The 218977-nt window shown below is 42.8% G+C and overlaps 4 protein-coding genes and 1 long non-coding RNA gene across 12 annotated transcripts; 1 reads left to right on the top strand and 4 right to left on the bottom strand.

Moving 5' to 3' along the window:
- Positions 1-12109: 12109 nt before the first annotated feature.
- Positions 12110-55467, bottom strand: LOC106572183 (potassium voltage-gated channel subfamily KQT member 2). Of its 2 annotated transcripts, XM_014146110.3 has the most exons (15): positions 54976-55467; positions 40966-41056; positions 40394-40520; positions 39589-39764; positions 39129-39254; positions 38740-38850; positions 38229-38324; positions 37927-38021; positions 35443-35505; positions 34755-34784; positions 30327-30517; positions 20350-20452; positions 19954-20085; positions 16441-16558; positions 12110-15944 (listed from the first exon to the last, which is right to left on the bottom strand). In XM_014146110.3, the coding sequence occupies exons 1-15, from the start codon at positions 55269-55271 to the stop codon at positions 15093-15095; spliced, it is 2607 nt and encodes an 868-aa protein (XP_014001585.1). In that variant the 5' UTR covers positions 55272-55467; the 3' UTR covers positions 12110-15092. The 2 variants fall into 2 exon arrangements, with proteins under 2 accessions (XP_014001585.1, XP_082818195.1); XM_082962069.1 differs by lacking the exons at positions 12110-15944; positions 16441-16558; positions 19954-20085; positions 20350-20452 and having other exon boundaries at positions 30516-31706.
- LOC106572184 (E3 ubiquitin-protein ligase TRIM39-like) lies at positions 45330-51078 on the bottom strand. The gene is made up of 2 exons (XM_014146112.3): positions 50974-51078; positions 45330-49360 (listed from the first exon to the last, which is right to left on the bottom strand). The coding sequence occupies exon 2, from the start codon at positions 49356-49358 to the stop codon at positions 47691-47693; it is 1668 nt and encodes a 555-aa protein (XP_014001587.2). The 5' UTR covers positions 49359-49360; positions 50974-51078; the 3' UTR covers positions 45330-47690.
- Positions 55468-58962: 3495 nt separating the features above from the next.
- prex1 (phosphatidylinositol-3,4,5-trisphosphate-dependent Rac exchange factor 1) lies at positions 58963-167179 on the bottom strand. The gene is made up of 40 exons (XM_045696038.2): positions 166566-167179; positions 146028-146093; positions 145750-145872; positions 138021-138125; positions 135879-135980; positions 135136-135297; positions 131237-131370; positions 130771-130886; positions 127701-127850; positions 124527-124674; positions 112576-112676; positions 105864-105967; positions 103400-103449; positions 95530-95605; positions 95312-95384; positions 89227-89372; positions 86769-86861; positions 85213-85361; positions 84981-85066; positions 83566-83699; positions 80999-81113; positions 80708-80886; positions 80293-80454; positions 79683-79893; positions 75436-75709; positions 74515-74721; positions 70051-70139; positions 69589-69671; positions 68913-69003; positions 68546-68674; positions 68380-68421; positions 67089-67306; positions 66180-66282; positions 64786-64929; positions 63414-63528; positions 63017-63083; positions 62264-62439; positions 61889-61991; positions 61262-61329; positions 58963-61114 (listed from the first exon to the last, which is right to left on the bottom strand). The coding sequence occupies exons 1-40, from the start codon at positions 166707-166709 to the stop codon at positions 61072-61074; spliced, it is 4881 nt and encodes a 1626-aa protein (XP_045551994.1). The 5' UTR covers positions 166710-167179; the 3' UTR covers positions 58963-61071.
- A 481-nt stretch (positions 167180-167660) lies between these two features.
- Positions 167661-208170, bottom strand: LOC106572185 (ral GTPase-activating protein subunit beta). 7 transcript variants are annotated; one of them, XM_045696032.2, is made up of 32 exons: positions 207989-208170; positions 207020-207236; positions 206239-206441; positions 203759-203925; positions 200505-200691; positions 198586-198717; positions 197926-198104; positions 196130-196278; positions 195615-195840; positions 194408-194443; positions 193343-193544; positions 192953-193120; positions 192406-192520; positions 191934-192081; positions 191769-191833; positions 191486-191630; positions 190568-190689; positions 189084-189266; positions 183240-183388; positions 182723-182910; positions 182140-182243; positions 178590-178745; positions 178129-178173; positions 175946-176155; positions 175496-175654; positions 175199-175367; positions 174516-174635; positions 172517-172653; positions 171584-171692; positions 171277-171349; positions 170836-170984; positions 167661-170584 (listed from the first exon to the last, which is right to left on the bottom strand). In XM_045696032.2, the coding sequence occupies exons 2-32, from the start codon at positions 207194-207196 to the stop codon at positions 170388-170390; spliced, it is 4569 nt and encodes a 1522-aa protein (XP_045551988.1). In that variant the 5' UTR covers positions 207197-207236; positions 207989-208170; the 3' UTR covers positions 167661-170387. The 7 variants fall into 7 exon arrangements, with proteins under 7 accessions (XP_045551988.1, XP_082818191.1, XP_082818190.1 ...); XM_082962065.1 differs by having other exon boundaries at positions 171584-171689; XM_082962064.1 differs by having other exon boundaries at positions 178590-178742.
- A 4557-nt stretch (positions 208171-212727) lies between these two features.
- On the top strand, positions 212728-217708 carry LOC123727134 (uncharacterized). The gene is made up of 2 exons (XR_006759085.2): positions 212728-216694; positions 216908-217708. It is a non-coding gene; the product is annotated as an uncharacterized LOC123727134 (long non-coding RNA).
- The last annotated feature ends 1269 nt before the right edge of the window (positions 217709-218977 follow it).

The following is a 218977-nucleotide window of genomic DNA, read 5'->3' as shown; positions in this document are numbered from 1 at the left end:
ATATTTATATTACTATTATTATTATTATTATTATTATTATTATCTGTGGAGTTAATAACAGATAATCAAAGACAGAGAACCCCACAATCAATCAATAGCATTTGTTCGATGCTATAATAATATCTTTGAATTTTTATGTGACAATGAATATGAATGACAAGTTAGGTAGTCCTTTTTTGATCAAACTCATAGTGCATCTGATGAACATATTGATTTGATGCTCACCCAACAACCCAATCCCAAAACATAAAGATATAGAGCAAAACATTTTTTGATAAAACTCGATGCTACATATAATGGTCAACTGGAAGGGATACACTGAAATAAAAAGCTTTGTTCATGGTTCAAACCAGCCAATCAAAAAGCACATCGGGCAGGCACTCTAGGCCTAGCATAAACTAAAAGAAACAAATCCACATCTGGATGGTCTCTCTTTTGACAGGTTTCCAATAACATGTGATTGCTAATGGCTTCATTGATTGTTGGTCGTTGTTATTTATCATGCTCTCAGGTCAATTACCTACCTCCACCTAATGAGTTCATTTAAACATAAATATATTTCTTTTAAATAAATGTGATGTGTATCTATTTCGCTAAAAAGCCAATAGTTGGATCCGTAATGTGGCTGGTTGGATAAATGAGGTGGTTAGGTGAACCACACTTACAATGAGTAACCTTGCCTCACTTAGATCTAAAGACATTAGGGCCCTGATCGAATGCTCACTGACGCAGTCTTGTGACTCACATGAGAACCAGGTTTGGGATTTCAGGGTCACACTCACGAGGTGCTAAACAGAAGAAAATGGACTGAAAAGGGGAGGGCCTACCTGAACGTATCCAATAAGAAATGCTTGTTTTCGTTTTCCTCTGCAAAAGGTGTGGCTATGGTGTGCACTGATGAATACGATCTGGGTCTCTGGCAAGGTTACTCGTCATCACATGAGCATAGATCACAAAACCCCCTCTGCTATCTACATCAGCAAGGACACTTCATCAGCAAGGATTTCACTGAACCTTCATTCCCACATTGCATTTTCCATGGCAAAATAAATATTTTCTATACATGAAATAGCATACAATGCAAACATCAGCTTTTCATTGCAGCAGATTGCTTAAAAGAGCAATCTGATTGCTACATCCATTTTTAGATTTTTTAATTAATACTATATACACTCATTGATTCTTGATGTATATAACTTCTAAAAGCATTATGAGCTTAGTTTAACAGTCGTACCACATCAGAACCCCAAATATCAGCTTGTCTTACTCAATTGTTTATAAACAAACACTGTACCGCCTCAAAACAAGACTTTTTCCACAGTTACATTAGTGCCATATTCTAAAATGGATTAAATCAAAAAGATTCCGCATCAATCTACACTCAATAACCCATAATGACAAAGCAAACAGTTTTTTTTACATTTTTGCACATGTATTAAAATAAAAAAAATTGAAATACCTTATTTACATAAGTATTCAGAACCTTTGCTATGAGACTCGAAATTGAGCTCAGGTGCATCCTGTTTCCATTGATAATCCTTGAGATGTTTCTACAACATGTCCAAATTAAATTGATTGGACATGATTTGGAAAGGCACACACACCTGTCTATATAAAGGTCCCACAGTTGACAGTGCATGTCAGTGTAAAAACCAAGCTATGAGGTCGTAGAGCTCCGAGACAGGATTGTGTCGAGGGACAGATTTGGGGAAGGGTACCAAAAAAATTTGGCAGCACTGAAGGTCTCCACGAACACAGTGGCCTCCATCATTCTTAAATGGAAGAAGTTTGGAACCACCAAGACTTCCTAGAGCTGGCCACCCGGCCAAACTGAGCAATCGGGGGAGAAGGGTCTTAGTCAGGGAGGTGACCAAGAACCTGATGATCACTCTGACAGAGCTCTAGAGTGCCTCTGTGGAGAATCGTCCAGAAGGACAACCATCTCTGCAGCACTTCACCAATCAGGCCTTTATGGTAGAGTGGCCAGACGGAAACCACTCCTCAGTAAAAGGCACATGACAGTCTGCTTGGAGTTTGCCAAAAGGCACATAAAGATTCTCAGACCATGAGAAACAAGATTCTCTGGTCTGATGAAACCAAGATTGAACTAACTCTTTGGTCTGAACGTCTGGAGGAAATCTGGCACCATCCCTTCGGTGAAGCATGGTGGTGGCAGGATCGTGCTGTGGGGATGTTTTTCAGCGCAGGGACTGGGAGACGGATGAACGGAGCAAAGTACAGAGAGATCCTTGATGAAAACCTTCTCCAGAGCTCTCAGGGCATCAGACTGGGGCAAAGGTTCACCTTCCAGCAGGACAACAACCCTAAGCACACAGCCAAGACAATGCCGGAGTGGCTTCGGGACGAGTCTCTGAATGTCCTTGAGTGGCCCAGCCAGAGCCCAGACTTGAACCCAATCGAACATTACTGGAGAGACCTGGAAACAGCTGTGCAGCAATGCTCCCAATCCAACCTGACAGAGCTTGAGAGGATCTGCAGAGAAGAATGGGAGAAACTACCGAAATACAGGTGTGCCAAACTTGTAGCGTCATACCCAAGAAGACTCGAGGCTATAATATTGTGTATAGATTGATGAGGGGGAAAAACGATTTTAATCCATTTTAGAAGAATGCTGTAACGTAACAACATTTTGAAAAAGTCAAGGGGTCTGAATACTTTCCGCATGCACTGTAGATACAGTATCATGGATGGTCAGCCCTTGCGTCTATAGCTCTGTCTAGCCATTTGAGTGGTTACATTTATCCAGCTTCGTCCCTCAGCTGTTTACCAAAACGTGTTATTTTTAGAACTACAGATTGCCCCTTTAAGTGCATTTACTTACAGGGAGATGACCGGGTTGGCTTTCCAAGGTTACACTAAGTGTCTGCAACCCCCTAGGTACCATCGTGAGTAAATAGCCCTACAGGGGTTTGTATTAATGATGCAATTTCTCTTCGTATTGCCCTTCCAATTGGTTCAGAACACTTAACAAATTGCCTGGCCCAGCATCACTTTCGTGAGTATGACAAAAACCCTCTTCCTGCCATTATGCCCATCAATCACTTCCTCTCCTCGTCTCCTCTCCTTAGGAATTTATAGGTGATAGCAATCCGTTGAAAGTCTATCCAGACCTTTCGCCTAACAGCGGTCATGAACGAAAGGGGGCAAGGTAAGGAACCCAATAAAAAGGAAATAGTATACAAGCTAGGCCTAATCCCGTTTTATTTTGGGCTTAATCACGTCGGGGAATCCCCATTGAGATCCTGATGTGTCAATGTCTTCATTTCGAGGTGGATTCTAGCACTTTAAATGAAGAGTAAAATGGCCAATGTCGTGCATGGCCTTATCCCTCACTCGGCACTTTCGCAACCACTGTGTCCAAATTATTTATAATTTTCTGTGTACTCCCCTTCATGGATTTGAATGAACTTGACTGGGCCATGATATTCAATGTTCAGGATCTTTAATGTTAAAGTTTCCAAACAGTGAAAATCATGTTTTTCTTCAAATTGGATGATATTTGGATGAAACCAGTTCATAATAGGTTGACCCAAGTATGACAAAATACTGTAGTGGGTACATTGACAAAGTTGATCAAAAAGTTACTGGTCTCCTGCCCCATGAGCAACCAATGTCAACGCTTGGATTCAGGAGGCAAGCTTTACTTCCGGCTTTATGCAACGTCATGTAAAGGCAGACATTTTATACACCAAAGGTAGCGTTTTATAATCTTAACTCATTTAAATATGTAACGCCTTAAAACCGTCATCACGTGCGCATCATAGGGAAGATGGCTCAAGCAGAATGTGGCAGAACGATACTGGTATTTAACGCATTTTCATCTGTGTTATGACTTAGCTAGCAAGCTACTTACCAGCATGCCGGAAAAAAAGCACACTGTTGTGACTGGATGCCATCGTGTTCATTTAAAGTTAAACTATTTTCCGATGAATAAAGACATCAGCCAGCACTGGCTGCTTTTCATGTCAGGTGGACAGGCTGAGGCTGCACCTAGAAATACAAAAATGTAACGCGTGTAGTGCACATTTCAAATGAAGTTGCATTATTAAAAATTGGGGACAACAATCAATGGGTCTTGCCAGAAAGCTAATCATGAGGACAGATGCTGTACCATCATGACAGTGGATCTTGCAAGCGCTCAGAGTTGGATGAGTCTGACACGGTTGGCAACAACGTTAGCTTAAGCAACTGTGGCTGCTTTCATTTGTGAAAGGTATTGGAGTGTGGAACATTTGTTTTATTGCTTTATGGTTACATTGGTCATTAGCTAGCTGCCACCCGGACAGTCACTGTGTGTTTTGTTCTTCCACCACGAAGCCCCCTGAGTGCCAGCCCACCAACAAAGGAGATTGACACCCAATGTAAGCTTCCAGTATTACCAACGCCAACAAATAATTTATTTTATTTTACCTTTATCAGGGAGACTTACTGAGATCAAGGTCTCTTTTACATGAGAACCCTGAATTATATAATTTACAGAAAATACACACATCAAAATATAAATACAAAAGCGGAAAAAGAAAAAAATGGTATTGAAAAACAAACACATTCATCAGTAATAAGGTCCTCAATCAGCTTTCTGATTGCCCTAGAGGTACCAAAACATCAAAGTTAAGAACATTTTGAAGATTGTTTCACAAATAAGATGCATGATTTAGCTTGCTAGAGGATCCTGTCTCGGATTTACGCACAGAATAATACGAAATTCTCTGAGACCAGGTTGCAACCTACCCATAGGAGTTTAAGAACTGCCAGCAAACAGCTGGCACAAAGGACAGTTTTCCACAAAAGGAGTCGCGGTGTGTAGAGTGTCATTTACCCCTGACAATAATTTCCATTCCATTGTGTGGGCTGTTGTCTTATAGTTGATTGGGTTCTTGATATATAGCTTGTCATTGGGACAAATCATGATTATTATATTGTCTTTCCACTATCATCAAGCTGGATTGATAGACATTTTAGAAAATTCTACATCTACACTCGGCACAGCTTCCCAGGCAAATACATCCACCAAAACTGTTGGTGTTGGTACCACCTTGCTTGGGTCAGGACATCCCAACCTCCACCTCTAAAACAGTCACGGATGAGTCCTCTTTTGATGAAAGTGACACTGCAAACAGATGCCCTGATGATGATCCCTCATACCATCCAAGTGTCTCAAGCTTGGATGAATCTCCAATCAAACAGTAAGTGTAGATCTTCATGGCTCTGTCTTCTATATCATACTCTACCATGGCCTTCCTATTGGAAGAGAAACTGCCAGTCCCAATTCAATCCCTCCCTCCCTCTCCCCCTTGTCCCTAACACGTCAATGCTTACAGATCTAAATAGTGTGTTAAGGTATAAGTAGTAATGGAGCTTCCATCAAATTGTTTACACCTTACAAATCACCTTTGGAGGAGGAGACCGTTGATTCTCGTCCATCATGTTTGAAGAGGTTGTGAATAATAGAGACAACAGTGATGGGAGGAACCAAGTATTTGACAGATAGTTACTCAAATTATTTCTGTTATGACCTTTACTATGGGCTTGTTTTCTACGCATACTGTAAGAATGTAGATTCAACCACAAAACATTATTTCCATGATTGATAACTTCGATAAAGTAGCCTACATATATTGTCATCATTTGAAATTTATTGTGAGTCTGGATACTTTTTGGAGTGTTGGGAGGTTTGATGAATAATGTGCGTGTGTTCTTTCCCCACAGATCACCACCGAAATCCATGCAGGACATTACAAAATACATTATGTATGAGGATTGCCTGTTGGAACTCTTCCAAGAATGCCCCATCTGCACAAGGGTGTGCCATGTCACAAGGTTTGTGAGGGGGACATTCTTGTCTGTGGAGCAGAAATGTTCCTACAGCAACTGCTCATTTACCACAGTGGAAGAGCCAGCCCCTCATTTACAGCATCCCAGATGGAAACCTCCACCTCTCTGCTGACATATACACCTCACTGGGTCATCTTCATCCAGTCAAAAGAAGGCAAGTTAAAACACACATACCGGGATATATTCTGCTGTTCAATTGCCATTCCAATTCAAAACTATGTACTCAATCATGATGTCTTTACAGATGCTGACAGCTCTGCATGCGAGGACGATTTGCCGCTCCATATACATCTCTCACACCAGCTCCTAGGTGGAGCCTACCATATATTTCGTTTCTACAATACTGAGCAGGCTGTGCTGATTCAATCCATGACACAGAGGGAGGGATTAGTTGCCATTGGAGGAGACATGAGGACAGACTCCCCTGGCCACTTGGGTAGGTGAAACAACCCCAGAATTGCTCTTCATCTTATGGCGCTCCACAGTAGCTAACAATGTTTCTCTCAACAAGTAGGTGCGTGTTTTTGTCACCACAGTATATCATCTATTTAGAAAAGTTTGGGTTATACTCCGTGATGGACATTGAAACTGTCAAGATTGTGGATGTCCAGCAGGTGTTTATTTTCTTTTCACAAATTGACTTTAATTGATCAAATAATTTAGCAATGATGTTGGCGGCAGTAGCCACATGGAGAAGGAGGGACTGAAAAGGAGCCTTGAATTCCTGTGAAGGTCCAATGTGAGGGTCACATTGATGATCACGGATCGTCATCCTCAGATCCAGAAATTCCTCAGAGAGCTGTGATCATCCACTACTATGATTCCTGGCATGTAGCAAAATGTAAGAAGTCATATAAAAGCTAGATTTAGCTAGATTGTTACAATGGCAATAACCATTGTGGAAAGTGGGAGAAGTAGCCAAGGACAAGAAATGTCTGAAGGTGAAAAAATTGACGCAGAACATCACCTACCACCTCTACTGGTCGGCGAGTACTGGACCAAGTGGTGAAGAGGGTGGCCAGGTGGACATTGCTTTTCAATCACCTACAGATCTCCTCACACATGACAATCCTCTCTTCCCAAAGTGCCTCCATGCTCCCTCCAGAAGCACAAACAAATGGCTGAAGCCTGGTATATACTGGAGTTGGCACAATAAATTAATCAACTCTGACTTTTTCAAATATGTAATACTACTACAGATATGTAATACTACTAAAAACGGTGGGCAGGGTCAAACGTTTGACTCCGTTTGACAGTACTGTGCTGCCAACCATCACGTTGTACTGCGCCATATTTTACGTTCCGTCCTAATGGAAACCCAGAGGATTTTTCGTTTTTCTTGGAATAGAAACAGCATAATAATAATCAAATTAATTAAGCAAGTACCAATCAAAAGTTTGGATACACCTACTCATTACAGGATTTTTCTTTAATTTGACTGTTTTCTACATTGTAGAATAATAGTAAAGATATCACAACTATTAAATAACACATATGGAATCAGTTATTTACAAGGACAGCCTACTCCTTCCTCCCTGTCGGGGAATTGAACCCCTGTCTCCTGCGTGCCCACATTCCCATGTTAACTTGTCAGACTACACAGTAGCCTAATAAACAAATACAGGTAGCTTATATCTTCTAAATGCTTTATTATCCAAATGTAAAAGCATATACTGTACAGTACTGTGTTTCTTTATCAGCATCTTTATGCTTTCGTTAATAAATTAATGATAAAAATACTCTTTCAAAATGCAGATGTTGATTTAGTTATGGATCCATAACGAATTACTATAGAAATAAATATCACTGAATTAGAGAAATATTGGAACAAAGTTGTGTAATGAAGGCAAATAAATTGTTGCTTACTGGAAAATACTCTTTCAAACATACATGGTCACGTTGTACAGCGTCATTATGGCTATTAGCAGGTCTATATTTTGGCCTTTATAAATATTATTTTTGCCTTTATTCAGATTACAATCGCTCACTGTTGTTGTTTTTTTAAACAAAATAATCTCCAAAATATCGTTGTATATAGTCTTCCCACTGTGGACATCTATTTCAGCACTGTTTCGCACTGCTCTGAGACAAGCATGGAGAAACGTAAATGTTCAATTATATTCCATGATATTCTTAAGATATATGTGTTGACTGAATTTAAGCAAGTGATGTCTGCTAAATAATCAAGTTAGGTTTCTCCAGAAATAAATAATTTTAAATAACAGGCTTTATTTACAAATTTGTGAGAATGTCTCACCCCATGTTCAAGAATTGCCTTTTTCTCGGCTCACTCTAGGTTAAATGAAAACAAAATCTCCATAATATCGTAACTTTTTAAACAAAGCGATTATTATTAATTAATTTATAATTATATAAAAGCCCCTTAGATATTCTCACAGACCCTAATGGAAAATTCCGCTTCGATATTCATTTAGAATCCTCCAATCCTCTAAATGTAATTATTGGCTGAGAGTCACGTCATTGAAAAAAAATATTTGTAGATATGTATTAGGTACAGCGCAACATTTTCCATTCCATCCTAACGGAAACCCTGATGTTTTCGTTTTTCTCAGAATAGAAACACCATAATATTAATCAAGCCAAATTTCTGAAAAATCAATCCCATGTACTATGTTATTACGATTTTTTTTATTTTTTATTCTCTAGTAATGCCAATATGGGAGACTATCAAATGCTTCTCAAAGTTGCTTTCTGGTGGTCAAACTAGCACTAACTTGCATTAACGTAACAAATGGCTGACAATTAAATAACGTGCCATAGAATGCAGTATGACACGACTTTTAAAGGAAGAACCACTGTACATCACAAAAAAACATGTTTTTTATCATCACGTGTAATGAATAATGACTACAATAGCATAGTTTTTCTTAAACAAATGTGCATGTGACATTTAAACTTGAAGCAAACACTTATCACGGTCCCTGGCCACCATGCATTTCAATGAGAATGCCGACCGCAGCCAGGCAACCACCGCAGCAGGAATGCTGCGATTCAATATCAGCATTCCCAAGGCAAAGAAGGGGGATATGCTGTGACACCTGTGAAGACAGATCCAACATACTGTAAGTCATAGTTTTTCATTCCAAATCTCCATCAATTTAGCATTTTAGGCACACAATAATTCAAAATACTAGCATTGAAAGTTGTACTAAAAAGTACACAACTAAATATTGCATATGTCTAAATGAGTACTTCTAAAACACCAGAAAACACATTGCAGAATAAGTGGCTCACTATATCATTGAATTTATAGCATCAAAACTAAGTAAAGTATAGTAAAGAAAATCTAATTCACTACCTATAACATTTCCCTTTTAAAACACATTACAGGCAACGTAGACAGGCTCATGGATCTCCTCTTCAACGAGGTCACCCTTGATCCAGCACCGTATGTGGCGAAGCTGTGCGAGCTGTGCATCCCAGGACCCGTCTGCCTAGTGTGAGAGGCCTGACAAGGCTGGATTTGTTTCCCATTTCAATCACACAGTGCGTGACTGAAGCCTGCTTAAATTAAGCGGGGTACATGGGTCCCCCTACCCTCCTCTCCCCATCAATCTCCGTAGTTGGTGCTTTTTGGAAACACAACCAAGTAATTCATTTTTAAGTGATAATAAAAAATATTAATAAATTGTATTGTTTTTTCTAGCATTGGGACACGAGATTAGTTTTACAAATTGTACAAATGGGTCCTGCACACAGTAGGGGGCCAGGGTCCTACATTAGGCTTCTGGCTCTAATAATAATTGATGACACCATTATTTTGATGACTATTTAGAATATGCTGGCCTATTGTAAATGATCAAATAAATGTAGTTTATAATGCTAATGCAGAGGCACCAAAACATTGTCCAGTACATTTCTTGTATGTTGTTTTCACCCTCATGTCTTAGCTTCAAAGCTTACTCAGGCTTTACTAATTTCTTGTGAAGAAGTGTATCAACTGTAATTAGTTACAAAACAATTCAAAGGCAATTGTGTATTGCTGCTGTTTGTCAGATACCCAACAGTCCATGAACAACTCTGTTAACCAATTAGGCCATTTGAGAGAAAATGGGTTGAGACATAAGCTCTATTGGAATACTCATACTAACTGCACTAACCATACTATATATGACGTAAATTGCCTATGTAGTATGCTTATTGGTCATAGTATGGATATAGTTAGTATACCAAAAGTTCCCGGATATCGTACTGAATTCGGCAAAATACGAAGTACACAAGCAGTGGACACTATTTCTATGCTTTTAGGGCCCATAATGCAATTGTTCAGAAAATGGACGTGGCTTCAGAACGTTTTCAGATTTGAAGAAAATGGGGGAAAATATACAGCCGAAGCCCAACGAGAGTGGATACAAATTCATTACTTTAAACTAATTATGACAAATGTTAAGAAAATGTAGAGCAATGTAATAAAATAATGACTTTTCAAATAAGTTAAGTTACGCGTTATGTTGGCTGACAATTTGTTAGCTACGCTATCTTTACGAACTGCGGAGCATTACAGCAGTATGCACAGGTATGTTAGCTAGTTACCAAACGTTAGTTGGCTACTAATACATCGAACTTGCGAGGCAGTATATTAGCCATCTAACTACCAAACATTTATGGACTGTAGTATATTAACTATATGCTATTTAACTACCCAACGTTTATTGACTTGATTATTCATGTCATTCTTAGCTAAGTGGTGTTGTCGTTGTGCGTTCTCAATGGATATTGTTAATTCTGGATATCTACTCCGGGGTCGTTCGTATATTCACTCTGGCTATCTACTCCGATTTCAGAGCACTCATCTGAGTGTGCCAAAGCGCAGAATAACTGATGAACACCTGTTGAACATGGCTGGTGTCAGTAAACGTCTGAAAAAACCCCCGCAATTAAATTGTTGCTAGCAGCACAGTTACAGTCACCAACACTCTGGATAACATGAAAACAGCCTAACCAGCTCTGCTAGGCTGAGTAAAATGGTCAGAGTGAGGTGTTCGTTCATTTGTGTCTCGAAGTAGCTAGCCAACGTTAGCCAGGGTGCTTGACTGCCATTGTGAGGTCAGAATGCTCGGATCAACCCTACTGGTTAGTATGCTCCATCTGCACCAGAGCGTCCAGTGTGCGTTCGGAACATTCCGAAACGCTCTGAATTTACGAAAAGACAATCTGACAACACTGAATTTACAAACGCCCAGAGCGCACTCCGGGTGCACTCTGGCACTCCAGATTGAATTTACGAACACACCTGAAATTGTAAAATGTCTGGCTAGTAATTTTTTATGCTAACAAGCTAGCAAGAGGTTGCATAGCAACAGCATCAACTTCCGGTAGACAGGCGAAGCGCTAGTACGCTCAACTGAAACGATACCGATAGTTTACAGTATACTAAAATGAACTAATAGTATTTGGTATGTAGTATATACTCATTAAGTATGTAGTATACAGTATGTTAGTATGGGTATTCGAACACAGCTATACTATTTAGCATTGGAAGTCAAGTAATCAATAATGTGGCTCATTGTTTACCTAGTTACCTGGCAATGACCACAAGGATTTCAAAGAGCTGTCAGTCAAGGTAAGCTCATGAATATAAGTGCCCCGCCCACTCAACCTGTTCTTTCAGGCTTCCTGATAGATGGAGATGAGATAAAAGGTACAATTATGAGCATTTTAATTGCGTAAAAAGGTTATAGGTGATGTTTTGGTCACTAAAAGGCTGTTTTTACTTGGGAAAAACAATGACTCTGCGGGACCTATAAGAAAGAAAGATAGTGGAAACTCCCTCTACTGGCCCATGTTGGACACCAATCCAATGCTTTCACACGTGGGAAGGAATGAACAAGTGCACACGTGGGAGAAAAATGTATTATTGTGGTGCAGATGGAGCATACTAACCAGTTTCCCCTTCAGCCACTTCAAATGACTGTCAGTCAGATAACATTCTCATGTTCTTCACATGGAGTGTACATTTTAACGTGAACTAAAGGGGGAGAGAAAGCCGAAATACAAATGGAATCGAGGTCTGCTTCTCAACTAGAGGGCTTGACCGCCCTCTAGTGATATTTGATCATTATTACACCATTCTGGTTATATGGCTTGTTGAAGCCAGGAATCGAAAACGAATATTATTGTTTCATTATGAAGTGAAACTAATGAAACAGAGCAATATTCAGTTTAGATCCAGACCTACGGTCATTGGTCACCCTCATCCTTAAACTGAAAGAAGAATCCTCAACACAATCCCAATGATGTACAACGTTTATTTTTGTCAACGCAGGTACATAACTACAGATATTACAGATGTAAAAGCTGTGGTAATTTCTTTGGGTTGTAACATTCCGGCAAGCATATATTTGGACAAATAACATTGCTCTTTTATCTTTAGTTGTGAACAGTGCCTAGTATAGTGGTTCTGAGACTGCGGTATTTTGGCTTCATGTAATGGAATAGACAGAAAAGGCAAAAGGGTGGTTCTGACAGTAACATTTATGTCTCAGTTGGGGAAAGTAATTAAGGCTTTGATGATGGACCTCTGATGCTACTAAACATATTGACAATGCTTGACTGCTTATTTTTACCTTATTTTTTTAAATCGCATTTCTAGTTCTGCTCACTTTTCTTCATTTGAATTATGAACATGAAACTGAAGAACAACATAGAAAACGTGTGAGTTAAAGTGCATTGGGGTTACATTCAAATGTATGTTTTTCTTCGGTCTCATTCAGTGCCATGAAATTATAACTAGCAACTACTCAAGTGTGCATATTCTTTGAATGAATCTGATTACCTGCCTGAAAAGAGAAACATTTGCAAGCAAGACTGCATTTACAGAAATGTTCCAAATTCTTAGCCCCATTACTTACACTACCGTTCAAAAGTTTGGGGTCACTTAGAAATCTCGTTTAGCTAACACGACGTGCCATTGGAACAAAGGAGTGATGGTTGCTGATAATGGGCCTCTGTACGCCTATGTAGATATTCCATTAAAAATCTCCAGCTACAATAGTCATTTACAAAATCAACAATGTCTACACTGTATTTCTGATCAATTTTAAGTTATTTTAATAGACAAAAAATGTGCTTTTGAGAAACAGACTCCTCACAAGTCCTCAGCTGGCAGCTTCATTAAATAGTACCCGCAAAACACCAGTCTCAACATCAACAGTGAAGAGGTGACTCCGGGATGCTGGCCTTCTAGGCAGAGTTCCTCTGTCCAGTGTCTGTTCTTTTGCCCATCTTAATATTTAATTTTTATTGGCCAGTCTGAGATATGGCTTTTTCTTTGCAACTCTGCCTAGAAGGCCAGCATCCCGGAGTCGCCCCTTCACTGTTGACGTTGAGACTGGTGTTTTGCGGGTACAATTTAATGAAGCTGCCAGTTGAGTACTTGTGAGGCGTCTGTTTCTCAAACCAGACACTCTAATGTACTTGTCCTCTTGCTCAGTTGTGCACCGGGGCCGCCCACTCCTCTTTCAATTCTGGTTAGGGCCAGTTTGCGTTGTTCTGTGAAGGGAGTAGTACACATCATTGTACGAGATCTTCAGTTTCTTGGCAATTTCTCGCATGGAATAGCCTTCATTTCTCAGAACAAGAATAGACTGACGAGTTTCAGAAGAAAGTTCTTTGTTTCTGGCCATTTTGAGCCTGTAATCGAACCCACAAATGCTGATGCTCCAGATACTCAACTAGTCTAAAGAAGGCCAGTTTTATTGCTTCTTTAAATCAGAACAACAGTTTTCAGCTGTGCTAACATAATTGCAAAAGGGTTTTCTAATGATCAATTAGCCTTTTTAAAATGATAAACTTGGATTAGCTAACACAACGTGCCATTGGAACACAGGAGTGATGGTTGCTGATAATGGCCCTCTGTACGCCTATTCCATAAAAAAAATCTGCCGTTTCCAGCTACAATAGTCATTTACAACATTAACAATGTCTACACTGTATTTCTGATCAATTTGATGTTATTTTAAATGGACAAAAAATGTGCTTTTCTTTAAAAAACAAGGACATTTGTAAGTGACCCCAAACTTTTGAACGGTAGTGTGTATATTTCAGTTGAAGTCAGTCACGCAATGTTGCTTGGTTTTATTTTCCTGTTCTGCCCACTTTCTGTCGACCATCTGTGGAATGGTTGAGGAATGTAATTTAGTTTGGTTCCTACTTGCCACAGTCATACATTTTCTACCTAAAGCAACTATTCTGTTGTACATGCCATGCAGTTAATTTATTATGAATATTTTCGTGCAGTTTTTTTTTATTAAGAAATTGACTTGACATATTTAACAGACACCAGTAAGATATTATTGCTGAAAACTCAAAAGTAGAAAGCCTACCTGCTAGCTTGTGTCTCTGTTCTACAACAACAACTCCTCTTAAAAATCATGTCATGTGAATCTTGTCATCTCGCTCTGTCATCGTGCGGTTAAATAAATAAGAGTGTAGAACTGTACGTTGTGTATTACTTTGCAGAACTCATTAAGGCATGCGTTTCCAGGAGTCAGCGCAATGTTTAATAAGACCATATGCTTAAGGAGGGTTGTGCAGCTGCATTTACAGTATTCTCTATTTGTTTGCGATAATGTTTTCTACCAAGGACTACAGTACATAAACCACAGCACACAACCCATCAGCACATTATAGTTTGGCTTTTAGAATTATACTGAATTTGCCGCAGAAATTCCTGATTAAATCATATACTAATGCCACCGATTTAACCGAGTGCCATACTCATAATGAAAAACATTAGCAACAATTCAATTCTAATAAAATCATGTCATACTGGAATAAAACCAACAAGGCAGTGATCATTTTCGAAGGCTCAGCATAACTTAAACATACAGTAGGTGACTTGTACTGTAGATATACTGATGGGCTACTGTACTGTATTGACATATCTTCCAATATCTCCCCACATTTTTTGGTCCAGAGAAATCACTGAGAGTGTTCAGAAAGCGCAGTAGATATTAATCTTTTAACTTAAATCGGTTTCAGTTCACATGAAAAGCATCAACTCAAGCATTTGGGTGATTGGACACCCTATCTAAAACAACTCTGAATACCTCAATGGTCATACACATACAATCACACAAGACAGATTCAATTGGGCCATTTTCTGCTTGTGAAAGTTTCAGTGACAAGCGTTAACATAGGCAATCTTCTTGATCCTCCCCTCATATCTCAATCCATCCCAGCTCATACTAGGGGCCAGTTATTTTGATCCTAGCCTACTTGAGAGGCGGCCAGATTCTGTCTCCATACCCCCCTGCCCCCTCACCGCTGAAGGAGAGGGGCGAGGGGCCGCCAGGGGTGTACAGGTCAGAGTCTGTGTCTGATTCACCCTCAGCAATGAAGGGTCTAACCCTGGCGCAGAGAGATGCCCCTGTTTCTGCCGCCACCCCATTGAAGAACGATGCCCCAAAGAAGTCCTCCTTGGCCTGGGAGATGCTGAACCCACTGAAGGAGCGCTCCAGCTCCTCGTGGTCCACTGATGGGATGGACAGGGACGTGTCACTCTCCGCGGTGGGCAGTGGGGCCACGTCTGGCTGACGCCTCTGCCTCCTGTTGCGCTTCCTGCCCTGGGAGGAGCCCTCCCGGCTACTGCTCCCTCCTGCCCCGGAAGATGAGCGCTCGTGGATGGGCGGGGGAGGGGGTGGCAGGCGGAACAGGGAGGGGGAGTGCTCTCCGCTGCCCCCCCCCACAGGTGAGGGGGTGTTGGCCACACTGCTGTTCCAGGCGGGCTGGCTGAGAGGGTGCTGCAGCTGGTGCTCCCAGGAGGTGCAGGGGCGGCTGCGGCTGCCGGAGGGCGTTCCCAAAGACCTGGGCTCCGGGGAGCACTTCTTCTTCTCCATGGAGCGCAGGACCTCGGCAGCGGAACAGCTCTTCTCCTTCTTCTCCTCCTCTTTCACCTTCATTTCCTCCTCCTGCTTCACCTCCTTGCTATCCTCGGGGCTAATGTAAGGGGGCGCCGGGTAAGCTTCCTTGGAGTTGAAATAGGCCTCTGTCTCGGAGCGCGGGATGCCCATGCGCTGTACGTACATGTTGACCAGGAAATCCAGCTTTCTGTCCATGGAGCCGACCTGCAGAAAGAGAGAGAGTCCCATAGAATCTCTGCATACTGTGGTGTAGCACGACAATGCCCATAGACACTGATCTTAGGTCAATTGGGCCTTTCACACCCAAACGGTTTTGGTTAGGATTTGGGGAGGGTAATCAGATTACAAACCACAAAGATGAACGGCTAAAAGCAATGGGTTAGAATCACCTGCTTTGGGGAGGGGAGGGTAATCTGATCCTAGATCAGATTACACACCACAGAGATGAATGGCTAAAAGCAGCAGGTTAGAATCACCTGCTGGTTGTCGACAAACTGTGGCGATTCAACGTGTTGCATTGTCAGGAAAATGAACAGAAAATGATGGCCGATGTTCTGGTCAGAGGCGACAGAACGGCCACCCCCCTGCTTCTAACTGTTCGTCAACACGGTGTGTTTCGTCTCTAAGGGCATTTCTACCAAGAGCGGGGACTGTTTAGGACAAAGAGGCTGAGATAAGGTCAGAAGAACACCTGACTTACCCGTTTCTCCACTTTCATCATACGTCCCATCATGCTGGGGTCCTCCTCCTCTTTCTCCCCGTCACCGCCACCTTTGGCACCTTTATCTGGAGGACCTTTACCAACAATCTGGTCCACTCTGGCATTTAGAGAAAGCGATATCGAGGATAAAGCTATTGCTTTGATCCAGAGAGTCAAAGAGATGTGTTTTTAGCAAAAGGAAACATTATAGAGTAGACTAACTTCACAATTTAAATGACGTTTCCCCCTCTGGATTAGTGAAGCAGGTGTATAAAATTAGAAAGGTAAGACAAAACTAGAATCATGTAAGTGAAGTTAGAGATTGGTCTCTGTAGAGAGTGCATATGGAATTGGGGCTGAAGAATGATAATGTTCTTTGACGCTGAAAATGGTGAGTTCCAGGGCTCAACCATTCTTGATGGGGAAAAAAACGACAACTATGAAAACGAGGAGACAATGCATCATGTGGCATGCTTCACTATGTTTCATGCTTCATTTCCGCGGCTTCCTAACAGGGGAGCTCTCCCTCTTTCTCCGATCCAAAAGCAGCCTTGTCAAACCCAGGTTGTGTAAGGCTACATGACTCAGCCCATTGCCTGTGTGCTATTGGCCTTTTCTTCAGAAAGAATGAGACACTGATTTCCAATGGAAATAACACATATCGAAGGCCATGAAATGAACAATTCATCGACCATTTTAAACTTTTGAAAATGCTCTGCTGATTCACTTCTAGATGACATTCAGAATGAAAAGATCTATATAACTGTATTGCTATCACATAAACACTATTGAAGCATCCAGGTATAATGCTTTATAACTTGTTTTAAGCATGTTCAAGCCTTTAATAATGCCGTATATCAAGGTTTGTAATATGTTATGTCTCTTTATGGATGAATACTTAAACTGTCTCAAACAGGCTCTCATTTAGTCCGTATCATTATGAGATGAATACAGTATAAGAGATTATATAGGGTAGGGTCATACTTGCTCATGACAAGTCGTACAATATATTGTAACGGCATCATAATGCATTTTGCCTGGATGCTTTAAGTAAAGTGTTACCACTATCACTATAAACTATGGGCAACATTTCCCCCACAACAATATCCACAAACATTATGAAAGAATAGCGTGAGGGATTGCTCAATCTAACGCTTCTGTTTTTTTTGTCTTACTAGACTGTAAATCCCCTCAGAAGTCGACTGTTTAAAGACATGGTCTATCGGTTACAAAAGGGTTCTTATTCATCAAAATAAATACATTTGATAGCACTTTACTAGAGCCCCAATTGACGTAAAGACGTATAACAGTTCTACAGTATGTAGCAGAGTGACCTAATACCTGTTATAACAAGACATGATAACCCACTACACAATTATGACACAATATAGTGTCAGAATTGTGTGAGTCAGTTGTCATTATCTGTTATCGTTACAAGGACAGGCATTTTATCATTCTTGTGGCTAATACGCCTTACGCAGCCTTTATGTCAGCATGATATAAGAATTTCCTTACGTTCTACAGTAATTTACGTATAGGAAAAGTGCAGTCTAGTGACTTAACCTAGGACCTTCTGTAGACTTCTTATGGCGAGGAGTAGATGGGCCAGGAGGCCACACAATCATATCTACCCTGGCAAGGCACATAGAGAAGATGTGAGCGCAATGCAAAATGAAGCAACACATGGGAATTTGACCATATGAAATACATGGACAAATAAGTCAGAATATATTCCATACATGAGCGAGGTGAGCTTCTCAAAAGCTTGGTAGCTACCATGGTTATTTATGTCAAACATAGATCTAACATTTGTTACTTTCTCACAGCTGTGTGACTGCGTTGTCGAGAGAAATAAAGAACCACATTAGCTATGAAATTTTGGTTGTTGTTTTAACAGAAATGTACACATAGGCCTACAGTTTCATTGTTGGAATAGATTTACATATGTGTTGGACATGTATCATCTAATCAAAACTAATGTGGTACTTATTTGAGGGAGAAAAATATATGAAATCGACATTTCCCTTGACTTGTTAAATACTGTTCAAGTGAATGAAGTTGTTTCAAGCTATGAAACATCACATAAATGTGTCCGTCATCGGGATACGTGCCAGAGGAAGGCATAGCACATAAGGGCGGATGTTAGTTTAGTGATTATCACAACATGCATGTGTCCAGTGACACAACAAGGTAGACAGTGACAAGACAGTGTCAAATCTACGCTCTACATTTCTATCTGCAATACTCCACCAGACTGAATACGCCTGGACAATTAGGCAGGGCTATTCAATTATGGTCCAAGATGGGCAAATAATTTCTGGTTTCCCTTTTCAAAGTGGCTGCGTTGCAACATTTTCTGGACGCCTCTTTTTCAATAGATAAACAACTGAAGCTTCTGCGCATGTGCAGGATTTGTTTGGCTGCCCAGAGGATACACTGCCGAATATCAATGCTGAATTGAGAATGGTGCTTGTTCAATTAAGTTAGATCAAAGCAGAATCAATGTCTGCAATGTCACATAATTATTCATTAATATTCGACAGAACAGAACTGAATATAATAGCATAACGTTACTGTAAGACCAAAAACACCACCTAATTTCTTATTAAATTTTAGGATGATTTTTTTTCAAAATGTTTGCACAGCATGCCCCACTGGGCAATATACAGTATGTGCTTTGATTGAACACAGGTAGGCTACAGTTTGTTAAATTATTTCACTGCACATAATACAAAAATCACTGGAGCCTAGGCCTACATCATTCAAGAAAAATACCAAAATGCATATTCCCATGAAATTGATTGAGATCAAATGGTTGGCATGCAGAAGATGCATGGACATTTCACTGGTAAAACTTGAAGAATTATCTTTCACGATTGACGGTGAGTAAAGTGAAAAATATAAAGTGATGGGGAGGGTGAGCACACACATTTGTGCGTAAAGTAGAGGTAAAGAAACATATGTGACGAACATGACGGGTGGGGAGCGGGGCGGGGCGGAGCGGTTACCTTTGGTAGCGCAGCCTTCCCTTTTTTCCTTCTAATCAAGGACTAATTCAGACACGAGGTACGTAATGTCTCAGGCCAATCAATGACAGTTATGTATCATTTAACTACCAGGCTAGAAATAATCCCGGCAGAACTTTGGCACTCCAGGGCTGGTAATTGAATTGCCCTGGTGAAGAGTGGCAGCTGTCAATGTGTGTCTACTGATGAAAACCTGGTGGGTCTGTGGATGTTTGAGGTTCAAATAGTATTATTATTTTTTCTTCTACCCTCCCCCCCCCCACCCCCACCTAAATAGTATTTTAGTTTACTTTCTAATACTTTGAGTGTTTATTGAGCAAACCTTCAGTGCCAGATGGGTGGGTTTGCACATTGATCCTATTGTGCCAGACATGCTCAAACAAACACAGCTAAGCTATTATTAAGAACAAAATAATTACTATTCGAACACAAGTCTGTTTTGAGGAAAGGGTGTATGACGATCGGTGAATGGAAGAATGGGTCTTGCCTGGACTGTAGTTGCTTAATCCGACTCAGCATGTCCAAGTGGCCTGCGGAGTACTGCTCTATCACATCCATCACGTCGTATGGCCGTAGGCTCTCCTTAAACCTCCTCTTTGACACCAGAAACCTCATGATGCTGAAGCAGACATTTAGGAAAAATAAAACAGAAATATGTATTTTTCAAAACAAAAGCAGCTGTTGACACACTTTAGTATGGTAATCATTCAGAAGAATAGAATCAGATTTTCTATCAAATGTATTATAATCGAATTATACTGTGTGCATGTTCATAAATAGGACAACTGCCTTTAAAAATCAGAGGAACTAATTTCTAAAGTGCTAGTTTCTGCAGAAGACACTGGGTTCTTCGGGTATAAAGTGAATATAAATCCTCTCTTACATTATTGCCCTAATTGTGACCTTCAACCCAGGAGATAAATCTTGAAGGAATTCACAGTGGCAGTTCTTATCACCCCCAACATCCTCCCCGGGGAGGCAAGCCTCTATGGAGCAAAGACAAGGACACCACATCAACCACAATGTCAAAGCTTCAACCACTGGCTCCCATACATAGTGTAACACCGTTATTGTGTCCGGATTAAGCCAAGCAAAGTTGGTGCATAGCCGTTAGCATCAACAGTGCAGTTCAGAGTTTCCAAGCCAGTGTGGAAAGTTAGCATACCATAGCATTGGTGGAATTCAACGGTATTGATTTGTGAAACAACAACAAAAAGACTGAATGCAGGAATTGAGGGATCTACTACCAAACAGAGGCAGTTAAAGTCAAGAATGCTTTCTGATGAGGTCCCCTCCGTCCACCACCAATGACTCCACAGCCATGCATTACGTTAGCCTGTTTTGCTAGCAGTGTATCTAGTCATCTCAATAGAAATTTCAAGCTAACTAGGCTAACAATCAGGCTATTTAAGTCCTTTCAGTGTTGGTCTGGACTGTAGTGCATACTGGTTACAGTACATGTTGGTCTATATTTGGGTAGAGTCCATTGTTAAAAGGGTTCAGGAAAAAATTAGGAGATGAAATTAAGGTTTCTTCATGCATGTTAAATCAGGAACAAGCTGAACGCACTACTTTTAGAATTATTTACAAGTTACCTCTAGGTTATACTTGTTGGTAACAGTTAACTTGAACCCTCTGTCATACAGGCAACTTAACTCGATTATAATTGACTTATGAGTTGTCATAAGCAGTCATAACAACTATAGCATAGCATGAATTCCTATTGACAGAGGATTTAAGTAAAGTTATCAAAGTTCAGCAAATTTGGACATGCATGGTTTCCAGGCGTACTGTCATTTGTAAACGTGAATATAAACAAATACGTTGTTCTTTTGCTTCTTCCCTACAGCCAACCAATAAAATATAATTAGTTCTTACTTATTAACCCCTCAATTGCTGCAAAGAAAAGGAGAGGAGAGATATACAATAATGGTATAAACAAAATGAAAGGCATTTTATAAAACAATGCCAAAACAACACATGTGAACCCACGTATGGAATCCTCAGTAAATTCTCATGTATGGGTACAGTACATGAAGGAAAACCGTAAGACGGCAAATGTTAAGCCATTGAAATCTTTACTATGACATTGTTTCAATGATAGGTCTATAGTATCATACAATGCATAGGTATAACGTGAAAAAAGCGATGCAATCTAAGTGTTAAGATGTTAGTTACAACTTATCATTTGATTAAGAGACTTGATGTAGAATGTTCTCATCATAAATATTAGTTAGCTAGTAATACTAAGGCCAGGGCTGTATCTAACCTGGAGAACTCTTCAGTCCAAAGTCTTCATCCTGCATTTCAATCAGCACTTTAACGTGCATGCCGCAGAGGAGAACAAACACAACTCATGAGGATCAGCTCGGTCATTCAATATATACAGTACCAGTCAAAAGTTTGGACACACCTACTCATTCCAGGGTTTTTCTTTATTTTTACTATTTTCTACATTGTAGAATAATAGTGAAGACATCAAAACTATGAAATAACACATATGGAATCATGTAGTAACCAAGAAAGTGTTAAACAAAGCAAAACATATTTTAGATTTGAGATTCTTCAAAGTAGCCACCAATTGCCTTGACAGCTTGAACACTGTTGGCATTCTCTCAAACAGCTTCATGAGCTTGTCACCTGAAATGCATTTCAATTAACAGGTGAACCTTGTTAAAAGTTAATTTTGGAATTTCTTTCCTTCTAAATGCATTTGAGCCAATCACTTGCGTTGTGACAAGGTAGGGGTGGTATACTGAAGATTGCCCTATTTGGTAAAAGACCAAGTCCATATTATGGCAAGAACAGCTCAAATAAGCAAAGAGAAACAACAGTCCATCATTACTTTAGACATGAAGGTCAGTCAATACGGAAAATTTCAAGAACTTTGAAAGTTTCTTCAAGTGCAGTCGCAAAAACCATCAAGCATTATGATGAAACTGTCTCTCATGAGGAAGACCCAGAGTTACCTCTGCTGCAGAGGATAAGTTCATTAGAGTTAACTGCACTTCAGATTGCAGCCCAAATAAATGCTTCACAGAGTTCAAGTAAGACACATCTTGTCGTGGAATATTCCATTAAAGTGAGAGAGACTGTCATTTCTTCAAACAATCATCTTTATTCAATATCGATTAATTATTGCAATAATGAAACTGTCGACCCCACACTCCGAAGTGTGTTGCCGAGTGCTTAACTAATAATGAATAAACAGATGATATATAGGACCTAAAAATACTTGGTCAGCGCTAATTACAGTACTCCCATTAGCCACCTTGGTTATCTACACGGGAAGTTGTTTTACCCCCAACCCGGCTTAGTTTCCCAGATGCCAGGAAGATGAGACAACGAGAGATTGTTATATACTCCTTCACACTATCTCCATCTCGTGTCACACACACCACATATTGTCTATGAAATTCCAACTTTAGGTTTTTAATCACCAAGTCATTGTCAGCTCAAGATATCTCTAGCAAAACCCATTTCCTTGACCATATGCCCAGACTAACAGCAGGAAGCTAGAGTGGAAACCGTCTCTTAACAGAAACACAGAATTAAACAGAATAGAAACGTATTCCTATTTGTTAAGTATTAATTGCTAACTATTAATATCAAACAAATTAGGTAAATATGCAATTTTTCTATCACAATCTCAACAGGAGACTGCGTGAATCAGGCCTTCAATGTTGAATTGCTGCAAAGAAACCACCAATAATCAGAAAAGACTTGCTTGGGCCAAGAAACATGAACAATGGACATTAGACCGGAGGCAATCGGTCCATTGGTCTGATGAGTCCAAATTTGCGATTTTTGGTTCCAACGAGCCGTGTCTTTGTGAGACGCAGAGTAGGTGAACGGATGATCTCAGCATGTGTGGTTCCCACCGTGAAGCATGGAGGAGGTGGTATGAGGGTGTGGGTGTGCTTGGCTGGTAAAACTGTCTGTGATTTATTTAGAATTGAAGGCACACTTAACCAGCATGGCTACCACAGAATTCTCCAGCGATACGCCATCCCATCATCTGGTTTGTGCTTAGTGGGACTATCATTTGTTTTTCATCAGGACAATTCCCCAACATACCTCCAGGCATGTAAGGGCTATTTGACCAAGAAGGAGAGTGATGGAGTGCTGCATCAGATGACCTGGCCTTCACAATCACCCGACCTGAACCCAATTGAGATGGTTTGGCATGAGTTGGATCGCAGAGTGAAGGGAAAGCAGCCAACAAGTGCTCAGCATATGTGGGAACTCCAAGACTGTTGGAAAAGCATTCCAGGTGAAGCTGGTTGAGAGAATGCCAAGAGTGTGCAAAGCTCTCATCAAGGCAAAGGGTCGCTACTTAGAAGAATCTAAAATATGTTTTGCTTTGTTTAACACTTTCTTGGTTACTACATGATTCCATATGTGTTATTTCATAGTTTTGATGTCTTCACTATTATTCTACAATGTAGAAAATAGTAAAAATAAAGAAAATCCCTTGAATGAGTAGGTGTCCACACTTTTGACTGGTACTGTATATATATATATATATATATATATATATATATATATATATATATATATATATATATATATATATATGAAGCATTTATTTGGGCTGCAATCTGAAGTGCAGTTATATATATATATAATATATATATATATATATATATATATATATATATATATATATATATAACTGTATATACACATATATATATATACACATACATATATATATCATATATATACACATACACATATATATATACATACACATATATATACACACACACAAAAGTATGTGGACACCCCTTCAAATTAGTGGATTCAGCTAGTTCAGCCACACCTGTTGCTGACAGGTGTATAAAATCAAGCACACAGCCATGCAATCTCCACAGACAAACATTGGCAGTAGAACGGCCTTACTGAAGAGCTCACTGACTTTCAACGTGGCACCGTCATAGGATGCCACCTTTCCAACAAGTCAGTCCATCAAATTTCTGCCCTGCTTGAGCTGCCTCGGTCAACTGTAAGTGCTGCTATTGTGAAGTGGAAATGTCTAGGAGCATCAATGGCTCAGCAGCGAAGTGGTAGGCCATACAAGCTCACAGAACGAGATGGGCGAGTGCTGAAGCACGTAAAAATCATCTGTCCTCGGTTGCAACACTCACTACAGAGTTCCAAACTTCTACTGGAAGCAACGTCAGCAAAGTAACTGTTCATCAGGAGCCAAGTGTCGGCCTGAGTGGTGTGAAAAGTTCGACGAACAGGTGTCCACATACTTTTGGCCGCAGAATGTCCGTTATTCCAGAGGACGAGTCCCTGTAATTCTTCATTTTTAAATAAATTGAAAGATATGTCAGAAGCCTGGAGGTTTTTCTCTAGGTGTGAAGATATTTCAACAAGTCCAGGCGACAACATTGCTACACTAATAACAGGAGCTTGGTTTCCAAGTTTCGAAACCTTACCAAACCATATTTGGTATAGTGTCACCATAAAATTAGAATTGAGGAAGTGTGATCATAATCATTAGGATATTTTTGTGATCCGCAGCAGACGTCCTAAATTCTCTAGCTCTTCTTCAGATGAGCTAAACAGTGAACTTGCACTTGAGATGTGTTTTAAGGCTGAAAAAGGGAACTTTCCAAAAGTTGAGGTCAGTTGAATGCTGCTTTGCCATCTATTAAGAGCAAGGTTTACATTAAATAAGCGCAATATTTTTTACTAATGCATTTGGCAATATTCAATTAATACGCACAAAATGTATAAATAAAAGCAATGACCGTGAAAGTTCATACATGTAGGCCCTTCATATATAGGCCCTTCATATACAGCTGAAGTCAGATGTTTACATATACTGAGGTTGGAGTCATTAAAACTCATTTTTCAACCACTCCACACATTTCTTCTTAACAAACTATAGTTTTGGCAAGTCAGTTAGGACATCTACTTTGTGCATCAAGTAATTTTTCCAACAATTATTTACAGATATTTCACTGTATCACAATTCCAGTGGGTCAGAAGATCACATACACTAAGTTAACTGTGCCTTTGGGATAGGTGGCAGTATTTTCACGGCCGGATAAAAAATGTACGCGATTTCATCTGGTTACTACTCCTGCCCAGAAACTAGAATATGCATATAATTAGTAGATTTGGATAGAAAACACTCTAAAGTTTCTAAAACTGTTTGAATGGTGTCTGTGAGTATAACAGAACTCATATGGCAGGCCAAAACCTGAGAAGATTCCATACAGGAAGTGCCCTGTCTGACAATTTGTTGTCCTTCTGTTGCATCTCTATCGAAAATACAGCATCTGTGCTGTAACGTGACATTTTCTAAGGCTTCCATTGGCTCTCTAAAGCTGCCAGAAAGTGGAATGGGGTGTCTGCTGTCTCTGGGCAAAGAACAGTAGCAGAATTTGTAAGTGGTCAGCCTGGGGACAGTGAGACTGGAGATGCGCTTTCACGAGACTACTCAATTTTTTTCTTTCAGCCTTTGAATGAATACAACGTTGCCCGGTTGGAATATTATCGCCATTTTACGAGAAAAATAGCATAAAAATTGATTTTAAACAGCGTTTGACATGCTTCTAAGTACGGTAATGGAATATTTTTACATTTTTTGTCACGAAATGCGCTCGCGCGTCACCCTTCGGATAGTGACCTGAACGCACGAACAAAACGGAGCTATTTGAATATAACTATGGATTATTTGGAACCAAAACAACATTTGTTGTTGAAGTAGAAGTCCTGGGAGTGCATTCTGACGAAGAACAGCAAAGGTAATCCAATTTTTCTAATAGTAATTCTGAGTTTAGTGAGCCCCAAACTTGGTGGGTATCAAAATAGCTAGCCGTGATGGCCGAGCTATGTACTCAGAATATTGCAAAATGTGCTTTCGCCGAAAAGCTATTTTAAAATCTGACACCGCGATTGCATAAAGGAGTTCTGTATCTATAATTCTTAAAATAATTGTTATGTATTTTGTGAATGTTTATCATGAGTGATTTAGTAAATTCACAAGTTTTCGGTGGGTATGCTAGTTCTGAACATCACATGCTAATGTAAAAAGCTGGATTTTGATATAAATATGAACTTGATTGAACAAAACATCCATGTATTGTATAACATAATGTCCTAGGAGTGTCATCTGATGAAGATCATCAAAGGTTAGTGCTGCATTTAGCTGTGGTTTTGGTTTTTGTGACATATATGCTTGCTTTGAAAATGGCTGTTTGATTATTTTTGGCAGGGTACTCTCCTGACATAATCTAATGTTTTGCTTTCGCTGTAAAGCCTTTTTGAAATCGGACAATGTGGTTAGATTAACGAGAGTCTTATCTTTAAAATGGTGTAAAATAGTTGATTGTTTGAGAAAATTGAATTGTGGTATTTTAGTTGGTTTTGTATTTTGCGCCGTGCGATGCCATTAGCTGTTGGCTAGGGGTTCCGCAGGCGGAACGGGGTTCCGCTAGCGGAATGTCTGTCCTCAACAGGTTTTAAACAGCTTGGAAAATTCCAGAAAATTATGTAATGGCTATTTGACATCATTTAAGTCAATTGGAGGTGTACCTGTGGATGTATTTCAAGGTCTACCTTCAAACTCAGTGCCTCTGCTTGACATCATGGGAAAATCTAAAGAAATCAGCCAATCAACCTCAGAAAAAGAATTGTAGACCTCCACGAGTCTGGTTCATCCTTGGGAGCAATTTCCAAACGCCTGAAGGTACCACGTTCATCTGGTACCTTCAGATATAAACACCACGGGTATAAACACCACGGGACCATGCGGCCATAATACCACCCAGGAAGGAGACGTGCTCTGTCTGCTAGAGATGAGCGTACTTTGGTGCGGAAAGTGCAAATCAATCCCAGAACAATAGCAAAGGATCTTGTTTCCTCCAGCATCTTCACAGGTACAAAGGTATCTATATCCACGTAAAACGAGTCCTATATCAACATAACCTGAAAGGCCGCTCAGCAAGGAATAAGCCACTGCTCTAAAACTGCCATAAATAAGCCAGACTACAGTTTGCAACTGCAAATGGGGAAAAAATATCATACCTTTTGGAGAAATGTCCTCTGGTCTGATGAAACAAAAATAGAACTGTTTGGCCATAATGATAATGCAAGCCGAAGAACACCATCCCAACCGTGAAGCACGGGGGTGGCAGCATCATGTTATGGGGGTCATACCTTTTGGAGAAATGTCCTCTGGTCTGATGAAACAAAAATAGAACTGTTTGGCCATAATGATAATGCAAGCCGAAGAACACCATCCCAACCGTGAAGCACGGGGGTGGCAGCATCATGTTATGGGGGTGCTTTGCTACAGGAGGGACTGGTGCACTTCACAAAACAGATGGCATCATGAGGAAGGAAAACTACGTGGATATATTGAAGCAACATCTCAAGACATCAGTCAGGAAGTTAAAGCCTGGTCGCAAACGGGTCTTCCAAATGGACAATGACCCCAAGCATACTTCCAAAGTTGTGGCAAAATGGCTTAAGGACAACAAAGTCAAGGTATTGGAGGGGCATCACAAAGCCCTGACCTCAATCCTATAGAAAATGTGTGGGTAGAACTGAAAAAGTGTGTGCGAGCAAGGAGGCCTAGAAACCTGACTCAGTTACACCAGCTCTGTCAGGAGGAATGGGCCAAAATTCACCCAACTTACTGTGGGAAGCTTGTGGAAGGCGCAGCACTTCGTTCAATTTATCAAATAATTTATTGTTTTCTTGCTCAAACCGTGATCAACACCTGTCAAACGCAGACATTTCTCTCAAAACACAGGGATGTCGATTCATACGGGGATAGTATTGCCAGAAGACCTTAGAGTTTGCCAAAAAAACACTAGGTTATTCTGGCTGGAATTGTTACTCTCCTGCCATGTAAAAATTAAGACATGACAGATTCGGACAGGACTAAAATTACAGATGGTGTTTTGTGCTCGTTCACATACTTACATTACCCGCCCACCCCCAGTAAAACAAACCCCGTTTAAATAAGGCTTAAGATGTTTGGTGTAGTATTTCTCATGTGAAAAACGTTTCATTAAAACAAGTCGTCTCTCATTGAATGACAACAATCACTTCATTGAAGAATCCCGCCCATAGTTCCCACTTCTACTAGGAGTAGTATCATTGACCAATCACCGACGAACGGGCATTGACTTTGGCAACCTTACTCTGCATCCCATCTGCATTGTCTGACTGCAACATTAGTGCATCTTCCAGACACTAGACCGTAATTAAAGATGCATGTAGGGATCTTAAGCACTTACTGTATGAATTGAAATTAGTAAACTATCACACGAATTGCAACAAGTAACATATCATACATGCAGGACGTAACATATCATACAAAATGTATGACGTAGTACACAATTGTGCACAATTTTCCGGGAACCATTTTTGCCTTGTGAGCACTACTTTCAAAACTACTGGCTGAAATTATACAAAAGTTCTGGAGCATCACTTTAATGAAGTGCCATTGGCACATCCCTTAAAGCCTACAGTTGGCACGCTGGGTGACAGCTGGCATGGGGCCACAGAGTAAAACGTCCTTGCACATCCTCTGAACTCCAAGTTGAGGACGTACAGTAGAGCTAACGACAACAAACAGAAGGTAGTCCAGTAGATAACTATAGTTAAACAGAATGCTAGTCAGATAGATAGTCAAACTGATGTCTAGTTCAGGAGGTAGCTAGTGAACCTGAAAGCTATACAGGTAGATACAATAGTAGTTAAACAGAATGCTAGCCAGGTATACAGTAGCTAGTCAAACAGATTGCTAGTCCGATACCGTAGATAGAAACAGTATGCCTCTCAGACAGATAGTCAAAGTCAAAATGCTAGTCAAGTAGCTAGAATGCTTGTCAGGTAGACAGCTGGTCAAACAGAATGCTAGTCAGGTAGACAAAGATAAACAAATTGGTATTCCATTAGATGTCTAGTCAAACAGAATGCTAGTCATGTAGACAACTATTTTTACAGAATGGTATTCAGTTAGATGGCTAGTCAAACAGAGATCTAGTCATGTAGACCAGGGATTCCCAAACTCATTCCACGTTTTGGTTTTTGCCCTAGCACTACACAGCTGATTCAAATAATTAAAGCTTGATGAGGAGTTGGTTATTTGAATCAGCTGTGTAGTGCTAGGGGAAAAAAACAAAGCATGCACCCAAGGGAGGGCCCCAGGACCGAGTTTGGGAAACCCTGATGTAGACAACTAGTTTTACAGAATAGTATTAAGTCAGACAAATAGTCAAACAGAAATGCTAGTCATGTAGACAACTAGTTTCACAGAATGTATTTAGTTACATGTCTAGTCAAACGGAATGGTAGGCAGGTAGTAGCTTGTCCAACAGAACGCTAGCGCTTGTCAAACAGAATGTTAGCAAATAAAAAATTCACAGGTTCACATGCTCCCAATGGTTAAGCACATTCATTGGATGATTGATCTAGGAGTTAGGCCTAATTAGCTAGGCAGATAGCGTATTTTCAAATATAATACTAGTCAAGAAGATAGCTTATTATCTTCTTGACTTGCATTATATTTGAAAATATGTTGTCAAGAAGATAATAAGCTATTTGACTAGATATTTTCTTGCCTAGCATTATATTTGGTATCTGCCAAGCTAATTAGGTCCAACTCCTTGGACAATCGTTCAATGAATGCGTTATACCATTGTGAGCATATGCACCGTTTTCTTTGTCTTTTGCATATCTGACAGTGTACTGTACTGCATAGCCTACTTTGCAACGGTGTAATGTCTATATAGAAATATTACAATATTGTTAATATCTAAAGAAGATAAGCTAATCAAACAGAATGCTAGTCATATAACCAGTGGTGCAGATTTAGAATCTCCTCACCCTCTGAGTTTTGGCGCGAGGTGCTGCCCCTTGCACGGAAAGCATGCATGGCCCCTTGGGCCCGGTCAGCGAAGCTCCAGCTCGGCCCTCCCTCTGCCCCGTCTTCAGGTCCAGGGGACTGGGACCTCCCTGTGGCCCCAGCCATTTTGGAAGGACTAGGATACACCTTGTCCTTTAGGCTAGGCTTCCGGCTACAGGGAGCGGAGAAGGAAATACAGAACGGCGTGAGAGGGAGATAGATATGTATGGATAATGCATCTTTTGCTGAGATGTAAGGATAATCTTGTGGGTTTGAGTTCCCATGGTGATATGACTCATGTGCATACTGTGCAGTATAAGAGCAATATAGGGCTGTGTGGAACAAGAGTTACTTTAGACATATTGTCTAGGCTGTGTTCACTATGTCTAGTTCAAGTATCATATGGGTAGGGAAACTAAAATAGCTCTGCAGTGTCAATGTGTCAACAAGCAGTTATTAATCGAGAATACATTTTAGTCAACTTTAGTAATGATGTGGGCTTGACCATGTTGGCTATTCTCACTCATAAATATAGCATGTTAACATGGAGCCACTTACTGTATATCTATACCTGCTTATACATAAAGTAGTAATGTGCTGTTGAGCATAGTGTGATGTCTGAGATATGTCTGTGCGATTAAAGGTCTTACCTCTTACGGCAACTTAAAATGAGGCAATGTCCTACAGCGGAAGGAGCCTTTTCCGTGTGCACATAGTCGAGCATTCGGTCAGGCAAGCAGCAGAAGCAACAAGCAAGCATGCATGGGAAGCACAGTGATAGGCCTCAAAAAGAAAAAGAAGGGTTGTCATCTCTATGCAAAAAGTAATCATGTCATGCAGACAGGGTTAACCATCACGTCTCCCACTGTACTGTATGTGGGAATCATTTCAAAGGAAATGCTTGTTAGATACCAACGTAAAAGGCATATTGTTTTCTTGCTTTTCAACAAAAGTTGTCAAAGGGCTGACTGAGCAAAAAGCCAACAAGCGAAAAAAAAAATGCATAAGAGAAACAACAAATCAATGCTCTGTCACAAAAAACTAAGACGTACATCTGTATTTTCTAGGAAGCTGTTCAGGTAAATGTGCAGAAAAGATACACTATGTGGATAATTAAATGTTACATTTGACTGATTCTCAATAGCTGAGGGGGATTAAAAAGAGTCAGCTAGTCATGTGCTTCATCTACTCAGCTGAACATGTGTCAAAAGCGGGAAAATATAAGAACAGATAGGAAAGTACAGGACAGGTATATAGAGACTTAAATACTTGCAGTGCAGATGTTAGTATCTGTGCAACAGTACCTATAGGTTCTCGGGCAGCACCCACAAAGCATGTCATCTTTGTGTGAATGGTCAATACTGGACATTGGAGAGCGAGATAGTGGAATGGTGGGCAGTAGAGGAGACACAAAAGATAACAGTGATGGAGGAATTAAGTGCATCTGAAAAATGAAGTGGCTAGCCTTGTAATGTCCTACAATGTCCTTGTAATGGTCAGTAAGAGGATGATATGATGCAAGAATGAGCAATGGCAGAAGATGAGGAAGATGAGGAATGGTTGAAGACTTAGAACATATTCTAAGTACTTTGATTAATCAGACAATAACGGGAGAAAAAAAAAACTGTTTGGAATGATGTGACAAATCAGTTATCATTTTATAACAGTGGGGCCTTACACAATAACACAGACCAAAATACTGCATTATTAATGCAAGACCAGGGGATGGAACCAGTTCAGGGAACAGAACTGAAAACAGGAAAATAAATGTACTAAATAAAACTAAGAATTTGTAATGGTAAAGCGAGCGTGGAGCCTTTTCCTTTCCAACGTACTGTAAATTTAACACCCTCTACTTATTTCCAACAGGATTTGTATTTATTTGTTCAAGGAACAGAAACAGAACCTGAAACAAAAGTGATCCATACCGTTCTGGAAAATAAACATTATTCCAGGAATATTTATTTTGTCCCACAAAAAAATGCAACAAAGTGCCTATGGAAAGCCCTCTGTCACTCAGAAACAGTAGGCAGAAATATCTACAGTCCACAATACAGCATTGGCTGTTAAATGTAATCGTTCTACAAATCGCAAAGACATGGCCTTACAGTGACCCATTATGAAATTCATATATGTTACTGCTCTAGAGTGTTCTCTATGCCAGTGGGATAATTAACACATTTCAAATGTTGAGCTTGGGAATGGACCTAGAATTGTGGATAAAAGCTTAATGTTGGCAGTGAGGACAAAGTGAGCTTAGCTAGGGCAGTGGTTCCCAAACTGTCGGGGGCGCGGGGGTCAACACCCCCTCCAAAAATATATCTATAAACGATAGATCACAAATATATATACAGTACCAGTCAAAAGTTTGGACACACCTACTCATTCATGGGTTTTTCTTTATTTGTACTATTTTCTACATTGCAGAATAATAGTGAAGACCCCAAAACTATGAAGTAACACATATGGAATCATGTAGTAACCAAAAAAAAAAGTGTTAAACTAATCAAATTATTACATTACATTTACATTTAAGTCATTTAGCAGAAGCTCTTATCCAGAGCGACTTACAAATTGGTGCATTCACCTTATGATATCCAGTGGAACAACCACTTTACAATAGTGCATCTAAATCTTTTAGGGGGGGGGGGGGGGGGTTAGAAGGATTACTTTATCCTATCCTAGGTATTCCTTAAAGAGGTGGGGTTTCAGGTGTCTCCGGAAGGTGGTGATTGACTCCGCTGTCCTGGCGTCGTGAGGGAGCTTGTTCCACCATAGGGGTGCCAGAGCAGCGAACAGTTTTGACTGTTAAATTATATTTAATATTTGAGATTCTTCAAAGTAGTCACCCTTTACCTTGATGACAGCTTTGTACACTCTTGGCATTCTCTCAACCAGCTTCATGTGGAATGCTTTTCCAACAGTCTTGAAGGAGTTCCCACACATGCTGAGCACTTGTTGGCTGCTTTTACTTCACTCCGTGGTCCAACTCATCCCAAACCATAGCAATTGGGTTGAGGTCAGGTCAGCAGAGGTAACTCTGGGTCTTCCTTTCCTGTGGCGGTCCTCATGAGAGCAAGTTTCATCATAGCGCTTGATGGTTTTTGCGACTGCACTTTAAGAAACTTTCAAAGTTCTTGAAATGTTCTGGATTGACTGACCTTCATGTCTTGAAGTAATGATGGACTGTTGTTTCTCTTTTCTTATTTGAGTTGTTCTTGCCATAATATGGACTTGGTCTTTCACCAAATCTTCTGTATACCACCCCTACCTTGTCACAACACAAGTGTTTGGCTCAAATGCATTTAGAAGGAAATAAATTCCACAAATTAACATTTAACAAGACACACCTGTTAATTGAAATGTATTCCAGGTGATAAGCTCATGAAGCTGGTTGAGAGAATTCCAACAGTGTTCAAAGCTGTCATCAAGGCAAAGGGTGGCTACTTTGAAGAATCTCAAATATAAAAAACATTTATTTGTTTAACACCTTTTTGGTTACTACATGATTCCATATGTGTTATTTCATAGTTTTGATGTCTTCACTATTATTCTACAATATAGAAAGTAGTAAAAATAAAGAAAAACCCTTGAATGAGTAGGTGTCCAAACTTTTGACTGGTACTGTATATTTATTTAAGGAACTCATCCTGCTTTCAAATTAATCTTGAAGGTTGTAATAGTAGAATGAACAAGGTACAATTTCGAAATTGGGTAGTGCATGTCAGGTAACTTTTTTCGCTAGGTTTTTTTAGCCCATAGATTTTGTTTTAATGTTTGAGTCACTCAAATATCACATGAATACCCATTAGACATTGCAAGAAAATGAGCTTTAAAACTGCAACATTTTCTCTGCACCCCATGGCAAAACGTGTAGAATTACAGGAAATAAGCTTTGAACCTGCACATTTTTCTCTCCGCCAACAAGAGGTGTGTGAACAGTTTGTGTCACGAACAGTGCCTGTGCCCATAGAAATAGATGGGAGGGCACGGATGTTTCCCAATGCTGGAAGGGGGGCCTGAATAAAAAAGTGTGGGAACCCCTGAGCTAGGGCACTGTGGGTAAATGTAAGGCCACTGTTCTTGAAGGAGGATCAAAAAGGTACATCCATATCTGACACACATTGTAAAAAAACAAGACTCATCAAAACCTTGGTCCTTTCTGCCCCAGGACACACACACACACACACACACACACACACACACACACACACACACACACACACACACACACACACACACACACACACACACACACACACACACACACACACCACACACACACACACACACACACACACACTCCCTCAAGAAGAGTGCCTCAGCAGCTTTGAGCAGAATTGAAGTAAAGCCAAAAGGGGGTAGAAGAAGTGTGTGGTAAAACAACAAAGACTGGTTGAATAACAGACCTGGGGGAGGCTTCTGTCTGAGAGTCCTTCCTTTGTTTCCAGACAAATGAAAGAGAACACACAGAGACACACACACACATGCATTTCCGTGACAAATCCCAACGGGCAGCATTATTTAGGTTACTAAAGTCAGAGAGGGTAGGACGAGGGTGAATATCTGAAAAAGTCAACAGCAGTAGCTATATGTCATTAAGATCATCAGGATATAGCATTTGGGTAAGCAAGCACCTGTCAAGTAGCAAGGGGGAAAAAAGAGAAACAGAGTTGTCAAGGCACTGACTTATTTGGGTGATGAGCACTAAGTTACTGCAGCCTTGAGACACCACGAGACTATGAATTCAGGTGAGATTCTCCAAAAGGTAAGAATTCTGCACACTAGCGGTTCTGGGGGGGGGGGGGGGGGGGAATCGGGGGGCAGTGTAGAATCAAATAATTTTTACATAACTAATTTTTGCTATCGTTATTTTTTTTACATCCGTTATTAGACAGCGGCAACGATGATGACTATGAACATGGTCTTTTGCCTGCAATGCAGTGAAGAAAACGAATAGACAACAATAACGTCTAATGTAACTGGCCCCTCTAACAGTACAACTGGCCCCAGCTTGGCCCCCCCAGTTGAAATGGTCTAGAACCGCCAGTGATTCTCCATTCACATAATCATCATCCTCCTACTGTATATTCAGACCTGCTGAAGGATTTGGCCTTCAGATTCCTCAGGAGGTCCAGTTGATTGAGGGGGGGTATGAGTCTGGAGAGAGAAGATGAGACGGTTTTCATTATCTTTTATACATCCCACTGGAAGGCTAGTGCATGTCTTTCTAAAAAACAAATTACCTCTAAGTTCAGTGGCCCTCTAGTCTGGAGCATTGAAGCCTAACATTATACTGTTTCAAAATAGAACCATTCCTTAGATACAGTATTCTGTGCAGCAGTATGTAGCTCTAAAATGAAATAAAAAGCAGAAAGCTGCTTTGAGAAAGCCAAATATTGCAGTCCGCAGATTCATTTCCCAATGATTCCAACAGACTTAGAAGGTAAACAGAGTGATTCATTTTCAAAGTAGCTACAGTGCCTTCAGAAAGTATTCTATGTCCTTGACTTATTCCACATCTTATTGTGTTACAGCCTGAGCTCAAAATGGATTCAATATTTTTTTCTCTCACATATCTACACACAATAACCCATAACGACAAACTGAAATTTTAGATGAAAAAAACAAATGAAATACAGAAATATCCAATTTATGTAAGTGTTTACACCCCTGAGTCAATACTTTGTAGAAGCACTTTTGACAGCTATTACAGCTGTGAGTCTTTCCACACCTGCATTGTGCAAGATTTGCCCATTGTTATTTTCAAAATTCTTCAAGCTCTGTCAAATTTGTTGTTGATCATTACTAGACAACCATTTTTAGGTCTTGCCATAGATTTTCATGCAGATTTAAGTCAAAACTGTAACTCAGCCACTCAGGAACATTCACAGTCTTCTTGGTAAGAAACTCCAGTGTAGTTTTGGCCTTTTGTTTTAGGTTATTGTCCTGCTGAAAGGTGAAATCATCTCCCAGTGTCTGGTGGAAAGCAGCCTGAACCAGGTTTTTCTCTAGGATTTTGCCTGTGCTTAGTTCCATTCCGTTTATTTTTTTATCCTGAAAAACTCCCCAGTCCTTAATGATTACAAGCATACACATTACATGGAATGGGTCCCCAAATCCTCCAAAATTTCTACAGCTGCACCATCGAGAGCATCCTGACCGGTTATATCACCACCTAGTATGGCAACTGCTCGGCATCTGACCGTAAGGCACTAGAGGGTAGTGCGTACGGCCCAGTACATCCCTGAGTCCAAGCTTCCTGACATCCAGGACCTATATACTAGGTGGTGTCAGAGGACTCCAGTCACCCAAGTCATAGACTGTTCTCTCTGCTACCGCACGGCAAGCGGTACCGGAGCGCCAAAGTCTACGACCAAAAGGCTCCTTAACAGCTTCTACCCACAAGCCATAAGACTCCTGAACAACTAATCAAATAGCAACCCGGACTATTTGCATTGCCTGTTCCCCCCCCCCAACCCTCTTCTACGCTGCTGCTACTCTCTGTTATTATCTATGCATGGTCACTTTAATAACTCTACATGTACATGTACTCTACATGTACATATTACCTCAATTACCTTGACACCGGTACCCTCTGTATATAGCCCCGGTATTGTTATTTACTGCTGCTCTTTAATTATTTGTTATTCTTATCTCTTACTTATTTTTTATTTTTATATATATATATATATATATATATATATATATATATATATATATATTTTTTTTTTTTGGGGGGGGTATTTTCTTAAAGCTGCATTGTTGGTTAAGGGCTTGTAAGTAAGCATTTCACTGTAAGGTCTACACCTGTTGTATTTGGCACATCTGACAAATACAATTAGATTAGATTTGAACTGAGTTTTCCACACCATGCGTCTTGAATAATAGTCATGTGAGTTTTGGGGAATAGTCTGGGAATAAACTGAGCACTCAGTTTGTTTGTTTGTTTGACCTGACGAAGATCCGTTTCAGATGGAAACGTTGTCAATAAAGCGGTGAATTGGGAGCTTTAACAGTGTGCGGGCCTTCTTGTTCTTTAGTATTCTTTATTAGCCCAGCACCTATGTGTTTAAGGATGTGCGTATGACCACAAACCTTTCTATAAACAGTATTATTGCACACAGAGTGAGTCCATGCAACTTATTACGTGACTTGTTAAGCACATTTTTACTCCTGAACTTATTTAGGCTTGCCATAAGAAACGGGTTGAATACTTATTGACTCAAGACATTTCAGCTTTTCATTTTTAATTTCGTAAACATTTCTAAAAACATAATTCCACTTTGGCTTTATGGGGTATTGTGTGTAGGCCAGTGACACAAAAACAAAATTTTAAATTCAGGCTGTAACAACAAAATGTGGAAAAAGTCAAGGGGTGTGAATACTTTCTGAAGGCACTGCACTAGTTGTGCTTTGAATATCAAAACAAAGCCCAGCAGTATCTCAAAATGAAAGGTATTAGAGTTCAACTTCAACTTGGAAAGCCAGACTGGTTGGTGTCATTTCAAGGGTATAAATGGAGTTTCATTTCCAGGATAAAAATGTATATAAAGTATAGAGAACAGATAAGGTCTGTACCTGTACATTGGGAGAGAAACGTTCTCCTCATAAAAATCCCACGTCGACAGCAGATCAGTCCGAGCGAGATTCGTAGCATAAAATCGCCAAGCATTCTATTTGTGAGACAGATGGTGTTATTTGCTAGTGATGCAGACAATGTCATAATGCAGAGGATGTTCAATGACCCAACAGGTGATATATAATTCAATAAAATCAGTCAGAAAGAACCAGGTAAAAAGAAAAGAAAAAAGAAAATTGGTAAAATGTTAGACAATGTGTCAGTGGGTGTGTCCAGACTAAATGGTGGTGCGTGTGGCCACCTGTATCAGACCAGCAGCAGGTTGGCGTCGCTTCTCAAAATGCTTCTGTCTGTGCTGCTCCTGGACCTTCAGAGCAAAACCAGACCCCAGGATACCCTGTGTGCGTGCATGTGAGTAGGTGTGGATAAGAGTGAAAAATGACACATTGTCAGCATATCTCTACCCTCTTGAATATGAACATCTGAAACTAGAATGTAGGACTAACAGATTAAAACATTATAATAATGGTTATCGGAACGTTTTAAATTCAAGTGTGTACCAGGACATGTTTTGCCTAAGCAGAAGTTCACCATTGAAGAGCACAACAACTCTAAAGTGTACTAATGACACAGAACATTGCAAAATGTTTCCGGAATATAACCATTGGAGATCATGCACTTGGCCGTAAGGCTGGAACTGTGAGTAAAGGTTTTACATTTCCTTCAAACTCAGAAACATAATACAGTTAAATTAAGTTGCCTTCTGCACCATAAGGGTTTCAATTAGCACCTAAAATGTCCCTCAAACTTACAGCTGGGAGCGCAAAGAAAGCCACTCCTATCATACTGAACATTGCAGCCAGCAGACGTCCATTCCAGGTCTTTGGGAACTTATCCCCATAGCCTATGGTAGTCAGGGTGATCTAGAGAAAGAAGAGACATTTTCAACAGCACCTACAGTAATGCATACCTTATATAATACAGTAGTCCGCCAAAGCTGGTAAGTCAAGACCCCATTCCACTACTATAGATTATACTTTTCAAGTGACGTTATGGCTCAGTTTTAGATATGTATTTTCCTGGGTACTGCAGATATATTAGGGAAATATATTATTGGAAAACGAACTGTAAGTCTGCCCTAATAGAAGATACCATTGAATACCTTGTGCACTTTCTAATTTGGAAATATTATTGAACTTACCAGCCCCCACCACAGGGCATCAGCATAGGTCTCAAACATGTCGTTGTCATCTTTCTCGACCGAGTACACCAGGAAACTAGCCAGGATGAGACAGAGAAAGCCTATGTACCAAGCAGTGATAAGTTCCTGGAGAAGAGGAACAGAGCATCAGCTATAGAATTTGGTAACACTTCATGGTATGTATACATTCATAAAGCCTTTATAAATAATACACAATAATATCTGTATCCACCAAATCCACCATTTCTGTCTTTTATCTGGACTATGTAATCAAAATCAGGAAAACACAGTTTATTCAAATTTGTAGACTAATTTCCTTCTACCCAATGCCTTTTACGTAGGCTTTTGATTATGTTTTTGCGGAGCCTTTCTTCCAAATCTCATCTCGCAGAAGGGGAGAAACCTGGGCTCCTGAGGCTAACCTAACCCCGGCTAAACATATAGCCTTTCTAGTGGTCACCTTGCTGTGGGCATAGACCACTGATCCTAGAAGTTTCCAGGTGCCCCCGCGCCGGTCCATCCGCAGCATGCGGAGGATCTGCAAGAAGCGGAGACTGCGGATGGCAGAGGTGGCGAAGACATTCCCCTGGGAGCCAGCAGCCAGCACCGACACAGATGCTATCAAGACCATGATGTCTAGAGGAGGAAGGATATTCACATCATGTCAATGGTGTTCCATGCGCTCACACGCACACACTCTCAAGCCCACGATGTCTGGGGAAGAAAGGGGATTCACATAATGTCAGCGGGGGTTCCATGGCCACAAGCATCACCAAACACTGTTGAGATTGCGTTGATAGTGTTCAATGATTACCGACATCCTCCAACAGTAAGAAGCCGACCTCGCATGGCAATCCCATGAGGCACTATTCAGGTGTTGCTATTTAATAACATGGTAGTGAACAAAATGACTTCAGGGAATGTGATTAGTGAACTGGTGTAGTTCTAAAACAAGGCAGTGTTGAATGTTGATGTTAGCTTTTCCTTTCCTTACATAAGGTATGGGAGACTTGAGAGAAACTGACTACCCTTAGAAATATAAAAGTAATTTTTGGTAAAAAAAAAAATGTTTTATGTGAATAACGCTTATTTTTATGGAAATGAGAACAGCAAAGTCGGAGGAAGAGGTAGAGAGAGATAAAAGGAGAGAGTGATGAGAAAGGAGAAAGAGGAGAGAAGACCAGGACAGGAGAGTTGTAGCCAGAACAGAAGAAACATCTTGAAAAGTGAGAGGTAGAAGGAGAAGAAAGTATTTCTGTTCTCACCGATAACACAGAAAGGCTTGCGGGCAAATTTCAGCCTTCCCCTCCATCCTCTGTAGCGACAGCAGCAGCCCGCTGCCCATATCCTCACAATGTACTCAACTCCAAACACCACGATGGTCACTATTTCCTGTGGTAATTGGGAGCAAATTCAGTGTGTGGGCCTTTGTTCTTTTCAAGTACTTCTGTACTTCCTTGCCCAGCACCTGTTTTTTTTTTTTGGGGGGGGGGGGGTGCATATGACCACAAACTTCACTATTTCCTGTGACACATCAAATCACAGACATATTATACTGCCACTAAACCCAAAGTGTTATCATAGTGCAGTTCCATGCACAACACAACCAGATGGCTAGAGTAGTAGGAAAAAAGATAAGTGACCTAAAGCTATGGGTGGCTATAATGTGAGAGATATGAACCTGAGAGAACATAGTTCATTTTAGGATTACATTGGATTTAAAAATCTATATTGCACATATTTTATTGTGACATACTTTGCCGTCTTGAGCATAAAAAAAGCGTAGAAAACATGGACAGAGCACCGTACTTTTCAGAGCAAACCACCACATACATACCAGAATGTACAAGGCAGTCTCAGAGCTGTTCTTGAACTCGTTGATGGTAGCGAAAACAGAGAGGATGAGACAGGAAAACACCAACAGGAAGCTGAAAGAAATAAGAGGACATTAAACTATAGGCTCCTGTTCAAGTACTTCAGAAATGCATCCTTCCTTGCTTGAGGTAAACACATATCAATAAGCGATTGGATGGGTGTAAGCCAATGTCACCACCCTATTACTTACCAATCCATGACTCAAGGAAGAACGGGTTTATTTCTGAGGTATTCTAAAAGGGCCTGGTAGAATCCCCCATAAATGCCACCCGAACAGCTGGCTAGCTGTCAACAGTCCTTGACCGGGTTGTACTTTTAAACATAAGCCAATTCCCCCATCTGTACATCTATGGCTATAGCCTGGGAGGGGTGTACTTATAGTAAGTGATTAATGACTGCAAAGGACACTGGGACCTGTCACGGCCTTGGTCATAGAGTTTAATAAGAAGATCTGCTTTAAACAGTTTGCAATTTCATTAATAAAATGCAGAAGTTAAACGTGCATGAAACGAGTTTACAGTCAGTCGGACCTTTCACTAATAATAATAATAATAATAATAATACATGTAAATACCCTGTATGTTGAAACTGTATTTGCGTATTTCACAAGCACACAAAATAATCACATTACTTTCACATGTAGCCTAACCTGTCATACAAACTGGAAACTGCTTATACTCAACTGGCAGCTTCATTAAATAGTACCCTCAAAACACCAGTCTCAACGTCAACAGTGAAGAGGCGACTCCGGGGTCCTGGCCTTCTAGGCAGAGTTCCTCTGTCCAGTGTCTGTGTTCTTTTACCCATCTTAATCTTTTCTTTTTATTGGCCAGTCTGAGATATGGCTTTTTCTTTGCAACTCTGCCTAGCAGTACAGCATCCCAGAGTCGCCTCTTCACTGTTGACGTTGAGACTGGTGTTTTGCGGTACTATTTAATGAAGCTGCCAGTTGAGGACTTGTGAGGCGCCGGTTTCTCAAACCAGACACTCTAACGTACTTGTTCTCTTGCTCAGTTGTGCACCAGGGCCGCCCACTCCTCTTTCTATTCTGGTTAGAGACAGTTTGCGTTGTTCTGTGAAGGGAGTAGTATACAGCGTTGTACGAGATCTTCAGTTTCTTGGCAATATCTCGCCTTCATTTCTCAGAACAAGAATAGACTGACGAGTTTCAGAAGAAAGGTCTTTGTTTCTAGCCATTTTGAGCCTGTAATCGAACCCGCAAATGCTGATGCTCCAGATACTCAACTAGTCTAAAGAAGGCCAGTTTTATTGCTTCTTTAATCAGGACAACAGTTTTCAGCTGTGCTAACATCATGGCAAAAGGGTTTTCTAATGATCAATCAGCCTTTTAAAATTATAAACTTGGATTAGCTAACACAATGTGCCATTGGAACACAGGAGTGATGGTTGCTGATAATGGGCCTCTGTACGCCTATGTAGATATTCCATTCAAAATCAGCCGTTTCCAGCTTCAATAGTCATTTACAACATTAACAATGTCTACACTGTAGGAAATTTCTAAATGACCCCAAACTTTTGAATGGTAGTGTATATTTCAGGATGTGGTGTATTCCAGGAAATTATCACAATTCTTGTAAACATTTCAGTTTAAAAAATATTGCTTGTTATTTTTTTTTTTAAGTGTTATTTTGTCACAAGTTCAGCTGAATGCAAATTTCTCTACTGAATGAAATATTACCACTACCTCTTTAAAACCATGTCTATCTTTAAACACAATCACCTTTTTCGTCTTTTAATCATATTTTAACATGGGCTTAATACCTAACAAACACTTTCATTTAACACTTAAACAGCAGGCACTGTTACCTCATATCCCATAATGCCTGGGAAGGAAAAACCGGCCACTGGCTCAACTTATTAGCCCAGACAGCTACAAGGACGCACTTTCATGCTTGGTTTAGGACCTCATATTGAAGCTTATAGAGATCCCAACTGATGTATAGAACACTCTTAAAATGATCAAAAATGTAGATACAAGCATCATGAAACCTTTAACACATTAAATTAAATTTTCACCTAACTTGCTTACCACTTTTCCAATGTGGTTTATTCCTTCAGAGTCCATGAAATGATGACCTCTTCCTAAATATTTGGTCAAATGATTCATTTTGTGTATGATTTCCTAGAGACAAGGATGACTCATCTTACCCCACTCTCCCCTAATGTACCCTGTTGTGTACATATCTTACTACTACTACTACTACTACTACTACTACTACTACTACTACTACTACTATGCATACTACTTCTGATATTACTGGTTATTTTTGATAACTCTTATTGTATTTGATTATTGAACTGCAATTTTGTGGGACCTAGCACAAGCACTTCACTGCACCTTTTATGCCTTCTGTAAAACTGTGTACGTGACAAATAAAATCAGATTTTTATTTGATTTAAGGAGCTTCTCAGTTATACTAATTCCATCCTCTGTTGGCAGTTGCACACGCTATTTATAAACTTCAGGTCAGTCTTAACTTAACACAGTATTGGTGTGCGGCCAGATCATCTAACGATGCCATCAGCTTGCTGTGCCAAAGCTCTGTTGTGAGACAGTATTTATTGCTTCTGTCACTCGGTCAGTACCACCCCCGAGAGTGAGAAATGTTCCAAGTCTGCAGACTGTAGTCCACCTTCCTGCAGTTCTACAGAAACCACTTTTTCTAGGATATCCCCACATTACCCATTATAGTAGCTTTCACTGGGGCTGGGAGAAACAAAAAGGGTGAATGTGATTTGGGGAGGGATAGGAAGAGGCAGGAATTGGGTGTGTGCTTGGCAATAGATGGATGGAGACTGGTCTTAGGGAAGGTTCTTTAGGTGAACCATTTTGAAGCTAATCCAATTCTGGGCTAATGGAGATGTCATAGTGAAAGCAGATTCGGGGGGGGGGGGGGGGGATTTAACAGCAGCTTTCAGAAGCTGAAGCAATCTGGCTAGCTAGATATATCACACAGCTATGCCGCAAGAGACAGTAGAACGACACTCCTGACCTGCAGTATAAGACGTTTGGTCTTACAGCCCCGGACACTGAATAATGTGGTAGTCAGGAGAGTCTAGGCCACACAAACACCACATAAGCGTGTTTGGGTCTGAGAAAAGCACTATAGTAAATACATGATTAGCATAACATACATTTCTGTTAATTCATGTGTAATTACTTCACAATAAATATATGTGGGGGTTTAAGAAAAGTGAACTGAGTCATGCCTTAGAAAAGCCTCAATGTATAGACAGTGGAGCTTGAGTGAAGATTATTTTATGAAACTTTTCACGTCTCCTTTTAAATTTCAACAGTAGCTCATTATAGCACACACACCTGAGGCTGCCAAGCTCATTCGCACTCCCTGACAAGCACACCTGTAACTGGTCATTGCCTAATAAGAGGGGTGAATAGAACACTATGCAAAGCAGCCAACCAATTAGACACAGTAACATTTTTCATTCAAACAAATAGCCGTCAACAAGATCGTAATCAACTTCCCTAGATTGTCACTACAAAAGTGACTATACCTAATTAATAATGCCTAATAGTGGAATAGACAGTGTGCGATTACACTCACAGCATATGTGCAGTAGATACATTACTACTGTTTGTGCTGTACTGTGAACGAGTAGAGACGAGTAATCCCTGATTGTGCCTATACATAAAGGCACCTTTGGCATCTCTCTGCTTGTTGCCGGATGTCTAGATGTTTTCACACGAGACAAGAATTGATAAACAAGATGAAAATGGATTTCTTGGACCCCGAAAGAGCTGCACTTCCACTCAGTTGCAGATAAAGAAACATTGATCTGCCCCGCTCAGCAAGATGTCCAGACCCAGACATGTCTATCTGCCTGGCTGGGTCTATGAGGACTTTAAGAGTGCAGTTGAAGCAGATTCCCCCAGATTACTTACCAGATGGGGAAGAAAGGGCCCCAAAGCAATATCCAGGCCCTCTGAGACTAAAACTGCCAATTGCAACCAATAGAAGCCAAACTCAGGTATACAATGAGGGGAAACACAGTAGCAATACACTTTTTTTACTAAAACAATTGTCTGTTATGCTAAAAATTGTATATATTTAATGCAAGTGCTGCATTTCTGCTACTATTGATTCTTCTGGAGACACATGATGAAGGTTCTGACGGAGCCCATCTGACACACAGTGCAGCTACTATAGCATTGCTAACATACCAAATCTTGTCCTTAGTGTTCCTTAATGAAAATTAAGTCATTTCCTCTAAACAGTCCGTTGATTTGTTGTTGGAGGACCATTTTATGATGAAAAGGATGCTGAATATGATTCAGAATTAATTTAATACTAATTGGGCTGGACAAGAGAATAAACCAATTACTTTATATCTGAATGGACAAAGCCATTGATTACGTGACACCATTCATTCCTATGTGAAGACTCAATAGTGGACTTGAAGCACTATTACTGGATACTCACACTGCTCTCCAGGCAGGTCTGCCAGTTTTGACTAGCAGAAGTGACTTTTCATAGCAAGTTAGGATAACTTATGCAGCAGGCTAGGAAAATTAACGCTGTAGGTTAGTAGAATTAGGTTAAGGTTGGGAAAAGGGTTAGGCTTGCTAAAACGCTAAAATTGTCCACCGATGCGAATCAAACATATCTAGCTATGACCAGGCCTGCCATCAGAAGTCTTGGTTTTCCACCTATGCGATTCTGCCCATTTGAAGCCAAAGAAGTTGGTTAAGATATCTCATGTGGGCTACTCCATGAGCTACTCCAGGAAGTGACATTGCAGGCAAGCTCAGTGCTGCCCCCTCTCACTGAGTATCTCAAGTTGGAGGCCGAATGGGGTACTGCATTCTGCCATTAGCAACTAAAAACTTATTCTGCGAATTAAAAATAATAACTTAAAATAACTGGTTCAAGGACATACATCTGGTGTAATAGAAGCAATGATTGGTACCGAGACTGTCTTCAAATGTATTTGTCTTCAAATGTATTTATCTTTTTACACAAAGATTGACCATGAATATTGCCTTCTTCCCATTCACTACAATGGGGGAAACTGTTTTCTGCAAACTGCCTGCAGCACTGTGGTCGGCCTTGAACTGTGTGGCTTCAATGAGAGGGGGCAGTCCTTCTCCCCTGGAATAAACACTAAATAATAATACGTGCTGAATGTTTATTTGATAACAGGACATTGATTTGTTGTTCAAAACTTTTCGCTAAATTCCAACATTAAAGGACTGTGTAATTACGGTTAACATCAATACTCCGCAGGCTGCAGAGCATCTCCAACCAGACTTTGTACATTTTGGAAGATTTAAGAGAGTCCATCACATGCACCTGTGTAAACTGTCATAAAGCACTGTGGCCTTTTTTCCCTTTCTATTTTAAGAAAAAGCCCAACAAAACCTTTCACCTCATCCCAAAACGTACCCTCCAAATATACAGAACAGTACCCCCTCTCCAGTAGCCCATTGATTATACACATATCATTGTTACACATATAAAGGAAAATTATTTACATTACATTTTAGTCATTTAGCAGATGCTCTTATCCAGAGCGACTTACAGTAGTGAATGCATACATTTAATTTCATGCATTTATTTTGTACTGGCCCCCCGTGGGACTCGAACCCACAACCCTGGCGTTGCACACACCATGCTGGCGTTGCAAACACCATGCTCTACCAACTGAGCCACAGGTAACTGCCAAAATACTTGAGTAAATAAGGGATACGAAACATATTGAAAGCAGGTGCTTCTACACAGGTGTGGTTTCTGAGTTAATTAAAGGTAGACTCAGCGATATGACGTAGATGCACAAAGTAAACAGCATAGTGAGTACATTTCTGCAACAACTAAGAGCGTTGAAGTGTGAGGCTCAACTTCTCCGCTGTTTTAGTCCCGTGGCTATTACCTTGTGAACAGTGTGAAGCGAACCCATGCACATGCGCAGATACTGTGTGTGACTGTGTGAGAGCAAAGTCTTGCATCTCTCTCATCTGAATATCTGCGGTGATGCTCGTGGCAACGTCATTTCTGAGTCTCACTTTAAGCAATTAACATCCCCATCATGCTTAGGGAAATGAATAAAAATGCTGGGTAGGCCATTATTTTGGCTGCCATGCCTATGCCCCCATCCACAGGGCACGAGTGGTCACTGAATGGTTTGATGAGCATGAAAACGATGTAAATCATATGCCATGGCTGTCTCAGTCACCAGATCTCAACCCAGTTTAACACTTACGGGAGATTCTGGAGCGACGCCTGAGACAGCATTTTCCACCACCATCAATAAAACACAAAATGATGGAATGGTGTCGCATCCCTCCAGTTGAGTTCCAGACACTTGTAGAATCTACGCCAAAGTGCATTGAAGCTGTTCCGGCTCGCGGTGGCCCAACGCCCTATTAAGACACTATGTTGGCGTTTCCTTTATTTTGGCAGTTACTTATATATGCCACAGAGAAAAATAGACAAAATAATAATGAATTCCTACATGATTGTGGAGGTAAAATACATGTTTTCGTATGAGGGGACTTTGCCCATTCAATCTAAATGAAAAGTAGAAAACATTGTCAGTTGCACGCCTGATTAGACACCTAACTTTTTCACTGTGTCATTCCAATACTGTGACGATTTTTTAAAAGCTGTATAGAAGTATCAACAATCACTTGACTGAATCAATTGCTGAAAGCTAAGGTGTATCATCGAAAGGTGAAATCTCATACTGATTGACTGACATGATCGGACAAATGATCAATGGGGCAGAGTTTGTATCGTCATTATTTATGCCTGTAAAGAGGTATGGGTAGAGTCTCTCAGTGAAGGTGCAGACGGTGAAAGAATAGATATGAGACTCGGCCTCCACATCATAAAAGGAGACTTCCCCCTCCTCATAATCCACAAACACCCCCACCTTCTGAAGCTCCTCTGACAGAGAGAGAAGGACACTGGGCCCAGCGTGAGCCATGTACTCATCCCCATTCATCAGCCCCACAGTCCAGTATCCATTCACAGGACTGGGGCTTACATTCCCCTTCCTGTTGATGGACTCTCTGGCCACTCCCAAAGCCCACCTAGTCTTCCCCTCCACCTGCACCTCAAAGTAAAATCTCCCAGAGGAGAAGCCTTCATTTCCTAGTACACAGGGTACAGGATCAAACCTCTTTGGGTTGTCAAGGAAGAGCTTTTGTCTGCTTCCTAGCTTCACCTGTTTCCCATCCTCAGACAAAATGAGTTTGGGATTTGCCGTATCAGAGTCCAGAGTCACATCCACAGCTGACTGCTGCATTCTCTCCAGCTCGGTCTCACACAACTTCTCCATCTCTTCACAAAGCGTCTCCTCCAGTTGAGACACAGCTCTCCTAAGGGTCCCGACCCACAAACCGCTGTGAACCCTGATCTCAGACCAGTCCTTGGTGCGTAGAAGGGTGCAAAGCGATGGGGAGCTCTGGAGAACGTGGAGGTGGTCCTCTGTGTTTGACAGCTTCTGCAGCTCAGTGTCTCTCTTTTGTAGGTCAGTGATTTCCTGCTCCAGCTCTTTAATGAGCCCTTCGGTATGCCTCTCTGCTGCTTTCTGTTTCACCTCAATCACCTCAATGAACTCAGCCTGGCTTTTCTCAATAGCGCGCATCAGAGTAGTGAAGACCTGCACGCTATGTTCTATCTCTCTCTCTGCACCCCTCTTCCTGAGTGCTATTGAGTGTTCGATCTGCTTCACCTTCTGCAGTCTCTCCTTGATCATCCTCTGCACTTTTCCCTTGGTTTCCCCCAGCAGAGTCTTCCTCACTCCACTCTCTTCCTCTATGGGGACAGTCTTGTGGAACTTGTGGTCCGTCTCAGTGCAGAACTGACACAGACAGGTCTGGTCGCTCCTACAGAACAACTCCAGGGGTCGTTGGTGCTTCTCACACACCCTGTCATCCAGGTTCTCCACAGGGTCAATTAGCTTGTGTTTCTTGAAGGAGGCAACTCTCTGATGAGGCTCTAGGTGAGTCTCACAGTAAGAGGCCAGACAAACCAGGCACGACTTCAAGGCCATGAACTTCCTCCCAGTGCAGACATCACAGGCCACTTCTCCAGGCTTGGCGGGGTGCTGTTTGAGTGTGCTGTCAGCTGGAGCTAGCTTCCGGACGTGGGCGGCCATTTCAGAAATAAAAGTATTGACACTGAGATCTGGTCTCTGTTCAAAAGCCTTTTTACACATTGGACACTTGCATAGGCCCTCAGCGTTCCAGTACACTCCGATACAGGCCATGCAGAAGTTGTGTCCACACGGGATGGAGACTGGGTCAGTGAACACATCTAGACAGATAGAGCACTGGAACTGCTCTTCAGACAGGAGACTGTTGGAGGAAGCCATAGCTGAAAGAGGCCAAAAAACATTTTATTATTTTCATGTGTCAATATCAGTCAGTGGAGGCTCCTCAGAGGAAGAAGGGGAGGACCATCCTCCTCAGTGAATTTCATAAAAATAGTGAAGTTATCCTTTTTAAAGAAAACTATAGTAAATATATTCACGTCACAAAATAACTGATTAATCACACTGTTTTGCAATGAAGGTCTACAGTAGCCTCAACAGCACTCTGTACGGTAGCACCATGGTGTAGTCAGAGAACAGCTAGCTCCGTCCTCCTCTGGGTACATTGACTTCATTACAAAACCCAGGAGGCTCATGGTTCTCATCCCCTTCCATAGACTTACACAGAAATGATGACAACTTTCGGAGGACGTCCTTCAACCTATCAGAGCTCTTGCAGCATGAACTGACATGTTGTCCACCCAATCAAAGGATCAGAAAATGAATCTAGTACTGAAAGCATAAGCTACAGCTAGCTAGCACTGCAGTGCATAAAATGTGGTGAGTAGTTGACTCAAAGAGAGAGAAAGACAATCGTTGAACAGTTTAGAACAAATTAATTAAGAAGCAAGAGAGAGCGATTGCAATATTCTATTTTTTTCACACTTTCACTTACTTAGCTAGCTAATGCAGCTAAGATAGTTTAGCCTACTCAAACACCTGGCTCAAACAGAGGGATGCCATGTTAGGTAGCTGGCAATGACTATCCAACACTGGAACTCTTCCAAGTCAAGGTAAGCTTTTGGTTTTAATAATTTATTGCCATTGAGGCCCGCCAGTGTAACTGCTAAACTGCTTACTGACTGCACACTGTACTGCATGATTGTAACGGGTTTACTAACACGTTAGTTCTATTAGCTATGACGTTACTTGAGGTAATATGGTGAGAATAATGTAGGCTGTGTGTAGCAGTTAGCGGTTATGATATGAAGGTTTGTCTTGGAAAGGTATTTTCGTTTGTCACAGCTGATGTGTTGTGCATTGAAGTCCACACGCGAAGGGAAAAGGTGAGGAGGAGAGCGCGTAGATGCGAGAAGGAATACAGCGAGCTGTTTGTATGTGGCTGCTATGAAAGTGAACTGTGTTTACGTGTGATCAGGGTTGTATTCATTCCGCCGATTCGGTTGAAAAACGTTTCTAAAACGGAAGCAAACTGAACGAAACAGGGATGAACATACCTGAATTTGTCCAATAGAAACTCTTGTTTGCAACTGTTGGACAAATAATTACACCCTAAATCAGCTAGATGCAAGCAAGAGGCTGTCACCTCAATGTTCTCTCTACCTGTGTGCACCTACATTGTAAACTGGGTATAGGGAAAACTTGAGTATCATGTAGGAGCCTAAACCAACACTATCAATGTTATATTGAACTGGGTGAATGGAATATGAATGACAGTCATCCAATATGTGGTTATAGACATAAGGCCATGTTCATATTTTTTTTTAAACGGCACCGACCGCCACTGATATCAATCCATGTAGTAACGTCAAACTATACTATTTTAACCATTCTTTAACATTTCATGAGAGTCAAACGCAGACAGGATAATAATTAGGGCTGTCATCTCCGTAGTGTCTAATCTTGTCCAGGCAAAGCTCTTAATTTTTCTACTCACCTCAGTGTGCAGTATGTTGTTGACTCTGTTCGTTCTCCTCTTCGGATCAGAAAAAAAGATATACCGTGACTGGGGATTTGGTACAGCTACGTGGAAATACTCTTAAGTTTCACTTCAGCAAAATGATGACGTTATAAGCCTCTCCCTTCGCCATAGTGATGACTAACCTCTGCTCTTAAAGGAATACTGCTTTAAAGAAGGTGAATATTTCATTTTACTACACAGATGCCAACTGATAAGGTTTATGTGTTCAAGAGTATTGTATAAACATAATATCATTGTGCCGACATTGTAACTGTAGCTGCTTCTAGGCTAGATTGAACAGACTCAAATGAGATGCTCAAAAGCTACAGCTAATGCTCATGTTCTGTGTTTGAAAAAGTTACCTGCCCATAGAAATACACAGGAGATTTTGGAAGGTACTGTTGAAATCGGAAGTTTACATAAACTTGGGTTGGAGTCATTAAAACTCGTTTTTCAACCACTCCACAAATGTCTTGTTAACAAACTATAGTTTTGGCAAGTCGGTAAGGACATCTACTTTGTGCATGACACAAGTAACTTTTCCAACAATTGTTAACAGACAGACTATTTCACTTATAAATCACTGTATCACAATTCCTGTGGGTCAGAAGTTTACATACACTAAGTTGACTGTGCCTTTAAAAAGCTTGGAAAATTCCAGAAAATGATGTCATGGCTTTAGAAGCTTCTGATATGCAAATTGACATCATTTGAGTCAATTGGAGGTGTACATGTGGATGTATTTCAAGGCCTACCTTCAAACTCATTGCCTCTTTGCTTGACATCATGGGAAAATCAAAAGAAATCAGCCAAGACCTCAGAAAAACAATTGTAGACCTCCAGAAGTCTGGTTCATCCTTGGGAGCAATTTCCAAAACACCTGAAGGTACCATGTTCATCTGTACAAACAATAGTACGCAAATATAAAAACCATGGGACCACGCAGCCGTCATTCCGCTCAGGAAGGAGACGCGTTCTGTCTCCTAGAGATGAACGTACTTTGGTGCGAACAGTGCAAATCAATCCCAGAACAACATCAAAGGACCTTGTGAAGATGCTGGAGGAAACAGGTACAAAATACCTATATCCACAGTAAAACGAGTCCTATATCGACATAACCTGAAAGGCCGCTCAGCAAGGTCGAAGCCACTGCTCCAAAACCGCCATAAAAAAGACAGACTACGGTTTGCAACTGGACATGGGGACAAAGATAGTACTTTTTGATCTGATGAAACAAAAATAGAACTGTTTGGCCATAATGACCATCGTTAGGTTTGGAGGAAGAAGGGGGACGCTTGCAAGCCGAAGAACACCATACCAACCGTGAAGCACGGGGGTGGCAGCATCATGTTGTGGGGGTGCTTTGCTGCAGGAGGGACTGGTGCACTTCACAAAATAGATGGCATCATGAGGCAGGAAAATTATGTGGATATATTGAAGCAACATCAAGACATCAGTCAGGAAGTTAAAGCTTGGTCGCAATTGGGTCTTCCAAATGGACAAAAACCCCAAGCATACTTCCAAAGTTGTGTCAAAATGGCTTAAGGACAACAAAGTCAAGGTATTGGAGTGGCCATCACAAAGCCCTGACCTCAATCCCATAGAACATTTGTGGGTAGAACTGAAAAAGCGTGTGTGAGCAAGGAGGCCTACAAACCTGACTCAGTTACACCAGCTCTCTCAGGAGGAATGGGCCAAAATTCATCCAACTTATTGTGGGAAGCTTGTGGAAGGCTACTTGAAACATTTGACCCAAGTTAAATAATTTAAAGGCAATGCTACCAAATACTAATTGAGTGTTTGTAAACTTCTGACCCACTGGGAATGTGATGAAAAAAATAAAAGCTGAAATAAATCATCTCTACTATTATTCTGACATTTCAAATTCTTAAAATAAAGTGGTGATCCTAACTGACCTAAGACAGGGAATTGTTACTAGTATTAAATGTCAGGAATTGTGAAAAACTGAGTTTAAATGTATTTAGCTAAGGTGCATGTAAACTTACGACTTCAACTGTACATATACAGTTCTTGACATGCAGTGCCCATGGACTATCCCTTGACTGACACTCTCCTGGTTGAGAAATGGGGCACAGTGTAGAATTTGTTGTTTAAATGGACAAGCCCTCTCTTGTTTTCGCTTTGACTGATGTTGGAACACTGACAGGATAGAAGAGGAGGTAAGATGTCCTCAGAGAGAGCGCACAAGAGAGAAAGAGGGAGTGAGAGAGAGAATACCACTTCCAGGTATTGATCCTTCACACATACAATCCAAATAAGACCATAGACCGAGCCTAACATTTCTAGATTGTACATCAAGACCAGCATGCAGCTGGCTAGCCGACACAAATATGAGCAAAGTTTTGCTTCAGCTCCTGGAAGAAGAAGATGGAAAACAAGACAAAGTGCCATCTCTGCATTTCGAGATGTGATCGAAAAACCTTGCAGGAGGGCAAGATTCGACTGAAGTCAGCACATGCCAGTTTTATAAATCAGCTGGCCTGAACGTAAAACAGGATTAAATAGATTAAATGAGGTGGATGGTTTAAATGATGCATCACGGCAAGCCCACAAATGGGATAGAAGCAGAGCTGTAGTTGCTTTACTAGCTCCCATTTTGAGAGGGTGGATACCGTGTATACATTCACAGGTGCCTTGATACCATCTTGCTAGGAGGTCCACTGCATTTTCACTATGGGCTTTCGGGCTTCCACAGCAGTCATGCGATTAGAATTCAACAGCCTATTTAACCTGCCATCGTGGCGTGTGTGGGTTGCCTTTGACACAAGCACGATGTGCCAGCAGCATAGATCCTGTCTAAAAGAGAATTTGATTGGAAGCATTGGTAATATATCACATGCCTATAGGCTACATCCTTATCATATAAGATGACAGCTTACTACATGGAAGTAAGGCATTGTCTAGGTTAGATGATCCTCTACGAGTCTACTACCCACTAGCAGCTAGTTTCAATGATGACCCCCAAAAGCTACCCAGGGTCAAATGAGGGCTGAGCTTTGAGTAGCTGTTACAGTATCCCATTATTAACGGTTGACGACAACCCCAACAGGCAAGACTCAGTTAGGCTACTGTAAGTGTATTTTGACTCGAGGCAAATTTTGGGGTATTCAATTTCTGAGATTTGTACACAGATTTCCTAGCTTTGTTCCAATTTCAGCACGTAGGCCTACTACACAACAAAGCTGGCTCTTCATAAAATAGGTCTACAAACAAATTAAGCAGTAAAGGTGCAGAGCAACTTCATGCCATCACAATCGCTCATTAGGCCTGTACAATGTATCGGATTTTAGCTAGAGCCTCGGCAGTGAAGTCCCAGGGTGCTGGACGCCCTCTTAACTACACTGATCAATTTGAATGACTCAGAGACAATGACTTGCTTGCGCGTTAGTCTAATACATTTGGCAATATACTTTTTTTGGTTGATACGGTTGTCATGCATATTTCCTGATACAGTGTTGCTTAGTATCGAAAAGCGTGTGTGTATGTGTTGGCCCGCCTGACTATGAATGACTGCAACGTCAATTAGTTAAAGTATCGACGCCGCACGGGAGCTGTCCATCAGGCAAAGGTGCTGAAAGAGAAAAGGAGCGCCAATTGGGGGGGGGGGGGTTACTAAAGGTTTGGCACAAAGTTGGCAAATAGGCCTGCTATGCATGTGAATGATTGCATGGACGTTATGCAGGGGGTGGGTTAGCCTAAATATTGTTTCCCTATGCAGATAAGGGCTGTGGTGGTGGTGATTCACACTAGTCTACTCCTGCTCAACCCTTTTTTTTTTATCTGCAGAAAACGCATCACTGAAGAACAATGGCTACAAGTCCAACTTCACACCCCAAATAGCTACGCATGATATGTCTTACCCCAACCTATGGCACTACATTCGGGGCCACATAATATTAATCATGCTTGTCTAGCCTCTATGCTGAGTTCCATATCCGAGTGGCTTGGTATACTTACACATAAGCGTGGTAAATAAACGCCCATCCCCGCGGTCTTTCAAGTGCATTATATAGAAAATTTTGTAGTTTCCTATAGCTGGGGTTTTTCTTCGGCGTTCTCCCACCTCTTATGGCACTGGACCTCCGTCTGCATAGGATACTGGTCCGCTTTGTGCTTTCCGAGCCCGCAATCAGCTGCGCCCCGTCCCTGCTAGATTCGGGAGCCCCGGGGTCCAATCCGACAAAGCCGACTTTGTGCTTCTTCTCTCCGGCTTGAGTTGGGTAAACCCCACCGTTAACATTTTTCTGCACCATTTCTAAAGTCGAGGTGACTCAAACCGGGAGTTTTCAATCTCGTTGCGGGGTAGCATCACTGGTGAGTGTTGTGTGTGCTCGTAAGTACAGTCGGTGTCCCTCTGGAATAGCAATTGCAATGTCCATGCGATTGCGAATCTGCAATGTGTAGCCTATACTGTATAGGCTTCTCTCTCAGCTCCTTCCGGCCATCTGACAAGCCTGGGTAGGGGGAAATGCGCTTTAAATATTTAACAATCTATACACGTAGGCCTAAGCTAAATTATTAATATATATATATATATACTGAACAAAAATATAAACGCAACATGTAAAGTGTTGACCCCATGTTTCATCAGCTGAAATAAAACATCCTCAATTTTCCATACACACAAAAAGCTTATTGCTCTCAAATTTTGTGCAGAGATTTGTTTACATCCCTGTTAGTGAGCATTTCTCCTTTGCCAAGATAATCCATCCACCTGACAGATGTGGCATATCAAAAAGATTGTTAAACAGCATGGTCATTACACAGGTGCACCTTGAGACATCTGTGGCATTGTGTTGTGTGACAAAACTGCACATTTTAGAGTGGTCTTTTATTTTCCCCAGCACGAGGTGTACCTGTGTAATGATCATGCTGTTTCACCCCTCAGAGCCTGGTTCCTCTCGAGATGTCTTCTTACGTTCCTGCCTTTCTAGGGAGTTTTTTCTATCCACCGTGCTTCTACATCTGCATTGCTTGCTGTTTGGGGTTTTAGGGTGGGTTTCTGTATAGCACTTTGTGACTTCGGCTGACGTAAAAAGGGCTTTATAAATACATTTGACTGATCAGCTTATTGATATGCCACACAATAAAAGGCCACTATAAAATGTGCAGTTTAGTCACACAACACAATGCCACAGATGTCTCAAGTTTTGAGGGCGTAGGCAATTGGCATGCTGAGTGCAGGAATGTCCACCAGAGCTGTTGCTAGAGAATTGAATGTTTATTTCTCTACCATAAGCTGCCTCCAACGTTGTTTTAGAGAATTTGGCATTACGTCTAACCTGCCTCACAATCGCAGACCATCTGCAACCACGCCAGCCCAGGACCTCCACATCTGGCGTTCTTCACCTGCAGGATGGTCTGAGACCAGCAACCCGGACAGCTGATGTAACTGAGAAGTATTTCTGTCTGTAATAAAGCCATTTTGAGTGGAAAAACTGGCAAATGGATGGTTTAGGATGACCTTAGACTTTAAATCTGCAAGTTCTAAGTTGTAAACAAGATTCCTGTACGCAAGTACAGAGGCCTCAATGGATTGTTAAGAAATTCTAAAATGATTCATTCCAATATCCCTCTTTGCCATCATTCAAGTATTTCTCCTCAGTCAACACTCCCTTCAAGTTATGACAGGGGAGAGCGTAGCCTCAGGCTTTCATTATATCTTGCACACAGGTAATGCAAAGTCTTCCTTAGTCAAGATAATGGAAACAAACCTAATCATCCTGTATGTTGCTTCCCTGTCATGTTCACAGTTGGGATTGGGCGTAACGGATACATGCTACAGCAATAAGGCTCCCTTCCCTGAATATCTTATTAAGTTAAGTCTAGGAGGGCCCCTGTATGGAAGACTGGAAGCCTTCTAGAGACAGGCCTGATGGTAGAAGTGGTGATAGGGGCAGTTGGACAGAGAGCAATTAGACTTCCCTCAGATAGAAAATGGCTGTGTAAAATCAATGTACAGGCGTGGCCAAAAGTTTTGAGAATGACACAAATATTAATTTTCACAAAGTCTGCTGCCTCAGTTTGTATGATGGCAATTTACATATACTCCAGAATGTTATGAAGAGCAATCAGATGAATTGCAAAGTCCCTCTTTGCCATGCAAAGGAACTGAATCCCCCAAAAACATTTCCACTGCATTTCAGCCCTGCCACAAAAGGACTAGCTGACATCATGTCAGTGATTCTCTCGTTAACACAGGTGTGAGTGTTGACGAGGACAAGGCTGGAGATCACTCTGTCATGCTGATTGAGTACGAATAACAGACTGGAAGCTTCAAAAGGATGGTGGTGCTTGGAATCATTGTTCTTCCTCTGTCATCCATGGTTACCTGCAAGGAAACACGCGTGTCATCATTGCTTTGCACAAAAATGGCTTCACAGGCAAGGATATTGCTGCCAGTAAGATTGCACCTAAATCAACCATTTATCGGATCATCAAGAACTTCAAGGAGAGCGGTTCAATTGTTGTGAAGAAGGCTTCAGGGCACCCAAGAAAGTCCAGCAAGCGCCATGACCGTATCCTAAAGTTGATTCAGCTGTGGGATCGGGGCACGCACAGGGGGATCTGCACGCACAGTGAGGCGAAGACTTTTGGAGGATGGCCTGGTGTCAAGAAGGGCAGCAAAGAAGCCACTTCTCTCCAGGAAAAACATCATGGACAGACTGATATTCTGCAAAAGGTACAGGGATTGGACTGCTGAGGGCTGGGGTAAAGTCATTTCTCTGACGAATCCCCTTTCCGATTGTTTGGGGCATCCGGATAAAAGCTTGTCCGGAGAAGACAAGGTGAGCGCTACCATCAGTCCTGTGTCATGCCAACAGTAAAGCATCCTGAGACCATTCATGTGTGGGGTTGCTTCTCAGCCAAGGGAGTGGGCTCACTCACAATTTTGTCTAAGAACACAGCCATGAATAAAGAATGGTACCAACTTCTCCCAACCATCCAGGAACAGTTTGGTGACGAACAATGTCTTTTCCAGCATGATGGAGCACCTTGCCATAAGGCAAAAGTGATAACTAAATGGCTCGGGGAACAAACATCGATATTTTGGGTCCATGGCCAGGAAACTCCCCAGATCTTAATCCCATTGAGAACTTGTGGTCAATATTCAAGAGGCGGGTGGACAAACAAAACCCCACAAATTCTGACAAACTCCATGCATTGATTATGCAAGAATGTGCTGCCATCAGTCAGGATGTGGCCCAGAACTTAATTGACAGCATGCCAGGGCGAATTGCAGAGGTCTTGAAAAAGACGGGTCAACACTGCAAATATTGGCTTTTTGCATCAACTTCATGTAGTTGTCAATAAAAGCCTTTGACACTTATGAAATTCTTGTAGTTATACTTCAGTATTCCATAGTAACATCTGACAAAAATATCTAGACACTGCGGCAGCAGACTTTGTGAAAATTCATATTTGTGTCATTCTCAAAACTTTTGGCCACGACTGTACAAAGCAACCCAACATGGCATCCGTGTTTCCATTTCACATCATTCAAGAGGATTGATCCAAAACAGAATCTTACACATATGCAAGAGTGAAGATGTGACGGTGTCTCTCTGTGTGTACGTGTCTATATTTCCATCATCATCATCATCATAAACACCAGGGCGAGACCACAGAGTAGGAATTAGAACACAATCAACCACAACCACCATGGTGCACCCACTACTAAACCACCACCTACACCTGGCCTGTAAGCCAATGATGGACCTTCACTCACACAACTGGTTTAAATGCAATAAGTGGTGGACTCCATGATTATGGAGCCTGAAGGTGTTCTTGGGAGGGTCCCCTAAGAAAAAAAGTCAGCTTAACAGAAAGGTGGGTCACATTTTGGGGTAACACTTATTTTTACAGTCATATATAGTATCAATGTATTTCCCTGGAATTAAGAAACTGTGTGGGTACCTCAATACTTCTTAGAATACAACAATGTTTTGTGAATAGCATTTTATTTTACTAGCTTGTTAAAGTTCAATTTACAATGGTACTTTTAGAAAGAAATATTCAAAAATGTATTTGTACAATTATTTTCAGGCAACATAAAATTGCAAATAAAGTATGTACAGCGATGAGAAATTAAAACAAGTAAATGTTACATTTCTATCAATAGGTGAACTGGTAAGAGTGGAACAATTTAATAATTGATCACTTAATGATAGCTATGCCAACACCAAAAAAAGAGAATTTAAACCTGGGTGTGTTCAGAAAACATAAAAAAATAAATGTTTTGCAACAGAAAACAAAAGTAAGCGTTTCGAATTGGACAAGTCCAGGTAGTCCCTTCCTGTTTTACTTACTTATTTTTTTCAACATTGGGTGCCATATTTTTTACACATTTGGTGCCTAATGAATATGACCCTCCTCAACTGGGACCTGACAAGAGCTTCTAAATAAATAACAAGGGCTGAGAGCAACTAGTCAGAGTGCAGCATCTCGACACAGATACAAACCAAGCTAAAACGAAAGTGGAGCCATTTTAACGGTCAACAACGTCGTCAGTGTGGATATATACGCGACACCAAAATTCGGCCCTGTCCAAATGTACAATATGAATACCCCAAAAAGGTCAAACGTTTTACATACTATATTATGTCCATAAAAATAATCACATTTAAATTATAGCATTAACTCTGCTGCCAATGGCATAGATATAGACCATATTCTATTTTCTCCGACACAGACATTGGTTACAGTAAGTATGTACAAGAAATATAACATCTTCAATAAAATAATGCTACTGTTTATCAAGAGTTAACTTCACTGATCCCTTTGTTGTCGTCATCCTCGGGACGGTTTACAGTACTTTGTGCTAACACTTCAGAGTAATTGGATGAGTCCTTGTGCTCATTTAAACATCGAAACATTAAAATCAAATCGCAAAGAGGTCTTGTGAGTTGGCTGGGTCAACAGGAGGCAATCTCCCACTATTAATATTACTGAATATATATTAATACTTTAAAAGGCTTAAAAAATTCCAACCTGTTGACTCGGGATGCAGATTGGAAAACACAAAAAAAAACTCTGAGATTAGATAAAGTTAGCTTGTTTCCCCGACTCAGATTAAAACTCTCCTTCCTATTCATTTTTAACAAAACTCCCTGCATTTTAACACTTGTCAACAGATCAAACTCCCGAGGAAATGACAAAGACAAAATCAAAACATAAAAAAATAGATGAGGAGTTCTTTAAAAAAAACATGGCATGCCATTGCTCCATTAAATACTGTATGATGCGTAGGCTGGAATGCTTTCAATTCTTGAATACCTGATATTATTGAGTAATACAATAAATCACTATGCTTCATAGTGCAGTAATACAGTACTCACACTAGCCTACAGTAATTGCACATTCGCCGCATGCAAGGGGGGCTAAGGCAAAGGGCAGCCCATACCATCCATCTTTCCATCCATCCCTATCATTTCACCCTTCTCTCCTCCTTGATGCAGTGCCTCCTGTTCCTAGCTACAATACCAGACACGCTGTCTGACGGAGATACCACACACTGGTGTTGCAGTCCAAGGCAAAGTGGATAAAGAAGAAGGTCTGCTACAAGCGGTTTTTGCGTTAATCCAGTTAATAATAGCCCGGTGTGAGCATTGTCGTGGTGGCGGACATATTTTTGTTAGGTCATGTCTTGTCTGATGTCACCATCCCCACACTCCTCTCTAGGTTCCCAACAATGGGTTACCAGGTCAGTGACGGGGAGGCAGTGAGGTCATGTCACAGAGGAGGGGTTCGTTGGGGGGGGGGGGGGTGCTATACAGGACACCACGGACCCTGTGGGATCCAGACTCTTGATGTTTCTGTGCTGGAATGTTCCATTCGGGGACATGGTTGGGGGGGTGGGGGGTACCACACAAGGGTTTGGCCTTATGTCTATGACTCCTGGATGGGAGAGCAGAGCAGAGAGCTCCCTGTTTACCCTCCTGCCCCATTCTACCTTACCCATTCATCCATGATCTCTAGTCACCGAGGCTTCAGTATATTGCTAATACAAAATAAATTGCTCTACTAGGAATAAAAACACAGCACCCCTTTCTTTTATAGATCTCCGTCTTGTGGTGGTAGACACAACTTGAAGAGCCTGTGGGAAAGGAGGAAAAATAAGAAATTAAGATCTGGACTTAGCGTAGCCTGCTTTCAGACCCGTTTGTGCTGTCGAACCCTACAGCACAAACAGATCTGGAACCAGGTTAGTACTTTCAAACTACTTTGTAACTATTGTCTGTACCTTGGGGCTGCGGGTGGCATCTGGTCCATCACTTTCAGGTTTTTAGCCGAGATCTCTACCCTGGTGCCCTATCAGAGAAGAGAGGGTGAGACAATGTTTACATATTTAGACTGAGGACAAGTGCCCACATAGTTCTAGCTACTGTACCCAAATCATCTATCTGCTCAGACAGCGTACCTAAAGTTGTATTCCTACTTAATGCCATTAGGTTAAGAACGACCCACACTTATTGGTGAAAAACGACTATGTGTAAACTAAATGGACCCGTTCCACTGCATCGTATGTAGTGAATGTTTTAGAATTAACCAAGGTTAAAAGTGAAGTCTTGTTTGCCACTTCGGTACTGCTTGGTAAGGCTATGGTATACAGTAGGTGGAAGTTGCCTCCTTTCATGTTCAGTTTCCATTAAAGATTAGCAAGGGGATAGAGAGAGATCTGGGTTGTAATTATTATGCACGAAATGGAAGAAAACGGACTGAAACAGGGAGGGACTACCTGAATTTGTCCTATAAGAAACATTCAGTTTCCATTGCAAAATGTTTTGTTACGTTGTGCCCTAACGAATACAACCCAGGTCCGAGATCTGTTGCTAAGGATGTAAAGCGCTGAAGGGTGTGTTTAGGGCACCTGTTTCCTCATGATGTCCATGGTCTGCATGATGCAGCGGGGCATGAGGCTGTGGTTCCGCGCCAGGATCATGGCCTGCTCCAGGGTCACGCTCAGGGTGCACCTACTCAACACAAAAGGTCAGAGGTTAGGAGGTCAACGGTGTTTTAACTATGTGTCATGAGAGTACAGTGTTATGTAAAGGCTGCTGTGTGGAGGCTAATAGGAGAAGGGGTTGAAAATACACCGTTTTGAAGTGGGTAAGGCATATGTTGCATAATGCATGTTTAAGCAATACATCCGACACAGCAATGCATAGATATTCATGAGTGTTTGCTCAAGTTGACACGTAAACTGTCAGCCCTTATGCGTCACTTTCAAGTTCAAATGACTGACCTTTGCATGCCGGTGGCACACATGGTGATGTGGCAGGCGCCCAGGCGGTTGCACAGCTCCGAGGACACACAGAGCACGCTGACGCCCGACAGGTGGCCCGCTGCGTTGGGACGCACATTCAGGTACGAGTGCATCAGGCGACATAGGTCATCCAGGGTGTTGAGGGGTCGTAGGAGCTGGGGGGGGACAGGGGTTTAGGGGTTAAAATCTTAAAGGTGTACTCCAACTTTCCTTTCAAAGTACTGCCCCTGGGCCTCCCGAGTGGCGCAGTGGTCTAAGGCACTGCATCGCAGTGCTAGCTGTGCCACTAGAGATTCTGGGTTCGAATCCAGGCTCTTTTGCAGCCAGCCGCGACCGGGAGACCCATGGAGCGGCGCACTTTTGGCCCAGCGTCGTCCGGGTTAGGAGAGGGTTTGGCCGGCAGGGATGTCCTGTGGCGGGCCGGGCGCAGTGCACGCTGACACGGTCGCCAGGTGTGTACGGTGTTTCCTCCGACACATTGGTGTGGCTGGGTTAAGTGGGCATTGTGTCAAGAAGCAGTGCGGCTTGGTTGGGTTGTGTTTCAGAGGACGCACAGCTCTCAACCTTCGCCTCTCCCGTGTCCATATGGGAGTTGCAGCGATGAGACAAAACTGTAACTACCAATTGGATACCGCAAAATTGGGGAGAAAAAGGGTAATACATTTTTTTAAATAAATAAGTATTGCCCTTGAGCTTGTTTGTAAACAGAGAGCCATTTTGATTTCTGTTTACCTGGTCTATCTTCATAGCCGTGGTGTTAGAGTCAGTGGGTAGATTTGACTTCTCCAGGTAAAAAGCCCTGTTAGAACACAATGAGTTATCATTCAATATGAACACTATTGACCAATTAAATGACCTGTTGATAGTCTATTTACTCTGTAAAAACTTCAGACAAAAGTCCATTTCTACAGCTAATACAGTAGCCAAACTAAATCAGCATAGGAATAAACTTTGTAGGTAGTACAATACAGTGGTGGGTAGTACAATACAGTGGTGGGTAGTACAATACAGTGGTGGGTAGTACAATACATATTACCATATGTCAGGTGTGTAGGTGACAACCTGGGTTTGACTATGTAAGTGGGTAGTACAATGAATATGACTGTATACAAAGTGTGTAGATTTCTACCTGAGTTTTCGGTAGTAGGCTTTAACCTTCTCGAGTGAGACGGCGTTGGTGCGCTGCTGGAACTCCTCCATGGACACACAGTCCTGTTGGGACACTCCCTCTGGCCTCTCCAGGGCTGACCATGGGACAGAGGTAACACATTAACAACACAGTACACCCACCCACCCACACATAAACGTAGATTCTATGACCCGCGCTCACATTCTATGACCCGCGCTCACATTCTATGACCCGCGCTCAGCAGGTTTGCGTGTATGTGGGACAAGTAACCACATTGTGACCTACACATCGATAATATTTCACACCTGAAAGTGACAGCTCTACTAAAGTCTGTCTCTGACAAGTGAATCTGTATTTAATTCAACAACTGTATTCCATAGAAGCGGCCTGTAGGTGGGGCTAACAGACCGTTTATTCCTAGTTCTCTGACTGCAGTACAGTATCACATTTCATCACAGGCTTCTTCTTTGAGGCAGCCACTTAACAATGTGAGCCTTCCCTACAGGGTTATTGTCCCAATTGGCACGTGTATGGAAAATGAATGGTTCCCTAGCACAGGGAATCAAGCATAATTCCAGCCACATATACTGACCCGGTGCAGGTCGAAAGAGCGTCGCAGTGAAAGAATAGAGGGGGAGTGGCTAGATAAGCACAGAATACATTTCCCGGTTATACTTACACAGTCCGTTATTCAAATGGTAGTTACGACAACGTAAATGGTAAATATAGAGCAAATCCTCTAGAATTAGTATTTTGTTGGTGAAACTCTATAGCCACTTTCACGCTGGCGTTTAGCACCTAATCAGTTAGGAGAACGGGATTAAGAGATACTGATTCAATGCCCTCTGTTAATGTACTGTAAATTATTATATATATATGGGGCTAAATCCCAAACAGCCCCCTATTCCCTATACGGTAGATTACTTTTGTGCTCATTTTGGATGCAGACATGATCATTGTGTAGACCGAGAGGTTGGCAGGACTTCTCCGGAACGTTACAGGTGAATATATGAAGAAATTGTTCTATACATCTAATTTCTACTGTATCTGCAACTCTGTGTGCATATTCAAGATGATAGCAAATTGATGGGGTAAATGCCTCTGCATTGTGAAGATCTGTGTATTTGTTAACCTGCAACATATTTCCTTAACATTTGCTTAGTGCATTTCATCAAATTCCATCCAATGCCATTTGACTTGACTCGACTCAATTCAATTCAGCGACCTGTGATTCAATTAGGATTTGATGACAATCCAACTGCACTCAGATGAATTCAGCTAACTTTGATTCGGTGATGATTTGACTCGAGTCGACTCAATTGAGTTCAGCCAGCTTTGCGTGGAGGTAGACTAGAGGGCTGTTCCTACTCACCCCTGGTGAAGAGCACGGTGTGCAGTTTGAGGCTGCCCCCGTTCTGCAAGCGCGTGGGGAGCTCACTGAAGTGGCAGCTGTCCAGATACAGGGTGACCTTTAGGGCCTGCCGGCTGCCCTCCACGTGGTAACACACCGGCGTGTCTGGGGAACACAACACAGCTTAGTTTGGCTTAATGTTAAATGAGTTCATAGAGTTCTGTGCCTGTATTTATTAACCGTCTAAAAAGGCAGAGCGCTGATCAGTTTGGCCCTTTAGATCATAACAGAAGCCGATTATTATGGACAGGGAGGAGCTGATCCTAGATCAGCACACCTACTCTTAGACGCTTGATAAATACGGGCCCTGGTTGCTTTTCCCTTCACTTAGGCATGAGGTGACTAGTACACACTGGACCGCTGATTGACGTTGCACGACGATTTACTTACAGATAACAGCGATCAGAATGTTGCATTTAAATCCCGTTACACGAATACAACATTCGTACTCTGCATTCTATACTCGGCAACATCCACCGATCCATTACATATTTCATTCGATGGGTTTGTAGTTAATCAGACATAGGCGGCATCGGTATGGATTCTTGCTTCAGTGGCCCGCCAACACCATCCAAAGCTATGGGGGAAACCCTAAGAACAACACAACCCCCCTGTGAGGTCAGCACATTGCCTCCTGAAGACCATCTACCCATAATCCTTTTGGATTGAGTGTGATGGTTTAGATTAACCCTTCCTCTCTGTAATGCTTTACACATGGCTCTGATTAACCTATAGTATGGGGGGGGGGGGGGGGGGGGGGGGGGCTTGCTGAACAGGCTTTTATCAAATCAATACCGTCAGACGAGCTCGCAGCCACAAACAGACTGACTGCCTAAGCAACGGCCGCTGCACCGCGCTACAGTAGTTAGCTAGGCCGCGCCATTCTGCTGAAGTGGGAATGTTTTCCAAAAAGCGATTTCAGTGTAAAAAGGTTTTTAAAGGAGGGAGGAAGGGGTGTGTGTGTGTGTATACCGTTATTCTTACTGCTGAGCAGTAACCTAGAATAGTACATCCCTGGTTAATCCGCGGCTTTCTCCCCCAAAATGTGAAATGCAACTGATGTGCTTGCTTAAAGCAGCAATCTCGGCTCACCATATTGCGGTCCTTGAAAAGGAACAGACTGGAAAGTACAAGTCTTTCAGCGAAGCTGGGTTTGACCGAGGTGTTTCATTGAAATTAAGCTGCAATTGTATGACGGGGAAAAAACTCTGGGTCTACGGTAACAAAGCCCTTTGTTGTGGTTGACATCCAAGGTGTGTGTCCAACCGCCACACGTAAACACCACTTTACAACTCCGTCGACTGGCCACCGTTGCTAAGAAAATATGTGGTTGCTATGGGAAAGGGTCTACTTACTTGCGACCAGGCATTCATCCTCCAGCTGGCGGAAGAACACAGTGACTTTGTCCAGGTCCAACAGGGCCGCCTTGGTATCCTCCAGCATCGTCCTCTCCTCCTTCTACACAGTAGAGAGAAACCAAAAAGCTCAGCTAACAGGCCAGGGGCCGTATTCACAAAGCGTCTCAGATTAGGAGTGTTGATATAGAATCAGTTTTTCCTTTTAGATTATAATAAAGACGATTGTACGGACAGTGGGGACCTGATCCTAGATCAGCACTCAGACTCTTAGTGAATATGAGCCGGGGACTTAGCAGCCAATGGAGACAGCGGAGTGTGGAAAGAGTACTCAGTCAATGGCACCCTTCTTTCTGGATCAACACAGTACAGAGCCATTATAGTTAAACCCTTATACTATTCTATTGATGATTCCTAGATGGCTAGACATCTCTACATTGGTGTTTGTATGCCTATGGGACATTGCTCTATTGGCGTTTTGAATTTTGTTTTTAATGTGTCTTTTTAAAAAATGTTTTTACTGGAGATAAAACATCTATGAAAAAATGGGTATTTTGACCTCAATGGAGTAATACAAAAGTTCGAATAGATATGAAACGGTTTCATATTATTGGTTAAATGTAATCAAGCACAACTCAACTATTATGACCCAAGTCTGCTGATTTTCCAAAGGCAAATAAATCACATCAGTAAAGGTTTAAAGTGTTTGTTTAAGCAGCAGGGCTCGACAGCCCTGTTCCTGTAGTGCTACCCTCCTGTAGGTCATCACTCCAACCCCAGTTTCAGCTTATCAACCAGCTAGCCATTAGAACCAGGTGCGCTAGATCAGGGTAGAAGCGAAAACCTACAAGACGGTAGCTCTCCAGGAACAGGGTTGAGGAGCCCTGCTTTACGGTATCCGTCTCTTACCACGTGGGGTGCCAGTGAGGCCTGGAAGTTGAGCAGCACGCCAATGGCGGCCGCCTGTTCCAGCCACTTGCGGCTCGTCTCCTTGCTGTCCTCCTCGTACTCGCCGGCGTTGTTGAAGCGTGCACGCAGTGCCGCCAGGAGCTGCTCGGCCAGCGTGCACACGGCACCCGCCGCGCTCTGGCAGAAGATCACGTCCCGCCGCAGCTGCAGAGCCGTGTCTGGGGTGGGGAGGAGGATTTGTTTTTTTAACCTTTACTTAACTAGGCAAGTCAGTTAAGAACAAATTCTTATTTACAATGACGGCCTACTCCGGCCAAACCCTAACCCAGACGACGCTGGGCCAATTGTGCGCCGCCCTATGGGATCCCCAATTACGGCCGGTTGTGATACAGCCTGGAATCTAACCAGGTTCTGTACTGACGCCTCTAGCACTGAGATGCAGTGCCTTAGACCGCTGCGCCACTCGGGGGGAAGGGGAAAATAAGATAAGCATCTTATTTTCAGAGAAATTTGCTTTACTAACTTCTTACAAGACATTTACAAAATCAGCAACGTACAAACACTATACAGGGTATTTTCCTAGTGACTAGAGGGAGGAGCACAGAGGAGAATAATGGAAAGAGGTGAGAGATAGGTCGGTGGAAGAGAGGTAAGAGGAAGGGAGTAATTAAAAAAGAACATTCTAGAGTGAGAGAGAGGTGGGAAGGGGAAAAAAAAGGGGAAAGAGAGCGCGAGACGGGCGGTTGACAGGCTTTTGACAACCGTTCTTACCATCAACCCGACTGACCTCAGAGTGGTCTGTAAACTCTAATCAACCGTTCTTACCATCAACCCAACTGGCCTCAGAGTGGTCTGTAAACTCTAATCAACCGTTCTTACCATCAACCCGACTGACCTCAGAGTGGTCTGTAAACTCTAATCAACCGTTCTTACCATCAACCCGACTGACCTCAGAGTGGTCTGTAAACTCTAATCAACCGTTCTTACCATCAACCCAACTGGCCTCAGAGTGGTCTGTAAACTCTAATCAACCGTTCTTACCATCAACCCGACTGACCTCAGAGTGGTCTGTAAACTCTAATCAACCGTTCTTACCATCAACCCGACTGACCTCAGAGTGGTCTGTAAACTCTAATCAAACATAGCCAGGGGGGTTTACAATCTGCTCTCACACTGACTCATTCATGAGGACGGGACCATTAAAAACTGCCATATGGCACAGCACACTTCAAAGGGAACACACACACACACACACACATACACACACAGATAAGGCTGACATAAGGCTTACCTGTACATTTGAGCAGGGCCAGAAGCAGCTGGTTCTTCCCATCTACAGAAAAATGAGGATTTTATTACCTAAGTGATACGCATGTGTTTCTGCTGTAGCTATGCGTTTGTGTGTGTGATGCCTGTGTTACATGTGTGCTTATGGTGCGTGTGCGTTTTCTACTGACCATCCACAAATCTCTGTAGGCTCTCCACCAGTGTCTTGATGGAGCTGGGCAGGTTCCAAGGGTCCTCCTGGATGTTTTTGTGAATGATGTAGCGACAGCGTACCGTCCAATCCTCAGTGTGACGGAACTCTGTTCAGAAAACATGACGTGTCAATGATTTAGTCAATGAATTAGCAATATAAAATTGTAGGACAATTCTTCAGTATAACACCATTACACACACACACACACACACACACACACACACACACACACACACACACACACACACACCCCTCAGTGATACCCAGACAAGTCTCTCTCTCTCTAAACAAACACGCACTCAGGCATACCTTACACACTCACACACACTAAATGTAGTGGGTACCTGGCTGAGTGTGGTCGGGGTGAAAGTGCTTGGTTTCCTCGCAGGCCTTGGTCATGACGGGCCCTTTGAGCAGGCTATTGATGGAATCCACCTGCAGACGACAGTCACAACCAGTCAGACAGAGTCTGGCCTCAGTCCCTCAACAACAACAGGAAACTGGGGCCCAGGTAATTGACGGTAGCCAAAATGGTCGTGTCCCTCAGGGAGTATGGGAGAGGTCAAAGGGCATGAGATGTGTAAGAGGAGATGCGAGGAAGATGACAAAGAGAGGAGAGAGATTGCAAAACAAAGTGCTGCAGATGATTACTACTACTGATTACGATAAACATGATCTGTGCCAAATGTTTCTGAGGGCTAATGGAAAAGCTGTGTGTGTGTGCGAGAGAGAGAGAGAGAGAGAGAGAGAGAGAGAGAGAGAGAGAGAGAGAGAGAGAGAGAGAGTGAGAGAGAGAGAGCGAGAGAGAGAGAGAAAGCGAGTACGTGTGTGAGAGAGAGAGAACATCTGTGTAAGTGTGTGTGCGCATGTATGTGTATGGTATTAGTGCCAAGCAGTGTTTACATTACACACAACACCATGTTAACCATTAAAAGCATGGCATACAAAAACTGAGTGAGATGTGGGTTGGCAAAGCCATTGAAGCTGATCGCACAGAGGATAGTGGGAAAGACTGTGCACCTGGTTGAAAAGGTGCTCCAGACAGCCATGCAGCTTGTCCTGCTTGTCTGAGGGAATCCTCATGTCACAGGGCAGCTCATCACCTGAGAAAGAAAGAAAGAAAGAAAGAAAGAAAGAAAGAAAGAAAGAAAGAAAGAAAGAAAGAAAGAAAGAAAGAAAGAAAGAAAGAAAGAAAGAAAGAAAGAAAGAAAGAAAGAAAGAAAGAAAGAAAGAAAGAAAGAAAGAAAGAAAGAAAGAAAGAAAGAAAGAAAGAAAGAAAGAAAGAAGGAAGGAACGAAAGATAGAAGGAAGGAAGGAAGGAAAGAAAGAAAAAGACCGAAAGAAAAATAAATAAAAGAATCAACTGGACACCATTTACAAGGAGATTCTGAACATTCTCCCACATAAGGCAAACCAATGTGGCATCTTTAATGCTCGAGGGGTATGAACATCTTAGTCTAGTCTTCATGAACTGTTTCTTACCTGAACCCATCTCGTCACTCCCCAGGTAAGAGCTGTTGCTACGCACACTTGTGTATGACAGGACGGAATCCCTGTTACTGTTACATTCACTGCAACACACACAGACAGGAGTTCATACACACAGAGAGAGACACAGAGAGAGAGACACGGGGGTTGAATAACAAACCAGAGTTCATTCCCTACAGAAAAAATAACAATTCAAATGTGGAGTCTGTCTTGTAATTATCCAGTCAAATAATCCGACTGACTGTATGAAATATATAGTCAGAGACAGCAGTAATCAAATGCTTCTCACAAACAACAACATCATCTTACTTCATTGGCGTGACTAAAATGCATTCCACCGAACTGTTGTAACGTGTGGCTACACCAATGTGCCAAACAAGAATTTGATTAATAAACACCAGGTAAGTTGAAGTAAAAATGATAGTTAAACATTAAAGGAGATGCCTCCACCATCCCAAAAGATTTAACATATAGTTTTGCCTTAAAGGGTTAGTTCGAAAAACATATACATTTAGAAATTTGTTTCCATTTGTTGTCAGTGGCTAGTTTAACAAAACCAAAGAGTGGATTGCTGTCACTCCTTGTCCTTATGGTAAGGAAAAACATATGTACATTCACTGAACTACGCCTTTAAATGCTGAAGATTTATTCTCTTCCTATTACCCCTACATTTTCAATGCATTTTAATAGCTAGATATGTGTCTCATCTTGCCTTAAAACGCCTTTGGATGGCTTTTTATGGCTTTGCTGGATATTTTCAACGTATGGCCTTAAAAAGATGATTAGTGTGAGCGCAGAGAAGATTTACTGTGTGCAAATTGCAGATTACACAGCTACTCTTGTGAATGTTTTCTGTGTACGTCTTGGCGTTACGATATAAATGCGGAATCATACGAACTTAAGGAGACAGAAGTAGCATTGTCATCGTGCTTCCCGTTAAAATAATCGATTTGTTTTGCATTCCTATAATCATCCAGCTCGGCAACAAAACAGGGCCACAATGTGAACTGGATGCAACTCCAGCATAATGCAGGGAGGGGCAACCCGCGGGCCCCCCCCTTTTGAAGGCCCTCGGATCAATTTCCACAAACAAACAAAAAATAATAAATTCTAATATTTTTCTGTCTGCTAATTCTTTTTTGGGATTGGTGGACAGTTATCTAAAAATAGTAATCATGGTTGAATTACCGTCCGGGGGGCCCCCATTGATTGTTAGTCTCACTAAGATACACTACATATACAAAAGTACAGTACATTGGGAAAATATTCAGACCCCCTGACTTTTTCCACATTTTGTTACGTTACAGCCTTATTCAATCTATACACAATACCCCATAACAACAAAGCAAAAACAGGTTTTTCAAAATCATTGCAAAAATAAATAAACTGGAATATCACATTTACATAAGTATTCAGACCCTTTACACAGTACTTTGTTGAAGCACCTTTGGCAGCGATTACAGCCTCGAGTCTTATTGGGTATGACGCTACAAGCGTCATGGACATTCAGAGACTTGTCCTGAACACACTGTGTTGTCTTGGCTGTGTGCTTGTCCTGTTGGAAGGTGAACCTTCGCCCCAGTCTGAGGTCCTAAGTGCACTGGAGCAGGTTTTCATCAAGGATCTCACTGTACTTTGCTCCGTTCATCTTTCCCTCGATCCTGACTAGATTCCCAGTCTCGGTACGCACATGTGGGTACGCAGACCCGCAGGCAACTGCAGCCCCTCATGATGAGTTCAGCATTTTGGGCTCCCATCCCCATCAAAGTTGCCCATCCCTGGCTTAGGGAGTTCTTAGTGAGTCAGAGTCTTGTCTCTGACATTGTACGCGTCTTATTGTGTCTCTAAATGGGATGCTGGATCATCCCCGACAAACTGGGACTGAAGTGCCAACCTTTACGTAATACACCCAGGGCTTTGGCTTTGATTCTCTCCTCCACGCACACGGTCACACTCAGGCACACTCACACAAGTTCTCCTGGGAGAGGGTTCTAAATTTAGTCGCATCTCGTGGCAGGTTTGGAGCGGCCCACCCTCACCAGATGTGACGAGACTGACTGTCTGAGAGACAAACAAACCAGACTGGTGGTGAGTGTACAATTACCTCTTTCTCTGTCTGCGTCCACCCATCCATCTGCTCATTCCTCTCCTCCTCCTTTCACTCACCGTCTTTTCACTGTGGTGTCCTCTCTCTCTATTTTCCTCTCCAAGACTCTCCCCAATTCTTTTGCTGTTGACCTTCACCTTACCCTATCCTTCCTTCTTTGTCTGCCTCTCTTCATCTCTCCCCACCTATCGTTGTGTCTTTCTCTCCAATCATCATGAACGTCATGCATTTATAAAGTGCTTCTCGCACAGTCCTAGAGCACATTGGACAGCCGGACAACACATCCCATCCAGTATCAAACCTATAGCACCCTCTCCATATATTTCTACTAACAAGCTAAATGCAAATCTTGTTCCCAGCCTCTTCTGTGCGATAGCCTGGGGACGAGGTTAGCACCCTATTCCCTATGTAGTGCACTACTTTTGGAAAGACTCATATACACAGTGTACAAAACATTAGGAACACCTTCCTAACATTGAGTTGCAGCCCTTTTGCCCTCAGAACAGCCTCAATTCGTCGGGGCATGGACTCTAACAAGGTGTTGAAAGCGTTACATGTTGACTCCAATGCTTCCCACAATTGTGTCAAGTTGGTTGGATGTCCTTTGGGTGGTGGACCATTCTTGATACAAACAGGAAACTGTTGAGCATGAAAAACCCAGCACTGTTGCAGTTCTTGACACACTCAAACCGGTGTGCCTGGCGCCTACTACAGTAATCTGTTATAAGGCACTTCAATATTTTGTCTTGCCCATTCACCCTGAATGGCACACGTACACAATCCATGTCTCAATTGTCTAAAGGCTTAAAAATCCGTCTTTAACCTGTCTCCTCCCCTTCATCTACACTGAGTTAACAAGTGACACCAATAAGGGACCATGGCTTTCACCTGGTCAGTCTCTGTCATGGAAAGAGTTCCTAATGTTTTGCACACTCAGTGTAGTGCACTTATTCTGGCCAGAACCCATGAGGGTCTGGCCAAAAGTAGTGGACTGTATAGGGAATAGGGTGTCACTGCAGATGCAACCTGAGGGAGCTCACTAGACCCTGTACTGTGGGTGGCTGTTGGCTAGAAGGAGTTGCTATGCTGTTCTTGTTGTAATGACAGACTGGACAGAGAGAGAGAGAGAGAAGCGCAAGCTACTCATTTAGCCTCTATTACACACTGCACTCTCGCCAGGAGCCGACCACTGCTCTTAGTGGGTGGTAGTGGGCGGAGGCCGTGGGCGGAGGCCGTGGGCGGAGGCCGTGGACCGGTGCCTGAATGACACTACCACCGCTGCCAACAACCATCTGAATGAACTCAAGCTAGCGAGGAGGTAGCACAGTGACATCACCAAGATCACGGAATACATTTCATGTTGAGCTCCCCGATTCCTTATTCCTGATTTTTTTGTTGATGTGTGACTCGACTCCCCACATCTGGAACCTATTGGGAGAGTCGGAAGGAACCCGATGCCATCACAGTGGGAAATAGAAATAAAAATAGAGGGAGATCTTTGTTGTTGGTTTCACATGAAGCTGGCTCACGGAATTGGGAAACACCCATTTTTTTTTTTTTTTACTATACATTCAGTTTTCTATGTTTATTTTACCATGGTGAAACTGAGAGCACATTCTCATTTGCGCCAACAGAGTATTTCAAATGATTTATTTATTTAACTAGGCAAGTCAGTTAAGAACAAATTCTTATTTACAATGACGGCCTACCGCGGCAAAAGCCGGACGCCGCTGGGCCAATTGTGCGCCGCCCAATCACGGCCGGTTGTGATACAGCCTGGAATCGAACCAGGGTCTGTAGTGACGCCTCTAGCACTGAGACGCAGTGCCTTATACCGCTGCGCCACTCGGGAGCTGATCCAAGATCAGTGCCTAAGGGAAACAGAGTAGCATTGGAATGACGGACCCTGTTGTGAGTTCACATTGGATAAGTGACACCTCTCCTTTGTCTTTCACCCACAAGGTAATTGCCCACCACAGAAATAGAATCAGATAATCCTACCCCCAATACTAACCTCAACCATTACAGTGGATGAAGACATATCTAAACATGGTTAGGGGTAATCTCCATCACCTCCTCCTCCTTTTAACCCATTGCACTACTTTTAGTATTATGGTGATTTGTATTGTGTGCTTCTGCATTGCTTGCCCTTAGGGGTTTTAGGCTAGGTATCCGTAAAGCACTTTGTGACAACTGCCGATGTAAAAAACAAAAGTGCTCTATAATGTACATTTGATTGATTGAAATGCATTTGATTGGGAAGAAGCACCAACTTAAAATGTCCAAGACAAATTTCCCTTCAGGGACAATAAAGTGAATCTTATGTCAACTCTCATCTCATCTTATCTTACCTGTAGGAGTCCCTGTAGCTCATGGTGTCGTGGCCCGAGTCCTCCTGGTCCTCCTCAGTCACCTTGAAGCAGACCCTCTTGATGCCCCCGTGCTCTGCCTTTTCCTGGTCCCCCTCCTCAGGGGCCACGGAGGGGGGCTGGCTGGCCTCGTAGGCTGGGGGCTCGCTGTCCTGCGGCTGGGTGGGCTCCGTGATGGACGACAGCAGGCTGCAGTTATCGACCGTCACAGAGGAGAAAACACATGAATACTAAGAGTAGAGATATTCTTATAATGTGGACTCACATATATTGCATTTATATGCGCACACATATCTTTTACACACATATGCACACACACAGTAGAGAAGGTTTTCCCTCCTTTCAATGGGGTAGTGGCTTCACGGCCTGTTCCTGTTAGCCCAATCCATAAACAGTTTTGGATTGACGAATTCCCCTGTTTTCAAAGTATCCACATTAAACAAGCAAAAAGGGCAGTCAGACAAAGGGGGTTTGGCTTGGGTCTCAGGAAGGCTGCCTGGGGACAATGGTTTCATAATATCTTGGCCTTCCAGCTTTCCATATTCATGCAGAATAATAACAGATCTTCAGAGGAAAATGTTAACGAATAGACTACAGGAACTAAAAATAAACGACGGTGATATATAATTTGGCGATTCTAAATCCACTCAAGTCATTGTGGGTGCCTACATGTGTATTATTTGGGTACTCACACTATTGGGGTACCTTGGGTAAAGTTGAACAATGAAATTCAACTATAGTATTTATAGTACACGTCAATCCAGATATTTAGCAATGATACTCATACATACAGTATATTGGGCCGCATAATATCGGTTCGTGGGCCGTATCTGGCTCGCAGGCCACCAGTTTGAGATCCCTGACATAGGTACTAAGCGAGGATTTTCACATATGTGTACTTACACATCTATCTGGGTGACGTATTGCCTCATCTCTCGGACAGCGATGTCAAGGCGGCTGTAGAGGCGGATGTATGCATCCTGGATCTCCATGTCCTCCTGTTTGAGCAGGAAGCTGAGACCCTTCCCCCGGTGGGCCTGCTGCCTCCTGTCTGGAGTGCCCTCTCCAGAGCCCTCGATGTCCCACTCCCCCTCCTCTCCCAGACCGCTGCAGCTGTAGGACGGGGCGCCCATGCTTGTCACACAGTGCTGGGTGTGGGACATTGGGTTCAGGTTAGCTGTGGGGAGAGAGAAAATAAATATATAGATAAATAGAGGTAAAGAAAGGTAAATGAAGTGAAAGAAGCTGTACTTCACAGAAAAGCAGAGGTAGAAATAGAGGAGGGAAGAAAGGGAAAGAGAGAGGGAGAGAGAGAGAAGGAGAGACAATCAACTCTCACTTCCAGAGACCCATATCTACACCAGATGTTCAGCCTTCATACACAATAACACTCCAGTGAATATATGGCCTATCATTTTGACAAAAACTGTGCTTTTATATGAAGGGCCTTAAATATATATATATATATCGCTGTTCTATGTACATTCTACTGCCTTGCGAGTCGTGAAGAAATGTCTAGAACGTGACAAAAAGTCATTTAAAAAAAAACAAATGTTATTTGGTATTGTGGTCTAATTCAAAATTCTATGTCCTGATCGTGGAGCCTGAGGGTGTAACGCTAGCACATAATAGCATAGGCTATTAAGTCGAGGAGCTCCTATACTTTGTGCACATTTCAACCCTGAGCACTCTGAGGCTACTAAATGCCCTAAAAAAGCAGACATTTTGTCCATGCATTTCTGACCGCAAAGCCAATGAAACCGTCACTTTGGAGTTGTAAAAAACGGAATTGTTTAGCCTGGTAAAGAAACTTTAAACTCGGTTGCTGGGGGAATTGCCAAGTCTCGCACATGTTGAAAAGACAACGTCTTGGCGCGACACAACTGCAGAGTAGTTGTCAAATCATGCTGCGAGAGACAGGTTGAAACAATGCTAATGGTTATCTCAGACGGCTGGCTGTCTGTTGCAGCTTCCTCCCCCGTCTTCCCCTGGCTGTCTGAGTGTCTCTGTGGCTCGGCACGGAGCGGTGGCCGGGTGACAGGCCAAACGGCAGGCTACTGAAACCACAGAGAGACAAAACAGACTGGAGGACCATATGGGAACATAGAGATACATACATTTGAAGCCGGAAGTTTACATACACTTAGGTTGGAGTCATTAAAACTCGTTTTTCAACCACTCCACAAATTTCTTGTTAACAAACTATAGTTTTGGCAAGTTGGTTAGGACATTACTTTGTGCATGACACAAGTCATTTTTCCAACAATTGTTTACAGACAGATTATTTCACTCCAGTGGGTCAGAAGTTTATATACACTAAATTGACTGTGCCTTTAAACAGCTTGTAAAATTCCAGAAAATGATGTCATGGCTTTAGAAGCTTCTGATAGGCTAATTGTCATCATTTGAGTCAATTGGAGGTGTACCTGTGGATGTATTTCAAGGCCTACCTTCAAACTCAGTGCCTCTTTGCTTGACATCATGGGAAAATCAAAAGAAATCAGCCAAGACCTCAGAAAACAAATTGTAGACCTCCACAAGTCTGGTTCATCCTTGGGAGCAATTTCCAAACGCCTGAAGGTACCACGTTCATCTGTACAAACAATAGTACGCAAGTATAAACACCATAGGACCACGCAGCCGTCATACCGCTCAGGAAGGAGACGCGTTCTGTCCCCTAGAGAGGAACGTACTTTGGTGCAAAAAGTGCAAATCCATCCCAGAACAACAGCAAAGGACCTTGTGAAGATGCTGGAGGAAACCGGTACAAAAGTATCTATATCTACAGTAAAACGAGTCCAATATCGATAACCTGAAAGGCCGCTCAGCAAGGAAGAAGCCACTGCTCCAAAACCACCATAAAAAGCCAGACTACGGTCTGCAACTGCACATGGGGACAAATATCGTACTTTTTGGAGAAACGTCGTCTGGTCTGATGAAACAAAAATAGAACGGTTTGGCCATAATGACCATCGTTATGTTTGGAGGAAAAAGGGGGAGGCTTGCAAGCCGAAGAACACCATCACAACCGTGAAGCACGGGGTGGCAGCATCATGTTGTGGGGGTGCTTTGCTGCTGGAGGGACTGGTGCACTTCACAAAACAGATGGCATCATGAGGCAGGAAAATGATGTGGATATATTGAAGCAACATCTCAAGACATCAGTCAGGAAGTTAAAGCTTGGTCGCAAATATGTCTTCCAAATGGACAATGACCCAAAGCATACTTCCAAAGTTGTGGCAAAATGGCTGGAGGACAACAAAATCAAGATATTGGAGTGGCCATCACAAAGCCCTGACCTCAATCCTATAGAAAATTTGTGGGCAGAAATGAAAAAGCGTGTGCAAGCAAGGAGGCCTACAAACCTGACTCAGTTACACCAGCTGTCAGGAGGAATGGGCCAAAATTCACCCAACTTATTATGGGAAGCTTGTGGAAGGCTACCTGAAACGTTTGACCCAAGTTAAATAATTCAAAGGCAATGCTACAAAATACACTCAATTAGTATGTAAACTTCTGACCTACTGGGAATGTGATGAAAGAAATAAAAGCTTAAATAAATCACTCACTATTATTCTGACATTTCACATTATCCTAACTGACCTAAGACAGGGAATTTTTACTCTGATTAAATGTCAGGAATTGTGAAAAACTGAGTTTAAATGTATTTAGCTAAGGTGTATGTAAATTTCCAACTTCAACTGTATACATGGAGTATAACAAACATTAGGAACACCTTCCTAATATTGAGTTGCGCCCCCCTTTTTGCCCTCAGAACAGCCTCAATTCATCAGGGAATAGAATCTACAAGGTGTCAAAAGTGTTCCACAGGGATGCTGGCCCATGTTGACTCCAATGCTTCCCACAGTTATGTCAAGTTGGCTGGATATCCTTTGGGTGGTGGACCATTCTTGATACACACGGAAAACTGTTGAGTGTGAAAAACCCAGCAGCGTTGTAGTTCTTGACACAAACCGGTGCGCCTGGCACCTACTACCATACTCCGTTCAAAGGCACTTCAATCTTTTGTCTTGCCCATTCACCCTCTGAATGGCACACGTACACAATCAATGTCTCAATTCTCTCAAGACTTATTAAATCTTCTTTATCCTGTCTCCTCCCCTTCATCTACACTGATTGAAGTGGATTTAACAAGTGACATCAATAAGGGATCATAGCTGTCACCTGGATTCACCTGGTCAGTCTGTCATTCTACATGTTTTGTATAGTCAGTGTATAATGTTCTATTTCATTCTGTGGATGGGCCCCGAGGGCTACACCTGTTAAGATCTCTCACTCCCTCGCTCTCTCTGACTCTATAACCGTCTCTGTCCTTTGTCTGTTTATCGCACGCTCACTTTCTCTCACTCTCTCTGTCCCTCGCGCGTTGTCCCTTGACCTAACAACGTCTACAGTAAAGTAATCTAATGATACCCATCTCTTCATCACCCTCTTCCTCTCTGGAGGATATCCCACCCTTGGTGCCTTGGAGGGCCCGCTCTGGTGACATCACTCATCCCCCACAGAGAAGACGGCTACACGTGACAGTGTGGGGGGTGGAAGGAGGGTCGCCTGAGGCTAATGGAGGTTTTTAATGGGCAACCGACGGGTACAATTAGTGGTGGGATTACAACTACATTACTGCTAATGTACTGTGGGAATTGTCCCGATATACGGCTCAAGGTTAACAAGGTTTGATTCATCCCGAGAGGTCATAAAGTTCTGCACAATGGGATTTAATTGGTCAGAGAGGGTAATTAGTTGAAATGATCTCTTTGTTTGAAGCCTTAAAAGGCTAGCAGCGTAATGTTGGCTATTGTTGGTAAAACTCAAATGTGATTTGACTTACACAAAAAAACTGAACTTAGGCATTGATATGATTCCAACTGGGCTCTATTGTCGTATTTGCGTGCTGTACTTCTCAATGTGTAAGCAAAAGGTATGTGTTTGTGTCTCAGTTCACACATGCACGTGCGTCTTATGCGTCCATGTGTACACACACACACACACACACACACACACACACACACACACACACACACACACACACACACACACACACACACACACACACACACACACACACACACACACACACACACACACACACACACACACACACACACACACACACCGTCTGCACGCCCCACCTTGGTCGGGGTCCAGGCCGAAGAAGGAGTTCTTGCGTCCAAAGCGGATGCTGAAGGCCCTGCCAGTGGCCGTGGTGGTCTTGGGGTAAGATACCTGCATCAGGTTGACGTGGCAGTTGGTGGGCACAAAGTCCATGCAGCCCAGTGGGTGAGGCCGCACACCCGCCTGCTTGAACGTGGGACACGCCTTGTTCCTCAGCTCCTGGGCAAACTGAAAACAATCACACACACACAACGAAGGAGAATGAAATTGGTACCTTTACCGCTATAACATAATGATGGTTCAATACTCACTGCTGATATGTGTATGTTGTCTGTGTGAGTGGGGTGTAGTTGGCGCTGAATTACTGAAGTGGGGTGTGTGTGTGTGTGTGTGTGTGTGTGTGTGTGTGTGTGTGTGTGTGTGTGTGTGTGTGTGTGTGGGTGGTGTAGTTGGTGCTGAATTACTGGGGTGGGGGGTGTGTGTGTGCGCGCGAGCGTGTATGCTTGGGGAAGGGAGGGAGAGAGTGAGTGTGCGTGTACAAAAGAGTTGAAGACAAGCGGCAAGCAGTCCGTGTTTGTAGCTGCTCTTGCACTACATATGGGGCTATGAGAGAGAGGGATCCTGTACCTGCTGGTAGCTGCTGATTCGTCGGCGGATACTCTCCAGCTTGGTGTCACAGATGTTCCTGAACTCAAACTGAGGCATGGACACCACGCGGTCGCTCTGTGAGATCAGCTGGCTGCAGTTGCGCACAAAATGGCTGTCGTCACCGGCAAAGGCCTCCAGGATCTGACAGGTGAAAACGAATGTTTTAAGTCATGGAATTAAACAACATGTAACTTGGGAAGCATGCACTCCCATTGTTTTCTGTCATAAATGCTAACGAGTCGTGGCTGTGGCTATGAACAGAAACCCACAGTGCCAATGCTAGAAGAACACAACAACAATATGTATGTATTGTGGCCAACCTGCTCCAGCAGTAAACCACAAACTGCTGAGCAGTGTTACCATGCTAATGCTAACAACAACAATGGACATGTACTTTGGCGGTGAGGCTGAAGCAGCCCTTGGGCTCCACCATCTTCTCCAGGACGTGGCTCTTGATGCCGGCCGTGCTGACGTACTCGTACACCACGCCATGCTCCAGGTGCACGTTGTCAACCATCATGCTCACCAGAGGCACAGAGTCATCAGACATGGACAGCGTGCTCAGGCTATAGTCTGGACGAGACACAAAACACAGGACGCTTGAGTACACACCTGTTATCGGATAGATGGACAGAGACAAACCCACACATACGAACCCACAGTGAGGTAGTATACACTACTGTACCTGTTCCATTCCTGGCATTCTCCTCCTCTGTCTCTGAGCCATTCTCTGCTGGGCAGGCCCTGAACGATCCCCTGTCCTCCTCAACATCCTCAAATGCCCGATACACCCACTGACACTTATAGGACACAGAGAGGGACACACCGGAGTCAAACATTGGTGTGTGTTTCTGTACATGCCATCATACAGTTTACTTAAGTATTCAGACCCGAGTAGATACTTTGTAGAAGCACCTTTGGCGACCATTACAGCTTTGAGTCATCTTGGGAAAGGGGGATACCTAGTCAGTTGTCCAACTGAATGTATTCAACTGAAATGCGTCTTCCTCATTTAACCCAACCACTCTGAATCAGAGAGGTGCAGGGGGCTGCCTTAATCGACATCCACGTCTTCGGCGCCCAGTGGGTTAACTGCCTTGCTCAGGGGCAGAACGACAGATTTTAACCTTGTCAGCGCGGGGATTTGATCCAGCAACCTTTCAGTTACTGGCCCAACGCTCTAACCACTAGGCTACCTGCCACCTTGGGTATGTCTATCGGCTTTGCACATCTGGATTTGGGAATTTTTCTCCAATTCTTTCTTGCAGATTTTCTGAAGCTCTGTTAAGTTAGATTGTGAGCGGCAGTGAACAGTAATCTTCAAGTCTTTCCACAGATTTTCAATGGGATTCAATTCTGGGCTTTGGCTGAGCCACTCAAGGACTTCCACATTCTTGTTCTGAAGCCATTCCAGTGTTGCTTTCACTGTATGCTTGGGGTCACTGTCCTGTTGGAATGTAAATCTTCATTTACACTCAATGATTTGCCTGTATTGTTTCCTCTATCCTTACCAGTCTTCCAGTCCCTACCGCTGAAATGCATTCCGATAGCATGATGCTGCCACCACCAAGTTTCACGGTAGGGATGGGGTTAGACTGGTGATAAGCTGGGCCTGGTTTTCTCCAGACATAGCGCTTTGCATTCAGGCCAAAGAGTTAACATTTTGTCTCATCAGACCACAGAATCTTTTGCCTTACGCTCTCAGAATATTTCACGTGCCTTTTCGCAAACTCCAGGCATGCTGTCATGTGCCTTTTTCTCTGGAGTGCCAGAGAAAAAAGGCACCGTTTGGCCACTCTCCCAATGAAGCCCAGATTGGTGAAGTGCTGTAGAAACTGTTCTCCCATCTCAGACAAGGAATGCTGTAGTTTTGTCAGAGTGGTCATTGGGTTCTTGGTCACCTCCCTGACCAAGGTCCTTCTTGGCTGGTTGCTCACTTTGGTTGGACAGCCAGCTCTAGGCAAAGTCTGGGTAGTTACATATTTTTTCAATTTCCCAATGATGGAGACCACTGTGCTCTTGGAAGCTTTCTACACAGTAGAAATTGTTTTAAACTCTTCCCCAGATATATGCCTCATCACAATTCTATCTCGGAGATCTACAGACATTTCCTTGGACTTCATGGTATAGTTTCTGCTCTGACGTGCACTGTCAACTGTGGGACCCTCTAAATCATGTCCGAACAATTGAATTGGCCACAATAGACTCCAATCAAGTAGAAGTGACATCTCAAGGATGGTCAAAGGAAATTAGATGCACCTGAGCTCAATTTGGAGTGTCATAGCAAAGGGGTGGGAATACTTATGTAAATTAGGGATCAATAAATCTGCAAAAATGTAAAAGAAATATATGTTTACACGTTCTCATTATGGGTTATTGTGTGTAGATGGGTGAGATAAAACAATGTTTTAATCCATTTTGAATTCAGGCTGTAACACAACAAAATGAATAAATCAAGGAGTATGAATACTTTCTGAAGGCACTGTATATGCATATTTTCTCATAGAACATGGCACTGGTTCAGGAAACACACTGGCAATTAACCAGCTGTGTGAATGAACTAACAGAGACGTTAAGACGTGGTCCAAACAGAGCAGCTCTGAGGAGATTTGACTGGGCAAGAGCTGTGGGGATAGGACAAGAGAATCCAGGGTAAACATCAACAAAGCAGGGGATTGGATAGGAGAAGAGGAGCAAGAGTAAATATCAACACATCACCTAATAAAAAAGCACCACAGTACTGTACATCCTGCTGGGTCCCAAGCTGGATAAAGCCAAAACACAGTATTTGAGGCAGTAGGAAAAGAAAAACAAGAGGGGAAAGAGGTCTACTAGCAGAAGACTGAAACTGAGAATGAGGAAGAACCCTAGTTGTGACGCAACAAATAAAAATAAAACCTTGCATGTGACACTGTAGAAGTGAACACACTAGTTCGGTGCAAAAACATATTGACACTGGTAGAAAAGTAGCAATGGTTTAAAGCTCTTTTTAAAGCTACATTAGGCTATGTCAGTGTTCTCCAATCCAATCCTGGCGCTTAGGCACTTGATTCAACTCATCATCAAGCTTTTGATAAGTGGAATCAGGTATGTTAGTGATAAGGTAAAAATAAATAAAAAATTGCACACCTTTGGGTCCCCAGAACCAGGATTGGGAAAGAATGGGCCATGCCTTTGTGGTTCAATCTCACCATGTCCGAACATTTGTTTCCCCTAACATTATGCAGACAATGGAAGTGCCAGGTCTCTCACCATGTCGGGGTGTTCCTGCTGGGAGGACGTGAAGTGCTCCAGGACCTCCTGGTAGTCACTGAGGTTCATGCTGTTGCCGTTCACCTTCAGGATACACTGACCTGGCTGGAGGCCCGCTGCCGCCGCCTCCGACCCTGAAATCACACAGGGGTCAGGGATCACATTTGGATATGCCGCAGGGTCGTCCCTGCGGCATATGACATGACATATGACATATAACAATGTCATTGTAGTCGCAATGCGGTCATACTTTGTCACATCCCCCCAACAAAAATTCTACAAATTGTTGTAATATACTGTAAGTGCAATGCATCATTTTTTACAATCTAGTCCTTCATGTAAATATGTATTTTATTCAATGTAACCTCCATTCAATTAGGACATCCCATTGAAATGAAGAATCTGTTCATTAGAGAAGACCTATCCAAGGCCATCATCCTCAAAGAAAGAGATATGCACACGTGAAGACATACATGGGTGCAATAACTTCAAATAACTCCTGGTAACACATTAGCTGTGCACTAAACAGATACTCCTGTCCCATTTTAAAATACCAGGCCTAGCATCCCTTTCCCTGTCATCCACCTCACACAGAGCACCCAACGCCATAACTTCAGTTTAGCAGCAACCCCTCCCAGCCGTCAAGTAGGGCCCTGATTTAGGAGATGAGAGAGCGCCTGGAGAGTCTGACATCATTCAGAGACAACTCATATGGGGTCGGTAGCTGGAAGGAACCCCACACTCCGCAGCCTGCGTGCGTGTGTGTCCTCATCCCTGGATGCTACAGAAAGGAGTCGGCCATTTTCTCCTACCTCCTCTTCCAGCTGTTTTACACATTTGGACCAATCTCTCGCTCGCAACTCGATAGTCATAAATCCTCCCCCCCTCTTCTTTCGCTTCTTCTTTTTATATGATATAAACATCTGCCTAGCAGGCAGTGTACCGGGGGAATGTGGCCCAGGTGGTTGTATTAACAAAGAGGAGTGAAGTTGTGTGTGTGTGTGTGTGTGTGTGTGTGTGTGTGTGTGTGTGTGTGTGTGTGTGTGTGTGTGTGTGTGTGTGTGTGTGTGTGTAGGGGGGAGCACCGTCTTTTAGGATTTTAACTTTGAGCCCTAGCGAACATGTGGTCCTAAAAAGCAGAGTCTCAGTAAAAGGGAACTGAAGCTGACAGGTGCATGGCTGGAAGGTAACGTTACCTCATCCTATAATTTAAAGACAGGTTTCTGGCATGTATACCAACATTCCAGGTTCCCTCCCATAAACGGTCTATTAACGGACAAGACGTGACTAAATCACTAGCTATTTAACATACAATGCCGTACATATTTCCTGTGTGTGGTGTCACGTCCAATGAGTGAACCCCGAGACTCAAGGTCACATTCAGAGAGCGCCAATCGAAGCGGGTTGTTACTCACCTTTCCTTACTGCGTGTACATGAGGTGGGGCGGAGCCACAGAGTTTGAAGGACAGGGGATCTGGAGTGTCTGGAACCTTCACGATCCTAAATCAACAAGGGAGTGAATCAGAGACTGGCCAAACACTGAGCCTGTGTGTCTAGTCAAGTGTGTGTGTGTGTGTGTGTGTGAAATGAAATTGGGTATGTGTATACGTGTGTGTCCATGCTTGTACTACTATACTGTAACTCACTCCTTGGCCTTGGTGTTGACCAGCAGGCGTAAGGAGCGGCGGATGCAGAAGGCCTGGTTGATCATGGTCTCCACCTCCTGGAAGGGCCTGAGGAACACCAGGTCCTCGTTGATGGTGAAGATCTTCCTGCCCGCCTGCAGCCCCGCCATCTGGAGAGGGAGGACGGAGTGGAAACAACATCGGTGAAGCGTCCGGATAGGTTGTCTCATCATTTCATGCTAGATCAGCGGCCATTTTGCTTTGCAGATGTAAAATTGCTTGCGAACAATTTCACCAGATTTTGCTTATAAAACCTGGTTAAATAATGGGAAAAAGCCTTCAGGTGAAATCTTAATGATAAAAATAAATAAAATAAATGCTAATGAAGAAGGGAAGGTCAACGATATGAGCTTTGCACATCTGCCCGCCATTTGCGGGGCATTAATGCATTTTGAACTGTGATGGGTTTTGCGTGCATGTGTCTGGTCACGTCGTGAGAATAATGCATCCTCTATATCCTCTCTGGCTAGCCCAGGACCCAGATCCGCTTGGCTTTGGTTGCCTGCGGGGTTGGCTTTGGAGGACAGACCAGAATAGGGACAGCCAGGCATAGTGGCCCTCTGAGTGTGTGTGTGTGTGTGTGTGTGTGTGTGTGTGTGTGTGTGTGTGTGTGTGTGTGTGTGTGTGTGCGCTTGTTTGGTATTCTCCCCCTGACCCTCCTGGAGTCCCTGGCTCTCCCAGGGTTTTTCACTGGGCCCTGTGAATCAGCTGAGCCTCATTCACAATGCTGGCACGCACGCACGCACACACACACACACACACACACACACACACGCTCTGTGTCAGCCAGGACCGAACTAAACTGGCACTGTCTGGAGCGGAGAAGCAGAGGCGATAGAGGTGGATGAGGAGTGAGATGGAGGGGACAGGGAACAAGGGAGGGGAGAAAGACCGTAAAGGACAGTTAGGGAGGGAGTGCAGTAAGGCTGTTTCCCCTTCACTCAGAGATCCCCAGTCGTTGTTCCAATCCCAACACTAGTTCCTCTGATTCAACCAATCAACAAGATACCAAGACCCTGATTAGTTGAGTCAGGAAAGAGGAGAGAGAGAGAGAGTAGAGATAGAAGGCTGTCCTCCCATGAGGCTGCAGGCAGAAAGACAGATGGAAACGTGTGCAGGCGCATACATACACACACACGTAAGCACACACACACACACACACACACACACACACACACACACACACACACACACACACACACACACACACACACACACACACACACACACACACACACACACACACACACACACACACACACACACACACACACACACACACACACACACAGAGCTGGGATGTCGTGTTGTGGCGTGTGGTGGCATTGAGGAGAATGTGATCAGGCATGTCTAATGTAATACGGCTGATCTGATCCCCACACTGAGAATAGATGCCCTGAGGAGAGTGACAGAACCACCAGTGCCTGAATCACTGGGACTAATGGACTCTGTCAGTGAGAAGGAAGAAGCACAGAAGTGTGTGTGTGTGTGTGTGTGTGTGTCTGTAGACTCCTCACCTCGGCGTGAGAGCCCCTGGTGACAGACTTCACCACGATGGCCTTGTTCTTCTCCTCGATTTCAAAGCCGTAGTCCTCCTCCTCAGGGTGGATCTGTGGGGAGAGAAACAAACACAACGTCGACCAAGGAGCTTAGAAGGCATTGATTGACATGGACTAACTCATTTATCCATTGGGCGAAAATGAAGGAACCGACAAAATCCAGACTTTTTCTCTGGCAATCACTGTGCAGGTCAATGACAACCGAATGACACAATGGCAATGAACAGACCTGGGTGAAATGCATACGTCACATGTGGGTTTATTTGGGACGATTCCATTACCGGGCACTAACAATCGCACGGTGGGGTTATCTCCCTACTGCAGAGTTGTGATAAGATGGCTATCACTAACGCCCGTCTGAGGAGACTGCTAAAAGGAGAAAGACAAAACAATGGGCACTGCAGCATCAAGGAGCAGTGTGTGTGTGTGTGCGCCGGTCTATCACTTCAGTCATGGCTGTAGGGACTGGGAAGGATTAGCATTTGAGCTAATCATCAGGGCTGGGGCGTCTCCGAGCAAAATAAAAATCGTCTACTTCCTCGTTCGTTCTGCTGACGAAACGCTAGGAAAAAGCTAATGCACTTATGTTAGCTGGACACAATGTAACTCGATGTAGCTCCCAGTTTCCCGCCCTTTTCTGAGGTGGGTTTGACCTTTGACTCTCATTCTTCTAGCACCTGTTGGCGAATGTCACGGTGGAGAGGAGAGTCGCGCGGTGTTGATGCATCGATCAAGAGAGAGACCGAGAGCGCGAGAGGAAGGGACTGAGAGAGAGAAACAGGGTGAGCGAGAGAACATTAGATGAAGAGAAACTAATATAGAAAGAGTGACAGAGGGAGAGAGAACGTGAGAAGGAGAGAGAGAGAGAGAGAGAGAGAGAGGAGAATGTGAGAAGGAGAGAGAGAATGTGAGAAGGAGAGAGAGTGAGAGGGAGGGAAGGGAGAGAGTGGAGAGAGAGAGAATGTGAGGAGAGATGGAGAGTTGGGGAGCCACATAGGCAAGGCGGTCTCAGACACACACAAAATCGACACAGTCAAACAGAGACAACGCCATGTTCCTTTCTGCCGTGGACGCTACTTTTCAAATAATGAGACAGCTTTTCTTCAGAGTGCTTGAGGGGGGGGGGGGGGGGGTCACTTTATGGCAACAAACACGTCCAATCAAGGGTGAGATGGTTAAAGGTCATAGAGACATTTCTGGCAGGCCTTTGGAGAGCTTTGTAATTAGCCTCTTCACACACAGTAGGGGGGTAAATCAAGTCTAACTGCAGCTCACGCATGGAAGCATGTACGTGATGGTTCCTCTCAAGGAACATCTTCTTCAAAAAGTCTCCACAACGTCCTCCTACGCATTTCAGCCCAACTCATGAGCGTTTGTGGGTGTCCGATACGTGACATTCCTTACATATTGTCGATTATATTTATTTCTTAGCCTTTTAGCGTTCTAACGGAACAAATGTTAGCGATTGTTTCAGTTTGACTACGAGCAAACCATCTGATGAGCCATCAAAGCAACGGATCTCATCAGTTTAAAATGTTTCTTCCTGATGCTCGCCTCCTATGAGACCTCCACACACACACACACACACACACACACACACACACACACACACACACACACACACACACACACACACACACACACACACACACACACACACACACACACACACACACACACACACCCCCCCCCCCCGATTTCTAAAACACAACTGCCATTAATACGCTGTTGGATCAGAAGGACTTCAAAGCCCCGTCTCGTCTTCAAAGGCGTGAGGAGGAGATGTTTTGAGCTGCAACAGCCACGGGGGATGAGACATCTTCAAGTGCTCTCTGAGACCCACATCCAGATGTGGTTCACGCCATCACGTGTACGCACAGGCCTTGTGGAGCGGAGGACAGGACATGGCTGTTTCCAAATCATGCCCAGACCTTTGGGGAAGTCAAAAACCTGGTCCTCTAAATAACACTGCGTGGTAGCTTATTGGTACAGCAGTGGATAAACCATGCAATGAATTACTGGCAAATAATTCTGTATAGTGCTGTCATGATCATACACAGATGCAGGTGTTCATTTACGTGCGAGTGTGTGTTCATGCCTGTGTTTACTTACGTTCATGCGTGTGTGTGTGTACTGTATAATGTTCATGCATGTAAGTGTGTGTGTACATTCATGTGTGTATGTGTGTATACGTTTGTGAGTGTTCATGTGTGTGTGGGTGTACATGTTCGTGTGTGTGTACATTCGTGTGTGTGTGTTTGTGTGTGTGTGTTTACACGTTCCTGTGTGTATGTGTGTGTGTGTGTGTGTGTGTGTGTGTGTGTGTGTGTGTGTGTGTGTTTACACGTTCCTGTGTGTGTGTATATATGCGTGTGTGTCTGTGTATACGTTCATGTGTGTGTGTAACCACGCTCACCACCAGGGACTTGGCCAGGATGTTCTCAATGAGCTTGAAGTCATTGCGTTGCAGCTGCTTGCTCTTGGAACTCGTGCCCTCCATCTCCTCGTCGGCATAGAAACGGAAGAACTGCGATTCGTCTTTGAACTCACTCTTCTCCAGGACTGTGAGAAAGAAAGGGAAAAGAAAAGAGAGAAGTGGTGAGCTGAAGAGAAATGTGGGTCACAGCAGCTTCAAGTAAAGTCTGCTCTGAAAAGGAATGGCAGCCTATTCCCTATGTAGTGCACTACCACTGGTGAAAAATAGGGCTATATATATAAAAGTAATAACCCTTAGTCACCTACTTGGACATTCATTCACCGTCAAGTGACTAGCTGCTAATTCAACACAGTTCGGGGTGAAATACTTGCTTAAGAGTTGCAATGTGTGTGTTATATAATTTCCTAGGATATACCAAGGAAATGCCAGTGGAAACATTACCATCAATTCCTTCACTCAGGTAACCCAACCCCACTGTCATTCATCAGAAAGGGACGGTGTGTGTGTGTGTGGTGTGTGTGTGTGTGTGTGTGTGTGTGTGTGTGTGTGTGTGTGTGGGGGGGGGGATAGCCATGTTGGAAGGACACTCTGTTCTCCTGTCTGATCCTGTCCGTCTCAATCTTTCCATGAAAACAGCTTCACCAGTTTTCCCATGACTAGACAGAGCACTGTGCACTTGGAGTCTGATGCCATGTTATTGTATCGAGCCAACAGTGGTCGATGGTGGCTGTGACAGGTGTCAGTCTGTCTACCTGTCTGTCTCTCTGTCAGAGTGAAGGGTTGTAAAGAACAGTGGTATCTGGGGTAAAGGTACACAGCTGTATGGGAGACCATCTGGTAGGCCAAGCGGAACAACATCAGTCAAACGGATCTGTGCTGCACACACACACACACACACACACACACACACACACACACACACACACACACACACACACACACACACACACACACACACACACACACACACACACACACAGTCTGCCACTATGCCAAAACAATTAAGCCTAGGGGGCATTTCCAATCGGTCAGACGGTGAATCCTTTGAATACCACCTAGTCAAGTCTGTCAAGAAACTCCCAATACACACACATACCCAGTCCACAGAGAGAGACACACGTACACTACCACTGACGCTAAATGTCCCATTGAAATTGGTGACTGCTGTTATGAGTGTGAATTAAATTGGGGAAGTGAATACCACAGGAAAGCTCTGAACCCTTTAATAGGGTCTATTACTTATAGCGGTGTTCCCCTGCTATTACATAAAGCATCTTATAGCGGTGTTCCCCTGCTATTACATAAAGCATCTTATAGCGGTGTTCCCCTGCTATTACATAAAGCATCTTATAGCGGTGTTCCCCTGCTATTACATAAAGCATCTTATAGCGGTGTTCCCCTGCTATTACATAAAGCATCTTATAGCGGTGTTCCCCTGCTATTACATAAAGCATCTTATAGCGGTGTTCCCCTGCTATTACATAAAGCATCTTATAGCGGTGTTCCCCTGCTATTACATAAAGCAGACAATGTTGATGTTGGACTGCAGCCTTTCATTGTATGAAGCTTTGCAGGGCACTTGCGACCCGCCTAAGATTCAATATTTAGGAGAAACGCTGCGTTGCTTGACGTACAGTACTGAGAGCGAGAGAGAGAGAGACGGGAGAGAAAGGAGAATGATACAGGGACTGAGAGCACGTGCACGAGAGAAATAGAGGAAGAGAGAAAGGGGACGAAAGGAAAAGGGACAGAGAGAATGTGCTTCCGAGGAAGTTGGTGAAAGAGAGAGGTTAAGAGAAAGAATACAGACATACTGACTAAGCTGAGGCATGTGAAGGGATAGCTGAGGTGGGAAGAGACATGCTATGCACTCAGCAGGCAGAGAAGAGACGTGTGAACTTGAAAAGGAGAACTAGCCAGTAGATGGCATCGGGAGGTGTGTCTGTGTGTGTGTGTGTGTGTGTCAATACTGTATTAGTGTGTGTGTGAGATTGTGTGTGTCTACTAAACTCAGCAAAAAAACGAAACGTCCCTTTTTCAGGACCCTGTCTTTCAAAGATAAATCGTAAAAATCCCCAAAACTTCACAGATCTTCATTGTAAAGGTTTTAAATACTGTTTCCCATGCTTGTTCAATGAACCATACACAATTAATGTTACATGCACCTGTGGAACTGTCGTTAAGATACTAGCAGCTTACAGACGATAGGCAATTAAGGTCACAGTTATGAAAACTTAGGACACTAAAGAGGCCTTTCTACTGACTCTGAAAAACACCAAAAGAAAGATGCCCATGGTCCCTGCTCATCTGCGTGAACGTGCCTTAGGCATGCTGCAAGGAGGCATGAGCACTGCAGATGTGGCCAGGGCAATAAATTGCAATGTCCGTACTGTGAGACGCCTAAGACAGCGCTACAGGGAGACAGGACGGACAGCTGATCGTCCTCGCAGTGGCAGACTACGTGTAACACCACCTGCACAGGATGGGTACATCCGAACATCACACCTGCGGGACAGGTAAAGGACGGCAACAACAACTGCCCGAGTTACACCAGGAACGCACAATCCCTCCATCAGTGCTCAGACTGTCTGCAATAGGCTGAGAGAGGCTGGACTGAGGGCTTGCAGGCCTGTTGTAAGGTAGGTCCTCACCAGACATCACTGGCAACAAACGTTGCCTATGGGCACAAACCAACCGTCGCTGGACCAGACAGGACTGGCAAAAAGTGCTCTTCACTGACGAGTCGCGGTTTTGTCTCTCTAGAGGTGATGGTCGGATTTTCGTTTATCGTCAAATTAATGAGCATTACACTGATGCCTGTACTCTGGAGCGGGATCGATTTGAAGGTGTAGGGTCCGTCATAGTCTGGGGCGGTGTGTCACAGCATCATCGGACTTAGCTTGTCGTCATTGCAGGCAATCTCAACGCTGTGCGTTACAGGGAAAACATCCTCCTCCTTCATGTGGTACCCTTCCTGCAGGCTCATCCTGACATGACCCTCCAGCATGACAATGCCACCAGCCATACTGCTCGTTGTGTGTGTGATTTCCTGCAAGACAGGAATGTCAGTGTTCTGCCATGGCCAGCGAAGTGCCCGGATCTCAATCCCATTGAGCACGTCTGGGACCTGTTGGATCGGAGGGTGAGGGCTAGGGCCATTCCCCCTAGAAATGTCTGGGAACTTGCAGATGCCTTGGTGGAAGAGTGGGGTAACATCTCACAGCAAGAACTGGCAAATCTTGTGCAGGTCATGAGGAGGAAACGCACTGCAGTACTTAATGAAGCTGGTGGCCACACCAGATACTGACTGTTACTTTTGATTTTGACCCCCCCTTTGTTCAGGGACACATTATTGCATTTCTGTTAGTCACATGTCTGTGGAACTTGTTCAGTTTATGTCTCAGTTGTTGAATCTTGTTACATTCATACAAATATTTACACATGTTAAGTTTGCTGAAAATAAACGCAGTTGACAGTGAGAGGACGTTTCTTTTTTTGCTGAGTTTATAAGTGTGTGTGTGTATATGCATAGGACGTATAGTAGATTGTGCTGGTTTGAGGGTGTTCTAAGATCACAAGGATATAGCTAGCAAGCTATGGAAAGTCTAGCCTAGTTCAATCAGAATGAGCCTTGGACTCACTATTGTTTCACTGGTGAGCAGAACATTCAGTCAGCCTGGTTAAATCTAAGGAAGACCTTTAAGAGTGTTCCATGGTTCAATTCTGCGACCCAGACTGAACGTGGAAATGCCAAGGAACACTGCAAATACTGTTGATGTTGACAACAGAGTGTGGTCTGATTGTGGTTTATGGTCATCAAACTTGACTCTATTGTATGGATGTGGGAAAACCTACAGTCATGGCCAAAAGTTTTGAGAATGACACAAATATGAATTTCCACAAAGTTTGCTGCTTCAGTGTCTTTAGATATTTTTGTCAGATGTTACTATGAAATAGTGAAGTATAATTACAAGAATTTCACAAGTGTCAAAGGCTTTTATTGACAATTACATGACGTTGATGCAAAGAGTCAATATTTGCAGTGTTGACCCTTCTTTTTCAAGACCTCTGCAATCCGCCCTGGCATGCTGTCAATTAACTTCTGGGCCACATCCTGACTGATGGCAGCCCATTCTTGCATAATCAATGCTTGGAGTTTGTCAGAATTTGTGGGGTTTTGTTTGTCCACCCACCTCGAGGATTGACCACAAGTTCTCAATGGGATTAAGGTCTGGGGAGTTTCCTGGCCATGGACCCAAAATATCAATGTTTTGTTCCCTGAGCCACTTAGTTATCACTTTTGCCTTATGGCAAGGTGCTCCATCATGCTGGAAAAGGCATTGTTCATCACCAAACTGTTCCTGGATGGTTGGGAGAAGTTGGTACCATTCTTTATTCATGGCTGTGTTCTTAGGCAAAATTGTGAGTGAGCCCACTCCCTTGGCTGAGAAGCAACCCCACACATGAATGGTCTCAGGATGCTTTACTGTTGGCATGACACAGGACTGATGGTAGCGCTCACCTTGTCTTCTCCGGACAAGCTTTTATCCGGATGCCCCAAACAATCGGAAAGGGGATTCGTCAGAGAAAATGACTTTACCCCAATCCTCAGCAGTCCAATCCCTGTACCTTTTGCAGAATATCAGTCTGTTCCTGATGTATTTCCTGGAGAGAAGTGGCTTCTTTGCTGCCCTTCTTGACACCAGGCCATCCTCCAAAAGTCTTTGCCTCACTGTGCATGTAGATGCAGTCACACCTGCCTGCTGCTATTCCCGAGCAAGCTCTGTACTGGTGGTGCCCCGATCCTGCAGCTGAATCAACATTAGGAGACGGTCCTGGTGATCGCTGGACTTTTTTGGGCACCCTGAAGCCTTCTTCACAACAATTGAACCGCTCTCCTTGAAGTTCTTGATGATCCGATAAATGGTTGATTTAGGTGCAATCTTACTGGCAGCAATATCCTTGCCTGTGAAGCCCTTTTTGTGCAAAGCAATGATGACGGCACGTGTTTCCTTGCAGGTAACCATGGTTGACAGAAAAACAATTATTCCAAGCACCACCCTCCTTTTGAAGCTTCCAGTCTGTTATTGGAACTCAATCAGCATGACAGAGTGATCTCCAGCCTTGTCCTCGTCAACACTCACACCTGTGTTAACGAGAAAATCACTGACATGATGTCAGCTGGTCCTTTTGTAGCAGTGCTGAAATGCAGTGGAAATGTTTTTGGGGGATTCAGTTCATTTGCATGGTAAAGAGGGACTTTGCAATTAATTGCAATTCATCTTATCACTCTTCATAACATTCTGGAGTATATGCAAATTGCCATCATACAAACTGAGGCAGCAGACTTTGTGAAAATTAATATTTGTGTCATTCTAAAAACTTTTGGCCACAACTGTACATGTACTGACTGACTGTCATAAATTGGGAAAGTCCTAACTTCCATTTTGGTTGAATTTTCACTTCATCAATGCATGATTAAGTGAGAATTTGACATTAGTGGAAGTTAGGGTTCGTCCCAAAGTGAATAGGAACACCTTTCAAGTGGCAGTTACAGTATGACACAGTTAGGAAAAATATAATGCAATATCGAGTGTTACTGGTTTATAAGAAAACAACCGTACAGGAATGACAACTGACACCTACTGTATGAGGAATGAAATGGTTCATGTTATGTTTTGATTATAACCGAATAACAGGGAGTATTATTATGTACTCTGGCAAAAATCGTGATCAGAGAAACACTTGAACCCAAGCAGCAGAAACTTCATGCAAAAGTGGTAAAATCAGGACTAGTTTTGCAGACCCAATTTTCCCTTGTGGTTGTAAAAGCATTGTAGCATGGTGTGTGTGTGTGTGTGTGTGTGTGTGTGTACAGTGTAACACGTGTTGTCATAAATGAATTCTATGAAATGATGTTACGGTCCCTGACCATCGGCTCAGGGGAATATAAGCCTGATGAAAAATGTTATGCAATATCCCTGATGTACTGTATGTCATTCAGTCACGGAACACATGACGTGTGTAACACATGGAACACGTGACGCGTGTGTGCTGCACTGACCATGGTGCATGAAGCCATTGTTGCACAGTCCAACTCCCAACGTCACCGCATCCTCACGTGTGGAACAGTCACCCTGGGAAACAGAATGGAGGTACAAATCAAACATGTCACCTGCTTAGCTTTGTTTTTTTCACATCTTAGACACAGTGGGGAGTGCTGCTGCGGCCGCCATTCCAGTGTGCGTGTTGCGTGTGCTCCCGTGTGTGTTTACACTGTACCTGTGACAGAAGCCAGTCAACCAGTTTGCTGGCAGGCACCACAGACTTGAAGGTTTTTAAATGGTGGTCTCTGTCCCTGCAAGGTAGAATGAGACGGCGGGAATAAGGATATGGTTTCAAAGCAAAATCCATCAAAAACACATTCAAGCAAGCAGGTGCACACAAAACACGTTTCCCAGAACCTTAAAGATGTTATTAAATGACATGAAGGAAATGACATTATGCCTTATAGAAACATTTTTTTTTGTTGGTGTAAAATAACTTTATTAACTAAAATAGGAATAACTTGCACCACCACCATTTTCTATTCAGAGACATTATAAAATACATCATATAAAACAGTTATGATTTCCGCATCAAAGCCTATACAATTACAGGTTTGGAACTCTAGTTCAACCTGAGGTGGTGGTTGTGTTTTAGCAGAAGTCCCTAAGCAAACTGACTTCATGTAACAGCACATTGTCTTTACTCATTTTCCTCACATTTTAAAATGCTGTGAGCCATTTGGATAGCAACATAACTAAATATTCACGAGTCAAGACATCCAGACAGAGCACAATTCAAACTATTTCCAACATGTAGAAAGGGAGCTGAGCGATCATGGAGTGCATAGGCTATGGCAGAAAAACAAGAAACGTCTTCAAAAATACGTTTGCTTCGTTTTCTGTTTTCCTTCGACAAGGCATATTCTGTATTATTTGTGTCTGTTAACAATGTTATGGCAATGATAAAAATAAATAAAGTCTGTCACATATAAAACCAAAATACCCTTTAAAATGAAAGCTTCAGATATGTGCAGTAGCTTTAAAAATGTTCAAGAAATTGTAAACTTCCTAGAGTATGAATCTTGAAAGTCAGATCGACATGTCGGATTGTATGCTGCCAGCTATCATCATTTGTGCTTTTTGTCTTTCATATGTTGTCATTCATTTCTCTCATTTGGTTCTTTCTTTCCACATTAGGATAGTACACTGTACAAAACATTAGGAACACCTGCTCTTTCCACGACAGACTGACCAGGTGAAAGCTATGACCCCTTATTGATATCACTTGTTACATCCACTTCAATCAGTGTAGATGAAGGGGAGGAGACAGGTTAAAGAAGGATTTTTAAGCCTTGCGACAGTTGAGACAGATTGTGTATGTGTGCCATTCAGAGGGTGAATGGGCAAGACAAAAGACTGAAGTGTCTTTGAACGGGGTATGGCAGTAGGTGCCAGGCGCACTAGCTTGAGTGTGTCAAGAACCACAACACTGCTGGGTTTTTCACACTCAACAGTTTCCCGTGTGTATCAAGAATGGTCCACCACCCAAGGACATCCAGCAAACTTGACACAATGGAGGGAAGCTCTGGAGTAAACATGACACCTTGTAGGGTCCATGCCCTGACAAATTGAGGCAGTTCTGAGGGTAAAAGAGGGTGCAACTCAATATTAGGTGTTCCAAAAAGTTTTGTACAAGACGGAGAGATTAAGAGGTTGTAGGGCGCACAGAGGGAAGTACAAGTGGTGGGGGTGTTGCAGCACCCACTGATAAATTGAAATAACTTTGCCCAAAATTACATTACTCCTGTCTGAACGGACATGAATAAAACTATTCAAAATACTACACCAGAGAGCATCATTTAGCGGTGGATTAAATTGGATCACAAGTACTTACAGTCGGGAAGATCACAATATGGGCAGCACGCGCGCCAAATGTAGAACAGCTTGTTGCGTTGTGGCCATAGATATAATCCATAGAAGGATTTTAGAACCTCTAACCCTGGCACTTTGACTGTTAAACTCAAGGGTACACTATCAATGGCTGCCAGTCCTGACTTGAATGAGAACTGCCATCTATGGATTATATTTCTATGGTTGGTTGCGGCGGTCAGTTTGCCTTTCACAAATTTCAAAATACAAAACCACAAGAAATGCGTAGGCCTACTAGAAGACTAATCTGTCTGTAGAAGCCCCCCAAGCAAGTTCCAAGCAAATCTCAACTTTTGAGCGATTCTGAGCGAACAGCACTGTTTTTCAAAGTAGCTTATCTTGAGATATTGGCACGAGCCAGTGTTACTGAAAAGTTTATTTTGCAGCCTACTGTAGCCTATACTATACACTCAGTTGTAGTTTATTATGTACACCACCCAGTTCACAAAAATGGTTCTCTGTTCTTGCCATAATATGGACTTGGTCTTTTACCAAATAGGGCTATCCTCTGTATACCACCCCTACCTTGTCACAACACAATCGATTGGCTAAATTCCACTATTTAACCTTTAACAAGACACACCTATTGGTTGAGAGAATTCCAAGAGTGTGCAAAGCTGTCATCAAAGGCAAAAGGTGGCAACTTTAAAGAATTTCAATTTCAAAATACATTGTGATTTGTTTAACACTTTTTTGGTTAATACATGATTTCATTGTGTTATTAGTTTTGAGGTCTTCATTATTCTACAATGTAGAAAATAGTAAAAATAAAGAAAAACCCTTGAATGAGTAAGTGTGTCCAAACTTTTGACTGGTACTGTAGGTGTACAGAAGGAGGCTAATTTGTTATTTTTTTCTATCAGAATATTTTTGATAAAGATATAAATTATATTGTTTGATTATAGGAGTAACTCTGGTAGACCTAAAACACTCTTCCTCACCTTCACAAAAGTTTCTAAACTTTATTAGGGTAATATCTAAAGTAAGTCAAGCCACTGTTTACAGGGAAAATACAAGCAGGATTTTATATCACGGCAAACACAACATTACAGTAGGAACCTAATTTGACCAAAGAAAATTGCTCAACAAAATGAAACAAAACACTGGTTTAAACCTTCACCCCCCAAAAAATGTTACAGGCTATATTGCAGCAATTACCAAGAAAGCAGTTACCAATGATATTTATTTTACAAAAGGCCTACTTAGAACGTATCTTAAAATAAATACGGAGCACACAATTTAAAAAAAAGACAGATTGAACTTTATTTAGCCAACAGAATAAAACAAAACACGTTTTGCCCAGAATAATAACAATGATATACAATAATAATAATAACTAAAATGATTATAAATACTACAAAAAATTATAGTGTAAAATTGCATCCTCCCTGAATAGCGAGATGCACAGTAGCCTGAATTTGGCCATTTATGTGGTCCCAAAAAATATTCTGCTAATGTCGATCATGTGAATGACTAGAATTACATGAAATACGTTTATAAAAGGCAAATAAATCTTAAAGAACTGTCTGCTCAACTGAATTCCACTACGCAAATGTGATTATAGATGCATGCAATGCTTTATTATAAAGGGGATTCCAGCACCCCCAACTCTAAACATATTTTCACGGCTATGAAGACAATTGCTTAGCTCTACAAAATTGTCCAACCTCAGCTCTTTCTACTGTGTCTGATCTCCCAATGCTGAGCCTTTCAACTGCTCAACTACTAAGGATTGAGTGACTGACTGTCTTATTGTCTACAGTACTGCACACACACAGCTTTTGTTTTCACTTGTCTGCACAGAGACCATTCAACTTGCAGAGGAGGCTGTTTTAATGCCATTAAAATCAGTAGGAGAGGAGAGGCAGCCAGGGAGACCCCTGATCAGATCCCCACAGTGCCACAGCCAGAACTCTTACGCTGTACTGTGAGAGACACACATTAAAAAGGCTCCATGAATGGAAGTGGTGACGAGATAAGCGTCAATATTGCAGATAGATTTTTGGTTCCATAAAACTAATTGTTTTCATAAGTTCACATTTTTTTCAACCCTACAACCCCTCCCCTGAAACTAACTGACAACAATAAATCTTCTACTGTTACTTACGGCTACTTTCCCTCACGTATACAGTACACCAAGTATAATGGAGGCTTTAAGAGAGATGTGATGCCTTCATATTTAAATCGTTTTAACCCTCCAAACTCGTTCATTGTACAAATATGCCCATTTAACTTTAACTGGTTAAAAAGGATTCTCCTGGAGCGGGTAGAGCCATTAATAAAATATGTAAACTGCAATATCACTAGGGAATTAATCAGTACAACTTTCCACTAGATGGACAATTGTTTTCCTCTCCATGGTTTCAAGATCCTATCTAATTTTGCCACATTTTCAATCGAAGTTAATAGTTGCAAGATCGATAAACTTTTCCTGGATATGTACACCAAGCACATCAACTTCACCATCCACCCATTTAATCGGGAGACCACAGAGACAGTTGAAGTCGGAAGTTTACATACAGCTTAGCCAACTACATTTAAACTCAGTTTTTCACAATTCCTGACATTTAATCCCAGTAAAAATTCCCTGTTTTAGGTCAGTTAGGATAATCACTTTATTTTAGGAATGTGAAATGTCAGAATAATAGTAGAGATAATTATTTATTTAAGCTTTTATTTCTTTCATCACATTCCCAGTGGGTCAGAAGTTTACATACACTCAATTAGTATTTGGTAGCATTGCCTTTAAATTGTTTAACTTTGGTCAAACGTTTCAGGTAGCCTTCCACAAGCTTCCCATATTAAGTTGGGTGAATTTTGGCCCATTCCTCCTGACAGAGCTGGTGTAACTGAGTTAGGTTTGTAGGCCTCCTTGCTTGCACATGCTTTTTCAGTTCTGCCCACAAATTTTCTATAGGATTGAGGTCAGGGCTTTGTGATGGCCACTCCAATACCTTGATTTTGATGTCCTTAAGCCACTTTGGAAGTATGCTTGGGGTCATTGTCCATTTAGAAGACCCATTTGCGACCAAGCTTTAACTTCCGGACTGATGTTTTGAGATGTTGCTTCAATATATCCACATAATTTCTCTTCCTCATGATGCCATCTGTTTTGTGAAGTGCACCAGTCCCTCCTGCAGCAAAGCACCCCCACAACATGATGCTGCCACCCCCGTGCTTCACGGTTGGGATGGTGTTCTTCGGCTTGCAAGCCTCCCCCTTTTTCCTCCAAACATAACGATGGTCATTATGACCAAATTGTTCTATTTTTGTTTCATCAGACCAGAGGACATTTCTCCAAAAAGTACCATCTTTGTCCCCATGTGCAGTTGCAAACCGTAGTCTGACTTTTTTATGGCAGTTTTGGAGCAGTGGCTTCGACCTTGCTGAGCAGCCTTTCAGGTTGTCGATATAGGACTTGTTTTACTGTGGATATAGACACTTCTGTACCGGTTTCCTCCAGCATCTTCACAAGGTCCTTTGCTGTTGTTCTGGGATTGATTTGCACCATTCGCACCAAAGTACATTCATCTCTAGGAGATAGAACGCGTCTCCTTCCTGAGTGGTATGATGGCTGCATGGTCCAATGGTGTTTATACTTGTGTACTATTGTTTGTACAGATTAACGTGGTACCTTCAGGCGTTTGGAAATTGCTCCCAAGGATGAACCAGACTTGTGGAGGTCTACAATTTGTTTTCTGAGGTCTTGGCTGATTTCTTTTGATTTTCCCATGATGTCAAGCAGAGGCACTGAGTTTGAAGGTAGGCCTTGAAATACATCCACAGGTACACCTCCAATTCACTCAAATGATGTCAATTAGCCTATCAGAACCTTCTAAAGCCATGACATCATTTTCTGGAATTTTCCAAGCTGTTTAAAGGCACAGTCAATTTAGTGTATGTAAACTTCTGACCCACTGGAATTGTGATACAGTGAATTATAAGTGAAATCATTTGTCTGTAAACAATTGTTGGAAAAATGTATTGTGTCATACACAAAGTAGATGTCCTAACCGACTTGCCAAAACTATAGTTTGTTAACAAGAAATTTGTGGAGTGGTTGAAAAACGAGTTTTAATGACTCCAACCTAAGTGTATGTATGTAAACTTCCGACTTCAACTGTAGTAGTACACTTATCATAGTTGGGTTTTAGTCCAGAGAAACTAGAGAATTCATCCAGTTCCCCAATAAGGCCCTTCAGGTTTGAAGATTTAGGACTCAAATGAAAACTTGAATCATCGGCATACATTGATACTTTTCTCTGTACTCCATACATTTTTTGGCCCTTAAAATGTTATATCATTAGATTTTTATAGTTATCAGTTCAATGGCCATAATAAATATTGCAACCTTGTTTTACGCCTCTTGACAATTTAAAGTTCTCAGAGAACTTACGTTTTTTTATTTTATTTTACATGACTTTTACCCATTTTATGAGAGATAATCCAAAACTGAAAAAAATCCAGGCACTTAAAGATTCTAGACATACTGTATCGAAGGCCTTCTCTGAGAAGTAACCTTTTTTTTTTTACATAGGATTGTTTTACATGACTTTTACCCATCTTATCAGAGATTCTCCAAAGTTGGAAAAATACAGGCACATTAAGATTCTAGACATACCGTATCAAAGGATTCTCAAAATCTGCTATAAAAATGATTCCTGGTTTTCTTGTATTTTCATAGTTTTCAATTACTTCTAGTAGTTGTCTCCAGTATATCTTCCCTTTAAGAATCGCATCTGATTGTTATGAATAATGTCCGGTAATGTCCTTGTCCTTTTATGCTTGAATTTCATTTTCAACACAAAAGTGTTGTGTGAAAGCTCAGTCAGTGGGTGTACTAACAGTGACATTTCTTTCGAGTTGGTGTGAACTTCTAGAGAATGGCTGCCTGAATTGCATAGGAGATGGTAAAGGTTGCTCCCTAGACACTGATTTAGGGTCAGGTATTTCTTCATCCCCCTAAGGTTAAGGTTAGGATTTGGGGTAGAGAAATAAAGATAGCTTTTTGTCACATAAATCTGTAGTTAGCGGTAACTCCTACCATCTAAACTAGGCTCTTGTAGAGGAAGAAGATAAGCGAATCAGGAAGCTCTGAAAATAAATTGGATGGTTGGATCACGTGAACGGCGGAACGTTTGGAGAATATTGTCATTGCGCTTGCCTGTGAATCTCAATGTGGTGTATAGGTACAGGGTGTATCTTTACTGCCCTACTGTATGAATGATGACACGTTGACCCAAATGGGATATTAAATGAGTGTGAGGTGCTTTGTCACTCACAGGTACTACAATGAACATACAGCTGCAGGGTCCTGTTCAGTCGGTCACACTGTTGCAAAATGTTTTGCAATGGAAAACAAAAATCTGTGTCCTTAATTAAAACCTTGATCCTTGCACGACCCAGTTAACGATAGCCATTCAGAACTGGCAGACTGGTAATCACAAAATTACATTGCAAATACCAAACGGGTCCAACAGTGTTCGCAAATACCAAACAGGTCCAACAGTGTTCGCAAATACCAAACAGGTCCAACAGTGTTACATAATGTGAGAGTGGCAGGCCGACATACTTTTATCAGTGTGATTTTTTCCAAACCCCTGATGTTTTGTCTGAGATGACAGGACGCCCTGGCGACAACAATCAGTGCCCCAGAGCAAAAGGGAAAGGCGGTGGCACTGTCTTGATTTGCTTGACAATTGTAGTGCTACTGGTGAAGGTGACTTGTGAGGTAAAACTAAGATTGATGGAGTGCTGTGTTTGTCAAGGGAGGTGGGACGGGAGAGTAAATGAGTGTGTGGGTTGGGTGTGCGTGCTTATTATGTACTTCAACAAAAATAATGTTAAATAAATTTGTCTGACTCAGCAAGGCCGACGTTTAGGTTTGCTTACACGCGACAGCCGACCTGTCAGAACTGTCTACGAAACTTCAAACTGGCAACTCCACGCTGAATGCTGACACATTAACCCACAGCAGCAGAGCAGAACGAGATGGGGACGGTTGCCAGATTAGGCGCGGGGAGGGAAAGGTGTGAATGGCAGCAGCACTCATGTTTGTTCAGCCATTCATAGATGGCGGTGTGGGCTGAATGTGAATCCTTTATGAATATGCATACACATGCACCTGGACAGATGGGGGGAGGAGGAGAAAGAGGGGGAGGAGGAGGGATACCTACTTGACAACAGGGGTGAACAGGCTGTGCAGGCGACAGTAGAGCCTCACACCCTACGGGAAGAAGAGAGAGAACGAGTTTTGATTCACTGTATCCTCAACGGGAAAGCCTCAAACTCAGGGGCAATTCCACAATAAAGAAAAACCCTGGAATGAGTAGGTGTGTCCAAACTTTTGACTGGTACTGTAATTCAAATGTTTTCTTAGTCTCCCATTGACGTCAATGCATGACTATGTGACCATTTTACTTAAGAGGCAGTTAGGATTAACCCAGAGATAGCAAAAGCAGAAGCAGTTCTGTAGTATGTCGGCTAGAGACACCTGCCGGAAGCTGACTTCTTAAAAAGGGACAATCTGCAATTAGTACATACATTTTTGGACTTTTAAATTAATGATATATAGCCATTGATTCTTGAATAATATAGCTTTTGAATGCCTAATAAACTTAGTTCAACTGTCTTATCATCATAACCCAACATATAAGTGTTTCACACCATTGTTTGTAAATAATGCAAAAGTAAACAAAAACTGTTTAGCTTCAAAACATGGTTTTGGATACAAACTACCATTTTGATCTCAAGTGCATCCATAGCGTGATCTATACATTTGAGAGTGGTTACATTTCTCTAGCCCCATCCCTTAGCTGTTTACCAATTTAAGTGGCGGGATGGCAGTTTTGTTGTTTTTCTAATTGCAGATTGCCCCTTTGAAGTGAAAGTTCACACAAAAAAAATGTGGGTCAGTCAGATATGTTCAGACATCAAAAGTATCACTAAGCTCAATTTAATTTAAAATTAGATAATTCAGGATTCCACATTTTTCTCATAGGATTTGAAGTGAAAGTTCACACAAACATTTTTTGGGTCAGTCAGATATGTTCAGACATCAAAAGTATCACTAAGCTCAATTTAATTTAAAATTAGATAATTCAGGATTCCAAATTTTTCTCATAGGATTTGAAGTAGAATTGACCCCAACCCTCATATATACTTTCTGAAGGCACTGTATTCACACCCCTTGACTTTTTCCACATTTTGTTGTGTTACAGGCTGAATTAAAATGGATTAAATTGAGATATTTTTGTCACTGGCCTACACACAATACCCCATAATGTCAAAGTGGAAATATGTTAAGACATTTCATTAAAAATGAAAAGCTGAAATGTCTAGAGTCAATAAGTATATAACCACTTCGTTATGGCAAGCCTAAATAAGTTCAGAAGTCAAAATGTGCTTAACAAGTCACATAATTTGCATGGACTCTGTGTGCAATAATAGTGTTTAACATTAATTTTGAATGACTACCTCATCTCTGTACCCCACACAATATCTGTAAGGTCCCTCAGTCGAGCAGTGAATTTCAATTCAACCACAAAGACCAGGGAGGTTTTCCAATGCCTTGTAAAGAAGTAGATGGGTAAAAAACAAACACTGAATATCCCTTTGAGCATGGTGAAGTTATTAATTACAGTTGGGATGGTGTATTAAAACATCCAGTCACTACAAAGATACAGGCGTCCTTCCTAACTCAGTTGCTGGAGAGGAAGGAAACGGCTCAGGGATTTCACCATGAGGCCAATGGTGACTAAAACAGTTGCTCAAAGTTGAATGGCTGTGATTGGGGAAAACTGAGGATAGATCAATAACATTGAAGTTACTACACAATATTAACCTAATTGACAGAGTGAAAAGAAGGCACTTATATTCCAAAACATGTATCCTGTTTGCAACAAGGCACTAAAGTAATGCTGCAAAATAAAATGTGGCAAAGCAATTCACTTTATGTCCTGAATACAAAGTGTTAGGTTTGGGCCAAATCCAATACAACAGACTGTCCATATTTTCAAGCATAGTAGTGGCTGCACCATGTTATGGATATGCTTGTAATCATTAAGGACTGGGGAGTTTTTCAGGATAAAAAAGAAACAGAATGGAGCTAAGCACAGGCAAAATCCTAGCGGAAAACCTGGTTCAGTCTACTTTCCACCAGATACTGGGAGATTAATTCATCTTTCAGCAGGACAATAACCTAAAACACAAGGCCAAATATACACTGGAGTTTCTTACCAAGAAGACGGTGAATGTTGATGAGTGGCCGAGTTACAGTTTTGACTTAAATCTACTTGAAAATGTATAGCAAGACCTGAAAATGGTTGTCTAGCAATGATCAACAACCAATTTGACAGAGCTTTAAGAATTTAGAAAAGAATAACGGGCAAAAAACTCACAGCTGCAATCACTCAGTGCTGTGAATACCTATTTATGTAAATGTGATATTTAAGTATTTCATTTTCAATACATTTGCAAAAATGTCTAAAATCCTGTTTTCACTGTCATTATGGGGTATTGTGTGTAGATGGATGACAAAATATTTTTTTCATCCATTTTGAATTCTGGCTGCAACAAGAAAATGCGGAATAAGTCAAGGAGTACGAATACTTTTGAAGGCACTGTAGATAGATACTGTACCTTTGACATAATGTCCTCCATCTCGCTCCTGGCCTTATAGGTGCCGTCGTCGTAGCGGAAACGGTACAACACCTGCTCATTCTTGAACTGGTGCTTGTCGGACACTGAAATAATAATAATGGAAGAAAGTGAGAGATGTCAACAACTGATTGGTGTAATAGTTAAACATTCATCACTATCACACTTAATTTAACCAGTAGGGTTGCTGTTGAGTATAGATAAACACTTACAGAACATCCATTGAGCCAGTGCAAGGGGAGACCCGTTGAGTCCAAAACATAGGGGGAAATTGGTGTACGGTTTTGAGATGCTGAGACTCGACACACACAGAGCTACCAATGACCAAAACGTGTGTCTCTCGCTCTCCTGCCTTCTTTCCCCATCACCCTCTCCTGTCACGCTGAATCTCAGACACCATTACCTGTCCCCCATCGCTTCCCCCCTTAAGGTCAGTGCCTAATGGGTGACGGCCCTGTCCCCCGGAGGCCAAAGCCATCACCGTCAGTGGCCTCCGCTATCCAACAACCCCCCAAATCCAGTCAGTGTTGTCTGTGGGCCTACTGAGCCACCGTAGGTGGTGTCAGAAATATACAGGGGTCAGTTTCGGAGTGAGATGGCTTTCAAAGTTCAAGTCTGTTATTGCCTTAGTGATTCTCTGTCAGCGCCATTCATACATTATTTATCTGCATATACGTGTGTCTATTATTTCTTCTGTTTTCAATGCATAATTGGTTGCTTCTCACAAAATGTTAGTTTCAAAGATTTCAAACATGAAATCATTAAAAAGACTTGCATCAACAAATTTCCATGACTGATCTCTCATTACCGCAACACCTTCCGAAATCTACAACCTAATATTTTTGATATTGCATTGAAACCTGACATATTTTCAAAATGATGTGGCAAACCTGAAAGAATGTAACGTATAGATTATGCACATGCATTTAAAAGCAAACTACTATTTCCCATTCATTAAATTAACATTAAATTAACATTAAATGAACATCTGTTACGGTAATAATACACAGGTTTCGGAAATGAGGTTGATGATTTCGGTAATGATAATAAGTATACTGAGGTATGGTTAAAAACGTAACATTTAATGTTGAAAATAAATGAGATAATATTGGCACAATCATGGATTCAAGTTCAATCAATTTCATTTTGCAGTGCTTCAAAAGTACATGACATACATAGGCTAAAAACAGAGAACACATAAAAACAACATACAAAAACAGAACAGTGCTGAATTCAGATTCAGCTGCTGAAAAGAGTGTTTTGGCATCTGGTATGCTGGTACCATAGGATACAATTCTATCAGCCAGGTTTTTCAGGGTGCCGCCCACTACATCAGGAGCATCCTTTCCATGGGACGCCTCCGTGAAATCCCATGTTACATGCTTAAATCCTCGCACGAACGGCACTGTTGAGGCTTGGTAAAAGTTGGTTCTATTCCAATATTGAGATGTGGGCCCATCTGAGATGAAGTGGATGTTCCTGGCATTTGGATGCTCCTCTCGTATGCTCCTCAGTACCGGGTCAAGGTGAGCCCATGTGGCTGTGGCGTCGTGCTGAAGACAGGCTGACAGCGATGCAAATGACTCCACTCTGCCCCCACCGAGATAAACTCCAGTATGGAGGGTTACCTGCTGGTTGCCACCTCCAAAGTTAGTTTATTTTATTTCCCTGGTGTATTTACAAGCGTAGTTCTCACTGTAGTTTATGCGAACCATTACATCATTCTGGGTCAGGGTCTCGATCTCCTCAGTCTTTTCAAACTGGTGCTTGATGTTATAAATTTGTCTGGAGAAGTTTGAGAGGTAGTCCTGTTTGAGGTCCACCAGCTTTTCAATGGAGGTATGCCTCTTTTCAAGAAACCCATTCCTCACTTTCTTCTCTTCAGTGGACCCATCTTTGCATTTCTTTGTTATTGGTACAGATTTAGTGACCCAATCCTCCCATACGATGATGTTTCCTTTCGTTGAAGGATCCAGTGTTGTGTGAAATGTCTTATGCTTGAAATTGCTGGATGTCCTGTACATGTCATCGTCACTACACATATTGGCCTGTACAGTGTCCCTTGGGGATGAGGTTTCCATGACCCCAAGCTGGTGCAGCTTCTTTCTCTTCAAGCCAAAGTTTACATATGCTTTGCAAGCACGTTTTTCTGTCTGTGACACTTCGCTGACCAATCCAAAATGGTTTAAGTTTAAAGAATTGAGCCTTGGAAAAGTTGTGCCTTGGATTCTCAGACAGAAATCTTCTATGAAGATTTGCCATTCGTTAAGGCTCTGTTACAGAATATCTGGCCCTTTTTCCGCATTTCTCCGGATTTCCCATTTATTACAGTGGAGACTTCATCTTGATGAAGGAAGTGGCTAACAAGTGCGCACATTAGTCTTCTCTGGCTGTTATTGGGTAATGTTCTCTGATGACCTCTCTTTGTAGTGTTCTTCTGGACCGCTCTGCCTTCCATGTTGACAATTACCTGCTTCCTCTTGGCCATCATCTCAAGACTTTTCAGTCTTTTCTTCAAGGTTGACCATCTCTTTGGTCCTCTCCAGAAGCTTCTCTTCTAAATATTGCAACTCTGACCTTGATTTTGATAGTGTTTTCTTTCTTCTGTTCCTCTTTTTGGGTAATTCCTTTGGGGTAGATGTCTTCATTGGTCCTGGTGTCTGTAGAGACGTCTCTCTTCTTTTAGGAGTTGATGGTAGGGACATTTACCTGCTGAGGTGAGGATGGCTGTTCTCTTGGGGAGGCTGTGTCTTCTTGAAGATTTTGAATAACTTCTTAATTTGCTTCTTGAACATGTTAAAGTGTATCATTTTCCTCGCCTGATGGCAATATGTCTAATACAGCTTTTAGCTGTTTCTTTCTTCTGTAATACCTTTGAGTTGTCCCACCACTGTTTTGTCTTCTTTTCATGTTCCTTCTTGACATATCGAGTTCTCTTGATTTTACAATTTTGCTTTCGTTTTTTTATACCTGGAAATGGAAAGGAAGCATGACATGAAATGAACAGGTCTCAAAACATGGGAAAAATCTTACTGTTATGTACACGTCATGCTATAGTAGAGACTGAATGGCTTACTGACTGTGTGTGGACTTCCAATTGTACAAACTAAATGGATTACTGATTGTGTGTGCGTGTGCATGTGTAGACTTCCTAACACTGTAGGGTATTGACTTCCTATAGACAGTGTATGAGGGCATATGCTTCTTATAGACTATATATATGCTAATTACTCTTGCTGTAACCTCTCCAACCCCCAACCTCTCTCTCTCCTTTCTTCTGTACTCTTCCAGCAGTTCTGGGTTGGTGTAAACCTTTTCTCTGAATTTTGTCAGCCTTCGCTAAAGCTTTCTTTTTGTCACTTGCTGACTCTCTGCAATTAAAACAGGACATAAAGCAAAATATCAACAGTTATTAAATAATATTTAAATTAATAGTTCCTAATATATATAAAAAAAATATATAGTCTATGATTAAATTCTCATTACCGAAGCAGAAGTTCTCTCTACCGCAACTGGCCTTAAATAGCAGCGGTAAGTGAGAATGGTGCTGCGGAGGATGACAAACCTTACCATGCTTTGCTAACAATAGAGAAGCCATGATGACACATTTGTACTCATTGTACATAAGACATTAATGAAGTATATTGTCATAGAACATTTTAAATCTAACATTTTTCTAAAATGTGGAAAACTACCTGAATCTGTAATGATAATCAATACTGTCGTGTACACAGTCTGACAAGAGAATGTTTAACTTTTAACTGGAGAAATATAAAGAGATCTGCTTACCTGGTAGCCATCTTGAAGGCCCTGGCAGATGTGTTGCTTCATTCAAAAATCAAACTTTATTTTAAATTTTGTGTGCGTGTGTGTGTGTGTGTGTGTGTGTGTGTGTGTGTGTGTGTGTGTGTATATATACTGCTCAAAAAAATAAAGGGAACACTTAAACAACACATCCTAGATCTGAATGAAAGAAATAATCTTATTAAATACTTTTTTCTTTACATAGTTGAATGTGCTGACAACAAAATCACACAAAAATAATCAATGAAAATCCAATTTATCAACCCATGGAGGTCTGGATTTGGAGTCACACTCAAAATTAAAGTGGAAAACCACACTACAGGCTGATCCAACTTTGATGTAATGTCCTTAAAACAAGTCAAAATGAGGCTCAGTAGTGTGTGTGGCCTCCACGTGCCTGTATGACCTCCCTACAACGCCTGGGCATGCTCCTGATGAGGTGGCGGATGGTCTCCTGAGGGATCTCCTCCCAGACCTGGACTAAAGCATCCGCCAACTCCTGGACAGTTTGTGGTGCAACGTGGCGTTGGTGGATGGAGCGAGACATGATGTCCCAGATGTGCTCAATTGGATTCAGGTCTGGGGAACGGGCGGGCCAGTCCATAGCATCAATGCCTTCCTCTTGCAGGAACTGCTGACACACTCCAGCCACATGAGGTCTAGCATTGTCTTGCATTAGGAGGAACCCAGGGCCAACCACACCAGCATATGGTCTCACAAGGGGTCTGAGGATCTCATCTCGGTACCTAATGGCAGTCGGCTCCCGGCGAGCACATGGAGGACTGTGCGGCCCCCCCAAAGATATGCCACCCCACACCATGACTGACCCACCGCCAAACCGGTCATGCTGGAGGATGTTGCAGGCAGCAGAACGTTCTCCACGGCGTCTCCAGACTCTGTCACGTCTGTCACGTGCTCAGTGTGAACCTGCTTTCATCTGTGAAGAGCACAGGGCGCCAGTGGCGAATTTGCCAATCTTGGTGTTCTCTGGCAAATGCCAAACGTCCTGCACGGTGTTGGGCTGTAAGCACAACCCCCACCTGTGGACGTCGGGCCCTCATACCACCCTCATGGAGTCTGTTTCTGACCGTTTGAGCAGACACATGCACATTTGTGGCCTGCTGGAGGTCATTTTGCAGGGCTCTGGCAGTGCTCCTCCTGCTCCTCCTTGCACAAAGGCGGAGGTAGCGGTCCTGCTGCTGGGTTGTTGCCCTCCTACGGCCACCTCCATGTCTCCTGATGTACTGGCCTGTCTCCTGGTAGCGCCTCCATGCTCTGGACACTACGCTGACAGACACAGCAAACCTTCTTGCCACAGCTCGCATTGATGTGCCATAATGGATGAGCTGCACTACCTGAGCCACTTGCGTGGGTTGTAGACTCTGTCTCATGCTACCACTAAAGTGAAAGCACTGCCAGCATTCAAAAGTGACCAAAACATCAGTTAGGAAGCATAGGAACTGAGAAGTGGTCTGTGGTCACCACCTGCAGAACCACTCCTTTATTGGGGTTGTCATGCTAATTGCCTATAATTTCCACCTGTTGTCTATTCCATTTGCACAACAGCATGTGAAATGTATTGTCAATCAGTGTTGCTTCCTAAGTGGACAGTTTGATTTCACAGAAGTGTGATTGACTTGGAGTTACATTGTGTTGTTTAAGTGTTCCCTTTATTTTTTTGAGCAGTGTATAAACAGTCCTTCAAAAATTTTGCGGGGGATGAGAACATCAGTCATGGACACTTTTCCAAAATATTTTCATCATTATTATTATTATTATACATGAAAATTCAGTAAATTATTTTTCTGTCATTTGAAAACATCTAGTAGAACATCCATTTATTTATTTTTTTAGTCAGTTTAAATTACAACATAACATACATTCAGACAGAGCTGGACGCGTCGCGGTAATGAGAATTTCAGCAGAAAAGCAGAAAATTCATTCCTATGTCGAAATTACTCTTTGTGCAAGGTAGAGAACACTATCTTTATGATATTTTGTTATATTACATGTTTTATATTTAAAATCATTATTGCCATGGTATTTTAAATGGTTTCATGAGAATGACCCAATTCCAAAAATCGGAAACACGTGACTGTTAACCCCCTATATACCAAGTCTGCTGGTGGAAACTTGGGTTTTGAAATAGCTCCACTATTTATAAACAATTTTTAAAAATTATTCATGGATAGACAGATGCAAACAATCGGAGAGATGAGTTAGAGCCGAGAAGAGTAACAGAAAAAAATGAGTAAAATAGAGTGTGAATAGCCTGATTACAATGAGACTGAATAAGAGAGATTGAGAATGCGAGAATGTTAAAATCTGTAAGGAGAGTGTGAAAAAAATGTGAGATTGAAAATCTAATGCCAACGATTACACCAATAATAATAATAATAATAATAATAATAATGCACAGTACCAGTCACAAGTTTGGACACACCTACTCTTTCAAGGGTTTTTCCTTATTTTTACATTCCAGGTGAAGCTGGTTGAGAGAAAACAAAGAGTGTGCAAAGCTGTTATCAAGGCAAAGGGTGGCAACTTTAAAGAATTTAAAATACATTTTGATTTGTTTAACACTTTTTTGGTTACTACATGATTTCATTGTGTTATTAGTTTTGAGGTCTTCACTATTATTCTACAATGTAGAAAATAGTAAATATAAAGAAAAACCCTTGAATGAGTAGGTGGGTCTAAACGTTTGACTGGTACTGTAAATAGAAAAACAATAGGAGGAAGAGAGAGAGCAAGAGACAAAGACAAAGAGACAGGGAGAAAGAGCGAGAGAAAAAGAGAACCGGAGAAAGAGAGCGAGAGACAGATGCAGAGACGGAGAAAGCCAGAAATAATGACAGAAAGATATGAAGGACAGAGACTGTTCTCTCACCGTGGTGGATGATGCCGTTCTCGAGCAAAGCTTGACCCAGGTTGACCCCCTCATCTGGCTTGCTGATCTCTCCACTATCTATCAGCCATGACACAAACTCACTGTGGGGAAACAGACAATAATATATATATATATATATATATAGTGAAACAAAATATAAATGCAACATTTAAAGTTTTGGTCCCATGTTTTATGAGCTGAAATAAAAGATCCCATACATTTTCCATGCACACAAAAAGCTTATTTGTCTCAAATTGTATATTTGCCAAGATAATCCATCTACCTGACAGGTGTGGCATATCAAGAAGCTGATAAAACAGCATGATCATTACCACAGGTGCACCTTTTCCTGGGGACAATAAAAGTCCACTCTAAAATGAACACAACAATGCCACAGATGTCTCACGTATTGATGGAGCGTGCAATTGCATTGCTGACTGCAGGATACATTTATATTACCTTCTCTACCATAAGCCGCCGCCAACGTCATTTTAGAGAATTTGGCAGTACATCCAACCGGCCTCACAACCGCAGACCACATGTATGGTGTCGTGTGGGCAAGCGGTTTGCTGATGTCAACGTTGTGAACAGAGTGCCCCATGGTGGCGGTGAAGTTATGTATGGGCAGCCATAAGCTATGGACACAATTGCATTTTTTCGATGGCAATTTCAATGCAGAGAAATATCGTGTCGAGATCCTGAAGCCCATTGTGAGGTCAATTTGTTTTTAAAGGTATCGGAGACCAACAGATGCATATCTGTATTCCCAGTCATGTGAAACACATAGATTAGGGCCTAATTTATTTATTTCAATTGACTAATTTCCTCATATGAACTGTAACTCGGTAAACTATTTGAAATTGTTGCATGTTGCGTTTATATTTTTGTTCAGTAGATCGATTGAAAATCTTTTAAATGGCATATGTTATCTATTGAAAGTGAGTGCATACTTTCTTTGTAAACAGTATGTGGCCCCAGCAGGAAACAAAACCGAGCGACACAGGTCTAAAGTTATTGGTACATTTTTTAAACTAAAATCACAAGGAATTCAGCAAATAATTGCAGAATTTAGGAAATCTGTTAACCGAGTATTCCCACACATACAAAAAAAAGATGTGATTGTGTCTCAATGTTGCCAAAATCCATCACGCTCCATCTTCTCCCACATTGGGCTTCCTCTCATCACCATATTTGGTGGAGAGTGGAAATGCCAACTGGATGCTTCAGATTTATACATCCAGTGAAACATCTAGCTCATTGTTCTATCTGTGACGTGGCTATCAAAACAGTGTCATTCGTCACTATGGGGACGATGGGTTCTTGCGACAACGGACCCCGTGCATATTGGGTAGCCGGTGCTAATTGGGTAGCCACACAAGCTAGCTAGCCTTTTGGCTTCCCACATCGCCATGTGAAATAAAATCGGATAAAAAAAATAAAAATATGCCCTGGCAAATATTGTTATACTTGCCGGTGTAACCTACAACACTATCCCAGTTTGACATGCTGCTTCAATATATTCGCTCCCATATCAGCTGAAAAAAGAAAGTAATTTTTAGTCACGAAATAAAAGCACATGGCGATCTGTTTTCACGTTTCCAAATAGCCTATAATAACGTTATTTCTAAACAAAATCATTTTTGTAGGATTCTAATAAGGCTACAGTGTTGTTTGGTTTTTTGTTTGAACATTCACTGAGATTATATTTGGTTATCAATAAAAAAAAATTGGCTATTTGTTTAATGCCAAGCTAAACCAAGACAGCAATCTTGAATATAAAGTGATTTTGAAGTAGAGTAAATTCCCACATCACCATGTGAAATAATCCGATTTATAATGAAATAATATGCCCTGGCAAATATTCTTATACTTGCCTGTGTAACCTACAACATTATCATAATTTGATATGCTGTTTCAAAGTATTCACTCCCATATCAGCTAAAAATAGAATGTCATCATGTTTTGGCCACAGGGAAAAAGCACATCTCTCACAGCTGTTTTTACCAATAGCCTGGAATAAATAGTTTAAAACAAAATACATTTTTGGGGGGATTCTAATAAGGCTACAATGTTGTTTGGTTTACCGTTTGAACATATGCTGAGATTATATTTATTTATCAATGCAAAATAGGTTTCTTTGATGCATGGCCTATAGATCAGATCAAGGAACCAAGCGAGCTTCATTGCCTACATCCCGCAAGGAATGATAGGGTGCATTACAATCTTCATGTGGCACGGGAATACGTAGAATGTCGGAGCGCACCCTTTTGTGACGAAGAACGACATTGTGCTACGCTCTGTAGGGTCCGTCTCCGTAGGGTATAAATAGCCCTTTAAAGTCCTTTGTCACATAAGCTCTCCCAAAGCTACTTTCTGCCTTCTCTCCCCTCCCTTTCACTCCTCTCCCTCGTCATCCCCTAACCCACATTTCCTACCACTTTCTATCCTTCTGCTCCTTCTCCCTTGCTCCCCTTGTCTCCCCTCCCACCAGCCTTAAACCCCATCTTTCTCCATTTATCCATCCATCTCTTTCATTACTCGCTCCAAAAAGTGCCAATTCATGGCTTGTGTGGTGCCATTCATACAGAAGCTTTCTCACATAAATACAGATTCTCTCCTCAAAGTGTATTCTCCCTCTTCTGACACCGAGCGTTGGACAAAATGTTTGGAGAGGAGAAAATTACATTTCCCTCTGCTCAATCTTCCACGCTACTGAGCAAAATCAATTCCCCGGAGAACGAGGAACAGTGAATGTGAGCGTGTGTCTGATTGTGTGAATGTGTGTTTGAGCGAGCATTCCTGCGAAAGCAGGTTAAATGTGTGATTCCTATGTGTATGTTCATGCAAAATGTGTGTGTGTGTGTGTGTGCGGGTCATTCCACCAATTCGGTGCCTTTTGAGATGTGTAACTTTGTAAAAAAAAAAAAAAAAAAAAAGACATAATAAAGAGCACATGTTCAACAACTTAAACGTTCTCCCATCAAGAGGTTAAATAAAATAAATGACGATAGTAAGTGCCTATTAAATGCCAAATTAAGTAACAGGTTGACGATTTCATAAAACATTATTATTATTTTTTAAATCCCCTTGTGACAGAAAATAATGGAAGCTTGTTGTGTGCAACAGCCAGGGGCAATTGAATGCAAGTTTCACAAAAAACATGTCATCGTTAAAATATTTCTAGCCTGACTATGGGTAACAGGGTTGCCATGTTACGATAGAGCCACTCTGTTTTTCACCACAAAACACCAGAAAATGGCCAAAAGGAGTACAACAAGCTCACCTACTTTTCAACTATTAGATGTATACTGAACAAAAATCTAAAACGCAACAAGCAACAATTTCAAAGATTTTACTGAGCTACAGTTCATAGAAGGAAATCAGTAAATTGGCATAAATTCATTAGGCCCTAATCTATGGATTTCACAACTAGGCAGGGGTGCAGCCATGGGTAGGCCTGGGAGGCCATAGTGAGTTGCCCTTCATGCCCACTCCCTTACCCTATAATTCTGTATTTCTTTGCAACTAATTTGTGTGCAGGTAGACCAGAAAAGCCACATCCCTGATTGAGTGGCAACTCTGATTAGAATACCTGCTGCTCATTTGTTGTTCTTTACAAATTCTGTTTTGAATTAAAATAAAGTGTTCCTACACGCTGAAAGGCTGTAAAGCTGAAACATCTGTGCGCTATCCCTGATGCAATGAAAATAATTTTAAAAAATGGAATAATGAAGTAAGCTTTATGCAACATCTTTGAGTGCGAAGCCATAACACCTTTTTGTTTGTCTGAATTTGTGGGTTTTACACACCAGTCAAGTTTCTGGGAGAGCGCGATGGTTCTCTTTTGAATTGGGCATAGACCCACACACTTGGGAGCCAGGCACAACCACTGGAGAGCCAGGCCCAGCCAATCGGAAGTTTTTCCACAAATGGCCTTTATTACAGACGGAAATACTCCTCAGCACACCCCTCCTCAGACAAAGCCGGATGTGGAGGTCCTGGGCTGGCGTGGTTACACATGGTCTGCAGTTGTGAGGCCGGTTGGATGTACTGCCAAATTCTCTAAAACGACGTTAGAGGAGGTTTATGGTAGAGAAATTAATATTAAATTCTCTGGAAACAGCTCTGTTGGACATTCCTGCAGTCAGCATGCTGATTGCACACTCCCTCAAAACTTGAGACATCTGTGGCATAGTGTTGTGTGACAATACTGCACATTTTAGAGTGGAATTTTATTGTCCCCAGCACAAGGTGCACCTGTTTAATGATCATGCGGTTTAATCAGCTTCTTGATATATGACACACCTGTCAGGTGGATGGATTATCTTGGCAAAGTAGAAATGCTCACTAACAGGGATGTAAACAAATTTGTGCAGACAATTTGAGAGAAATAAGCTTTTTGTGAGTACAGAACATTTCTACTTAAAATATCAAAGGGATGCAAAAGGCACTCATTTCGTGGAACAACCCATGTGTTTGCTCATGTGCTCGCTCATGTGCTCTGGTGCGAAAGCAGCCTTGATGTGCGATTCCTGTGCATTTGTTTTCACAATAAATGTGTATGTGTGATCATGAGCATTCCAGCAAAAGCAGGTCAAATGTGTGATTTCTGTGTGTGTTAATGCCAAAATGAATGTATGCATGTGTTCATGCAATGTGTGTGTGTGTGTGTGTGTGTGTTCATGCAATGTGTGTGTGGTCTTGTTCTATCCTCGGACCTGAAATCCCCAAGAGTCCCCACAAGGATAGTAAAACATGGAAAAGTATCACGTCCCCACAAGCACAAAGGCTATTTTAAGTTTAGGGGTTAGGTTTAGGCGTTAGGGTTATCAAATCAAAGTTTTGTGGTGGCGTACACAGATTTGCAGATTTTAATCGCAAGTGCAGCGAAATGCTTGCGTTTCTAGCTCCAACAGTGCAGTAATACCTACAGTAGCAATAAAAAAATAATACACACATAATCAAGACAAATAAAAAAGTTATATAAGATGAGCCATGACTAGAATACAGTATATACATATGAAGTGGATGAAACTATGTAAACATTGTTAATGTGACCATTGTTCAATGACTCTGTAGATAGGGCAGCAGTCTCTAAGGTTCAGGGCAGGGTACTTGGCGGAGGCCGGATAGTGGTGACTGTTTTAACAGTCTGATGGTCCCAGCTTTGATGCACCTGTACTGTTTCTGCCTTCTAGATGGTAGCGGGGTGAACAGGCCATGCCTCGGATAGCGGAGGTCCTTGATGATCTTCTTGGCCTTCCGGTGCTGTAGATATCCTGGAGGTCAGTGTGCCCCCGGTGATGCTTTGGGCTGACTGCACCACCCTCTGTGGCTGCAGATGGTGCAATTGCCGTACCAGGCGGTGATACAGCCCGACAGGATGCTCTCAATAATGCATCTGAATAATTTTGTGAGGGTCTTAGGGGCCAAGACAAATTTCTTCAACCTCCTGAGATTGAAGAGGCGCTGCTGCTACACTGTCTGTGTGAAAGGACCATTTCAGGTTGTCAGTGATGTGCACTCAGAGGAACTTGAAGCTTTTGACCCACTCTATTGCAGCCCAGTCGCTGTGGGTGGGGTGCTCTCTTTGTGGTCTCTTGTAGTCCACAATCAGCTCCTTCATTTTGTTGACATTGAGGGAGAGGTTATTTTTCTTGCTACACTCCGCCAGGGCTCTCACCTCCTCCCTGTAGCCTGTCTTGTCATTGCTGGTAATCAGGCCTACCACTTGTGTCATCAGCAAACTTGATGATTGAGTTGGAGACGTGGCCATGCAGTCATGGGTGAACGAGGAGTACAGAAGGGGGCTGAGCAGGCACCCGTGTGGCCCCCATGTTGAGGATCAGCGGGGCGGTGGTGTTGTTGACTACCTTCACCACTTGGGGTCGGCCCGTCAGGAAGTCCAGGACACAGTTGCACAGGGTGGGGTTCAGATCCAGGGCCCTGAGCTTAGTGATGAGCTTGGAGGGCACTATGGTATTGAAGGCTGAGCTGTAGAAGATGAACAGCATTCCTACATAGGTATTTCTATTGTCCAGGTGGGATAGGGCAGTGTGCAGTGCAGTAGCGATTGCGTCGTCCGTGGATCTGTTGAGGCGATATGCAAATTGTATTGGTCTAGGGTGTCAGGTAAGGTGGAGGTGATACGGTCCTTAACTAGCCTCAAAGCACTTCATAATGACAAAATTCCACGGGTCTACAGTCATTTAATTCAGTTAACTTCGCATTCTTGGGTACAGGAACAATGATGGATAGCTTGAAGCAAGTGGGAACAGCAGACTGGGATATGGAGAGATGGAATATGTCCGTAAACGCTCCAGCAAGCTGGTCTGCACATGATCAGAGGACGCGGCTTGGGATGCCGTCTGGGCTGGTAGCCTTGCGAGGATTAGCATGCTTAAATGACTTGCTCACATCAGCCACGGAGAACGAGAGCACACAGTCCTCATGAGCGTCAGGGGCCCACATTGGCGGCTCTACTGTGTTTTTCTCAAAGCGGGCAAAGGTATTTAGCTCGTCCGGGAGCGAGGTTTCCGCGACGTTGCTGGCTTTCCCTTTATAATCTGTGATTGTCTGAAGTCCCTGCCACATACATCTCGCGTCTGAGTCATTGAATTGCAACTCCAGTTTGTCCCTGTGCTGCTGTTTTTCCTCTTGGATTGCTTTACGGAGGTCGTAGCTGGTCTGTTTGTACACATCCATGTTCCCAGTCACCTTGCCATGGTTAAATGTGGTGGTTCGCGCTTTCAGTTTTGCGTGAATGCTGCCATCTATCCACAGATTTGGATAAGTTCTAATCATCACAGTGGGAACAACAGGGAGTGCGGGGGAGGCCCTTGTAGCCATCCCGGAAGGGAGAGTAGCAATGATCCAGAGTCAGTATTGCGTGTGTAACTACAATAAATGTGGCCTCAGGATATGCGGTTTCCAGTTTGCATGTAGTCCAGTGTAGTTCCTTGAGAGCTGTCGCGGTGTCGGCTTCGGGGGGAATATACACGGCATGTGACAATGACCGAATAACGGGGTCAATATATCCAGAGAGCCATGATTCCGTAAAACAGAGTATGTTACAGTTTCTGATGTCTCTCTGGAAAGAGAGCCTTGCCCTGAGCTTGTTTATTTTATTGTCCAGGGACTGAACATTAGCAAGTTATATACTTGGAAGCGGTGGATGGTATCCATGCCACCTGAGTCTGACTAGGGCCTCACTCCTACCTCTTCTCCGGTGTCAACGTTTTCGTGCAGCCCCGGGATGAACAGAGCTGCATCGAAAAGGATCCAGGTCAGGGAAAATCTCATTTTTGATTGAATTTCTGGTGAGTGACCACGAATCTAATATCCTAAAGTTATTTCCGGCTGTAGGTAATAATACAAGAAACGTTCTGAGTAAATAACACACACACAAAAAAATATATATACTACAAAGTTGGCTAGGAGCTAGAAACAGGGCAACCGTGTCTGTCCACACCATCTTGTCCTCCATTTAGGTTTAGTGAAAATAGGATGTTGAATGGAAATCAATTTTAGGTCGCCACGAGGATAGAAAAACAAGTGTGTGCGCGTCTCTGTCTGTGTAAGCATGCTTATGTGCCCTGCTGCAAAAGCAGAACAAAAGTGTGATTCCCACGTGTTCACGCCAAAATGTGTGTGTGTGTGTGTGTGTGTGTATCACTGTGAAAGCAGTAAACATGTGATTCCTGTAGCGTGTGTGTTCATGCTAGAACACAGACACCTTGAGCCATCTGCTCCCACCTGAGCTTGTCTATCTGGTTGACTTACAATGGGCATATTTTACCATAAATAAAAGAGTCACTCACGACCTACTGAATGGGGGTACTGCTTTTTTAGGCCTGTGGTGGTGTGTGTGTGTGTGTGGAGGTGTGTGTGTGGAGGTAATTGTCAGCCGGATCTGTGTAGTACACCTCTTACAAGTGTGTGTTTGTGCGACTGTGTATGTGTATGTGTGTGACTGGGTGTGTGCGGCTGCGTGTGTTTTTCAAAGAGACATGCTGTTGATGGACATTGGCAGAAGACCCAAGTGGACTCTGGCCAGGTGGGGTGTCACGTAAGCGTTCTGGTTAGTTTTGACACTGGAGCGGTCACACAGAGGAGTAAATCACTGCTAATGATGAGAATCCAGAGAGGCTGTGTGTGTGTGTGTGTGTGTGTGAGCGTGTGTACGTCTGTATCTGAAGCTTCATAAATTCTTTACCTACAGCATGCTAGAATGAGGTCTTCCAAATTAGCTATTGGAAATATTGTTATCAGTCAGTCAACAAGAGGCTTGCTCCCTCTTGAACAAGGGACCTGAGGTAAAAATGTCAAGTAGGTCCGTCCCCTTGTGAAATAGGGCACTAAGTGTACAAAACATTAAGAACACCTTCCTACTATTGAGTTGCACCCCCCTTTTTGACCTCAGAAGTGTAAAATTAAGGACAATATATATCTTGCTCCTCAGCTTTATTGCTTCAATTTTAAATAAGCATGCATTTATTTTACTTTATTTTAAATATATGTTTCATTAAATATTAAATATGTTGCATTATTTCTGATTGGGTGGGCAAAATTGCCCAATCCAGCACCCTCCTAGAACTGGCCCTGGATGTGATTTCTGAACAACGTGTGTGTTTTCCAAAGCAGAAGAAGAGTTTAACTTTCCAGAGCAGCTGCAAAAGACACACACAAAAAAGCACCAACCAGTTAGTTTCAAACAATCTGTCACATTTAGTCCTTTCTTCATTCCACCCCTGGTTTTTAGGGATTATGTTTACACATGCAGCGTAAAAGAACTTGCATTGTTCAGGGAATGTGTGGCTGGAAAGTGAGGATCATTTGAAAAACAAGTAAGCCTGCAGTGACATCCAATGAGTGTACAAAACATTAAGAACACCTTCCTAATTAAGTTGCACCCCTCCCCTTTTGCCCTCAGAACAGCCTCAATTCGTCGGGGCATGGACTCTAACAAGGTGTTGAAAGCGTTCCACAGGGATGTTGACTCCAATGCTTCCCACAATTGTGTCAAGTTGGCTGGATGTCCTTTGGGTGGTGGACCATTCTTGATACACACGGGAAACTGTTGAGTGTAAAAACCCAGCAGCGTTGCAGTTCTTGACACAACCCGGTGCACCTGGCATCTACTACCATACCCCGTTCAAAGGCACTTCAATCTTTTGTCTTGCCCATTCACCCTCTGAATGGCACATATACACAAGGTCTCAATTATGTCAAGGTTTAAAAATCCTTCTTTAAACCTGTCTCCTCCCCTTCATCTACACTGATTGAAGTGGATTTAACAAGTGACATCAATAAGTGATCATAGCTTTCACCTGGTCAGTCTCTGTCATGGAAAGAGCAGGTGTTCATAATGTTTTGTACACTCAGTGTGTTGACTTGATTGCAAAATGTTATTTCTAGTGTACAAGATACTAATCTGTAAAAAATAATTTACACATCAGTTAGCAAATCCAGCATGCACAAGAATGTTCCAACCTAGGTCGTATTTATTAGTGCACAACATAGAAAAACAGCAAAAATGTTTTTACACAAAACAAAACCAAGCCTGTCTTATTAGACAAGTAATAAGAAAGAAGAACCATGGTTCCCTCCATGGTTCTTCATTTCGTGCCTAATGAATACAGACCTGGCCCTGGTGCATTGCCATACCCATGATGCAATACAGGCCCAAAATGTGGGCACACAACAACAAAAACACAGCAGCAAATGGGGGTGAGAATGAGGAAGGCTAAAAGAAGAACCAAGTATGATCCACCACCCAAATACGCTGTTGACAAATTGTGGAATTAAGGGAGCTGCGTAAACAAGAGGCACTACCAAATCGGCATTCTGCACGAGATTCATTTCATCTAATAACCACACCGAGTGAGCAATGCCATCTCCCGAAGTGAGCTATGCTAACTTATAATAACATCAGAACTACAGAGCGGTTAGAGAGGAATAGAAACAGGAAGGGAGGGAAAGTGAGAGCCTCTTGTTCACTCTACAGTGAGGTGCTGACAGGAGGTAAGAGTGCTGAAAAACCCCTAGTGCTTACATGGATCGCTTTTCTCAGACAGCCATGGAGAAGGGAGAGCAAGTGCGCACGCACGCACGCACACACGCGCGCCACAGATAGACATGCGCACGCTCGCGCGATCACACACAGGCTATATGGCTGCATTAAGAGGTAGAGTGCTTTTCCTGGAAAAGGATACATTAGGAGCCCGAACTAGATGTCTAGCAGAATGAGCAAAAATGTAAAATGAACAGAAAACACGGATGGCTTGAATGGCTTGACGCACTGAGCTTGTCTGGGTAGGAGACAGTCAGTAGAGTAAACATCTTCGGGGAAAGAAATGGAGGGGTTATTTTATTGTCATTTTATAGCACCTCGTCTTCGATATGATAGTAGTTACCTTCCGGGACAAAATCTTGACTTAACGTAAAATCAACGTCCATATTTGGTTTAGATTTAATTGAGTTGTCAAACGGGAATTCTTCTTGAAATAAACCTCCCGCCCCTTGAAATGCTTGCGTTGATTGGTGGGGTTGAAAACGGGTTAGTGGTGTTACCAACCAAAAACTCCATTGACATCCAACGTCATTATTTTGACAGATGACATCGATAGATGCTGGTTGGCTAAATGTATTTTTCCCCCGGTGGGGATAGTGAATTTTAACCCTTTACTAATCGAATACAGGAGCCTACACTAGTTGTCAGTGTCCTCTCAAATAATACTGAAAGCTGAAGACATAATGGAAACAGCACCACCTATAATGCCCATCGAATCTTACCTCCCTGACATTTCATTGCAGGTTGCATGGCGGTTTATAGTTCTATAGAAAGTCATTAAATATTGCCCTTGGATGCTGACTCACTCCATAATATAAAGCCCCAGTGATCACCGTCACGGTTTTACCCTCTTTTTTATATTCACCCACCCCCCAGAAATTGTGCCAAATAATAAATAATTTTAATAACTGTTCGGAATCTCACAAAACACTGTGTGGAGCTGTGGGGCGTAATGGAAAATGCATTACTGGAGGCAAACTAGGCCCTCATTGTTCATCCACAGCATTGAAAGACTGGGGGGGGACAAAAAAAAAGAGCTGCTTAGTCCAGCGGCTCGCTGTTGAAGGGTCTGTCTAATGATGCACTAGCAGTTAAAGGGAAGGTCTCTTCCTTAAGGAAGCCCTATATGTGTTGGTTGAAAACAGTCGCCTCCGACAACAAGTTCTTGGCTCCCAACACAGGATGGAAAACAACTCCCAGTCATCTCACTCATCAGTTGGGGTTGGGAAACTGATTGTATTAGTGAGTGGTGTGCAGTGTGTGGCGTGAATGATTGCACCGGGTTTGCTTAAGAGTGTGTGTGTGTCTGTGTGTGTGTGTGTACACGAGCACACATGGATGAGGAAAGGCCGGCAGACTCAGGAAGCGCCTGCTTGATGATACGGTGTGTAAGGGAAACAACTTAGGCCGTTCCAAATGCAAGGGTGATTACAGTAGGTATCATTATGGCAGGCCAGGAGAGATGTAATGATAGGGCCAGGTTAGGCATTCTGCCAGGACCCTGCTGTCCATTCAATTCCTCCTCTACTTCTCAGTGGCCGGTAATTATATGCAACAGAAATTAGTCATGGAATGGTTAGATAGAGTGGATGGAGCCCTTTTCAACACAACATCCCTGTTGTGATCCACCTCCCTCAGACCTACAGAAATGTATATATAATATGATCACTATTATCAGCAGAAGTTTTGGTTCAGTGGAGAAATCCCACAGTTTTCATGTATCTGTACCTCGAAGATGTCTTAAAAGTACCCTTGTTCACAGTTGAAAGGTCACCCCCTCAACTGAGCACCTATTGTTGTCATCCAACCACTGTACCATTTGAGAGTTCAAGCTTAGCCTGCACAAAGGCAATGGACTGTTCAGTGTGGAAGAACTCACTTTCCCATGAAGCACTTGGGAACGATGCTCAGCTTCCGGCGCCGGTCCTTGATCAGGTGGCGGCTCTTGGTCATCATCATGTGGTAGAGTTTCTCGCCCTTCTCGGCGATCATCACATAGGCATCCCGCTCCATTCCCAGCTTCAGACCTGCAACAGACAAACACTCAAGGGGTCAGACACCAAAACATTTTGCATATGAAGTTAATTATCGAAAGCCTGAGTTGACTATAAACAGTTATTAATATATTTCTAACCCAACAGTGAGTCTAGGGGTAACGATAAACTGTGTGGTCCGAGAATGTGTATGAGTGTGTGTGCGAGAGAGAGAGAGATAAAGACTACAGATCATTCCTCTCACTGCCTAAGACATCATGCTGATTCCCGTGTCTGACACTCTGGCTGGCATGGGGGGGGAACAGCAGCTATTGTCCCACAGTGCCAGCAAAAACAAAAGGAGGGCCCAACACCGAGCCCTGAGGGACACCATAATTTCCTCCAGTCAGCCCTCAGACATCTATGCGTTTCAGCCCCCAGGGGGGAAAGAGGCTGTCACGGGGCTGTGAGAAGACACAATGCCCCTGCCTGTAGGGTCCCGTTGGGGTTTCTGACACGGTACAGGGGTAGGAGAGGAACGGAGCATGGCAGCTCGCATCTGCCGCCTCCTATGGGAGGGAAAGCCAGAAGTTAGTCTGTCCAGGTCTAGAACAATGTACTGTGTCGCCTGCTAATGTACTGTGACGCCACGGAGTTCTTTATCTTTAGTGTAGAGCAGCAGTTATGTTTACCAAGCTGCAACACCCCTGAGTGAGAAATATGTTCAATTATGACAAATATGTACAGACAATTCAAAACTACAGTCTGTTGATGTTGAGCCCTTTGAAGGTCCAGCATGCTCATAGAGCTTCTAAACCGTAACTCCACCATGGGGCTCTCTGAGCAGCTTAACTTCACTGTGGGGCTCAGTGAGCTGCTAAACTACACTGTTGGGCTCTCTGAACGTTGGAGCTCCATCATCAGGCTCTCTGACTAACTCAACTCCACCGTCAGTCTCTCGGTCCTGCTAAACCGTGGGACTCAGACAATTCCAACAAAATTTGCGGGGGTGCCAGAGCTGGGTGCCGCTGATGAAGGTGGGGTTGGATTACACTTGACAGCAGCTGGAGTGGATTCAAACAAAGAGTCATTGAACAGAATGGGGTCTGGTCCTGGTGCAAGGGGCCCCCGGCCCTGGCCTGCTGGTCCAGCTGTCAGAGCCTGTCCAGAGGCCCCCTCTTCCCACTCTCACTGGCACAGGCAAACAGGCTAACATGTTAGCCCACTCATTTCCCCTCAGCCTCCAGGAAAACACTGATAAGACGATCCCAGCCCCATCCAGCTGGCAGAGCAATAATAATGGATCTGTCTTGGGAGTATTTAAAAAGGGGCTACAACCAAAATGTCCAACTAAAGCCAGTGCCATGGCAAAACAGGGGACATTTAAAAAGAGGTGTGCTGGTGGAAACTGGGATTCAACAATGGGTTAGGTATCAATAGTGAAACGGGGATGAAAGGGATGTGGTCAAGCCTTCCAGATGTGGGCCAGGCCGGTGGTTCAGGGAGGGGGCGGGGTTGGGGTGTGGTGTGGTGAGGGTATGGGGTTGGCTGCACTGTGACTGATCTGGCATCTGTTAGCCTCGGGTCAATTTCCGCCTGCCGTAACCCAATACCCAACATGGCCCTTGGTACTCTGCAAAGCTCCACTTCAGCCACAGGATCAGGTGACCGCTCGCACAAGTCCATGTGGAAGGCTCATTTGCTACATTTGAAATATTAAAGCTACAGTTGTTGTAAACAGCTAGAACACAGGTACAGTTGAACGTTCAAAACCCTCAGCTGTTTTAGTTGAATCCTTCCCATACACTTACAGCTTGGGTGGGAAGCAGTGGTGATTTCTGCCTCCAATGCTATCAGGTATCACCATGCCTACAGGCACAGAAGTCAGTAAAAGCCTTTCAAGCTTTATTAGCACACCCCAATGCGCACGCAAACACAAAGACAGGTGGCCAGTACTGAACAGGTGTCCTCACTCCTCATGTGGAGACACTTGAAGTCAAAAGAGGGGGAAAGAAAATTGGAGGCAGTCATTACTCCTCTTGTTTAAGAGTGCTCAGCTCACAATGACGTTTTGAACAAATAATCCATCTTCCTCAAAATACATGTTTTCAATGTGTAGTCAAACACTTCCGCAAATAGCACATTTGAACTAGAGAAAGAGGTATTTTAGTGCCATTCTTTTTTTAGAGAGAGCCAAAAGATCATTTTATTCCAGTGCCAGGATGTTTTGGGTGTGACTCGATTTGAACACACTATTAATTACACAGTTCTGGAAAACTGCTCCCAAGCTGCCAATTCATGCCAAACGTCTGCAATCACTCCACACCAAGTCGCGAAACGGCATACAAAGTGTGTTACGAGCCTCATTTTCATGCCACGGTATAGATGGCTAGACAAAACAGAGAGAGAGAGCAGAGTGCTGTCACAGACTGACAACAACCCGTGACCGGTACTGTGTTGCAATACTCTCCAGTGGGCTGCTGTTTCTGGCAAGCTGCTACTGGCTGCTCTATTTCAGGCTCTTGCTGGAATCGAAGATTCTGTTTTTAGCGCATCTTGTGCTTGTTTGTGAATGAACTGTTGGATAGAGTGTGTTCTCCTCTCGGGAGTGTTGATTAGCAAACACGGGTCTCGTACTGCATGGTAAGAGGCGGCTGGCTCTTTCTTTCGCATGTTAACCTCCAGACTGGTCTTCTGCATTCATTTGGTATTAAAGTTCTAGGTCCTTATGCCACTGTCTTTATGTATTTATGAAACAAAAGCCAGAGAGAGACAAAATGAGCAGTAAGTCATACCATAATCCACATACCATAAGCATACCACAACCGTCCTAGTGAGACATTCATTTGCATGCATACTGCATGATCTCTCACAACAGAGGGACTCCATTTGTAACCTCTTGCAAAGCTAACCATTTATTTATCTGAACCTTAATTGTGTTAGCTCACCATAGCATAGCGTTGTTGAGGTACTGTACAAGTCTATGAGGTCAGACAGTACAGCACAATCGGAAAACATGATAGCCTCACATTCTCAAAGGAGGGGGGGGAGCAGGACTCCAAAAGCGAGGACAAACTCACTCTCTCTCTGCTCTCGTTCCCTCAAGATGGCGTCGAGCCACTTCTGCTTGTCCTCCGAGTTCTTGGCCATGCAGACAAACCACTTGTTCTTGGCCGTGTTGTGGATCTTCCAGCCGTTGGTCACCGTGTAGTTGTTGCTGTGGTAGTCGGCTAAAACAAGAGGTAAAAAACAATTAAACGGACCATGGTACACACCCGACATGTGACTCCTCTTCGAGAAATAACCTTTATTACATTTAACCTCAATGCTGTTGACGGACATTGATATTAATACTGTACTAGCTTGTCTTGGGGATAAAACATGCAGTGTTCATGAACTCGTGTTGACCTCAGAAGTAACAGGGAGGGTAATACAGCCCAGCCACAACACTCTCAAGCTTCACTTGTCCTTGAAATACCTCAGAGTTCAAATAGCCATCAGACTGTAAGTACTGCTAATTAAAATAACAAACAATAACTGACTAGTAAGACATCTTTCCGCTGACTCGACAGAAAGGTCCGTCTCGCTTCCCTCTCCTTGTCTCCCTCTCCTCTCAGCTCCATTCCAATTTGACCAGCTCTTTGGCTCTAGGTGACTGTAATGCATAATGAATGGACTGGGGGTAATGGAAGTACATTAGTGTAATGTTAAAAGGTCATATAAATAGATGTGAAACCCCCTGTCCCCGAGGGGGGGGGGGGGGGGGGGGGGGGGGGGGGGATGGGAGCATAAAAAAGGGCTAATGGTGTTGAGGTGTACGTGTATCAAACAATAGTGGGACCTGGGAGGAGGGTAATGTTGTTGCATTCATCTAAATGAGTGTGATAAATGCGTTCACGCCAAAACCCTCTTTGAATTGTTCTTCGTGTGAATGGGAAACCTACCGTCAGTACATTTCAAGGTTGTACTCTTCAGTGGAAAAACACAGGCCCGACAAGACACAAACTACAAATCTCATTCTAACGGATTCACTCAATATCCTTATTACTCTAAACATATTACTTTAAAGCAGGGCTCTCCAACCCTGTTCCTGGAGAGCTACCGCCCAGTAGGTTCTCTCTCCAACCCTGTTCCTGGAGAGCTACCGCCCAGTAGGTTCTCTCTCCAACCCTGTTCCTGGAGAGCTACCGCCCAGTAGGTTCTCACTCCAACCCTGTTCCTGGAGAGCTACCGCCCAGTAGGTTCTCTCTCCAACCCTGTTCCTGGAGAGCTACCGCCCAGTAGGTTCTCTCTCCAACCCTGTTCCTGGAGAGCTACCGCCCAGTAGGTTCTCTCTCCAACCCTGTTCCTGGATAGCTACCGCCCAGTAGATTCTCACTCCAACCCTGTTCCTGGAGAGCTACCGCCCAGTAGGTTCTCACTCCAACCCTGTTCCTGAAGAGCTACCCTCCTGTAGGTTCTCACTCCAACCCTGTTCCTGGAGAGCTACCCTCCTGTAGGTTTTAACTCCAACCCTGTTCCTGGAGAGCTACCCTCCTGTAGGTTTTAACTCCAACCCTGTTCCTGGAGAGCTACCCTCCAGTAGGTTCTCACTCCAGCCCTAATCTAGCACAGCTGATCTAATAATTAGCTGGTTGATAAACTGAAATCAGGTTAGTTACAACTGGTGTTGGAGTTAAAACCTACAGGAGGGTAGTTCTCCAGGAACAGGGTTGGAGAGCCCTGCTTTAAAATTGTCAACTGAACGGTATAAAAAGCACAGATATTTCAGGGCTTCTACAATGCTACAAATCAACACATTAATACCCTTAGACACATCCAAGTTAGACACATACAACTGGCATTGTAAAAATGGCACATGACCTTAGTCTCACTATTAGGTTATATTGTCTCTCTGAGAAACACAGAGAGAGAGAGAGAACATATTTTTCTTTGTGGTTACCTCTGAACGTACCAGGCGATAGGCAACAGCCCCAGGGCACAGAAAGGAGGCATGTGAGAGGAAGAAGTGCATTTCTACCCCTAAGGCCCTAAAGCAAGAGCTACATGAGAAAACAAATCAGACCTGGGTTCAAATAGTACTTGAAATCTTTCAATTACTTTGAATATTTGCTTGAGCCTGCCTGGAATGCAAGATATGTGGGGTTGGCAGTTTTGGGACAATTTTATTGTTTCTACGTGCCAGGTAAACTCAGTCAAGCAAAGCTAAAATATTTAAAACATTTCAAATACTACTTTAACCCAGGTCTTGCAAAACCAGGCTATAGTGCAATAAATCACTAGAGCAAAATGAGCAGAACAGTGTGGTAAGTTGGTAAGTTCCAGTTCCTGCAGCAGCAGCTATCACAGAAGTTTAAAGGTGAGAAACGCAGGTTGTGCATCCTGTCTGAACCAATGCAAGACATTATCACTGCGAGCAAGCACTCGTCAAATTCATGTAACCTCCCCATCTACCGTTACTCATTCAAGGTGTGAGAAACCTATGCAAGATTTTATAGTTACACCCAAACTGTAAGCACTCAGATTTGTATCACCTACTCCATCAGTGAATTCATTATCTTGTTTTCGTGGTTAGAGTTCAAATGAAACTAATACTATTGGTCTGTATGAATCCTAAGTAACACTGTAGCATAGATAGAATAGATTTGTGTAATTTGTTTATGATTTCACATCAGCCAGACCTGTAGTGAGTTAATCCCAAATAAATAGAAAGAAAATGAAATGATCAACTGATGGAGGACAAATGTGATAAATGCCTAAACATGGATGAATGATTAGAGCAAGGGATGACTGAATGAATGAATAAATGGAGGGGTGATGTTCCTACAGTGTAGTGAAAAAGTATTTGCCCTCTTTCTGATTCTCTCTATTTTTGCACATTTTTAATAGTGAATGTTATCAGATCTTCAACCAAAATTTAATATTAGATAAAGGGAACGTGAGTTTACAAAGACGACATGGGTCCCATTATGCCTGGCAAAAACCAAACATTGCATTCAACAGTAAGAACCTTAAAACGGTCAAGCATGGTGGTGGTAGTGTGATGGTTTGGGGATGCTTTGCTGCCTCAGGACCTGGACGACAGAAAGGGGACAAATACTTTTTCACAGCACTGTACAGTATATGAAGACTGGTGGGACTGGCACAAACCTGTTCCATCCTCGACGTTTTCCACCTCCATCACCTCGGTGTTGATTCTTCCTCGGAACAGGTACAGGGGACCGTTGATGGACTTGGTCCTCTTGGTGGACTTCTTCCCAGAAACCCTAGGAAATTGAACAGAAAATTGTGAAAGTGTTCTTTTTCTGCATAGACAAAAAAAAAGTTGCTAAAAATATATATAAATACATTTGAAAAACTTCACAGTCCTGAAGCACGTGCACACACACAACGTTAGGTGGACTTGTTTTGTTGGTATATAAAATGAGCTTGGTACACACTACACAAACAGGATTTGGGGAGTCACTCGGTTTTTCCATGTCTGGCTTCTTTCTGCCACTGAATGAACACACGTTGTGCTCATTTCCTGTCACCTTCATGAGGCACTTACCTCTCCACCATCTCGCTCTCCTCTCAGTCACCCCCTCACAACATCTCCTCCCTCCCTCGTTCTCACCTGGACTTCCTCTTGCAGTAGACCAAGAGGTTGTCGAACAGGAAGAAGACTCTCTCCTGGATGTTGCCGGCTGAGATCTTGAGCAGGTTACCGTGGAGCAGCAGCTCGGTGCAGATGTCAGTCAGATTGGTGCCCTGGGGACAGTCAAGAGAGGACGCCACAATTAACCGCTGGTGCCTGTTGTCATCTCTCAACTCTACGTGTGTGTGTGTGTGTGTGTGTGTGTGTGTGTGTGTGTGTGTGTGTGTGTGTGTGTGTGTGTGTGTGTGTGTGTGAGGGGTTCTTTGTGTGTGTACGTGTGTCCATAACAATGATTCTCTTTTACACAGCATGTGTTTACCTTCAGAGTGCACAACCCCAGTCAAACAACAAAATGCAGCTGTGAGAATTCACACATCAGATAACAGTGGATTTGGTTTATACTAAACTAAAAGTTTCATTGTGCTAATAGGATGGAATGAACAACAGACGACACCCTCACTCCTACTGCTTTACAACAGAACAATAGTGTATACAACAGTCCTTCCCTGAACTTTGCCAATGACCCTTAACACAAGACAAAAGTCAGCTGTGCACTGTTCTTCATCCCACAGTGGTTAGACAAGTTTCCAACTGGCCCCCGAACTGAACTGAACTGGAGGAAACTAGTCTAAATGGGGAGGAAACAAGATTTTGTTTAAATAGTGCCAGCTCTGGGTCCCAAAGGGACATCTGGTCAGACTTAGACAAAGCCTGCTTATTTTACCCCTGCAAGCCACATACCACTCGTACGTTGAGCTGAGACGTAACATGTGAAGTATTCCAGTTATTTCCCAATGTTTCCCTGATATGTAATGTCATGGCAGTGTTGGGACTCGTGTTATGACCGGTGAAAAGATGCTGATATGACAGTTTAGTGGCAGGGTACTTCATGTGAAGTGTTGCTCAAACCTTGATAGTAAAACGTGAGTTAACCGTGCACTCCGCGGACTCTGTCTCCTCTGCAGCCATGGGATGAAAACCACAGATTCTTAAACAAAATGTATGTAGTCGCATGTATGCGCATGCACACAAACACTGTTCCTTTTATATATGCGATCTGACGCAAGTTCTTAATTGAAAGATTCAAGTCGTTTCATAATTCATTAGGTTTTCCGTTTTTTTTTGGGGGGGGGGGGGGGGGGGGTACATATTGCTGGTTGACGTCATCAGGTATGCATGGGCGTGAACTCACACCGCACTGGACGAGAGCCAATTAAAACCTTTCAACGATACTAGGCCACGACTTAGTCACTATTTAGTCATTAGATGAAGTCATTTTAAAGCAGTATTTTCAGGGTTTTACATTAGCTCACTGTAAACCAGAAGGCTAAAGGGATCCTTAAGGTTGACCTATGGGATTCTAGCTGTGACGTTAATTATGTATGGGGGTGTTTCAGAAATGGCATCATTACATATATAGTGCACTACTTTAGACCAGAGCCATATGGAACCTCCCCTTTGGCCTCTGATCAACAGGTAGTGCACTATATAGGGAATAGGGTGCCATTTCAGACAGGAATTCAATCATACCTACACCAATGAAATTAACCACACACGTACTCATTTAGGACTGCCTCGTAAAGTAATGATTGGTAATATAGAGCGCATGTGCATGGATACATTCGTGCCATACACGTAGCCATAACAAAACATCATTGTTCAATGGAACGCACCGATCTAAATCAACCGGAACTAAGCGTGCCCATGTGTGGACTCTGGATCTCCTGCCCCACCCCCATTTCTGGTACAGAGACACCAACCCCTCTTTTATGGTTGGACTTTACCAAATGTAACGGTCTCTTTGATGTCATTGAGAGCAAACCACTGTAGCCGCCCAAAACCAGACCCCCACCACAATCCATAATTGATTCCTCTGGCCACTACATCTCTGACAGACGTGCATAGCTCCCCCCCAAAATAGGATTATCCTCACTCTTGTAGGTCAGGTGCATTCCAACCGGCCTAGCAGACGGTTTTACATTTCACCCAATCGATCAAATTCCATGTTTAACTGTGCAGGAAGGCGGGATGGAGGAATGGATAGAGGATGACAGAGAGAGGGATGGTGGAAGCAGGAGGGCTGTCTGTCTATCAGAGCAATGCTAATGCGTCTGGGCCCTGATTCTGCACTACTACCTCCCCATTAGGAGTGGAGAGGTGATTACACTGGAAAGTGGAGGAGTGGAGAGGTGATTACACTGGAGAGTGGAGAGGTGATTACACTGGAGAGGTGATTACACTGGAGAAGTGATTACACTGGAGAGGTGATTACACTGGAGAGGTGATTACACTGGAGAGGTGATTACACTGGAGAGTGGAGGAGTGGAGAGGTGATTACACTGGAGAGTGGAGAGGTGATTACACTGGAGAGGTGATTACACTGGAGAGGTGATTACACTGGAGAGGTGATTACACTGGAGAGGTGATTACACTGGAGAGGTGATTACACTGGAGAGGTGATTACACTGGAGAGGTGATTACACTGGAGAGTGGAGAGGTGATTACACTGGAGAGTGGAGAGGTGATTACACTGGAGAGTGGAGAGGTGATTACACTGGAGAGTGGAGGAGTGGAGAGAGTAGGAATAATGGGCTAAAGAGAGGGAAGTAGGTAGGGAGAGAGAGGGGTATTGCCTTTCATGAGGATGGACTGTGATACGGAGTGAGTAGACAGAGACTATGTACTCGTTCACTCTCAGACATGTTTTGACATCTAGGGGTCAACGCAAAGTGAATCAGAGAACAAATCCCAAAAACAGATGTCCAACTGCCCCCACATCAGTGGCTAGAATCAAATGAGAGTTATTTAACAAAAATGCCAATAACAATCCTATATCAAGACAAGTCTGATTGATCTGTGGAAGGAACTGCGACGACATGGTGAATTTCTTTTTCCACATTGTTTATCCTTATTAAACACACAACAGCCTCTTGTTTTGTCACATTTTTGACAGAGGACAATCGCGGGGGTGAAACGGTGGCATATTTCATCAGAGCGAGGCAAATCTTGGCAGGCTTTGAGTGTGTGTGTGTGTGTGTGTGTGTAGGATGCCATTGTGAGGCCCTCTCTCTTTTTCCTCAAAGGGCCCCGCGTGAGACTAGGCCCTGCCTCATCGAGCTCTGCCGATTGGGCAGGGTGCCCTTTGGCCTTCCCATGGCTCCTGAGCGGGCAGATTGTCCTCTCTGGGGCCCAGGGGGCTCGAGGAGAGTCAGGGGACAAGGGCTCTGTTGTGGAGGGTGAGGGAGGCGTGAAAAACGCACCGGGCACTCCGCTCCGCTCCCAAGCCCTGTCTGTGCCCTGTGCACACTGGTAATCTAGGGGAAGCTAGAGGAGCGTTTTGCTATCACAGAAAATGAAGTGGTGCTCAGTATTTGGTGGACTCTCGAAAACTGGCCTAAGCTTTTTCGCCACAGCAGTGACTGAGTCAATGAGGAGGACAGAGTGTGTGTGTGTGTGTGTTTGAAAACCATTGACAAATCTAAAAACTCTGAGCTTCCCTTTTCCATCTCTTTCCTGTCATTCAAACCATTTCTATATAAAGGATAACTGTTCCTCTCTCTTTTTATCTTACTTCTCTCTCAATCTTTCTTCTCACCTCCCACCCCTCTCCATCCTCTCACCTTTATCGCACACTTCTCTCATCTTTCTAGCACCCCTTCCTTCCCTCCCTCCTCTCTCCCTGACCCCCCACCCTTCTGTCTCGACTCTCATCTTTAAACGCACAAGTCTCTCCCCCCCTTTTCACCTTTTAGTACTTTCCCCCCCTCCTCCTCTCCCCCCCTCCCTCCCTCCCTCCCTCCCTCCCTCCCTCCCTCCACGGTGACCTATAGGGTGCATCCTAGCCATGGTCTAGCGTGGAATAGAATAGAATCCCTCACCTCCCAGCCCTCGATGTGCGACTGCAGCTGCTCCAGGGCCTCCAGTTTCTCCATCTGCCTCTTGGTTTCGTTGATGTTGGAGCACACTGCCTTCATGGCCTGCAGGGCCTCCTCCACCGCAGGGTAGTCGGCGTGCTTCTTCGGCGTCCGCTTCAGCAGCTCCTGGTGGGGGGGGGGGACAGGCGAGTAGAGTGGTCACTTGGTCAGGTCATTAACGGGTTAAAGCCAAAGTCAAGGCATCTTCAGTAGAACTACAGGATATAAACAGCCATTGATAATGTTTCAGAGAACAGCCCTGGTGCGTTGGGTGATAAGCACCATGCTCATTATTAGGAATCATCTCGACAGTATTCTGCAAAGAGTCAACGGTGGATGGAGTTGCATTTAGAAGTGGAGAGGTCAGTTAAGACTGCGGGATGATGGATGAACAGAGCACTGGGGGAATGTTAGGATGGAGGGGGGAGCGTGGAGGTCAGACATAGGATAGTGAGGATGAAGTGGTGGGACGGAGGGTGCGGATCCAATTTTGCGGAGAAGTTGAGAAATTGGACGTGGGGTGGAGAATAAAAGATCATACGTGATAGGAGTGGCTCGGACAAGGTTGGAATGTGTGTTTATGTTCGTGTGTGTGTGTGTGTGTGTGTGTGTGTGTGTGTGTGTGTGTGTGTGTGTGTGTGTGTGTGTGTGTGTGTGTGTGTGCGCGCTCGCGCGCGCGTCATTCTCCTTGGGTCCAAGGGCCTTACCTTCAGGAGAAGGGGGTACTTGCAGATCCTCTGAATGGGCGATAGCAGGTACCCCTCCAGGGGAACATCTGTGCTCTTCTTCCCTCCCAGCAGCATACAGTGCTGGAACACAAACAAGACACAGATGTCAACAAAACGGTCATTTATCAAACAGGGACATCTATGGCCTATGACACATCCTCCATCTTCTTTATGATTCTTCTAGAAATGTAAGTTGGTAACTCCACTAAAATGATGATGTGAAGTGGTTGAGGGCAAGAAGCTAAATCCAAAACGCCACAGCATGTCTTCACAGTTGCATGAACAGCCTCCATGGGGATCGGGTGGCAAACTGGAACTAAAGTCATGCTTTGAAAAATGTACCCAAGAAATCAGTTTGGTGGCGAAACCCTACTGAGGAGGATTCTTCAGATCAGAGTGAGAGAGAGAGAGAGAGTGAGAGGCAAAGCTGGTGGGTTCTCTTCTCTGTGCTTTATTTTCCAGTAACCAGGTCTGTCAAATGCAAAGTCCCAGAGGGCAAGCATGAGTAGCATTCACCACAAGATCAAAGGCCAAACTAGATACGCCGCATGAAAATACTTTGGTGTAGAAAACAGAAAGCACATCATTGGTCGGGTATAGTGCACATATTTCATTTGAAATCACATTCCACCAGTTTCAACTTCATAAGGCACTCTGAGAAGAAAACAGCAGTGTCGTGCTCATGCAGTTTTTGGTTGAAGCTTACGCTTGGGGCTGGGGGGAGGAGAGGAGCGCAAAAACAGACTGCAGAATTGTGTGATTCCACAGATTCCAGCCGGCTTGGCAATCCTGACGCAATCCCCATCTCCTCCCCTCTCTCTCTAGTCTTCTAATCTGAACCTTATTTCCATCGGCGTGCCTGCAGCCAAACTCCCTCCGAGAGCTTCTCTTTGACCTCCTTTCAGCATCCTTTCACTTTTACTCCTCTCAGCTGTACAGCTCTGTTCTGATGTCCGTGGAGAGACGGCGTACATATTCAGTGCTTGTCAATTAACATGGAAATATCAGCTCACATACCGCAAAAACATGGAAATGGAACGGAATTCAAGAGAGGAAACAGATGCGCCAATGGCTCTTCATGCCGCACCACCCTCAAATATCATTATAATACTAATAACGATTTGCATTTCTAAAATCGGGACTAATTAATGCAAAGCTTACATCCAAATGTGATTATTCATTAAGCCTCCAGGCTCCCTGCGATTACAGAAGGCATTGTCTCCACGTCAGAGTTCATCGACTGACTACACCACGTTCCCAATTCCCTCACTCCACATCATCCACAAAAAGCACTGTGGACTACCATGCATTTTGGGTTGAAACCAGCCTACAGCTTCAACCTGTGGAGTTCAGACTTGTAGCTTAAAGGGTTATTCCACTAAAAGTTGAAATGTATGGGGCGAATCCTAACATCCACTTACGTAAAATGTATCTTAGTCTCCCATTGACATCAATGCATGACTAAGTTTAAGACAAAAATTTGACTTGTGAAAGTTAGGATTTACCCCCATGTGATGTTCCACTAGCAGCATGGGATAGAATGTACAGAACACAACTATAACAAGTTCAGGTCAGTCAATAATGAGACGGAGGAAACACATCGGTGTCAACAAGGCTCAGATCTTCCAGCCAGCCGTGCCAATGTACCGCAGCTGGACAGTTCACACCGACCATGACATCATCTTTGGAAGCGCAATCAAAGGCAGTTCCTGTGTTCATTGTTGAGGGGCAAGAAGGGTTGTCAAAACAAGGAAACAGCTGGACTTCTGGTGACAAAACGACCCTGACACACTCTGTGGTTACATCGTGAGTTTGCCAGAGTAACCAAGCAACCTTTTTCTGATACCTGTTCTTTTTTATAACAAACAAACAAACATGTAAACAGAAGATGTGACATTATGAAGAGGATAGAGAGAAGGATGGTGATTGGGACAGAGGTGGAAAATGATGAGACAGGGGAAGGGGATCAGGGAGAAAGTGGAAGGAAGAGGGAGAGAACATGATGGAAGAGGAATAGAACGGGAGGAAAAATAGATCGAGGATGAGAAGATTATTTTTCTTCAGAGAGAACGAGATATGTAAAAAGACGGTGACAGTTGGTGTCAGTGGTGAGATCCTCACCAGGAGGAATGTCCTGATTTCGGGGATCTTGTTGAGCTCCATCAGCAGCCGCAGGGCTTTCTCGTGGTTACTGCAGTACTCCCCATACACCGAGAACCGCCCCTTCTGAAAGATGGAAGAAACACAAACCAGTTAGGACCTGATCTGATCCGAATAGAAAAACTTGGCATTGAATATTCTGGAACAGAATTGTTTAACAACTTTTAGTCAAACACAGATCTCTAGTGATAATGTCGCAAAATCAGTTGAATTGAAGTATAACTCCTATACACATAATTCCAAACAATTAAGATTACAATTCTGATGAGATGTGCCTTCCTTATTTGGGTAAATACTGCACTGAGAACACTCTGCACTTCCTCTATTCACACTGACATAGTTATAGCTAGTGGATATACTGTACTGTCCTATAGGTTTGGCCAATGAAGGCTTTCCTCATGATCACTTAGTAATATGATAGCTATGCACATAGGTTCCATGCATTATTTATTTACCACTAGGGACAACATATAGGCCTAAGGAACCTCTTCCTCAGAATTTAAATGTAGGCTTCAGCCCAAAACCCGATATATAGGCCTTCAAGTCATTAGGAAGTGAAACCAGCTTCAGTGTAGGGCCTCCTCACTCTGCTCTGGTTGGTACTGTAACCAAAACTGTGCTGCGGTCACCCGAAACAGCGCAGGAAGTGAAATCTTAGCTCGTGCCTGCGAGGCTAGCATATCCTCACAACCTTCAGAGAAACGCTACACTCGCTCTCTCTGAAAAGCTGGACGTGTGCATTTTAGGTAGCGACTTAAAAGGCAAGTCAATATAGAGGCACTGAGTCACTCCGTTGACGCTGTTAAGTTTGTTTTTTGAATATTCAAATATTGAGCATGAAGTAAGAATGCTGCGTAGCATTTCTATCAGGCATCCAATGTTAAATACATGAGGTCACTGTAAAACTGATGGGGCCAAGCAACATAAAAAGGTTCACAGGGTAACAGTCTCTACCAGGTGCTCCATTGGTCTCGGTGTCTCCCTCTTGCTCTCTCTCTCTCTCCATTCTAAATGTCGACTCTCACAGCTCTTTGGAAACAGTATATCAAAGACAACCTCAAGAGGCCATGCTGCTACAGCCTAGTCTAGCCTTCCATCCTCCACCTCCTCTCATGCATGCGTCAGGTCCACATGGCAACGCAGCAAGAAGAGAGAACTAATCTGGCTTGTATGTAACATTACAGTACGTTCAGCCTCTCTGCGGTTCCCATGACGAGGGTAGATTCAAAGTGTGTCACCGTGTTTGGCGGCTGTAAACGGCGAAGCAACAGAGGGATAGCGTAGCCCAGGGCTCCGCTGTCACACACAGACATACACACAAAGCTGCTGGCTGGCAGGGCAACAAAGTCCGAGGCATCACCGGGAGCAACAGCTAGCCCAGTATATGGTGTGAAACACCAAACAAACTTTTTTTTTTTTTTAACTCAAAGCTAATAAGACGAGTAACCTAACTAACAGCAAAATCACTAGCCTATGTCAATCTACTATACTCCATAGTAGAAAAGTTGACCTATTCTATTGGTTAGTTTGTTGAGAGAAAGAAATAGCCTATTCAAGCAGACTCTGGGACAGTGGTGGGAAGGTAGATCCCACATTCATACAACTAGTAGGCCTAGGCTACATAAAAATAAAATAAAAGGTCTGATGCAACAGATCAGAACGTTTAACTTAAAAAAAAATAGTTTGTTAACCTTTTGTATCCTTCACATTATAAACGCAGCCATGCGCACAAGGCAGTAGGCTAGGCGCAAATGTTTGTTCTGTAAACACTGATGTCAAAAGGAAGTGAGAGTAAAATAAATATCCGTTACGAATTTAGAAAGAGAGGTGATCTAATATGTTACTTTAAAGCAAGGCAAGATATGCCTCATAATATCTATTAAAACGTTCAGGTTTCAAACAATGAAGTATATTTTGGATCGCCTACTGCCTCCAGCCGACTTGTGTGACCCGCTGACGAAGCCGTTTTACAAACCTATTTACATCGACTGCCTTTTCCATCAATGAACAGACTAAAAAGCATTATTTCGCAATGGGATTTTTTTCTCTTAATCCTGGACAATTGGCAATTTAATTTATTGGCTTTTCTCAAAAGAAATATAGGCCAAAAGCCGGCTATTACCGGCAAACAGAAACCTGATGTGTGTGAGAGAGAGAGAGAGAGAGAGAGAGAGAGAGAGTGAGTGAGTGAGTGAGTGAGTGAGTGTGCGTGCATGTCTTCCCGGTCACTTGCATTCAACTTTTCTGACGCAATGCTTAAAATACCAAACTTCTAAGATCATGGCCACCTCATCATAACAATCATCATTTCTTGACTGAGTTTCCATAGAACATCACAAGCAAGGAAAGACCATGAAACGTCTATGACCCTCTTAGACTACCACTAGGCTTAGAACAGAACTTCCTAAAGGCCCAGTGCAGTCAAAAACTAGATTTCATGTGTGTTTTATATATATATATAACACATACATATACAGTGCATTCGGAAAGTATTCAGACCCCTTGACTTTACACATTTTGTTACATTACAGCCTTATTCTAAAATGGATTAAATCTCAATCTACACACAATACCCCATAATGACAAAGCAAAAACAGGTTGACATTTTACCTAATTTATTAAAAATAAGCAATTTAAATATGACATTCACATAAGTATTCAGACCCTTTACTCAGTACTTTGTTGAAGCACCTTTGGCAGTGATTACAGAATAGTCTTCTTTGGTATGACGCTACAAGCTTGGCACACCTGTATTTGGGGAGTTTCTCCCATTCTTCTCAAACTCTGTCAGGTTGGATGGGAGAGCGTCGCTGCACAGCTATTTTCAGGTCTCTCCAGAGATGTTCGATTGGGTTCAAGTCCGGGCTCTGGCTGGGCCACTCATGGACATTCAAAGACTTGTCCCGATGCCACTCTTGAGTTGTCTTTGCTGTGTGCTTATGGTCATTATCCTGTTGGAAGGTGAACATTCGCCCCAGTCTGTGGTCCTGAGCGCTCTGGAGCAGGTTTTCATCAAGGATCTCTGTACTTTGCTCCGTTCAGCTTTGCCTCGATCCTGACTAGTCTCCCAGTCCCTGCCGCTGAAAAACATCCCCACAGCATGATGCTGCCACCCCCATGCTTCACCGTATGGATGGTGCCAGGTTTCCTCTAGACGTGACGCTTGGCATTCAGTCCAAGGAGTTCAATCTTGGTTTCATCAGACCAGAGAATCTTGTTTCTCATGGTCTGAGAGTCGTTAGTTGACTTTTGGCAAACTCCAAATGGGCTGTCATGTTCATTTTACTGAGGAGTGGCTTCCATCTGGCCAATCTACCATAAAGGCCTGATTGGTAGAGTACTGCAGAGATGGGAGAACCTTCCAGAAGGACAATCATCTCCACAGAGGAACTCTGGAAGAGTGACCATCGGGTTCTTGGTCACCTCCCTGACCAAGACCCTTCTCCTACGATTGCTCAGTTTGGCCGGGTGGCCAGCTCTAGGAAGAGTTGTTTTATATAATCCCTTTTAGAATAAGGCTGTAATGTAACAAAATGTGGAAAAAGTCAAAGGGTCTGAGTACTTTCCAAAGGCACTGTATATATGGGCTCCCGAGTGGCGCAGCGGTCTAAGGCACTGCATCTCAGTGCAAGAGGCGTCACTACAGACCCTGGTTCGATCCCAGGGGTCCGTAGTTCCTGTTCCCAAGAAAGCTAACGTAACTGAACTAAATGACTATCGCCCCGTAGCACTCACTTCTGTCATCATGAAGTGCTTTGAGAGAATAGTCAAGGATCATATCACCTACACCCTACCTGTCACCCTAGATGCACTTCAATTTTCTTACCACCCCAATTGGTCCACAGACGATGCAATCGCGATCACACTGCCCTATCCCATCTGGACAAGAGGAATACCTATGTAAGAATGCTGTTCATTGACTACACCTCCAAACTCATCATCAAGCTGGAGGGCCTAGGTCTCGACCCTGCCCTGTGCAATTGGGTCCTGGACTTCCTGACAGGCCGCCCCCAGGTGAAGGTAGGAAACAACATCTCCACTCCGCTGATCATCACGCCCCACAAGGGTGCGTTCTCAGCCCCCTCCTGTACTCCCTGTTCACCCACGACTGCGTGGCCATGCACACCAACTCAATAATGAAGTTTGCAGACAACACAACAGGCTTGATTACCAACAACGACGAGACAGCCTACAGGGAGGAGGAGGTGAGGGCCCTCGGAGTGTGGTGTCCGGAAAATAACCCCTCACTCAATGTCAGCAAAACAAAAGAGATGATCGTGGACTTCAGGAAACAGCAGAGGGAGCACCCCCCTATCCACATCGACAGGACAGCAGTGAAGAAGGTGGAAAGTTTTAAGTTCTTCTGTGTTCATATCACCGACAAACTGAAATGGTCACCAACACAGACCATGTGGTGAAGAAGGCGCAACAGAGCCTCTTCAACCTCAGGAGGCTTAACAAATTTGGCTTGTCACCCAAAACCCTCACTAACTTTTACAGGTGCACAATTGAGAGCATCCTGTCGGGCTGTATCACAGCCTGATACGGCAACTGCACCGCCCACAACCGCAAGGCTCTCCAGAGGGTGGTGCGGTCTGCACAACGCATCACCGGGGCAAACTACCTGCACTCCAGGACACCTACAACACCCGATGTCACAGGAAGGCTAAAAAGATCATCAAGGACAATAACCACCCGAGCCACTGCCTGTTTACCCCGCTTCCATACATAAGGCGAGGTCAGGACAGGTGCATCAAAGCTGGGACAGAGAGATAGAAGCTGTTTTTCAATCTCAAGGCCAGCAGATTGTTAAACAGCCACCACTAGCACAGAGAGGTGGCTGCCTTCCTACAGACTTCATATCATTGGCCACTATAATAAATTGTCAATTTAATAATGTCACTTTAAGAATGTTTACATATCTTGCGTTACTCATCTCATATGTGCATAACGTATATTGTATCCTTCACTATCTATTCTTTACTATCTATTGCATCTTAGCCGCTCTGTCACTGCTCATCCATATATTTTATGCTTATATACTTATATATTCTCATCCCATTCCTTTACTAGATTATGTGTATTAGGTTTTGTTGTGGAATTTGTTAGATATTATGTTTTGTCGTGGAATTGTTAGATATTACCTGTTAGATAGTGCTGTACTGTCAGATCTAGAAACATAAGTATTTCGCTACACTCGCAATAACATCTGCTAACCATGTGTATGTGACCAATAAAATTTGATTTGGGCTGTAACACAACCGGCCGTGATCGGGAGTCCTATAGGGCGGCGCACAATTGGCCCAGCGTCATCCGGGTTAGGGGAGGGTTTGGCCGGGGAAGGCCATCATTGTAAATAAGAATTTGTTCTTAACTGACTGCCTAGTTAAATAAATAAATAAATAAATAAATATTCATTCCACACCATGAGGTTGGAATATTAATGTTAAAATGATGACTATGCATTTTGGTGTTGGAGCCTTTTGAAAAGACTGTTTTTCAGCCTATTTTGGTGGAATTAAGTTTTGGCCTGCCTGCCGGTAAATGGGTTAATAGACCAAAACGAAAGAGTTCCATTCCTCTCTGCCAATAACAGCTCGTGTTCAGTTTTCCCCTCCCCGCTCAGACAGTCCTAGCAAACTTCTTGCAAATGTTTGTTTCTGTTTTAAATTACACTGGTCAAAAAAAAACAACAAGGTACTTAATTGTTACCCAGAAATGATTTGATATGGAGATGAATACAGCAGCATTGGACCTTTAAGGACTTCTAAAAGTGAACATTAATCTATCTATAAGCTTACATTATGGGCATTTATTTAAGTTCCTGAATGTGACCTGTACAATTCCAAAGCCAGGTCAGCCCTAAAGAAACTGGGCCTGATTTGAAGGGCTCCACTTGTGCTCAGAATAGCTCAAAGAGTGTGTTTATGTCTTTGATAAACACTTGGTTTTCTTCCTTTTCCATCAGTGGAATTTCAGCAGGATAAGAGGGGCAATAACAAACACAGGGCAAATAGGAGTGTCAAAGCATAATGAGTCTATTTAAGAAGGGCCATAATATGATGACTGTTAGCTTGGGAGAAAGAGGCCTTGGTCAGGGGACAACCCAGAAATAGAGCAAATATTGACATCTGTATCCTTCCGAATTAACATTCTCTAGTAGTTTTTGGGGTAGGTTTGTGTAATCCTCCTCCTCACGCCAACATGGTTCAAACGTCAGCCAAAGGTTCTACCCAGGGTTGGTTAAGTCTGCCGGTCATTGAAAACCCCCCAATGATTCAACAACATGCACGCCTTAAAAGTCAACATGGTGGCGGGTGATATTTGAGGCCCACTGGCTACTATAGGCTGGATTCCAATCCAATTTTCCACCCTCACTTCCTCTCTCCCTTTGATGAATGTAAGCTTTATCAGGCACTGGGAGTATGCTTTTGAATTGGAATCAAGCCATTGTGCTGGTTTATACTGTGGCCTATGAGCAACAATGAAATAAGACAGATCTTTAGAGAGAGGAGAATCTGTATGCTGTGATTGTGATTGACAGTGAATGGCCCGCTCAACAATACTGGGTTATAGTGTGATCTAAGCAACATTGGAATAGACAGAGCTTGAGAGAGATAAGAGGAGAATCAGGATGTATTTCTCTGGCTTTGATTGACAGCAGAACAATGCTGGGGGTTAATCAGATCTCAGCAGGGGTGTCTGCTGTCACTGGGGTCAAGGGCAGGAGGCGGAGGGCACCAAACGGGGGCAATTGATTGGGCGAGAGGTGTCGGTGTTAAAGGAGAGAGAGGTCACAGACAGAGAGCCCTGTAATGGATACGGAGCTACAAAGCCAGTGGCCATGTGAAGATTCTCCCCCCTCCACACACACACACACACACACACACACACACACACACACCTTATTCTGAGAGCTCTTGATTGGAGTATTCTACAGTATAGTAGTAGTCCAATTAGAAAACAAAGCTTGGTTACCACCTCCTTGAGGAGGCTAGTCTCAACATCCTTTCAATTAATATAATATTGATCGTTTTAGTTTGACTACAGGAGCTTTCTGTTTGAACAAACACCATTTACAATATGCTTTCTGTCAACTGACAATCCTCAAGCTAATACCTCGTTCTACAAAGTCCGTTAAGTGTGTATGTGTGTGTATGCGTGTACATGTGTGTCTGTGTGTGCGCAAGAGCAACTAGTTCCGCCATTGTCCCATTGATGACTGACAAACCATCTCTTCCCCCGACACAGGCAGCTCTTTGTTGTTCCCAAGGGCCAAACGAGTTCAAAAGGGGGGGGGGGGGACTGAGGGACGGAGGGAGGAAAGCAATCTGCTGAAGGGGATGCCAGTGACAGGGGCCTTGCATGGGGTTGGCGAGGAACGGATAGAGGGGTCTTTCTGGCTGACAGGATGCAGGCTTTTTCGAGGGGAGGGGGGGAGCGGGATGGGGGAATTAGCAAGGGAGGAAGAGAGGGAGTGGATTGTGTGTATATTATTATATGAAAGTTGTCGAAGGCCACTTTCACATCAGTTTTGATCTTTTACCCTAACTGCAGTTCATTGGAAGAGTGGATAGGGTGTGAGAAGTAGCGTCAGAGCGTAGCTGTGCGTTTATGCTCAAGCCGGTCTCTGTGTCCGTATACATGTGCAATGTAAGCGTGTGTGTGCATGGAAGTGTGTCTCACTCACAAACTGGAGGAAGACATGTCCGAGGGCATGCCCTGGCTGTGGCTCCGGGTGCAGGCTGGCCTCCACTGCAGACAGCACCTCTCTGTGAACGTCCAGGATTGACTCAATGTTGGAGAACAGGATCTGTGGTAGCAGGGAGAGGGTGCGTCTGAAATGTCATCCGATTCCCTATATAGTGCACTTATTTGGACGAGAGCCCATAGGGCCTCACCACATTTTGTAAAAATATTTTTGTCAAAGCATCATTAGGATAATTTTTAATAGGCGGCCATATTTACCTTGACATGCTCAGGGGACAGACACTGTTGCTCTTCGGCAGTTTGTCGGATTCTGTGCAAAAAGGCCTGCATGAGGAAAAAAGAAAGATAGTGGTTAGGTTCATACTGCATGTATCATACACTAGGTGGTATATATACAGCATTATGTGATATGGGGGATTGCAGTAGTCAGTTTACTTTAGATTTAAGGGTTAGGTTGGGGGTGAACTTCATCCGGTGAGCTTCGTAAATATTATGGTTTCACCTGTGTTTAGCTTTAAGCTCTGCCTCAAATACCTTACATGCATACAGAATCCCCATGGTACGTGTAACTAATGTATACTGTAAGCCCTTGCTATAGAAGACATTTAAACCAATGAACCTGGGAAATCGTCAGCGACACCTCTATAAATACCTCAATTATTGAGAATCACACTTTTTTTCCATTTCCTCGATGTAACTGTGCTGTGATAAGCCCACGTCAGACTGATCAGCTGCTCAGTGGCTCGCAACAGTGTGTTTGTGAGCACTGCGTCTCCCTGCAGAAAGCTGACCTGTCACTCAAATCCTGACGAGAGAAAACTAAAAAAGGGAGGGGTACTAGAATGCCTCCTCTGTCTCTTTCTTCCCACCTCACTTCCTCTCAGGTTGTTTGTCTCTGAATGTCTTTCACAACTTCTACGAAGCATAAGCTTGCCAAATAAGTGCAGTGTGTGTAAAATAAAATGTATGTGGCACTTGATCATGACGCCTAATAGAAAGTCAACAAGGAAACAGATTGCTCATCCGGCATTTGCAAAGTGGACCCCAACCTCTTGTGGGGTTTGGTGGCACTGCTTTACACCTCATCCCTATCCACAATGACAGAGCAGGCAGATGCACACACACAATAAAATATGTAGCAATAAAATAATCCCCTTACTGCAAATCCCACCCATCTGGCGCTCCAGGCAGACTAGAACAAATGCTCCAAGTTTTGGAAAGATTTCAAATAGGGCTTGAACCCAGGTCTGGTGCTGTTCTGCTTTGGGATGGTTCAGGACGGGTGAATTGTGCTCCAGGCATAATATACTCATTAATCCTCCCATATGGTGACTTGTACCATGTCCATGTTGAAGGAGTCCATTCATGTGGAAGATTGCCCCCTGGCATCTTAGAAGGGGGGGGGGGGGGGGGGGGGCAAGAAACAAGGGACTTCCACACTACATGGTGAGGAGGAGTGGTGGGAGGGGGTTTAGGGTTGGTATAGAATGGGAGAGGAGGTGAAAACGAGAGTATCGAGTCACAACTTATTTGTGACATCATAGTTCGTACAACTGCACCATGGACGGTCTCGCTCTTAAAATGTCTAAATGTGCCACAAAGATGTGGAAGAAGGGGGTTTGTACAAGTGCGCGAGGCCGCAAGCAACAAAGAGGTCCTTTCGGTGTCTGTGTTACATCCAGACACCAGTGATTCTCACCCGGGCTGTATTGGCTATCGGCAGTGTTCCGTCACCAAACGACTGCACTTGTTTATTTTAAGACAAGAGGGGGCAGCTTTGTCCATCTCGAATCGCCATGCGCCGCTACCAGCATCACAGAACGGGAGGCGCAGATCAGTTAACACATTGGCCGGTCAGAATTCAAAGAAAACTATTTGTGGGAGGGGGGCCCATGGCTGAATGTTGAGGAGAGTCAGTATCCTTAAAAAAAAAAAAAAAACAGGTGGCTGGCAAGGAAAAAAAGCAGACAAAACAATAAACAATGTGGAGAGAGTAGACATCACAGATTCATGCTGACAGAAATCTTCCATTGGACATGCTTCTAAAATGACTATTCATTTGTTACTTCCAAATCAATTAAGGTGGTAGATTACGTCTGACACTGTTGTTTTTCATATATCCAGGTCTCAGGTTGCCCTTTATGCAGGTTTTTGACGTCAGTGAGCAGTCATCGGGGCTTTGGTTTTCCACTTCGGTAAGATCAACCTTTCTCTTGTTGTAAATAGGCAAATCAAGGTAAGGGAGGACACTACCATGGTTACTGTTGTCGTTTCTCGCTAGGGAAACGTGATAGAGAGGTGGAAGGCAAGCTACCAGAGGACACGACTGACCCCACAGGCAGAGCTGCTGTGATTGGGTGAAACCGGCATTCTAGGAGTCAAAGGGCACAACTTGACCCCCATAGGCTATGACGTTTGGTGAGCACTCAGGGACGAGAAAGAAAAAGCATCATGTGTATTTCTGTTGGGCACTCCCCACTGTGGTTGGGATATGCTTTATAAATTAATTATACAAGTACAATACGCAAGGTATGCACGCCAGCAAAAAAAACGAAGTGAGTTATAAATAGCAAGCAAGGTTAGGGTCAATTCGGTTATTTATTTTTTGTCAATTGAATTGAAATACATTTTAATTCATGAATTGTCATAGAAAACATTTGATTTGAATTGACCTGATAACAAGACACCTGACACTGCATATGTAATCCACTGTGCTCTTACTGATAGCTAAAAATAGCATGCAGACTACATTTAGTTAAATCGTCAATACATAATGTGCTACTAACAGCACTTCAAATGATACACTGATCGGGGCCACAAATTTCATTTTGGAGATCATCAGGATTCATCCCGGTGATTAATCGTCTGCTACTGTACGGTGCAAGGGCAGGCACAGCTGGTGAATGGAGCAGAGGAGCAAAATTACAAATCCAGGGTCTGTAGCCAGAGGGGCTATGGGCTAGAAGGGTGAATTTGTTCATATGGCACTCCCAAAGGAGATCAGCTCATTCTTAAACTCGGCTTGCCAGACAAATGACCAACAGACAGTCCAGTATTAGACACTCCAGCAATTTTTTTTACTTTTCCGGTTGAAAAGCCAAATCTTAAAGAATTTAAGCAGCATACAAATACTATGAATCACAGTTAAACCACCGAATGCCTGACTCAATATCTCAACTTCTAGTTTAGCTTAGGTCTTGAGATCGAAATACTCTATCCACTTTGCTAGCAATAGGTTATACAGTAGGGATGAGAGTATCGCTTGTGGTAATTGCTGAGTCTTCAACCTTGTGTGCACTGTCTCAGTCAGGGCTTGGTTTCCAGTGTGCGATCTGGACAAAGGCATACTTGATTGATTGTTTGAGCTCCAAAGAGACTTGCACACTCTGTCACTGTTGTATTTTTGGTGGCTTGCTGTCAGTGACAACACACTCAGCGTGCATGTGCACGCACACACACACGCACCTCTGTTCAGTCATACACCATAAGCCACAAACAACTTCGAATGCTAAATAAACCAAATCAAACCATTAATTCTTCTACCAAAGGGGTACAATAATACTAATGAATCATTCATCACCAAGGCCCAATAGTCAATTCCTCGTACGAAACCCCTTCTCTTCCTAGCAGCCATACCTCTAATTGTTGTGCCCCTCATGAGCCACTAAGGTCTTTGTCAGGATTGCCTTGGAGATGTGCTTTTATTGCCCTCTCTGGTCTGAATACATTCTGCCCCCCCCTCCTCCCTCATCCCCCTCTCCTCTTCTCTCATAAGAGCCCACCTGCTTTCAACTCATTACTGAGCCTGACTCTGGGGTCTGTGGAACAAGAAACGATTAAATCCCACCCGCAATAACCAGGTATTAGAAAATGCCACCCAATATTAAAGCCATCTTGGCTGGGTCTGGTTATTTCCATGCTTTAGCGAGAGAGGCGGGGGAACGCTAGGTATACGAATCACAGTACAGCCTCAGTGACAACATATTAATAATTAGTTCATACAGAATGTTCACTTGTAACATGGTAATTGTGTGGACTGGATGATATGAAGGTAAAAAAAATGAATGTTTTATCACTTTGTATGTAAACTGTCAAGTCTTTTGTCTGCAATGTCTTTTTCATTCTGTGTCGGAACCCAGTAAGACTAGCTGTCGCCATTGGCGTCGGCTAATGGGGATCCTTATTACATTAAATCAACTTTGACGCACAAGCTGGTGCTGCAGACCTAGCTTCAATATGTTATTTCAATGGTCAGAAGAGTACGTGCAAGGGAACTGCTCACTTCCCTAAACAATGAGGGTCAACAGCGCCACAACAACCATTTTGTGACACCTTCAAGAGGCACTAACTCTGTGTATAATCCTGAGTGAGCCCCCTTTAATAAGCCCACGGCGTTGCATTTCCTCACACGAGCGCGCTAGCTTTTCATTTGCATGTTAGCTTTTCATTGGCATTTTCACAAACATAGCACTCCTGTCAGCCCTCATTAACAAACACTACTACAAGTCAATTAGTTTAGACAACATTTGACAAAAGTCCCACTTAGGTCTAGTACACAGAAGCCCAGTTACAAAAGGATTTGCTGCTGTTTATTTTATTTTATTTGTTGGTGCCTCTGTGGTGTGCAAACAGGAAATGAAAACTTTTTTTGTCAAAATCTATTAAAAAGTGTTTATTTTTTTCAAGTTAGATATGCGGTGGCTGGACTCAGAGGGGAAGGGGAAATAAACAAACAATACACACAGTGAGTGAAGATCTGCTGGCTGCCTCGCAACACAAAAGCTGCGAGGAGGCTGTCCTGCGACAGGAAGTGAAGCTTTGTGAAGAGAGGAAGTGTGCGAGTGACATGTCGGTTTGAACATTTCCAATCAGGACATGCATGAACAGAACTGCTGGTTTTGTGCAAACAACAGACTGCAAGAAGTTAAGACAGAGCTGCAGAGTGTACAGTAGTGGGCTACAGCTAAATTAATACATTCATGTTGGAGAATTGAAAGTTGGGAAATGATCATAGCATTAAGACTAACTTTGCAGTACTGTGATATTTAAACATATTAGGCCCAAAAGTCTTAGGCCCACAGATATGATTAACGCAGTTGAATTCTGAACACAGGCTACATCAAATGCTTGATTGGTTAAGAACCGTAACAAAACCTTGGACGTCACCATAAGAGACATAAGGCTGCACTAATACTACTCATAAAATGGGTTTGTTAGGGTTTTATTTATTTCTACTTCCACACTCTTTTATGTCATAGGTGAAGAGGAAGCGCAATGAGAGCTAGTAGCCAACGCCCAACCATCACCACAGACAGATAGATAGCCTTTCTCTGCCACAAGCTGCCGGAGGCATGCTCAGCCAAACATGGTCCAGTCTTGTATGACCAACAGCCAAAGGGTCAGATGTGGGTTGGTGACCGGGTTCGCCGTTTGTTGTGACTTAGCGAAGCGAGGAGGGGCCAGACCGAGAGGTGTGAACGAGCAGACGGACCATATGCTGGCATCGGGCTCTCCATTCGCTCAACTGGAAAGTGACTGGAGAGTGAAAAGGCCTGCTGCCTCCAACGTCTGCCCTCTGATTGAAGAGCCTGGGTCGGGTTCACTGGGTATGCCACAGAAAACATTTTTGAAATGGAGCAATGAACAGTGACCTTTCTTATTGGAAGTTAAGGTAGTTCGCTACCTTCTCCATTTTTAAACGTTCTTCTCGCCCGTTTCATGCCTACAGAACGCAACACTGATTCTAAACACACTTTTCCGACCCAAAGCCAGTTTGACTACAAGTGGTCCCTCTGAGCTAAGCTCGCCAATCTAAACATGATTGTGTTCAAAATAAAATAAAAATAAATCACATTCAATACTGACGTAGAAAGATGGCCGCTATCAATCAGCACAAATTTGAGACAATTCTATTGAGAGTGGTAATGGTAACACAAGACTACATTCATTGAAGCTCGACTTCCACTGGTTGTGTGGACCAAATCAACCCCATAGTCCTTGTGACACAGTTGTGTCCATAAGGACATGGGGAGGAAGAGCTACAGCTATATCTCCTCTTTATATTATGAAATAAGAAGCAAAATCTATCTTATGGGGAAATCTAAATTGGTACATTCAGTAAGAAACAAAAAAAAGTGGTGCATTCAGCTGGGGAATAACTGATAGAGAAGTGGATCATTTTGCTATGTCATAACAGCCGGCAGGAGCGTTCCAAGTTGCGAAAGTGGGGTAAAATCAGAGATCCTCACACAAAGTCAGTCAGCTGTAGTGGCGATGCTGGAAGTGCCATCACGCTGTTAGCACGTGGGGTCTGTTCAGGAGGTTACAGCACGTTCAGCTAGAAATGTTTTAAGTAGAACATCTGATTGTCTGTCAGGGACTTGCATTTCTATCTGCAATATTCCAAATGTTTGCCCTCACTGAATACACACGTGGACTTACGAGAGGAAAGGGATCCCTTTAATGGGGTTATAGACGCTCTGAAAAGGTTATCCAGATTAATTTAACAGGATTAAATCAGGAGATTCACGGCACCTTGACTAGGAATGTTCTACTTCACAACCTTATGAATGACACAGGGGGTTGAAGAGGGGGCCCTTCTCGGCTGATTTGTTAAATGTCTCAAAGGATGTTCTGTTCCGTTTGGGCAGTTAACTGGCGTTGAACTAAACATCACCACTTTGTCCGTGTATCGAAATTTTTTGCACAACTCATAGAGTATGCTCACTGCTAAGTCACATTGACATAGTGACACTTTCCAAACATTAACAATAACAACCAAACGTCTGATTGGGGTTGTCAAAAGTAATACTGTTGAGTTGCCGTCATTCATCTTCCCACGTTTCCTCTCTACATCAGTGATGGTTGTGTTTAAACAAGGAGCCAAAAAGGGTAAGCCTTTTTCAGTCCTTCATTCAAACTGTAGCACAGACAGGAGTGCTTTTTCGTGGATCCCATGCCGCTAATCTGGCAGAGGGGTAGGCCGAAAAAAAATTACGATGCTAAACGTAGCACTGGGGTTTCTTTAAAAAAAATTGTGTGCAAGCCCTCTCTCTGCACCTCATGTGATTGCAGTTGCTGACAGTCAGATGTTTTGCAGCTCAGTGCCAAGGTCTGAGGGGAAGGAAGAGGGAGAAGAGGGGGAGGGGCAAGAAAAAGCAGAAGTCACAAAAGGAGCCGCTTGTCCATTGTGAAGAGAGCAGAAGACGTGATGGAGGAGGAGGGCAGAAGGTTGGCCGGGGAAAGGGCGGCAGGTACATTTTGCCACTAAACTGCTGCATGGTCTCGCTCATGCCTTTATTAAGCAAAGGAAAAGGCTGTTATTTTGTGATGGGTGGCTGTAGGGGAAGTGGCCTAAAGTATTAGTGGTATGATGAAAAAGCAAATCAACCACTGGGTACGACCATGGGCAAAGTGAAGAAAGTATGTGCGTCATTATGGTTCTCTTTTCCCTGTGTGTGCGTGCTGGTGCGTGCGTGCGCACCAGTTCAAGAGGTCAGTCAATTGAGGAGCAAAGATCCCTATTTCACCTTCTCTGGTAGGAACCCTTTCATGGGTCAATGAACAACTGTGGGTGTGAAATGCACAGGAAACACATGGAGTAAAAAAACGCAAATCGGCACCAGTGAATGCATTTATGAATCTTTCAAAATGTAACAGGATTGGAAGTCTTCCACCTTGTAGGCAATCTACTGGGCAAGAGAAAATGATATGGGAAATAGAGTAGCTCATAAGAAACAGGTACTGCATATACTTCTAAATACATGCTGCCAACCCCATTTCATGATTCGTAATGGGGCAGAACTCTCTCACGGTAGTCTAGCAGGTCTTACATAACCAAGCATTGGGGTGGGAGTCAGGGGAGAGACTGGTACAAAGCTGGAGTATTTTCCTGTTTGCTCACCAGCGATGGCTACATCAGCATTCAGCGGCTATGGTCTTCGATGAGCACTAGGCCAGCTCAGTCACAAGAGACCCCAGTGTATCAATAACACGGCCAAGCACTAAATACACTTGTCAGGTTCTCTACCCAACCCCCCTTTTCAATTCGCTCCAGTTCCCACACCAGTAAAAACGAAGCCCCTGAGTGAATTGCAGATCCAAGCTTTGTCCAAGTAGCCTAACATCGCAGTTCACCACCCACAACCCCCCCAAAAGAAAACAACAAGCTAAAAACAGTAGTGTCCACAAAAAAGGGGCTCTTGGTTTTTTGTTGGGAAGGGAGGGAGAGATTTGGCGGTGAGGGTGGACAGGGTAGTCTTGGAGAGGAGGCCGAGAGGCCATTTTGGGTCGACATGGCATGAAATTGAAGAAATAAATGAAGAAATCCCCTCTTTGTGGCCAGGCCACAGCAGAGCGAGAGAAAGGGCCCCATCGTGTCACCACCATGAAGGGAACCCCAACAAACCCCCTTTTCTCTCAAGACGTAAATTATCCGACCCCCCCCCTCTAAAATCTTACCCTCTCCCCCACCATCCAACTCTCTCCCAAAAGCGACCCTCTTGGCCAAGTTCATCGCCAACACAAAGTCTCCTTTGAGTCTTCTCCTTTTTCTCCCCGTCTCACTTCCGCTTTAAAAGGCTTTAGAGTTCACGGCTCTTTGAGTGGCTCACACGGGCGGAAGCTGGCTCGCTACGGGGGACGAGTCTGTCTCCTCCATTCGATGAAAGTGGTGCTGTAGACAGGAAGACTACAGCAGAAACTTCCTCTCAAAGACAAGAGAGACCCTCCGCGGTCTTCTCTGAAGGTCTGAGGAGCTTGGTTCCATTTAAACGACTGACAATGACTTCAGAAACGTTCGCTCGTTCGTCACACACAAGAAGTCTAGCCATACATGACACTGTCTGGGGGTTTTCGGAAATCCCGCAAGAAGCTGTGCTTTCTAACATAGCTGAAAAACCAACGTAAAACGTTGTACTAATTGGTTCTTAAATGTCTAGAAGGAATGGGATCACAATAATAATAAGAATTCTAACCAAAACAAATGAGTTCCTGCAGCTACACTGCTAGGACCCATAATTAAACGACTCGGTGAGAATGGAGGCTTCTATCATGACAGGGTACATTGTACAACGCGTTTCATATTGCTACTAGCCTGTAAGTGAGAAGCCTGAACATTCAAATACCTTTGGGTTGCAGAAATGATGGAATACAGCTCGTCCTCTGAACCAGGGCCTTTTTATTGGCCCAGTGGAAAAGAAGCGTGTCCAATTGGAGGGGAGGGTCTTTTTAACCATCTCATTTGGGGGTAAGTGTTCCCGACTTAACAGTCGCTGAACGTGTAATGAATCGGGTATAAATATCCTTTTATGACCGCTTGGCTCTTTCAAGTCGATCCGCCGTTGCTGCCACATAATTATGGACAGTCCCCTCCTACACACACACACACACACACACACACACACACACACACACACACTTCTAAACAATAATTACAGACTTCCAAAGCCAACTCTATAATGTGTGTTTGTGTGAGAAGTACATAGTAGTGGGGACGTGGTGGTGTGGTGTCAGGTTGAGAGGTGACATGTGGCACTGGAGATAACATCTCGGGACAGAGTGGAGAGGCCCTCTGGATGCGTGTCCACTGTGAAAGGGATCAGTGGGACAGGGTGAGCTGTCAGAGATCTGGAAGGTTCCACCCGTTTTGCATACCATGAGACATCCATGTCTTCCTCACTGGAAAATATAAAACAGCTCAGCTTTGATATCATTTAAAAGTTTACGGGGGTTGTCAAAATGACATTATTCAATCATCTAAAAACTCAGTTTAGACCCTACTTTACATCATCTGAGATTTTTGTGTTGTGCCCGCCATCGGTTGAGACATAACAGGCTCTTGAATACAGGGTGGGTGTTATTTCAAATCATAGAAATAGGACCCATCCCTTCAGACAACTGCAATTTAGCTGGTACACCACTGAAAATGTCCATTTCATTTACATTTTTACTTCTAATTACTACCCACAGACGGCCAACAGTCCACCCACTGTTGAATGTCAACTTAAATGGCCATATCTATATTTCAATTGGTTTCCTATAGAACAGAATCATTTAAAACAGATATTCCCATTCAAGTCAACATTCTCTGATGTGTGGACCTCCAACCATCTTTGTGGTACCATTTAAAAAAAGTTGCCATTTAAATTTTATTCCCATTTTACTAGATGTATCAGTAGTGCTGAGAAATTTGTGCTTTTTGAGGTCGGTTAGGCTTTGGTTCGATTATTAAAAAATACTAAATTTATTTGATTCTGGTTTAGATTATTTGGGTTGAATGCTGTAAGACAGAATAAAACAATTAATAAAAGTCCCATGATGGTAGTCCCATTACCGCTTATCACTTATTTATTCACATTACTTTAATAAAATTGTTCAGTTCTTGTGTATATTACATGTTTTATTTCATGAACTTATTTCAATTCCAAGTCATCATCTCATCTCTATAGAGCTGCTGCCTTATGCCGTCTGACAAAATCACTATTTTAGTGGTTCTTCAAAGTAAATAAGGCATACTTTTATGACTGCTGAATACCAATTATCAGTTAATTACCACAGACGTAAAAGAAAAACAGACCGGACAAGTAGATGCGCAATGGGTTATGGTCATTGTAGTCAATTACCACGTTTTATGCATAAAAATATGTAGACTATTGGCCTGTTGGAAACTACAACTCCCTACTACCTCGCACAGTTTAGACTGGATCTGATTTATCTCTAGAAAAACTGTGCAATGTGCGCATTGATCTAAGAAAATAACTAATGTTAATGTGTCTGAACCGATGGCCGGCACAACAACAAAAAACCTTGATGTAAAATAGGGTCTAAGCTACAAAACATGCAAACATGAAAGCATTTTAGATAATTGACATTAAATAAATAAACAATAAATAAGCTTTTAAATGATATCAATCTCAACCATTTATCTTTGCCAGCGATGAAGACATGGATGTCTCATGGTATGATGGGGTATGCCAAATTGGTCAACTTTGAATGTCTTTATCGCTTGAATGTTTTGGAACTCATGTCCAAAAAGTCCCCTTCTGATCACTTATACAATGAGCAAATACATATGGAAGGTTTCATTCAAATCAAAAGGGGTGCTGTCAAAAAGAGATTGAATTCAAATGGATTGGGTAACTTGTGCATCTCCACTCCATACTGCAGCCCCTTTAATTGCTGTTCACTAGATAAGATTACCTTCTAACATTTGATTAATGTAGAGGAATCGGGAGTTATTGACAGCATTGGAAGTATAGCTTCAGTATGTAGTGAAATGGTTAACCATACGAACACTGAGTGGTACAACATGAGGTGTGTGTATGTGTGCATGTGTATCAATCAGTTCGACATATGCAGCGTCATTGAGACCCGCTGAGTAGATGGCTCGTGGGGGAAGTGCATTAGCACCCTGGCATACGATCACGGTCATAATGGGATCAAAGCAGACACCCACTGGTCCTGAATCAGACAAGAGGAGCGGAACCAGGCAGAGACAGTACCGTAGCCAATAAACAGACCCGATTCAGCTGAATGGTGTTCTCTCTGTGAAGCATTGTTCCCAGCCAGTTAGTCACCAAAACTGATGAGAACATTCAATGGGGTACAATTTTTTTTTATTTCACCTTTATTTAACCAGGTAGGCTAGTTGAGAACAAGTTCTCATTTACAACTGCGACCTGGCCAAGATAAAGCAAAGCAGTTCGACACATACAACAACACAGAGTTACACATGGAATTAACAAACATACAGTCAATAATACAGTAGAAAAAAAGTATATATACACATTGTGTGCAAATGAGGTAAGATAAGGGAGGTAAGGCAATAAATAGGCCATAGTGGCGAGGTAATTACGATATAGCAATTAAACACTGGAGTGATAGATGTGCAGAAGATGAATGTGCAAGTAGAGATACTGGGGTGCAAAGGAGCAAAATAAATACAGTATGGGGATGAGGTAGTTGGATGGGCTATTTACAGATGGGCTATGTACAGGTGCAATGATCTGTGAGCTGCTCTGACAGCTGGTGCTTGAAGTTAGTGAGGGAGATATGAGTCTCCAGCTTCAGTGATTTTTGCAGTTCGTTCCAGTCATTGGCAGCAGAGAACTGGAAGGAAAAGCGGCCAAAGGAGGAATTTGCTTTGGTGGTGACCAGTGAAATATACCTGCTGGAGCGCGTGCTGTGGGTGGGTGCTGCTATGGTGACCAGTGAGCAGAGATAAGGCGGGGCTTTACCTAGCAAAGACTTGTAGATGACCTGGAGCCAGTGGGTTTGGCGATGAGTATGACGTGAGGGCCAGCCAATGAGAGCGTACAGGTCCTAGTGGTGAGTAGTATATAGGTCTTTGGTGACAAAATGGATGGCACTGTGATAGACTGCATCCAATTTATTGAGTAGAGTGTTGAAGGCTATTTTGTAAATGACGTCGCCGAAGTCGAGGATCGGTAGGATAGTCAGTTTTACGAGGGTATGTTCGGCAGCATGAGTGAAGGATGCTTTGTTGCGAAATAGGAAGCCGATTCTAGATTTAATTTTGGATTGGAGATGCTTAATGTGGGTCTGGAAGGAGAGTTTACAGTCTAACCAGACACCTAGGTATTTGTAGTTGTCCACATACTCTAAGTCAGAACCGTCCACAATGACGCATCTTCTGCTCAGATGGTACCATGCCATCTTTAACTGAACCCAATGAGACTAGTTTTACAACACTATAGAAAAATACAGGTAACAGTCAAAATAAAGGAAACACTAACATAGTGTCTTAACAGGGCGTTGGGCCACCACGTGTTGCCAGAACAGCTTCAGTGCGCCTTTGTATAGATTCTACAAGTGTCTGGAATGCTATTGGAGGGATGCGACACCATTCTTCTACGAGAAATTCCATAATTGGGTGTTTTATAGATGGTGTAATACGCCGTCTCAGGCACTGCTTCAGAATCTCCCATAAGTGTTCAATTGGGTTGAGATCTGGTGACTGAGACGGCCATATCGTGAAACATCAGCAAGTTGAGCAGTCGTAGTCACTGAAGCTTCTGCCAAATGTGCCCCAACAATCACAGATCTCTTCTTCTAGCCATGGTAGCCAAAGAAAATTGGCAACTGGGCCTGCCCAGCATTTTTATACAGGCCTGTGTGGAAGCACCTGCTTTCAATATACGTTGTATCCCTCATTTACTCAGGTGTTTCCTTTATTTTGGAAGTTACCTGTACAGACATTGGGGTAAATCCTAAGTTCCAAGTCAAATGTTCACTTATCAATGCATGACAAAGCGAACATTCAACGTAAGTGCATGATACGTCCCTGAAATAGGATTCCCTGAAAACACTCGAAGAGCGTTCGCCCACTCTTCCAACCCATTTCATATTTAAGGACGCATGTAGACATGGAGCACAGTCAATTAGCGGTCTTAAGATAAACCACAAGGAGTCACACACCCCATCCATCACTGTCACAAATCAACCTTCTCCTATCAGTCTTCAACTAGGCCGGGGGCAGAAAGTTCAACATCGGAACTCCAATTCAACGTTCATCAAAACCCTTTGGCGCTGTTCATGGTTGGAGAGTGTGTCAGAATGGAAGGTCTACTACGGTCGTAGGATTTGGTTGTGGTCAATGTTTCTCAACAGAATGGTGACCTTCGCCCCCTTCAATCCCACACATCTGGTTCTGTTTGACAATCCTGACAAACGTTTCACTGCCCAGCAGCCTCTGTCCACAAACTGTTCCAGGCAATTCCCAAAGGGTGCTGATGGGCATTCCTGGACAGTTCTCTCTGTGTGACTGGCTGACATGCCATTGGGTTCAATTCCTAACTTTTACAGGCATCCTTCCATTCTACCTTTTCACTTGGGAGGAGAAAAGAAGCCCCCTGTTCAATTAATGGGAATTGGCTTGCTCTGGGAAAGTACTTGTCCCGCTTTTGTTCAGGTCAAGATGTCAAGCGGGCATTGGTGGTCTCCATTGCTGGTCTCCCATTGCTGCCTTTTACAAGGGAGGCCATGTCACTAATTCCATCATATATCACCCATTTCAAAAACACTGTGTGACCATTAACATTCCTTGTTGTGTCTTTTTTTCCACTGAAGGCTTGTGTCACCGAAGTGTCCGCATTCAAACTGAACAACACATCTGGATAGACTCCACTTTGTCCACGTACTTCAGTGTGCTAGAAAACAAACACACAGGCCAACTGAGAACGTCACTGACTCCTGACAGGGAGAGAACAGTCTTTCAACAGACAGTGCTGCTATGCCTTTGGTATTGTATTCACAGCGACTATGCAGAGAGATCCACGTTTATCTGATCTCATGAACCAACATTTACCCCTTGAATTCCTAAAGCAAATGCTTCTGCATTAAATCAATCATTACGGCCTCACAGAAAATGATTTAACACCACAAAGAATTTAAAAACTAGAAGGAAGATAAATAAATAAATATATATATATATATACATATACACACACACACACAGTTGAGTCATTAAAACTAGTTTTTCAACCACTCCACAAATTTTGTGTGAACAAACTATAGTTTTGGCAAGTCGGTTAGGACATCTATTTTGTGCATGACAAGTAATTTTTCCAACAATTGTTTACAGACAGATTATTTCACAATTCCAGTGGGTCAGAAGTTCACATACACTAAGTTGACTGTGCATTTAAACAGCTTGGAAAATTCCAGAAAATGATGTCATGGCTTTAGAAGGTTCTGGTAGGCTAATTGACATCATTTGAGTCAATTGGAGGTGTACCTGTGGATGTATTTCAAGGCCTACCTTCAAACTCAGTGCCTTGACATCATGGGAAAATCAAAAGAAATCAGCCAAGACCTCAGAAAAAAATTGTAGACCTCCAGAAGTCTGGTTCATCCTTGGGAGCAATTTACAAATACCTGAAGGTACCATGTTCATCTATATAAACAATAGTTCGCAAGTATAAACACCATGGGACCACGCAGCCGTCATACCGCTGTTTTTTTGTTTTCTGAGGTGTTGGCTGATTTCTTTTGATTTTCCCATGATGTCAAGCAAAGTGGCATTGAGTTTGAAGGTAGGCCTTGAAATACATCCACAGGTACTCCTCCAATTGACTCAAATTATGTCAATTGGCCTATCAGAAGCTTCTAAAGCCATGACATCATTTTCTGGAATTTTCCAAGCTGTTCAAAGGCACAGCCAACTTAGCGTATGTAAACTTCTGACCCACTGGAATTGTGATTAAGTGAAATAGTCTGTAAACAATTGTTGGAAAAATTACGTGTCATGCACAAAGTAGATGTCCTAACCGACTTGGCAAAACTATAGTTTGTTGACAGGAGTGGTTGAAAAACTAGTTTTAATGACTCCAACCTAAGTGTATGTAAACTTCCGACTTCAACTGTATGTATGCATGTATGTGGCAGTCCAAGTAGGATTAAAACTGGGTGATCAGTCCAATATAGACAGTTCAATGCCAAACACGAAGCTCGATATGCGCTTCCCTCCTATGCTAATCTGCTCGGAAATATCTGTAACATTTTGAAAACATAGCCACAGGGTATGTGACATTATGCCACTGTGCTACTCCAGAGGTTTAGACACGTTAACTAGATTCCTGAAATTCCTAATGCAGTCTTATGCCTTGGAAAGAAATGGCTTACGAGCACACATGACTAAAAATGAAACCAAGATTAGTTGGGCCTGACACTTTCCTCTTTTTGTGTCACGGTGTGCTGTAATCTGTTGGCTTGGCAACTTAACGGCTGCAATAAGGTACTAATTGTCTTGAGGGAGACCGAGCGCTGTGACTTCTTAAGGAGCACGACATCAAATGCATACCTTCCATTGGAGGGTTAAGCCTTGGCCCTAGGTTTGGAGAGAACTGTAGGGCTTGTGTAACAGAATTGTCGCAGTGTTGGAAGACAGGGGGGGGATACAAAGAGAGGGCCCAATGGGGGGCAATTTATGTGAGCTTTGGGGAGGAGTAGGGGTCTGCTGGATATGCTGAGACTTTATTCAGTCAAAACCTTGAGCCAGTTTCAAGGGTAAGACGAAAGGCAGTACTCCTCTTGCGCTGCCTGAAATGTGTACTTGGACTATTTTAAAATCAATAAAACAATGCTTACCACGTAGAATCCAAAGAAACACAACTGGATATGTAAGCACATTTTCTTAGTGTAGAAGGACTGCTGTTCACCTTCTCAGACTCTACAAGATATTGGCTGCCTGGCTACCCATCCACATCGCACTGGCCAACTGACGTTTCTTCTCCACGATGAGTCTGGATTGGCCTCCCTCCCCAATGATTTCTTGAACGCGAACACATTCTGACCACTCTGATTGGTCCCAGAAACTGATGGGTTGGGCCAGAGCCGGCCTACGTGATGACGTCATCAACTTTGATACTCTGATTGATTAGAGACGATCCAATCGCTGATAAAAAAATTTGTACAACTCCTCTCCTTTTCAAGTAACACAAACGACTTAAAGGATGGAAGTTTCAGACTGATTGTATGAAACGATCAATGGAGCAGCAGAAATAAATTCAGGTTGAGTAGTCAGGTAAAGATATTGGGCCTTTGGCTCCTTATTGGTTACTCATCAAGTTGAGGCACATGATGAGCTTTCGTGTCAGGCCCTTTGAAGTCTTATTAAGAAGCATATTTAAAAAGGGCCAGAAACAAACTACTTGGCAGGAGTCGGGACCCAGCAGCAACCCCCCCCAGCGCTTCTATTCCAGACCCTTCCATAAAGACACGACGGGGCGTTTTCCCTTTTGCAGAGTAGAGTCTGGTTTGTTAGTTAGAGCCCTGGAGTTGGGGTTACAGAGTTGAAGCCACCGGCGCAGCGGGCGGGAGTTATAAACGGACCTATTTATAGTAGTAGACACTAGGGCAGAGAAACCTGATGCTGGCGTACCCTAGTGTTGAGAGATGGAGTGATGATAGAGCAGCTTAGAGAGGAAGCTCAAGGCTGACTTCCTGTGTGTCTTCCAAGGTAATGAGCACAACCGTGTGGGTCATCCTGTTTGTTCAACCAGGCTTGTCATTGGCCCCACCACAGCTGGCTTGGCCACAGGAGTCAACACCAGCTTGGCAGCAAGGGGAAATAAAGAGGATTTGAAGGTTTCACCTTTAAAGAGGAAACCACAGACATATCCTCGGTCATATATTCACTGGCATGGGAAGGAACACTCAAACACACACACACTAATCAGATGAACCCCCTTACAAGTACGTTATCTAGTGTGTGTGTGTGTGTGTTTTTGGCTAGGGGCGGGTTACAAAGGGGCTGCATCTCCAGATGTTTCCTATTATAGGTTATGGAGTATCAAATGTTTCAAAGTCATCCCTGAACCACTTCCATCTTTTCCACATGTGCTCATGACAGACAGTGGTTATGACAGAGGTTATCACCCAGCTAATCAGAACATTACGATAATACAGAGTCTTAGGGCCATGTAGATGTCCAGGGTTGAGTTAAGTAGGAGACCGGAAAACAAAATCAGTGTTCTAAATTGGACAAGTCCTAGATGGTAAATCCCTGTTACACTTTGTTTAAAAATGTTCTCTCCCTACTGAACACGACCCAGGTCGGGTGGAGGTTTGTGGGAGAAGCGTGTCGAGGTTTGGGTGAATATTATTGCCAATTTTTATTTTTTTTTGCAAGGCTCCAATGTTGTGACGAGTGGTCAGGATGCAAAAAGACATCTCCTTTTAAAAACGCCAACCGCTGTAAAAGTTGCATCTCCTTTTTTCTAAGGTTTGCTTTGACCGGAGATCTGGAATGACATTGTGGCGCAAAACGAATCCTGTTATCCCTGCCTCACACCCCATCTCTATTCCCCCCCCCCTAGCCAATTTGATATGCTCGCTGGCTTCGGTAATTGTCAAGAGATGAGGGACGCGGGTTAGAGATGACAGAAGCTGGATAAACATCTCTGAGTGTCATCCCGCTCATACGTGTATCGATTGTGTGTGTGTGTGTGTGTGTGTTTGATGCAGACTAAACATACCGGGGTTGCAACACAAAAGGTGGGGGAAACAGAATCGATGGCGAGAGCAATGGGGGGGGGGGGGGGCTATTCTTTCATCAACCGCTGCGTCTCCATTTCACCCAGCCTCTCTCATAACCAGCATAGATTGAGAACAAACCAACCAACCGACCAAATGCCTCTCAAAGAGGAAAAGCTGTGGGGCTTAGTGGTCAGTACAGTATCAGATTACACTCTCAATCTCCCCACCAAGGTGATCACCGACTCCCCATCTATCGGCTCAGGTGTCTTCAATGGGGGGATAGAGAGAGACTGGGGCTATCTTTACTAAAAGCATATGGCCTCAGTCCTGGCCCATCTAACCCCCAGCCAGACAGTCCTTATCAACAACAGATTGGCTGTTTGACGACAAAAGCTTGGATTCCCGGCAGGGAGAGGAGAAGGGAGTAGCATAGCATTATCGGATTAGCCAGGATTGGAGCGAAACTGATTTTATGGATGTGTTGGAGACTTTCCACAATCCGCTGAGCCATTGATGCCACGCCATGGCCGTCACTAGATCAATGGACTTTGGGTAGCTATGCGAAGCACACAGAATCATACATAGGCACACGCACTCACACAAAACTGGGTGCCATGAAAATGAGTTTTACAACAGCTGTAACAGTATTATCAGCCTGATCATTACATCAGCAGACAGTTCATTCTGCAATTGTCCAACTCTGTTGTTGAGGCGTAAACTCAAGTCTCTAGAGTTGAACCCCTGGAGTGACGTGAAAGGGTTAGTTAAGTGCACAGCAGTGTGTTGCTGTTGGGCTATCCACCCCCAGCCCCATCTTCACCTGAGCAAGCATGGGTTAAATTAAGAGATGTTTCATGATGTAATGGTAGGCAAGAGGCTGGGGTGAAGGGAAGTAGGGAGATGAGATCCAGACATTGCCTCTATGTTTTCTAAATGCATAGAAGTTGGGAGTCATGGTGTGTGTGTGTGTTTGGTCCCCTGTTTCTTTACACCAGTTAATGAGGTTTGTTGACCGTTATGCAACGCTGCTCCACATAAAGTGAATAATAAATTGGGGATTAAATGTGAAGAGGATTGCCTATGAGGAGTTATAGTCATACAGGTCTAAAAATAAAACAGTTGATTAGTTTAATGCTTGTTCATTACTTACTTTACTTTCATACACTATTCCCATAGGACAACCCCACCTTCTTGTTCATGCATATCCCCCTTCCATGTTCAGGCTCTCCATGTGAAGTGTGTAAGAGGACAGAATATTGAGTTAACTCCAGCATAGAATGCCTATCAATTGACTGACAGCCCTCTTTTCAAATGTGTAAAATCCATTGGACACATCATGCCATCATTCTTTCCAGCCCTTGGATGCTTATCAATCATATGTTTGAGTTTGAGTTTATTTTATTTTTACAGGGACAGTGCACATTAATCAACGTTTCAGTAAAAGTGCCGGTTTTAGCCAGCCGGCTAATTTTCAACCGCAGTCCCTGGGCAGGTTATTAAAAACAATTACAATATAGACAATCATTGAACAGTGAGCACACGCAGAGTAACATAGGACAAGCAAGACATAGCATACAGACAGAGCAACATAGGACAAGCAAGATGTAGCATACAGACAGAGCAACATAGAACAAAAAGCAACAAGACAAAATCCATAAAAACAACAGTGTTTCCACACCTCACAAACTACAGACAACATGGAAAGCGGCAATATGTGGTCATTTGTATCATACATCATGTGACCTTAGACAGTTGGATCATATAGCAGGGTTTCCCAAACTTGGTCCTGGGTCCCCACCCCACCCCCTGGTGCCAGTTTTGGGTTTTCCCCTCGCACTACATATCTGATTCATATAACCAACTCATCATCAAGTTTGGATTATTTTAATCAGTTGTATAGTGCTAGGACAAAAACCAAAACGTGCACCCCAGGACCGAGTTTGGGAAACCCTGTCATATAGCAGTTTAATGGCCATGGTTCAAGGTTAGGCTGTCATCATCCATCAACGAGGCCACCTGCACTGTGCATAGAGACGACGGCCCGGATAATGGGAGGAGACAACACAGGAGACTGGAAACAAAGAGATGACAAGGAGAGGTGACAAATTGAATTGCCACCTGCAGCTGGTCTAGACTCGAGCTTCGGGCACAGCGGTGTGTTCTCGGGTGACGCGTGAAAAATGAGCCCATTCATTATTCAGATGTGATTATAGAAAACGTGATACCTAACACTTACTATGAAGTGATACATTGGCTCGCAATTATCAATGAATAAATGCACACCATTACTGTCGCAAATGGGCGGGTCAGCCCGGCTACATCATTTGAATTGCGCTTCTATTAAATCCACAGTTTCCACTGGGGTTTTATCAGAACTTACAAGATGAACAGACTGAAGAATGAGGGCGGAAGACGTTCCAAAATCAACGGTGTTGTACTAGCCCAAGCAATGGTATGCCTGTGAAGTGCCCGTTCCCCCCAACGGAAACACTATAAAATGCAGCAAATCATTATTATGGACACCACTCTACAGGCTGCCATCAACAGAAGGGTGAACTGTATCTACACATTAAAACAAAAAATTGGAACGCGATAAAAAAATGTATTTAGCCAGCCTAGCACAGCCAGCAGCAGCTGTAGCAAGCTGGTCATGACTTCACTTTCTCCAAGTGTGTTTGTTGCCAGCAATTTGTGATACAATGATACAACTGCTTGCCAACAGCTGAACAATATAAATGTCCCGTCTGGCAAGTAGCCATGGGTTCAATTGAGGCAAAGAAAGAGCGATCAAAAACTTACCGATTGAAGGAAAAGCAATACCCGAACGTAATCCCTCTCGGTGTTCAAAATTTCATTTAAAACACAGAGCCTCAAACGTTGCTGGCGGTCCGAATCTTTGGTGCCGTGAACACCCCCGTTCTCATGTTGCCCGTCTTCTTCCATAATTTATATTTATCCAAAGAGTAGGAAAATAACTCGTTCAATTATTATTGATACTTGGTTCACTGCAAAAGTATTCCGAGTTAGTTGCAGTTTAAGTCCATTTTCAACACCGTATCTTCAAACTCCAATGCAATGATGCGCAATGCGTATAAACTTCAACAAAAGTAACAAAACAAAAACATGCGTCTTTATTCTGATTTTTTTTCTCTAGAAAAGACAGACACTGCAATAAACGACGAATGACTGCTGATCGATTTGCGAGATCCGATTCTGCGACAAGAAAAAAAAATAATTCAGCTGAGAATGTACAGCTTACAATATAGGCTGAGGATCGCTAAATCACATGTTCTCAAGTTGGTTAGTTGTGTGTCAACATAAGTTTTGAGGAGACGACAGCACATGATGCAGACAGCAGTAATTTCACAGACTCTCAGAAGGCAGTCTGAAAAGCGCTTGTTGTCCTCTTGGCTTCTGTGGGGAATGAGAGTAATGCAACAACGTGCCAGTGGTCGCTTTCAGAAGTGCAGCAGTGTAGGGACCGTCTTTACGTTATCATAATGAATTTAATTAAGTTCAATATCAAATAATTCATTCTGCACCTCTTAAATACATATGCCCAGTCATTCTTTCAATAAGGCTGCCTACTTATTTTTACTTTACGCATGGCACAAACCAGGCCTATTGAACAATTGATGGACAAGTCAATGGAACAGGCTGCAAATGAAGTCGACTGTTTTATGTATACAATTTAATATTTTAGAGGACTGTCATTATTATGAAGAAGGTCTGAGAAACAATTTGCTACCACCAAGTTCCAAAGGACTTGAGCACTGTAGTTGAACGCCAACAGCAGCAGTGTCGATTTATCAATGTCAGCGCAAGGGGACCTCTTGTGGACTCATTCGTAGCACAGTATCAAACTCATACAACAATCCACTGATTCAGAGAACATTAAAAAGTGTGATTCAACTTTATTCCTCAGACACCATGTAAACAAAGGTTGGGGATCAAAAGGAATAAATGAAAAGATACGTTTTAATCAATGCAGGTTACATTCATTATCCACTGTGATTCTCCCAGACAGTTGCATACATACATTTTGTTTTTGCCTTTTTAAAAGAGGAATGCAACAGAAAAATCTCACAATTTCTTATATTTGACATATAATTCTTCCTTTCTGTACAACACAAGTTCTTAAATATTACCAAACAACAAATAATTATTTCAGGATAAGATTAGCTATTGATTGTATGCAATTGCTTTGATTAATTAATATTCCATACTTGTTTTCCTTAACAAAAAAAAGGTAGGCTATGTGCAAAAGCACATACATTCATAAAACCATCAAAGAGTAAGACAATCTAATTCAATAATAGATTAAACATGTCATAGACTAAAGGGGTCTATTTCAGACAAATAAATATCTATTCAAATCTTTTTCCAGCTCCTGTGAAAAGTGTGTAAAACCCTCCATTGTCTACATTGTCTGAATATTATATGCCCACGGGGAGTAATTGGTGCCTGTAACTGGATTTAGACGTAGCCTTTTTAAAACAAGTCGTTTTGTTTTTATTAGAATTTGATGAGTATTATTCACTGTCTTTTTGGGTCTTATCAATAGTCAATTGAACCTTGCTTTTTGACAACGTCTGGCATGTCCAATTGGAGTGGATAACAAAATAAAATAGACAACTTGAAGCAACCGCATATTTAGCCAGGGAGCACGCCTCAACATCTATAACTTATTTATTCATCAAAACCCAGCCTTTTCGCACCACCGCCAGCTACTGTACCCATAATTCCCACTGTGAAAATAGCTAAAATATTTCTGACACACCCCTGGACCTATAGTGCTACTGCCCCATTGCGTTAGGTTTGTTAAAATTGACCCTAAGTCTTTTCGTCATTTACATTTCACAAGATAAAACTCTTCCTCGAGTATATTTCCAAACCGCAGACCACTGTAAAAAAAATGTATATATAAAAGAAATGTGCTCAGTGCATAAAGACTAAAGATCAAATAAATATGTATGGAGGTTTATCCTTTTCAATCATTGCCATAAATAAATGCACATTATTACAGGCAGACAGTAAAGGGTTCGCTTCTGGGCTTTTAAAAGCACAGTAAGTAAACAAAAATCTGTAAACCAATTGCAATACGCAAAGTAAACTCACGATTGTATAGATGGAATAAAACTGTTCATTTGCCGTGAATATGAAAATCTGTTCATTCTAATCATTTTCTGATTCCTAATCACATGTAACTGTACTTGACCTTTCCTTACTACAACTAGCCTATCAGTCAACTTGCCATCCAATGAAACAACGTGCATTTCCGCATAACGTTTTGTTTTAGAAGATGCAACAAAAAACAAAATAGATCTTGAGACAATCTCACACATTCAAAGAGACCAACAACTTTTCTCCGTACACAAGGAGATGCATTTCTGATGAAGAAGAGCAATGCCTAGACACATCATCTGACAAAAAAAAAGTGTGCCTTCTTCAGAATGGAGAAGAACCACGTGCACGTCTTCCATCACTTCCATGTGTTGCGTCACGCATACAGTATAGACATGCCGTTGCGTGGGATGGAGTGACTGATCTGATTGGACTTGCAGACGAGAGCAGAAACACCTCAGATGCAATGTTTACATCTGCAGTCTCACACAAACAGCGCCATATGACCTATACGTCAAAATGGTTCAGTGCTGAAACGAATAATACTGGTCTACTTCATTGTAAGAACAATATCTATGCAATCTCTCAGTTAGCAGCTGACCAACATTAAAGGGATAGTTCACCACTACACCTTAAAAGTGGTATGAAAACAGAAGAATTTAGATAAGGGGGTGAAGTACCCCTTTAAATGTCTTTGCTTATTTTTCCATGTTTTGAGACTCAGTAACTAAGCTGACCAATGGCTAATATTGCTGCAATGTTCAACTCCATCTTCTCAATGACATGGAAGACTTTGGACAGATACATGAGAGGAGAATACTTTTTTAAAACCAATTGTTTTTATATACGATGTAAACACTTTCAAAGTAATATGTGGATCCATCGTGTAAAATGTCTTGATCCAACTGCAGTTCACCAAATCTCTCACCACAACCACCCGCACGGTATCGGCCCAAAACATTGCATCCAAATCCCAGAGTCTCTCCTTCCTCTCCCCAGCTGTGTCGATATGATACATGTCAAATGATCATGTAAACCTATATTAGGAGTCTGGTCCATCTGCATTTAGGCTACATCTTCATTAAAAAGAGAAACTCTAAAATGGAGGATTAAAAGGCCAATAACGTTGTTCACTCTTCATCACAATATTTAAAAAAAAGACCAAAAGTAGATTATCCTATTGCAAATTATAGAGCGTCAGAAACTGGTGCCACAAAGCATAGAGTAGACTGATAAGGATGTGCAGTATATTTTCAATGCCAAGTGTCCAGAGCTTAACTGGGGCTTAGTAGCCACCAAAAAGACAGGCTCAGATGTGTTCGTACTACAAATGTACTGCTTGCACCTGGTAACAATTTTTTGACACTGCTCTCGACGTCAATGGCAGCGTTTGACATAAATAACAAAATAGAACTGTATAAATATAGAGAATCTGGGGCTGTGTGTGTGTGTGTGTGTGTGTGTGTCTGTTAGTGTTTTTCAAAGGGAGGGGGGAGGTCAAAGGTGAATAGGCCTCCCCTCCCCCACGTCTTGGAAGAGTGAGGTGTAGAACTCGGGCTCCAGCTGCTTGTTGCGGTAGCGGTGCACGACGTCTGCAATCTTCTGTTTGCGCCGCACGTGTGGCGGGCTGTACGTCTCGCTCTCCAGTCGCTTCCGCCGGCATACGTTGATGACCGTCTGGCGCACCAGGAACCCTGGGAGAAAACAGCAAGCAGAATGTGACATAATGAGCCAAACAAAATAGGAGTGGAATTTAGTCATATTTGTAGTTTGTAATATCCCAGGGGCAGGATGACAAAACCGCCAACACGGCAATGGGTAGAGAAGGAAGCATAACATAAATGACTATAAGCCAGAGAGAGACAGTAGAAATGAATATAGAGGTAGAAAAAGAAAGAAACAGAGAAATGAGAGATTAGAGAAAAAAAAGAGATGATTTGGTCACCTAGTGCTCTGCGGCTGACCACCATGCCGTCCACCAGGGGGATGACCATGTTGAACTTGCCCATGGCCCCGTGGAGCCTGACCCGGAACAGACCCGTCCTTAGGGGGTGGATGAAGATCAGGGGTATGTCCTTCTCCAGGAGCCCAGACCTGAAGAGGGGGAGAGTTGAAGTGGAGGAGGGAAAAAGGTGCAGAGAGAGAGCGGTGGGGTTTGAAGAAGGACATGACATTTCCATTCTATTCAACAGGAAATATGAGACTTTGTCTTCACTATTACAGCGTGATGTAAACTAACCTACTGAAAATGTGACACAGTGGATTTTAGAGTGGCCTAACTTTAATTTGACACAATATTGAAACACTTACTCAAGCTTAATTTACAATAGTTTTTGGTAAGTGTTTAGGGTTAGTGTTTGGTTGGGTGTGGGCCTTAGTAGCCTACCTGCAGGAAGTGCTGTTGTTCGCCTCCAAACCAGTGCCGGTTTCCGCCAAGAGATCAGACAGAGGGAAGTTCTCTAGAGAAAAACAACAACGGGGCCATTTGAGGGGAAACACCTTCAACAGTTTCTCACTTTGGTTTCTCACTTTCAAAGGCAGGTCCTAACGGAACAGTAAAAAAATCATGAGTGGTCTCATCACATTGTTCAAGGACAGACATCAGAAATGACACAGAGCCATGATGACGTAAAGTGAAACTGTACTAGGGGACACACAGTGGTTTTTAGGTGAAGTTATCGGAGGTTGTTTACCGATGTCATCGTATCGCTCCACCCAGACCACTAGCACCTTAGTCTCAGGCCCCAGGGGAGGGGCAGTCTTTCCTGTGGAGGACCTCTTAGTCTTCACCATAGAACTCTGCTAAAAGAGAGAAGAGACCAAAGAGATATAAATACACAGGCATAGGGGTGTCGAGAGACACTGAGATTTAACCTATTCCTCAAAAGAATGCAAGAAACCAACATTCAAATATGTAAACTGTATCCAATGCATTAGATTAAAAGGTCCAATGCAGCCATTTTTATTTCAATATCAAATCATTTTTGGGTAACAATTAAGTACCTTAATGTTACTGTTTTCAATTAAAATGGTCAAAAGGAAACAAAAACGTATTCCTTGCAAAGAGCCATTTCTCAAGCAAGAATTTTGCTAGGACTGTCAGAGTGGTCTAAGTGGTGAGGGAAAAACTGAAAACTAGCTGTTATTGGCAGAGAGGTTTGGAGCTCTTTCTCATCAGTCTATTAACTCATTTACCGCCTGGTGACGGCACCAGGCAGGCCAAACTCAAACCCACCAAAGCAGGTGGGATTTCTTTTCAAACAGCTCTTATACTAAAAGGGCATTATCATAATTTCCCCAATTTCACAGTATTATAGCATACACAGTGTAGAAATATATATATAAAACACAGGAAAAACACATTTTTGAATGCACTGGGCCTTTAAGTCTTGAAATATTTTTGGGCTATATTATATATATATATATATATATCAACAGAAGAGAAAAAAAAACACGACAAATCTTGGACTTGATGGTTCATGCCACTACGAAAACCCTGTTGAATCTGTCCCCTCAGTTGGTAGAGCATGGCATAAAACCTATGTACAGATGACTAAGTCGCTTTGGATAAAAGTGTCTGCTAAATGGTATATATTATTATTAATGTAGGATTGTGGGTTAATTACCCTTTGGGAAGCTGCTAGGTTGTCTGAGTGGTTGGGGAAGAGCTCCAGTGTTAGCTTGGGTTGTTTTAGTAAACTAGGCAGGAGGTCTGTGTGTGTGTCTGCCTCCACTGTAGAGTCACTGTGCACCGAGGAATCCTCTGTAAACACAAAAACAGCTATCAGCCACCCAGGGATGGGCAAAACTGTATCATCACATAGGCTGCATTAAAAAGACATTACACAACAACAAAAACCATCAAAGTTTGTCAGATGTTTTACACTTCAAAAGGGATCTACCATTAACTTCTTTGGGATAGGGGGCAGTATTTTCACGGCCGGATAAAAAATGGACCCGATTTAATCTGGTTACTACTCCTGCCCAGGAGTAGTAGATTAGTAGATTTGGATAGAAAACTCTAAAGTTTCTAAAACTGTTTGAATGGTGTCTGTGAGTATAACAGAACTCATATGGCAGGCCAAAACCTGAGAAGATTCCATACAGGAAGTGCCCTGTCTGACAATTTGTTGTCCTTCTGTTGCATCTCTATCGAAAATACAGCATCTGTGCTGTAACGTGACACTTTCTAAGGCTCCCATTGGCTCTCTAAAGCCGACAGAAAGTGGAATGGGGTGTCTGTCTCTGGGCAAAGAACAGCAGCAGAATTTGTAAGTGGTCAGCCTGGGGACAGTGAGACTGGAGATGCGCGGTCACGAGACTACTCAATTTTTTTCTTTCAGCCTTTGAATGAATACAACTTTGCCCGGTTGGAATATAATCGCTATTTTACAAGAAAAATAGTATAAAAATTGATTTTAAACAGCGTTTGACATGCATCGAAGTACGGTAATGGAATATTTCGAATTTTTTTGTCACGAAATGTGCTCGCGCGTCACCCTTCAGGTAGTGACCTGAACGCACGAACAAAACGGCGGTATTTGGATATAACTATGGATTATTTGGAACCAAAACAACATGTTGTTGTTGAAGTAGAAGTCCTGGGAGTGCATTCTGACGAAGAACAGCAAAGGTAATCCAATTTTTCTAATAGTAATTCTGAGTTTAGTGAGCCCCAAACTTGGTGGGTGTCAAATTAGCTAGCCTGTGATGGCCGAGCTATGTACTCAGAATATTGCAAAATGTGCTTTCGCCGAAAAGCTATTTTAAAATCGGACATAGCGATTGCATGAAGGAGTTCTGTATCTATAATTCTTAAAATAATTGTTATGTATTTTGTGAACATTTATCATGAGTAATTTAGTAAATTCACCGGAAGTTTGCGGTGGAGCATGGTGTTTGCAACACCAGGGTTGTGGGTTCGTTTCCCACGGGGGGCCAGCACAGAAAATAAAATGTATGAAATGTATGCATTCACTACTGTAAGTCGCTCTGGATAAGAGCGTCTGCTAAATGACTAAAATGTAAAATGTAAATGTAAAAAGCTGGTTTTTGATATAAATATGAACTTGATTGAACAAAACATGCATGTATTGTATAACATAATGTTCTAGGAATGTCATCTGATGAAGATCATCAAAGGTTAGTGCTGCATTTAGCTGTGGTTTGGGTTTATGTGACATATATGCTTGCTTGGAAAATGGCTGTGTGATTATTTGTGTCCATGTACTCTCCTAACATAATCTAATGTTTTGCTTTTGCTGTAAAGCCTTTTTGAAATCGGACAATGTGGTTAGATTAACAAGAGTCTTATCTTTAAAATGGTGTAAAATAGTTGATTGTTTGAGAAAATTGAATTGTGGTATTTTAGTTGGTTTTGTATTTCGCGCCGTGCGATGCCATTGGCTGTTGGCTAGGGGTTCCGCTAGCGGAACGTCTGTCCTCAACAGGTTAACATAAGACCACGTCCCAGGCCATCTGTTCTGCCACAATCCAAAATGAATGGAATAGGTAAGTGGACTCATCTTGACAGAGTACTTTCGAGGTCTGAAAACATCTGAGTCCCTTTAAGACAAAATAAAATGACAATTTAAATACAAAATACGAGCATTTGTAAATGCTGACCGGAGTCCGTCAGCGACGGAACGACAAAGGCGATCTCAGTCAGAGCGTCAGCATAGTAGAGCACCTTCTTCTCCCCGTTGAATACAGAACCCCCAGTGTCCTCCGGTGTAGCTGCCTCCTCTATGGCGACAGAGAAAAATATGAAACATTACAAATTTATCTCGTCTGAGATATAGAATTAGAATAAGAAAATGTGTAATATGGCCCGGGCATGCTTTATGAAGCATTACCTATTCACCCTAACCAAGACATATTTTGGCTATCACCCTGGCTTTATGAAGCATTACCTATTCACCCTAACCAAGACATATTTTGGCTATCACCCTGGCTTTATGAAGCATTACCTATTCACCCTAACCAAGACATATTTTGGCTATCACCCTGGCTTTATGAAGCATTACCTATTCACCCTAACCAAGACATAGAATTACAATAATAATCTTTATTATGCTGCATCTACAGCCTGAGTCAACCAAGACATCGCCCTGGCTTTAGCTCAGCAAGCGAACACCTTCAGTGGTGAATGTGTCACACTGACAATATATGCCCGGATCTTCATCTTTGAAACTTTTTCCTGAGACCCATGGACATGTTCTAGCTATCAGAGCTAATCCCATGGAGTGCACCAATAGCCTGGGTTCCATGTCGGTTATTAATACGACCCCTGGGGTGGGTGGGCTCACCTATCTGTTGTGAGTCGTTGTCGCTGCTGCAGGAGTTAAGGGACCAGCTGGTGTCCAGGTGTCCGGTCCAGCCGGGGTGCCGGCCCACATCCACGGGCCAGCCCAGAGACAGCAGGAACTCCAGGAAGTGGGGCTGGACACTGGACGACGTCTCCACGTTCCTCAGGATCTACCAATTACAATGCATCATTCACACAGTGGATCAGGATCTACCAATCACAATGCATAAAACAGTGGATCAATCAGTGAGATCGAAATACAGTGTAAACTGCCATGAGAAAATTAATAAGTTCTCACCTCATGGCTGGTTTTCTGTCCCGCCCTCATGTAGAACACAAAGACAGTGTCAAAAGGTCGGCATGGCAACAGGTCCAAGTAGGCGATGTCATCAAAGAACCCTGGCATTGAGGACTCCAGTCCAATGAGGTGAGGGGGTAAACGGCTGTTGCCCGGTTCCTAAAGTAAGAGAGTCAAGTCAGTACAACGTGAACAGGTCATGCTTCAGAGCTATGGCCCCTTTTCAATCAAACCCAGAAACTGGATTTTGCGACAGGTGAAGGCAAGACGGTAGCTGACAGAAGGCTAGGCAGAGAGACCAAACATAGAATTGAGGTAAATTATAACATTTTCCATAAACAACAGCGGCCAACCACTGACTAAATAGTGTCCCGAATAAATGACAAACTACAGTTCCCAACCTCTGACGTAAACTTCAGTTCTGAACACTATGAAACTACAATTCCAAACCTTCAGTGCCTCTAGAGATAGGAAGCCGAAGTGAGAGAGGAAGAGGCGGGCCGTCTGGAACTCCTGGGCGGGCGGAGGGGGTTTGCAGTCAGTCAGGGGGTCTGGGAATGACTTGGAACTCCAGACGTCCTCGCTGTGGCGCTCCAGGGAACACTCATACTCAATCTGCTTGGTCATCATGCTGCGCAGCCTATCATGCTGCATCTCCAGCTGAGAGGAGGACGGGCAAGGTCAAGTTTGTGTGACTGGAGGCAACTATAAGGATGCAAAGCACTCACCAGGGTTGGGTTAAATTGGATTTAAATTCAGAAAGTAAACTGAAATTCCTATAAAACAAAATGTCAACTGTATTGTGACCCGATTCAGGAAAGTCGGCGTATGTCGCAAATCACGACTACACAGGAGTCGTTTTCTTTTTATCAAAATGCGTTTTTAGCAGAAATGCCTTCTCGAACATGTGAACTTTGATGTGCCTTAATAACAAACTTGAATACCATCTGTAAATACGAATAAAATATTTAAATTATGAGCCTTGTTGGTTAAGCCACAGAAAAAAGACAGTAACTTTCCCACTAGCCATGATTGGCTAAGGTAATGAGTGGGCTGGACATGCCATATAGAAGGGTTCTGTCTATTTGAGCTGGTCGGTCTGTGTTGGTAATCCTATCGAATGCAGCTTTTTTTTATGTAGTGTGTAGTGGAGTTGCATAAGTGTTGCTCTCCACTTTCTGGAGGATCAAGTTTTGAAATAAGTGGAATTAGAGTATGATAGCGAAAGAGATGGAGAAAACACCTGTCTCCGGATTACATCTTCAAACTAAGGGCAGCTGTGGCATGGTGTTCGTGACAGGGAGATGCGTCCATCATGCATGATGATGTATACAGGTAAGAGTCTAGCATTAGCTAGCTAATTACTCAGATATTACACATTTCTAATTTTGACAGGAAGTGGTTTTATTTCAAGCTAAAGTTTATTGTTAGCTAGCTAGCTAACGTTAGCTGGCTGGCTGCCTAGCTGATGTTATTATTCATATCCCAGAGCCGTTTGCTTTTCTAGTTAGAGCCTAATGTTAGCTAGATAACATTCAACCTGGTTGGTTAGCTCCCAGCATATTCATGCAGGGTCGTAACAACATGATTTGCCACTGTGTTAATTGTTGTTTAACTAGCTAACGTTAGCTGTCTGGCTCGTTAGCTAATGTTACGTGATGTGTGTGATCTTACACGTCGTTTACCTAGCTAGGTTCATTGTTTACCTAGATAGGTTCATTGTTTACCTAGATAGGTTCATTGTTTACCTAGATAGGTTCATTGTTTACCTAGATAGGTTCATTGTTTACCTAGCTACATGTCTTAAGCTAAAGTGTACAACACCCGTTGAATATGGCTGGTGTCAGTAAACGTCCGCAAAAAAGCATAATGAAATTGTTGCCAGCAGAGCTGCTCAGGCTATATTCATATTTTTCAAGAGGTAAACAAATCATCGGCCAGAGCATCAAGTTTGAGCTCTGAATGAGATGGGTGGGGCTAAAGCTTAAGAAGGTGTGAACAATGCTGAATGGGTGTAGACAAAGAGCTCTTCACTAGATACCAAAACATTCAAAGGCCATTTTCTCAAAAGTGAGTTCACAAGTTTAGCAGCTTTCAAAGCAGAATTACTTTCCCATTGTTCCTCAAAAATGCAGTGTATGATATACCATTTTGTAGCTCTGAGTCTCTACTTTTATCCAATGTAAAAAACACCATTTAAAATGCTGCTACATAAAACCGAATCCAGGTGGTGAGTCACAATTTAAATGAAATTGACCCCAATCCTGACACACACTCAAACCTCCCGTTGTATAAGGTTTGTAAATATATTAGTGTATGTACCTGAGACTGTACCCACCAATCTTAAACAATGTAAGTAAACCAAGTTCTGCCACAACCATACCTCTACCACAACCACTGCAATCAAGAACAGATCAATGTTAGTCTAAGGGCTCTATTAATATCTGAGTGGCATAATTATATCAAAACAACACAGTGTTCTGGCTTTGATATAATAGAGCCCCCAGTAACCCAGATTAGATAGTTAGGGAGTAACATATTGTGAGTATTCTCCATTTTCCACCCTTTCATCCCATCAGTGATCTGGTTAACCTTTGACCTGCCTCGGACTCCTGAAAAATGGGACAACTCACGTGTGGGTGATTATTCTTCAGTGTGTATGTCACACTCGCTTCATCCTGTCAGTTCATAGAAGACACTTGATTCCACAACAACAATATACCCAAATAATATTAAGTCTCCATAAAGCCTCCATAAACACCTTTTACTCTCTTTATGCTCTGTGCCAAAGTTTCTCTTAAAAAGTCATTCACTTTAGAAATAGTTCATATTGCACTACATTTTAGCACTGATAGGGACTGTGTTCGAATACACTCAACTACCCTCCTCTACTTGCATTCTTTCCTTCCTTCATGACCATGGATAGTTGAAAGAACTGGATAGGTGAAAGAACTAATATGAAAACCTATCAAGGTACTTTCAAATTGTTAGTCGTGAAGGAGAGGATAAGAAAAGTAGGATTATCAAGAGTTTTGACACTTGACCCTATGGTATCCTAACTATTGGGGTCGTGATGCGGTTCAGTCCCTCTCACCTCTTTGTTAACGATGTCGTCCAGGTCTGGGATGCTGACGTCGGCTTTGACCAGGGGGATCTTGTCCACCTCCTCAGGGAAGGGCCTCTGCTTGACGGTGTAGCGAATCCCCACGTCATTGTTAGGCGCTGGGCGGCCCTCAGGGACAAACACCTGCTGTAGGAGAGCAAGGAATTATTATATACAGTTGTGTTTAGTATTAATAACAGTGGTGTATTCTTTACTGTTTAGTATTAACTGCTGGAGTAAACACTTACCACAACAAAACTCACACTTAAATAATCCCTTTTACACACACACACACACACATCTCAGCAAAAAAAGAAACGGCCCTTTTTCAGGATCCTGTCTTTCAAAGATAATTCATAAAAATCCAAATAACTTCACAGATCTTCATTGTAAAGGGTTTAAACAAGGTTTCCCATGCTAAACAATTAACGAACATGCAACTGTGGAACGGTTGTTAAGACACTAACAGCTTACAGACGGTAGGCAAATAAGGTCACAGTTATGAAAACTTAGGACACTAAAGAGGCCTTTCTACTGACTCTGAAAAACACAAAAAATAAGATGCCCAGGGTCCCTGCTCATCTGCGTGAATGTGCCTTAGGCATGCTGCAAGGAGGCATGAGGACTGCAGATGTGGCCAGGGCAATAAATTGCAATATCCGTACTGTGAGACGCCTAAGACAGCGCTACAGGGAGACAGGACGGACAGCTGATTGTCCTCGCAGTGGCAGACCACGTGTTACAACACCTGCACAGGATCGTTACAGCCGAACATCACACCTGCGGGACAGGTACAGGATGGCAACAACAACTGCCCGAGTTACACCAGGAACACACAATCCCTCCATCAGTGCTCAGACTGTCCGCAATAGGCTGAGAGAGGCTGGACTGAGGGCTTATAGACCTGTTGTAAGGCAGGTCCTCACCAGACATCACCGGCAACAACGTCGCTGGACCAGACAGGACTGGCAAAAAGTGCTCTTCACTGACGAGTCGCATTTTTGACTCACCAGGGGTGATGGTCGGATTAGCGTTTATCGTCAAAGGAATGAGCGTTACACCGAGGCCTGTACTCTGGACCGGGATTGATTTGGAGGTGCAGGGTATGTCATGGTCTGGGGCAGTGTGTCACAGCATTATCGGACTGAGCTAGTTGTCATTGCAGGAAATCTCAACGCTGTGCGTTACAGGGAAGACATCCTCCTCCCTCATGTGGTACCCTTCCATCCAGACATTCATCCAGACATGACCCTCCAGCATGACAATGCCATCAGCCATACTGCTCGTTCTGTGCGTGATTTCCTGCAAGACAGGAATGTCAGTGTTCTGCCATGGCCAACGAAGAGCCCGGATCTCAATCCCATTGAGCATGTCTGGGACCTGTTGGACCGGAGGGTGAGGGCTAGGGCCATTCCCCCCAGAAATGTCTGGGAACTTGCAGGTGCCTTGGTGGAAGAGTGGGGTAACATCTCACAGCAAGAACTGGCAAATCTGGTGCAGTCCATGAGGAAGAGATGCAATGCAGTACTTAATGCAGCTGGTGACCACACCAGATACTGACTGTTACTTTTGATTTTGACCCCCCCTTTGTTCAGGGACACATTATTCCATTTCTGTTAGTCACATGTCTGTGGAACTTGTTCAGTTTATGTCTCAGTTGTTGAATCTTGTTATGTTCATACAAATAATTACACATGTTAAGTTTCCTGAAAATAAACGCAGTTGACAGTGAGAGGACGTTTCTTTTTTTGCTGAGATTATATATACACACACAAAGTGGCTTGCGAAAGTATGAACCCCCTTGGCATTTTTCCTATTTTGTTGCCTTACAACCTGGAATTAAAATAGATTTTTTGGGGGGGTTGTATCATTTGATTGACACAACATGTGTAAAGATTTGAAGATGAAGATTTGAACTTTAATAATTGAAAAAAATAATAATTGTGAAAAACAAGAAATAAGACAAAAAAAACAGAAAACTTGAGCGCCCCCCAACATCAATACTTTGTAGAGCCACTTTTTGCAGCAATTACAGCTGCAAGTCTCTTGGGGTATGTCTCTATAAGCTTGGCACATCTAGCCACTAGGATTTTTGCCCATTCTTCAAGGCAAAACTGCTCCAGCTCCTTCAAGTTGGATGGGTTCCGCTGGTATACAGCAATATTTAAGTTATACCACAGATTCTCAATTGGATTGAGGTCTGGGCTTTGACAAGGCTATTCCAAGACATTTAAATGTTTCCCCTTAAACCACTCCAGTGCTGCTTTAGCAGTATGCTTAGGGTCATTGTCCTGCTGGAAGGTGAATCTCTGTCCCAGTCTCAAATCTCTGGAAGACTGAAACAGGTTTCCTTCAAGAATTTCCCTGTATTTAGCACCATCCTTCAATTCTGACCAGTTTCCCAGTCCCTGCTGATGAAAAACATCCCCACAGCATGATGCTGCCACCACCATGCTTCACTGTGGGGATTTTGTTCTCGGGGTGATGAGAGGTGTTGGGTTTGTGCCAGACAGTGTTTTTCTTGATGGCCAAAAAGCTCAATTTTAGTCTCATCTGACCAGAGTACCTTTTTCCATACGTTTGGGGAGTCTCCCACATGCCTTTTGGCAAACACCAAATGTGTTTGCATATTTTTTTATTTAAGAAATGGCTTTTTTCTGGCCACTCTTCCGTAAAGCCCAGCTCTGTGGAGTGTATGGCTTAAAGTGGTCCTATGGACAGATACTCCAATCTCCGCTGTGGAGCTTTGCAGCTCCTTCAGGGTTATCTTTGGTCTCTTTGTTGCCTCTCTGATTAATGCCCTCCTTCTTTAGGGGCTTCATAGCAAAGGGGGTGAATACATATGCACGCACCACTTCCATTTAAAAAAAAAATACTTATTTAAATAAGTAATTATTTTCATTTCCCTTCACCAATTTGGTTAATTCACCAATATTTTGTGTATGTCCATTACATGAAATCCAAATAAAAATCAATTTAAATTACAGGATGTAATGCAACAAAATAGGAAAAACGCCAAGGGGGATGAATACTTTTGCAAGGCACTGTGTGTCTCTCTGTGTGTGTGTGTGTGTGTGTGTGTGTGTGTGTGTGTGTGTGTGTGTGTGTATATATATATATAAATAAAAGTAGTTAGGCCATCTTGTACACATTCACAGCGTGCAGTCTATAGACAAAAAAAGTAGATAAGGTTATAAAAAAAATAAAAGATTAAAAAAAAGAGAGTCGTCTCTAATCTTGACAGCTTCAGATGGTGCCTGCTCTTGGTGAATGCCTCTATTCTGCTGTTGGATGGTGGTGCTGGAGTTGGCTCCATTAGTGGTGCTGGAGTTGCTCTATTAGTTTAGTATGCTAGCAGTTCTATTGCTAACATTTCCCTATTTGAATAGATGACCGCCGCCTTATATAATAATACTCGTGTGCAAGAGATCCTCCAATACTGTTACTGAGCCGATCTGAAACAATATCAGCGCCAGCACAGTACGGAGTGAGTGTGTCTAACTGGCAGACCAAGGTGGCACAGTGGGCCAACTCCTCTCACCCTCTGGTTGGCCCGTGCTCCTCTGGGCTGGTGGAAGAGTTGCATAGTCCAAGCATGTCGGCCGGCCATGCCCCGGATCAGGACCGTCACTGACGGGCTGGGGTCTGAGAAGACAGCAGAAGCAGTTACATTTTACATTTTTTTTTTTTTTTTACACCGGGCTCCCAGTGAAAGTGAAACCAACTACTAGTTCGAGCCAAAATGGCCACCTGACTAGCCACCTGCCACTGAGATGCCTACTCGCTGTCATAAGACACTATCCTATTTGCATTTATGAATCAGTCTCAGTACTTAACTGTTCACTTTACAAGATGAGTCCAATTGAGCAACAAAAACATCAAATACAACAATATTACAACCTGTAAATAAATATAAAGAACAACAACAATCATCAATATCATAAAGGACAACGTTACTAAAGCAATAATACATGAGGGGGGGTGACTTATTGTGGTTATAAACAAGGCTGCGCTGCAGTCTTCGCCTTGTACCGTCTACCACCACAGCCGTGCTAGTACCACAGTAAATCATAACCCAAGTGAATTATTGCTTTAGAAAATGGTTTTACACGCCCCACACTCACTCTGCTCATTGCCCAGTGGCTGCTCCAGCATGGCCAGGATGACTGAGTTGTCCAGGACAAAGTAGCGGAAGTTGCTGGGCCCAGTGGCGCTGAGCCGGGCGTAGCGGATCAGAGTGTCCTCGTTTAGCAGGCTGCAGGTGGAGGCCGGGCCGCTTGGTGACGGGAAGGCCCCCAGGACCTGCATAATACTGGACAACAACAAGAGGGAGGGGAGGGAGGGAGGGACAGATGCAGACAGTGGTTTCAAAGAGTCTAGACTGATCCCCAGATGGGACCAACAAACAGTCATTTGTTTTATTAGTTATTAATGGACCATGTGTAATTCTGAGCATAAATGCACAGTCGTTTCTTTTAGAGCACACTGTAGCAAAACCTTTTGAAACAGAGAACAAAAATCAGCATTTCTTATTGGACAAGTCTGGGTAGTCCCACACTGTATCAACCAGTTTCCTTCCAATTGGTGTCTAATGAACACAACCAAGGTGTTTAGTGTATTGTGCTGGATTTAGAGCCTCACCAGGAGAGGGTGGCCTCTGCTGCATCCTTGACCCTCATGGAGGCGGGGTTGTGCTCCTTCTCTCCCTTGTGTCTCACCTCCTGCTCCTGTTTGGACTTGCTGCCTGAGATACCCAGCTCTACAATCTCCAATACCTCCATGAGACAGTCCTGACGGAGAGGCACGTCAAACACAGGCATCACGCTACACATATTTAACTCCAAACTTTTCAACGGTAGTGTGTGGTCACTTAGAAATGTCCTTGTTTTTTAAAGAAAAGCACATTCTTTGTCCATTAAAATAACATCAAAATGATCAGAAATACAGTGTAGACATTTTTAATGTTGTAAATGACTATTTTAGCTGGAAACGGCAGATTTTTAATGGAACTCCTGTGTTCCAATGGCACGTTGTTAGCTAATCCAAGTTTATCATTTTAAAAGGCTAATTGATCATTAGAAAACCCTTTTGCAATTATGTTAGCACAGCTGAAAACTGTTGTTCTATTCAAAGAGGCAATAAAACTGGCCTTCTTTAGACTAGTTGAGTATCTGGAGCATCAGCATTTGTAGGTTCGATTATAGACTCAAAATGGCCAGAAACAAAATAACTTCCTTCTGAAACTTGTCAGTCTATTCTTGTTCTGAGAAATGAAGGCTATTCCATGCCAGAAATTGCCAAGAAACTGAAGATCTCGTACAACGCTGTGTACAACTCCCTTCACAGAACAACACAAACTGTCTCTAACCAGAATAGAAAGAGGAGTGGGAGGACCCAGTGCATAACTGACCAAGAGGACAAGTGCATTAGAGGGTCTTGTTTGAGAAACAGACACCTCACAAGTCCTCAACTGGCAGCTTCATTAAATAGTACCCACAAAACACCAGTCTCAACGTCAACAGTGAAGAGGCAACTCCAGGATGCTGGCCTTCTAGGCAGAGTTGCAAAGAAAAAAGAAAAAGCCATATCACACACCGGCCAATAAAAATAAAAGATTAAGATGGGTAAAAGAACACAGACACTGGACAGAGGAAGATTGGAAAAAAGTGTTACGGAGAGACAAATCTAAGTTTGAGGTGTTCGGATCACAAAGAACAACATTAGTGAGACGCAGAAATGTCAAGCATGGTGGAGGCAATGTGATGGTCTGGGGATGCTTTGGTGGTGGTAAAGTGGGAGATTTGTACAGGGTAAAAGGGATCTTGAAGAAGGAAGGCTATCACTCCATTTTGCAACGCCATGTCATACCCTGTGGACGGCACTTAATTGGAGCCAATTTCCTCCTACAACAGGACAATGACCCAAAGCACAGCTCCAAACTATGTAATAACTATTTAGGGAAGAAGCAGTCAGCTGGTATTCTGTCTATAATGGAGTGCCCATCATGCCAATCCAACTTGTGCGCTGTGCTTCAGGAAGCATGGGGTGAAATCTCTTCAGATTACCTCAACAAATTGAAAACTAGAATGCCAAAGGTCTGCAAGGCTGGAATTGTTGCAAATGGATGATTCTTTGACAAAAGCAAAGTTTGAAGGACACTATTATTTCAATAAAAAAATCATTATTTATAACCTAACCCTATATTTCCTCTTCATTTTTCAACTCATTTCATGTATGTTTTCATGGAAAACAAGAACATTTCTAAGTGACCCCAAACTTTTGAACGGTAGTGTATACAAAAACTTAGTCTACTCTAAAATCCACTTTAACACAAAGCATATTGCCATTTGGCACATTGCTGTTGAATAAAACACAATGTATTAGTATAGACCTACTGCCAAAGCCCTTTTACTGGGTAAAAGTTTAGTTATGACACATTTTTCCATCTTAGTCATTTAGCAGAACCTCTTATCCAGAGCTACTTGCAGTAAGTGCATCCCACTAGGTTAAGCAGGGGGAAAACAACCACATATCTCAGTTATTGCAAGTGTTATACTTATGATATGGTGGGTAGTTTAGTGTTAGCACAGTTAGGCAACACACTACCAGGATACACTTCCACACACCATACCCAGGTGGCAGCACCAACCGGGTCAGTGGTGAGTGTTAAGCCTTATTAAGCCCACAGGTGGAGGCAATGGGGAGATGATTAGTGTGCAAGCTTGCAGAGCCAGGAGGCTGCAGTTTTTTATTTTCTTGGTGGCCATGTGGCCTTTGGTTTTGGGTTGAATCCTTAGTTTTGGACATGTCCTTTTTAGTATACAGTTGAAGTCGGAAGTTTACATACACCTTAGCCAAATACATTTAAACTCAGCTTTTCACAATTCCTGACATTTACTCCTAGTAAAAATTCCCTGTCTTAGGTCAGTTAGGATCACCACTTTATTTAAAAAATGTGAAATGTCAGAATAATAGTAGAGAGAATGATTTATTTCAGCTTTTATTTCTTTCATCACATTCCCAGTGGGTCAGAAGTTTACATACGCTCAATTAGTATTTGGTAGTATTGCCTTTAAATTGTTTAACTTGGGTCAAACGTTTTGGGTAGCCTTCCACAAGCTTCTCACAATAAGTTGGGTGAATTTTGGCCCATTCCTCCTGACAGAGCGGGCGTAACTGAGTCAGGTTGTAGGCTCAGTTACGCCAGCTGTGTGTTCCCTGTGGCTCAGTTGGTAGAGCATGGTGTTTGCAACGCCAGCATGGCGTGTGCAACGCCAGGGTTATGGGTTCAATTCCCATGGGGGGCCAGTACAAAAAAAATGCATGAAATGAAATGTATGTATTCACTACTGTATTCACTACTGTAAGTCGCTCTGGATAAGAGTGTCTGCTAAATGACAAAAATGTAAATGTAGACCTCCTTGCTCGCACACACTTTTTCAGTTCTGCCAACAAATTTTCTATAGGATTGAGGTCAGGGCTTTGTGATGGCCAATCCAATACCTTGACTTTGTTGTCCTTAAGCCATTTTGCCACAACTTTGGAAGTATGCTTGTCCATTTGGAAGACCCATTTGCGACCAAGCTTTAACTTCCTGACTGAGGTCTTGAGATGTTGCTTCAATATATCCACATCATTTCCCTTCCTCATGATGCCATCTGTTTTGTGAAGTGCACCAGTCCCTCCTGCAGCAAAGCACCCCCACAACATGATGCTGCCACTCCCATGCTTCACGGTTGGGATGGTGTTCTTCGGCTTGCAAGCGCCCCCCTTTTTCCTCCAAACATAACGATGGCCATTATGGCCAAACAGTTCTATTTTTGTTTCATCAGACCAGAGGACATTTCTCCAAAAAGTACTATCTTTGTCCCCATGTGCAGTTGCAAACCGTAGTCTGGCTTTTTTTATGGCAGTTTTGGAGCAGTGGCTTCTTCCTTGCTGAGCAGGCGTTCAGGTTATGTCGATATAGGACTCGTTTTACTGTGGATATAGATACTTTTGTACCCGTTTCCTCTAGCATCTTCACAAGGTCCTTTGCTGTTGTTCTGGGATTGATTTGCACTTTTCTGCACCAAAGTACGTTCATCTCTAGGAGACAGAACGCGTCTCCTTCCTGAGCGGTATGATGGCTGCGTCGTCCCATGGTGTTTATACTTGCGTACTATTGTTTGTACAGATGAACGTGGTACCTTCAGGTGTTTGAAAATTGCTCCCAAAGATGAACCAGACTTGTGGAGGTCTACAATTTGTTTTCTGAGGTCTTGGCTGATTTCTTTGATTTTCCCATGATGTCAAGCAAAGAGGCACTGAGTTTGAAGGTAGGCCTTGAAATACATCCACAGATACACCTCCAATTGACTCAAATGATGTCAGCATATCAGAAGCTTCTAAAGCCATTACATTTTTTCTGGAATTTTCGAAGCTATTTAAAGGCACAGTCAACTTAGTGTATGTAAACTTCTGACCCCCTGGAATTGTGATATAGTGAATTATAAGTGAAATAATCTGTCTGTAAACAATTGTTGGAAGAATTACTTGTGTCATGCACAAACTAGATGACCTAACAGACTTGCCAAAACTATAGGCAGTATTTTCACGGCTGGATAAAAAAACGTACCCGATTTCATCTGGTTACTAATCCTACCCAGTAACTAGAATATGCATATACTTATTATATATGGATAGAAAACACCCTAAAGTTTCTAAAACTGTTTGAATGGTGTCTGTGAGTATAACAGATCTCATTTGGCAGGCAAAACCCTGAGACATTTTCTGACAGGAAGTGGATACCTGATGTGTTGAATTACCTTTAAGCCTATGCCATTGAAACACACAGGGGTTGATTAATGTTTTGGCACTTCCTATTGCTTCCACTAGATGTCACCAGCCTTTACAAAGTGTTTTGAGTCTTTTACTGTGAGATCTGACCGAACAAGAGCCATGGAACGGTGATGGCCGATTAGACTCTGGCGCGCGAGTTCATGTTGGGTACCCTCGTTCCAATACGTTATAAAAGAGAATGCATTCGTCCACCTTGAATATTATTCATGTTCTGGTTAAAAAAGGCACTAATGATTTATGCTATACAACGTTTGACATGTTTGAACGAACGTAAAAATATTTTTTCCCCTCGTTCATGACGAGAAGTCCGGCTGGCTTAGATCATGTGCTAACAACACGGAGCTTTTTGGATATAAATGATGAGCTTTTTTGAACAGAACTACATTCGTTATGGACCTGGGATTCCTGGAAGTGACATCTGATGAAGAGAATCAAAGGTAATGGATTATTTACATAGTATTTTCGATTTTAGATCTCTCCAACATGGCCGTTGTCTGTATAGCAAAGCATATTTTTCTGGGCGCAGTGCTCAGATTATTGCAAAGTGTGATTTCCCAGTAAGGTTATTTTTAAATCTGGCAAGTTGATTGCGTTCAAGAGATGTAAATCTATAATTCTTTAAATGACAATATAATATTTTACCAATGTTTTCTAATTTTAATTATTTAATTTGTGGTGCTGACTTGACTGCCGGTTATTGGAGGGAAACGATTTCCTCAACATCAATGCCATAGTAAAACGCTGTTTTTGGATATAAATATGAACTTGATAGAACTAAAAATGCATGCATTGTCTAACATAATGTCCTAGGAGTGTCATCTGATGGAGATTGTAAAAGGTTAGTGCATCATTTTAGCTGGTTTTATGGTTTTGGTGACGCCCGTCTTTGAATTGACAAAACATTACACACAGCTATTGTCAATGTACTCTCCTAACATAATCTAACTTTATGCTTTCGCCGTAAAACCTTTTTGAAATCGGACAACGTGGTTAGATTAAGGAGATGTTTATCTTTGAAAGGGTGTAAGATAGTTGTATGTTTGAAAAATTTGAATTTTGACATTTATTTGGTTTCAAATTTGCCGCTCTTGAAATGCACCTGCTGTTGATAGGGTGCACCACGGGTGACACGCTAGCGTCCCACATAGCCCCAAGAAGTTAACAAGAAATTTGTGGAGTGGTTGAAAAACGAGTTTTAATGACTCCAACCTAAGTGTATGTAAACTTCCGACTTTAACTGTATGTGTATATCGGTCACCATTTTGAACAAACAATAATAGGCTTGGGCTAGGTGGCTCTGGACCTGAGGTAAGGTTGCAGTCTCCTGGGCACATATACATACAACACAGTCCTCATACACTGATTTCTCACATACACACCTTAAATCAGGTTACAGATCCCTAGAATTAGCGAGGGTATCAATATTAGCAAGCTACTTGTTAGTTTCATAACACAAGGAAACCCTCTTTTAAAATAGCTGCTATCAGCAGAATCAGTGCCAGGAAGAAAACATGTGCAGGTGTGAACACAAGAAAAGACAAGGACTTTTCCCCACCCTACTGTCCAGACAGCATATGGCCATCTGCTAAATCCTTTTACTTTTACAATCTGGTTTGGAATCCAGTCTAGACTGAGGTGACCGACCTTCTCATCCAGCATGTCTGGGTGCTCAGTCAGCCACACACACAGACACTGGAAGGCTGCTACGATCATGGAGTGGAGGTCTCTGGAGTGAAGGGGGGCCGGCCGGCTGCATTGGTACACGATGTAACCACACACTGAGCTGACGGCACGCTTACGGTCCGCAGAGTCCACACACGCCTTCACCTGAGGACACAGAGCCAAAAACACACTTTAGATATGTATGTACAGTGGTTTGGTGGATGCTAAGCCTTAATACACTCCTTTTCAATGTGTTATCTTTTTATTAAGGGTTATCCCTTGCAGAAGAGTGTTTTACAGCTGGGTGGAAGTTGGGTAGTGGCTGGGTCTGGTGTGGTGGACTGGTGTTAAGTCTCAGCATGTGCAGTGGTGATAATAACAATATACCGTAATTTCCGGACTATTAAGCGCACCTGAATATAAGCTGTACCCACAGAATTCATTTTTTTTATTTATTTTGAACATAAATAAGCTGCACATGTCTATAAGCCGCAGGTGCCTACCAGTACATTGAAACAAATGAACTTTACACAGGCTTTAACAAAAACACTGCTTGTAACAAAAATAAATAGGCTTCAACGAAACACGGCTTGGAACAAAGATAAATAGGCTTTAACGAAACACGGCTTGTAACAATTTTTTTTTTAATTAGCAGTAAGCTTTAGTTGTATTTTTGCACTGAGTCAATTCCTCACGCTGCTGTTTCCAACATCTTATCATCGACTCATTAAGACCAAGCTCCCGTACAGCAGCTCTATTTCCTTTTCCAACAGCCAGATCAATCGCCTTCAACTTGAAAGCTGCATCATATGCATTTCTCTGTGTCTTTGCCATGATGAGGGTGACAAAATGACTACCGTAATCAGAATGAAGTTTGAGAGCGCTCGATTTAATCTAAACAGTAAACAAAAAAGCCGTTCGGAAATTTCATTGGTCTAATGAAAGCTTCATGCCGCCAAAAAACTGAGCACGTCACAGAATGTGTATTTTTGGAAGCAAAAAAATAGAAAGCGGGAAAAATCCATATATTAGCCGCGTCATTGTTTAAGCCGCGAGGTTCAAAGCCTGAGAAAAAAGTTGCGGCTTATAGTCCGGAATTTACGGTAATGGATTTATACGTAATGAAGGTAGGTTGTGTGTTGGGGTGTGTGTTAAGTCATGTTAAAGCTGGGATGTCTTTGGGTACTTAGGTTAGAGATGGGGTGGGAAAGGAAAGTTGGAGTATATTGAAGTTCAGTATACTCCAACTTCATCTCGAAGTAAAGTCTAGCTTGTGTTAGGATAGTGTACAGTAGTTAGGTCTAGTTTAGTGTAGTTAGGTCTAGTTTAGTGTAGTTAGGTCTAGTTTAGTGTAGTGTAGTTAGGTCTAGTTTAGTTTAGTGTAGTTAGGTCTAGTTTAGTTTAGTGTAGTTAGGTCTAGTTTAGTTTAGTGTAGTTAGGTCTAGCATGCGTTGTTCTGTTGTCACCTTGGCCAGGCCAGCCAGCAGCTCCAGGGCGGCCAATGAGATGCTCATGTCGGACCTCCACTGGGAGTTGAGCCTCTGGGTGACCAGGTGTATGCTGCGCACCAGGAGGCCCGCCGCAGTATCTGTAAAAGCTAGAGGATGTAAACCCCGAAACACCACCACCAGCACAGATGGACCACCCCATTACACATTATCTGAATAATGACCTCAATAAGATCTGATCATGTGGCAGCCTGCCATAACACAGCACACAGAAGATACACTAATCATGTGAAATATCAGATGCAGTGTGAAACTGGAAGTAAGCGTTAAACTCAACAGGTGAAAACAGAATTCACACAGTAGGAAAAAAATAAATGTATTTTTAAGAGAACTTTATCACATGTAGTCATATCAAATATAGTGTTGAGGGATAGTCTTTTCCAGTTCAAGACCGGTAGCACAGCATCACAGCAAACAAGTGTAGTACTTGCATCACATACAGATCATTTTTACCCAGCGCTTTTTAACTCTGTATATCACTTTCACCACGTTGGCTATGGACAAATACAGTGTTGTTAATTGAGACAGATGCATTTCTAGAACATTGACCAGGTGTCAGTACTTGTGAATGGAAACAGCAACGACATTCAACATCTGAGTGAAATGAATAGGCTAAATAAAATGATTGTAGTAATGGCTATCGTGCTAAACAATACATAGCATGCCTAGTCTGACCTTAACGCAGCCTGCGTGTGAAAATGGCTATTGGTTACAATCGGTTATCATAGTAACAGTAGATATAGCAATTGTGCTATCGCTAGCTAGTTAGTATGTAGTAAGTCCTTATTGTAGTCTGTGACGTGGCTACAATCAGTTATCATAGTAATGGTTATCGTACTCAAGCTAGCTAGTTATAATTTAATGGACTAGCTTTACCGTAGTCCCGCAGTAGCGCCTGGGCCGGGCGCTCTGAGTCTGGGCTGGTGGCCTCAGTGCCAGTGCTTCCCCCGCTAGTAAAGCTGAAGCTACTGCTGGTGCGGCTGTGGCCCCTCAGACCCGCGTGGCTCCCATCCACACTGCCCTGGTACCATACAAACACAGGGAGACAGAGCGCATTAGCAAAGCCTCCAAATTCAACTCCATTGAGCCATTTGTTTATTTGAGTCAACGACGGTAGTTCGGTTTATATCAACACCGACAGAAATCCTAAAGGCCTTACCGTTTCAGTTTGTGCACCTATGGACTCCAACAGTGCAGAGTCTTGAACAATATTAAGCATTGCACCTGAAAGGATGAACATTTTGATTTAATACATGTAAGGGACACAAAAAAAAGACAAGAGAGCGAGAGAGGAAGAGAGAGAGAATGGTACTGAGTGGCAGACCTAGGATGAGCTGGGTGTTGTTGGGGTCCGTCTCTGTCTGCAGGGCTCCGATGAGGACGTTGACCAGACGTAGCCTCAGGGACAGGAAGGAAAGGGACTGGTCGTGGGGTGCCCCATCATCATCACTGAACTTCCCCTCCAGAAGAACCTACACATCAATCAAATCAGTCAATCTATTGATCGCCCTACCCACAACACAAAATCAAGCCAACATAACTACAACTGAAGTTAACAGAACTGGTGTCCACCACATTATATTTAACTGGGCAAGTCAGTTAAGAACAAATTCTTATTTGGTTAATGGCCCAACGCTCTAACCACTAGGCTACCTGCCGCCCGGTTATCACTCTTATCAAGGTGTATTGGGAAATAATATATATTAAAAAGCATGTTTACTAGACTAGATGATGTAATGTAGTCACCAGACACTTAAAAAAAAGCCAAGGTTGTAACAACGCAACATTTTCCATACCTCGGATTTGACGTTGCCAAAGTGGTGTGGGAGCGGCAGCATGGCCAGTAGGATGTGGATGGAAGCTCTCCTCAGGTCAGTAGGGTTCACGTACAGCTTGAACTTAGACAGCTCCCTGTTGCAGAGGGGGACAGTATCCTATAATTAGAATTTCTAGAGCATAGAAATTATCTGAATTGTATTGCTATGGTTGCTCAAGGAATTCTCATTAAATGGCATTAGCTAACATTACAGATATTATTAGCCCCTGGACAACAGATGGTCACAGCACCAGAATGGTCTGGTTTTTCGTCATTGTACCCCAATCATTAAACAGCTAAATTGTTTATTCATGTGTGATTATTATTTTTTTTTTTAAATCTGACTTAGCTTTCGCATTTTTTAGGAAAAGCGTTCAAGTAAGCATTTCTCTGTACTGTTTATATCTGCTGTATCTTGTTTACGTGATAAATAAATTGAGATTTTATTTTCAACATCAAGCCTGGTTCACATTTGGTAGTTTTAGAGGATTGTACATAATATATATATATATATTTTGTATGGTCACCTGTCTGGCAGAATGGTCTCCAGAGCTGAGATGAAGTAGGGGACCACCACGTTGACGCCCTTCAGGTCGGAGCAGAACAGAGAGGAGGAGTTGAGGATGATGCTGGAAAGCACAGGCCTGCAGATGAAGTCAGAGATCTGGAGGCCCTGGATCAGAACCATGTAGAACCTGCGGGGGAAAAGACAGACGTTTCTTCAGATCAAAATAGGAACCATAGCGATTGAAAATATTCATTCAGGTAGCTATATCAGGAGCCTGACAGATTCAAGACTAACACAATTAGCGAATAATTGAAGGCTAACACAAACGCAGAGTTAAGATACCGCCACACGTTGGCCCACATACAGCAGCGCTGCATGCTAGCGCGCTAGGATGAAACTGCCGTTTTACCTGGACAGGTAGACTGGGAGAATGTCCTCTCCAGTCTTCTTACTGCAGAAGATGCGGCAGAGGGTGCCGCAGGCCTCGGCACGGCCCGCCTCGTAGCTCTCGGGGAACTCGTTGGTGTCGAACATGGGGTTTGACACCATGGAGTCGGTGGACATCTGGGATCCCTTCCTTCTCAGCTCCAGACCCACCTGAGTGGCTATAGCTGTGGAGGGGACAGAAGGAGACACGGGAGTGAAAGGAGCCCGGAATGGGACATTCTCAAACGTGAACTCGTGAAAACAGATAGAAACGAAGACAAACACACGTACAAACACATTGAAAAGTAACCAAACACACATACACATTAAAAAGTACACAAACTCAGGTAAATACTGTACACACAAACTGTGCAGACACAAAACGAGACAAGGAAAACAAACCTAAATGGCTACAAACGCACAGACTCACACACACATTTACACATACGTATGTAAATCAGCAGGCGCACAAAGAGGGACGGCTGACACAGAGTTTGCCATAAAAAGTGTTATCTTTATCATGGGCTAAGTGAATTGAATTAAGGTTTAAAACTTTTACGTGAACATCTTTTCCCAACACAAGTTGCGAGAAGACGTCGGCGCAAAATCTCTGTCAGCTCAGCTCCCTTGTACTTGCATTATGACGTCACTCAAGGTACAGACATTTACTTCATGCATTGAGGCACCAAACCAAAATTCTAGAAATGTATAAGTGAACTGACAACACGAGGGGAAACAATATGAGAACAATGCGCTGAATTCAGGGCAAACCAAAAAGCGTTAGTGGCACGATAGATAAAAAGGTCAATGGAATATGGTGGTGTGGTCACAAACTGGCAACGCTATGTCGGGACAGTGGCGAGGCTGTGTGCTCCCGTTCCATTTCCAACCCGCAGAACATTGAGAGAACATTGACGCAACGCTCAAATGACAGTGGTGGGGGTAAAAGGTAACGATGATGGGCGATGATGACCATGGAGAAATGAAACCAAAGCAGGATTCAAAGAACTGACTGCGAGTCAAGAGAAAAGCCGCAGCTCCTACTTACAAGATTTATAAGAAAGGAGAATTTGGATAAAAGAGGCTGCAAGATAACAGAAATAGTGGAGAGACAAATCAAAGCATATCAATATTTTCTCAATTCATTCTAAAATGCATGAATTGTGTTTTTCCTCCTCAATGGATGACCTTTCACCCTGAAACATCAGACATGGTAGACACGAGTCAGCATGCAGGACAGACACAAGCACCAAAACACGAGATAAGAGACAGTCCTGGACATCATGATCCTTTTCTACCTTTTTATATGTGCTTAATCAGTGTTCCTCAATCCTGTTCTTGAAGAACTGCAGTATTGCAGGTCTTTCTCCCAGCTTAGTGCCATCACACCTGGGTCGTATTTATTTGGCACCAAACTGAAGAAAATGGACTGAAACAGGGACTGACTACCCGAACTTGTCCAATAAGAAACACCCATTTTCATTCATTTTTAGTTGCAAAACATTTTGCGACTGTGAGCCCTAATGAATACCACCCTTAAATCAACTGATCTCTTCTTGCCCTTGGTGAGCCGAATCAGGCAGATCACTGCTTATGGCTCTCCAGGAGCAGGATTGACGATCAACCCTACAATAGTACCGTCATCTCCTACAATCATAAGGCACAAGACGGAACTACACAGAGACATGCAGAAGTTCATTGTGTTTATCTGACTGTATAAATTCAATATTGTGACCACTGCAATAAAACGCTGCAGATGGAGACATTGGGTGTAGTGACTGGGGAAATGCGCAAAGGCGCGTCTATATTGAATTCTCCATCCTACAGTGTTCTGTGGAGTGGAATGTCAATTAGACTAACTGATATCAGAGTGGTCTCCACACAGTGCTTTAGCAGATGTGAAAAGTAGTGAGAGAAAAAAGAAAAACCAGTCTTCTGACCCCAGCCCACAACACACACAAGTCCAACCCTTAACCCAACACAAAGACATGCATCAAACCCAACCCAACCCCCCCCCCCACACACACACACACACACACACACACACACACACACACACACACACACACACACACACACACACACACACACACACACACACACACACACACACACACACACACACACACACACACACACACACACACACACACACACACACACACACACACACACACACACACCACACACACACGGTAGAAGCTTGTCCATCCAGTCAGGCAGGCAATCAGTCAGTCAGATCAGTCATTGCTTACCAGTCATGCTGGGGTCTCGGCTCAGGCCGCTGTGGAGCTTGCAGTGCACCAGCGCCGCGTCAAACAGCCACTGACCGAAGAGGTTGAGGATGCTGTTGACCTTAGGCCTGGCGGGGGCGGGCAGCGGCTGCATCTCCCAACTGCTCTGGGTGGGGCTGGCCAGCATGGTGGGTGACGACGACAGCTGCTGGGACGCGGACACTTTGGTCGGCTGGGCTGCACTGCCCTGTATGGGGGGGGTAGTCTGAGTTAGAGCACAGGCATTCAAATCCGGGCCGCTAACAATTTTTTATTTCAAATACTTTAGCGCCACTGCATTGAGCTTGCTCTGGCGCGATTGAACCAATGGAGTAGTAAACCCCACCCTGTCCGGGCACTCCAGGCAAGCGAGATTGAACACTCAAAGTACTTGAAAGAAAACAAATTCTGTTTGAAACCAGGTCTGCTAATGTAAGCACAGAACACAGGCCAAGACGACATACGCACATGATTTGTAGGCTATACAGTTGACTTACCGTTAAACTCTTGCTGGCGGTTTTGGTGACCACGGTGTGTCGCTGCTTGCGGCTGTGTGGGGGCGTGGTGTTGTTGGAGGAGGGTGGGGACATGCTCAGTCTGTTGACCGGTGTGGGCGGGGCACTGTCGACCCTGGGCCGTGATATGCCTGCGGAGGAGAAGGGGGCAGGTCCCAAAAACAAGACACACCCAATAGTCAGAATAACCAATGGCTGTGGTGTGTCCTGCCTCAATTACAGTGGAAAAACAAGCCTCTGTTCCAATACCTTTGACATGCCATAGATTCTCCCTTCCTTCCTTCCTTGAGGTTATCACTGATCTGTAAGCAAAGGTATTGTTTCCACCCTATCGCCTTCAGTAATTCAACGTGATCAGATCAGTGATAACCTCAAGGAATGGAAGAGAAAAAAAGTGCACGTTTTAGAATACCTCTTTCTGGTTTCCCTTCAGGTTAAAACTTGAAGACTTCTTAAGAGGTAAGAGAGCAACATCCCATGTAAATAGGATTGCGTTAACCCCATGTTGGTCCAACCACACAACCAATAGGTGTTAATAGGCAGGTTATAGAGTGATATTACTTGTGCCTGTGCTTTTTCAGGACTCATTGACACACTTAAAACATATCTATTAGGGGGTATCAATTAACTTGTTATGCCCAAACAACAGAACAGTGCTACTGTGGCATCAGCAGTCAATGACAGCCAGTTCAACTAGCACAAGTCATATCTTGCAGCTCAGTTTAACCCATTTGAACCATCAAATCAACCGAAACAGCCCATTTGATTGTAATAGCATGCCCCTCAGCCCAGTTTGACTTGATAAAACCTCCAGGGGACCATGACAGAACATCCTAAAAACGTCCTCGGGACAAATCGGGAACTAGAAAAAACCTCCAGGGGACAACGACACAATGTCCAAAGAACGTTAAGGTGACCTTCAGGGGACCATGACACAACGTCCCAAGAACGTCCTGAAAACATCACTGGAACTATAAAAAAGGTTCCCTTGGGACCATCATGCGACATTCTAAGGCCCAGTAACATGAAAGTCCTAAGATTGTCCTAAAAGGCCCTATATGTTCGTCAATGACGTCTTGGGAATGTACAGGTAAATAGACAAAGGTCCCCCAGAGAACGTTCCCTTGGGACCATCAAGCAACGTTCTTAGAATGTCAGTGGGATACCGTAACACAGAAACCCTTAAGGAACGTCGCTGAATGTCCCTCAGGACGTCCCGTTTACTGGGCTTAACCAGTAAGCAATCCATGCTTTGATTTAGTTTCCAAATTCTAACGTTTTAGCATTTGTGGCGCAAACCCCATTCAAGTCATGGTACCGATATTAGCGAGCAAAAATCGATTGCGAAGCTCAACAAAATCACTTTTTTCCCCACAAATGCTAATGTGCACATTAGCATGTGGAAACAGTGCCAAAATTAAAGCAAAGCAATAGATTGATGTCATACCTTGTCCATAGACATCTTATAGGGTAAGGAACACAATATATAATTTTGTAATTTGGGTGAACTATCCCTTTAAGGCACAAATGTACACTTTTTTCAGTTCAAACGGCTGACAAATACTGTATGCAAACAACTTCAGACCAGGGTTGGGGTCAAATCCATTTCAGGGAGTAAACTGAATTCCAATTACAACTTTCCTGCCTTTTAATAAGGAAAACAAAGTGGAATTGGAATTTGTTAACTTCCTGAATTGACCCCAACGCAGATTCAGACTATTGAGGTGCACCGTGTTGCACCACCACTTGACCCTGAGTGACGGAAGTCGTCTTCTCACCCAGGAAGGCGTCCACCAGGCAGCTGACCCCCCGCATGGCCCTGAAGAAGATCTGGGGAAGCTGCTTGAGGCAAGGGTGTAGCACTACCTCATGGGGGATGCCACTCGAGTTGAGGAACTGCTCCTGGAACTTGGGCGTGGTGCTCACCAACGTCGGGTTGCTCAGATCCACGGGGTTGCTGCGGAAACCACAAGGGACAGGAGAGAGAAGTGAGGATGGATTGACACACACTGAGGGCCTGTATTAGTGGGTGGGGTTGACAATGTGCTGGGAAATGATGTCTAGAACACTGAATGGCATTAGGCACAGCAAAAAAAAAAAGGGGTTGTATTCACTAGGACACGCAACAGTCAACATTTTTGCAACAAAACAAAGTTCTTATTGGTCCAGTTCCCTCAATGTTTCAGTCCGATTTCTTCCATGTGGTGCATAATTAATACAACCCAATATTTTGTGGCCAAGAAATAAAGTAGATGAGGAAAAGAGGGCATGTAAGGACATCACCAGGGCCCATATCTACAAAGCATCTCAAAGGTGGAGTGCTGATCTAGTATCAGTTTTGAATTTTAGATCACAATGAATAAGATTGTGTGGACAAATCCTAGACCAGCACTCCTACTCTGAGATGCTTTGTGGATATAGGCCCAGGACTTCTCTACCTCAGCATGTGGAGGAAGCGGAACCAGGTCTGGGCCACACAGTCGTTGTCCATCTCTACTGGAATCAGGTTGGCATCCTCATCAGGGACTTTAAACGGGGGGAACGAGGGGCCGTGGGTGAACCGCAACAGCCTGGGTGGAAAGTCAACACACAGACAAGACACACATGCAGACACACATACACACAAATTAGTATGCCCATTTCCTCCTCTCTGTCATTGTTTTAAATTGATAGTGGTACATCCTGCAAAATGAAATAGCAGATAGTGTTTCTCTGCTCTCACAGTTCTTTTTAAACCAACTGAAAACTTCAGAGGTTAGCTATAGTGGTGTAAAGTACTTAAGTAGTACTTTTAAGTTGTTTTTTGGGATATCTGTACTTTACTATTTATATTTCAAACTTTTACTTCAGTACATTCCTAAAGAAAATGATGTACTTTTTACTCCATGCATTTATCCTGACACCCAAAAATACTGTGCACATTTTTTTTTATTTTTAGCAGTAAAGGAAAATGGTCCAATTCACACACTTATGAAGATAACCTCCCTGGTCATCCCTACTGCCTCTGATCTGGTGGACTCACTAAGCACAAATGTGTGTTGGAATGTGCCCCTGGCTGTCCATAAAATATTATATAATTGCCTTTTGGTTTGCTTAATATAAGAAATTTGAAATGATTTATACTTTTGATGCTAAGTATATTTTTGTAACTACATTTCCTTTTCATACTTAAGTGGTTGGAGATATCCCTCCAGTGGTGTGGGGGCTGTGCTTTGGCAAAGTGGGTGGGGTTATATTCTACCTGTTTGGCCCTGTCCGGGGGTTTCATCGGATGGGGCCACAGTGTCTCCTGACCCCTCCTGTCTCAGCCTCCAGTATTTATGCTGCAGTAGTTTATGTGTTGGGGGGCTAGGGTCAGTCTGTCACATCTGGAGTATTTCTCTTGTTTTTTCCAGTGTTCTGTGTGAATTTAAATATGCTCTCTCTACCCATTCGGTTTTCAACCACCAGAACACCTGCTTTTACACTATGATTTGACTATTAGATGTTGAATGTTTGTTATGAAAAATATTTTTTTTAAATGGAATGTTTTTACCATATTAAAATGAGAGTTCAGTTCACGTAACAGGGTGGACCTTAAAAGGAACAAGCTTTTTTGACTTGAAAATGAATCACTAATCTTCAGAAATGACTGTCAGAGACAAAATTACTACGGCTTTACACTGATGGTGAAAACTCGAAATGTTGGGGTTAAGTGGGTTAAAATCCTTCTAGAAGTCACAGAGGGACATGTCCAAAAGCTGAATTTTGGCACTTTAGCAAGTCTTTATTGCAGATGTATTGAATGTTCAATGTGGTCTAAATTAAAAAAGGCACTAAATTTAATATAACAGGCTTTTAAAATTCTATATTGGTGCACAATGTCTACTTAAAATATCAAAGGGAATCAAAAAGGGACTCATTTCGTGGAACGACCCCTATACTGTAGTGCTCACCGAACAAAATGGTCTTTATCTTTAATCCAACCTAATTGAACAGAATGGTACTCGAGTTTTGTATTTTTTGAGTGTATAAATAAATACCAACAAAGGAACACAACACATTGACCATAAACTCTTCCTCAGAAAGTGGGAAAGAAAAGAACGCCCAGGTTCCATGTTACAGGCCCCCCCCCCCAAAAAAGTGGGTGATCATCAGTCACCTGCTAGCGTTGGTTTTCCTTAGCAATGCTAGCGCAACCGGGCCCTTCTGTTTGTGAACCTCACCCCTCTAAGCTTGGATGTCAGTCGGTTTATCCAGCCAACTCCTTAAGAAATTGTCATGCCAAACATTGCAATGACAGCAATGGAGTTTGCAAGAGCACCAACAGATCTAAGAGCAGGTTACATCACTCTCCCAATCAGGATAAGTCAGTCACCTGGAGGTGAGGGCGCAGGCCACCCTGCTCCACTGCTCCACCACGGGCGGGTGGTGCCTCCAGTTGGCCAGCATCTCCTGAGCAGTCTTCCAGTAGGGCGGCGTGGGGAAGCAGCGGGCGCACGCCAGCAGCCACACCTCAAAAAGCACCGCCATCAGCTTCTCCGCCAGCTTCTCTGCCACACCCACTAGGCACGGGGGCAAAAGAGGGAGAGGGTCAAAGGTTAGCAGGATATGTCAAGCTCATTGGGATGCTGAGAGTCATTTATGTTTAAATACTCAAATTAATATCTAGGCCATCTATTTCTAGTTACTCAAATAAAATGAATACTAGCATAATAAAAATAACATGCTTATGGTGTAACAGTATTGCTTCTGTCCCTCTCCTTACCCCAAACTGGGCTCAAACCAGGGACCCTCTGAACACATCAATAACTTATATTTGTCCTGTTTCACACATGTATAAGTGTGTATTATACGCATGTGTGAAATGGAAATGTGTTGTTTGCATATCCCAACTCCCCCTGAGACACCCTCGAGGCGCTGACAAGCCTTCTTCAAGACTGTACGCATGTGGGCCAATTAAGTTCTGAGTGATTTGGACACGAAGGGATTTGAAGCTCTCAACCCACTCTAGCCCCGTTGATGTGAATGGGGACGTGCTCACCCCCCGTTTCCTGTAGTCCACGATCAGCTCCTTGGTCTTACTGACGTTGAATTGCAGAGCTACTTCTCGGTCTCAGAGAGAGTGACGTCACCAATTGAATAATACTAGCACAGGTAACTACAGTGCTTTCAGAAAGTATTCATAACCATTGACTTATTCCACATTTGTTACAGCATGAATTCAAAATGGATTAAACAGATTTTATTTCTCACCCATCTACACAGAATACCCCATAATAACAAAGTGAAAACATATGTAGAAATTTTTGCAAATGTATTGAAAATGAAATACAAAAATATCTCATTTAAATAAGTATTCACACCCGAGTCAGTACAAATGACAGTTAGTCATTAACCTAATTTCTGTCAGGCAAGTCGGAACCATAGGAGCATGAGGCGGGAGAGCCTTTGTTTTGCCTTGAACACTAGTGCTCCCTACTCTCCCTGTCACTATCTATACGACCCGCTTTGGCTATCAGCTACACATTTTTGCCCTATCGCCAGCTTAGCCGACTGACCTGGTTTTGTGACTGCCTCCAAATCTATACATGCTGCTTGAGTTGAGATATTTTGAAATTAGTGTGTTTCAGAGCGGAATCTTAGCGTGTTTAAAGTTTTTGGTAACATTGTATAATAACTTTCATGAATAACCCATTATACAGTGCCATCAAAATGTATTCACACCCCTTGACTTTTTACATATTTTGTTGTGTTACAAATTGGGATAGAATTTTATTTATTTTTTCTTCGATCTACATAAAATACTCTAATGTTATTTTTTAAAGATTAATGAAAAATAAAACAGATATATCTTGATTAGATAAGTATTCAACCCCTTGAGTCAATACATGTTAGAATCCCCTTAGGCAGCGATGACAGCGGTGAGTCTTTCTAGGTAAGTCTCTAAGAGCTTTCCACACCTGGATTGTACAATATTTGCACATGATTCTTTTCTAAATTCTTCAAGGGCTGTCAAATTGGATGTTGATCTTTCCTAGTAAACCATTTTTTAAGCTGCCATATAATTTCAAGTAGATTTAAGAAAAAAACTGTTTGACTTGGAACATTCACTGTTTTTCTTGGTAAGAAACTCCAGTGTAGATTTGGCGTTGTGTTTTAGTTTATTGTCCTGCTGAAAGGTGAATTAATCTCCCAGTGTCTGGTGGAAAGCAGACAACCAGGTTTTCCTCTAGGATTTTGCCTGTGCTTAGCTCCTTTCCGTTTATTTTTTATCCTGAAAAACTCCCCAGTCCTTAACGAATAAAAGCATACCCATAGCATGATGCAGCCACCACCATGCTTGAAAATAAGGAAAGCGGTACTCAGTAATGTGTTGTATTGGATTTGCCACAAACAAGACAAAAAGTTCATTGTTTGCCATATTTTTTTGCAGTATTACTTTAGTGCCTTGTTGCAAACCGGATGCATGTTTTAGAATATTTTCATTCTGTACAGGGTTCTACCTTTTCACTCTGTCAATTGGGTTAGTATTGTGGAGTAGCTACAAGGTTGTTGATCCATCCTCAGTTCTCCTATCCCAGCCATTAAACTATGCAACTATTTTACAGTCCCTATTGGCCTCATGGTGAAATTCCTGAGCGATTTCCTGCCTCTCTGGCAACTGAGTTTGGAAGGGCGCCTGTATCTTTGTAGTGACTGGGGGTATTGATACATCATCTAAATCTTAATTAATAACTTCCCCATGCTCAATGGGATATTCAATGTCTGCTTTTTTTATTTTTACCCATCTACCAATAGGTGCCCTTCTTTGCGAGGTATTGGAAAACCTCCCTGGTCTTTGTGGTTGAATCTGTGTTTGAATCGCACTGCTTGACTGAGGTACCTTACAGATAATTTTATGTGTGTAGTACAGAGATGAGGTAGTCATGTTAACCACTATTATTGCACAAAGAGTGAGTCCATGCAACTTATTGTGACTTGTTAAGCAATTATTTACTGCTGAACTTATTTAGGCTTGCCATAACAAAATGGGTTGAATACTTACTGACTCAAGACATTTCAGATTTTCATTATTAATTCATTTGTAAAAATGTACAATTCCACTGACATTATGGGGTATTGTGTGTAGACAAGTGACCCAAAAAATCTAAATGTTAACTATTTTAAATTCAGGCTGTAACACAACAAGATGTGGAATAAGTCAAGGGGTGTGAATACTGTCTGAAGGCACTGTAGCTAGTCATTTCAAATCGGATACACTTCATTTGCTCAACAGATGCAGTCGGCGGTTAAACTGAAAAGTAGTGTAATGTGGGACTTTCAGTGCACAGATAAGTCATGTTATGCAGTGGAACCGATGTCTGATTGCAGAGTCAGTCAAACCCCTGCTATACTACACCTTTACTGGGGCCATGTTCAGACCATCTATTCCGAAGTTCTAAAAGGGCTAGGATATGAACAATCTGATAAAGGCACCAAACCGAAACAGGGAGGGACTACCTGGACATGCCCTACAAGAAACATTCATTTTCTGTTACAAAATGTTTTAAAACGTTGTGTGCCCTAATGAACATGACCCTGGGAAACCCAGTGAGATGTGGTTTGGTGAGATGAGGAGATGGGGCTGACCTCCGATGGTGGGCGGGGCCAGCAGCGTGTCGTTGATCCGGAGCAGGAAGAGCAGCAGTACCTCCCAGGTCTCTCTCACCATGGAGACGGACTCCCTGGCCAGCTTCTGTACTGCCATCAGCACCTGCTGGCACAGTCGGATGTGGCTCAGACTGTACTGCTCCGGCCTGAGAGAGGGAGAGAGAAGAGAAGAAAGGGTGTGTGGGGGTATGAGAAGGGGGATGTGGTAGAAGAAAATAGAGAAGAGTGTTTGAGGGAGTGTGTAATATATATATATATATATATATATGAGAGAGAGAGAGAGAGATTTGTTTTAAATCTGTTTAAAAAGCTGATAAATAAAATTGGTACTGGCCCATTGTCCCCCCAAAAAAACATTCCATGGCGAAATAATGCTTTTTAGCCTATTCATTTGTTGAAATTTTTTTTTACCGGTCATGCTTATCTATGGGTTAATTTGCATAATTTTGTGGAATTAAATTGGCTCGTGTATATTCGTTATGCATCTTATGTAACACACACACAGATACAGAGCCTTCAGCGGAAAATCTGTCAGACAGGGCTTTTATAAGCCCAATCATTGCACAACAATTCTAAATGTAATCTTGTGTTAAAAATAGTTTTTTGGCCACGATTAAAAATAGCTAATATTTGTATTTCTCAACTGGTAATTGAAGTGCACTTCCCATTCGCCAGTCAAATGCATAGGCAAGGACAGGCTTCATCAGTGCGTCACACCACTTTGCAATGAGAAAACATATAGCTACTTAATTGTTTGAAACCTGAACGTTTTATTACATATTATATTTTGCCTAGGCTTCAAAGTAGCCCAGGCAAAATTCTACCATATCCGGACGCAATTGTTTTAGAGACTTCCAGATGCCATTGAAACCGGTAGCCTATTTCTCTCATGTTCTATTGGTTATTAACTTTCTTTCATTGTCCGGTGGCTAAATGCACATTCGCGCATAGCCTGCTGCCTTATGCGAATTGTTGCGCTAATAATGTTAAGAAACAACAGTTCATCATTTTAAGCTAAACGTTCCGATACATCTGATTCATTCCTTAATTTTAAAAAAAGGGAAAGAAAAAGTGTCGCCTAGGCCTATTGGTTGTATGAATTTGGGATCTATCGTCACACAACCGTTCCCAGAATCTTCTTGGGCTATTTCTTTCTCGTCAAGCTAACCAATAGAATAGGTAAATGTTTTTCACTATGGGAGATAGTTGATTGACATAGGCAGCATGTCCATAAGGCTAGGGAAGCTAAGCTTTCCATAAGTACATTTAATTGCTAAAATGATATAGCCTAAATTAGCCAACTCCTGTCTATACAGAAATAAAATAAATGATTCAAAATAGGCAACTAAAGCATGATTTGGCCACAGATGATAATTTGTTTCCCCTAGCCTTTTACCTACATACATACTTTTGGTTATGTAGTGTAGTTTGGAAAGCAAATGGCTATTACTGTAAAGAGAAGACAATGAAAAGACTCATCTGTCTTTAAGTTAACAAAATTCTCAACTTAATTGAGCGAACAACAGTAGACCTATAGCCTGTCCTATTGGCATCAGCGGAGAGCATCGGCCATATCCCAGGTGAGTGCACACTGCGCATATTCACTCTGTATCAATGTTGGGTCAGTGCTACTTAAGTTTGTTTTGGGACAATCATTTTCTCCTCCAGTTTAGATGGACGTCATATTGTATTGGTGTCTCCCCTTCATTGGCCTATTATATGGACAATTTATTTTTTATTGATTGTATGTCAGTGTTAGCAGAGTAGGCTACCCTGTAATTTGTCATATTAAAAAAAGATTCTGCTAATATCTCCAGTCATATAAAGTGTGGTAAAATTGCATGAAAATGTGTTTTTCCTGTACAAAGAAAGCAGAAACGTATCTGATACAGCCTATAGCCGAGGCCTCTACACTACAAGCGCTCAGCCATCTTTTTTTACGACCAGTGATTAAGTTATATTATTCGCCTAAATGATGATCCAATCTAGTCATCACATGAATAGTATGCTATTTTACATAAATCGCGATGATGCATGTAATGCTTTATTATAAAGGTGCGTTTTTATGGTGAAAATGTGCTTCCGCAAACATATAGCTTCCCCATGATTTTGCTGTTCGTTACTCGTCTTGATGGCTGAGGAAAATTAAATGTGGACAGTTATTCTAACATCTTCAAAGTGGACGCTAAGGACACAAGTCATTACATCCTCTACTTGCATATTCTGTTAAGATTAATTACCATCATCGAAATGTGATTTCAGTCATTCTGAGCACTGTGGGTGGACGCCCTAATCAGATTACGCACCCAATGCATATGGGTCCGGTATATTTCTCAAATGTCTGGTAAATTAAAACCGGCTGTCAAATGTCCGGTGCTACATTTTCATAACGGAAACCCTGAAGTGTGTGTGTTTTGAGTGCATGCGTGCGTGCACGCTCAGCTCAACTGTGGCTGTACCTGGGTAAGAAGACATTGTAGAGGTGTTTGAGGATGGTCTGGACGTACAGGTTGGGCTCCTTTACCACCGGCTGTGGAATGGAGTCCCGGGGCGTCACCAGGGCCATCATCCAGTCTGTGTACACGTCCACACACAGCTTCACCGTGTCCCCCTCCAGGGGAAGAGTTAGGCCGTAGCACAATACCTCCATGGTCCACTTCACCTGGAACCAGAGTCAGGGAGACAGTTATGCCCGATTCACACTATAGCTCCAAAACGAGCCAAACCAAACCGACGTGTACTGGGCTGGCCTGGTAACATATCCACCATAGTTGCGCTTACTGTGCTGCAATGGACAGCGTAAAGAAAACATCTGAGCCAGCAGAGTACGGTTCAGATCGACCCAAGAGTGAATCAGGCATTATAGGCTACCCTTCACGCTAGTGTGCCAACCCAAATCATACTGTGATGGCTCAAATATTTTATTTTCTGTGTCCAATGCAAAACAGTTCCAGGCAGTGTTGCCGGGCCAGCGCAGTACAGCTCGGCTCAGCTCTGTAGTGTGAAATGGCCATTAGGCATCTACTCCCCTCTGATCCACTTGACACTGCTAATGTGACAAATTGGGGTCGAAGAACTGTTTCTGCATCCAACAATGCTACAATGTTGCCTATGCTTGGCAAGACAACAACAAGTTGGCTAAGGCAGAAACAGACAGAGGGCACCCAGGCTAGCCTCATGCAGAAAGGCCCCATTAACTATAACCCACATCAATGACAATGCTCTCTGTCCATCCCTCACCTCTTTGTCCGTCTTGAGGATGTTCTCGGTGGCCATGGGGATGGCGGCCGTCCCCAGGGGTTTGACCACTGCGTTGGCCACCTCCAACCCCACGCCTCCAGGGTACGTGTGCAGGACACTGAGGTGGCCCTGGTCACTCTGCACCATTAGGTGCAGCGAGCGCCAGTCTGAGTACATTGTGTAGCGGCTCCACTCTACTGTTTCCACCAGTCTCCACCTGCACAATCAATGAGCATTAATATAGCTCATTAGCTATGTTCCTAGTAATATGGTAAAGATGTTGCATGACTGTCATTTTGCCTTTGTGTGTGGGGAAGGAATTGGTAGGTGCAAGGCAGTACAAGACCTTAACTATTGATAATTTGACTCCAGCCAGAACTAGCTAGCTAAATGGTTGACAGTGAAAAGTGGGCGTCAATACCCGTTAGGGATAGGTAACTATCTGTATCATGGAGAAAATGCATGCATTAACCTTAACGTTACCTACATAGCTAAAACCTAGCCAGCTAAATATTAGCATACGCGATGATAGCTAGGTAACGTTATGGTTCATACTTGAAACGTTATGGAAACACAGCCTGTTAGCTAGCTAGCTAGTTAACCTGAGCTAACCCCACCGTAGCAACTCGAACCAGGAAGCATCTGCAACGCTAGCTTGCTAACCTTTCTATTCCGCTCATCAATAATAACAATAATAATAACAACAACAACCACTAACGGCTAGCTGATAGCACTGCCATTTACCTTGCTAACCAATTCGCCGTGAAGTGACCAAAGAATCGAATCTTACCAGCTTATTCACGTTTACCAGCTAGCTAATTCCCGTAAAGGGTGAGCTAATTTAGCATTTACTGAAAGAGCACCAGTGGTTACCTACTGTTAATAGCTAGCTAACATTAGCTGTTGCAAGCTAGCTAAGTTACGTATCGCTCGATAAATTGAAGCAAGCTACAGGACTTTTGCATTTACCTGCTCCAAGGAAAATGGTTTTCATAACAAGGTGACTTGTCCTCACAACACCAGCTATCCCAATTTAGGCATTCTCCAACAATGTCAAGGCTCGATGACTGCTGTGCTGCTTTGGCTACACTGAATCAAGTAATGCAAAATCCTCAGCTGACTGCTGTCATTGGCAACCGGAGGAAGACGATGTTGAATGAGCGCCCCATGTGGGGAAGTCGAAAACAGGTTGTCCACATGGACAATGAGTGGCTTCATTCCTTGTGAACTTTCCCTGCACTGAGAACAATCAGGTCTATGCAACTTCCAAGTTAAATGGCTTTCATCCAAGATAGGTGCAGATAAGGTGCAGATAACGGCAAACACATAATGGTAGATGCCCACCCCACAAATAATAGTGGGTTGAGGAACTTCACAGGTGAATAAAATATATAGGCCTAAACTACACTGGACAAAAATATAAATGCAACATAAAAGGGTTGGTCCCATGTGTCATGAGCTGAAATAGTCAATTTACCTGGTAAGTTGACTGCAGGAATGTCCACCAGTGAATTGAATGTTAATTTCTCTACCATAAGCCGCCTCCAATGTCATTTTAGAGAATGTGGCAGTAAGTCCAACCAGGCTCACAACCGCAGACCACGTGTAACCACACCAGCCCAGGACCTCCACATCCGGCTTCTTCACCTGCTCGTGGATGACCAGCAACCCGGACAGCTGATGAAACTGTGGGTTTGCACAACCATAGGATTTCTGCACAAACTGTCAGAAACCGTCTCAGGGAAGCTCATCTGCATGCTCGACGTCCTCACCAGGATCTTGACCTGACTGCAGTTCAGCGTCGTAACCGACTTGCAAATGCTCACCTTCGATGCCACTGGCACGCTAGGGAAATGTGCTCTTCACGGATGAATCCCAGTTTACACTGTACCGGGTAGATTGCAGACAGCGTGTATGGTGTTGTGTGGGCAAGCGGTTTGCTGAGACGTCAACACTGTGAACAGAGTGCCCAATGGTGGTGGCGAGTTTATGGTATGGACAGGTATAAGCTACGGACAACGAACACAATTGCATTTTATCGATGGCAATTTGAATGCACAGAGATACCGTAATGAGATCGTGAGGCCCATTGTCGTACCATTCCTCTGCCACCATCACCACATGTTTCAGCATATAATGCACGCCCCCATGTCGCAAGGATCTGTGCACAAATCCTGGAAGCTGAAAATGTCCCAGTTCTTCCATGGCCTGCATACTCACCAGACATCAAATCAAAACATATTTGTCACATGCGCTGAATACAACAAGTGTAGACCTCACAGTGAAATGCTTACTTACAAGCCCTTAACCAACAATGCATTTTTAAGAAAAAATATTTTTAAGAAAGTATTTACTCAAATAAACTGAAGTTAAAAAAATTATAGAAAAATAGAAGAAAAAAAATAAAAAATAAAAGAAATATATATATATATATATAATTAAAGAGCAACAATAAAATAACAGTAACAAGGCTATACGCAGGGGGTACCGATACAGTCAATGTGCAGGGGCACAGGTTAGTCGAGGTAATTGAGGTAATATGTAAATGTAGGTGGAGGTAAATTGATAACAGAGAGTAGCAACAGTGTAAAAATGGGTAGCCATTTGATTAGCTGTTCAGGAGTCTTATGGCTTGGGGGTAGAAGCTGTTAAGAAGACTTTTGGACCCAGACTTGGCGCTCAGGTACCGCTTGCAGTGCGGTAGCAGAGAGAACAGTCTATGACTAGGGTGGCTAGAGTATTTGAACATTTTTAGGGCCTTCCTCTGACACTGCCTGGTATAGAGGTCCTGGATGGCAGGAAGCTTGGCCCCAGGGATGTACTGGGCCGTATGCACTACCCTCTGTACTACCCTCTGTACCCTCTGTACGTACGCACTACCCTCTGTTGCGGTCGGAGGCCGAGCAGTTTCCATACCAGGCGGTGATGCAACCAGTCAGGATGCTCTCGATGGTGCAGCTGTATAACTTTTTGAGGATCTGAGGACCCATGCCAAATCTTTTCAGTCTCCTGAGGGGGAATAGGCTTTATCGTGCCCTCTTCACGACTGTCTTGGTGTGTTTGGACCTTGATAGTTCGTTGGTGATGTGGACACCAAGGAACTTGAAGCTCTCAATCTGCTCCAATACAGCCCCATTGATGAGAATGGAGGCGTGCTCGGCCCTCCTTTTCCTGTAGTCCACGATCATCTCACCCATTGAGCCTGTTTGGGATGCTCTGGATCGACTTGTACGACAGTGTGTCCCAGTTCCCGCCAATATCCAGCAACTTGGCACAGCCATTGAAGAGGAGTGGGACAAAATTCTGCAGGCCAAAATCATCAGCCCAATCAACTCTATGCAAAGAAGTTGTCTTGCGCTGCATGAGGCAAATGATGGTCACACCAGATACTGCTGGTTTTCTGATCCACGCCCCCCTACTTTTTTTTAAAGGTAACTGTGACCAACAGATGCATATCTGAAATGTAACTCAGTAAAATCTTTGAAACTGTTGCATGTTCTGTATATATTTTTGTTCAGTGCATTTGGAACAGCATGCAGAACAAACTCGCTCTTCGTAAAGATAACACATCTACAGAGAGTCTAGACCACACTGAGACAGTAACTACTCTCAGGTGAGTAGAGTGGAATTTTTTATTTGGCAAATCTTCCAATATACAATTGAACATAATATAATCTACGGGCATATCAAAGTTCCAGAGTGGGATCTCTGCTAGTTTTAAGGTTATGGCCCATTTTATACAGAGAAATTGGCATAGTCGGCAATGTAACCAATCACAGCCCTCCTTTTACTTGTATCATTGCACATCCTGCAAATCACCAGCAGAGGGCGACAATTTTGGATCCAATTACACATTCACTGTTGGTAATGCTTGGAAATTGGATCATAACTCTAAAAGTAGTAGCAGAGATCCCAGTGGAACTTTGATGTGCCTTAGAGTATATTATGTTCATCAATCTATTGAAAAATGACCTAACTTAAAACATCTATATTTTGAATATTCATGTTTACATTTTTCAATATTCATAAATGAATGTCAATTTTTGGGGGAGAAATCAAAATACTACTCATATTACCAGAGCAAGCAGTAAAGCTTCATATGACACCAATTTTTCCTTTGTAGCACCTACAAATGAAACACTATGGAGTGTTAAAGGAGGCCTGGGTAAAGTCAAAATGTCATAAATATGCTAACTTTGTTCAATTATTTATCAATAATGCGTTTAGATACAAATGTCAAATATAGGTCAACAATCCTACCTCCGAAGGACTATTCTATAGATTACATTTCGTGAAAATCCCAAAAGTCATGTTTTTTTTTGTCTGGGTTTCGTGAGGAATCATTTAAATGGTCTCGACATATCATGATACATTTCGTTTTCAAAGTGAATTATACCAGAGATACTGTATATAATGACGAGATGGTCTTGTCTCCGCCGTCATTTTTCCAAAGGCTGGGAGGCACGCAGTCTGCTTATCGCTGCTTTCCCGTGTGGACAGATTTTGATGGGAGTGGACCCTCTCGCTTCACCTCTTTCTCTCTGATTATACTGACTCATGACATGACTCATGATTAAAGCTGACTCATTCCTGGATGTCATTTCATGGATTCTATTTTATTGTGTTTCAGAAATGGAGCTCCCCTGTAGTCTTCTGTCTGTAGATCAGTTCCTTTGCTCTATATGTCTGGATGTGTTCAATGAGCTAGTCTCCATTGCATGTGGACACAACTTTTGCATGGCCTGTATCAGCAGATACTGGGACACCACTGACCTGTGTCAATGTCCACCGTGTAAGCAGGCATTCTACAGAATACCAGAGCTAAAACTCAATACAGCATTCAGAGATCTTTTAGATCATTTTAAGAAGAGGAGAGCCAGAGATAGAGATCAGTCCCCTACCGAGCCCGGAGAAGTGGTCTGTGAAGTCTGCATAGTGAGGAAGCTCAAAGCCCTAAAGTCTTGCCTGCAATGTCTCACGTCTTACTTTGAGGCTCACCTGCAGCCTCATGAGATAGCCCCTGTCCTGAAAAGACACATATCTGATACACCCTGTGGAGAACCTGGAAGACCGGATGTGTAAGAAGCACAACATATTTGTGGAGCTGTTCTGCGAGACGAACCAGATGTGTGTGTGTCAGTTCTGCACTGTGACAGACCACAGGACTCACCACACTGTCCCTCTACTACAGGAATAGTGCCGAGATAGGAAGGTACAAGCGCAGCAGAGGATCCAGGTGTGAATGCAGAAAGTTTAGGAGATCCAACACTCAGAAAAAAGCAGCAAGAAAGATGCAGAGAGAAAGCTAGCAGACAGTGTGCAGGTCTTCACTGCTCTAGTGTGGACCATTGAGAGAATCCAGAGGGAATTCATTGAAATGGTTGAGGAGAAGCAGAAAGCATCAGAGGCAGTCTGAAGGGCTCATCAAAGAGCTGGAGATGGAAATCAATGACACACTGAGCTGCAGCAGCTCTCAGACACTGAGTACCTCCTCCAGAGTTCCCCATCCCTCTGTACCCTTCCACGCACGAGGACTGGTCTGAGATCAGGATTCACGGAAGTCTGAATGAGAGGAGAGTGAGGCAGGGTCTTTCTCTGCTGGAGGAGACTCTTCATAAAGATATAGAGAAGTTAAGAAGTTGTGTGATGATCCTGAGCTGAAGTGGATTCAGCAGTGGTCAGTGGATGTGGCTCTGAACCCTGACACAGCGAATTATTATCTCATCCTGTCTGAGGACGGAAAACAAGTGAGAAATGGGAACACACAGAAGGAATTCCCTGACAATTCCAAGAGGATTAAATGTTACCTGTCTGTTCTGGGAAAGGAGGGCTTAAGTTCTCCTCGGGAAGATACTACTGTGAGGTGCAGGTGAAGGTGAAAGTGCATGGAGGTTCGGAGTGGCCAAAGAGTACATCATCCGGAAGTTCTTTTTTTTTACTTAGCCCTGAGTGTATGATGCTGGACTGTGAGATTGAGTGATGGCAGTGCTTTCCACAAGCACAAGAAAAAGTAGCCAGCCAGGCTCCCCCGGGCTTGGGTGGTGTAATTATTTTTTGGGGAGCCTCTGATACATTGTAATGCTAGATTGTATTTTCAACCAGCAACTATTAGGTAATAACACTTATCAAAAATGTTCACACTTTTACAGTGTTAGTTTCAACAGCTGTCGTACAGTTTGATAAAAAACACAGGGAAAACGTAATTTTCGCTGCACTGGGCCTTTAAAGAAGCTGGTGTTAATCATGGGCTTTGCTACACAGAAAGCAGCAGTTGACTACTCCATTCTCAACACTTTTATTAAATCAGTAAACCTAGATCAATATCTTTGAGAATACCGTATAAGTATCATTATCTTTTAAAACAATTCAATCTGTTTTATTTTATCATATTTTGGACCAGAGTGAGGCTATCGCTCCACGAGCCTACCTATTGTTCCTGCAGTGAGGAAGATTCACCATCTTCATTGAATGTTTTCATAATTTATCTACAGATAATGGCTAAAAAGCCTAACAGTATGTCAATTAGGGAACCGAGAGCTCTCTTACCTATGTGATTCGGTAGGCTACTGACAAGTCACTAATTTTAATGTCCCCGAGAGGCAGTCCTAATGGGCTTCATATCGAAAATACAAACACGCTCTTTAGTTTACTTATCCCGATGTGATACTATGGACATACCACTACGTTGTATGATTTATGAATGGCAAAGGTATGATATTTGACGTTATTCAGTCAGTTCGACACCTTTTATATCATAATCAAGCTTGCTCTTCGTAAATTAAAACACAGTAAATAGCCTATGCGCCACCGCTGCATATAAACTTTTTTCTACTGGCCCGAACAAAATTTTACTGGCCCAGACATGGTGTAGTTGTTAAATGCATTGGGTTTACGCAGGACCTATTGGTTGGCATGCTTTCTCTCTATGTTCAGCTATTACTAGGCTACATTTTGTTATTATGGTATATTAAAAAGCTGTGTAATATAATTAATTTAGCAATGTAAGTCATTACTCTATTCTTTAGAATAGCATTGTATTAATTGCATACATTTTTTGTTTCTGAAGTATGTCATTTTGAGAGTATTGTAAAATAGGATGCTGCGCATTTAAGACAAACTTTCCAAAAGAGATATGACATGGCTACAGTAGGCTAGCCAAGACAAATAGCATAGCCATGGAAAGTAGGGGTCCTGAGGGTGCAGTTTCTTGGACAAAAAAATTGTGGACTAGACCTTTATTACTAATGTAGAGAAAAATACTCCTCAACAACCGTAGCACACAACACACATACCCAGTTACCGAGAGGCAGGACAGACAGCAGACTGTCAACCCAGCAGTATTTCCATGTCATTGCTCACTTTGTGACTGACAGGCGCCTGTCCTATCAATAGATTGCTAGAAGATGCATATCTTTCATTCTAGCGGGAGAGGACTTTTTTCTGACTAGCGAATTGAAAAGTAGCCTAGATAATCTAAATGAAAAGAGTACCCAGCTGAAAATGACTCTGTAGTCGGCTGGATGGGGATACGTATGAGGCCAACACTTCTGGGGCTTCGTCAAGAAAAGGGTGACGGGGGTGAAGGTGAGGGTGTTTGTGGATTATGAGAAGGGTATGGTCTCCTTTTCTCCTTTCTCTTACTGTAATTCCCACCCAATTTCCGGGCTACCCAAGAGTGAATGTTTTAATAAAATAAACAGAACAAGAACCTCGAACAATGCATGGACATGAAACAGAAACAATAACGCCTGGGGAAGGAACCAAAGAGAGTGACATCTATAGGGAAGGTAATCAAGGAGGTGATGCAAGTCCAGGTGAGTGTCATGAGGCGCTGGAGTGCGTGACAATGGTGACAGGGGTGCGGGATAATGAGAAGCCTGATGACCTAGAGGCCGGGGAGAGGGAGCACACATGACTGTAACCCCTCCCCGACGCGCGGCTCCGGCCGCAGGACACCGACCAAGATGATGATCCCGGAATCAGGAGCGGACCGGTCACCTCTGTGAGACGCGGGAACCTGTCAATCCGGCTGAGGCGCAGGAGCATGGCGACCAAGAGCGCCAGAGAGAGAGCATACGTGGCAGTACCCCCTCCCCGGCGCGTTCGGCTCCAGCCGCAGGGTGCCAACCCAAGGGACAATCCAGGGGATCAGGAGCGGACCGGTCACCCATTGAACCTGACAGACCGGCTGAGGCATGAGAGCCTGACGAGCTGGTGGAAGCAGGGGAGCCTGACGAGCCGGCAAAGACATGAAAGCCCGACGAGTCGGCTGAGGCAGGGGAGCCAGGCGATCCGGCGGCGGCATGAAAGCCCGACGAGCCGGCAGGGGAGGCTGGCGATCTGGCTGAGGCATGAGAGCCTGTACCGGCTCCCGCATCCGACGTCTTTACTCTGACAAAAACATTTTTTATTAAAATGCGCGTGACGATGATGACCGGTGTGCGGGATAATGAGCAGCCTGATGACCTAGAGGCCGGAGAGTGAGCACACGTGACATAGATGGTAGATGTTCATGCTCCCCTGTCCTCAGTGATTCTCTCCTGTGATTCTCTCCTCAGAACAATGGGACAGAATGTAGTTTTATAACCCAGCCCTAGCCTGTGGTTGACCAATTATAATTCCTTGCAATAAAACTGGGCCAATGGCCAAATAACAAGTATCCTATTTCAGGTTCAATGTATAAACAATTTTGATCAATGAGAACTTGCCATGTAGCTATGAGTCCCGGACTGAAATTCCTCCTATGTCTCTGACCCATTGATCAATACTTCCCTATTACAGAAAAAACACTATTTCCATTGATCATTAGTAATCTATTGACCTCTCGTCCTCTGCATTGTGCATTTATTAAAAACATATTCTTACATTATGTACATTTAATATTTCTTATTAAATTTTCAATACATTTGCTAAAATTTCTAAAAACATGTTTTTACTTTGTCGTTAGATGGGTGAAAAAAAATCATATTTAATACATTTTAAATGAAGGCTGTAACACAACAAAATCTGGGATAAGTCAAGGGGTATGAATATTTTCTGAAGGCACTGTATAGCTTACATACATTCTCATAGTCTTATTTTTATTAATTGTGTGTTTTTGTTCTACTTTACTTTATTTGATAGTACTACTGATATTGATTACTGCATTACTGGGAAAGAGCTTGCAAGAAAGGCATTTCACTGTACTTGTGCACTTGACAATAAAACTTGAAACTCCTTTTATGATGTGAAGGCCAGGTCTCATATTTACTCTTTCACAGGCTAAGCCTTCATTTACTGCATTCCAAACACTTAACAGACACACCCTATCCCCTCAGCCCTCAAATTAAGTGGACTCTTCTGATGACGTATCATTACGTCTGACGAGTATACACTTGCAGAGCAAGGGGCGAGGGAGGAAGGAATGATTTTTAAATGGACCGCCCTTGCCCGGAAATTCGTCACTCGTTCATCCCGTGGTGATTGTGTTTTCAGCCACCGGTAGCTTATGGCTGCTTTATATGCGCTACAGTCAATTTGGATTGCATGTCTACTTATATTAAGTATATCATTATTCATATACGCTTACTGTATGATAGCTATAAAATTAAGGGGCTTACGTTGCAAACTTCCCTAACTTCCCTTCCATTTGAACCGACAAGAAATACGGGATTGCCCCAAGGGCATAAGGCGAGGGTAAGTGGACGAGGGTGTGTCTTTTATGACTTTGAAACGCAGCCACTGAGAAGCTCTATCCATACTTCAGCCCTGGTGTTTATACTTCTGCTAAAAACACAGCCCCATTGGTCATTTCTCTTATCAATCACACAGACTGAATTAGTCCAGGGGGACTAAGTTTGAGTACTTAAGAAATTGACCCCTCCTTCTTTCTTTTGTAAAATAAATCAGTGATCTGCGATTGGAAGATTGGTGAGAGCAATGACATGGACACCATCCACTTACAGATCAGTGATTACCTCCAGGAAGTACAGCACATGGATGCTTTATGCCGCATGTAATTCATTGGAGACACAATGGTTATGAATCATTTTATTGAGATATAATCTATCATGTGATTGTAAGATGTTCTCAATGTGTTATCAAATACATTTCTCATTACTTATAATGCCAGCCTGTCACGCCCTGACCTGAGAGAGACGGTTTATTTCTCTATTTTGTTAGGTCAGGGTGTGTGGTGGGCATTCTATGTTTTGTATTTCTCTGTGTTGGGCCGAGTATGGTTCCTAATCAGAGGCGGCTGTCTATCGTTGTCTATCGTTAGGAATCATACTTAGGCAGCCTTTTCCCACCTGTGTTTTGTGGGTAGTTATTTTCTGTTTTGTATTTCGTTACCTGATTGAACTGTTTGGCTTTTCGGTGTGTTTCTTTGTTCTAGTGTTTTCATTGTTTAATAAATATAATGAACACTTACCACGCTGTGCTTTGGTCCCCTCTCTACGACAGCCGTAACACAGCCACTATGAGTGTTCTCTATGTTCTTGCTCTCAGCTGTAAAGTTATTCAGTAAATGTTCATATTCTTCTTGCTCTCTGAAAAAAATATATATTATTATTGGAAAAATGGTGCACAGTATTTTCATGTATGTTCATGTACATTGTATTCTCTCTATCCAATGTATAGCACATACTGATTTGTATTTGTTGTAATCATCATTCCTTGCCCTTACCAGTAAAGTTTGTGAGAAGGTCATGGTAACTTTGTCTGTGTCCGTTGAAAATTACTGTAATTTTCTCTCCAATGACAGATGTCTGACTACTATCTTGAACTCATGCCAGTAACAAAGTTACACGTTATTTAATCTATGGTCACTCTCATGCTCTCATACATTTTGAATCTGAAAATCCGATTGAACTATCAGGACCCTGAATTATTTTTATATAGGACACTGAAAATATGGAATGTATTGTTGGAGGAAAATAGTTTTATTTGCACACAGCAAGAATGACACAGAAAGGATATACAGTACACCTAAGAGCATGCTAGGTGAAATTACTGGTCTTTGTGGCCCATTACATGACATTGAATCTGCCCTCGTTAGGATATATTATGTACATTTCACTCAAAAGGATGCAATTAGTCAAATTAGTGTTCATGCCCTCTGTTTGAGCAGATCCCCACATTAAAAAATACTATAGTATACTATTGTCATCCCCTGATCTGTTTCACCTGTCTTTGGCTTGTCTCCACCCCCCTCTAGGTGTCGCCCATCTTCCCCATTATCCCCAGTGTATTTATACCTGTGCTCTCTGTTTGTCTGTTGCCAGTTCATCTTGTCTCGTCAAGCCTACCAGCGTTTTTCCCGTACTCCTGTTTTTTCTCTAGTCCCTGTTTTCCCGGTTTTGACTATTCTGCCTGCCCTGACCCTGCCTGCCATTCTGTACCTTTCGGACTCTGCTCTGGACTACGGACCTCTGCCTGCCCTTGACCTATCGTGTGCCTGCCCTCTGTTTTTGTCATAAAATGTGTTACTTCGAACTGTCTGCATCTGTGTCTTCTCCTGAGCCATGATAACTATGGTATAAATAGTATTAACTGTAGTGTTTTTGTGGACATGACTGTAGTACAGTTTACTATAGTATACATACAGTATAGTAATTACTGTAGTGTTTTTGCAGACTAGTATACTGTAGTATTTACTGTAGTGTTTTTGCAGACATTACTGTGTTATTTACTATAGTGTTTTTGTTTTATTATCTTTGACATAGCAAAAATAGCAACAACAAAAAAAACTTACAAAAAAAGATTACAGTTTTGAAACTGCAGTAAAAGTGCAGCAACTGAAGTCGACTATGGTATTTTGGACACAGTAATTGCAGAAGAACTACAATAACAGAATAGTTGTATTGCACTCTAACTACAGTGTACTGCAGTTACACTGCACCCTGACTGCTATTTTTTTGTAAGGGCAGTGGGGGCTTTCTCCTTGAGGAAACCTACTGGACAAAATACTCAATGAGC

The sequence above is a fragment of the Salmo salar genome, chromosome 15 (genome assembly GCF_965601325.2).
Source record: "Salmo salar chromosome 15, fSalSal1, whole genome shotgun sequence".
NCBI classification, from domain to species: Eukaryota; Metazoa; Chordata; class Actinopteri; order Salmoniformes; family Salmonidae; genus Salmo; species Salmo salar.
This window is presented reverse-complemented; position numbering and strand designations above follow the sequence as displayed.

Coding starts and splice junctions, on each gene's coding strand:
- LOC106572185 (XM_045696032.2), bottom strand. CDS start 207,196: ATGTACTCAGACTGGCGCTCGCTGCACCTAATGGTGCAGAGTGACCAG. Junction 174,636..175,198: donor CAACGACTCACAACAGATAG/GTGAGCCCACCC, acceptor CTGTCGCCATAG/AGGAGGCAGCTACACCGGAG. Junction 171,350..171,583: donor GGAGCGATACGATGACATCG/GTAAACAACCTC, acceptor GTTTTTCTCTAG/AGAACTTCCCTCTGTCTGAT.
- prex1 (XM_045696038.2), bottom strand. CDS start 166,709: ATGGAAGAAGACGGGCAACATGAGAACGGGGGTGTTCACGGCACCAAA. Junction 95,385..95,529: donor TTGACTGGCTTCTGTCACAG/GTACAGTGTAAA, acceptor TCTGTTTCCCAG/GGTGACTGTTCCACACGTGA. Junction 64,930..66,179: donor GGATGAATGCCTGGTCGCAA/GTAAGTAGACCC, acceptor TGTGTTCCCCAG/ACACGCCGGTGTGTTACCAC.
- LOC106572184 (XM_014146112.3), bottom strand. CDS start 49,358: ATGGCTTCCTCCAACAGTCTCCTGTCTGAAGAGCAGTTCCAGTGCTCT.
- LOC106572183 (XM_014146110.3), bottom strand. CDS start 55,271: ATGGTGCAGAAAAATGTTAACGGTGGGGTTTACCCAACTCAAGCCGGA. Junction 41,057..54,975: donor TTTATTTACCACGCTTATGT/GTAAGTATACCA, acceptor TATTTCTTTCAG/CTTCCTGTTGGTGTTTTCCT. Junction 30,518..34,754: donor CAGACAGAAGCCTCCCCCAG/GTCTGTTATTCA, acceptor CGCTCCCTGTAG/CCGGAAGCCTAGCCTAAAGG.